Raw genomic sequence first — 243,709 nt, forward strand, 5'->3', positions numbered from 1 at the left:
AAAACTGCACATTTCTGGAGTGCTTTCAAAGATCCATATCTTCAGATGCAATAGGCTGATAGTCATTAACAGTACAAAAGTCTGCAAATACTGAGAGATAGACTAACATGCTGCTGGTTTAGATCTGCACATGAGAACAATAGAGACAATATCAGATTTATACATAAAGGTATTCACCACAACCCATCATGAAGACAGATGCCATAACAACACACCCATTAAAAAAACATCACAAACTGCAGCTTTGAACACAGTGCTGTTACTTGGTCATGGAAGTGAAGTTATGATCATTCATGAAATGAAGCTAGTGACGATCACCACATGAAGTGTGTCCACTGTGAGACAGTATACATGAGAGAAGAAATACCATCAGAGAGCCACACACACACACACACACACACACAAACATACAGTGTATCATATGACACACTCATAACAGACAAATGATCTGTGGTTTCTTTTGGCAATCCTGAGGAGTAGTTGCTAGGCAACCAGGGGAGTTTCTTAAAGCACTTGTATCTCCTCTGCAGAGGACGGAGATGCCGGGGGAAGAGAGGGAGTAGCGTACAGAAACACTGAATTGGATGTTGTACGGTGAAGCTGGTTATGTAACACACTCTTGAAGTGTTGGATTGTCTCTATAAATATTCTTGATCCCTGCTTCCATATCCCAGCCAAATCCCGCTGGCTGCTACACTTAGGCTGCAGGTGTACAAGGAATACAAACCATTCTGCTTCCTGTTTGTCGAGCAACAGCAGATTAGCTCAACAGCATCGATTCATTTCTTTGCCAAACTTTGAAGCCAAATAGTAAGTCAGGATTTCACATAAATACACCAAAAAGCTGTGTCAACGTAGTTAGCTGTTGACATGAGCTGAGAGATCATTGACTGCGTTAACATGTTCTTAACCAACCAGGTTACTCAGAGAAATCAGCTTCTTTGGGTAATTGAGGAACAGAGTTTACATGCTCTTAAATAACCTTGTTACTGGGGATATATGCAGCAGCACAGTAATCAGATTTTTCCTCCACCTCAGACTTATTTTGGAAGCACGGTTCACAGATTTTACCTGTGAAGTTACAGATAACGCTGCTTTCTGACATTCTTTTTTTCATGCGTTTATATCGCTGCAGAGCGACAGCTGCAGGGGGAAAGAAAGAAAAAGAGAGGGGGGAGACACACAGCTGATACACAATGGTAACTGTCTGAATAAACAAATCCACAAGGTAGAGAGTCTTCTATGAGGCACTTTGTTTAATGTTCAGTCAGATTTTTTGTTGACTTCAAAAACGAGGCTGCATAATGATCTCTCCTTCTTTCAGTCTTTTGTTATGCACATGAACATTTGGAGAAAGCTTATTAGGAACATGGTTACATATTTACATGGTAGAGAAATCAACCGAGGGAATCAGGTTTACCTAATCCCCCACCCATGATTTTGGAAACCAGCTTTTCCGTTCACATGAAGGTTTAGGAATCAGCTCTTGAAAAGTCTGGTTACTTAAGTGAGGTGCTTTTACTCATAGCTAATAGCTGGTTAAAGTTGGCCATTACATTAACCCCAATGAGGTACCGTTTTTTTAGTGAACACTCACAGCCATTGTTAAAATAGAAAACAACAAAACTTATCTTGGTTAACACGTTCATAAAAATATTTTATTTCAGCTACACTCCACCCACAAAAAAGAACCGAGTGAAAGTCTTCTAACTTGATATCAAGAGTTAAATGATTTATAAAGTGTAAGTTCACTCAATTCAGTAAAAAAATTATTTAAGCGAACAAAACCAGCATATGTCCCAGCATGCATTGTTTGTAAAGAAAGGCCATGGATGCAATTGTTTAAGTTGACACCTTGTAATAATGATATTATTTATCTAAATCAAAGTGTGTCATTTGATCACACCTGTGTAAATATTATATAAATTTGTTACTTTGGTTCATTTGGTATATTTCGATTTTCCACAAGAATGTGTTGATGTAGTTCCACCAGATGTGTGGCATATGTACAGCTGACTGGCCACGTGCCACAAACTGGCCACAAAAATGCACGTGCAGAGCATGTGGGGCAAAATTAGTTACAAATTCCGAAATCGCAGTTTTTGTAATGAAGACACATGGCACTATGTGAAGCAGTTACACTGGTGCTGTGCTTTTATCTGGTTTTTGATAATAAAGGGGGGTCTCCAGCACAGACGAGCAACCAAATCTATGTTGCACCTGACAATAAATAAAAACATGAGTAGAGAAGATTTAGTGTTGGTTTTAGCTTCTGTATGGTACAAAGTAAATGTGGACTTCTGTGGAATATGATTCATTTGGAAATGGCAGAAATTAGAAATGACAAAGCAAATGAAAATCTGCTGACTTTGAGTAAAAACTTGAATTGTCTACTGCAACTATTAAGGTCTTATCTAAATGCATATTGACCTGTTTAGTTTCACCTTGTGTACAAATGTAAATAGTTTATGGCAATGGGTTTTTAAAGACAATTAAATTAGGATAAGTTATTTGGGATAATGCAACTCATTGTTGCAAAGAGCATTTTAATCATTTTAAGAGCATTTTAAGCAAAATTACAGGATCTATTTTGTAAGAAATGTAGAGATTCAGCAGGACAAAGACAAAAGATTGAGACAAAAGCTGAAGGGGAGGCAAAAGATAATTATAGTAAAAATTCCTCTTCAGAGCCATAACTTGTTCAGTGTGACTTACACTTCCCAGGGAGTATGTTGGAAACGAAGTTTAGTCTATTCCACATCATTTTAATAACAAACACAAAGTATAAAAACAGATTCTTAGAAGAAATGTCTATATGTTACATTAAAGCAATTTATTTGATAAACTTTCATTAGGTCATGAGCATCTCATGGCTTTAAGTTTTTCATCATATTTGTTCCTAGATAGATGTACTGGACGTATTTTACTGTTACATGTTTCCACCCACCAGATTAGCAAAACGTATTTGACTTCATCCCTTTTCACACCTACAGTCACATTTCACACTATGCTTATTTAAAAAGAGTACAAGGACAAGTAGCTCTTTCCTTTAAATTACATGGATGTGGCTCCAGGTGGGATTTAAATAAAATAAAGTAGGTCATTTTGGTTGTAATCGTTACCGGGAGGAGGGACATTACCTCCATATAAGCTCTGGAGAGGATAAATATTCAACTCTCGGTTTTGTCACTTCTGCTTTACATTTGCGGCCACACTATAATTTATAGGTTTGCATCTTTAGTAGGGCTCAATGGATTATGAGTTTGGAGCTTGAAAGCCCCAAAGTAGAAAAATCAGAAGGTGTATTGTGAGATGAATGAAGACATTGTTCAATCTGCACATGAGATTTGATGAGAGTCACACAGAAAATACCAGGCGGCTTCTTTAAGTCAGAGGGAATGAAATTCTCCTGCAACACACTGGAATGATATCTCTGCTAAGATATGGGATATGAAAAGAAATGTATCTGCTGGCTGTCAGGGAAGAATCTCTGGACTATCTGACAAACTCATATCTGACAACACATATAAAAATAAACAGCAGTGTCTCTCTACTCACTGCTGAGGCCTGACTGCACTGAAGCACTGATATGAGGGACGATAGTGGCAGAAATCCTCTGAGCCCCACTGGCTCCTCTCTGTTCAATAGGCTGAACATCCCATCACTGCTCTTTTATCTGTGCTCATACAGAATGAGACAGTCAACGAACCAAATACTTTAGAGCTGCACTGCGGTTAATTTATGTTCAGCCACTGTCTGCTGAGGACGGGGCTGCTGCAGACAATGCAGTGGAAATACTGGTTTCAGATTTCCCACAAGATGCTCGAACCTGCTTACAGGCACTTTCATGAAGCATTTTTGGTCTTGCACATTTATTGTGATAAATAGTTGTAGTGGTGTAGTTGAGTTTGCATGTTGAGCTTTGTGTGAAATCAATGTTTTCATTTTTACAGCCAAGGAACTTTTTAGAAAGATTTCTTTCAAATTTTTGGAGAAAGTTATCAGTGTTTTTTATTATGTCTCACCTCTACTACGTTTTTCATCCTCCTTAGCGAATGTTCTTTGACAAAATTTTGGTCCAAAACTTCTCTGGACTTACATTGGTCCAACTACTGTATATCTTATCCACTTTTACATTACTTTATTCTAGTTTTTTCTTCCTTATATCACTACAGATCCCAAAAATGGAAAATTGCATTTGTATGAGCTGCTGTAGTGACCAACATACTAGCAGTGCATTTTAAAATCTGTAAACCCATTACGTGACTTGTCTCGCTTAATATATTAAATCCTCACAATATCAAATGAACTAGAAAACATATTGATAAATACTTGTAGTGTGGTTGTCACTTGCCTGTATTAGAGTCATGTATAAAATCTAAGCTCCCTTCTTTAATATTATACGTGATGTTCTTCTACACATCACTGTAATGCAGTGGTTCCCAACCCTGGTCCTTCAGGACCACCTGTCCTGCTTCTTTTTCAGCTTTTCCTGCCCAACTAGTTCCCTACTCACTGCTGATTACCTGGCTCAGGTGTCTTTAGTCCATAAAAGGTTGAAAGATACAAATTTTCTTTGTCTTCCCTCACCACAACCTCATCTAAAATAGTATCTTCCAGTTTCTAATGGACTTAACACACCAGTGGGTAATGCAGGGATGAGTTGGAAAACAAGCAGGGCAGAGGGTCCCTGGGGACCAGGGTTGGGTACCACAGCTGTAATGTTTCCTTATTAGTGGAACTCTAACAGTATAGTGCCTATTATTTGCTAAAATATTTAATAATCCTTTATCATTTCTCCTTCCTTTTTTCTATCATACCTTTATTTAAGTATGAGTAAAAGTTGTATGCTTGATTTATAAAATGAAATTACTCCAGGTTCCATTTCAAGTCTAACCAGGCACAGCTACTAAAAACATCTGATGGTGATGAACGAGATAAAGGACGTATAGAAGGATGAGCCTTCGTGGGAAGACGGCGGGGAAAGAAATGTGTGTTTAATTTGGAGAAACACTTGAAAAGCAATCTGACTGTGAGCAGAGGAAAGCCACAATCATCTCCAACATGGGCTGACTCAGTTATGGTAAGTGTATTGAAAGTGTCAGCTAATTTCCTTGTATGTTAATGCTGAAAAATGTTACTCGTTTAGACAAATTCAGAGTCAGATCTGCAGCCTCTGCTTGCTCTGATGATGACTGAGGAAGTGTCACATTGTAAATGGTTTGAGTTTTACCCAAATAAGCTGTCTGCCCTCTATGTGGGGGATTTAGAAGGGTGCACACTAACACTATATGTTAGGTTAGCATTTATTATGATAATATGAAGAACAGGAAACACAGAGAGATGAGGGGGGCACATGACAAAACCTTAAAGCTATGCTTTTCACCTTTAGATCACTGCATATCCTTTTTTAGTTATATCTTCTCGTTCAGTCTGACCACTGCAGTCCCACTTTGTCTTTGTTATATAACTCCAGACTGTTGCATAATCTCACTGCTAAAACTGCAGTTCTGACACAGCAAAATGTAAACTTGCTGTAAGAAAACACTGTGTCCAAAGGCTGATACTCTGTGGTTGCAGCAGCATTGAGCAGTCAGTTCAATGCCAAGTTAATCAGCTCTTCCATGACATCCAGCATGATGTACCGCAGAAGTGCGTATTCCCTAAACACTAATCCATTAAGGCTTTTCTGATTGTGTTGAAGTCCCTTACTCACTGCAGTGGGAGCTTCAGTTTAGTCTTCAGTTGTTTGTCAGTTGCTGCCATCTGCTGGTGGATCCAAACATTTTGCTGCAATCGCTTTTTAATGACCAATACATTTCTGTCCATTTTACAAAACATGGTTGCAGTGTCAAGTTTTCTTGGCTTTCTGCTTCAAGAACTGCTCAATCTTGAAAAAGGCATAAGCCAACCACAGGAGGTGCAGGAATAACTCGGTTTCTTCTGCTTTCACTTTGTTTATTGAAGCTTGGCAACGTTAGTCAGCATTTAGTGTTGACCTGAATATCTTAACTGTAGGCTGACTTGAAATGAAATCTCAGACTTGTTTTTCTATGTATTTATAACCTAAGCATCTTGCTTTTGAATTACTAGATCTTTAACATTAAACATTCTAAAATATCCAGCTCTAGAGAACACAGGATTTACAGAAATGTTTTATTCGAAAATACGCCTAAAACCGAGGTGATAGAAACAAAAAAGTCAAGTCATTTTGAAAACGTTTATTAGTAAAGGTCATTAAAAAATGCATTCACAACTTTCTAGCACATGAAAATTAACCACCTTCTGCCACCACCACAATCACAGGTGCACCATCATGGTCCGAACAGGGACCAGATAACCACAGGTGAAGGCTTTACAACGCCTACAGGCTGAGAAGCCACTGTGTGCTGCCAGTCATTGGCAAGGATGATGAAAACCTCCTCACTGTAGCCGGAACTGGAACATCTGGATCTGTGGACTCCTCTTCAGGTTAAACATCGCCCGTTGGAGCTCAGAGGACGCTCCTGCCATCTGCAAGTCTCGTTTTGTCGCCAAGGAGGCCATGGTTTCGGTGTCCAGGATAAGCCGTCCGAGTTGCCCTGGATTAGTAAAGTTAAATCAGTCGGCTTATTCACTTTGGTTTTAAACAATTAAAACATCTTTCTAAACCCTTTATGATAACATGACTCCATCACTTAGGAGATTACAGATAAAATAGTTTCTCCCCAATTCAGCACTGGACAAATGAGGAGTTAACATTTCTTTCAGCACCAGCATTGAAGTTTAAGGAAAATGTCCACAAAGGGAAAGTCTGACTTGATGAGCTCATTAGTTTGTGACTATATCAGTGCTCATATTTCAACCCCGACTCCCCTGCAGTAGTCAGTTACATAGATCAAGTACTTTTCACAACTTTACTAATGTAAAGATCTCCACATTTGACTTAATATGATTTAAACACAACAAAATGTATTAGGTTGGTTGTTGGTATGTTACCACATATAGGCAGTAACCACCATGGCACCGCTGTTGGAGAGGAAGTTTGTTTTTCACACTATCAGCCCATCGACCCTTTCCCTGCAATCTGAAGTTAATCATTAATGATTTTACTAGTTCAAAGCATCTGATGATTTTTTTTTTTTTTTTGGCAAATCTTTTACAGACACTAACAAAACTAACACACAAAGCCCCTGAACACTAAAGCCCTTTTCTTTTCTGCGTATTTACAGATGTTAACCCTTATTTTACGCAGAGCAAAGTGGTGTTTCAGCAACTTCAATAATCCAAATTCAGTCTGAAATAAAAAGTTTGCAGACACAGTTCACGCCGCTAAAACTGCTAAAAGCCCGTCTTGCCTGCTTCTTCACTCCTTGGCTTTCTTCTCGCTGTTCTGGAGTTTTTCCAGGAGCTTGCGCTCATGTCCTCCTGGGTTGTGTCTGTTGGTGTTGTCACTGGCCTCTTTCTTTGTCCTGCCTTTACGGGCCGAGCCTTCTGCAACAGAGACAACACGGTCCACTTTAACAAACTAGTCTAACATCTGTTTCACTAGCCTTTGTTGGGACGTGGTGCGGACATGTGTTTCTCACCTGCATATTTATCCGTCAGGTTATAATATTCATATTCATCGTAATACTTGTCCTCGAAACTTGACGGCTTCATATTTTTTACGTCGACGTGACTCATGTTTGTTTTTCCTAAGTTTTGTCGATATTCTTCAGGCAAAAAAATAAAGCAACAGTTGTCCCAAAGCTGCTACCTCTCTTCCTTTGTCCACAACAAGATTATGTTTTTCCCCCAAGAATCCGTGTGTTTTTATGAAGGGACATCAGCTCCTCCTCCACGCAGACACACGGACCCTCCTCCGATAGGTTTCCTCTTTCTGCTGGAGAAATATTGCATCAGTTTTAGCTGGAAAACTCCCAGGTCATGCAGAAGACTTGCTTCTTATTTTCAAGCGATTTTAATTCCTTTACTATGACCAGGGATCTAAAAAAAAAAGGATCACTAAACGTGTCCACAACAGGTCTTTGGTGAACAATATGACCTGACAAGTACTAAAAGATATAAAATACATTTCTAGAAAGTACTTGAATCAAGGTGATTTCTCTTGAAAAGCACACTGACAGATTTCATGTGTAAGGAGAAAAAGTTTAGACCTAAATAACGGTGACTACTCTCAGAAACGGTTTCCTATAAACCAATGATTTGAATTTGTTATGTTTTATTTATCAGTTGTTGTTCAGCTGTCGGTTTACACTTTTTTGTGAAATGTAATTCTCAACATTTAGATTCAGTTCTTTTACCTCTTTTCTCAAATGCTTTTTAACTTCTTTCTTGTCATTGTTTTATAATGATTTTCTGTTTGGGCATTATCTGGTCAAATGAAGGCATTTTGAGTCTATAAACATTTAATAAAACTTCGGTGGCCCACAGGGGGGGCACATTTGAAAAATGCATTTTGTGATGACTTAAGAGATACAAAATACAAAACTTTATTCATTTGGCTATGAAACAACAATGATAATAATAATGTCTGTTGGGGAGGGTCGCATTTGAGGTTCTGCTTCTGAATCCCCATGAAGTCTGACCTTCATCTGTGCAGCTGATTAGAGCAGCTCTGTTTTCTTTGCTTATCAGCAGCTGTGGTCTTCGCAGAGCCCTGACCTGATTCAGTGTAGCTGTTTGTCCAAATGACCTTGGTCTATGAAAACCAGGCGAGAAATAATTGTTAATGCAGGCGTGTTCTGTAACTTGATTTCTCAGTCATGTAATCGTTGTCAAACAACTCGTGATTCTACCCTTCAGCCAATTTAAATATTGGATTATAGTTAAAGTGCAAATAGATTGTTTGTAAGGAATAAAATAGCCTTCAGCACCCTGGACCAAATAGATTTGAACAAATTCAAGTTGAGTTAAACAAGTAGAATTTTTAGTTTAATTGTTTTATTTGTTTCCATTAAATTGTGGGATTTTGATTAAATAAAAACAGTAAAACATTATCAGTTTTTATTCCAAGGTAAAAAAAAAACACATTTTCTAAACATTGTACATGCACTCATAGTAACCTTAAAACTATGTACATGTATTTACACTCTTTGTTTTATTGTTTAATTTCACTATATGCATATCATTTTTACAGATTCGTCTGATTCTCACTGAACAACTCTTTTGTTTTTGTAAAGTGTATTTATTTAGAGCATGTGACAGTAACTCGCTAAAGAATCTGTGTTAAAGTATGTAAGCACTATTGAAGTTGGAGGTAGTTTAAGGATAAATGTGCGGCAAAGAAGAAAAATTAATATTTTTTTGTAGCTCTGTGGATTTCTGCATGACGAAATGTTGCCGGGTGCTGCTGCAGACACAAACATTGTTTATAACAGCAGAGGAAAAACGTTGTCATGCTCTGAAATTAAACTCCACTCATCCTCATATCATCATGCGGTAATTACAGGCCTGCAGCACCCTCCATCATCTGACATTAAAATATACTTTAGATGTTACAGTGAGTTACAGTGAGCCCGGTAGAAATTGGGGAGGGTTGCGTAAGGAAGGGCATCCGACGTAAAAACTTAGCATTGGAAACTAATGATCCGCTGTGGCGACCCTGAACGTACGGGATAAGCCAAAAAGACAAAACCTGTACCAGAAGCTTTTACCCAACTGAACACACCCAACTACCAAAACCTCAGTCAGTGATTCAAGACCACTAGGGGAGACCAAACACAGGCCAGTACTGAGTCAGCACACTACCGGAAGCCTCTATGTTTTTCTGTTTTCCAATGAGTTGGAAGTGAGCTATCTACTTGCCTCCTGAGCAATAGCCACTGTTAACACTGGGGATAAAAGTGAAGGGAAAGATACTTCAAAAAGTAAATAGTCTGTACGGAGTACTATCACAGCTAGATTTCCAAACCAGCAAGGAGGACTGTTTATGCGACAAGTTCATAAAAGGATCTTGCTTTAATGTAAGAGGAGTTTCATCATCTCATGACTTTAGTAATGACTCATAATGTGTCAGAGTTCACTTCAAGTCAAGGAGCACAGTGCAAAACAGGCAGCATCTGTTTTTGGATCATATCTCTGTTGGAACCAGCAGCTGAGACTCTGCTCCTCCTGCAGAGACTTCTCCTCATGTCTAGAAAATTCAGTGAAAACCTCCTTGGGAGTGTGACATGGCTGTTTGCAGGCTGAAGAGAATTTACTGTTGGCAGGGGGAGAGAGGGAAAATCAGGCTCCAGGCACACTGAGTCATTGCATGTCATAAACACAGCCCTTAGTGCCTGAGAAGAGATGGAAACAAGATGAGGAGGAGGAATTTTATGGCCAACTCACTCTCTGTTTATTTATGCTGTTTATGAATATACAGCAGGAGTGTTTCTTATACTGATTACAGGATATTTCCTGTTTTATTGCCATATTAATCTGTGGATAAGTCTTGTTTTTGTCCTTTCCTCCAGTTTGACTGGGAGACTGCAGCATAGTAAATATTTGCAGAAATATGAGCTGAGCTGTTAACGCCTGTCCTCACATATGTCTGTGGAGCAACGCGGCGTGTGCACACAAACACATTTCCAGCGTGTAAAGCACCCAGTGTACACACAGCACGCGAAACCAGGTTACAGGTGAGATATCTATCAGTTGATCCACTTTAGAGCCTGATTTTCACTGACTGAACTGCCGACCATTGTAAACACACTTTCCTAGTTTCAATTAATGAACAATGCTCACACTTTTTAGTGAGATTTCACATTTAACTCATTTAAAAATAATTAAATAAACTTTTAATTTGTGAACATATTCACAGGCCTTGGCTTTAGGCATGACCATCATAGCACAGCAGACGTTAATCATTAATTCACAGGATGTTTATTTGCCAACTGGTCTACAGCAAAGCTTGTACATGACATTAGGGTACATGGGAACTTCAACCCATCAAGTGGGTTTTACAATTGCGGTGAAGAACCTGTGCAATGGGCATAGGATTAACTTTGCTGATGCAAGAGAATCTTTATTCAAACAACAGAAGAGGAACTTTAAATCACTAAAAGCTGTAAAAATAGCTCACACTGTCAACAGTTCACATATTATTTTGTTCTCTCTATTTAGTTGTGCTAAAGAAAAGTGTTGTCCTAGAGTGAGACTTTCCACAACATGGTAACCCAAAGTTATTCCTGCTAATGTCTTGGTCTAATAAGCGTGTATTATGATTTAATAACTAGAATTAGTAATATAGGACCATTAGGTTGTAGGTTTTCTTACTTTTATAAACAGATAATTGAGGTGATTAACGTCATTGTTCTATAAATTCTGATACGGTGAGTGGGGGTATATACATTTTAATAGAAATATTAAGAAAAAAGAAGGAAGCTGGCCCCCACAATAGAATGGTACCCGAATACACACAGAACACAGACACCTACACACACTTGTAGCTCCCCTCCCTTCCTCCTGGTGGCGGTGTGTACCGGAAGAGTGTTTCGCCGGCGTCTGAATACCACTGAAGAAGAAGGTAATTCGCTTCGTTAGCTAGTCGCCAATAAATAAACAGAAAAACTGAACCGGTAAAAAGCTTTAGTGAATTTATTAGACGAAGAATAACGCATTTGTGTGTCGAGCTGTTATGGTGTAAATATACAAGGGAAATTGTTTGTTGCATGCGGACAAATCCCACGATTCAGCGAACAACTTTGCTAATGTTAGCGGAACAAACCAGTTGCTAACTCAGTCTACAACTACTGACTCATTTAAATTGTAAAGACAACGTTGGAATTTTTGCAACCCTTACTTAAACAAGGATAAGACCATTTCCGGCTTTTAGTTTAGATATATACATCATATCGGCGCGGGCATATCGCTCGCTGTAGAAATCTTTAAATTCAGGGATGTCTTAGTATGATTAAGGGAACATAACCAAATACAGCATAGCTCTAAACCACCCAAATGCACTTTCTAGATCGGTTTTCATCCTACGCGCAATTATAATGAAATGATTAAACATTATTACGATTTTTATGCTCCTCTGATCTATTGATCGCGCTTGCTTCTAGAACTAAACATTGCTCCTTTCCACTTGAACGGGCAGATTTCTTAAAAGAGCTTTGTATGTAGACAGTTGCAACAAGATCTTCAAAAAAAGGTTCGAAGATGTCAGCTGATACCAAGATTGCCGAGTTGCTCACGGAGCTTCATCAGCTCATCAAACAAACCCAGGTAAGTTAGAGACCGTGAGGAGCTGTTTAGTGTAATCAAGTGAATTATTCCAGCACATTGCTTGCATCACTGCAGCAGTGTAACTTCTCAAAGTTGGCTTTATCTAGCTGTGCAGCAAAATAATGCCAATCAGTTATTCAAAAAAAGTTATTCAAATAACATAAAGTTAACTAAATTCATTAATCTTCAGGAGGAGCGGTCACGCAGTGAACACAATCTGCTCAACATCCAGAAAACACACGAGAGGATGCAGACAGAAAATAAAAGTTAGTCGCCACATCATCGTCACTATTTGAATTTTCTAATACAACGTGAGGATGACGGTGTTTCATTACCACAGTTTGGGTTGTTTTTTGTTTTGTCTTCCCCAGCTTCGCCATACTACCGGACCAAACTGAGGGGATTGTACACTACAGCCAAAGCAGATGCTGAAGCAGAGTGTAGGTTAGTTGTCAATTTTTTACTTTCTTTCCATTTTAACAGCATACATTAATCTCTGCATGGACATGTTCACAATGAAAGGTATAAAAGATTTAAATGACTGATTCTCTGCTAAATGCAATTGTTCACTGGAATCTGCACACTGTTATTCACTAGATGTCTATGGAGTATTTTGGTATTTTCCATATTTGTACAATTCTTTGTAATCCTTTCCAGATAGGATTTTGAAATGCACTTTATAAAGCTGCCGGCGTTTATAAATAATGTTCCAGTTTTTCTTGTATTTCCCACAGCATCCTACGTCATGCACTTGATAAAATTGCAGAGATCAAATCTTTGTTGGAGGAGAGGAGAATAGGTAAGTGAAAAAGTATTTGGACATTAATTTCATAAAAGGTTTTTTTTTTTTTTAAAGATCTGCTCACAGATTTTTGTAACAATGTTTTCTGATTTTAATGTGTTAAATGTTAATATTCTGCTTTATTTCTGTTTTGATTGTTTGTTTTTTGCAGCTGCTAAGATGGCGGGAGTCTACAGTGACAGTGACCCTCCCAGGAAGACAATGAGGCGTGGCGTCCTGATGACACTACTCCAGCAGTCCGCCATGACGCTTCCCCTGTGGATCGGAAAGCCAGGCGAGAGGTAACATCCACTGCCCATCCACATTTAGGAGACAGTGCTGAGTCTGCAATTTTTAGACTAATATAACAATATACAGTTTTTATTTTAAGTCCTGTTTATTTATATACATGTACCTCAAACTGGCAGGCAATCAGTTCTTTTACATTGACCTCAATTTCCATATGTAATAACCCCTTAATATTCTACATTAACCCCTTTCAAGACATGTATTGGTTTGCATTTAGGGTCTTGAAAAAGTAAGAAAATTTAAATGTATTCTCATTGTGTGTTCACCACCCTCAGTCCTCCTCCTCTGTGTGGAGCGACTCCAGCCAGCAGTGATTATGTCGCCAAACAGGGCGACAAAGTTGCGGCGAGGGTAAAAGCTGTGGATGGAGACGAGCAGTGGATCCTGGCTGAGGTGGTCAGCTACAACCACTCCACTAACAAGTGAGTGCATTATACAGTTAAGACACACCAGGGTATTGCCCCCACACAGTAAGTAGTCTGAGTAAATTAGTCCACATACCAACAATATGATGAAAGTGTCGACTCTGCAGAAATTAGTTGAGTGTTTCCAGCATATATAACTTTTCATCATCACTCCCTCCAGGTATGAAGTGGACGATATTGACGAAGAGGGCAAAGAGTGAGTTTTATTTTAAAAAAAAAAAAAATATATATATATATATTTATATATATATATATATACACACACACACACACACACACACACACACACACATTTACTATTACCAATTACCTCTTTTCTCTGGTAGTGCATGCTCCCATCTTTCCAATGTACCATTTTTATTTTGTTTAGATCACTAATGTAGTTTATTTCAGGTTTTAACTTACTATACTATACTATATTAGTTTGTCTGTGAACTGTAGTGATGTTCAAATGCAGTTTTTGGCAGCTCATCAGATGTAATTGTCATTTCTAAATAAAATCAAATTTAAAGTTTGATACCTGCAACCCACTCAAAAAGTTGGCACAGAGCAATGTTTGTCTGTGGTCACCATTATCTGATTCTCTTTATGACGTGGCAAACATTTTCAATGGGAGACTATTTTGGAGACAGGCCAGTCAAGCACACACACACACTCTGTGTCTACAAAGCCACACTGTTGAATCATGTGCAGAATGAGGGTTTATTGTCCTGCTAAAATACCAACTGGCCTCTTGGGATAAGATTCTGCCTCAAAGACACCATATATCTCTCTAAAATCCACAAGGATAGTACTTTCACACATATCCAAGTAACTTAAGCCATTGGCACTGATTCCCGCCCACACCATCATAGATGCCGGGCTTTGCACCTTTACTGATATCACTCTAGATGGAAACTGAGAACAAGACCATTTTTTTCTGTGAACAAACCTGGACTTGTCTGACCACAGAACATATTTCCACTTTCTTTCTGTCCACCTGACATGAGTCCAGGCCTATAGAACTCAGCAGATTTTATTCACAGAATTGAGTTACTGGTTTCTACTTGTGTAACAGAGTTTCAGGTGGTATTTCTTAAAAAATCTGCAGACTACAGTGTGGTTATATTCATCACACTGGCAGAACAGTTTCTCATACAATCCTCTCTGAAGGCTCGAAGGTTTACACACATTCATTAGGGATTTCCCCCCCTTGGCTTTTCCACAATGAGGAGAATTGCATATTTTGGCAATATTACATATGTACTGTAAAGGATGATGATCTGAATTCTTTGCAGTCCCAATTTGAGATTTATTTTTTTAACTGACTAATACTTATCCCATGAAGTTTGTTACAAATTTGTGAAACACGTTCCATCTTTTCTTGCAAAGGTAGAGCTTTTGGTGAATGCTTCCTTTATACCCATTTAGGATACCCTCGCCTGTTATCAACTAAACAGCCAATTTATTCTTATTTTGCCTCTTTCCATACTTGTTTAAAGTGTTGCAGGCATCAAAGTCATAATTTTCTTATATTTGCAAAATACCATAAGATGGGTATGTAACAAAATTTAAAGTTTTTGTACTTTTGTGAAGTAAATAAAGGTTCAAGCAAATAGACAAATTACAAATTTTAGATTTTTATTACATTTAATTTATGGAAATGAGGCTTGCAGAATAACATCAGACTGTCCCCCCCGCTCAGAATAAATCTGGTAAATATTTTCTCTGTCTGAAAATTGTGTATTTGTGTAATCAGGAGACACACTCTGAGCAGACGAAGAATCATCCCTCTACCTCAGTGGAAAGCAAACCCAGAGACCGACCCCGAGGCCCTGTTCAGTAAGGATCAGCTGGTGCTCGCCCTCTACCCACAGACCACTTGCTTCTACCGGGCCCTCATCCACACCCCACCACACAGGGTGAGACAATAGGCTGGTGAAAAACAGTCTGCTCTGACATGACAAGTTTCTGAGCAACTGCACACAACTGTGTGAAGGTGCAGTGTAGGCAACGAAACTGAGGATGTTAAAGAAAAGAAAGCTACAAGTCGAAAGTCTGACAACACAAATTTCAGAGCTTTTAGAGCCAATGTAGATCACAGATTTAATGTCATAAGGCTCCGTGGATGTAATTCACCAATATCTTCCTACGACTTGTTTATTCATTTAAAGTACTAACAAAAGTCTTGGTGGGATTCATGTCACGTTCTTAAACTGCAGAAATTGTTCATATTTAGCATAGGTAAAAAATCTGAGTTTACACACAGGACTCTGAAACAAACTGAAAGGAAACACTGAGAAATTCAAGACCAGCTAAATAAAATATAAATGCAGTGGAGCACTGGACTCCAAATGGCAGAAAAACAAAAAAAGCGTAGGCTCTGCTGCAGGAAGTCAAAAGATTAATGAAGTAACACTGACGCACACAATGCAATGCATGTAGGTTCATCAATACCATATACATTTTTTACATTATTATTTTCAACGATATTAATATAAAAACATATATTACAGCTGCTTTAACTGATGTGAGCTTTCAGGTGGAGAGATTTAGATCATCCCTGTTTTCCAAATTTGTCAGTTTGTAGCCATAACAACCTCTGATAAATGCCTGGTGTGTTTGGAATTGGATATTTTTTAATGCCTGAAGATTTCATTCTTAAGCTGTTGTTGGATAAAATACTTTGGCATTTTCCTGAAATTGCACAATCAAACAACAGAGCAGGGTCCACCTCCATATTTTCATGAAGTAGGAAACAAGCAAACTGACAGTAAGATGATCTTGCAGCCTTTAACCTCAGCACATGTGTTTGCAGCCTCAGGATGACTACTCTGTGCTGTTTGAGGACACGTCATACGCTGACGGTTATTCCCCTCCTCTCAATGTGGCTCAGCGGTATGTGGTCGCCTGCAAAGAGAACAAGAAGAAATGATGGACAACTGGATATCAAGACCAAATTAACACCAAAAGACATTGAGGCTTCTTTTGGAGCATTATTACATTTTGAAACGGCACTGGTTTCAGTTTAGGAATAAAAAAAGATGTTTGTCATATGTGAGCTTTATGTTTCAAAGCATTTTGTAGCAGTTCCATAAGACATGATTAAATGATTGTGGAATCATATGTAATTCATCCAGCAGAAACACCCTCTGATCAGACTTAACCATAACTACTTGTCAGAACTACACCCAGAACAATGAAGAGAACTTAATTATAGGTTTCAAGTATGTAGTGGTGTGTTCACACAGGAAAGAATTACAAAATAAAGTGCATGTGTATTCGCACAAAAACAAAAGTGCTTTTTTTTTCCTAACAATTAGGTACTGAAATGTAAACATATAAAAACAAATGTGGGTGGTGGGGAACATCAGAAACAAAAAATGATGCAAATTTTAGGGAACACTTGGGGAAAATGCTTGGTGACTTGGGTTAAAATCGCATGATGATTGCTTTTGCAAAGTGCATGTATTATTAAGTTTCAGATTAAAACGGTATGCTTTGAAGATTACTACATACTTTGCGGGCAGTAAAGCAATACAAGAACAGTGCAAGTCCAAAAAAAATCTACATCCAGCTGCTGTAGTTGAAGGCTCTTTCATTCTTTTGCCATGAAGGGTCCAATTTGAAGTCCTAAAATTCATGTTTTTTGGGTTTTGTTTTTTTTTTGCTTTTATGTCTAATAATTGTTCTTTGAAACAGAAAAAGACTAGCGTGAAAAAGATGTAGTTGTCCATAGGAAACGACTGACGGTCAGGAGATTACACCGTGTGCCGATATTCCTATTGTTGTATGAATGAAGACTGTTGGATCCTGGCCTTCAAAGAAATGTTGGGAATTTTAGATTGAGAGCAAGTTTTAAAAAAAGTTGGAAGGGATTTGTGAACAAGTACCCTTTGCAATTTGATTTTCAAATATCTGATCTATTAAGAGCATACCGCCTCCTATTTTCATGAATTAAAGCAGACCTGAACACCTGACTTCACGTTCTAAGAATGTAGTTTTTCCCAATAGATCCTGAATGCAACAGTAGGCGGTGGAAAAATCCTCTAGTGAGTCATATGATGTCCCATAGCCCCTGAAGGCGACAGCAACGCGCGGAAAGCGACAAACATGGCAGAAGCGGTGAGTGTTTTGACAAAGCTACTGGTTTAATGGTAAAAACATTTTCGGTAGTTGCACAATGCTGTCGAAAACAAGTATAATGGAAACGTTTATAGACTCAGCAACGGTGGAAAGGCAACTTTTTATAGCGACGGGACACAGAAACGCATCAAACTAACTGAATATCTGTAACGTTAGAATCACCTAAGTTAGCGTTAGCCAGTTATACATTTGGGCCAAAAGGTGAGTCGGCGAACCCAGCTAACATACGTTAGTTAACGTTAACCTGGTTAATCCGTTTTCCAAACAAAAATCTCTAAAGTCGTAGCTGACAGGCAAAACGTGCGCTGGTAACGTCACCGCTAATCCCTTTGGTTTCATTATTTCTAGGCTAAAACGACAGTGAAAACATGACACTTTGATGTGTAACCAAATGGAGGCAATTCACGCTAACGAAGAACCTCATTATTTAAGCACGTTAGTCAGCTGCTTTAAGTTGTTTGGAGTCGCGGGAAGGGGCTGGTCCAGTTGGTGGGTGGGTTACACCCTTTACATACAGTCATACATAACATACAACCGTTCACACCCACACTGACACACAGGGACAGTCACCTGTTGACCTAACGTGCATGTCTTTGGACTGTGGGAGGAAACCGGAATTCTTGAAGCAAACTCTGCTGTGAGACGACGGTTGGCATAATATAACGGAGATTTCGTGAAAGTATAGAAATTGTTTCCATCAACAAGGTTTCAAAAATAAGAAAGCTAAACCACGGAGGCTTAAGGCTTAACTTTAGCTGGTAAAAGCTCATCGACTCGTGATAGACAAATGCAAGCAAACACATTTTTTTAAGCTACTGTTGTTTTATTTTGTTAATCTATGAGTCACTTCCTGACACAAACTGGGGACTGATTTTGTGTTATTATTGTAAGTTGTTTTCCTGGCTTCTTAATCTCCGCTCACGTTATTGGGCTTTCAAAGCGGACATGAACAACCATACACACATTCTAGTTTAGTTTGCTGAGGATACATGCTGTCTGTTCCTCAGGGATCAGGTGGTGAGGTGCAGTCTGTGAAGCCTCCAACCAAACGCAGACGCATCCTCGACCCTTCAGCAATTGTCCCAGTACCCGTCTACTCCAACAAGGTATAACACCTTTTTTCAGTGGTGAGCTGAAACAGGATTTTCTAACCTTGTCTGAAATTCAAATTGTGCAGTTTAAATTATTTGAATGTTTTTGTTTTCAGGTAAACAGCAGTCTGCAGCTGAAGCCAATGGCAGCAGTGTTCACTGAAAAGGACAATGCAGGTAAGGACAGAGTTTTAGTTTTTGCATGTAATGAGGATGAAAATGAATCGGGAGCTGGTGATTTTCCTGACTGTGTCTTTCTTTGGTTAGACGTTGGTGCAGATGACAGCTTGTATTCAGACTTTCCATCTCAAGAAACAGCCGTTGTCGTCCTCCTCGACTCTGAGGAGGATGAAGCAGAAAATGCGGAAAACAAACAGGAAAAGAAAACACAGTAAGTGGAGAAGCTCCTGTTAATGACTCAGAACTAGCTCATTCTTTACACAGATTAAATTAGTGAATTATTACATTTCCAAATTTTGTATTCAGTTGCTGATGTAATCAGTCACTAAATCAGCACTTGCTTCACAGCTAAATTCAGTGAATTCTAATATTAGATTTATTCCAAATTCTCCTCCACACAGAAATGTTTTAGCAACTAGTCAAACTCAAAGATTGTAAGGATAAGTGTAACGTGAATTTGATTACCTAATTAATTTTCTTCATGTTTATTAATGTATGTGTGTATGTATGCTTATATTTCAGAGAAACCGTTCTCTGCCCATCTCCACCACCTCCAGAGAGTCCGGTTCAGAAACAATCCAGACAGGTTAAAAAAAAGCTCAAGTGAGTTTGCTGTATTAGTTCAAATCATTTTATCATGTCTTTTTTTTTTTCCCTCTATCAGTTGATATCCACTTGTCTTTTACAGTTTTCTTGGTGGTGGAGATTGTTAATATATTGTATTTATGTAGCAGAATTTGTGTATTACGTTAAGCTCAAAGTGCTCTACACCAAAAGGAAAACTTTAGAGACGAACAATATTATTAGATAAATAATAATGGTAACAATAATAATACTGATAAAATGCCAGTAATATGAAATATAAAGCACTAGAGATACTTAAACTTTTTGATTAGTGCATTAAGTGTCAGTTAGTGTGTAAACAATCATACATTGAATTACAGGTAGTTTTAAATGTTTGTGTGTTTGTCTCCCTCAGTGAAATCGACAAGAAGCTCCGTGCGGTTAACTCCCTCCTCTCTCCTGAGTGTCAAAACAGAACCAGGTCCAGATGTCCACGAGGTCTTTCATCTCCAAAACTGAAAGGGGGGCAAGATGATGAGGATGTCATTTTTATTAACTCTGACTCTGGTTCACAGAGTTCACAATACAGCTCGTCGGTTCGGGAGATCCCTCTCAAGATCCGCTGCAGACCGGATGTCCACAAGATCCCTGTGTTGTCTGTACGTACAGAGAGAAATAATTTAATATTAAATACAATTTTCCTCTTTAGCAACATGTTTTGTTTGTTGCATTCTTATTTTTTAGTCTACTCCTTTAAGCGATGTGGTGACCAAGCTTTCCATCATTCTTAACATCCCACCCTCTCGCCTCCTGTTGTTGAGAGAGGACGTGGAGCTAGCAACATACTCTACAGTCAGTGAGCTCGGCCTTGGCATTGCAGATATTATAGGTGGGTCACACGACATAAAAAATGTTTTTGTTAGTGTAGCAGCAAGTACATAGCATGAGCTAATGCCACATACATCACAACATGTACAGTGTTTCCTTGTAAGGCCCTAGAGGGGTCCTAAGAATACACACAACTCTAAAATAAAATCTGTAAACAGCACAAATCTTAATTGACAGGTTATGATAGTAAACTGTAAAAGTACTGTAAAACAACAAGCATCCGATCATTAATGATTAAACAACTGATCCCTTGTCCCAGTTATCATCCTTGAACAGAAAAAAAACATTTGTACGGATGAGAATTTACTACTACTACTAGATATTAGTAGAACTAATGGAATGATAGAAACTTAGATCACAACATTGTCATGTTATGAATTTAGTTTCAGCATTTATTTCTCAAACATGAGAATACATTCTAGTGCCCAGACTAAGTTAGTATTTTTGTACTCCTGGCTCCCTTGTCCTGTCACAAGGTCAAGAGATTCTCACGGTTTATTCCACAACATAAAATTTACCAATACCCCATTTGTGATTATTCTTTTAACTTATATGTGTCAGGCGACCATGATATAGTTCATTTATAGCTTAACAATATCTTCTTACTTCTGGCGATTGTATTTAGGCTTCAAAAAACAAAACAAAACAAAAAAATTCAAAAACTTTTTTGTAGGTATCAAACTTCTGTTTGGCATTGAGCTTACCAGATCTGATTTGTGACTAGGTGTTTCAAGAGCTTTTTGACACATTTTGAGGAAATTGAAAAGTTTGTGAATTGTCATTTTAAAAATGTTATCAGTTTATTAATTGTATTTTTCTGTAAAGGGTCTTGAATTCACATAATTTACATCATGATTTGGTGCATTTACTCTGGGACCAAGTAAACTTGTCATTACATCACCAGGGGGAGCCAAGGCATGATCCTTGTGACTAAACTACTCAACTGCATCCCATTAGTGGCAAAAAATTAGCTTGAGTGTGCAGCATGGTAGTGGAGCAGTTAGAGCTGCCGTCTCACAGCTAGAAGGTCCTCAGGTAAGCAGTCACAGATGATTGATCGATAAATGGATTAGCTCCAGTGAAAACACTTCAGTTGGGCATAGCTTGAAAACTACTCGATCGGCTGAGTTCCTGCTGAAAACAGTGATGCTAAACATGTTAAAAACAGTTTAAGTTTCAAGCTCAAATTTAGCATAGAATGACATCTCTGAAAATGGCCAGACTGCTAAAGAAAATTCTAATTTAAAAAAAAAAAAACTTTCTTCTTTTCTATGCAGACTGTGTTGTCATGGCAGCAGAAGAAAGAAGTGAAGCTATTGATGACAGCACCAGCAGCAGCAACATCACTGTTAGACTGCAGGGCAAAGATAGAGACTCTTCACAGATGTTTTCTCTGCACAGAGTTGGTGGCTTCTCTCTTCTCCCATCATCAGTTTTGAGTTGGCTTCAGTAGCACGACAAAAACATAACATGCTAACTGTGTTTCAGGATGCACCCTTGGGCCCCATTTTCACCCAGTACTTATCCAAGATGTCTGCCGTCGCTCAGAGAAAGGTCTGCTTCCACTTTGATGGTTCCAAAGTAACACACAGCCAGACACCAGCTCAGCTAAACATGGAGGACGAAGATATAATTGAAGTTTGGACTTAAGCCTTTCATGTCTACACAGACTCCAGATTCTGTTCAGACTCCACGCTACACATGTAGCTCTGTTTAAATGTGCAAAACTCAGGAAAATAAACTTCACACATAAAACTATACTTCAGGCTGCATTTACCCATGTAAAGCATGAGTAAAACACAAACTGGTACACAGCCACTGTGTACACTTACTGTAGATTGATTATAAACAGGAGCATATCCACCAGGCACATATGAGACAGAAACAAAGGTTGGAACCCTTTCAGTGTAGGCACACTGAATCATTTTATAAATGTTTATTTTATACAAAAACTGTTACTTTGTAAAAAATGTACAATAAAAATACAATTGTGATTCAATTAGTACTATACTTTAAGATGCCATTCAAAATGAAATTAAAGAGTGACTTCACCGATTTTCAACTTGCTTTATGGCTTTAGTTTAGTGTGTAAATGTACATTAATGCTTTCAAATTTCCCTCTGACCATCAATTGAAAGATTTCTCGGCTTCTTGCTGAAAAACGTTTTTCTGCTATTTATAGAGACGTCAGAGGGAAATTTCATGGCCTTCATTCACGTGTACTAGTCAAACTAGACCCAAAAGAATAAAGTTCAGTATCAGTGAAGGCATCCTTTAAGAAATAACAGAGGTATAAAGATCTTCAATCATTATAAAATTGTATTTATTTTATATGAGTTTGTACAAAATATTCATGTTTGTCTTTTTTTGTTTTTGAAAATAAAGTGAGTAGATTCAACTCTGTAATAAAAATAAGATAATATAGTAATGCTTTATTTTCTGTCAGATTTGACATAAACTGAACACATTTTAGAAATGTACATACTTTGAGTACCTCAAGTCATTGTAACCTAAGAACCCACTGGGGTCTCCTGAACAGGCTGACCAGGTCCAGCAGGCCTTGGAGAGCTGCAGCAGCTATGTGTGTAAAAGCTTGGAGGGGTTGTGGCCTAAAAGAAGAAAAAACCTTCACACCATCAGACTGCTCAGAAAGGAAATATAGCACTACCATGTCCTTAGGGGAGGAGGCTGAGTGGGTCTGGATAATGCTGGGCTCGCTTGGCATCTTCGGTGTTGTGTGGATGTCAGGAATAGTTCAATAGTTCTAGAGTTGCAAATGTATGTTCTCACTTAATGTAACCCTGAGGTAGACCCAGTACACACTGGAGAGGCTTTATATCATCTTGCCTGGAAATAATTTGAGACCCCCTGTGTGGGACTGAGCATGCAGGTAAAAGGAAACCTCAAAAATATGAAAACAAATAACAACCTATTGGGCCTGTGAAAGGGGCTCAACTGAATATAACCAAATTATCTCTAAACAAACTTACTAACAGACACAATATAACCCGACTAAAACTAACCCACAGACTGGAAAAACAGGGGAACATATATTATGGCGGATGATTAAAGACACACCAGGGATAACAGAAAAACAAAACCTCAATTAACTTATACTGAACAAAATCTAAAAATAATATGCAAATAATGAGTTATTGTCCAAAACATAACTAACATAAAAACAGAAACTGCAATACCCCCTTAAGGTAACAGGCTCTTGGTATTGTCCAATTGTCAACTTCTTCTATTTAGATGTTCTGCTTCCTTGACTAGCGCTACAAATACAAAGTAATATACTGACAACTCATCAAATAAACTGAATTTACAAAAATTAAATGACTTATTTAATAATCTGTACAATAAAATGTGTTCAATGTACTATATTAGAAAATTTAGTACTGGATTGTTTGGCAGCAGGGTTAGCCATCACACTCCCAAGAGGAGTTTGGAAACATTTTCTGTACAAACCTTCTGGCTGACATATAGAAAAACTACCATTCCCACGAACATCGTTGGACTGTGGGTGGAACCCCACACAGGCATGGAGCAGAAATGCCTTACTTAAAGTCATCCTGTTGGTCCAAACTCAGGACCTTCTAGCTTTTGCATTGCAAGACATTTAAAACCACCAGGACCTGGAGTGGCCATTACCAAGTGAGCAAAACAAGCAGATCTGTCAATAATGCCGTTTTAGGAGCTGTGAGAATTTATAGATCAGAGTGGACAAAGAAAGATTTAATTAATGATCATGAATTATTATTGTATACATAAAAGGAGATGGAAACCTTCAAAGCTCTAGGCCACAGCTTCCATACTGGATAACCATTACACTTTCACACGTGTAATGACCTTGAATAGGGTTCAATTTCATTCTTCTCTATGTGCTTTTAAAATATCTAAAGAACCTGGGTTATCAGAAACCACATTTTAGTATTTTTTTTAATGGTCTCTCTAGATTTCCTAAGTTTGAATATGCTGCGTCTGACAAAAAATTCCCTTTAATTCTGCAAATGAACTTCAGTTTCATTGGCTTCTTATTCAGTTGTCTGTTTAATATGAAAGTCAGTATGTCCCTTCTCAGAATAATATGAGAAAGCACAAGGGACACGTCAAGTTACTGTACTTACTGCATGGATTGAATCTAGAGAGCACCGAAAATGTTATGAATACAAAGTTAAAACCTCACAGTGAAAGCTTCATACGGTGATTATTACTGTGCCTTGTGAAAAGAGGCATCATTAAGATGGTAAACCAATGTTCATTGAAGAACAATCTTAAAAATATATTTGAAACAATGAAAAATAAAACTCATGCTCTACAGTCACCGATTAGTTTAATCAGCCGATACTGTCATGTGACTTTCGAAGGAAGAGTCATGTGAGCTACAGAGCGGAAGTTTATTAATTTCAATCATGGCGACCGTTTGGAAGTGTCATTGCTGAAGTGCTGCGCAGTAAACATTAGCGTTTTATCAAGTGTAATTTTGACAAACGGTGTAGACGGCGAACTTCTTTATTGCAGTCAGTCAACATGGGTCTTGAATAGCATTTGTCCGCGTGTGCGACACGGAAAAGGGAGAGAAAAGGAAAAAGCGTCCGCCCTGACTCACTCTGCCAGGTAAACAATAACTAACAGCAACGGAGCGACACACGGCTGATTGATAGCGGCGGCTAGTTTGACGGGAGTTCGCCTGTCAGTGAATCGTTTTGGTTTTGTCTCTTGTTACTGTCTCACTTCGATGTAGCGCTATTTCCTGCTATTCTCGCAATTGCTTCCACCCAATCTTGGCAGATAACGATCGCTGTAACAGATAATTAGTGAAAGCTATATTTCCATTTTAACTTTGGTAAACCAGGTGAATCTTTTAGAGGTAACATGACATGTGGTCGTTGTAGAACAGGGCAATGTTAGCTATATAAAATTGATTAAAATCTAAATGCTGCCTGGACAAGCGTTTCTTCCGTGTTTGTCATTTTTTTAATTTACAAATTGCTTTTGAAAAATATATTTAATTTGACTGACAAAATCATTCACTTTATTACTGTAAAGAGCCAATGTTATAACGCTACCTCAATAGTTAAAATCATTTTATCTTTTTTTTTTTCCCCAAACAAGTTTGCTGCAAAAGCAGGGGAGCTGCACAAATCGAACAAAGTTTGAATGAAGCCTGTTGTGCGCTTGTTGTTTAAATGGGTGGCAACTTTTTCCTCTTAAATCTGACTCTTAAACCGCTATAGTGAAATTAATTGTCAGATTTTTCTTGGCTGCCGAATTCTTTAGAATGTCTCTTAAATGTGTTTTCATTCATGTAGGCTCGGTCTGCTGTAACATTTCGTTGTAGAAAGGCTCAGTAAAACATCGCAGTTCTGAACTGGTGCTGGAGTGTTCCGTTTTTGGCAGGTATACTTCCTCTAAATGATTTGGCACGAATCCCGAATTGATCAGAAAACCCACTAAATTGTGTACTGTATTTTTAAGCCATTTACACTTAACGTTATGTTTGTAGCAAAGTCAAGTTTCTAAAACGAAAGAACGAAAGAATTCTGAATGAAGTTTGGAATGGTGTTCATCACGCTTTTTATTATCCGTTTTAGCTTTTTATTTACACATGAGACAAATAGCACTGTGAATCCGATCCTGATAACTGTCCCCTTTGTCAACAGAACTCGCTGATCAAAGTTCAAGTCAACCGAGTTGTATCTTTTTTTTCCAGCTGTGCATTTAAATAATGCCACTAAGTGAGGTTTTCTGATAGCTTATTTCTGGTTCCTATAACTTTTTTTTTATATGAAAGCTGCAACACCTTGTGTGTGGCTATTATAATATTTGGTTTATAAAATGGTAGGTGGTTGGTTGTAGAAATGTCCATGTCAGTTCTCCTAAGTCCAGGGTGACTTTTTTGGTCTCTCAATTTAGCTGGCACATACATATATCAACGATAATTCAATGTACTGTCACTAAAACCTTAATAAAGCCCACACTTTGTATTTAACAAACTAAAATTGGTACTATTTGATATTTTTTTCCTAAAGTATGACCGGTAAGTTGTTGCTTAATGTTTTGTTGATCAGTGTATCCATTTATTGACTTATCAGTTCTAAAGGAAACCTTTATCAATTTATAACCAATAGTTAACATGAAGTGCAGATCAGCCCAGCTGTTTAACAATTAAAATCAAGATGACAAACAGGTGAAGGTGTGATAAGGTGAAGAAAAAAAGGTTGTTCAGTGTTTACATTTACACATTTGTTTTATCATCAAAAGCTGATGGTCAGGCACAGCAAGAATTTTAAAGAGATCTCGTCGCACCCTGTTAAATGTTTATGTATATTTTTACTACTTTGTACCATTTTATAGAGCAAACAGTTGAGTTAGCCTGGGGCCTGGGAAGGGAGGTTAACTCTTTTTCGTAATTAAATTTTTTATTTTTCAAGCTCAGTGTTTTAATACAAGATAACATTAGTACACAGTTCTCAAACATGGTATTTTTCAGCTATTTCCATCATACAAAAACATAAAACACATAAAGTCTACAGTGTTATGGTATTGATGAAAAGATGTTTGTTTGTTTTTAAAGATAAAATTCTTTTTAATTTAACTATGTTTTATTTTGAGATGGACCGTTAACAGCTTTAGCTCAGTAACTTTCTTGTCGTTATCACATCCTCTAGCACATGAACACCAGTTTGAAGAATGTTTCTGTGAGGTCAGTCTTTGCCTGATGATGCACAAATATTAACTATATCAGCAAATCCTCTTTGAGTTCCCCCCCCACCCCCACCCCCCCAAGTCTGCATTTAAATGAGGTCCGTCACTGAGCAACATGTTGAAGTGACCACATGACTGTAGTTTCAGAAAGTCATGTCCAACATGGCTTCTCCTTTCTTTCCCTCTTCCTCTTCTTTAGCTCAGGTACTCCACATCTTTAGCCTTCATACCAATAGTTTTGCTATTTTCATAGTGAAAGTTATTAAAACTCTTGAGTTGCCAGGAAAAACAGCTAATGAGAGCTTTTTTATCTAATGCAATTCAAATGTGTTACTCAAGTTCCGTCATTAAATTCAGTTGCTTTTTTTTTTTAGTTTTATTTTTGTATTTTAAAAATGTATTTTGCATATACAAGAATATGCTAATGAGAAAAGTTTTGAGTCAAGGATGTTAGTATGTTTGAGCTTAGTTGTCTGGATCACGTTTAGATATGGCTTCTTTTTTGACCTATAGAGTTTTAGCTGGCAACGGCAAATGTCACGGTGGATTGTTTTTCACCGACAATGTTTTCTGGAAGTATTCCTGAGCCCATGTTGTGATTTCCATTCCAGTAGCTTTCGTGTATGTGTTGCAGTGCCGTCTAAGGGCCCAAAGATCACGGGCATCCAATATGGTTTTCCGGCCTTGACCCTTACGCACAGAGATTGTTCCAGATTCTCTGAATCTTTGGATGATATTATGCACTGTAGATGATGATAACTTCAAACTCTTTGCAGTTTTTCTCTGAGAAACTCCTTTCTGATATTGCTCCACTATTTTTGGCTGCAGCATTGGGGGAATTGGTGATCCTCTGCCCATCTTGACATCTGAGAGACACTGCCACTCTGAGAGGCTCTTTGTAAACCCAGTCATTTTGCCAATGGACCTAATAAGGTGCACATTGGTCCTCCAGCTATTTATTATATGCACATTTAACTTTCCAGCCTCTTATACCTGTCCCAACCTTTTTGGAATGTGTAGCTCTCATGAAATTCAAAATGAGCCAGTATTTGGCAAGGCATTTCCAAATTTCTCACTTTCAACGTTTGATATGTTATCTATATTCTATTGTGAATAAAATATAAGTTTATGAGGTTTGTAAATTATTGCATTCCTTTTTTATTTACAATTTGTACAGTGTGACAACTTTTTTGGAATCGGGTTTGTAGTTTGGGCTGCACCTAATCATAGCTGTCACTAGTTAGTTATTAAGACAACTTTTATTAAACCCTTGTGCTAGGAAGCACAGGAGTAAAAAGTTATATTTCAAATATAAGGAAAATGCTTTTGATAAGAGTTTGCATGTTCCACCCATGCTTGCATGGATTTCCTCCGCTCACTCCCACAGTCCAAAGATATGCATGTTCATTTAATTGCCCATAGGTGTGAATGTGAATGGTTGTTTTCTCTCTGTGTTGGTGCTGAGATAGGCTGGCGACCTGTCCAGGGTGTACTCTGCCTTTCGTCCTTTGAAAGCTGGGTTTGGCTTCAGCCCCCTAAAATCCTACACAGGATAAGCTGTTACAGATAATGGATGGATGGATGCTTTTGATAGATGATTCCCGTGTGAGATTCATTTAATTAATGATGCTGCCCCTAGTGTTGTGGTGTTTTAATCATTTCTCCTTCACCCAATAATTATTTAGTCTATAAATGTCTGATGTTGGTGACAATTTCCCAACCCAGGCACATTTTCCCAGTGTATCTTTAAGTTGTTATTTTTTTATGTTGCCCAAAACTAACAATCTTCAGTTTAGTCTCATCCTCACCACGGATTCATCAAAACTGGACTTGCCAGTTTTTCACAGTGCTACAACATCCTCTTGTCAGTTTTAAACTCAAACATTTTCTCAAACAATAAAGTGCTGGTTATATTGGTGGTGTTTTTATTTGTGCCATACAACAGTGGGCAGTTACATTGTGAATCATGGGAGCAACAATTATGTGCTCACCATAGAAAACCTTTTAGGTCTTAAGGTTTTTATTTCTAGCATTTATTTTTGTTTGAGTGAGACTCTGGATGGTTGTCTCCATCTTGATAAAGGTTGGCAATCTGTAAAAACACCTAAGGCTAAAATGGAGAATGTGTCTATTTCTCCATAACAAGGACATTACACAGCCTTGAAAGCTGCATTGTGCCAAAAGGCCTTTTTGGACTTGAGTTGTGCAACCGCAGTTCCCAGCGAGGTAATAAACATCATGCTGAGAGATTAAATTACATTATGACTGGTATAGGAGAGAATGTCCACAACTATTCCAGAACCCTGGATCACTTGCCTGTCACTCTCTCAAAGTTCAGAAACTATGTAACTATCTCACAGGCAGTATCTAATGTGAACAAACAAAAGTCATGTTGTGTGGATCGTGTTTATTTTACTCCTCATGTAACAGTCACAAAGCTTATGTTTATCTCCTGGAAAGTTGCTCAATCAACCAGTCGTTTCAGCTCAATTTTTTTCAAATATAATTAAAAAGCATCTTGGCATTTTAAATGAATGAATGGTGATAATGATAATGGACAGAAATTGTCTCCATTCCTCTGCTCAGGCGTGATCATGTCTCGAGATGAGCCCACATCCAACTCTGCGCCATTCTTCTCTGATGACAGCGAGGGGGAGGAGCAAGGCGAGGCGGTGAGTCAGAGGCCACAGGAGGAGTCGGCCAGTGGCGTGTCCAGTGTCCGAGCCCTGCTGACCGTCCTCATCCTCTGTTACATCAACCTGCTTAACTACATGGACAGGTTCACCGTGGCAGGTACACACAACACCTGCAACTTCTCAGCTGTCCTTGTGTCACTTCAGAGTTTCCTTGAATATATTTTTTTAAACTACTGAACAAAATTCGCATTTCGTGCTGATGGATTGTAACCAGCTTGTAAGTATTGCTTCAAAATGCCAAAAAAAGAACAGTAAGGGCATTAATTTGGGTCAAAGATCGGCTTGGGTCTTCGTGGATCATCCAGCTCAAGGCAGGTGAACTTTATTTTGGTCTACCACGACTTTTTTTGTCCTAAAACCCTAAGGAACTTTTAAAATTTTAAAATGACTGTCTACTGCGTCCAACCTCGGCAGCGATGGCATTTTGTGAGTGCAGCTTTTAACATTATAAGGCTATGGTGTTAAACTTTTAATCAGCTGCTGAACAGTCTGTTTGAGTTTAAATGTAGTTTTTAATACATTTCCTACTCTTCAATTCAACTTTATTTATATTGCGCCAATTCACAACAAAGTCATCTCAGGGCACTTTACAGAATAAAGTCACGATTATAAAGAGTATAGAGAGAACCCAACAATTCCCCCTAGAGCAAGCTATAGGCAACAGTGGAGAGGAAAAACTCCCTTTAACGGAAGAAATGTCCAGCAGAACCAGGCTCAGGGTGGACGACCATCTGCCTCGACCGGTTGGGGTGAGTGGAAAGTGAAGAGAGAAAAGAACAGAGCAACAAAAAGCAACAACAAAACATCGGGCAGGTTGGTAGGACCAGTAGCTGCACGCTGGAAGACATACAGCTTCAAAGCCGGGGACACCTGCAGAAAAGGACAGAGAGAGGGAGACAGAGAAGGACAAAGACAACTACGGGAGAGAAAATTCAGAGTTAATGACATACAGTGGTGACAATTGTGGGGTGAGAGGAGAGGAGAGGGTCAAGAGGAGGAAAGGAGCTCAGTGCATCGGGGGGTGGGTCCCCCAGCAGTCCAAGCCTATAGCAGCATAACTATAACTAACTATATGCTTTATTAAAGAGGAAGGTTTTAAGCCTAGACTTAAAAGTAGAGTACTTTTTATTTTTTGTGTCTTTCTCCTGTTTCACCTTTGGCATTTTGAAGCACTACTTTACCTGGTTAAAAATGCGGATACTTGTAATTTTCCAAACGGTCATAAGATTTAGTTCTGGAGTGTATATCTTTGAGCAAGACAGGAAGTATCATGTGACTTACAGGAGCAAATAGTGACATTTAAAACTACAGTAAAACTATTGCTGCATTTAACATAAGCCCAAAGAAAACCTTGTTCACATTTTCAACTCTATTCATATTTGTGTGTGTGTGTGTGTATGTATATGTATGTATGTGTGTATATATATATATATATATATATATATATATATATATATATATATATATATATATATATATATATATATATATATATATATATATATATATATATATATATATATATATATATATATATATATATATATATATATATATATATATATATATATATATAAGGAATGTGAAATAAATGCAGTTCATTTGACTCCCACTAGGTGTTCTTCCTGACATAGAGCATTATTTTGGGATTGATGATGAAAAGTCTGGTTTACTCCAAACAGGTAAGAACCCTAAACTGAGAAGCTACTGTATTTGATGAAAGAGCAAAATGTCTCCTGCATGATGTACAGAAAATACTTTCATGGTCAATTCAGTTGAACTTTTTTGTTACAATAACTTACAAAGACCTCATTTCTGTCAAAGTGAAAACAGATGCCTATAATCCCACCTAATCTGATCTATAATCTAAATCATTAAAAATAATATAGAACTGGAAATAAAGTAGGTCACCTAAATTATTACGAGTGTATAATTTATATTTTTTAAATCTTAAAAAAAATCAAGGGAGGAAAACTTCCAAGGTGGTGATTCTCCTTTGGCCACAGTATGTTGCAGGCATTTGGTTTTATGTAAATCATGTTTGAAAAACTAGTTGCTAAGAACATTTGGACAATGGTTTTGTTTCAGTTTTCATCTGCAGCTACATGTTCCTGGCTCCTTTGTTTGGATACCTTGGCGACAGGTACAACAGGAAGTTCATCATGAGTTTTGGCATTGCATTCTGGTCCATAGTGACACTTGCCAGCTCCTACACCCCAAAAGAAGTGAGCGACATGTTGCTTTTCTTGTGACCTAATTTCCACTTGCCTGATTACACTGATATGAAACGTTGTATTTTTTTTGGACACTCTTATCTTAATCCCTCCTCCTCCTTGTTGTTTACCTGCAGCATTTCTGGGCCCTGCTATTGACACGAGGCCTGGTTGGAGTCGGGGAGGCCAGTTACTCCACAATCGCTCCCACCATTATCGCTGACCTTTATATTAAGGGGAAGAGGACAAATATGCTCTCCGTCTTTTATTTCGCCATCCCTGTCGGCAGGTCGGGAAAGAACTTCTCTTTTAATAATTTTTCTGATTATTCAGTTATACATTAATATAGTGTGGGGCTGCAGGATTTGATGAGAAAGTCATATTGTGATTATTGTGGACAATATTTTGATTTGAAATAGGCAAATGGTATCATGAGTGTTGCTTATAAAGAAAAAGGCACAGATAATATAACCCAATTAATATAAAACATACAAAACCAAAAAAAGTTTCAGTGTTTTAAAAATAATGTTATTATATTTTTCCAAATTTCAATTACATGCTAGGTGATGGCACACACCAATTTGCGTATCTGTGACGTCATAAGATAACATTGTATTTACAAAAACTAAAAAGCAATGTTAAAATATATATATATATATATATATATATATATATATATATATATATATATATATATATATATATATATATATATATATATATATATATATATATATATATATATATATATATATATAAATTATACACACACATATCGTGCGCGTATGCTTATTGTATCAAAAGCTTTTCTTGCATTATTTGAAATTGTTATTTTTGTTGCATAAAATAACATATCTACTTTTTTTTTTTTCATTTCTGTCAGTGGTCTTGGATATATTGTAGGGTCACAAGTCAGTACTGCAGCAAATGACTGGCATTGGGCTCTGAGGGTAAGCCAAAGATATTTGTGATTCTCCTGATCTAAGTTGATTTACATTACTGAGGCTGAAGCCAAATTTCTCATGAAGATTGCTGATCCGCTGTCTAGAGCTACACTTGGTTTATACAAGAATGAGTGTCCTGAAGACTGCTTTGACACGATTTCTTCTCCTTCAGGTGACCCCTGCCTTGGGGCTTATTGCATTGTTGTTGCTAGTGTTTGTGGTCAAGGAGCCTAAAAGAGGAGCAATTGAAGCTCGACCAGAGCAGCACCTGCACCATACCAGCTGGTTCACAGACCTGCTGGCCCTGAGCAAGAAGTATGTTCAGTTTTACTCAAATTTAATGACAATCACTGCTGGATAAAGTCAGGAATTTAATTCCTTTACTCAGGACTATAATTGAATTCCTGACCATAATTCAGTGGAGCACTGTGTATGGAAATCTAGTATCTACTGTCTGTTTAAGGCCTTTTATATACAGTTATATGATAAAGTTTGCACCCTATTACTATGAAATGGGGGAAAAAAAGAGTAAATATTTTGTTTTAGATCAACAATAATTAATGCACATTTCATCATTTTAAGTAACAATTGTATAGGAGTTCATAAAAAGAAAGATAAGTAGGTTATTGTAAAATTTGCATCCCCCTCTTTTAATGTTTGACAATTGTTTCTAAAGTTTTTTTTTCAGCATCTTATTCTATAGTGTGTTTTTGTTTTGTTTTGTTTTTTTTTTCACTGTTATCATTGCCTCATTATTTTGACAAGTACTGTACTTGCCACAAATGCTGATATTATTCAACTATTGCACCTTTCACATGAACAGTCTCTTACCTTTACGGGAAAACCTAGGTTTCACAGAACATGTTGATAACCAGCTTCATCATAGTTGCTATGCAGAACGCTCAACATTAGGTTAAGACAGACAACCACAGGAGAGGCAGAATAAGCTGAACTCGCTTTGTGATTCCGGCACATAATTTAATGAATCTAAAGAAATGTCATGAATGCAGCTCATACATGAGCATGTGAGAGCCCTGTAGGAGTTTTAAAAAAACTGTATTGTACTGTATTTTCTAATCTATTATGAAACATGACACCACCATTATTTGCAGCTTGCAGCACCCCAGGTGTTAAATACTTTGAGCACTGCGGCTCTTTCTGTAACCATGCTTTCATGTTTGAGTCATTGTGGAACATCAGTGTAACGGAAACGATAAGATGCCATCAATTTATCCGATAACTAAAAGAACAGTGTTACAAATTGTCTGAAAATGCCTTAATTAAGATGCATCACAGATCCATGACAAAACATTGTCAAACTATTAATAATATTTACATCTGCCTGTTTTTCTGCTTCCATGCCTGTAGCAGCACCAAAAAGTAATTCAGTCCTAATTCAATTTTTTATTTTCTTTCCCCTTTTCTTTTGCAGCCGCAGCTTTGTGTTTTCTACTTTAGGCTTCACAGCAGTTGCTTTTGTCACCGGCTCTCTGGCTCTCTGGGCGCCAACGTTCCTCTTCAGAGCAGCTGTCTTCACTGGGGAGAAGCCTCCTTGTACAGAGGGCCAGTGCTCCTCCTCAGACAGGTATCACACACATGATATTACTGTTAATTCTGAGTTTGCAAAAAACGATGGTGGAGGATAAATGGAAATAAAATCACCTGTTTCTGACACTTTCACTGTCGCTTCCCTTCAGTCTGATCTTTGGTAGCATCACCTGCGTCACAGGCGTGCTAGGTGTGACCAGCGGCGTGCAGGCCAGTCGACGGCTGAGGACTAGGACATCCAGGGCAGATCCACTGGTCTGTGCTGCTGGTCTGCTCCTCTCAGCACCTTTCCTCTACCTGGCCATCACCTTCGCTCAGGCCAGCACCATTGCCACATATGTGAGTTTGCATATTGTCTCTTACTGCGAAACTTACAGATGCCCTATAATCCTATAGTCACTTTTCTTTTAGCTCTGCTTTGGTTTCCCTGCTAAAGGAAATATGTTTCTTTGACTTATACATGTTCTGTGTGTTTCCTTAGGTCTTTATTTTTCTCGGGGAGACATTTCTGTCCATGAACTGGGCCATTGTGGCTGATATTCTACTGGTGAGAACCCAGTGTCTTTCTTTCCATTCTAATGTTCTCCTGTTAGTGCAAATCACAGAATTATATTAAGTTGTCTGCGATGAAGAAGATCACGAGTTATTCAGAATGCACAATGTTATGTCCATTAAACTTAATATGCATTTGAGTTTTGGTGCAGTCCTAGACTTTATATTAACACAGTACAATACAGAGACAAAATATTGGGAACTTTGGTATTGAAGTGTTTTCATTGTCATTGTTTTCATTGAAACTCAACTTGTTTCTCAGTATGTGGTCATTCCCACCCGTCGCTCCACAGCCGAGGCTCTGCAAATCGTCATCTCCCACCTACTGGGAGATGCAGGAAGTCCGTACCTGATAGGAGTGGTATGTACCTGTCCGCATGCGCACACACACACACACACACACACACACACACACAAAACAAGATGGACAAAATCAGTTTGGAACAGAACAAAAACAGTATCATTATGTTTTTTTGTTTTTGATGCCTCATATTCACAGGACAGCTGGAGCACAATGTCAATCTTCCCATCTGACTTTCTCTAAAAAGCATTTTTCTACTTTTACCTCAAAATATATTCATTAAGTACACATAAACACCAACATTACTTTTTATGTGACAGTTGAATATACATAAAACAGGTTAATGTCACAAATGTGTTCCCTGTCCTTGTCTTAGATTTCTGACTCTCTGCGGAAGACGGACTCTTTCCTCTGGCAGTTTCGATCTCTGCAGCTCTCTCTGCTGCTCTGCTCATTCGTTTCTGTGGTGGGCGGGGCTTTTTTTCTCACCACCGCACTCTTTATCGAAAGAGACCGTGAGCTGGCTGAGAATTTTGGTGCCACAGGTGAGACTCACTGTTTTCTGTCACTGTATTAAATTTGATTCTACAACGCCATTTCCAAAACAGCTGACACCTTCTAAATTGTTAATCACAACACAATACAGTGACTTGCAAATCCTTCAAAATCTGTATTTGTTCGAAAAGAGTCGTGTATGTATTAAAATTATTGTAGTATAGGTAGATACAAGAACAGTGTTTGATCTGTGATAATTTAATGTAATCATTGCTTTTACAATTGAGCATTTACAATTCAATTAAAGTGCAACTATGACTGCTGCCAGTTGATCTTTACAGCATGAGCGTAAAAGTCACAGGTCCTGGTGAAGAAAGGCCAATTAAAAATGTGTCACTTAACACAACGTGCAAGATTTATAAAAGTGTCCCAACTTCAGCCTAAAAAAAGATTTTCACAAATCAGCTTCTCAGTAGCAAATGAAAATCTGCTGGTCTGTCTTCAGCTGTAAAAAGGCAGAATACATAAATACATTTCCTCTTGTTTCTGTGTTTACAGATGATGAGCCGATTGTTGTCCCGAAAAGCGGCCGATCCACCCGGGTACCAGTGTCTAATGTTCTGATCTGATGACAGAAATCTGCTGGACATTCTTCTTGCGTTCAGCCCGGTCGCACATAGACCTGTGGTTATTTTATTACATTTTTTAGGACTCTGGACACTGTCTGCCATGCAGAAACATTTTAGGATACGTTTATTTAAACCTTTTGGTCAATACTTTCTTTTTTTATAACTTGCCCGGGAATTCAGGAAATAATTTTGCGTTTCGTGTTTAGATGTTATTTTTGACATGAATCAACATACGTTTTACTGGAAATGTTCAGGGTGGATATGATGTTGATAAAGAGCACAAGAGAGTCTGAGGCAACAGAAACCGCTCTGTGGATTTGGTTTAATTTTATTCGACAGTCAGGAGCATTTGGCCCAGAGTGAAATGACATAACCTATAAACCTGATGAATATCTTTCCAGCAGTCAGCTGCACTTTAAACATGCTGATCTGGGATCAGCCACAGAAAACAATGGCAGTATGTTCTTACGGTCGTATGTTCTTATACAGCACAACCTTTATTAATCAGTTTTCATATTCATGTACATGTATTTATATATGTATATGTTTGAGCTAGTTTATTTATAACACTAACCAACTTCTACATCATTAGTGACGGTTATTACTACAGTTTTAATCCCCTTGCTTTAGTTTAAAATGTTTCATGTGAATTCTTGGACATTTTATTTTAAGGACTAACAGTTTGTCGCAGGCCTGTTCTTCATCAGGTAGACCTACGACAGAAACTAGCTTGACAGTCTGTTTCTAGTCACGGCAGGCAGATCTCACCAAAAAAATTTTAAATAACTGTCAATAATCAAAATTGTTAACTTGACTTTATTTTAGTGAATCTTTTTTTTTGTGAGCTATTAAAGGAAAATGATCTTTTCAGGTGTTTGTTTGCAGTTTCTACAACATATTTCATCAACAGTGTGGAAATTGTATTTATTTATTTTTAAAAACAGGGTAATTATTATAGGTACAGTATGGAATTTATACTAGCAGTGAAACACTTTTACTTCACTCGTTATGCTCCACCATGCTCTGCACAGCCCTTCAGGTAGTTGCAGTTATCCATTTACAATAAATAAGAATGCTAATATACAGTACTTACCTATCAGGTGGAAACCGTTGCCCTTCTCTGATAGGTCAGTTGGGCGAGCCTTTCTCAAAATGAACATCTCTGCATCTCGGTGTCAAGAAAGGCTTTCACCACACCTCCACATTAGGATCATTTTCGGAGCATATTTCTATTTAAAAAAAAGAACAAAAACAAAACATGAAAAATGTTGCACACTGTGGGCACTCGGGTTTCCTCTCTCATTCCAAAGACATGCATGTTAGTTTATGGTTGTCTGTCTGTGCTGGCCTGTCCCACCCACTGACAGCTGGGATAGGCTCCAGTCCCTTTGGACCCTGAACAGGATAAGCAGCTACAGATAATAGATGGATGGATTAATGTTCCAATGAAAGTAAAAGGTCTTTTTTTAACTTTAAGCAATAGTTCATTATTTTAGAAAATCCACAAAATCATTCTTGCGGAATGTTAAATGGTTCAGACTTGTGACTGGTCTAAATCTGAATGTGAAAATATGCAGCCAGCTTCACTTTACGCTAACAGAAAACTATTTTCGTGGCTCTGTCAAAACATGACTTCCACCTACCCACATCTCTCTGTTGTACGATAGTATGGTTTTTTGTACACGTTTAAGAAAGTCTAAAAACGATTCCATGCGGGACTTGTTGCCCATGCAGACTGAACGTCTTCCATTATGGTATGATTTAAACATTATATGTGCAGGTTTAGATTTTAATCCCTTTTGAAGCACGTGGGTAATTTCAAACCCCAGTAATAAATAACTAATGCTATAAAAGCAGTTACATTTTTATTTGGAAAAGATGGTGGTTGCCCTGGTATTTAAATACCAGGTGACTTTTAGGCTTTGAATTATTCTGCTACATATTTCCTTTTCTTATCATTTTTCTATACAGTTTAAGGATAGTAGTGTCTAGTGTAGTGCACCACAGCTCAGTGTGACATTTTCGTGTTGTTTGTTCGGTAAAAAACAACAATGTCATACATAATCAACAATATTGAATCCTTATTTGAGAAGCTGAAACCAGTGTATGTTTACATGGAAAAAATGTTTTTGGTCCTTAACTTGATGAAAGATAACATCCTTAAGATGACATAGGCCCATCTGGGAACCAGCAACAGGATTTGAGGAATTAGAGAAGGAACCCTTTGTTAAAATACATACTATAGGGTTGTATTGTCTTTTTTACAAATACATTTGCTACATGGCTGTGCAGTAAAGTGTGTGAAGTGGCAGCTGAGAAAACCAATGCCAGCATGATGTTTTTACTTTGCACCCCAAAAACGCAACTGCTAAATATCTGCTCAAATTGAAATAGTCAGGAATATAGACCCTATTCTGAGTCATATGTTGATAACATTTTGCAGAATAACTGATGATATCAATCTCTGTGGGGGAAAACCAAGAGTTATACGCAGCAATTAATCAGAAATGACGATGTTAACCACATGCCAAACCAATCATTTCAGATATTTCTCATGTAAAACAGAAAAACCTAATAAGCTTAAATCCAAAAGTGCTGTCACATGCATTCTAATTAAAATGGATTAAATCTGCTACTGTCCTTTTCTTTACCTTTAAGCTGTTCCCTTTCAGGGGTCGTCACAGCGAATCATGTGCCTCCATCTAACCCTGTCCTCTGCATCCTCTTCTCTCACACCAACTAACTTCATGTCCTCTCTCACTACATCCATAAATCTCCTCTTTGTTCTTCCTCTAGATCTTCTGCCTGGCAGCTCCAACCTCAGCATCCTTCTACCGATATATTCACAGTTTCTCCTCTGAACATGTCCAAACCACCTCAATCTGGCCTCTCTGACTTTATCTCCAACACATCTAACATGAGCTGTCCCTCTGATGTCCTCATTCCTGATCCTGTCCATCCTCGTCCCTCCCAAAGAGAACCTCAACATCTTAAGCTCTGCTACCTCCAGCTCTGCCTCCTGTCTTTTCTTCAGTGCCACTGTCTCTAAGCCGAACAACATCTCTGGTCTCATCACCATCTTGAACATCTTTCCTTTCATTCTCACTGATTATCTTTTATCACACCTGACACTTTTCTCCACCCGTTCCAACCTGCTTGCACTCGCCTCTTCACCTCTTTTCCACATTCTTTGTTGCTCTGAACCTCATACAATACCACAGCTCCTCTCTCTGCACCCTGTCATACACTTTCTCTAAATGTATGAAGACACAATGCAACTCACTATGACCTTCTCTGTACTTCTCCATCAGAATCCTCAAAGCAAATACTGCATCTGTTGGACTCTTTCTAGGCATGAAACCATTTTGCTGCTCACAAATGTTCACCTCTGCCCTTAGCCGAGCTTCCACTACTCTTTCCCACAACTTCATTTTATGGCTCATCAGCTTTATTCCTCTGTAGTTGCCACAGCTCTGCACATCTCCCTTGTTCTTAAAAATGGACACCAGTACACTTCTCCTCCAGTCCTCAGCTTCCTCTCACTCTCCAAGATCCTGTTAAACAAACTAGTCAGAAACTCTACTGCCACCTCTCCTAGACACTTCCATACCTCCACAGGTATCAGGACCAATTGCCTTTCCACTCTTCATCCTCTTCAACGTTCTCCTCACTTCACTCTTACTAATCTTTGCTACTTCCTGCTTCACACCAGTCACCTCTTCTACTCTTTGTTCCCTTTCATTTTCCTCATTCATCAACTCTTCAAAGTTTTCCTTCCATCTTCCCATCACACCTGGCACCTGTCAATACATTTCCATTCTTTTCTTTAATCACACTAACCTGCTGCACATCCTTCCCATCTCTATCTCTTTGTCTGGCCAACCTGTACAAATCCACCTCTCCCTCCTTAGTGTCCAACCTAGCATACAAGTCCTCATATGCTCTTTGTTTGACCTTTTCCACCTCTACCTTCACCTTACGCTGCATCTCCCTGTACTCCTGTCCACTCTCTTCAGTCCTCTCACTGTCCCACTTCTTCTTAGCTAACCTCTTTCTCTGTATACACTCCTGAACTTCCTTGTTCCACCACCAAGTCTCCTTGTCCACTTCCTCTTTCCAGATGACACACAGAGTACCCTGCTACCTGTCTCACTGATCACATTAGCTGTAGTGGAAATCTGCTCCAGTCACCACTCTCCCACCTCTGGACATCCTCTGCCCTGTCCTCAGAATGCTCCTTTTAGCTTTATCCTATAATTTGAAGAATGTACTAGTTTGTGTAAATGTAAGAAGCTTCTGAAGCTGTTGCATCATGATTCTTAAAGAAAACCTTTTTCTTTCTCCTGCTGTAAAACGTGTATGGTGACTCTATAGCTACGTCTAATTTTGCCGTCAATGCATCTGCTGTGTGATTTGGGTAAACAACAAATACCAGGGCAACTGGTTAACCTCTGAGTGTGCTTAGAAGAAACATAATCCCACTCAAGTTACTTTATATCTCTGAGTCAGAACACTTTGGTGAAAGTTTAGGACCAGTTGGTTGGTGTGTTTCTTCTGATGTATTTTTCCTGTGACATTATCATTAGAAGCTACCACAAATGATTTAATCTCATATTTGATTTTGTTCTGACCCAGAGATTATTCATTTCCCTTTCTCTCTTCAATGGGGACAATGATTCCAAAATGAGCAATAGCTACAGTCACCATCACATTAGAGCAAATACAGGAGGCTTAAAAAATCTAGTTATGCTTTAAGACGCTAAGGATTCTAAAATTGCCCCCGCTGAAACAAACTAACACAACATGTCCTCTAGAAGACTTCAGTCATAAAGCCATAACATGCTGTCAGTCAAACCTTTTATCTTAACCTTTTTATCTTAAAATTAAGTGCACAACAACATTAGCGTGACATAAATTATGAAAAAAGCCACAATATGTGTTATACTTAAATATCATTTCAAAATCATATTGACTACAAGTCATGTAGTTTTATTTAGGTAAAATTCTGAACGCAGCTCTTACTTGTAGTGAAGTATTTCACAGTGTTATATTGATTTTATTTCAAAAGACCTGTTTTATTACTGTCAATAGGTTATTGTGTTTCAAGCCCACTGAGCTTGAGCTTGTTCCTCTGATTTACTTTATTGAGCTTTACCCTCAGAGAGTTTGAAATGTGGCTGACTTTTCATTGAAGAAATCACACACAAAGTTAATCAAATGATCAAAGACCCTTTTTTATTTTATAATGTTTTTTACCTGTGCAATCAAATAAAACTATATTTGAGCGGCAGCTCACATTTTCCAGCTTTTTTTTCAGCAGGTGTCTCCCTTGCTGCCTTATCATTTATTGGGGGGAAACTCTGCTTTGCTCCCCCTTCTTTTTCCTCTCCTCTACTTGCTGAATATTCTGTAGACAAAAGGGGGGAAAAAGGGCCGAATGAGGACAGGAGTGAAGAGTTGAGGAGAACTCTGCTTCCTTCCCTCGGTGTGGTTTCCTGTTTGTAGGTGGGAGGATGTTGAAACGGTTGCAGCAGCGTTCATACAGCCTTGCAGCTTTTTAACACCCGGCAACACTCTGAGGTGTCACAGTTACATGTCCTGATTGGTTCAGGGTGTTTGTGTGAAACTTTTTTTTTTTTGCTGACATTTTGCTGCTGTGAGTTGCAGGCCCCTTTTTTCCAATTTCCACCACCAGTTGCAGTTTGCATTTGAGCAGCTGAAAGAGGGCAGTTTGATCAACCCACACACATCGTTCCTCACGAGAGAGATGTGAATATTTACGGTAGTTGTTTGGTTAGTGAGTCATGCTCTGCAAAAGTTGTCACACTTACACTCAATAGTAAGTAATCTTGTGATTGGAGTTTAGTCATTAATCAAGTGACTTTTAAGACTCCTCTGAATTTTCTTCATTTTTGAGGCCAGTGCTTCATTACTTTGGACAGACACAACCTCATCTGATGGTGCACTGCACATTTTCTGAGAAGAAACGCTGAGGAAGAAGACAGAATATCAGAATAATCTGTGGCGGGAGGCAAATCGAAACCCATTGCCTTGACTCAGGAGGTGATAGGGTGCAGTGGTGACAGGGAGGGAGCGAGAAAAGAGCCAAGTAGGTCACTGAAGGTAGTGAGCAGACACCAAAGCAGATCATTCACGAGGAAAGACTACCAAAACAGAGTAGAGAGAAAGAGAGCAAAGAGATTTTCAAATATGGCGGATGTTTGGTTACATTAGTCTTCTCATGCGGACCAGATACCGTGGGGGGACACGAGACCAGCATAAGGCCCCAAAACTTCACCAGTCCTCTGAGCACTGCCCAGCTGTCTCTTCAATCGACATTTGTCCTTGGGTGTAGGTGAGTTTTTCATCTTTTTGTCTTTTCAGGCATTCATTTTGTGACCTCTGCTTGATTGAGGAACCTTAGATTGTTCCCAGCATGCACATGGAGGAAGTGAGGGAGAGTGGGGGTCGGGCTGAACATTGAATAACACCTGTACCATTTTTACACGGAGGCCTAGTGAAGGAGCCTCACCAGTATTCACTTCGTGGCCCAGAAATGTTTTCACATTTTCACAAAACAAAATCTTGGTGCGTTACAATGTTAGGCCAAATTGTCATGTTGCATGTTGTCACTCAAACAACAAGGAACCTAAAATTAAAAAATTAGACGGCTTTGTTTAGCGTTGTGCAGAGCAAAGCCATTATTTACAATAGTGTGAGTTATGGCAATATAGCCCACTCTGATTTTTTTCAGACCAAAAACACCTCCACAAAGACATTAATTATACATAAGTATTGGGAGTTGATTTCATGAAGACAAACACGCTGGTGCTCATTTTCTCACATTGTTAGTGTTCCCACTCAGATACGTTTCATTTTAACGTGCAAATTGAAACTTTGAATAGAAACTAGCAGATAGAAAAACCCACCCACAGTTACCTGCTCTGTAGGATGAAGTGCTGGTTGTACACTTTAGCTTGTGTAAAGTCTTTTTGCTGTGTTTTTTGGGGCCTGGCACGATCCGAGCCTGTTAAAACAGAGGCTGAGACAATCAAACACAATCAGCTGAAGCTCTATGGTGTGGTTACATGAGCAATATGTAGCTAACTGGGTGCCCTGGTGGTCCAACCATTACACCACACTGCTTATTTTCATGTCCGGCCACGGCCTTTTACCGTTCTCCATCTGTGCCCCCTATTTACCTTCCCCCTCTGTGGACTCAAACAGTTCCTTAATAGCTGCTCGAATGAAGGTGCTGCTGCATTTGAAAGTTATTCTCCCCAGTTGATGGAAAGTAACCTATGTTCAACACATTACTATATTACTGTTAGGCAGGAGTAGTTGTAATTTACTAAGTAACTACTTAGTATTGATAGAATAGTCTTTTAAAATCTGAAAATTGCTTATAGTTTAACAGAAACTAGCTCTACCTTAAACGGCTACAACAGTTAAATGCTGTTTAAACATTAGTAATAGTGGGAGTTTAAATGCAGGAACTTTATATGTAATAAAGTATCATCAAAAAAACTCTTCTTAAATCTGACATTTAGTTTGGAGTTGCTTAGACTTAAGCTGAGTATTTCCAAGTTATGCTACAGTACATGTATCACTATTGTAGATTCTGGAGGTGAAAAGTGTCTAATGCTTAAATACCAGCCTACTCCTGAGAGTTAATAAGACCAACTGCACAACAACATTCATATCAGAAATACTAAAATAAACACATACCATACAACAATATGAGAAAAAAACAAAATTAAGTCGAGTGTTTTTACCTCTACTGTTCTTCACTTAGATATTTCTTGTTTAAATTGTATTACAGCAGTTTATCGATAAGATAAATATACAATTAAATGTTTTAGTTCAACTTTTATTTTGGTTCTTTTCAAGATTTAATCAGGCATCTGTGAAGTTTAGCACAGTGACTGATGAGTGAATGATAAAATCTATTAGATACTGTTATTTGCCTTTTCCTGTCGCACTTCCTTTACACATATTTAACCTTTTTAAACTCGATTATAAGAGCCAGCTGCATTCAATAGACGTTTTTACAGGGAGGTTTGTAGTGAGGACCAGGGAAAAAAAAAAAAACTCAAAATGGAGTCACACCATCACAACTTGCAAGATGGCCGTATGCTGTGCTGCAGCTTCTTTACTGCAGAGTAAGTGTGTATCTGTGGATTGTTTGCCTGGAGATTTCCATGTTCATGTTCTGAGTGGTTGCAGGTATTTTCTGTGAAGCTTGTTTCCAGAACGTGGACTTGGGTGATTGTTAAGTGGAGTGCTAAGCTTTACAGAGGAAAGAAAATGAACTGTACCCGTGAGTTGTACCATGTGTAAAATGGTTTTCCTTCCTGTGTGGCACACCTCTGCAATCGGTAGGTAGATTACGATCATCATCCTTTTGTTCTCACACCTAAGAAAAGTATAAAACACGCAGTTATTAGCAAAATAGAGCAGGCAGCTGCATTGTTCAAACATGCCTTCCCCCCTGTTTACTTGATCGGACAACAAGTAAAAAACGTGCAGAATAATTATTTTTAGATGTGTTTCTGTCATGGTGTCTTTAGTCAAATGACATTTTACCACCACTCACAGGTTTTTAGAGGCTAACACCTCAATCGGTGCTAAACAGTGACATCGATGCCCCAGATTTTGTCCAAATAAACTGGTTATGCTTCTAACCTTATGTTTTTCTCTGCATTTAAGCCCCCTGTCCAAACTATATTGCACTTTTACATTTTTTTTTGTTTGTTTGTGAGGAAATTATGTGATTCAACTTTCATATAAATGACATATTCATCCTTGCACATAGATCATCTGCTTTCAGCTTGTCCCTTCAGGGTCGCCACAGCAACAGTCCCATTTTTATCCGGTCTCAGGACTGGCACAAGGATTGGTCTCAGTGGCTAGTGGCCATGTTGGCAGGGTGGGATTTGAACCCACTGAGTTCTGCATCCTGGCTCTAAGCTCCACCACTGATCCACCAGGTCCACCATATTCACCCTTGCATATATGGGTCTCATATTTCCTTTACAACTGCACATGTGACAGTTTAGAGTCTTAACTATGGTCACAGTGGAGCTGGACACATGTCATGTTTAAACATTCATATCATGGTCAGGATGCACCATCTCAGCTGTGGCTGAATTTTTATCATCCACAAAAGTCTAAATATCGTTACCCTTGAAGAATCACAATGTTTGATTTTTGTTTAGTTTTTTCTGACGTGTCAAGTGGATTATCAATGGGAAATGTCACATTTGCTGCCTAAATGCACTTTTGAACTTGCATTGTCATTAATGAAAAGAACATACGTCTCAAAATGAAATCCCATTCTGGCCTATAAGTTTCTGTTGTCTCAATTTCAATGCCTGCCTATTAAGTAGCAAATGCCTGCTTGAACAAGTGAGTCTTTAATTGGGATTTAAAAGTATGGAGCTCAAATATAACACGAATATCGGGAGGCAAAGTGTCCCACAGCTTAGGGGAAATAACAGCAAAGGCCCTGTCATCCCAATGCTTTGACCTAGATCTGGACACAGCTAGAAAGTACTAATGGGTTGATCTGAGATTGTGATTTGCCACATGAATAGAAAACAGATCAGCCAAATAAGAAGGTGGCAGACCAATAAGGGCTTTAAAGGTGAGTAATAATATCTTAAAATGGATCCTGAAGTGAATAGGAATCCAATGAAGAGAGTGCAACATTTAAGAGATGTAGAAACATCATTGTTTGGATTTTAGTAACTGATGAGCAAATGAGGAAACTTGGACCACAAAGAGCTTTTTGGTTTCATGTGTCAGCCTGCTCAGTTCAGTAGAATCTGATTTTTTTTTTTTTTTTAGGTGAAAGTTTCCAGTTATTTACTTTTAAAATACTTGTAAAATAGAAAAACCACAAAGTGAAAAACAACATCCACTGATAAAGAATCTGTCAGTAAACAGAGTGTAGGATGATGTAAAAAGTACAACATTCTTATTGTGGATAAATGTCATGTATTTTGATGTTGGGTTTCAGTGACACTTCCTGCCTCATGTCACATCAGATGAAACACTTGTGTTCACAGATTTCCACACTACTGCTCTGAACTAGCAACAGATCACATTTTATCATCTGCTTTGCATGTTGAGGTCTAATCACCAATCTCAGTTGCAGTTTTGTCATAATGCAATACAGGATGGCACAATGAAGGATTTGAGCCCCCTCTATTCTGCACATGCAGTTGTTTTGTTCTAATTGTAAATTGGAATAGAAAAAAAACAACTTGAAAAACTTCAACATTGTGGGTTATGGATTGAATTTGACACATTTACAAGCATCCCACTGTTCCACCTACAGTGGGGTGCAAAAGTTTGCATCCTCTCATTTTAATAAAATGTGTTAAGTTTAGTGTTATGTTTGCATCCTGCTACGTGCAATTTCACTGCAAAGGGATGCAAACTTAACACTAAACCCTTTTAAACAAATAATGACGCACATTTAACTGACACAATTGTTACAAATATACAAAATGGTCAATAAATGTCACAAAAAGTAAAATTAAAGAAAGTTGTATTTAGTTGCTACTAATTAAACATTGAAAAATTGTGTTTACTCTTTTTACCATTTCAAATTAAGGGGATGCAAACTTTTGCACTTAACTGTATCCACTTCTGTATGTGGAGTATACAGTAGAATTTAAAAAAATGCAATTCCTTCCTAGGAAATTATCAATTAACGTTTTGCGTAAAACTGAAAGCATGTTTTGCAGTAAATGCAGAATTATTCTAGGTTTCTGAGTAAATTATAATATGCAATATAAAGTACTTTTTTATGTGGACTGACTGAACAAAAGTTGATACTGTGCCCCTCTGTCGTCCCCAGGTGAACCATGGAATCCCCCTTGTTCCTTGCATTTTTGTCAGCTGCTTTCTTCATTTCCATTGTCCTCCTAGCTGTCGTCTGTCTGGACTGCAGAAGGAAAGGGCCGCTGGGTGAGAGGTCATCACATGTTACACACATACAGCATAAAGGCACAAAAGTCTCAATAACTGTAAGAAATATATATAGCCAATTAAAAACAAGGATTTTATGGTGGCGCAAACTCAACTGTACAATCCACATACAAATGGAAAAACCTCCCTTCATATATTATCTTTAACCAGTTCTCCTGCTCAGGGTCGCAGAGGGCTGGAGCCTTTCCCAGCTGTCATTGGGTGAGAGCCAGGGTACAACCCGGATGGGTCACCAATCTATGTCATCGCCCAATACAAAAAAAATTAACTTAGAGACGCTCTTCACAGTATTTCTGGGTATTTTTATGCACAGAAAACCCTTCAGAATTAAACGTTTTCAAATATATTAAGTTAAACATACAGTGTGTATATAAAATACAGATTTATTTACACCGTGATGTATTTATTTGTAAGCAAATTCTTTCATTTCATCACATTTTTTGATGTTTATGGATTTAACAATAGTTTTGTGACCATCATTAATACCCAGCCCCCCATGACCCTGAACAGGATAAGCAGCTATAGATCATGGAGGGATGGATATTTTAACCAGAAATAGTTTTGCACAGTCTTTTTATTTGCCATTCTATTGTGTATGTGTGGTTAGCTTGGTTACTGTGGTGTATGTCTTCACAAGATCTTAATTTAAATATTCATATTTTGTGGGTTTCACTTTTAACCAGGCTCAGACCAACATTTTCATACATGTGATGGCCAGTTCAGCCTTTGCGATTTTTGGTTTTAGCAGATAAAATCTTACATTTTACATATTAATAAACAACTAAACTATTTTATTTCTGTCTTCTTTTCTTCCAACTAGCCTATATCAGGGAAACAAACCCTTCAGATGAGTACATAAAGTAGGTTTTCATACAGTTGATAAAATATTTTTTTTATCTGTATTTTCTTTCACAAAGATTTTAGTTAAAGGTTGTAGTTTTTTTCTGAAAATATAACAGTTGTGCAGCTGCATTATATTCTGACATGTCTTTCTTTTTTTCCCCCCTCAGTCCCCCTACATTAACAGTCATGCATCCATGTAAGTCTGAAACACTTTGAGGGGTCACGAGAATTATACTGACCTTGTTAAGTTATATATTTTATTGTATCATTTTTGTTTTAACACGAAATGGCACAGTTATGAGGTCTATCGTTTAAGGTTTTCTTTAACTGTTTTAGTTACAGGTGTTGTAAGTGATTTAATAGATTGGGGCCTTGCTTTTACTGAGCAGTTTCTAGTTTTAAATCCATCATTAAATCCAACATAGGAACTTTGAAAGACGGGTTTACATTTTTTCCATGTCTGTCTTAAAACTATAGTCCCCATTTAAACACAGGAACAGGTTTTTACAGCTGATTTCTTATGTTAAGTCTATATGGAAGTGTGTTAACTGAGACGTTATCTCATAATTTCATGATTGCTTGTTTGTTGTTTCATAATTATGACATACGCTCACCAGCCACTTCATTGGGGACACCTTGCTAGTACTGGGTTGGACCCCCTATTTGTTTTAGAACTGCCTAAATTAGACATGGACTGAAAAACGTGCCGGAAACATTCCGGATTTTATTTATTATTTATTAATTTATTTTAAAAAACCTTTTTACAGTTTTAGCAAACTAACTGGTATAAAAGAAAAAGGTGTGTGTCCTGGATGGCAAGACTGGCTTCCACTCATTAGGCTTTTTCAGAGCACAATACTGTCAAGTTTCCTGGGGTTCAGAGTACAGACCTGTGTAAACATCAAAAATCATAAGTAGTAGCCTATAGTGGGTAGAAGGGGTGATTCTGTGATCAGATTTTCACTAAAGTCACAAATATCAACAAATATTAAATAATATTATGATAAAACTCAAACAGTTACAATCAATACAATCAATAGAGGTTGTTGGAGGTTAAACAGAGAATATGAAAAACATATTACTTTTGGGAGATTTCACTTGATTTAAAAAAGAAAGAAACTCTTTAAGTCTTTGCACACAACCACTAACTGTGGATGTTGACTCCCATAACTTCCATTGGTTTGAGACAAGGAAAGGAGAAATGGTTAAAACACGACAAAACCAATATTGCAAAAGGTTTCAACTTTAGTTGAGATTGGACTTAATGTAATCATTCAGTTTGTACACATCATATATTTTATGGGCAACAAATATTACACTAACAGTAATAAATGACATAACGTGCAATTCAGTATGATGCTTTCAGTGTCCTATTTTCTTTATGCTAAAGATGCTGACTTTAAAGTTGATATTAATAATGGTGGTGGTAATCACTAATCACACTTCTCTCTGATTAGTTGCTGTACAGCCAACCACTGATCTGAGATCCATCCGTTCTCCCTCCAATCTGCTGTCACCTGTGTGAGTATATTTTTATCACAAAACACACCTGGCTCACTCCCACCAAGACTACAGAACCCTAAGATCAAATCTGACCATTCCATCAGATGTGCTTCATAGCAATAGGACATCTATTGGAACTTAATGTTTCCACAGACATCAGCTATAATATGGGCTGTAGTTGTTTTGTCTCTCCCAGTCTCAGGCTCATGTATTGTAAATTGGGGATGTTACCAGGGGCCTGTTTTGTCATAATCCATACTTTGTTGTATTCTTCCAAATCTTTACTTGGTTTTACCGTTCTCCCTTTCATATTTTCAGTCCTTGCTGACAGTTCCTCAGCATGTATTTTAGATTAAATCCCTAATTATTGGACCTCCGTAGTTGGATGTATTTATTAAGCAAAATGTCTTTTTTCTTTTCATACTCAGCTCACCTTCCACTGATTCTGGGGTTCACTGGAGACACCGATCCGCCACGCCCACAGAAACTGGTGGGATACTTTATTGCTTTTTATTTATAGTCTTTTTCCACTGTTGTGTGTTTACAATTGTTAAGTATCATTAAATAGGCAAAGCTAATAATTTATCTTTACTCTTTATTTCATGGTAAATAAAAAGGTTTCCCTTTTTTCACGTTTACACTGTATATATTGTAGCTCTCATAGTTATTTTTTTAAGAGCCTAACATCATGATTTATTTATTTTTTTTTAATCCTACAGAAAGTAATCCAAGTTATGAGAATCCAGTTCAAGATGGTAGGGTCACTTTGCTTTAACTGCAAAAATATATTCAACTTTTATGACAATATGACTCATTGACAGTGAAATCATAAAATTACACTTAAACTTTTGGTAATTTGTTTGCATTTCCTGTTGCATGGTGGATGAACATGTACATACTGCATTACCAACCTGTAATTATCCTGAGCCACACATTTCTAGACTAAAATCACCATAAGACGTGGACAGACTTGACCTAGTTCAACAGGTGTGAGAAATATCAGCAAATATCCTGGACAAGCCCAGTGCATCCAGAAGCAGATATTATCTCAAAATGCAGTCAGTCTAATTCTTTTTAGCTTGTGACCCTTTGAAGCACTGCAATCTTTGGAAACCCACCCCCAAATTTTACAGCCACAAGAGAAAGTAAAGCGACTGTTTTCAAGGTCCTGTTTTTCTGTGATCAGATTTTCACTAAAGTCACAAATATCAACAAATATTATATAATATTATGATAAAACTCAAACAGTTACAATCAATACACTGCTCACTTGTATTGTTCAACCCGACTGCCTTATGGAACTTGCTTGTTTGGACGTCTTTTATATAAACTGGGTCTACTTTAAGGTGATGGTGACTGACTTAATGTTTTCTGCAGGACCCATTGACAGTGATGTTGAAGACCCTGGATACATGTAGGTTTCCTGTATCAGATGAACCTTTTCTGTTTTGTTTTTCCCCCAGTAAATCAAATTCTGATGTTAACATCTTGTTTTCTACAGCGTCGTATTGCCCGACGATGCAGCTTCTCCGTCAGTCAACCAGAGCCGAGCCTCAACCCCTAGTTTAGGTACAGTTTGGCAAAAGAAACACTGGTTCAAACTTAAATGTTTCGTTCAGCAGAGTTTCAGGGCAGCTGCTTCTCGTTTACCAATGATCGGTGACTGTCAGAAAAAAATATCAATACCTTAGGTTTTACCTTTCTGAGTAGTTGTTCATCTATTATGATAATTTGCTACTGTCTCTACTGTTCTTCTTTTCTATAACTGTTACCTAGTTTTTCTATTAAGAAAAGTCTTCAGACCCGTTTGTTCTACACACCTTACATCAATGTAAATTCGCTGTCCAGAATGTCGGATTTATGCACAGATTGACTTGATTTAGAAACGACTTTTCAATTATCAGAGTATAAACATGTGCTGTATCAGTTATAAGTCAACTGATAAATAATTTTTCATCCACAGATCAACATGATTATGAGAATTTTCCAGAACAGGCAGCTAAAGAGGACAGAGACTATCAGAATGTGGAACTGCAGCACTTTCAAAGTAAGTTGGGAATGTTTTTTTTTTTTTTTGTTATTTTTTTGCGAAGCTCTGCTGTGTATATGCAGAGGATCTACACTGGTCTCGAGGCTCTTATATACCACTGTATTCAGACAAATAAGCATCTGTTTTCTGAAAAATAAACACCAAGTTGCCTGAATTGTCACCAACTCTGCAGCTCTATGGACCTTTTTTAATCCAATTTACTTCACAGGTTTATAAGCCTCCAGCAGTGAATCGAATAATTCATCTTTTAGCAGATAGAATCTTTTTCAGGGCTTGTTGAAGGCTAAAGAAGAGCTGAGGCTGAGTGAATACTGACGTTAGATTGATTAGGTGACACAAACACGACTTTACACACCAATAATCAAGTTGCTCCTGCTGCAAAGGCCATTTATTAGCTTTTCTGGAGCTTTCATTCATATCACTCAATCTGATTGAAAAATAATTGTCAACAATTTCAATTGACAACTATTTGAACTGCTTGTAAGTAATAAGTAAAATACTAATAAGTAAAATTACTTGGGAGGTAGAATATTGACATAACCGCTTGTGAACTCATCTCATATTCCCTTCAACACCTTAACACATGAAATCAAACGAGTAGATTATTAAGAACTCTATAAAGATGTGAAGTTAATACTTTGTGGACACTCCTGGGGGTCACACACCAAGTTATTAAAATTTCAGATTTTTATTTTCAGACACAGACGACGACGACGATGACGATGACGATGACAGTGACGACGAGGCGAACTACGTCAACCAACCACCAGTAAATTGAACACACCAATATTTGAGCTTTATTGGTTTAACACAAGTTTGCTGAGTTTTCCTTTTGTCCTTTCAGATGATTCACAGTGCATGACTGACACAGACTCGCCTAATTAAGATGAATGACTTCTGACAGCCTGATTACAATGGGCTTTTCAACTACCACACTTATTTTTCCTTCGCCACCAATGTCTTTACCCTTATGGTGGTTTGTTTCTTGAACTGAGCAGCTGAGATGCAACTGATGATGTATCGATATATATTGTATATCTTGTACATCCTCCAAAATAATCTTACATCTGAGAAGAAACCTCTCTAACAGGTTTGAACAAAAACAGCATATAATATAACCCTAATCATCATAATATAATGAAGGGGCTTTACTGCAGGACTCTTGTAGTCAACTAACTTTAGATAAAAATGCCTAATATAATTACTGTTTCCAAACCAGATGAATTTTCAGCTATGCTATTGGCTCTATAATTTTAATAAAAACCTATACCCACATTGCTGTGTCCAGCAACAAACTGGAAGAGTAGAATGTAGTATTTGTACTGGACAAATTAAACTTTACTTATTGAGGTTTAATGTCAGTTTCACTCCATTTTACTCTTCTGAATCTGATAGAAGAATTTAAGTCCTGTAGTTTTTTAAGTACATTTTATGTCATTTAACAGCAACAGATCTGTTACTTTTCTTATGTTAACCCTTTCCTCCAGTGTCCTCTCACATTATGAGAGGTTTAGAGGAACCCATATGTTTGAGCTTTAGTCTAATTTTACTGACAACTCCTGAGAATGTCTGCATTTACAAATAGTTTTTCAGTGTATTTATGTGTGTGATATGTTGTTTCTGGATCTATAATCGGTTTGTGTTTAGAAATGTTTTTCAAAGTAACTACAATTCAATTAAATTTAAACAAAACCCTAAAATGTACTAGACTTCATTTTTTTAATAGAAAACACGTATTCCTTTTACAGTCATTTCATTTTGCTCTACTTCACATCCCAAAGCTGCAACCTAAATGCAAGACCAAGATCAAATCTTCTACCTAGGTCATCGACCACTTCCATGTGCATTTTATCTGCATAATGTTCTGCCCCTGCTTGAGAGGAAATAACGTCCCATACGAGGTGACTGTAGTCTGTCCATTCAAAAAGAGAAAGTGGATAATATACAAACCATAAACAATATAATGTGGGGAGCTGTCCTCACCTGAATCACGCTGATCAGCTGGTCTTCAGGTTCCTTATTCCAAATGGCCAGGATGTTGTTAAATTGCTCTCCTAGTGTCAAACAGTTGGCATTTTCCCCATAAAGCAACAACCTTACTAAATTTCTAAAGTGTGTCTTGAAACTCAAGCTCTCTAAGGACCTTCTGGTCAGTTGAATTTGTTGTGGTGTGGTAATAAATAGGAGATAAAGGAGGAACTTTAGGATCTTTAGGTTTTAGTCAGCTGTAGTACGTATCAAACAAGGAATTTTTCTTCAAAGTAGTTTTATTATTTATGAAGTTGTCTTGCCTGTAAAGGGGCAGAGATGGGACAGGGCGAAAAAAAAAACAATATTTCCACTGTTGTCAGTCCAAAAGTTTTCACCAGTTTAAGTCTTGAGTTCAGCTTCACATGTGAAACGGTCTTTACTTTACATAATAAAATGCAGAAAAACTTTCTCTCAAATTAGACTGAAACTTCTCCTATGAGATGTTTCTGTCTTCTCACTGCTTTTCTAAAAGATCTGGGTAAAAATAAGGATGTGTTAATTAAATGTCAGGAGGTGGGAATGTTTGAGATTTTGTCACACAAGTAACACTACCGTCCTTACTCCTTAATCCAGCTGTGACAAGGACATTTTAGTTTGCAGAGGGATGGAAGGACAGTTGCTGGGTCGGATGAGTCTGGACCTGAATGGCTGCAACACACACAAAGATACTGGTAAAGCCATTTCTCAATATTTAGAATGAAGTTTATAATTCACAAAACCCTCCTACCACAAACACTTCTGTTTACACAAGGTAAAGAAATTGGTAGATTTTTTTTGCGGATGCACACTTATTTAGTTTCATACTGACAATAACATGAAACAGTAACATGAAAATTACTCAATGAAACAGTTGACCTCCTGTAAAAGCACAAGACTCCTATTAAATAAACCAGATATTTGAAAAAAGGTCCAGACACTCAAGACTTCAGTTAAAAAATGCTGTTAATAAATATACCGCATCTTTTTTCTTGATAATATTTTACTCTCGGGAGACTTTAAACACAACTAGGTTTGTGTCTGAGATGTGTTTTACCTTGGGCGGGTCCAATGTAGAACTGCTGCGGTGCTCCCTGTTGGGGTGGGGGGCCGTGTTGAGGGTTGGAGCAAGTCCCCTGCTGAGGGTGTGCGTAATGCAGCATCACAGGTGGGGGACCATGACCGGCAGAGTGGTGAGGTCCTGCCATACCAGCTGTGACATGAGCCTGCAGAGGAAAAATTAGATTAGCTATATAAATGTAAGGCAAATTTAAAAATTTTCTGAAAAAAGCATGAGCCAATACAGTGAATAAAATAATATTTTTGTCAGAGAGCGGATTTTTCTTGGTGTGTTTTATTCCCCAACTGTGGAAAAGTACTAAATTCTAAAGATACTGTTACTACAGTGTTTAAAAGGCCTCCTCACAGTCTTTGAACAAATGCAATCCCACAAATTAATTAAATAACCTCAAACATCGTCATTCACAGATTACTTTGTGAAAATTGTCCAAAAGGCCACGTAAACACAATGAGCTGACCTGACAAAAAGAGTTTCACTCAAAGCTCATGTAAAAAAACGGATGAAATTTACTTTAAAATGTATGTATTTATTTAGAGAATAGTAACTGCAGAAATTTTATTTTAGCCTGAAAAAAATATATGTAGGAGTGGCTAGTATCAGAGATTATGTAATTTTATTTAATAATTTTAAGACAGAGTTAAATACTATCATAGATAATAAAACTGTTTATGGCTAAACTAATACGTAATACACTCACTTGTGTGAATTGGCTGATTGAAGGGAAGCCATGGGGCAGCGGTTGGTGGGTGGGAAGACCATATCCCTGCATGGTGTAGGAGGCCTGGGGGGAGCTGTGGCCAGGGGGCAGGTTAGGAGGGGTTGGAGCTGCGAGACCTCCAGAGTGGAACATAGACTGAGGCTGAGGACCACCCTGATTTGACTAAGAGGGAAAACAAGAAAACACTGAATAAATACCATCACAGTTATCAAGGTGATTTTAAGTTCAACACTTATCAACAGGTAAATGTGTTTTGCTTGCAAAGTGCTGGCAGACAGCAAAAAGACACCTCTTTGGTGTTTAAAGAAGTGCGTCAATAGTGGCACTTACCTGAGTGTGTCCTGGACTGGGTGCAGTGTGCTGGGGTGGAGGTTGATTCCCAGTGGGAGTGCTGGAGGGCTGAGGGGGATGGATGGAGCCTGAGTGGTGAGAAAATGACTGAGGGGCTAAAAGGAATGACAAAAAATGAATAGTAAAGGGAATAGAAAATTAGGATTTTGTAATTTCACCAAAGCTTGAGACAATTGTTGTTTCCTCTGCTTTGATTATAACAGCAACTCATAACTAAAACGGAACAGAATTTCTATTCAAGCCTTTACATCTTTCAGTAATTTAAGGGAATCCAAAGTTGTTACCCCTGAAATTACAAGCAATAACTTTCCAATCTGAGCAGATTTAAATGATAAATTATGCAAAATTATTACAGAACAATTTCATTGACCTATGAATGTCTTTGATTATTCCTTGTAATGGAATCCTGCTGTAATTTTCATAGAAGATTTATAATCGTACTGTCTGCTTACCATACATAGTTTGCTGTGGTCCCTGTGGGCCTTCAGCTTGGCCAGGGTACTGGGGGTCGGGCGGGGCCATTGGCTGAGGAGGGGCCCCAGATGTCAACATCCTTGTACCCCCTTGCAGCATTGAGTAAACAGGCTGGAGATAACAAACGACATAAGAGGGACTTTTTAGAAAACATTAATTAACCTCTGATAGAATTAAAAAGAAGAAACACACACATACACTTAAATTAACACCAATCTGCCAAAAGTTTAAGACTGGTGGTCTTAATAATGTCACAGAGGACCAGGGTCAGCATGGACACTAAGCAGTCTGCAGCTGCACAGCCCCATATATAGCAGAATGTGATAGACTGTGTGCAGAGGTGGTCGAATTACAATCAAGCAGATTATCTACATTTTACCTAAAGTACCAAAATCCCATTAAGAAAACTATGCATTTTAAAAAAATAATGATTTTAGAATTTCATGTACAGTAAGCAATTAAAAAAAAAAAAAATCACTTTTGTTAAAGGTGGAGCTGACTTCAACCACTTTATGCGCTGACAGTTCAATAAACCATAAGAATACATCATTATAAGTTCATCATATTTTATAAAGACCTATAATATTTTATATTAAAACCACCAAGTGGTATTATGTTTGTGGCAGATCAGTGTATATGAGTAAAACAAATACATCTCAGAAAAAGCATTGATGACCTGCAGTTGTACCTGGCCATGGTAGTGTGGGGGCATCGCCTGGATTAACTGACCATACTGCAGGTAAGACTGTTGGTAAGGTGAAGCAACCAGTGGGGGTCCTGCTGCTGAGGCTGTGGCTGAGATCATGGGGGAGGCGTGGTGCTCTGGACGGGGCCCTACCACTGTCCCTGCAAAACCACAACAACTTCACTTTTCATGCTTGACATAAAACTCATGCTGGGACATTCTAATCCTCAGGAATGTAAAATAAGACTAATAAGTCATCCTTATGAATTTTGCAAATTGAGAAGAGCTACAATAGTAAATATTTTCACTATAATTTGCAAATTAAAGTCTCAATAATTTAAAATTGAGTCGTGTTTTTTTTATTATCTTTTTATTATTGTCTCTTATTTGTTTACATATTTTCAAACTGTCAAAGAAGATTGACAAAAAAAATAAAACTGGCACAAAACAAATATATAAATGTATGCACAGTACGTACCTTTGGCTCTGGGGTATTTGCCCTGGTTAATAGTTGACATGGTGTACTGAAACATTTGTGTAGCCTGAGAAGACATTAAAGCAGTTTCATGTTTTTATTCTTTACTTCCATCTGATTTTATATTATGTTCTATATGACAGACAACGTATTCAAACCTGGATAGTGTGTCCTTGGATGGAGAAGGGGGTGGTGTAAGACAGGTAGTGTCCAGATGGGCTACTGTAGATGGATGGCCCACCTGGAGGAGGCAGGACAACAGAAGGTGTGGGAGGAGTTGGTCGAGGCGGGGTGGGGGCCAACGCAGGCTTCTGTCACATCAAAAAGAAAAAAATAAATCAGATTTTAAATAATCTAAAAGTCTGTTATTGACATTGAAAGTGAAATATTAACCGTGTGTCATTATTGTTGAAGAGGCAAAAACCTCTTATATAGATAAGAGACTGTGGCTTTTACTGGGGTAACAATTCATGACACGTAATGAAATTGGTATGTATGTTTGTGAGTTTGAACAAACTAACCAATACTGAATTTCCTTTTATGGGAAGAAATTCTTTTGCATTCGGATTCAGCGTTGAGTTTTTCACTTGCCTGAAATATAGAAAATATCAGTTAGCCCAAAATACATAAAATACACAAAAAGCCCCAAAAGGTCAACATTTTATTACGTAACAGGTCCCTTCATGATGTAGGCACTAACTCCAAACATTATATGATTAGATATAGATGCATGATCTTCATTTCCACTCCCACAATTTGCCCATGAGGGGAGGTAGAACCACTTAGGACTTATTGATGCCCCTCTCTGCTCAACTAATCATGAGATCTGTCAATGTGTAGAAAGTTGTGTTGATTCTCATTGTATTTATAACATGTCTGTGCATTTAGATCTGATTGAGTCTCAACTCAGGCAGGAGGGAAGCATTTTGTATAAATAATAATATTAGCGATAATAAAAGTAATTACTTGTTAGCTGTAATGACAGCCTCTGCTCGTTCACTGCTCTCTGCACAAGACTCCTCGTTGCTGCCGAGGATCTGGGTAGTTCCACGATGCACCACCTCGAACCCTGAGGACTGGGGGGCACTTGGTGTAGTAGGAGTCTGGGCAGCAGGGGATGTAGTGGGGAGAGCTGCCTCTGTAGTTTGTTGCAGATTTGAAGAGGCGGTGGCAAGTTTAGTTGACCCGGGGGAGGATGAAGAGGACGCATCAGCGGGTGGTGTTGAGATGTGCTGAGGCGGATCTGCAGAGGCTGGGCTTACTGAACTAGATGAGCTGGGCTGCAGCTGAGAGAAAGAGAAGATGACCTGTGAAAAACTACAGTAAGACAATATCTAAAATTTTACCACCTTTTCAAATGTTTACTTTTTACTTTGTTGTTAGTAAGAGTTCATCTCTGTCCTCAATGATTTCACATAAGGCAGCACAGCTTCAACACTTAAAAGTCTACTTGTTTTATTTTTACACAATGGGAAGTCAAAGTTCGGAAACACCTACACACTTTTATTTTTCTATCATCTTTAGTTAGTTTTAACTATTGTAGTTTAACTATTGTTTTTTTATCAGGGGGTCTAGTGGCTCAGTGGTAGAGCATTGGGTTGGGATTCAGAAGGCAGCAGGTTTGAATCCCACCCCACCAGGTGTGGCCCCACCCAACCACCAAGGGCAAATTTGGTGCCGGTCCCAAGCCCACACAAAAATAAGAGGGTGGTGGCAGGAAGAACATCCGTTATAAAAACAAATGCCAAATCAATGTGGTGAACACGCTCTTCTGTGGTGACCCCTGAAGGGACAAGCCGAAAGCTGTTGAAACGTAACTTCATCAAAAAAGTATTAAAGCAGTAAATCTTACACAACTGGGAACAACGCTTTTCAGTTACCGTCTTGCTGAAAAAGAAAGTTTTGAAATGGCATGCTGCTCCAGTATGGAGTGGTTTCCAAGCTGATTGAGGAGGCCTTGCATACGATGCGGTTAACCCACCTTTCATTGCCAAAGCATCTCTAGATTTTTCCACCTCTATGCTTCACTGATAGTATTAGGCAGGTATCTATCGTCTTTTTCTGAGCTCTGCTTCTGACACATTCTTCACTTTGATCCAAACACCTCAACCTTTAAATACTCAGTCCACAAGACTTTGTTCTAGTTGTCTAAAGTCCACTGCAATCTTTTCTTATAATTTGCCAACATTTGTAGGGTTTTTTTTTTCTTGGCAACTCTGCCCATGAGGGCAGCTGACCCTTGGACAGATGTATACTTAGGCTATACACTGCATCTTTTGTCAGGATTGGATCCAGTTGCAGCATGTCTCTTGAGACTGTAGTATACACCTTTTAAAGTAATCTTTATTTCTTGGCTTTATCTTGTAGAGAATACCCGTCTTTTCTAAGTAAAGCTGTTTTTGTTTGGCCATTTTTTGTTTTCATTTACAATGAAAATCACTCATTTACTCACTTTAATTTAATCACACATTTAGAAAAATACAAGATCAAAGTCTGAGTTGAAATTAAAAAAAATGTTTTTCTCTCTAGGGACCATTTCACACAAAAAAAAAAACTATCTATTTAAGGACCAAAAGTACCTCCTAACTGTCCTAAAAACACAAAACAAAGACAAACTCTTTATCTATGTATTACCCTAAATTCCTTGCCAAACTTGCGGAGCTCCTCCAGCTGTGATATCTGCTGGACCGATGGAGCTGGGAAAGACAAACAGAGATAGAGGTTACAACATTACATACATACATACAACATACAACTGCTCTTTAGGTGTGTAAAAGGTAAAAACAAGCAACAAGTCGTGAACCTCTTTAAGTACACAAGTCATTTTACCTTTGCTGCTCTTGCCATCCTGTGGACTGGACAGACTTTCGGTCCGCTCTTTAGCTGCTGTGCTGAGGATTTCATTCACTGTGGACGACCAAGAAAAAACTTAAACCCAGCTGTGAAGACACTTGTTGGGAGAGTTGGACATTTGATAAGTCTAATCCAACTACCAGCGTCATGAATTTTAAACTTTTGAATAATCTTTTCCTTACCTGAAAGCCAAATACTCACAATCTCATATTTCCTTAACATGCAGTATGTAGTGTTTTTCTAAACTTGAAAATATACAATGTTTTGCAGGTCTAGTTACTTATTGGGCTCCTACATGTTTCACAAATTTGAATATTTAATTTGTTTCCTTTTTTATATTTTTAATTATTGCAATTTTTTTATCTCTCTTGGTTGTGGAAAATTCACTTAACAAAACAAGCAAATTAACTGTTTTTGTTGACATCAAATAAAACCAAAAGTACAAGAGGTATGAAGGATTTATAGATACATGAGATACCATCTCTTTGCCCCATGACTGCGCTGTAACACTATCCATACGTGCAGTTTTTTCAGAATATTTTATAATTCCAAACCTGAAATCTTAAAAAGTATCTCACCATCGATAGGGAAGAGTGGGGTGGGGCCAGAGGGTTTGGTGGTAGTTGTGGTTGTTGTCGTGACAATGGAAGGGGTGGGATCCAGATAGGCAGGGCCAACCAGGGAGAGGTCCGGGGAAGAGGTCTCTGGTTTTGGAGCACGAGGGACTGATGGGTGGTCAGAGGGATCAACAAAGAAAAAAAGAGAGATGAAGTTGATGAGTGCAAAGATATGATAAAAAAGGTCCATCTCCATGAGGAAGAACACGTGAATGTGGCTCGGTTCAATTTATTAGGCCAAACACCAGGGCAGAAAAACATACATCCTTGGAGATGGCACAGAGAGGAGCACAATGAGAGGTAGTGAATCAAATAAGTTTGTTTTTATCAAAATGTCACATGGAAAAAATAAGTGTAACCCCATGTGTTCAAACACCAACTAGCACAGAGTGGTCTACTATGAATTCACCTGTGTTTGGATTTACCTGCAGGTGAGGACTGGGAGTTTGGAGTTCGCAGATGTCTGTTGCTCTGAAGTCTCTGGGATTTAGGAGACGTTCTAGAGGCAACTGAAGGAGAGACACAAGAAATCAGAACTATTAAAGCAACACACACACACACTTTTTCTCAGACATTAACAGCAAACAGGGGGTAATAGGATAAAGACATTTACATATCAATGATCCAGTCACATAATTTTGCCTAATAAAGTTTGCTCTTAACACTCCCGACACTGTTTCCATCATAATCGTTTTGGCCACACAAAACAGGTAAATTTCACCAGATGAATTCTGGTCCGACAGCAGATTCAAGACCACTTGGCTGTGTACAGACCGCATTTCACTGACATGTCTCTTACCCTCCAATTACTTTTGCTGAATTGTTTGAGTGAGAGAACTTAAGACTTTATCAATAATACTGATTTGTAAAGTTTTGGTCAACTCCACCTGTGAGCCAGAACAAAACTTGTGTGGATCTGAATGTCCTATATCATTTAACTGCACTAGATATAAACACTCTCCACACTTTGACAATAGTTGGTTCTGCACTTCTTTCAGCCCTTAACCCTCTCCATACCTCCATTAACAGATGTTGTGTCAGCCAGCGCCTGTGGATGTGAGAGCGAGTGTGGGAGAATGGGATTGTTGCAGGGAGGGCTGCTAACGGCAGGCGGGCTGCTCTGAGTTTGGTGAGGAGAGTAGGCAGTTCTGAGAGAAAGGGGGCTGCTCCTATCGGAGGGAGGCTTGGGTGACGAGGAGCCGGGTGGCAGGTGTCTGGAGGTTGTTGGTGCAGCAGTTCGACTGGAGGATCCACCCCTCAAGCTGCCAGCAGACCGGCCGATCTCTCGAGCCCTCTGTGGGAGTGGAATGTATTTACCTTCCCTGGAAAACCAGATTGAGGAAAAGGCAATGTGAGAATTCTTGAAAGCTGATCAGACAGTATGCAGAGCTGGCACACAAACAGCAGAGCAGATGGGATTTTATAATGAACCCTGACCAGAAAGGTAAAAAATTTACCAATGCACAACTATTAAACAAGCTTTTGTTCTTGAGTTCTGCTTTGCATTTAGTTTAAAAGGCACATAGGTCCTTTAGATCTCTGCATTTCCCCTGTTTCTTCAGTCAGCAGGAAAATCATCAATAAATGACCAGTGAGCCAGGTCCAAGCCACAAAGGACACAGAAAAACAGAATCACCACCATGTTTGACACATGAGGTGGTTATAAGAAGTGGATATTAGTCCCCTCCTTCCTCTTTCTATCACGTTGTTATGGTTGATTTTAGTTTCATCAGTCCGTCAAGTTTATCCTCTAAGGTTATGTTTTTGTAGGCAATTTAAGCAGTCAATAGGGTCAGTATGAGGACTCTGCTTTGAAGAACTGCTGCCTAATATGTTCAAACTCTTGACAGGTGGCAAAGTAACAAGATAATCAATTTTATTCATTAGTCATGTCAGTGGGTTTAATGTTTAATGTGGATTGGTGCAAATTTCTACCAACTCTACCTGAAAAGGTGCATGTTTGTAAGAGGATTTAAAGGATACTTATCTACCTCAGAGTAAGTAATTAAGATACAACATTACTACTCCGTTTTTAAAAGCTGTGGTCTATGCTTGTGATCACTGAGAAAAGACATGTCGACTCAGGGTACTCTTACCTGCTGGCAGAAGAGAATCCAGGGCTAGACCGGTCATCCCTCTCTCGGACCACTGAGCTGTATTTGTCCTCCTCACTCCTTCCCTCATCGTTCTCTAAAGACACCCGCCGGCGGTACTGTGTGCTGCTCTCAATCTCGCTGGCTAACCGAGCAGCTCGTGCTTCACGCTGACGATAAACTTCGGAGTTCCCCCTCTCCAAAGGCACACTGGGAGACAAGACAGAAGACAACAGATATGACCCCAAAAATAGCTGATAATCAGGAAAGGTTGCATTGAGAGTAAGCATTTTTCAACTGAATGACTCAACTGTGACTTTAGAGCAGTGATTGGTTCCAAAAAGGGAAAGACTCACGTGTACATAGAGAGGGTGGAGTCATAGGTGGACTTGATGCCGTATGCCTCTTCATTAAACTTAAACATTTCGTTGGCATCCCAGCCGTTAGACTAAAAGAGAAAAATTTAACATGAAAACATTTAAGAGACAGCTGTCCTCCCTCCACCACCATTGATTTTATTTTATTTTTTTTTTTACATGATGTAATAGTTTTATACGGATCAATTTCAATATGACTTTACTTGTCAGTGCCCCCTGCTGGACAAGCTAAGAAAGGGAGACACAGGTTTTCAGTTACCTCAAACATATCTCACATTATACTTCTAACATATCCTAATTATTGTATGACATAAACTGACAAATCATTTACCAGCCCAGCCAATATTCAACTAAAAACAAAATAACCAGACTCCCAGAGCCAGACATCTCCTCTCTTCAGAGTTTGCTGTGTGTGTTGCTGTGTGAGTGCTTGTGTGAGTTTCCTCACTGTGTCAGATTCCAACTCAAAGTTTTCTCCATTTCCATCGGCATCCCACCTCTGCAGCACCTTCTCTCTGTGCTCACCATTCAGCCGAGACGAGCTGATGGCTGAGTCAGTGAACACATCTGTACGTACACAAGCACATTAGCATATAACAGAGAAAATAGATCCTTATGAGGCAAATATAATTGTTTCCTGTAATCTATATCTCATGCCAAATCATGAACATCTTAAAGCACAGTGGTATATGTGCTAAATACTAAAACATTTACCTCTCACTGCAAAGTTGAGGTCAACATCCCGGCAGGTCATGGTGACCATGTCAGCAGGGCTGAAGATCATGGTGTCAGTGATATCCTCTATTTTGGGCAAAGAGGACTGGTTTCTTCTTCCTCCTCCTCCTCCTCCTCCTCCTCCCTCACCTCCTCCTCCTCCTCCATCCCCATTGCTGCATTTATGGACTGCATCCACTGCCAGCTCACACTGGATGTAGACAGCAGACAAATCACAGTGGCTTGATCGTTTAATGCAGCCTAGAGGATATATGAAACACTTGTGACAGCAATGTGCCAACGTGTGAAATATTTAGAGATCGGACCAGTGTTTTGTAAAGAGCATTTTTACCTGTGAGCTCAGAGTCTTGAATACTCCCTCATACACAGTACCATTTTTTACTCTCACATCACAGGTTGAACCCTGGAAGTAGCAATGAGAAAGCTTCAATCTTTTTGTAAATGTTACATTTGCCAAAATCAGCCAAAATTGGAAGGCGGACGGAGAGCGCAGTACTCACCACGACTGCGGTGAGAAAATGAAGCATCCGGGCATTGTTGTAGACACCTTCAAATACCTGCAAAGACAGGATATGTGAGTATGATCTACAGTGAAATGTCCAGTTTGTTTTGTTTAGTTTTTTACAAAACTGCTAAGATATTTAATTTCAATACCCTAATAGACTTATTTTGCCTAGCACCACACTTCCTGACAGAAGAACACAATATTGACTTGTGCAATGAGAGCTTTTATATTTATATATAAAATGTTTAATCATAATTGCGAGTTTTGTCAATGTTTTTGTTACAACGTGTTTAAAAAAGTAAAAACCAAAAAATAAAAAAGGACATTAAAGACATGGACATTATTCTTTTTTACCATATAAAAAAATAACATTTACCAACACTATGTTGTATATTACAAGCTCTTTATATAGAGATCCATTTAAATTTGTTGACATTTACATAAATTAATAATAATTCATTAGCTAGTGTGTATAACCTTTCTTTCCCAATGCCAAACATTTTCCCAACCTTTTATAGTTTAGATGTCAGACTTTTCTTTGTGTTACAAAAAAATCCAATGATTTTGAATAAAGGTTTTTAATTGTAATAAAGTACTCAAATACTGATGCTGCAACTTTAATTTAAGGATCATTGCCAAGTAAATTATTAAATTTGATGGTTTTGGCAGGATCCAGTTGTTTTTTTTTTATGTCATCCCTTGTTTACATCATATCTACAAGCATTGCCTTTAAGGACATTTAATACATACACTCTCTCTCTCTCCCTTTCCCTCACTCACACACAAACACACAGGGCGTTTTTTGTTAGGAGAGAGAACTGCTGAAAACCGGGAAGTTTGTAGAGAAATCTCTTCCTTATTATTATCCCTGACCGCAAAAATCACTCTCACTACGGAAAATAGAAGCATACACAATTGTAATAAATTATTCACCACAGCTATTAACAATTACAGCTGAGTGTCCTAATAGACACAGTAAGAAGTGTCTACTTACTAAGCTCCGCACAGGAGCTGACTGAGACTGAGATGGTGGTTTCATTGTGTTCCTGGTCCTGCAAAGGTTGAAAACACCATAGTTAGCAAAGAGCTAAAGGTATCAGCTGCTCCTTCAGTGAGAACAATAAACACAAGCTTCTCAGGGGGAACACTGCCACCTTTGTAGCTAACGGGCAACCTAAAAGTCGACATGGCACACTTTGGTCAAAATGTAATTAATGAAGGTTATATAAACTTTTTCTCTTGATGATAAAATAAAATAAACTATCTGATGTTGTCAATGTTGTATAGAACAGTAAAATTAGCTAGCTCAGTAAGCTAACGCAACTAGCTTAGCGCAGACGACGAATTTTACCAACAGAGACGCAGACGATCCGCTAGATATGTCTTTGACATCGCATTAGAAATTGACAGATGAGAAGATCTTAGCATGTTACTTATACTTTTTAGTCATGTGCATCCCTCTTATGCCAGTCTCGTCGCTTCAGTGAAAAGCCACAAGGTTTGACAGGCCAAACACGATACACTGCTGAAAAACAACAAAAACATAGCACCGGGTGTGTTCGATTTGTAAAAACCCGGCAACTGCTGTGCATGTGGTACGGGTCATATTCTCGGCGTAGGACTGGTTCCAGTTATCGATTCTGGTAAAATACAATAATCTGTGATTGGATGGGATTTTATTACCTTTAGAAGTCATCGTTTTGAGTAATGTAGTCAGTCGGACGTTTTCAACTTAGTCGCATATGAGTAATAAGTCGGGAGCAGCCAACTTAGTTACATATTAATAATACGTCGAAAGCTAACGGGCTCTACCGGCTTTTCTAACAAACGCACCGTTGCAATCCCCACCTGCTGACCGGCTTATAAAGCCTGATTGGACAAGATCCTGCCAATCAGTCATGACCTTTTAGCTTATTGGTTTATTCTACGGTTCATCATACATTTTACAGTATAAGTAGGTCGATGTTTATTTTGGGTTTTCAAATAAAGGAAGACCTTAAAATTAAATGCAACAAATTTAAGCTAAACTAAATTCAGTTTACCCCATATATTATTTCAAAAAAACTTTTAACTTATAACCGGAAGCAACTTTTGACACGTGAACCACAAAACTACAAAATTGTTTGTGGTGCATATTTTCTAGAGCTCGAATTGCCATCAAATAACTTACTTGCCCTTGAAAATAGGAGCTTTAACAAAATAAAATAACATTAGAACTTAGTATCTTTTAATTTTAAGCTTGCATTTCTAATGTTAAGCTTGCATTTCTAGTCTGCTTTGTCAAAATTCACACAAGATGGGCGTGAAATGTAATTGAAAGCTCTAGAAAAGTAAGTACGCTTTATAATAAATATTAATATTTTAACAAAAATTTTTTGTTTCATAATTTTTTACATACACCAACCATTATCCATTTAATGTACGGAAACCAACCTTCAACACTGTAAGGTCACATATTTTTTTAAAAACTGTCAAATTAATGTACTTAGAAGAACACGAATACATTCTCACTTTTTAAGAACAGTTCCCGTTTTCATCAGCTGGCCAGCAGGGAGAAACTGATAGAATGCATCTAAAACGCTCAATCTTTCTATTTTCACAGAATTACTTTATAAACAATTGCAACACCAACATAAAAGTAAGTTATTTCTTTCTTAATTGTCTTGTGTATGTCAATAATTGTAGAAAAAAAGTAAGTTTTATGAAGTCTAAGTTGAAATATTGAAAGTGTGTTTTGTCCTGACATTAGTCCAGATATAGTTTTCAGAGGACTAAAAAGCCAACGTCATAAATAAATGATGTTTAAAATGATTTAAAATAATTCTTTGAAACTATCACTTCATAATTTGTTTAAACCAGTCAATTAAATTAATATTACATGTTATTAAAACTACTGAAAATCTGAATTTTTCCTATTCAAAAGTGGCAAATAAAATTACCACTTAGTATATGTACTCACAAATGAATCACCTGTAAAAATGACCACACAGAGACCGATGTGTTTCACTATATTTATATTATATCATATCATTATCATTAAATTCAATGTAGTACCTGAAACTAACCACATAAGGTGGACAGACAACGCAGCCCACCCTCAACACACGGTCCCAGCAAAGAGAGAAAAGAGACAGAGAAAGGCACAAAGAGTTTTGAAACAGAAAAGGACACAGAAAATGATGGTTGGGGAAAGGTGCATTATAAGTAAAAAAACTGGCAGAAATGACTGGGTAGGTTATGTCGTTCATACAGAAAATGGTTAAGCTCTAAAATGAATGACTGAACAGAGCATGACACAAAAAGCAGGCAGAGGCTGATGATGAAATGACAGACACAGAAAGGCACAAGTAGAAAAAGTACGTATTTTCATTGACATTTTCTGCTAATTGTATACTCTTTTACCCTTGATGAATGGAGAATGAGTTTGAGGAGGAGAAGACAGCATGAAAAAAGCGAGGGTTACTGTAGCCTTGAGAATGAGGCATTATAGCAAATTTTATATATATATATATTTCTTTATCCAAAAAATAAAAAAGGCACAAAGACATTTCAACTCAAGTTGGAACAAGTGTTACATGGAATAAGGATATAAAATAAAAGGTGTCCTAAAATCAAATAAAAGGAATACTATTATTCTGACCGTCATTATTATTTTCATTAATATTATTGTTATTGGTATTATCAATATTTTCTCTCTGAAAGAAAACAAATTTCTCCCAGTTTAGCATTTTGTGTCAGGGAGAAAAAGAGAGACGTATACGAAGTGTGACTGAGGTAAATTTTTCCCACCTGCTGTAGTTCATGTGCCACTTAGACCCAATACATGACATTCTCTATTGTGTTCAGACAACGTCACACCAAACTCTATTTAAACATCTGCTCAAGGTCACCTTCTGTGGCGATAAATCAAAGTACAAAAAACCGCCTCATATTTGGACAGCTGTAAGCAAATGTACTTAATTTATGGTGAAATCCTATTATCAGAGTTGTAATTAATATTCCAAAACTGAATAACTGATTCATTAAGTAATCATTTCAGCAATCTTGGCCGGTAATGACAAATTCTGCTAGAGAAACCTTTACTTGGTGAAATCATTTTACCAGAATATACATTTTCTTTAACAAATGTGTGCCTGGCAATGTGCAAGCTATTAATAGTAGAAACTATATTTTATTTCTTCAGAATAATATATAATTCAGTCTTGTTTTAGTTTTAATTAGTACCTAAAACATTTACCAAATGTTTTATAGATTTATAGTAACCATAAATAAAAACATCAGAGTGATAAAGATGTGAAAATGTATATATGCTGGTGTTGGCAATATAAAAGCTTTTGTAGGTTATGAGAGATGAGCTAATTTATTACTAGAAGTCAGAGACTCATTAACACCCAAAAAGAATCTACCAACATTTATAGCTCCATTAACACCTGAGCAGGAACCCTAAAAGTGGCTGTGTTGGGCAAAATGTCTTATTTTTAATGATGTGCAACTTGTCTATTAAGCCCAGAAAGTAATTTGTTACCAATACTGAATGCATTAGCTAATACTTGAAAAAATACATAAATTAAGTGTTATTGGGAAGTAGTATGTATTAATACAATTAAGCTATTTTCAAATTGTGTCATTTTTGAAGTTTCACTGACATGATGACTGCCAAGTTACTTTCTAAAACAGCAATTCACATCAGCAATTGACATAGCTTCAATTCAAGTGGAGTATCATTGTTCTGCCTACAAAGTCAAACACAGTCCCACAGCTAAACTTGGGACCCAAATACATTCATTTGCCACTGATATGGAACCAATCCTCAAAATCAATTTATCCCCTATTCACAATCTGAAGCTTGCTTAGTTTCTAGCATTTAGGTTGAATAAGCTAATAAGAAGTTAGGACTGTTCAATTGTTCTGTGTCAACTTTAGTGTCATATTGAGTTTTTCATCATTCTTAAACTCTTTTTTTACACTTAGTGTGGAATCTGAATAAAATTCAGAAGCAAATTAATATTGTTGTCTACAGCATTGCATATGAATGGGCTGAAAAACAGCTGTTTATTTGACATGTCATTTCTTTCAGTTGAACTTATCATTTTGCATCTAAAGTGACATATGTGAGCAGGAAATGCTTCATTTACTCACTGTGCATCCCTACCAAGCCATCAGGATCAGCATGGACAGTAAAGCAGTGTTGGTGTAGTGGCCAACAGTTGTACTGCAACTTCCATGTTGAAGCACATTAGCCAAAAAGTATTTTTCCCATGAAATGTATTAAAAATGTGCGGCTATAAAACAATAGGCACATTTTTTTGAGCATCGTTGGAAAAGTCTAGAAGAGCTGTAGGATTTTTTTTATTTTATTCCCATTCATGTGTGAGTGGTGCCAAATAGTGTTAGTGTCAGAGAGTGGTGTTGTCAGAAAAAGTGACTGGATTTGTTTTTTTAAGCTTATTACAGCTTATTTTGGTGATTCTTAGCTGCACATTTTTTTTATATCAGAGAGCTAGCTGATCTGCTAAAGACACAAAAAGCGGGTCAGTGTATATGGGGTCAATTTTCTACCTACAAGAATACTTACATTTTTTTGCAAGCTTTATTTTTCATCTTCAACATAAAACTGAGGACATGTGGCACAGAAGCCATAAACACAAGTAAATCAACATAATGTCATTAGTGTTAGTACTATTATACATTCAATCACATGTTGTGTTTATAGTTGATTCACATTTCATGTCTGTTTGGTGTTCTAGTTACTGATCTACTGTTAATGTTATTGTGATAATTTGCTACAAGTACAAACTTGAATCCAGTATGGTGCTTTTAAATTGAGGTTGCTGTAACGTTGTGTCCGTACCAGTGAGACTGTAACATAGTGGGTCTACTTGTCACAGTAGAAATGTCTGTAGAGTATGTTTGGCCTCTGACGAGCGTGTGCTGTCTTGGCAGGACCACTGTGAGGTATTGGGACTGCTGGCTTCACAGGGCTCAAGATCTCACTACTGTTTACTTGCACAAACAAGCTAGAGCCTGCTGTGAGGCGTACCGAAAAAAAAAAAAAGAAGCTTATCTGACTACAAAAATAAAAAGAAATGTACCGCTAGTTAGTATTGTAAAGCTGCTCTCACCCGTCTCTCCGTCTGTTCCGTTCTCCCTCTCTCTCTCATATAGTGTTAGTACTTTACACCTCCTTTTCCTCCTCCTCTTCTCCTTCACCTTGCTAACAAAATAAAAATACTGGTTATGAATGGCTATGATGTACCGCCTCATCCAATCTCACTTTCACTCCCACACAATGTCGGATGCACACGAAGACACACATACACTCCTCCCCCCCTCCTGGGCTTCCCTTGATCAGAAGAAGGAGTACTGGTTATCGATGGCTCTGGGCACCCTTGTTCCATCCCTTTCTTCTCCCTCCACAGCTTCTAGTTGGCGGAGAGGAGTGTCTCTGTCCCTCTCCTCCCAGTCCTCCACTCCTCCTCCACTACCACCTCCACTGCCTCCACTTCCTCCCCCTGTAGCTGCTATCTGCAACACAGACGCTCCTCCCAACTCCATCTCATTCTCTCTCTCCTGGGGAGGAGTAGGGGGTGGTGGCCGGCCCGGTGGCAGGGGAGGAGGCTGAGGAGGACTACGGGGTCTGCTGGTCAAGTCTGCATGGAGAAGAAACAGATAAGAGAAAAGCAAGAGATAGAAAAAAGAGGGGGAAAAAAGAGAAAAGTGTAAATAAAGGAAGGCAGGGAGAAGAAGGAAAAAAAGGCCAAAAGTGTAAGAAGTAAAGTGACAGCATAGTCGGAGGAAAGAAGGGGAGAGAAAGAGAAAATGACAGTGAGTGGCCAGTTAGGTGGAAGATGTCTGCGGTCATGGAGTCCATGGAAGTCATGGAGGCAGTCCAATTCAAGGAACACAAGCGCACACACAAGCACACACACCAACACACAGATCTGCTGATACATCTATTTTAACACTGCTGACCTTTTATTTTAATGTTGTCATTTACCTATTAATCTTAGCTAAAGTAGGAATGTGGATTCCCATGATGTGTTATAGAGAAGGTGAAGTGCCTTATATGAGAGAAAGAATATTTATTCATTATTAAGGTGATTTATCATGACATTCTATGGTTTTTGCTTAGAAGTAATGCAGTCCAGGACAAAAGCTATAATAAATAAAGAATCAGCATAAATGTTTCAGCAATAAAAATCAGATTTAAATTAACACTAAGAAATTACCTCGTTCACTCACTCACTTTAACCCAAACACTCCCTCTCTCTCAGCCAAGTCCGGTCTCACTTACACACAGTCAGAGATGGGGGTTGATGGAGAGTCAGGATGGCGCGTAGTGATGACATCACAGACTGTAGGCCGACTGCCTGCCCTGTCTCGGCCTGTAAAGGATGAGCCAACGGATACAACAAGACAACAACAGAGAGGTCAGAAATAATGGGTGCATTAAAACAGCAGGCAGATGCAGAAGGCTGCAGGAGAACATAATGTAGGTGAGGGACGTCTATAACCAAAATGTTCTTATGGCATTTATTTTCAAACATGTAATGACTGGCATGTAAAGTAGAGGGACTGAGGAATACAAACACTGTTTGAGATCTAATTATATTTTCAATAGTCGTTTGTTTCTGATTCTGAAAGGACAGAGAAGAGGGGGAGCACAGACAATGAGGGAGACAGAAAAAATGTTGAAAGCACATAGGAAGAGGAAATGGAAAAAAGGTATGGCTGAAATGACCTTTAGAAATGGTAGAGATGATGTAGTATGTATACACCAAAAGTGAAAAAGATGGCCAACAAGCGTTGCAAAATTTAGAGACATCCAATAAATTTCCGGCCTAACAACAATTTTGCAATCCAGAGTTTAACAGGTAATGGATAAGTTAAGACAAACTCTAAATGAGAAGGGAAAAATCCAAGTAAATCTTACTTCTTTTTCTGTGTGCAAAGCAAATACAGAACAACTTATTGCTCATTAAAAACACTTCATGTTTAATTACGCTTTATTTGTTTATTTATTATATTAATTTTATTTAATTTCTGTGTAACAGATAACTAGGTCATCAATTTGCTCTTAGGAATTAGAATGGGCCATGTTTTTAACCTCTCTCAGTGTTTGTTATCATTTCGTTAATATGACTACTTCCATGTTGTAAGTGTTAGAGGTCCAGTGATTAAGGCAATAAATAAAATAAGAAATATAACAAACATAAAATCACCACATATAAAAAGGGGCTTTACATAACATCAGAACATTTGTGTTCTATATGGTGAACAGTGCTTAAATGGCGTCACACATACCTGGCTGGCGAACAGCGGTGGCACCCACAAAGCTGATGAGTGTGACGTCTGAGGCGCCTCCAGACTCCAGGGGGATTGGGTGTACGCGAAAGTGCTCCAACATGTCAAAGATGGACTGGAACCAAAGGTGCTGCACTCGACACTGACCGTCCTCATTCAGGGACAAACGGAGGTGCTATGGGCAACAATGCAAAATTAAGCAATGACTCATTCTATGTAAATAAAAAGCAATTATCTTGTAATTAACAATAAATATTTTTTGTTATACAATATGTAATCTAGCCAATCTACCTAATATTTTCCTTTAACCGAGTGAGAAATCATGTGAGAGATAGCAAAAGAATATAAAGTTAATTCCCGCCTCTTTCTTTAATCCTGGATTTTCTGACAGACCCAGAACTAGAACACCTAGCAAGCAAATATTAAAATTAAGTTTCAAAACAGTTTCTAAAATAGAAGAATTTCCTTGTTTTCTCGGTTTTATATGACACAAACCGAAGCCAGGTCTTTGGCTACGTCATTGTGATGACATTTCCATGGACACTGCAGAGCTCCATTTGCAGACATTACACCATATATTTTAAATGATGACTCAAATGTATTACATTTTGGATCCTAGTTTCCTTGTTTTGTTGAGATCCTTTACTAAGATAGACTCCCAGACTCACCTTGGCCTTGCCCTGGAAGTTAAAAGTGAGGACATATTCTCCACGGCGTGTCTCACTCTGGCGAACCAGAAAGACACCATGGCTCGCAGCACCTCCAGCCAACACCAGTTGAGCAGCTTTAAGGCGGGACAGGGTGCCATGGAACCATTGACACTCACTGAGAGGGTGCTCCACCGCCTCAGCAGACGGTGTCTCAGAGAACAGGAAGGACCCTGAACGAGTAAAAAATATAATGCTTTAGCATGTTAACTTAATACATGTAGCATGACCACACCAAATAAATGTCACTAAAGACAAAAAAAAAAAAAGTAAAAAAAGGTTCTGCAGTACAGCCTGATTAATTATTGATCCAGGCCAATATATCAGAAATGTCAGTTCATTAAATGGGAATTTATTTATTGATGCTATTGCTTGAGTAAATATATTTTCCAGTCTTAATGCTGTCACAAATAAATCGGTATTTAAAAAAATACTGTATCAGTTACGATACTTCATCATCCCCAAACCTTCCTGCTGAAAAAAATAAAACAAAAAAGGCATCCGATTCCAATCATGAATATAGAGTGAAATGCAACACTATAAAGTAATGGCCCACAAAGTTAATCAATCACAGCAAGCCAGTTACAACCAAGTGTGTCTGATGATGGCTAGGATTCACACACCTGTGGCATCTGGTGTCTCAGCAAAAGGTGTGCCCAGACTAGCCCCACCTCCCCCAAGAATCCGGCCATCTGGTTCGTCAAGAGGCGCTCGAGGTGGCAACTCCGGTGGGAGAGGATCCATCAGAGGTGAAGAGCCTCCAATACCTCCGTAACACACTGACGTGTGAGGTAGATAATAAAGAAATTAGAAAGTAAGCTACAGTTGACCCAGATTTTTACATACAACATAACTTTTTTTCCTCACTGTCTGACATTAAAATCAGACTAAACATTTCCTGTTTTAAGTCAGTTAGAATTTTTAGAATTATTTCTATTTGCTAAATTCCAGAACAAAATGCCAGAACAATGAGAGAGGGCAGTGTTTAGAGAATAATTTTCCACGAAGTTGAGGCTTGGGTGCAAATGGGTCTTCCAAATTGACAATGACCTAATCATACTGCAAAATTAGTTACAAAGTGGCTTAAGGACAACAAAGTACATGTTTTGGAGTGGCCATCACAAAGCCCTGATCTTAATCCTATAGAAAATTTGTGGGCAAAGTTGGAAAGGCGTGTGCGAGCAAGGTGGCCTACAAACAAACATTTCAGCAAACCATTGTGAGAAGCTTTTGGAAGGATATCCGAAAAGTTTGACCCAAGTCATGCAGTTCAAAGGCAATGCAAACAAATAATAAGCAAGTGTATGTAAACTTCTGACTTTGAAGAAAGTAATAAAAAACATTCCCTCCCTATCATTATTCTGGTACTTAGCAGATGGAAATCATTTATAAATTCTAACTGACCTAAAACAGAAGGAGTTTAGTATGATTTAATCAGTGAGACAGTCATTGGGTTTTAACTGTATACAGAGGTTAGGAATGAGGTCTGTTTATGTTACAGGGACAAGCCAGGTTTAATTGCTTAAAAGAAGAGGACCAGCGTTCATAGGTGGAGATTTGGAAAAATAAGCAAAAGACACTCATCGATAATGAAAACAAAGTTTCAATTAAACTATAGGTTATTACGTACAGACCAAATACTAAGGCCTGAAGTACATGTGCACGTTGCAAAAATTCCTGGATCCTAGTGTATTTTTTTTTTATTAATTTTAGCAGAATATGGCTGCATATGTATCTATATGGTATTAAGGAACTTTAGTGGTACTAATTAAATAGATCTACTTCATACTATGGCCCTTAGTGGAAACACTGAACTGAAAGACAATTCTGAGGAAACTGTACTTTAATTTTGATTTAATTAATGCAGGAGTGTAAATATTACACTCAAAGATTTTGCATATCACACACATACCTTGTGAAAGACGGTCAACAATCTCAGGAGTCCCGCTGATTTCTAATGGCCCCCCACACACACCTTCAGCATCTTCGTGTTCACTGCGGGACAAAAACTTTTTTAACCTTCTCACATGTCTGCACCTTTATCTTTGTGAAGATGTTCCCAAGCCCCTTTACTTCACTTCCATTATCACAACTAAATGCCTAACCCCAGCCCTACCACTAAGCTGAACTCAATTCTAACCTTAGGTCTTAACCCATAAATAGCCATTTGAAGTTGTGAAAAGACAATGTCATCTAGATGCCAAATGTCACCACAGTCCTGTTCTCAAACTAAGACATAGACACACAATTGGAGATAGACATACAGTACACATGTATATGTTAATGATATTAGAAAAGAAAACATTCAGTAGCTCCCTGTTTAAGAAGCAGTATGTTTTTCCAGCACTTGTGTCCTGGTGTCCTCTTCCTTACCTGAGACAGATGCCATTTCTGATGTCGCTCAGCCAGGCTCTCATCTGTACAGAATCTCGTGTTTCGATCACGTACTGCACCGATCCTTCCAGCTTAGAGGGAATAATACAAAAGGAAGAAAAAAGAGTGACATAGTGGACAATTAGGTGCACTGACTGTAACATGTACGCCAGTCCCTTTTATTTGTATGCTGTAAGTTATTTGTTTCTCACTTGTGACTTGTGACTATGTTCAAAAGGCAGAGTTAAAGCAAAAAGCTGCAATACATGCTCAGTATCAAACTGTTAAATCCCATTAGAGACATGAGGCATGAGCCATTGCATAGAACCATATATTTAAATATACATCCTCTGTTGAAAGTCTTGTCTTTGTGATGCATCAATGGCCACATCGAAGACAAAGAATGTACTATTTTTACTTGTCTGAGAATATATTTTACCTTTGATAAAATAATCAGGAATGATTACCTGCAGCAGAAAAGTGTTCTCCTTATCAGGGACCTCCAGTGCAGTGGTGCTCCTCATATCCATGATTGAGCAGCAAGGGACTGTCAGTCTGGGCTTTGATGACTGGGGAAAAAAAACAAGCAAAATATGGATATTTTTACATTGGATATTTGCACATGCTTTTATGTTTGTTGTAAAACTCTTACTTTGGGTGGAATAAAGAATTCCAGGTAGTACTCTTCTCCCCGCTCACCACCTTCTCTGTCCCTCTCTTTAAGAACTAGACGACATTTGTGCCAGCGTCCTCCTCTCCACGGTATGCCTCCTCCGCTGGCCAGGGGCTGAACTAGACCTGCCTGAGCTACAGCAGATGAGGCAGCACTGTTGTTGTCTGTACCGTGATGCAGCAGGCTGAACGAGAAACCAGAAAAGCCATGGCTCCCACTTAATTCATCATTGGATGAGCTGACGTTTACCCCACCCTCCCGAACCAGCCGGCCCAATTTTCTCTGAGGTATTATGGTAACGGCGGCAGCGCTGCTCGGAGGCAGCGTGGAGGAGGTGGAGTGAGAGCTGGCAATGGTTGGGGTGAGGACAGGAGGAGGGGAACGAGAGAGTCTAAGTTTCTCCAGACGGTGGCTCCACTTCTCCTTCTCACTTCCCTCACCGTTGCTCCGCCGCCTATCCCGTGCAGCCTCTGTTAGAGACAGAGAGGTGGCACTACTTGAGGACGAGGGGGGCAGAGAGGAGGAGGAGGAGTGGGGGAGGGAAAGGGGCATGGAAAGAGAGACAGGCATGGAGGAGGTGGGTGTTGGTGGCTGTGTACCAGAGTTCCTCTTTGACACTGATACAAAGCCAGCATCCTGGACACCCATGGTATAGCTGTAGCTGGAGGGCAGCTGGCTCTGGGCTGAGTCACTGGAGGAGCTTCGCCAGTGTAGGATGCCTCGTACACTCCCCCGAACACTACGACCCACACTCCGCAGTGAAAACCGCTTCTTCAGTTTGTTTTTTGAGGAGTTGGGTGTACTGTTACCTTTGGAGCTGGGTGGAGGAGTGACAGAGGAAGGTGTAATCTGAGAAGTATTCGAGGGGTCTGCATTGTCTACCTCTGTGGACTCTGCCTCCCGCTCTTCTGGTTCAACATCCTTTACTACAGAAGCCACCCCAAGCCAACTGTCCTCCTCTTCTTCAACTGGTGCTTCCCCATTTCCAGGGGTAACCATGGCCCCTCTGTCTTCACGCCTCCCATTGTTTCCTCCAACTGAGGAGCAACATGATGATGAAGAAGATGGAGGCAAAACTTGGCCATGGGAGTAAGAATCTCCAAACCTGTCCCCACTGCGGTTCTCTAAGACTAGACGTGTTGGTGCAGACTTTGATGAGATCCGCGCTGTGTTAGTCGGGGGACATGGAAGGACGGCTCCCCCAGAGGCAGACAAGGGTGAGACTGCTTCTTCTTCCAAGGAAGTAGCATCTGATTGGGGAGCCCAGATCACCATTTCATCCCTCCCAGAAGCATAGGTTGGCGGGAGTGCCCCCTCCAACTCACTCTGAAAGTGACGTACAAAACGGTCAGTGAAGCGGCGGCAGAATGCAGCTGCTGAATCTGGGGAGTAGTGTGGGTTTTCCAGAAGAAAAGCCCGAAAATGGCGTGCAAAGTCACCAGCTGCAACACGGGCATGGAGCTCACAGAATTCGGTCCAGCTCAGGCAAGGCGAGGGGGATGGTGTGGGGGTGTCTGAAAGGGAGGATGCGTGAGCCTGGGGTGGTGGGCTCACCAGAGGTGGAAGAGGGGGTGGTCGAGGTGACAGGGGAAGCAAAGAGGGAGATGGAGGGGATGGAGATGGGGACGGTGACGGAGGTAAAGGAGAGGAGTTTGCCACCCGTGGGCTGGGCGGGGTTAAAAGAGAGCCATTCATCCTCCTGGCAGGCCAGAGGTGTTGATTTCCTTTACGTCTTCTCAAATCACTTTAAAGATACAACAGGAACCTTGAAGCGGTTGCTCAGCTGGGTTAACTGACTTGGGGTAAATACGGCACATTGGTCTAATAATTTACAAATTAGTGTAAATAGCAGTGTTATACTCAGCCCCATCTAAAATGGAGATTTAACAAGACTGCACCAGGCCCATGTAAGATGGGATTTTAAAAAGGCCAAATATCTCCAATTCTAAGCCTTTTGCTACATTATACTGTGTCTTTTAAATACCTATTTGTTTCGACAAAAAAGTATGGGTTTTAGGTGTTTTAAATGGCAGGGTACAGGAGGTTTGAAGGGTGGGACTCTCTAGGTCTGCCCCTTCTTCACCGTTTGCCGTACAACAAGAGAAGCGTGTCCACATCCTGGGGAAAAAAAAAACACACAAACACACATGAACTGTAACTTCACATGCACAATAACAAAAACATGTTTGCACATATAACTTCAAAAATAAAGATCAGACATATAACTACCAGCACAAACAGAGGCAAGGATGTAAATAGAACAGTTTACAGTGGAGTGTGGAGAAGAAATCAGTTCACCCCATCAGTGACACTAGAAAGAAGCAATGCAGATGAAAAAAAGCATCCTTAGATGTGAAACCCTCAATAAAGTCTCCTAGATATGCTGTTAAGACTTTATTCTAAAGAAGTGAGTCCCAACAATTTATTAAATATCTAAACCAGAGAGTGTAAATAATTTAATGAAGTATAAAGCAGCAAGACTGGAGACACAAGAGGGAGTCAATTCATTTAGAACCTTGAAAGAGAGGATTTTTAAATTCGTGCAAAGAATTCAAAGACATTAATACAGGTGTGAATATGATCAAACTTCTTCAATATTGTAGCTACTCTGGCGGATGCATTTAAGACCAAAAAAAGACCAACTTGTATTATTGCTTTCATAGCCACTGTGTTAAAATCATAAATATTAGGTGTCATGAGAGCACTAGAAGACACTTTAGGTGTAAAAAATAAAACGGGGTGGATCGCAGCAGTCCTGTGAAAATAAAACAAGGCAAGTGATATGGTAATATTATAAGTATGTAGCTCAAGAGTATGTGAATGATTAAACTCTATGTGTTTATGTATAACCTCCCCAAGGCCTTAGCCACAACCAGTTCATAACATTTACAAAATGTTACATTATACTTATAATCAACTGTATTTCACAAGGAGACATTGTACTTCTTGCTCCACTAAACATTTAATAGTTAATTTGAAGAACTGTACAAAAAAATAAAGTTGATAAAATATTGAATTTGATTATTGTTTAAACCACAAAATAGCACAATACTCCAACCCAAATAATATTATGTGTTTACGCATCTGTTATAATGGTATAACACTCGCGGAGATGATTTTAGCTGCATAGAGTACTTTTAAGGCTTTCAGTGATTTTGATGATAATATTTCAAATAATAATTATTTCAGCTTTACTTCCGTGCACTTTTGCCTAGTTTAGTGTATAGCAAAGCATCATATTTTAAAAGCTTTTAATATATTTTCTGTCAAATTTTAATTTGTACATTAACTCCAGCCATCAAATGAAAATAGTATAATAAACACTATTTGCCACTTAAATATCGTATAGTAGCAATTGGCTACAATATGAAGACCTGCTGTAAAATACAATTCTATTATTAATTATTTGCCATCTGCCTTTTCAATTTATAATTTGATCTCTCAAATACAAAAAAATACATATCACAACGTTGCTACGACAAAAGTGACAGCTTCACAATCCAAATATATTTCTTTATAATGATTACTATTACACTGAAAAGAAGCTTTTTCATTTGAAAAGCTAGAAGCAGACAGTATTTAGTATTAATTTATACCTTTTGCTTGAAAAAACCTAAAACACATAGTTACCAAAATAGTTGCTGATATTTTCCTGTCAATTAACTAATTGTTTCTGCTCTACTAAAATATATTTATCTAAAGCTAGTTATTCTGAATGAGTACTTTTGTTTACTTTCAGTAATGTATAAGATAATACTGTACTAGTTCTACTACTGTAACAGTGAATGTAATACCAATACTTTAGCTGAGCAATAATAATGTAACACAACAATGGTTATAACAGTCACACTCATACATGCAGTTAGTTTAATAACAATCTCAAGTCACCTAGAGTAGAGTTATACTTACTTTTACCTTGGAAAAATGTGTGAATAAATCTTCCACCACCAATGGTTACTCTCATCTCTTAATTGAACCCAAGTAACATTTTCTGTTTATTTTTAACGTTAGTGAAAGTACTAATTACACAATAAAATCCATTAGGGTAAATAATGTCAACACCTCCTGCATAACTGCCTGAATGTTTAATCATTGCACCATTTTTGCAATGTATTTTAAAAACATTTCTAAGCCAAATAAATATTAGACCTTACCTTATTCGCTAGCATGCTAACATGAACCGACAATGTGAGTCTTGCTCATTCAGCTTTCTTTAAAGACGTGTAACGTTAGCAAGCTAACAATAGCTACCAGGCGTCCACTTACTTATAGACCATTTATTAGCATACTTATTTATGAGTGTTAGTTGGATATATAGTTTTGTTATGTATATTGTAACCTGTTGCTAAGATAATTACATAATGAATCATCCGACAGTAGCAATCGCCAAAGATTCTTGGTAAGCTAAGCTAATCGTTAGCCACTTAGCTAACCTAGCTATTAATAAACCACCTAGCTAGCTATCAATATTTTTCAATACAATGTATGGGGCTTTCTCTACCTGTAAGTCACAGTCCAGTGTTTTCATCCGCGTCTTTGAGTCAAACTGGAACATATTTCATCATCCCTTTGCTTTTTTTATAAAGGTTGTTGTTGCTAAATATGAATAATGCTATGCCTTCCCTAGACCCCGTTCTTCTCGCACTAACCTGACTCTCGCGATAGTTCGTAGGTCGTTGAATGGACTTCCATGACAGCTGTTGTTTAAAAACCGCTGGATTTTGATAAACGATAAGTTACAAAGAGCAAATGAGGGAAGCACACACTTTCTACTCGGACGTCCACCCGACCCTCTCAAAGAAAACAAACTAATCCGACGTTTGACCATCACGTCCCCTGACAGAGTCTCACTTCAGTCAACATGTCTTCCATTCATTCAGTTATAGGATGGTAACGTTAATTAATTACGTTTTATGTAAATGTAAAACATGCAACATACGGGCTAATGCAAAAGGACAATAAAGAAATTTTTTTTATTATAACCTACTCGAGTACTGTCTTAACAATTTATAATCTTGTGTTTTGGATATTATCAGAAAAGTATCAGTATGAAGTCTCCTTCCCTTAATATGTAGGACCCATCCTGTATTTGGGATTGTTTTGCATTTTGTGGTTGTTTTGTTGATCTTTGTAGTATGTTTGCATATTTGTGTGATTATTTAGTTGTGATTTTACATCTTTTTATAGCCATTCTGTTATGTTGTTCAGAAAGTGATTAACAGGTGTTAAAAATGACATAGTGCCTCACAGACTAGAGCCAATGTCACAGCTGGGATCTTGGTTCATCTTAAAGTAGAAGTTTGTGCTCTTGAATTTATTACTCAGGTCCCGCTCTTGCTCCTACATTTAGGATTCTGCCTTTTTAACCAACTTTCCTCTTTTGCTTTATACCACTTCTAAAAAAAGAAATGAATAAAATTCAAAAGCATTTGTGTGGATTGCATTTTTTGGGGGGAACTTACTGCCTCCGCATGTAACTTCTAAACAGGTTCGCCTAATAATAGTAGTAAAGGTACAGCAAGTATTAATAGCAAGAAAGTTAAAATCAAAGATGAAACCAAAATACCGTGACAAACAATAGTTTATTTTAACTTTTATTGCGATGTCCAGCAGGTCGATGATAATTGTACAAAAACACACACTGCCCACTGCTCCCCCCCCAGGGGGAAAGGGTTAAATGCCAAGAAAGAATTTAATTTTAACATGTATGTGGCAAAATAGATTAGTGCTCAATGACGACAATAAAGATTCGGACGTTAAAATAAGAACCAAACTAATCAAGGTAAGACAGACATTTAAAGTTAAGTCTAAGAGTAAGAATATGTTGGATCTGTATTTTGAGTATTAAAACTAGAAAGATGAAACCAACACAACCAAAATATTGTTTCGTTTTACATCTTTATTTCAATGTCCAGCACAGAAAAACATAAGAACATGTATAAACATTTTAAAGGTTTTAAATTAGACCAAACAAACAGCAAAACCCAACTCCAGTAGCAAATTCAATGACGTTTGATCAAGTGTGTACACTGAAGATGCGCAAACACACAAACTGTGTTTTTGTGGACTTAAATCATATAAATACAGACCAAAAGTTTTTAGTTACAGTTAATTCTAAGAACCCCCCCAAAAAATCCCACTATATTTACATGAACAGAATGTAAACATCTTTGCAACTTATTTATTACATATGAAATAAAGTCTAATCTAATTCAGGTAAGATGTGCAGGTACAGTTTAAAGTCATTTGAGTCCCAGAGTCCACATCAGGGGCCATTTCAGTCGACCTCCTCAATAGTGGGCCCCTCTGCACCAGCTCGTGCCTGCTCCCTACAACTACCAGTGGGCATTGCTCCCTGATACAACTTGCTGATGATGGGGTTACACACTTTCTCCAGCTCTTTCTGCTGGTGTTGGTACTCCTCTTTATCAGCCAGCTGGTTGTTCTCCAGCCACCTGATGGTCTCATCACACTTCTCAATCAGCTTCTTCTTGTCCTCCTCAGTAATTTTGCCCTTCAAGTTCTCATCCTGCACACTGCTCTTCATGTTGAAGGCGATGGACTCCAGCGAGTTCTTGGCAGCGATTTTGTCCCTCTGCTGGTCGTCCTCAGCCTTGTATTTTTCAGCGTCCTGCACCATCCTCTCAATCTCCTCTTTGCTCAATCGGCCCTTATCGTTGGTGATGGTTATCTTGTTCTCTTTGCCGGTGCTCTTGTCCACCGCAGACACATTCAAAATGCCATTTGCGTCAACGTCGAAGGTGACTTCGATCTGGGGGACCCCTCGTGGTGCGGTTGGGATTCCTGTCAGCTCAAACTTGCCCAGCAGGTTGTTGTCCTTGGTCATGGCTCTCTCCCCTTCGTAGACCTGGATGAGGACCCCGGGCTGGTTGTCAGAGTAGGTGCTGAAGACCTGGGTTTGTTTAGTGGGAATGGTGGTGTTGCGTTTAATCAGGGATGTCATGACCCCTCCAGCTGTCTCAATACCCAGAGACAGAGGTGCCACGTCCAACAGCAGGAGGTCCTGGACGTTACCTGACGTATCACCCATGAGAATGGCAGCCTGGACGGCAGCACCGTAAGCCACCGCCTCGTCTGGGTTGATGCTCTTGTTTAGCTCCCTGCCATTGAAGAAATCCTGCAGGAGTTTCTGGATTTTGGGGATTCGGGTGGAGCCTCCCACCAGGACAATGTCGTGGATCTGCCCCTTGTCCATTTTGGCATCCCTCAGGGCTTTCTCCACTGGTTCCAGAGTTCCCCTGAACAGGTCGGAGCACAGCTCCTCAAAGCGAGCTCTGGTGATGGAGGTGTAGAAGTCAGTGCCCTCATACAGGGAATCAATCTCAATGCTGGCCTGGGAGCTGGAGGACAGGGTCCTCTTGGCCCTCTCACAAGCTGTGCGGAGTCTCCTTAAAGCTCTCTTGTTCTGGCTGATGTCCTTCTTATGTTTTCTCTTAAACTCCTCCATAAAATGGTTGACCATACGGTTGTCAAAGTCTTCTCCACCCAGGTGAGTGTCTCCAGCTGTGGATTTTACCTCAAAGATGCCGTCTTCAATTGTCAGGATGGACACGTCGAAGGTGCCTCCCCCCAGGTCAAAGATCAAGACGTTGCGTTCTCCTGACTTGCCTTTGTCCAGACCGTACGCGATGGCAGCTGCCGTGGGTTCGTTGATAATTCTCTGGACGTTCAGTCCTGCGATTACACCAGCGTCTTTAGTCGCCTGACGCTGGGAGTCGTTGAAGTACGCTGGGACTGTGATGACTGCATTGGACACCTTGTGGCCCAGGTAGGCCTCGGCAATCTCCTTCATCTTCACCAGGACCATTGAGGAAATCTCCTCAGGGTAGAAGGCTTTGTTCTCCCCTTTATGCTCCACTTGAATTTTGGGCTTCCCTCCATCAGACACCACCTTGAAGGGCCAGTGCTTCATGTCAGCCTGCACCACTGGATCATCAAACTTTCTTCCAATCAGTCTCTTGGCGTCAAACACAGTGTTGCTGGGGTTCAGAGCCACCTGGTTCTTGGCTGCATCCCCAATGAGCCTTTCAGTATCAGTGAACGCCACATAGCTGGGGGTGGTCCTGTTGCCCTGGTCGTTGGCAATGATTTCTACTTTTCCATGCTGGAAAACACCCACACAGGAGTAGGTGGTGCCCAGGTCGATGCCAATTGCTACACCTTTAGCTGCAGACATTTTCACCGGAGATGGTCACCTATCAAACAGTTTGGGTACATTTTAGAATCAAGTTGAGGGAAATAAACATCAGCACATCACTACATCAGTACATTGATCAACAGCACACATTTCACAGTCAACTTTCATATTTTTGACATTATGGTCAATGGCAGACGATGTATTTATTTATTTTACTTCAATAACAGCAGTAATATTGCAGTGTATGAATACTTGTTGAGTACTGTTTAAAAATAGTTCTTACACGTATCATAGGTAAAATAAGCATAGTGTACAAATAGTAAATGCACTAATAAGGCAGACTTTTTCATTTTCAGGATGAAAAAGAAGTGTCAACAACGATAATACTCAAGTAAATAATATGTTGACTAGTTTTTGTTTTTAAATATATTCAAGTACAGGCTTGTAGTTGTACCTTCCACCTCTGTTAACTCCTTTAGAGAAGAATCTTTTTAAAAAGCAGCTCCATCTTTTACATTTAGACTGTAAATCTCATATGTACAAACGTATTTGAAAAACGAGTCCAAACAGCTTTTTGTACCTACATCCCTACAATTAATAACACAGTTTCTACATATTTACAAAGCATTCAATTATGAAACTTATATTTAACTTAGATTCTAATGCAGCTTTCCTCTCAGAAAATAAGGTTGAACTTACAGTTTAGTGTGGAGTGGTCTGTGGTCTGTGGTCTGGAGAGAATGAATCTTCTCTTTCCTCTCTGGATCTTCTGTTGCGCTCTGATCTCTTTCTCTAACTGTCTCTGCTCCGACCCGCAGCTTTATATCTATGGAAGCTGCTTTCTGGCTGCTTCTAGACGTTTCAACCCGCAAGTCAGCGTCTTTGGCAGACATGACTTCCTGTTGGTATTTTCAAAATACATCACATTGATATCAATACAATTAGTAGTAAGCGAAAATAACCATGAATGAGTCTTATTGTGAAAGTAAAATCCTAGACTGAAACTGGACATTAGATGCGGCTTTGTGCAAAATCCCCCGAGGTAACCAGGAAAAGTATAGCAATCTCCAGAATGATCCAGACACAGAAATGTTTCGTTGAAATATTTATTCTCTGTTTTTAGCATATTCACAAGTTGAATTTAACTATTTGGAACTAATGTAGGTAAAATAAATGTAGAGTAAAAGGTACATTTTGTTTCACTCTGAAATGTATTAAGTCAGTTGATGCTAAATATCAAAACATAGAAATAATCAGACAACTACTCTTAGATTTAGAGCTAACAGTAAGACATTCATGGTTTTATCACTCAATTGGTATTAATAGCAAAATAATTTAAAATATCAACTTTAGAAATATTGGTTTTTGCCTTGCCAGACTCCAGCGAGATTGAAACCTCCGTCAAGATGTCAGTTGTAATCTGAGATTTTACTTTCACAATAAGACTTATTCATGGTTATCTTCGCTTACTACTAAATGTATTGATATCAATGTGATGTATTTTGAAAATACCAACAGGAAGTCATGTCTGCCAAAGACGCTGACTTGCGGGTAGAAACGTCTAGAAGCAGCCAGAAAGCAGCTTCCATAGATATAAAGCTGCGGGTCGGAGCAGAGACAGTTAGAGAAAGAGATCAGAGCGCAACAGAAGATCCAGAGAGGAAAGAGAAGATTCATTCTCTCCAGACCACAGACCACAGACCACTCCACACTAAACTGTAAGTTCAACCTTATTTTCTGAGAGGAAAGCTGCATTAGAATCTAAGTTAAATATAAGTTTCATAATTGAATGCTTTGTAAATATGTAGAAACTGTGTTATTAATTGTAGGGATGTAGGTACAAAAAGCTGTTTGGACTCGTTTTTCAAATACGTCTGTACATATGAGATTTGCAGTCTAAATGTAAAAGATGGAGCTGCTTTTTAAATAGATTCTTCTCTAAAGGAGTTAACAGAGGTGGAAGGTACAACTACAAGCCTGTACTTGAATATATTTAAAAACAAAAACTAGTCAACATATTATTTACTTGAGTATTATCGTTGTTGACACTTCTTTTTCATCCTGAAAATGAAAAAGTCTGCCTTATTAGTGCATTTACTATTTGTACACTATGCTTATTTTACCTATGATACGTGTAAGAACTATTTTTAAACAGTACTCAACAAGTATTCATACACTGCAATATTACTGCTGTTATTGAAGTAAAATAAATAAATACATCGTCTGCCATTGACCATAATGTCAAAAATATGAAAGTTGACCGTGAAATGTGTGCTGTTGATCAATGTACTGATGTAGTGATGTGCTGATGTTTATTTCCCTCAACTTGATTCTAAAATGTACCCAAACTGTTTGACAGGTGACCATCTCCGGTGAAAATGTCTGCAGCTAAAGGTGTAGCAATTGGCATCGACCTGGGCACCACCTACTCCTGTGTGGGTGTTTTCCAGCATGGAAAAGTAGAAATCATTGCCAACGACCAGGGCAACAGGACCACCCCCAGCTATGTGGCGTTCACTGATACTGAAAGGCTCATTGGGGACGCAGCCAAGAACCAGGTGGCTCTGAACCCCAGCAACACTGTGTTTGACGCCAAGAGACTGATTGGAAGAAAGTTTGATGATCCAGTGGTGCAGGCTGACATGAAGCACTGGCCCTTCAAGGTGGTGTCTGATGGAGGGAAGCCCAAAATTCAAGTGGAGCATAAAGGGGAGAACAAAGCCTTCTACCCTGAGGAGATTTCCTCAATGGTCCTGGTGAAGATGAAGGAGATTGCTGAGGCCTACTTGGGCCACAAGGTGTCCAATGCAGTCATCACAGTCCCAGCGTACTTCAACGACTCCCAGCGACAGGCGACTAAAGACGCTGGTGTAATCGCAGGACTGAACGTCCAGAGAATTATCAACGAACCCACGGCAGCTGCCATCGCGTACGGTCTGGACAAAAGCAAGTCAGGAGAACGCAACGTCTTGATCTTTGACCTGGGGGGAGGCACCTTCGACGTGTCCATCCTGACAATTGAAGACGGCATCTTTGAGGTAAAATCCACAGCTGGAGACACTCACCTGGGTGGAGAAGACTTTGACAACCGTATGGTCAACCATTTTATGGAGGAGTTTAAGAGAAAACATAAGAAGGACATCAGCCAGAACAAGAGAGCTTTAAGGAGACTCCGCACAGCTTGTGAGAGGGCCAAGAGGACCCTGTCCTCCAGCTCCCAGGCCAGCATTGAGATTGATTCCCTGTATGAGGGCACTGACTTCTACACCTCCATCACCAGAGCTCGCTTTGAGGAGCTGTGCTCCGACCTGTTCAGGGGAACTCTGGAACCAGTGGAGAAAGCCCTGAGGGATGCCAAAATGGACAAGGGGCAGATCCACGACATTGTCCTGGTGGGAGGCTCCACCCGAATCCCCAAAATCCAGAAACTCCTGCAGGATTTCTTCAATGGCAGGGAGCTAAACAAGAGCATCAACCCAGACGAGGCGGTGGCTTACGGTGCTGCCGTCCAGGCTGCCATTCTTATGGGTGATACGTCAGGTAACGTCCAGGACCTCCTGCTGTTGGACGTGGCACCTCTGTCTCTGGGTATTGAGACAGCTGGAGGGGTCATGACATCCCTGATTAAACGCAACACCACCATTCCCACTAAACAAACCCAGGTCTTCAGCACCTACTCTGACAACCAGCCCGGGGTCCTCATCCAGGTCTACGAAGGGGAGAGAGCCATGACCAAGGACAACAACCTGCTGGGCAAGTTTGAGCTGACAGGAATCCCACCCGCACCACGAGGGGTCCCCCAGATCGAAGTCACCTTCGACGTTGACGCAAATGGCATTTTGAATGTGTCTGCGGTGGACAAGAGCACCGGCAAAGAGAACAAGATAACCATCACCAACGATAAGGGCCGATTGAGCAAAGAGGAGATTGAGAGGATGGTGCAGGACGCTGAAAAATACAAGGCTGAGGACGACCAGCAGAGGGACAAAATCGCTGCCAAGAACTCGCTGGAGTCCATCGCCTTCAACATGAAGAGCAGTGTGCAGGATGAGAACTTGAAGGGCAAAATTACTGAGGAGGACAAGAAGAAGCTGATTGAGAAGTGTGATGAGACCATCAGGTGGCTGGAGAACAACCAGCTGGCTGATAAAGAGGAGTACCAACACCAGCAGAAAGAGCTGGAGAAAGTGTGTAACCCCATCATCAGCAAGTTGTATCAGGGAGCAATGCCCACTGGTAGTTGTAGGGAGCAGGCACGAGCTGGTGCAGAGGGCCCCACCATTGAGGAGGTCGACTGAAATGGCCCCTGATTTGGACTCTGGGACTCAAATGACTTTAAACTGTAACTGCACATCTTACCTGAATTAGATTAGACTTTATTTCATATGTAATAAATAAGTTGCAAAGATGTTTACATTCTGTTCATGTAAATATAGTGGGATATTTTTGGGGGGGGTTCTTAGAATTAACTGTAATTAAAAACTTTTGGTCTGTATTTATATGATTTAAGTCCACAAAAACACAGTTTGTGTGTTTGCACATCTTCAGTGTACACACTTGATCAAATGTCATTGGATTTGCTACTGGAGTTGGGTTTTGCTGTTTGTTTAGTCTAATTTAAAACCTTTAAAATTTTTATACAAGTTCATATGTTTTTCATCTGTTCCTTGCTGGACATTGCAATAAAGATGTAAATAGAAACAATTTTTTGGTTGTGTTGGTTTCATCTTTCTAGTTTTAATACTCATAATACAGATCATACATACTCTTAAAAGCCATCCAAACTTCTTTGAGTAAATGACAAAACTAAATGTTTAATTTTTTAAACCAAAAAAATGATGAAATTGTATATATTAGTAATAAACATCTTACTGTATACTTGGATGTGTGTATAAGATTTGGTCTTTAGACCATAGTGAATAAACTGATGTCATAAAAGTAAAACAGAAAAAAAATTGTTGGGTTTAATGACAAATGTAAATTTTGTTTTATTTACATTTTCCCATGTAGTTATTACAACTATAAGGGTTATTGCAAATGAAGAACACTAAGTCTAGAGTTCTAGACAGCTAGAATGAAACAATGGTTATGATGATTTCTGTGATACTTTATCAGCCGAAAACATGAAACAAATCCCTGTTGTTACAGCTGTACTGATGCAACTGCTATTTGTAGTAATTACACTAATAATAAGTTGTATTTTTTTATCATTTGCTTTTGCCACTAACTTTAGTGTTCCAGTCTGACCCCTGGAGGGCAGTGAACAGGCATAGTTTCATAGATAACTTGTTAAAAATATTGCCTATATATTACTATACAATATTTATTGATACAAATATTATTATGAAAGGTAGTATCTGTTTTTGCCAACATCATAGCACTGTATTTAGTTAGAAGTGCATGGGGATTCTCATGAATGGAGTATAGATCATGTCCACCGCTCCTACTTTGCATATGAAGTAACAAAAACATGCTTGTTGGAAAATCAATTACAAAACAAGAACAACCACAATTAGAGACACTGATTGCAATAAATCATAATAAATAATAAATGACAAATAATAAAGCAGGCAACAATAGAGAAAACTAACATCATAAATAAACGACATTCTTTTCTTCAATGACGATGAGATGCATAACCACCACAAAGATATATAACATGACCACAAAGTGCTTAGAGAGTGTTTTGATATGAAGAACGGTAAGACACTATACTGGGTGGGTCCTTGGACTTATACATTATGCAATAAAGAATGTATACTAACGAGGGATCTTTCTTTATGACATAGTGGGAAAGTTTCTGTTCTGGTTCTTTCTAGAAGTTTCTGTTGTTGGGCAGAAAACTCATAATAATAGGCTCTCCAACAACCGGATGCGCAGCTGGCTCTGATTGGCCAGCCTAGTTGAAATAAAGAAACGTCAAGATTTTGCAGTTATTAAGTCCATAACCGGAATAGGTACTATGTTCCTTCAAAATAAGATAATTACCGCGCGATCCCAGTATTACTTTATATCAAACAGCGAAGGCTTGCCTTTATTTTGAAGTATTTAACCGGAGCTACTCTATGTCGAAGAGTCCGACTTGACTTTTATGCTTGCGCGAAACTTCTGGAAACAATGAGAGACTGTGTCCACTGCTATAAAGCTGCTGGTGAGAAGATAAACTCTGTTCCGATCCGGACTTCGTCACAGCGCGGCAGCAGATCCAAGCAACGGGGAGGAGAGCGACCATCACCCGTGAGTATGAGATGACGTTTAGTTCTCGTTTAACAGTAATGGGAGAATTGTAGTGTTTGGCAACGTGAGGAGTTTTGTATTTGCTGAATACATGTTTTGTTTATTGCAGAAAACTTGCCAACCGTGACGCAAAGAGATGTTTCAAAAAAGAAGTAAAATGACAAAGAGGACAGGTCAAAACTGTCGGACACAGCTTTGATGGCCAGGAGTATTTTCTGTCTCAGTTTATCGAAACTGAGTCGTAGTTGAAACTGAAACTGCAGTTTTTAGGTTATTGGTGGCTTCAAAGTAAAGATAAAGTGAGTTTGAAGGACGTCCATCCTCACTGAAATCACCGCTGTCGCCTCAGTTTTAGCCCAGTGTCTGTAATCGCGGGAGGCGCGTTATCAGATAGGGACCGTCATTAAATTACTTCCAAAATAAGCGCTGCTGACCCTGTTGTGGTTGGAAGGTCCAGGGACTTTGTGGAAATAGTAGACAATGTACATACAATTTGCAAACCTAAGTAAACTTAATATTAGTGGCTGTGGTTGTAATGTTTAACCTGAACCATTTTTGAATATATTAGAGGAAAAACAAAATAATAAACCGTCCAAATTTCTTCTCAGTTGTTCAGTTTTTATTACACACAAGTATAAATTGGAGGAGGGGGTAGTAGTGATGTAATACAGTCAGGCCAATTTCACATTTAGGATGTTGGCATAAACTGCGTTGGTCACACCTCTAATTACTGTCATATTTCTTTGTATATGAGTCAATGTAAAAACAAAAACAGTGGGATGGGATGTAATTATTGTTAACAGTGGATATTTCTAAAAATATTTAATTAGGTCCTTTTTATTAGCTGGTATTTCATGTAATACCAAATTAATAAAGTATGTAGGTCAAGAGACAGATTATTATTATTGGTCCTCTGCTGTTCTATTCTTGTTTTTGTTCAAAATGAGTAACGTGTAGTTATACTCTGGGATAATTACTTCAGTGCTTTGTGAAGTTACAGAGCTGTAATAGGAAAGACAGGTTAGGGCTAATGGCTTAAAATGTTTTACACAACATTTTGTCCAAATGCTCCAAATATTAACCACCAGGTTTTTAACCATTCATTATATGGTTCTACACATTTAGAAAAAGATTACTTTTACTGTAAATGTCCTTTTGAACTCTTAGCCTGACTAATTTGCAGTAACAGTATTGTGTGAAACTTCTCTATTGTTCCTTTTGTTTTGTACTGTCCTACTTTGTTTTATCCTTCCTTATGTCCTTTTCTCTTTCCCCTCCTTCTTTCCTCCTTCCCTTGCTTCTTTTTTTATACACAATATTTCATGTGGTGAACAGTGGTCAAACAATATTAGGAAAATCCTAAAATATATTCAAAGTACATTTGAGCTGTCCTTCCCTCTCTGACAGGGACATTCCAGTCAGTGAGCGAATGTCTTGTTTTCAACCAAAATCTGTTAAATTATAATGTACTGCTGCAGGTGAGGAATTAAAGGACCACATGTGCTCACAGGTAGTGGGGTGCGGTTTGTAAAGTGATCAATCCTTTCTCTCTCATACTCACTGTTCTTCTATCCCTATCTGTGTGAATAATTCAGTAGATACAATTCTTAATTTATTATACAAAAACTTTGAATTTAAAAACTAAAGGGCTAAATTTCCCACATGAAAATGTGATAATACTCCATTCCAAATACACAGGTGTTATAATTTCACCTTCGGTGGCACAGAAAGTTTTACAGCCCACAGTTAAATGAAACAGTGAGATGTTTAGATGGTAAATGTCTTTGGGAAAACTATTAAAAACACAGACATATTGTTTTCTAAGACTTCACAAGAAAAAAAGGTTGTCAACTTTTGTGTTAAACATTTGATTCTATGTAATAGACCTACCAATTGCTTTCTAGTAAGGATAGCTGTCACATGATTGCAGTGGAGAAATTTAAAGGGATAAAAGTATGTAAAGGTATACCACTCAAAATACAATTGCCCCAAAATTGTAAGAAAATATTGTACTATATAGTTGGATGCAAAAGTGTGCGGCTGTAATTTCTGTACAAAACAAAAAACAAGTCAATGTAAAAATATCTATTAAAAAAAAAAGATTGACAATAAAACTAAGTACAGTTAACAATTTTTATATACAAAGAATAATACTTCATTTTTATTCTTCAACATAATATTTTATCTTTTATCAGATAAACGTTCTTTTATCATCACAATTAACAAAGATTGTCAGTGTAAAAAGAAGTTAAATACTGAATTACATAGTGCAACAGTTTGCATACCCCTTGATAAATCTATTATTAATTAACTTTAATTTCTGATTAAATACTGTACTATTGGAATATGAAGTAAATATGTTGATTGTTTTCTCTTATTTGACCCTTTTTGCCATTTTGAATTGAGAGAACAAGCATTTGTGCCTAATTGTATGTACTTCTAACTGGAAGTAGTCACTTGCATTACAAACTACTTCAAATGGTCTCTTGCTCCTTACAATTTACTTCAAATGGAGTTTACAGTTTTTAAATTTAAAGTTCCAGCAAACACCAGGTGAACTAGAGAAGAAGATGTAGCTAAATTCAGAGAGTCTGGATCTGAACTACAAACTCACAGTGCAACAACTGATGTATCAACCTCCTCAAGGCTACATAAAATCAGCCACAGTCACTGGTAGGTTCTGCACTCTAAAGGTCTCCGGTTCAAATTCGGTTCAACAGGCAGGTAGTAGCAGGATGTTTGGGTTCCATCAGAGCTGGATCTGACTTCTAAATGTCAATGACCTTTGGTGGGATGGGATTCTATAACCATTGTTTTTTTTTTTTGTGAGGTTAATTCTTTATGTTGTAATTTGTGATCATCATCTTTGCAGTTGATGTGGGTATTTTTTTACAAGAAGAAATGATTTTCTGGCTGCAGTTGTTATTTTAAATGTTGTTGGGAGCAACGTTTTTTGACTGTGACATCAGAAAAAATGTTTTAAAGCATTAAGATTTAAAGGTAAAGAAGAGAGACCACTGGTAGACAGGGTTCTTTGATATGGTACTTGTATTATTATAGTCACTGTCAATGTCGTATTCATGGAAATGGTGCAGCTAATTTAAATTATAATAATGGTAGATTCTAAATTCTCCACAAAGATCAACCTTGAATCAATCTGCAAAGTAACAACAGCTTTCAAAACAAACTGGAGCAAAAATAACAATATTTCTTCTTGAAATGTGTGTGGAACGTGTTTGGAACTACTTTAACCTGCCGACTCTGTAGCTTCTGCCGCTGGTACTGCAATATTCTCCCGGCGGGTTTTGGGATGGTTTTGAATGGAATGTTGATTGTCTTTTGATTTCACATTTTAGTGTATTGATGGTTAATTATATTTATTTACTTTAACAATTCTCTGATTTTTCTTTCTGCAGTATTGGTTTTAATTAGTAGCTGAAATTATATATAATAACAGCTAACAGCTGCAACTCCAGTCATTTGTATTCATACCTTGGTCATCATCAGTGTCCAGACCTGTTGCTTCAGCAAAATATGGTGTATGGTTTGCATAACTTTGTTTGGACACTGGAGATAAGGCATGGCTGATATTTTATCAAAGTACCTGAGAACATGTACTTGATTTTCTGGTACAAGTTACTATAGTCTCCTGATCTTACAGATGAAAACCCCCCCCCCCAAAAAAAAAAAAAAAAAAAGGCAGTCAGAATTTGACAGCATGCTGAAGATGATCTGTTAACTGCTCACCTGATGTTTAGGTAGAATTATATTTACTACAAATAACATAGCTTAAATTGTCTTATTCTCCTTATGTTTTGGAGTTTGTCTTCAGAATTAGAATAATCCCAGTTTCTGTATTCCAAAGTTAAAATTCAATTTTGTCACATGTTAGTGATCTGGCTATTCTCTACTTTAGTCTTGTTCAAACCAACAAAAGACAGATTCAGTCAGTGGAAACTCTATACCATCACCTATGATAATGCTGTCCCTAGATCAGGACTACATAAATGTAGTACATTAATATAAAAGGTGACCACAAACATTTTTACATTTCTATTTGTACATCTAAATCTACATATCTGATAAACCAAACAGTGGCAGTGACACTGTGGATGAGCTACTGCAAAAAGAAACATACAAACAGTACAACAGTAGAATTAAGTGGCCAATAGTTGAATCTGTTCTTATAAGTTGATACGTTGACATTTCCTCGGTACTTTCAGGTAACTCGTCCTTGTACAGGGTTGAGTTTAGGCACCATTCTCCCTGTTCTCATATCAGATGAAGGTGGAGCTCAGATGTTCTGCCCAACATGACTGAGACTTCATTTGTTTTTATACCATATGTATATGCAAATGGTAAAGAAACATTTATACTGTACACTAACAATAATATTATTGTGTCCTAACTATAATGGAAGTTGCACTGGTATTAGTAAGTACATCATGGTATCCAAGATACAATGTGTGTCTTCAAGATACATGTGATCTGACTCTGAAAGCCAATAGAAGCTTTTAAACAGGATTATCTTATATATGTGAAATATCATTCTTAAGAATAATGTGATGTTCACTGATGTTTATAGCAGACCTACTTCTGACACTTGTAAATCTGCTAGTCCTCTGATTAAAGGGGAGCCTGTACCAATGGTCCAGCAGTATATGGACTTAGAAAACCTATTAGATAACAAAGTTTCTTTCGACACTGATATTGATTTTATTTATGAAAATGCAAACTAAAAATTGTTCTTTGTGAGAAAAGTTAGAAATGTTAATGTGGACAAGACTCTGCTTTTTTGTGATTAAGTCTTGAAATTTGCTGTAATTTGTAGGTTTAGCAATCAATTGTAAAAACGTGTAAGGTAGCAGTGGTGTAAATTTTAATGGTCTTGGCCACGTGTGTCAGGTTACAGCCACACAGAAATTAAAGTTTTCTTTAATTTTAATTTAAGTTAGTCCGGACCCTCAACATCCTTTGCAAAGTCAGTTTCATTTGCTCCCATCACGATAAAGGTTTTTCTTCTAGAGGTGATACAAACAGATACTGATGCTTTATATATTCAGCTTTTGGCTTCTTAAACAAAATGTGAACTTATAGAAGTTGGAATTCAAATGTCTTCTGTTGCAAAATGTTTGTCCTTCACTCAATATTCTATAATTTTGTGACAAGTAACAAGTACAACCTGACTGCCTGACTTTTAATTATTTTATCTGTCCGTTTTTATTAATATTATCATTACTTTTCACTGATGCAAACCAAACTTCTCCTTGGGGACATGGGGGGAGTTTTACACTACATGTTGCAGATCATGTAAACAAGTATGAGAAAGACAGTACAACATCAAACATGATGGTTGCAGGTTTGTTGTCACATAAGTTTAAACTAATGAATTAAATCATGGTTGAGGATTCAATTGTTGAGGGATTTTGCATTAACATGATTGAAGTCATTATTAAAGCGGATGCATATTAATTTCCTTTGAATGGATTAATCAGTGATCTGACTAAAAGATAAACATCAAGCTCTGGTTATGTCATCTGTGTGTATGATCAGGTGTCATGGACTTGCCCTGTGATGACAATGAGGTTGTAATGAGTGAATTAGTCCCAAACTGTCTAGTGACTGAACTCTACTGTATCTGAGCAGGAACCATCTATCTGCTCAGGTGATGTGATCTGATGGAAATCACAGGCAGCTTGTGAAGCTGTGTGTTACTCTCATATAATCTCTAAACACTTGATATGCAGCCAAACAATAGTTCAAAAACACTTCAGGTGTGGAGCCTTGTTTGTGGTCAATGTCAGTTTTGTGACTTCTCTCAAAAGAAAAATAATAATCAGCTTAAATAAATAAAAAAGATAAAATCCATGTTCTCTCTTATTGGCTTTTACACTGTAAAACATTATACAGTGATTTAGTGGATCTAAATAAGCTTTTCTACATAACCTAATGTAAATATGTAAGTATTGTTAATTTCAAATTAAGTCTAGTTTTAGGCCACTCACTAAAACTTGAGTTATGACTTGAGGGCTTTTAATTTGAAATGAGTTAAATAAATAACCTGCAGATGGTTCACTTAAAATACTAAATTAAGTTTGACAGTAACAAAAATAGCAGACTTCCTAGCATCCATCATTTGAGTTTAGAATCTCAGATACTCTTATGTTTTATAGTTTGAAGAAAACATTCATTCATGGTAAATTTTTATACGTGGTTAGGACATATTACATAGGTTAGTTTAATCATAAAAAATAATGCAAATCATAATAATGTTAAAAATGGGGCAGCCATAGCTCAGTAGGTAAAGGCAGTCATCCACGGACCAGCTCAGTGGCTCGATCCCCGTTCCCAGCGATATGTCGAAGTGTCTCTGGGCAGGACCCTGAACCCCCAACGGCCCCTTCCCATACCCAGCTGTGCAGTGCCGGTCCAAGCCCGCTAGAAATTGAAGATAGTTGCTTCAGGAAGGGCATCCGGCGTAAAAACTGTGCCAAATGAACATGCAGACAATGATCCGCTGTGGCGACTCTGAACTCACAGGATAAGCCAAAAGGAAGCTAAAAATAAAAAAATAAATAATGTTAAAAATTATGATGATAAAAGTGCTGAATTAAGTCCCTACCAGCACACACTTACAATTTAAGAAGACAGAAACCAGCTTTAAATGTTTTCTTTGTACTTCTTTTGGTACACAATGACTTGAGCAACATGATTATTTGCAAACTGTAAAAAGTCAAATCATATATCTTGACCAAGCATGTGACTAAATGGTTAAGTCAACTTAATATTTTGAGTTAAGTGTTGTATCTTAAATCTAGTTAAAATAAGTTTGTTTTACTCTCATAAACTGACATTGAACTAATTATCAAACCTAAATTCATTTGTTAATTTGCATTTTTAAGGCAGCAGGTGAACTTTGCTTTCCAACTTGAACAAACATGACAATGATTTCCAGTGTATGAGAGAAAACGCCAAGTTAAATACACTCACAAAACAAACAAATGTTCATTATGATGAAGTTTTAAAACATAACTATAACTAACAGGGACTTTTTGATTCCTGTAGCTTTGGTGACAAGTGTGTTTCTTCTGATGACAGTGGAGAAACAGAATCATTCATCTTTCTGCTCTAACCTGTGATGACTTCCCCTCCTCAGCTGTTGAATGAATTCATACTGTATGTCTTTTTACTTTACTCCTGAACTGAGGTTCATTAGAAGAACAGTCAAACAGTAAAACTCAAAGATGATTTAGAATAGAGCACAAAGTTCACAAGCGGGGTGTAAAACACCTTTTTACTGCTGCTGCACTGTCTCTGGTTTTGATGTTGGTTCGTAATCATTTTAGGAAACTCTGAAGATTGGTCACAGTCAACATGTTTTTGTCACATTCTAGTGAATCTCCAGAATGTTGGTTTTTAACAGAGGTTGACTGCAACATGGTGCAGACTTGAAATCAGATTTAAGGTCTAGAAGGGTCACAAATCATATTTAAAGCTAAAGAAGAAAAGTAGCAAAAACTCTTAGAGTACCAGCAGAGTTTTTTGTCTTTCCAGATTTCGACATTGTTCGACGACTGTGAAGATGTAGATGTGATCATCACGAGAACATTAGGGACGTTTAGGGTCTGTCTCTAACAAACTGCTATCAGTGACAATTCTGTGTGTTTGGTAAAAGTAACAATCCATCATCTGGTATTAGGCTGAAGCAGAGACAGAAGAGCATCTTCATTATTTGGTTGTTAATAATGTGCTATTTAAAACTAATGGTTATATCCAGAAGAGTAGCTAAATTTTATATGTCAGCTGTATCTGTAATAAATCAAGATTTCATACAAATTTTAATTCCTTCCATCAAAGCTGGCTTTAAATTTATGACATATTGTGATGAGAAATGATCTGGGACATACACAAGTTAAATCTTTGTCCCTGATTGGCTGATCCTGTTCCTACTTGTACAGTTTGTTTCTGATTGCTTTCTGAAACTACAGGCTATAACCATAAAGAGTTAAACCAAACCAGCAAAAAATGCTCTCGTAAAATAAACAGCTCCTGCAAACTCTTTTCAAAAAATTTCTTCCAGCATCAAATAACAGAATTGACTACACATACAAAGCAGCCATAAAGGCTGTAACTAGCTAACAAAAACACACACACAAGTAAATATGTAAATGGGCAAAGAGAAAGATTAAAAACATAGTACACTGTCCGTACAGAGGAAGGGAAAAGGTTATTTCTTGTTTCTTTTATTTCAATTGCTACATTGTAACACACCTCATCTCCCTCCTTCCTGTTCTGCTTTACCTCTTCCTCCATCTATTACTACATCTCCTCCTACTCTATGTCCAGTGGTGGAAGGTAACAAAGACTTTGTTACTGTACTTAAGTACATCTATCTGTACTTTACTTAAGTAAATTTAATTATGGCTATTTTCACTGTTACTTCACTACATTTCTAATGTTAGTAGTGTTACAATCAGATTATTTAAAATGTTTCATAATAAACCACTTTTTCTATTTTTTAATGAAAATGAATGGTCTTATTTAAAAAACATATTTGACATATTAGCAGTACTCAAAGTGAGCTGGTATGCAGTAACTTTACTCTTTGGCATCCCATACTTAAACATGGCGTTGCCTTGTAGTAGTTAAGAAATAAAACTGGAAAAGGCATCAGATCATATAGTTAATCAGCTTCAACCCATCATTTGTTTATTTACCATTATTTACTTAATGTCCCCCCTGAGGCAGCTATGGTCCACAGAAAAGGACAGAGAAAAAAATTGTCTTTTTAGTAACTTTTAATTTTGATACTTCAAGTAAAATAGAAATCACGTAGTTACTTACTTTTACTTAAGTACAAATTTCTGCTGCTACTTATACTTTTACTAAAGTACATTATTAAGTACAGTTTTTGAGTACTTCATCCACCACTGTTCATGTCTTCTTCCTCCTGTCCTCCTTCTCAAACCCACCCTAACCCTCTGCTGCACTGCTGTGCACACCAAATGTTTCCCTGTGACCTATTTTAAGCTGTGATGTACAAACATACTTTGATATAAAAGGTTGAAAAAGTGAAAAACATTCACTTTAAATATCTACTTTATTTACATGTGACACCAGTCAGAACACAGTGTTGCACAATGAGGAATAAAGTAACAGTGGTCATTTTCTTAATACACATTTATATGAAATTCCCTTTGAGCAACAGGTTCTCAGATCAAGTTTGACATTTTTACATTTTGGTTTATGCCAATTTATGTATATACACTATATACACTACTTACAAATAGTTTCAGAATGCACCTAAAATGCACTTACAGTTGAACTTGATTTGAACTTCTCTGAACTTTTGAATGCACATGTCCAACTGTTGTAGTGTATCCACTACTTTTATTTGCTTTTGTTTCAAAAAATTGCTAAAAAATAAAAAATTTAGATAAAAAAAAAATGACCTTTGCATGCTTCTACTTAAATGCCCTACTTTCATGATATAATATCGCTGTGGCATGAACTTTTTCCATTTTCCATAGATTTCACCCGAAAGTCAGATATTTGTGAGTAGTGTATGCATGTCCTACCCTGATTATGATGCTGTAATTATTAGAAAATTTGACACTTGTTGGCTTCCTATTTTTATCCTTATTTCTTTAGCTATTCTAGCATTTATGCAAACTTTTTAAAACTGTAAGATATAATAACCCTTTTTCTGTTTTTGAGTTTTTAGAACAACTACAGCAACAGAATTTGATTTCTTTCTAAAATTGTTTCTAAAAGATCAGGGGTTATATTTTGTAAAGGGGCCTTTTAGTAATAGAAAATAAAATCAAAATCATCATGGGCAAATCGGACTATGACGTACGAGATGCTCCTTTTGAAAATCGGCACGTCAACATATTATGTTGGTCTGTTTAAAGCCAGTAATTTTGCGGGTGTGCAATTAAGTCATGTCCTTGAAAACCCAAAGCTTATCAAATCAGTATTTTCAAAGTGGACTCAAAAAGATGGTCATATCTGGTCAACAGATCTTTTAAAACTGTCTCTGCTCCACTGTATGTTCACTATGTCATGTCCAGTTTGAATTTGCGATTGATACCTGCACATTTACCTGTTATCTTGATAATTATATATGCAACATGTATATACTATACTACATATTATACTATACTCTCTGTAACTATTACTATAGTTTATGATTCAAACCAGTGTTTGAACTAGTTTAGTGATACCAAGGGGGCATCAATTTACTGTATTATTTATAGATGCCCTCTGGACAAGGACGTATGTATATTTTAACAGCATTACTCTACATGAAGCATAGCGGTATGCACATGATAAAGAACCTCAGTATTGATGTACCAACATCTTTCATGGTCTAAAAAGATTTACTTTAAATATCGACTATCTACAGTAATGAAAGTGACACCAGTCAGAACATGCTGTAACACAAGGAGGAATAAAAGAACAGAATTAAAATGCTGAAATACACTTAAAATGAGATAATAACTGGGGTAATACATTTCATTTTACTACTACAGTACATGCTAGGATGGTTTCTGATACTGCTCACGTACCTGCAATCACATGATTTTAACTTTTTTAAAAGCACAAATACAAGAAAACTTCATCCATGATTAATGCTCGGATGTCATCTCTAATGATTACTCTTACTCATCCCCTTCCTCTTTTCATCTCTGTCCAAACTAAGATTCCTAACATGAGACCTTTTTTCCTAAAGCAAACCAATTGCGAGGGCTGGGGATGGCTAATGTGTGAATTGGTTTGTGTTTCTAAAAGAAACACCGGGATAAACTGTATCTCCACTGTTAATCAAATAGTGGTGCTTTAAAACAGGAGAATTACAAAGTGCCCATCCCAGCATCGCAGACAACAAGGTAACTGTGGCAGCCACCAATCCCGCAGTGGTTGGTTTGTTCCACGGCTTCTCTGGTCACGTATTGAAGTGTCCTTGAGCAAGACACTGAAGCCAAACTTAATTGCTCCCGGTGAGTGTTGGCGAATAGGTGAATAAGAAGCAGTGTAATCAATGAATTGATGGATTGACTTCTGTAATACAGCACTGCCATCATCTGTGTCCTGATCTGTGGCTCCTCCTGCAGCATGTGATGTTAGCACAGTGCTGTAAACCTCCACGTCCAGTCAGTGCTGCATCACCTGTCTGTGTCTTATCACATTCACTATTGTTAAAACATGTGTCCACACGATAACAAATTCTGCTTGTGTTGTCTGCGGTCAGATGTCACAGACTTGTCTTGTGATGAAATTAATGAATTAGTCCCAAACTGTTAAATCTACGGTATCTGACCAGGGACAGTATTTCTGCAGGGGTGATGTGATCTGATGGAAATGACAGGTGGCATGTGGAGGTGTAAACTGTCTGGCTAAAATGTTGCATTATGAAGAAGTTGTAATCCACTCAAACTTTACACTGTCGTCCTGTGAAGCAGTGAACATCTTCCTGTAGCTTTGGTGAGGAGGTGGAGTTTGTTGCTGAATAATACAGATCAATCAACTTAAAAATTCCACTACAAACTATGTTTTTAAAAAAGAAAAGCTGAAGCTGAATAAGTTCACAGAGTAGTGCTGAAAGTCTAATTTCTCTGGAACAATACAATCCTGTCAGTGTCTATTGTGTTATAGTTGTAGATTTTAATCAGCTACAATATGTGAGATAAGCTTGTTTTTCCTTTATTACATTAGCTGCTTTAAAATGAAAGTTCTTATTGTGATTTCTGTGTCACATTTGAATGTTTTTTTTCTTTACATGAGAAACATTTTTGATGTTCTAAAATTGCACTAAAATAGGTGCAGAATCAAAGTGAGAAGTTTTCATCTATTCCATTTTCAAGTACTTTAATTTTTAAGTGCCTATTTGTTTTGATATTTGCTGAGTAATTTAATCTTTTTTTTCCACATTTATATAAAACCCCCTTTAATTGTGGGTTTTCTTTTTTTATTGTTAATGTCAAGCTATTTTATCAATTATGCTATTTTTCATAATGTGTGAAGCATAACTTAACATAACTTTTCCTCTTCGTGAATTTTGGAACAACTAAAGCTCAAAATTTGATTTGATTTAGAAACACGACTGTTTCTAAGAGATCAAGGGTATAGTTTGATTATTGGCCATATAATTTAAAATAGATGTACCTTCTCAATTATGGACAAATCTGAAAAATTCTGCACAGTTCGGTCAGCTGATGAAATCGGAGTATTTTCAAAGTGGACTCAAAAAGATGTAGGATTTGCCACTGCACCACTGTATGTACACTATGTCATGTCCAAATTCTGTATATGCAGTATGTATATACTATACTACATGTATTAATATACTCTGTACTATAACTACACTTTAACTTTGAAATCAGTGTGTTTAGCTAGTTTAGTTATAACAAGAGCGCATCAATATACTGTATTCTTTAAAGAGGCTCTCTGGACATGGACGTACGTCATTTTCAAGGTATTTTAGTAAGTAGATGGTTTCTGACACTAATCATGTACCTGCACTCACATGATTAACGCTGTCAATTGAACAAATGCTGATTATGATCTTAACTCTTTACAGTTTTGGCCTTTTTTTTAAAAAAGGCACAAATACAGGCTAAATTCATCCAGGATTAACATATATCAGCCTGAATTACTTGAGCCACATATGAAGACCAGGACCCAGGAGTCTTCAAGTATACTGGATCATGATTGACTCAAACTAGTCATGAAGTTGTAGTTTTTTTTAGTAGATATTTATGAAAAGATAAGTAGAAAAAAAACATGAAAACAAACCCTCTATGTACATTTTCAACCATCACATGCCTCCAGTGAATTAACTACGAGAGAAATGTGTAGAAACATGAGATGTTGAAAAACAACACAAACATATCTTCAAGGCATCAATTCCATAGGGGTTAAGAAAAACATTCACATATTTAGATAAATCAGCAGTTTTATCATAACTTACATGCATAAAAAAAACTCTTTTAATTGTAAATAGACTGTATTTATACATTATTTCTTCCATTAATTTCATGGGCATTAAAATAAAAAAAAATTACCAAATTGAACCATTCTTTATATATTTGCACCAATTAACCCTTAAGATTTGTGTTTTTCATAGGTGTCATTTTTCATGTGTTTTAGATTATATATATTAATATTAAAATTCCAATGTATAACTGAGTTTGTGTCAAAACTAAAGACAGTAAACAAGTTGGTAAGGACAGTTTACGTGTTACAAAGACAAACAGAAAATTGGTTTAAATGAATCTAAGTGAACCTGAAGATGAAATGATTTATTTAGCTTTCGCCTTTTGCTGTGATTCAAAGGGAACAAGTGAAAGGAGGTGACAAGGCAAAGATTGCAAACCTGAAGCACAATAGAGATAATGCAATCACATGATGATCATTAACCTGATCATGTGATATGGACTGAATATTAAAATTAAAAAAAACTGCAGAGTCTATGGTATCAGGGTATTTAACCACTAATAAAAAGATGTACATCTTTCTTTTGCCATCAATAATATCAAGGACATAAAAAATTGAATAAATAAATACAGAGTTGTCATCCCCAGTAACCTGGGGGTGGGGTGGTGGAGTGGCCTTATGGTCCGGGACCAAAAAATAAAAAGAAATAAAGAGACAGAAAAAGACAAATGGTGTAAGACATGTGCAAGACTTGACAGCATTTTTAATCAGGGGGCTTCAATGAGGAACTATCATATAAATTATCTAAACTCTTAACAAAGTGAAGAAGAAATAAAATAGAGGAAAATTATAGCAGGTTATCAAACAAAGACTAATAATGGCTAATAATGATAATAGAAACTTAGGCCCTAAAATTTCCAAGATTCCCTAAGAATCTAGTTCAAAACTGTCTCAATGTCCAATTAAAATACACTCTTCCTTGATTTTACATTGTTCAGGCTACAGGTTTAGGGAGAGGCCTCCTCATGAATTCAGTTCTAAATTGCAGTTTTTCTTGGTCCGTCTCAACATTAAGTCTAACACAAACACTCTTTCATCTGATAAAACCTTTCAGCCGCTGACTTTCCCCCTTTTCCATTTAAACCTGGATCAGGTCTTGAGAGGCCTTTACCACCAGGCTGTATTTTGTCCTACCTTACATTAAAAGAAGATTTTCTCTGTAACTAGAACCTCGGTCCCACTCACCTGCTTGTCCCTTTTGTTTTGACTCATGGTTAACATCCGACATGTTGTGTCTTTTAATTGATCTTTGCCCACAGCATCAGTGCCGTTACTTGGGCTCAGATCAATGTCAATTTAAAAAGTCTTTGGTGGCGCGTGTCAGCGTCTCGTGAACAGGCGGAAAGCCCCTCTGCAGATCAGTACGAACCAGTAGAGCTGAAGGGGCCAGAGTAGAGCTGCCCCCAGGTTACACTGCCAGGGAGCCACCAGAGGCACCTTGTACACTGGGATGGACGCATGCCTGTTACAGAGGAAGGAGGACACTGTTGTTATAGCCAATTAGAAACTGTCCTCCCCACTTCCTAATTCACAGTAATTCATTTAATTACGACAGTTATTAGCAGAATTGCTGTTTGTCAGTCCTTACTGAAATATCATAAATATACAAACAGCTTAACACAATGGTTTTCACACCTAATCTCACAAATGATGTGAAATCTAAATTTAGAAATTTACAGGTTATAGGTTAATTATCGGTTATTAAAAGGCATTTAGGCTTTAAGTTATTTGGTTATGTGTGGCAGTGTTCTCCAGCACTAGGTTTGTAGGATTATCGTATGTGTGTAACAAGAGAAAAATAAGAACAATGCTAATTTTTGTTTCCACTTGGTGTTAGACTTACTATAACACTTTGAGGATCAGATTCTGCTCTTACAGCAGATTTTTATTCTTTTTGTTTTTGCATTAGAGATAAATCATTTGTTTAAGGAAATATTACTGAAATCTGGGACAAAGAGTTTCAATTCAGAATTTTTTTTTAAAAGCCTTAAAATATAAAATTTTATTTTATTTAATTTTTTAAAAGACAGACAAAGCAGCTACCTGCTGTAGGCGTAGTACAGGTAGGGGAAGAGCAGCACCCGACAGCTGAAGAATGTGAGGAGCATGAGGAGTCCGTTGACTTTGTGAAGCAGAGTGTGTTGTTTCTTGTACTGACAAGATGAAAACACAGAGTCAGAACAACAAAGTTCACAGTGAATAAAGATGAACAGCCCAGAGTTTTATCTTGTTGAGTATAGTTACGTTGTCGACATGACCTCAATATGCATAAAAGATCAAATTTGATAGGCTGATTAATCTATGTTTTTATTGTTTCCTTAATATGTGAGGATTCATAGGACATCAGTTATAATTGGACTTTGTTGAATTATTTTATTACCTTGACTCTGTTTGTTTTGGCAAGTCAACATTCAACTTCCCAGTCTCTATAAACCCGTTTTCTACCATCGCACCATCCAGCTGCTAGAACCTCTCAGTCTCTTCCTATTTCCCTGATTCAGTTTCACACCTGTTCACAACTCCCCTCACCATCCCACCCCTCCTACTACACTCCTGCACATTTTCCTTCAGCTTCCCGGGTTAAAAACATGTCAAATTTTATCTTTTTTAGTTTGATTTAATCTCTGGACAGGGAAGCAGATCCACACCATCTTTATAGGCAGGACCACACTGTGGTCAGTACTAAATTAGAGCTGGCCAAGGTCCCCCCGTGGCCCCCCCTGTCCACCCCTTTAGAACTGCCTTTGGCCGAACAGTCGAAGTTTTCTGTTTACTTTGGACCAGCCTGCTGCCTGGTTTGACTGACTGGTTTTGACACTGCTTGCTGTGTTCTGCCACAACTATGACACACCGGGCCAGCAAATGATCCAAAAGACAGATCAAAGGAATTTTTTTCAGATAGGACGATGCTTGGAACATTTGTAGTCTGTCACAGAGAATAACTCAGATCTAGAAAACATTGATGCCTGGATGAGCCAGCTCCTGATTCTGCGTTCTGAGTTCTTCCTGTGTCTCAGTCAGCTAGTCACATCTACTAGTCTCCAGCCAATCTCACCTCCAACTAGTACCAACTATGTTCTGTATATAATATTTTGTTACACTCAGAAAGACACAGTGAGCAACAAGGCCTCTTGTACAAGTAAACCAAAGAGACTGAAGATGGAACTATTGAGGAGCATTGCTGTATGTGCAAAACATATACAGCTGAATTATCCGAGTCTTTAATGACGTCTCTGAAACTTGTAGAGACTTCAAATTTTCAAACTAATTTAACTAGCAACTAGTTAGTCCACGAGTTAACTATTACCCAGCCTGACAGCGTCCAGCCTGACAGCCAGCCTCCTGCCTGACCCTGGACCTCATTACCTACAGAGGTCTGTTTCCTTGGAGACTGACCTCACCATTCCAGGGAGAATCTACACATTTCTCTTTAGGAGCCCCAGGAAGGAAGTGTGGCCACTGTCATCATGGGTCACCTTTGCAGCCCCAACAACCCTGTGCTGCCATGACCAATTATCTGCCAGTTCCAAAACCTGTTTCTGGGTTGGTTAACCTGGTCAACACTTTTCCTGCTCCAGAGCCTGTTCCTGGAATGTCTACCTGGCTGCCACCTGCTTCGCTTCAGAGCCCATTCCAGGCTAGGTCTCCCTGGCCTATTGGCTTCTTCAGGACACCATCTCCTCTGTCTCCTTCCATTTCTGAGTTGGCAGGAGCATAAGGAGTCAGTCCCTCACCAGATGCCATGGCAGTTACAGAGTCTGCCTCCTCTAGACGGTCTCATGCGAGGCTCCACCGGGTCATCAGGAGACGTTCTCATGTGAGGCTCCACCAGGTTGGAAATGTTGTCATGTGAGGCACTGCCAGGTCATCAGCTGGCTCTGCTCTGAACACAGCTGGACGCCTGCTCCTCATCTTCCGTTAATCCACCTTCTAAAGATGGCCTGCATCCTGTTGTCTCTCAACGTTTGAAGCCAACCTCCTGCCCACCCTCCTGAAGGGAGACTACTTTTGTCATCAGCCCCCAGGCTGTCTTCAAGGATGATTCTGCCTCATAGGCTGCCCCCCCCTGGGCAGCTGGGCAACATGTGTTGTTGTCTTGGGACTTTTTCAGTTCCTCTGGTTCTCCAGGAGACTTTGATCATTTGTCCAAGGTCTCCTGCTCTGCTTTGCTCCAACCACTGGGTCACCCGTCCAAGGCTTTCTCCTCAGTTTAGCTCTGTTGTTGCACATGTTCCAGTATTTGGAATATAGTGAAAATACAGATCAATAGCAGACTGATTCACTGTGACTCTGGGTCCGTATTAGAATCCACTGTAACTACTGAGAATCCAAACAGATTTTGATCCTCTTACAAAAATGGAGGAAGTCTCACATTATTGTATTTTTTGCTTTTAGATGTCCTTTGTTCGTCTGCCAACATTGTGTCTGTAAAAGGCCTCTGTATTATTATGGACATGACCAGATATGTTTACCTACTTGGATTAAAACACATTGTCTAAAGGACTGAAACCTGAATTTTGCTTACAGTTGTAAGAAATGGGATCAAATTAAGGGTCGAGCAGATTTACCAGGACATGTAGATCCACTGTTAAGACCCTCGTTAGTCCCAACTATTGGTTATTCTCTGTAAAACTCAGTTTTACAGGTCAGCCGGGGGTGTTTGGATTACCTGTATCAGGACTTTCCCCAGGCAGACTGACGGTGTGCTGAGCTCAGCCAGAAACAAAACACCCTGGAAGTAATCACCTTTACCCTGCCTCCACAGCTGCCACACACACACACACACACACACACACACACACACACACACACACACACAGGCAGATAGAGAAATGTTAAGTGAAAAAGAAATTTAAGTGAAGTCAAATATTACATTTTATCAATGTTCTTATTTTCACATTGTAAATGTTTATTAGTGTTTCCTGTATCTCCTCCTGTAACATTTGTATATGATCTATATACAAAAAAATAAAACAATGAAATTATTATTAAAATTTCTATTTTCATGAATATCTACTATATTTGCAGTATAAAGTTTTGTATATTTATGAATGACTTAAAGCTAATTTCATGTTGTAGATTCAGCAGTTGTTTTTCATGTACACATTTGTAGAAGTGTAAAAAGATTTGGTAAACACAGTACGTCTCATTTGATCATCATTTGCATTGTGTATCTAAGAGCTGTTTCTATTGCTGCTCCACTACAAGTACAACTTCAAATTATTTAGTCAAGTTGAAGTAAAAAACCACACGTTCTAATTTAGATGCTTATTTCTTAAAGCCCAAATCTAATTTAAATACAAAATATTTTAAAGACTATTGAACCTGATGCTGTTGACAATGTGAATGTGCAAGACTAATCCACGTGTGCCTCATAAATAAAATGTCTGCAGAAATTTAAAATGTTCAGGCCTTGTTAAGTAATGCACCCACATTAAAAAAAATTTACTATGAGAAATCAATAACTTTATTATTCTTCTATTCAATAACTGAGCATTAAGTTAGTAGCGTCAAAAATAGTAAATGCTAGAAACTACAACTCAGTGAAGCACAACTTTTTAAAAGTAAACACTTATTTCTATTCACATTTCTGCTGTAAACTACAATCAGGCATTCAGAAAGCAAATAATAAGACCAAGGACAAATATCTCTGTTACCTAGAGATTTGTCATAGAAAAAAGAGCAGCTGATAAATGTGCTCACAGCTCAACATAACTTCAGCGTAGTGGAGGAAAAAGCACAATATTCCCTTTTTTAAATCTATATCCATCCTCTAAGCCCCGCAAGTAGGAAAGCTAAAAATACAGTTTGTTCTTTGGGAGAAAAATGTCATAGGGTTACTTAAACTAGCAGTTTGGTGACATCCTCATCCTCATCATTATTATTGTTGCCATAGTTACCAGTGAGACAGGAAAGCAGAAGGCAACCATGAAGACATGATGCAGCACCATGAACAGCTCTTGACGCAGGTAACCCACCACAGCAGCTCCCAGAGACCTGACGCCACACTCCTCCTCGTGACCTTTGACCTGCAGCCTGTGCCAGTAACACAGGAACATGGCATAGATGTCGTAGGCAAAGTAAGGTGTGGCAAAGAGGATGTAGCTGTCAGTCAGCCAGTGTCTGAGGGGAAAAGAGGGGAGTTCAGAAACAAGTTAAACAAGTTATTTTCACTAAACATCAAACACCTATTACACATGTCCACAGATGAGGGGAAGAGGCCTTTACCTGATGTCTAAATGCTAAACCTGTTTTGAACATTTATTAGGATCATAAACGTAGACACATTTAGACTTGTGTTTTAAACCTATCTCAGACGTTTCACAAACTTGGACCAACCGCCATAGACGTCACATGCTTGTCTCTCTTAAATCAGATGTTTGCTGGACTGAACCAGGTTTTATGTGCTGTACCCATTCCTTCTTCCAACAGACGTGATTGGGACCAAAACCCACAGTCCTCCATCTGTGCAAAATGTATTTAAAAGTTTATCTGAAGACAATATAATGCTTATGCTTTCTAAATAAAAGTTGCAGCCTTTTCAGTACTAAGTTCCCTCTTGCTACTTCCTTTCATTGCAGCTCAACAGGGAAACTTAAAAAGAAAATTCTATACAAAAAGACTTGAACTTTGGAAGATATTTGCTTGTTTTAATAAACGCAGTTAAAGCTTCACGTTAGCTTTAAGTTTATGCAACCATACAATTCTTAGCGAAAATGCTCCCAGATATCATTGGTGCATGTGCATTGTGTGTGGTGCATGATTTGATAAACAAATGTCTAAACCTGCGCTTCGACAAACCTCCTCCCCACTTTGACTGGGAAATAAAGGAGCCGACTAAGGAAATGTGGGATTTACTGAACCCACCACAACCCATCTGTCACCTGACTCACACGCCTACTCTTCATCCATCGTCCTCAGTGTGCAGGATTAGTGATGCCTGGGACTGAAATAGCTGCTGCTGAGTTTAGTCGACCAATTAGGATCAGTTTGTTAATTAGATTACAGTTTTGTTAATACACACAGGCCACAAACTACTGTATTTGTAAACTTTGAATCCAAGCCCCAATTTAATATTTCATGCTGGAATCAATTAAAATGTGGTCATTGTTCTACCTTTGACACGAAGGTGTAACTATGCCAAAAAACAAATCGTTAGCTATAGTGCTGAAGCAGATTTCAGCAGACCTTAGGTGTGAGGTGGGGTACACCGTGGGCAGGTTCCCAGTTTGACACATGAAGCTTTCACACACAAACAGGCAATTTATAGTCACCAATCAACCTAAAGGTAAGTGATGTGCTGTGGGAGGAAATTGTACCTGGAGACAACACATGCTACAGAACATGCAAACTCCACAGGCTGTGAACCACTGTCAGTACTTAAAGGGCAACCTCACCTTTTTTTATTTGCTTTCTATGGCTTTAGTTTAGGGTGTAAATGTACATGTACTAACCAAGCTATAACCAAAAGAAGCAAGTTAAATAGCAATGAAAGCATCATTTAAGTACTCCGGTTTCCTCCCACAGTCCAAAGACATGTGTATGTGAGGTTAACTGGTTGCTTGTATGTGTGAATGTTAGTGGTTGTCTGTTTGTGTTTGTCTCTCTGTGTTGGTGCTGAGATAGAGATAGAGACCTGTCCAGTGTGTGCTCCGCCTCTCACCCTATGACAGATGGGACAGGATAAGCGGTTACAGACAATGAATGGATGGAAGGATTTATGTAACTTTATCCTTCTAGTCCAGTACATCTCAAAGACAATTGTGGTGCTTTTTACTACAGGGCATTTGTCCAAACACTGCTTTTCAGTGTTAAGTCTTTTTTCGGGGTGAGAAAATGTATCAATTAAGTTTTATTCTGTTTGAGCTCTCTCTCCTATTCTTGAAACGTTATGCTATTTTCACATACACATTTGTCCTATGACGCATGATAGTAAACAGTACGTAAAGTAGTTAAAATAGTTCATCATTAAATGAAATCAGTAAAATGCAACACGACACACAATAATTCACCAGTAATACCATTTGATAATAATAATAATAATAAGTAAAAGTGAAACACTGACCAGGACTATTCTATGAATAATGTCTAGCTCTGCTTTGATAATTGTTGTTTTTGAATGCAGGAGGATTTTAACATTGAGATTTTGTTACTTTTAGTTAAATCAGCAGCAACTTCATGGCATCAGTTCAACTGAAAGATATTCAGCACTCACCTGTCGTCCATGACGTCCCTGCAGGACCTGACGATGATACATCCGGCTGATGAGGCCATAATGGCTTGAACAGAAGACACTAGTCTGACAGAACAGAAATTAAAAAAACTATTGTTCAACAATCAAATCTGTCCAGTTTCTTTCAGGAGCCCTTAATTATATTATTATTATTTTTACTTTTAAAAATAGAATGAGGTTTCCCTAACTAATATAATGGTGCCAATTATATCTGATGTTTAATAAGGTCCAAAGCGTCGATTAAATATGTAGAGACAACGGTTTTAACTTTCACATTATAGAAGACAATCCAGCACTTTATCGTTTGGGTACAAAAACCACATATCCACAAACTAAAGCACTAAACTGCGGGGGAAGTACCCAGGTAGTAAATGTAAGGCAATGCAGTGTTTGTGTGGACACATTTTAGTTCCATACAATCGAATTCACATTAGAATGGAGGTTTAGCTTAGGGTTAGTTTAAGCACTGGGTTTACACATTCAGTTGTGATGGTTAGGATTAGCGTTAGATACTATGGAAGTCAGTCACTTCTCAGGTATAGGACAAAAGTGTGTGTGTAGATAAGTCTTACCGGGTAGATACAATGGCAGCATCCCCCTCGCTCCATCCCATCACATGTTTCAGCGTCTGTTTGGACAGCAAGAAGAGTCCAGGGAAAAAGACAGAGCCAGCAGCCAGGAGGGCCGACATGTCCCCTGGGTTGAACTGTGTGTCTTTGGCGTGTAGATATATGTGTGGTTTTCCTCTCTCTCTTTGGATGAGCTACAGTGTTAAAAGAGGGCAGGTTGTAGTCGCTCAGAGGCTCAGAAGGGTGGATCTTCCTGCTGCCACCTGTCACAGGAGGTGTGGTGATGGAGCAGGGAGGGACGTACTCAGAATCTGCACAGGAGGACTTGAGATGTCCTCTGCCTATCTGTCTACAAATAAATGCCAACATGGGCACTTTCACCCATTTTACTGTCAAACTGCTAAAGTTCCAAGCTTACATTAGAAATTCTCATGTCCCATGGTGAGGAAATCATATTTTAAAGAATCCCCATAGAGGGGATCCAGGACCAGGATCACTGAAAAAAAATAAAAATAAATAATAATACAAAAAACAATAGGCGTTTTTATTGTTAAAAAGAGCAGCTAATGTACCATCTTGTAAATTATTGCTGTTTCTGAATATGGTAAATGGTCTGCACTTATATTGTTTTTCTACTTATTGGCACTCGGGCTTTACACTGCTTCTTATTCACCCATTCACACACACGGGACAGTTTATACAGGGACCAATACTCACCAGGAGCAACTAACTTGGGATTCAGTGTCTTGCTTAAGGACACTTTAACTACTGCTTAAGGACACTTTGACATGTGTCTGGAGGAGCCGGGGATCGAACCAACAACTGTGGGATTGGTGGACAACCACTCTACCGCAATCCTGCGCCACAGCCGCTCCCCAATGGTATTTTAATTACCAACTAATGGTTTGCAAAGTCATGTTTTAGAGTGATCATGAGTAACGTGGCAAAAGAAACAAATATTACAATTTACAACATGGCAGCTTTGGCCAAATTGAATTTAAACAAGAATACAGTGATGTGTTGTTTGCAATACATTTTTATGCATAACTGTCACATCATACCACTGTGGTACCAACTACAGTCTCCTTCATTTCTGTATATTTATACAGTATCAGGAATATGGATTTTGTATAATACTGGATTTTTGTTAATTTCAAATGTGCCACTACTGATAATAAAGACTCATCACAAACTTTCATCTTTGAGCAGTGGATTTCTCAAATCTTTTCTACACACTTCATAAACATGTATTTACCCTAGTTCAAAACATAATTTCACAAGCTGACAACTCGATCCAATCAGATCTAATTCCACAGATTTCAACTGAACATACCGTTATATTCAGGAAAGCACTGATGGCTGAACACAGCAGGTGAATATTATCCAGTGTCCATTTATTTATCATTCACTACTTTAGGTCTAAACATTTTTAAGAAATTCAAGTATTTGTTGAGAACACAAGTCAAAATAAAACCAAACAAACAAAAAAAGAACAAAACAAAACAATCTTTCCTAAAACAAAGACAAAAACATGTTCAAAACACCAGTTTCATATTTATAATAAAACACATCAAGTTTCTTTTCCTAGAAGAAGAAAACAGGTCTAATCTCTATAGATGACCAGCCATCTATCAGTCTCGCTCTAGTTTCCACACTTTCAGCGTCTATAAACTGACCATAGTTGTAACAGAGATGCTGGTCGATCAGATGCAGGAAGGGAAAAGACCAAACACAGGTCATCTAATTAGAAAACTGTTCCTAACCTGAAAGGACCTCTACAAACACAACAATGGGGGAAAAAAAAGAAAATTTAAGTCCACAGGGAAACGTTTTTAAGAACTGTTCCATAAATGTGTAAATCGCTGCCTCAAACTTTCAAATAATGGAAATTCATTAGCACCCATTTAATATCCATCCATCCATTATTATCTGTCACTGCTTATCCTATGTGGGTTGTGGGGGGACTGGAGCCTATCCCAGTTGTCATCAGGCGATAGGTGGGCTACACCCTAGACAGGTCGCCAGTTTACCACAGGGCCACCAGAGAGAGACATACACAGACAATTCACATGTACAGGCAGTTTTAGATTATTGAAGTGAACCTAATATGCATGTTTGTGGATTGTACCTGGAGGAAACCCACGCAAGCACACGCAAACTCCACACTGAAGGGTCACGGCAGGCTGGGGGTGCAAACTCGCAACTTTCTAGCTGTGAGGCGACAGCTCTACCCACTCCCACACTGTGCTGCCCACCCATTTAATATTGTTTTGTGGGTTCTATTAACTATTTTTAATGGTAGAGGCTTTTAATGGCAGAGTTATGCTCCTTCACCATGATATGTAAGATTACACATGGTTCATGACCAAACCTGGTTCATGCCCAAACTTGGTACATTTCCAAAACCCCCCCCCACCAAAAAGAGCTGGAAAACAAACAAACAAAAAAAAGCTAAAAATTATCTGAACAAAACATTTTGTAATTTGTGGACACTAATATACACCAATGAGCACACTATTTATTTCAGATACCAGTGTATGAATCATGTCCCAAATTAAAGCCTATCTAAGCCTGGACAAACATTCATCAGTGTTGACACGATGCAGAACTTTTTAGGGAACAATTCTCAAAATGTTTTCTCAACTCCGGGCTCCAAAAAGTCTAATTAGATCATCACAACAAACAAAAATAAACTAATTAAATCACTTCCTAAAATGAATTAAATTAAAAATACCACAAAATCTACATTTTGTCATTGTTGACAATCTCATCCATTGCACAGCATTCAAACCCAAATGATCTCCATGGGATAATAAATATACACATGCAGATATACAAGTCAGTCTCAGAGTTTCTCACAGAGACTTGCTGTGTGTTCCTGTAGAAGAGGAGCTGAGGTTTCAAGGGGTTAAAAAAAGAAAAGAAAAAAGGGAAACCAGGGACTATTGAGGAAGCTCAGGAGCCTGGTGATTCAGGGCCTGTGCTGACTGGAGCAGCCCCCCCCCCCAAAAAAAGACACATCTGTGAAAACACTTTGACAATAGCTTCGCAAACTTTCAATTACACAATCTAGGAACTAAACTAGAATCTAAAGTTTCCTTCAATGTGCTAGTTTCCACAACATCACGCAGTGTATTAAAAGAAAAAACAAGTGTGGTTAAAGACATAATTTTTGCATGTGATAAACTGTTGTAATATTTGAATGTTCAGCATAAGTGGCCATCACTCCTCTTTTGCAGAGTGTCCTTTTTCAGAAAGTTCCTGAGATCCTAAAGAGGGTTCTTGGTAAAGTTCCTGCAGTTTAAAAAGGGATAAATGTCCATATGCCCATATAGAACCTTAAGAGAACTTCCCAAGGAAACTCAGATGATTTTACATATTTTGCCTTTTTACAGATTTCGACCCTTTGGCCCAGTCCCAATTCACACCCCTGCCCTCATTTTCAATGTGCCAAATCTTTTTAACATGAGGAGTTGGCAGAAAAGTCCACCTGTAAAATGGGGCAACCCTTTAAAATCCCATTTTTCCTCAGTAGTAGTGGTGGTAATTCCCCCTTTTAAGGTTATGGTCAGGTAGGCAGCAGGTATAATACACTGAATTATGTGATGGCAACATTATATAGGGCCATTAAAAATTACAATTACAGGCATTTTGTTTATGTTGCCTGGGAATCATAAAAGAGGCCAAAGTCCACGCGCCATGTAGCCTACCATTTAATTCAGAGACCTGGGACACTGCACACAACATAGTAGGGCCAAAGGGGAGAACTGGGACTGGGCCTTTACATTGAAACACTGCACGAATGTTTTAACCAAAATCCACTTGTAGATGGCTTCACACCTTAAGCAATTATTGGTTTCAATTCCATGGAAATCAACTTTCAGAAACTAACTTCCTGCAGAGATCTGTGCACTGGTTCCGAGACAAGGAGCAGAATTATCTGACAACCTATTACATCTGTGTACAGCTTTATTTTTTTAAATCTTCTGGGCTTTAGCTTAAGTATGTGTAATACTGTGGATGTGCTTTATTATTGCTGTCCATATGTATTAGGTTAGAATAAAGGGTAATAAACACTATATATTCCATCCACTGAAAAAAAAGAAACAAAAAAACCTGTTTCAATGCTCTTTACAAATAATAGTCTCTAACCAAAGCACATATTAGTAAGTGTTGACTAATCTGCAGGAAGTTGTGTGTCTGCAAGTTGGTTTCATTAAAATATTAACAAATGCAGGATCAAGTGAGTTTGCAGAAATATTTATACAATTTGTAGTTAAAGGGCTGCACATGCAGAACACTAGAGTATAGTCACTTCTGAAAAGTTAAATTTATCATAATTATTATAAACTCAGGCTTTGCTGAATCAATTGTCACATTTTTGTGTGGTCACAGGAGAGGAAACGTAATTCACATCAGGCCAACGGAGCAGATTTCCCCAATAAAAACCTGGTGTCTCGGACAGTAGAATCTGACACGATTATTCAAAAATTTAAGCTCAGTCATCATCCTGATAATCCAAACTAGGATCAATACTGGTACATCCTTATGTGGCTTTATGATTCAGTCTACATCACGGATCCTGAGCCTTAATCTGAACAGGAACTAAAACAAAGTAAAAGGAAAAACAAAAAACAGCAGCATTATACCAACATCATCCTTGTTTCAAAATCTCACCCCGATTCTGACCAGTGGGGGTGAGAGAGACAAGGAGTGAGCACGAGGTAAAAGGAGTCACTAAATCTGGAGGAATGACATTAAAGTTGTGACAGGAGGGTTTCAGTTTATAGAGGTGCACATTTCCCCACGTGTATCTTGGGGTCCTTAGGCTTCAGTTTCTCTTTTTTCCTCTCCGACGTTCAAGGTTTGAGGTAACCGACGCCATCACAGACACTCAGAGGGATCGCTTTGAAACACACATTCAGCATACACTCAATAAATTAAGAAATAAAAAACATCATGGCCTTCTCTTTCTGCTGGTAGAGCAAAAGGTTATGAAGCGGTCACCCAAAAAATAAAAAGCACCGGAAATTCGTGTAGACTGTGTTCAGATAACATGTTGAGACAGGGAAAATCAGACCATATTGAGAGGGCAAACAAAGCTACCAAATCAACTTTTCATTTTTCTTTCCGCAGAAAATCATTTTAGATTTAGAAGAGTCAATTTACTGCTCTTTTTCAAAATAAAACAGTCTGTAACCACAGTCTGTTCACATCAATCTAAAACGAACTGTAGGGAAGGAAGTGTTTTGTGCAGCTTTGAAACCTAATTAAACTCTTAGGTACCAGCTTTCTCTCTGGCACAATGTAGCCGTAGTCTTTTGAAAAGCGGTCAAACACTGATCCACCACCAAACAAGTCATCGTGAAGAACAGGAGCCGAGAGGATAAACAGAACTGTGTGGCGAAACACCTGGGAGTTGTAGTTAAAACCTGCTACATCTGTTAAATTGCTTTGTTACTGCTGCTTTATTACTGAGACGCAGCGCAATGAAAACACAGTGAGTGATGTTGCCCAAAACTTTGGCGGTGTTTGGCAGTTAATGGTGTCGTGTTGTTTGGCGGGTACTATCTTGTTGTGGGGGTTAGGACCACAAATGTCCAAAAATCTGGCTTGTAAGACAGCACATTTAGTCCCCCCATTTATCGCTTTTAAATTAAACTATATTGCACAGGGCTGGAATGACCTTTAAAAAAATAAAAATAAAAAATCCACAAAGCAACAATTCTACCAAGCAATTAAAGTCATTATTTCTTAATGTCTCTACTAACAGCAATTGAAAATCAAATGAAGTACCAAGTTCTGTTATTTTCCTCTTCCTTATTCCTCAAGCTGTTCAGCAGCATTTTTCTCTGTTAAATTCAGCACCTTAAGCATCAGCTGTTTGAGACATTTCAGAGTTAAGTGGTAGTTCACATTTAGGCAAACTCAGATTGTAGGGAACATTTTTTAGGGTATGCAGGAGGTCAGTTTTCTTCCCCCTGTTGTGGTTGGGTGTTTTGTTTACCCGCCGCAGATTTAACGTATGAACCCCCCACCCCCCTCCCAAAAAAATCCCCCAAACTCTTTGTTGTTTTCAGATGGTAGGGTTGATCAATTCTTTTGTCAAACTGCTGTTGATACTTCAGTTGCAGAGGGGGGACTGTTCATCTCTCCTCCTTCCTGGACACCTTGGAGGAATGCCATGCAGTGGACCTGAGGACACGACAGCTTTTCAGACATGCAATATATAGCATTGCTGCATCGTTAGAAAAAAAACAACAGATAGGTCACCGACATTTATAATGCATCCAACTGGAGCTGAACTCCGTCTCCTGACAATGTTCTCTACACATCTAGCTGCACAATTTGACATATGCGATATTTAGGATCCCCTTTTAAGTAGGGTGGCCAGAACTTTAGAACCACATCTCCTATAATGTTCTACAGCCCCCAATTTGAGCTCAATCAGCAGAATTATCACATTTCTGACATCTTATAAACTGAGAAATTATACAGTTGTAAAAGTATAATTCATGGCAGAGGTGCTGCGCTGGATTGCATTAAATTATACATGTCTACCTAATAAAGTGGCCAGTGAGTGTAAAGTCTCCACAATATATGAAAGCAAGAGTGTGTTGCATTCATGTTAAAGGAATATGTTGCAATCTACATTTAGCAATTCAACAGCAAAAGAAACAAATTGCTGGCAATGCACCACGTTGTTTGACATCTGCTTAAAATACTCCCTTACTTTAGATGATTGCAGTTGGGCTTTTTTCGTAGACTCCATGCTCACTACACACAGGCATCTTAATTCCTACTTGCAACACATCAATGCACAGCATGTAAATCAACATTTACTTAAAATTGGTGACGTCAAAGGGCCACACCACACCTAGCCCTGACATTTCAAGAATACCTTTTGAGAATAAATTAAAGCAGAAGATTATGACAAAAACAGACTTTCAAACAGCTTAAAAAAAAAATTCTTCCTCACCTTATGAAGGTCTTAAAGGCAGCACTCTGAGGGTTGATGCACAGCGGAACCCGTTTTCCCTGCTGATGCTCTGTGATGAATCGGTGGATTAACTCTAATGTTGTGATAGAGAGAAAAAAAAAAAAAAAGTCAAGAATGTTAGTTAAAATTTCTCATTTTCATCCTGCAGATATTTTGGTTCCTATTCACTTCCTCACATAGTAAAAAAAAATAAAATAAAATAAAATGTGAATGGCATCTAAACTGTTTAATCTGTAACACTGCAAGTTGTGTCAGTTTGTTATTCTTTATAAACTGATTTATATTCTAATTCTAAATACATTCACAGATTTACTAGAAATTTTATTTACTTAAAAAAAAGGTAGGTCTTTAAAGGGGAACAGATACAAAAAAATATTAAAAATGTACAGTGCAATACCACCAATCATTATGCAATATAACATGTATTAATATGGGCAGAGATTAGCATCTCTTGATTTTTTAACAATTCATGTTCATCAGATAAATACTGATTTTACATCCTGGGATATTTCTTGTGTATAGATGAAAGTTGTTACATCTTTAACAATAAAGGCTACACATGAACAGTCACAATCACATCCACTTTAATGATGACTTTGAAACCAGCCAGTTTACTGAGGTAGGAAACAAAGGTAAAGATCAATCCCAGGATTTTAGGAACTGATATTGGACCTACCAAAAACATGTAAATAATCAGACAAATGGTAATGACTGTCATGTGCAACATGTGACAACACTTGTTTGATTTGCTTGTAATAACTTATTACGATAAATGTATGTTACAAAATCCAAATCACAGTAAGGGCTATACAATTTCAATATGATGCAATATGGCAGGTAAAAGTCACTCAAACAGCATAAACAAGTAAAATTCTACTCGCTATACCTTTCCCCTGCCACACAGACAGCAGACTGTTCTCATAGCTATGGCTGAATGGCCGCTCAGCTACCGGCTCGAAGTCCCGTGTGTAAACTCGACCGCTGGGAACCGAGTAGCAGCACTGACACATGCAGGTGTGGTATCGCAGACGTCCTTCATCCAGGTAAGGGTGGGAGAGGGCATCACTGCCAGAAATCCTTTTGGCCTGGAGCCAAAACAGAAGTGTTTCAAAAAAAAAAAAAAACACAAAACACACGTGCTGGAGACAAGTGCAGATCCAGAAACAAGAACAAGTTCATGAGTTTTTTTTCCATTTGTTGGATCTAGTGAAGACTAAGACTAATTCTCAATCAAGGTAACTTGATACAGATCACTTAAAACAGGCAGAGATATGTTTTTACTAGCAAAAGGTCTTTAAACTGTATGTTCAAGTGGTAAAAAACATGAGGGGAACCTTACTTTCGAAATAATCAAATTAAAAACAAGAGGCACTTAAAATCTTTTTCTTTCTTTAAAGTCTCAGCACAATCTTTTTTACGGCAATTTACACAATTTGCTAACCGCTTATGAATAATACTTTTCCTAACAGTCTCCAGATGCTACCACAATGACATAATGTCTAATGAGCCATACAACATGGTGACAGGATATTTAAAGTTTAAAACTAACAGCATAAGCAGATTTGATAAATGAATGGTCTGAAAACACAGATTATACCATCACTGTACGTCATGCCCCTTTCTGATGGGACTTCTAAAGATTTTTCAGCTGGTGACTTAACTCATTAGATCAGACCACCACAATCATCAAAGACCACCACTCCCCCTCCCGACAAAGGGCAAACATGTATTACCGGATCAAAGACCAGCATCCGACAGAGCAGGTGCACAGCCTCATGTGTGGCTCCATCAGACAACATGTAGAGCACAGACAGCGAAGGCTGAGGATGACAAACCAGTTTCTTTCGTCATTCATTATCTTAAACAAGACCAAACTGATTACAGTGTCACTTAACCCCATCTGTGTCTTAGTTGTAACTAAGGGTATGCTGTCTAATTCCTGCAAGATATGAAATAAATAAATATAAAATGGTAAAATAAAAATTTGCTGTGACTTAGAATTTGGAAGGCCGTGTGATACAGTAGAGAATTTTCAGGCATCAGGGAGATTCTATTAATAAGTAGGAGACTTGAAATTTCCAGAAGAGGTAAGGCATTTGCAACAGGTCGGCATCACATAGGAGGCGTACTGAGAGGAAGGTCCACGGGACTCAGCAGTAATCAATACAGCAAATAATCTGATATTCAATAAAATGTACTTAAAGATTTAATTGGAGCTCTGATGCATGACATTCATTTTAGTGAGGTTACTAGGAAGCAGAAATTACTAAACTTTCATATTGAGAGCTTCAATCATTGAACATGCTTTTTGAACTGAACCTATCATTTTGTAATATAAAAGCGATAATCATTCATGAAGTATGAACATGAGCAGCAAAGGCTTGGTTCACTCAATTTGCATCCCTAAACTCTGAGCCACCAGCTCTTCCCTGCCATCGTGTGTAAGGGAGCTTCAAGATTGTGAGGTGTTTCATAAGTGTTGTGGTTTATTGCAGGAGCCACCAAAACCTCACCTACTCTCTTACAAACCCAAACTGTTATTTTTTAGCGTCATCATTCCTGCAGCAGGTTTCTATTCAGAAGACAATCTATTCAATAATGAGAACAGAAAAGAATAGATCGTCTACCTTTTGAACCATTGTTTTGCATTTTGTTCCATTGTTTGTGGCAGATTTGAGTAAAACATTTAAAAACAGACTCCGGTGCAATGTTCTTGCTGTTGGTGGATTGACTGTAAGCAGACCACACAGTCACGTACCGGTTTGTGCGGCCCCCTCAGAATGTGGGCTCTGGCTCCTTCACATGCTGAAGCCAGGGCTGAGAGAGGTGGAGTTCCCAGCAGGTCTGTGATTAGATCCAACTGGAGCAGAGGGCAGAGAACAAGGTTATAGAGAGTTGGAAGAAAGTTCACAATCATAAACGTGTTCCTCAGGTACAAACTAAAGCAATATCCTGCTCAGCCAATCAGTGTTTAACGCAGAAGTGAATTTTGGAGCATCAGGAGTTTTTCAGGTTCAGTTTCATTTGGTCTCACCTGTTGAATTGGACTCTGAGCCTGGAAGAGGATACGCCGTCCAAGCAGCTCTGCAAAGATGCAGCCCACTGACCAAACGTCAATGGCTGAGCCATAGTGTCGGCAGCCCATCAGCACCTCTGGTGCTCTGTAATATTGAGTCACCACTTCCTGGGTCATGTGACGTGATGGGTCAGGCTCCTCCACACGTGCCAGGCCAAAATCACAAATCTAACCAGAGGCAAAATAAAATTGAGATTACATTTAAAAACATAGTGTAGCTGTTTGGTACAAGATTTATTAAGTTATACTAAAACTCAAAAATCTTAAAAAAAGTTATGATATAGGCTGCATTTGTAGTGTTCTGCAGGGGAAAAATGTTCTAACAAACCTTATTTTTCCCCCCTTAGAACGAGTCTGATTGAAAGTAAAGGATTATTTTGTGTACCCAATATTTTATAATATAATGGGCTTTTCCTGAGTGTATTTTGGATTGTGAACAAGTGAGATTAAAAAACAAAAAAACAACACCACCCCATAGGCAAACAAAGAAGACAGACAAATCTAAGGTTCACCTTGAGCAGGCAGTTACTGTTGACCAGCAGGTTTCCAGGTTTGATGTCCCTGTGCAGGATCCCAGCCGAGTGCAGGTACTTCAAACCTGAGTAGGAAAATAAAACTCATTTTGTATTTTCTGCAATGTCATGTCACAGAATCTAAAGTCGGGTACAGCAGTAATCTCTAGGACTTAGTAGGCCACATATCAAATAACCTCGGGGTCACAGAAATGCATTGTATGCACTGATGATCCAAGACATTGTGAACATTCATACATGTTAATATTTGCCATCACATAACTATGGTGCACTTTAAGGTCTGGGATCTATTCTGAAAGTAAGTGGACAATTATGTCTTATACTCAACCTGAAAACTAGAAACATGTCCAGCTATCATAGCAGACAGCCAAATGTGCCATAAAACTGGCTGCTCACCTCGAAGGATCTGATAGAGGAAGACCTTAATGTGGTCGGTCGTGAGAGGCTGAGGAGACACGATCACTTTGTGGAGGTCGCTCTGCATCAGTTCTGTTATCACGTAGCTGTGAGGTGGTTTGCTATCAAGGAAAAAAAAGCTCACACACACGGACTTCCACCTACAACATGATGCATCTCCAGAGCACGTCTCATTTTTAGTTACTGAACAGGACACACAGTTGCTTAACAACAAGTTTCAATACAATTGTTTTAAGTTGCATCTCAAAAACCCACAATAAATATTAACCAGTAACCAGCCTCACACCTGCATGGATGAGCTAGATTTAGAACAGAAAAGCAGCTAGATTAAGTCAATTAATTAAAAAAAAAAAAAAAAAAAAAAACACTTATGGGACACTTAATGAAGAGAAACTGGATCAGAAGACATGAGGAATATTATGTATTGAGGGGTATACTGTCTGGTATATGTTGAAATATCAAAATAATACAGGCTGTGAGGTATAACTGACTTCTGACGAGCTGTTTTTCATACACAAAAAGGGATACATTTCCTCAAAGCAGTCAATTTGTGGAGGCTGCAGAATGTCCAGAGCTGACAAAACCTGCATGGACAGGGGAGAAAAAATAAAAGCTATAATTTACACACACTTCGATGAAGTCTTATATGGACTGCAAAACAAGCCCACCCCTTACATTATCGTGTTTGAAAAAGCACAACATCCTCAGCTCTCTGAAGACCCTCTTGCAAGACACCAGGTTCTGGAAGACATTAGGCATCTTCTTCAAAGCCACCTTTCGACCGTCACGGGGATCAGTAACCGACCTATAAGTAAGTGACAGTCAAAGTTTAGAGACAATGCCTTAAAAAAATATATATATATTTTTTATTATAATGTAACATTTGAGGCATTTTTAAACAAATTGAACATTTGCTAGATCCCACATCTTAAGTGTGAAGACATGCTTTCCTTTATATTACATAATGAATTGAATCTTTGTATTTTAGATTGCTGATTAGACAAAACATTACATTCATTAGAGACTGTCCTTTGAGAAAATTATTGGCAGACTAGTTTACAAAAAAAAAAAAAAACATTATTTGCAGAACATGCCTGTTGCTCAGTGTTGTGAATTGTTTTGCCTAACCATGTGGCAGGCAGCATGTTTCCAGTCATGTCAATCCTCTTAATACTTTTTACACATTAATACATTTCGTAATAAAGCAGAGTAAGCCACATGTGCCCTGTTACTGCTGCCTGTATATTTACAGCACATTGGTGGCTGAGGTGCAGACATTACCACAACAGCAGCAAGACCTAAAACTCTCTTAAGTGTGACATGACCAAATTCAGTTTGGAATAAAATTAATAGCTGATTCTATCTATTTAACCTAAACGATTAACCCCCATACCGAGGACGCCATCTTGTTTGATACACGCATACAACTCTGGCTGTGCGTCTGTATTAGGCAACAATCATTCAACTTTGTAAAATAAGATATGATGCTTCCTGTGACTGATATTTTGTTTCAAGTCTCGGCAGAAAATTTCAGCAAACAGCTGCCTGCAGGATCGTAATACAGAAATTGCTCAAACACCATGGAATTCTTAGAAGACAATGGTCTACAGGATAATGAAAACGTCCACAACACTGGTTTAGCTTTAGTGGTGTTCTCTTACCATACAACCCCAAATGCGCCATAACCGATGGGGCGGTCCGGCTCCATCTCTGCAGGGCTAGGCACCTCGCTTGCCGGATTGCTGTAGGGCTGGGGAACCGCCGCCCCGCCGCCGGTGCTTCCTCCAAGAGCAGTGGGGTGACGAGGGGTCCCGGCTGGGGCAGTGGGTCCGGTCAGGCACGGCGTGGCGCTGAGGCCCGTGGAAGGGGCTCCGCAGGAAGAGTTGACACAGAAATACTTGTGGCCCAGCTCAGAGCCCGGAAACAAGTCTCCACAAACAGTCTGTCGGCCTGTGCCGTGAAAGGCCATCCCCGAAACAGTCCACTTTGTCTGAGCGGCTGCTCCCCGGCTAGTCGCGGCGGAAATACAACTCCTCACTCAACATGACGCCCCAGTTTGCTATGTGTGTACAAGGGGAAGACTAAGCCTCACATTCAACACTAACATTACCGATGTAAACAACAGAGCTCGATGCCAAGATGAAGAAAACAGATAACGTTCCTGTGCTGATCACTGCAGCCGGACCGACGCTCGAGTATATAGCTAAGATTTAGAAAAACACATGAAAACTCCAAATCATATTAAATTAAAGCACAGACAAATTCATTTCCTGAATCCAATCTTACAACCAGCGAACACATCACACTTTAATCAGCCAGCTAAGTTACCTTTGTTTGTAGCAAGCTGCATTTACCAGGTTACTGAAGCTGCTCATTTAACTTAGCTAGCGTTAACATTAACATTATGCGGCTAGCTAACGATGGCCACCGATTACTACAATTATGAAAAAGTGGACGTTGGCACGATGTTAACCTGAGCCACTCAAGCTACAGAGTAACTCTCACTAACACACGGAGATGTGTTTACGCTGTCTTTTCGTCTGGAATGACCAATAAAAATCCTCGCTTACGTTAGCTATCTTGCTAACCAGCTGTTCCAGCTAATATGTTAACCCAACCATGTCTATGACCCACATAGCTTTCGACAGTACGGTACAGTGACCTACATTTTCAGAAAGAAAGTTTCCATCTGGTAAATTAATATTGTAAACATACAAACCAAGCTCGGTTAAACTGATGATAGCATGTCTCAGGAAGCTGACCTAAAAAGCGAAAACGATGAGTTAGACGCTCGTCGCTGGTGCCCCCGGCTCTTGGAGCTAGCCAGACTGTTGGCTAGCGTTACCAGCTAGCTGCAGCTAGCTTTGAATGATCGCTAGCTGGCCATCGCTTCGTTAAATCAACTGCATACGGGCTCCATAAAGGTAGGTTCTCGGGTTTATGAACGAAGTCTTATGCAGCAGCAGCAAGTGTTAATATAAAGCAGCCGACTTTTCTGCTCGCGTTTACAGCTAGCTGGCTAGCTGGTCAAGTAGGAGGAGCTACTAAAGCCGGGTGGGGGAGGGTCGATGATTTTCACCCCACTGTAAACAATGCTAACATTAGCTAGGTTCAGACCACCACTAAAAACACTAAAAAATAAATTAAAAACAAATTAAAATACTGTGGCAAAACAGCGGACCCCCTGTTTTCTAGAGGCTCCCCACATTAAAAGCCCATACAAATCAATAATATGTCCTATCAGTTTGCTTTCATTTTCTTCCGTCAGACAATTCTGAGATCCTGAGCCATGGAACTCAGGAAAAACTGCAGATTTTCCTGCTCTACCCGCTGCTGATAACCTCGACCAGGTGTGCTCAGTCAATAAGGAGTTGAAGGATTCCATCTTAGTTGGAGAAAAAAAAAAAGCCAAAATGATTGATTGAATACACCTGATCTACGTAATCAGCAGTGGGTAGGGTTGGAGTACAAGCCGATACTGGTAAGAGTTTGATAAATTACGGCTTCAATAAAAATTAAAAATGGCCACGAAAAGCACAATGGCCCTGACATTGAAATGTTACAGTAGTAGCTATAGTATTATTATCATGATCAAACTAATACGCTTATTTATGTTGCAGCCAGTCAGGTGGAGCAAATTTTAACTACAATTTATATAAATTTCTATTTTATTGTTTAACCCATGACAATGTATGTGGTGTGGTACAACTTCCAGCATTTCCCTCTGACCTGTAATGGAACTGAAGCATGTAGAAGCTTCAATACTTAAGTACATAAAAGCCTCACCTATATACAGTATCATCTTTTTCACAATTGAAATGGATAACATTTAAGAGCAATCACACACTGATAAAGATCATTTCAACTTGAATCCACTCATGCATTTTACTGTCTTTTAATACAGTAGTAACAAGGCGCTATGCACTATGCATCAATTACAATCAATATGCACAGCCACAGAAAATGTGTCACCAAGGTAGCTACAAATTACATGGCAATTTTCAAGAATTACAAATTAGCATCCAGAGTAATAATAAAGATCATATGAAGCAGAGAAGTTATGCACATTCAGTGTTCATGGGGTATATACACAAACTATTAGTTTGCCTTTATCCGCTCTATAAAAGAGTATGTACATGATGGCCCATTTGAAACAGTTGTTCCCATGTCCTGATAGGAGGCGTCCCCACTCTAAAGCAATGGTTCTCAATTCTGGTACTCTAGGACCCCGACAGCGCTTTTTTTCCAAATCAAACTATTTTTACTCTACCCACTACTGAGTGCCTAGAATCGGGTGTGTTCAGTCAATCAGAAGCTGAAAAATTATCTTAGGGTGGCGCAGCTCCTGATTAAATGAAAACACACCCAATCCAGGCAATCAGCAGTGGGTAGAGTAGGAATAGTTTGAAAACAAGCAATGCTGGGGTCCTTAAGGATTAGGATCGGGAACCACTCCTCTAAAGGATCTGACAAAGGCAGACTGGAGAATGGAGACTTTGTAATAAATAAGGGGTTAAGCAGAGATAATTTGTGTTGTTGAGGTCTTCGGTTTAATTTCCTCATAATAAACACACACTGATATCAGGAAATATAAATGATGTAAAAACAGCAAAGGCTTTACAAAATCATGACAGGCTGTGGAAGTTAAAAATAACAATGAAACAATGATGGCAAAAAGAAAGAGCTAATCCCATAAATTTCCATCCTGATCCAATGGCTCTCCTCTGGCTTTACCTAATCTAATTTTGCATGTGCAGTAATGTAACATGTACAGTCAGCATGTCCCTCTGGGTTGGAGGCAGGTTAGCCCTTTTCTGTAACTGATGGAGCAGAGCTTTACAGAAAAACAAGGGCATAAAAATGATGCTGTCCTCCTGTAGTCCACGAGCAACACTGAGGAGGAAAAATTATTTCCACGGCAGGTTGTCCCGGTCTGTGGTCACTTGTGGCAGTCTGTTAAGAAATAAGCTGGGAAGTGGAAACAACAACAACAGTTAATGTCAAACTAAACTGATAGAAGGATTTATTTCTTATTTACTGTGTAGCTGAAAAACACACACACACTTACTGCTTATATTACTTAGTGTCACAGGAGTAAAATTTAATTTTTCAGAGGATTGTACCACTAACAAAAGTATAATCACGGGGTTAAATGTTTACATCGTGCTGAGCAAACTGATTGATGTTAAATTTGACTTTTCATATTATGATTCTCTTGTATAAATTTGAACTTCACAGATATGTGAGAAATCAAGTATCATAGAGGACCAGGTTTGTATAGATAAACTGTCACACCTGGTTTGGCTGCTGTCATTTGAGTCGTCTCCTCCATGTGTCCTTGTTCATCTTTGCCCCTGGTCATCGAAATCCCCCACCTCCATCCCCACCCGTCCCACCCCCAACGCCCCCTTTGCCCCCCCAGCATGCTAGCTGTGGGGCTGAGGAGCGATACTGGAGCAGTCGGTTACCAGCAATCCCACTGTGCTAGCACTGGACACAGTAATAGCCACACTGGTGGTGCCCACGGGTCCTGTGCTCGTTGGGTCAGGGCTGGGGTCACCCTGGTTGGCGTGGGTGCCCATGTGACCCTGAAGCTGCGTGGCTGTCTTGCACTGCACCCCACACAGCTGGCAGAGGAGCACCCCACCAGCCCCTGTACCACCAAACCCCCCCCGTGCCCCACCACTCTCCTTCCACTCCTGGCCGTGGTGCTTCTGAGCGTGGACACGCAGATAGGTGAGAGTGGTGAAGCCTGAAAAACACAGATAGTTCTTAATTATAATGTTTTTTTAGTCATGTTTTGCCTGTTTTATTACAGAAACATTACTACATACTTACTACAGAGCATTTTTAAACAGTTCAACACATTGTGACAGTAGTACTTATACATTATGAGTTATCCACTGATTTTATATGGGGTATAAAAATGCAGTTTTTGATAGGACTGAAACATTATTATTTATTATTATACGTTAAGGTAAAGTAAGCCAGCCTATTAAAATTAGGGGGCCAAAACTTTGGAACATCTCTTAATATAATGCACTCCAGTACAACTCCACCACCCACTATGACCTCACTAATAAACACATAGTAAAATGATTCCCTTTTAAAAACTGAGAAATTATAACATTGTAAAAGTAGAACAGACAACAATACTTTTAAGCTTTCTGTCTAAGCAATACATAGCTTTGGTTTTAGGTAAAAAGACAAGCAAGATCAAAACAGTGGTTCTAGGTGCAACGATCCTGTAACCACAAAAAAACAGAAAGCCTACAACCATAGAAAAAACAGAAGACACAGGCTATGACAGATTGAAAAATTAAAATTTTTAAAATAAAATTTCCTCCACAAATACATATTTAAATAGTTAATTTTGGTTTATTCCTCCATCTTACTCCGGTTGCAGAGGTGGCAGGCATGGTGCTGGGACTGGTTGTGGACCCTCATGTGGTCAGTGATGTAAGCAGCAGACAGAAGCTTCCCACAGATGTGGCACGGCACCTTCTCCTCATGACGGATCAGATGAGCACGGAGACGATCCCGTGTGGCAAATGCTGACGTGCATGTCTATGGAAAGCAAAAGGACAAGCATGGTTACAGATGCTGTAAGGGTAGCAAAGAAAAACACATAGAAAGACATGTATTTTATCAAATATAACGTCAGAATTAAAATACAACTGGGATAATATGTTGAAATAATAAAAATATACAATATGAAAATATTAAAAACATAACTTATTCAAAGTACTGAAATTTAACAGGTTAATAAATTGTTTTCTCAAAGGTTTTAAAATCTTGCAGAATTATGCAGATACTGTGTGACCCAAAGATATGTTTTTATTAAAGCAACAAATTAACACAGCCACCAAAGGATGATAGTGAGAAACATTTTTCTTTGCTTTTTTTGGAATATTTGTTCACATCCTTCTATGGATCTGTGGATCCATAGAAGGATGTGAACAAATACAGTTTAATATTTTGGGAACCCAGTGGAACCTATTCAAACTGTGGCCACAAACAGCAGTGTCTACTGCATAACACAGGTCATCCTTCCTCTAAAGATCATAGGGAATGCAAACAAACTCAGGGAACAAAATAGTAGTAAAGTTCAATCATATGTAACTTTATGTATTTACTGTATACCACAGTCAGGATAAGAGTCACATGCCTTTCTTTATGTTTACATTTTGTAACCAAGATTAAGGCTGTGTTCTTTATATGTGGATCAACAAATTTGCAAGGTAATCTTGTTGACGATAAGACGATATCAAAACTGTCCAAAATCTTAAATTTGGTGAAACCGCAACTGATCCACAATCAAATCTTCTCAGGTGCAGGTTTGTTATCAGGTTTAGAGAGTGTAAACAAGATAACCTCTCAGATTATATTGTGTTGGGCCATTATGATTTGAAAGTGTAGCCAATTAGGAATGCTTTGATCTTATATGAACAATCAATCGAAATTGGAACGATGGTAAGGAGTGTTTATAAAGTGTTACACAGTGCAACAACACGAGTCAGTAACTTAGCATGTTCCTCTGTCACCTGCTGCAGTCTGATGACATTGACTATAAAAGGCTCTTAATTCATCATCATAGGTTTTTGTTTATGCATGCAAACCCTTTGCGTGTTTGCTTTAGTGAGTAGGAAGATAAGACAATTCACAAATTAAGGAATGCTGTATTCAAAATTAATTTACCCACAATAAAGTCTCCACCATTAATGCTAGTATAGGACTAAGAGTAAAACACAGGCGCCAGTGTGTAGAATATTATTGTAACTTACTTTACTTCTCCCTTTTCCCAGGTTGGTGATACTTTTTTTGTAAATTATAGAAACGATTCACCATCATATCATTAGATATATTTTTGTGGTACCAGCAAGGATTCATATTTAAATTTTTCAGACACTTGCTTCAGCCTTCTGCAATTTTGCAGCATCTTTAAATTCTTAGCTTGATTGAATGGCTACACATTTGATGAAAAATATGCTCTCAGGCCCTCAAAAACAGCTTATCAAATCTAATTCTCAAGTGGGTTTAAAGAACTAACATAACTGGAAAACCTGATCCAGGATTAGAATATCGCAACATTGCTCATTGGTTCCTGGATCTGTTAAGCCACAAATAAACAACAAGGTCCTGGTCCATCTTTATTATGTTTATTATTTGTATGATTCACCCATATTCGTTGAATTCCAGTAAACAGATAGGTGACATTACCGTGCACTTGAACGGTCTCTCTGTAGAGTGAACCTGTCGAACATGACTGTTGAGGTGATCCGGCCTGAAAATAAAAAACACAAAAAACAATGAGTCACTAAATATAGCAAAATATCTTATGTATACACTGCAACTAATAAGTTAGGATTTGTATTCCCTACTGTTAGCAGAAATGCAAAAACAACACAGATGTCTTATGGTTGACGAGTTACAACGGTTGGCAGGTTAGATGAAAAAGTGATCTATCGTGAAAAGTGAACCCACAGAGTAGAACTTGGTCAACATTTTTGTGCCTGCTAAATGTCCTTTTTTATCTCTACTTATACCTGGAGAAAGCCTTTGCGCAATGAGGACAGATGTAAGGTTTCTCTACGCCACCTTGGTGCGAGCGCACATGATAACTCATTCTGTCTTTCCTCTTGAAGCGCTGCTGGCAGATAGGACAGGAGTAGGGCTTCTCATCTGAGTGGGACAGTCGGTGGCGGTTGAGGTGATAAACATCTCTGAAGGCCTTTCCACAGGCCTCACAGGCGTGATTCTTTCTCACCTGGTTGGTATTGGGATTGGGAATGGGATTTGGATTCTGTCGAGCAAAAGCAGAGATAGACCATATTGGGAATCTTTATCCAATCAACCAACTGCACCTGGTTATACAGTTAATAAGACCAGGTGCAGGTCTTCTGGTGCCAATTGAAGCAGCCCATCAACACTCATCACAATCCCACTTATAGATCAGTGGCGTGGGACTTCTCCTGACAGTGGCAACCCCATACTTCTTTTCTTGAGGTTCGTAAATTAAATGTAATATCTTCTAAATCCTTTCTGAGAAACCTTATCACTAGAGGAAAGTTTAACACCTGGAGGTACACTGGCATGTAGATTATATTATTGGAAAAAACAGGTTTCTATTACTATAGCAAACTGCAAGAAAAAAACCTGTTCTATAATCAGCGTCCGCCCACCACATTAAACTGCCTCCATACATATTAAACTCAATCACACTCTTCTCAGCAAACCCACCTGCTCCATGGACCCAACAACAACAACAGCTGCTTGGATGGGTTGAGGCTGTGCAGCCATGGTTACAGTTGCCGGGGCAATGGACACAGAGACCTGCTGGCTTTCCTGGTTGGCGTGCTGACCAGGCTGGGGGAGGGTCTCCGGAGCAGGCACCGGGGGAGGGAGAGAAGGAGGCTGTGTGGGCAGGGTGAGGTGAAGTAGGGACAGAGGGATAGTCGGCTTGTCCACTCGTCCCCCTTTGCCTGCGTCCTCCTTCTCCCGAGTGGCTCGGTCTTTCATCTTTATGCCCGTGTGCACTGACTGGTGCCGCCGCAGGTTGTAGCTGTTCTTGAACTCTTTGTTGCAGGTGGCACAGATGTGGGCTGGCCGACTTGGTTTGGTGAGTGGTTTGACTGGCACACAGACAGCAGAGAGGAAAAACTTTAACTAGGATTTTTACTTTTAACTTTCAACCAACCAACCAATTAATGATTACAGCATTTTCACACAAGTTAGTGTCTAGTTAATGTCCAGAAGTTAGCATCTCCCTGGTTCCGCCAACAAAATGCTCCCGGGCATTTAATGAAACATTTTATGTCTTAGAATAAAATATAAAAATCTCTCAACCCTGTTAACCACCCAACTTATTTCCAGCATTTAACTAAAAAAAGCTATTCAAAAAACCCATAAACTTTAGGATGAGGGAAGTGGAAGTGCATAAATGATAACCGATTTCTGGTTTTACGACTCATTTCCATGACACCATACTATGTAATGTTACTTAAGATATTTTTTGCTGTGATAGATACTAAATGAAATAAAGTTGACTTTAACCAAAATTAAATCAATTCTAACACTCGCTTGTATTGCTATGTTGTTGAAGCACTAATTAGATATGCAGTGACACAGATGTTTTTTACTGTATAAATATGCTGCATAAAACCCAAATTCCAAAACAGTTAGGAGGAAGTGTAAAATGTAAATAAAAACAGAATGCAATAATTTGCAAATCTCATTAACTCATATGTTGTTTACAATAGAACATAAACATCCTATCATATGTTGTAACTGAGATATTTTACCATTTCATGAAAAATTTTAGCTAATTTTGAATTTGACGGGACTCAAAAAAGTTGGAACCGGGGCAACAAAAGGCTGGAAAAGTAATTGCTCCATTTGTTTTTGGAAATCAAAAACTTACTAACAGCTAATCAGAGTTACTGACAACAGGTCAGTAACATGACTGGGTATAAAAGGAACATTTCAGAGAGGCAGAGCCTCTCAAATGTAAAGAGTGGCAAAGGTTCACCAATCTGTGGCAAACTTCACAAAAAATTGTGGATCAATTTCAGAAAAATGTTTTTTTGGAATTTTAGAATTGCAAAGACTTTGAAGATCCCAACATCTACAGTATATAATATCATCAAAACATTCAGAGAACAGGAGGAATCTCTGTGTGCAAGGGACAAGTCCGAAGGTCAAAAGTGGATGAATTTGATCTTTGGGCCCTGAGGCAGCACCGCATTAAAAACAGGCATGATTCTCTACTGGACATCACTACATGGGCTCAGGAACACTTCCAGAAATCACTGTCTGTGAACACAATTTAATGTGCAATCCACAAATGTAAGTTAAAGCTGTGTCATGCAAAGAAGAAGCCATATGTGAACACAATCCAGAAATGCCGCCATGTTCTCTCGGCCAAAGCTCATTTAAAATGGTCTGAGGCAAAATGGAAAACTGTTCTGTGGTCAGATTAATCAAAATTTGAAATTCTTTTGGAAACCATGGGCACTGTGTCCTGCAGACTAAAGAGGAGAGGGACAATTCATCTTATCACCAGACAGTTCTAAAACCTGCATCTCTGATGTTATGGGGGCGCATTAGTCCATGTCTCTTTCAGGGAAGGCCTTGCTTATTTTAGCAAGACAATGCTAAACCACATACTGCATCTATCACAACAACATGGCTTTGCAGGAGAAGAGTCCAGGTGCTGAACTGGCCTGTCTGCAGTCCAGACCTTTGACCAATAGAAAACATTCGGCACATCATAAAATGAAAAATCTGGCAACAAAGGCCCAGAACTGTTGAGCAGCTGGAATCCTACATCAGACAAGAATGAGACAACATTCCTCTCCTGATACTCCAGCAACTGGTCTCCTCTCTTCCCAGATGTTTACAGACAGTTTTTAAAAGAAGAGGGGATGCTGCACAATGATAAACATCACCCTTTTCCAAATTTTGAGATGTGTTGCTGCTATCAAATTTAATATGAACTAGTATTTTCCATTAAATGGTAAAAGTTTTCAACATCTGATATGTTGTTTATGTTCTATTGTGAATAAAATATGGGTTGATAAGATTTGCAAATCAGTGGAAATAACTGGGGTTGTACATGCATATACATTATTTATAGATGACTTATTAATTTTATTTACAATAATTAAACACTATTGAGATATATTATATTTTATTATATTTATTATCTTAATCATCTTTAAAACTGATGCTTAAATGCAGATCCTATCTAAATATTTTATGTTTAAAAATCATCTGACCTAGTAGATTAGATGAGCAATGGATAGGTCCAACGATCCTGTTCGGTTCGTGGTGGGAACATTTGTTGCATGCGTTCCCTTCCTCTCTCTTCCTATGCATCCTGTCTGCATCTGCCCTACTCAATTAAATGCAAAACTGCCAAGAACTTAATATTAATCAGTAATAACTACTGCAAAATAAATGAATAAAAAAAGTGTCAACTTAAAATAACATCTGGTATCAGCCTTCTGATAACTGTTTGGTATTACAAAAGATGCAAGTCACTCAGTACTCAAAGTGTTGAGATGAAATTTTCACACCTATAATCCAGATTCTAATTAATTGCAAACTGAACGCCTCTCTCACCAGGTAGTGGCTCCTCATTTAGGGCAGCAGTGTCGACGGTGGATGGGGGTGTCACTATGTGCTCAGCTGGAGGACTCTGAGAGGTGCCTGTCAAATCAGGCAGCAGCTCAGACTGAAGAGGCGTCTCAGGCTGGCTCTGAGTCGATGGGGTCTAAAACAGTTTATCAAGAACATAAATATAAGAGCCCCGACACAGTTCCTCTACATTCTGGACTTTTTCAATGTTTTCAAATTCCAACTAGATTTTGTATATTTGGGGGGCACTGAGATAGTTAACATATTAGCAAACTGCTGCCTATTTCCATCCAGAGTGACATGATTATTCATTTTTGTTTACGTGTGAACCTGATAACTGTACCTCCAATACAATATGAGCCCATCTTATGTCTCTGTCTGCTCTCTGCCACTGACCAGGTTGTGTACAGTGAGGTAACCATAACTTCCTTTCTGGAAACAGCTGCCTGCATCTGCTGGAAACACTGATGTTGAACTAAACAGTAATTCTGGACTGATAATTTGTGTTGGGACAGAACCTGATCTGAGTTGTCAGAATCAGTAATGGAAGAAAAAGCTAGTGCATCTCTAATTCTTGTTACAGATTCTTCTTATTGCCATTTCCAAGACTGCGATAACTAAAGGAAATGTGTTCAAATCATAAACCATATACTTAGTGTCATATTTCCAACATATTTGCTTTTTAAAGCCTAAATACTGGACAAATGTATTGATCTGGCTCACACAATTACACAATAAAATAGTTACGTTTAGGTTAAAGGCCAGCTAAAGTAAAGTTATGTTTAGGTTAAAGGTCAGCTAAAGTAAATCACTAACAATATTTATGCAACAAGAATTAAAACTAGATTTAGATGCTTGATAAGCCAAGGTATCAACATTGAATAACGATGAGCGCTCTATTTAAAAGCTCTGGTCGTCGCACTTTTGGATTATTTTGTATCTTGCAGGTGCATCTTCACAGGTGACCTAATTAAATAGAGGTCCTGAACTTACAAATCAATTCTGGGTGTGTATCATATAAGCTGCAACCTGCCAGCTGGGAAGACCAAACCAAACGCCAGCTTCATCCTGACCCCTCAGTGACCTCCACCACACTCTATACTCCCCCTCCCTCTTTAACCCCATGCTAAAAATGTCAAACCCCTGCGCCCCCCACCACCACCAAAAAAAAAAAACAACAACAACAACAAAGCAGCCCTAGCATCAATTAACACTTACCTGAAAGAGGAAATTACTCCAGGAGGTATCCATCCTTACGGACTAAAAGCGAACCAGACGGGGACTAAAACAGGGAGGGAGGAGGGCAACAGAGTCGAGGAAGAAATGCTCCAACTGCTGCTCTGAAAACAAAATCTGAGGCCTGTACGGCAGCTCCTCTCCACCTGCCCGGGTTAATTAATGGACATATATATAATGACACCGGACGATATTTAGCGTAAAGAAGCTACGACTTATTAGTGATTAGACTGCTATGAGTTATGAATTAATATCTAATGGCAATATACAGGCACTGACAAGATGCTTTTGTAAATGCGGCAAAATGGTTGGTATGATGCTTGCTTTAATGGTGCATTTTAATATAATTTGCTTATGTCTACTGTAAAGAAAATTTGCGTATTGCATGCAAAATAGGTATAATTTTTATACAAAGGATGAATCAGTAATCGAAACGTGCTAATCATAGTCAGCAGCTGTTCGGGAGTCATTTATTTTGCGGTAGCTCCGAAAAGGCCGCAGCGTCGGGTCCCAAGCCTCGGCGTTGCGTACAGCTCGTCACCTAACTAGAGAGCTCCTGGTCGGCCGCGGTCCATGGCTCCGCCTCGGTGTCTCAATCGACAGGATGACATCTTTCTCTTTTTTTCAAACTCTCTCCATCTCTCTCCCACCCTCCCTTTCTGTCTTTCTTCCTTTTCTTTTTTTATCTCTTCTTCACCCCCTCTGTCCCTCTCTGCTTTAAAGGGAAAGTATTTTGTGTATATGCACCCTCCTCTCCTAGCGGACCGCGTCTCCTCCTCTCCTTTCCTCTCGTCCCGTCCCTCTCGCCCCCGCCGCCACTTCTCTGTAGGCCGACAAATAATGATATCCAACATTTATGGAATCAATTCGACCGCCGTTTGTTGCCCCCACTTCGCGTTAAGGAAAATATCCAGCGATACTTGGGGGAAAAAAAATCAGTCGCTCGGACGGTGTTCGCTGGATACATGGAACTCTTAACTAAAATGGTGTCGGGGTTAGCTAAAACAAGGGTTTATCTCTGAAATCTTAAAGGTAACGATGCGCGCAAGTGCAACAGCTGGATATTAACCGTGGACACATGACGTCCACACCAAACTCCATAGAAAAAATCTGAGGTTTAGCTTTTGCTTATTTGTCGGGAGAGGTTAATGTATCTAATTAGACTGGGCAATGACCTTTACACAGTTTGTTAAGAAGCTCTCAAAATTCGGCATTCGCTAATTACACAAGGTAGTATTTTATTATTGATAAATATACACCTTTAATACCATTTTTCTTTTCACCTAAAGGTGGGAAATGAAATTTATCAAAACGAATAGATGAACGGTGATATTGAGTTGATTTCTGAACGGGCACAAACAGGGCTTAACATTAATAACCACCATAGTAGATTTCAGCAGAGCGTAAAGCAAAGTCACTGCCACAAACCACTTTGGGGGGGTTGTAATATACAATATGTGTTCGGGTAGTGCTCATGAGAGTTGTAGTGTAATATTTCATTTAAAAAATGTTTATATAGTAATCGCAGAGACCCTATGACACTACAACTCCCATGAGCACTACCTGCACATAGTGTCTTCTCATTGGTCAATATGTGAAACCTTCAAATGCGCTTGCGCTCTACTCACCGAAGACGCGACAGTATTAACAACAACAACAAAAAAGTCCGCGTGAACATACAACATAATGGAGATGTGAGCCGGAGGAGATATGTGGTGGCACTCAAACTTTGCAACAAAATCCGGAGACTAGGCAGACTTTTATCCGGTTCCAACCATCAACCTGTGCATGTCAGGAGGCCTCCAAACTCAAGGGCCAAGTTCAGCAGTGAAGGAATAATTCTGATGAAAAAAAAAACATTTTATTTTTTTTAATAGATCTTTTCAATAAATGTTCTACACCCTTGCACCACTTTTCTGTTATGTAATAAGAAGCTACTCCTTTTGTGGCTCTATGCTCTATGTAAAAAAAAAGCTTTATACAACCCTATTAGAACTCGCCATTTCATAATGACCTATAGTATTATGTACATTTGATTTACTCTTGATTTAAATGTGTGCAATGGTAATTTACATTTAAAAGGGTTAGTTCAAGAAGATGCTAGCATGCCATTGTCAACATAAATAATATAAAACTTTACTTTTAACAAAACCCAACCCAATGCTCAACCACCGACCATCAGACCCACCCTAACTGGAAATGACTGAGAAAAAGGCAGTTTATTACTTGTTTGCAGTTTTCAAAATAGCATTGAAAGGACTATGAGTGTAAGGGAGTAGATTCTGTAGCCAGATGACAAAATTTAGTTTTTTGTGCAGAACTGAAGCATTAGTTCAAGAAAACACCAGTTACATCATCTGGTTAATACCAACCCTACAGTGAGGCATGGTGGTGGTAGCATCCTGCAGCCAGGGGGCTCCCAAATAATCAATATAATAAATTTTTACAATACAGTATTTATGTACCATGTGAAATGTTTCTTTTGTCCATTAACATTTCTGTTTAAAAGTGATTACTTTCCTGCATTAAAGAAACCTAAACAACTTCTTTTGCACAATAAATAAAATAGTGTGGATCATAAAATCATGGAGACTTCTAAGAAATGCCTCTAACATTTAAAACAAACTGTTCAAGTCTGTGGCTTTGGAAATGCAGTTTTAAAAGTTCATAAAGTAGTGAAGAAATCCCAAAAATAGAGAAACAAAAACTTTATTTTCAACATCTTTATTTTGCACCTGTTTCCACAGTAAATTTAAACCACCTGAACTCTAAACAAAATAACCATAAATGTTAATTACTACAATTAACCTTCTTTAAATATAACAGTAGACTTGGTTTTGCTAATATATATTTGTTTTTGTTTTATAAAACACTCTAGTACTTAAATTCCATCAAAAATGAGACATATTTCAACACTTTTAACACACATTCTGCATTGATGTCATTACAGTTATCAATCAGCAGCACACACAAATTTGTTCAGTGACTTAAAAAAAAAATTCAAACCCACAAAAAACTAAATAAAAAATACTTGGTGCTCGTCACGTGAGGTACAGTATAACTTATGCCTGGCATACCAGTAGACTGAAAACGTAAACATCTACCCCATGCAAATAACATGATACATAATATAAATAATAACTGATCAACATTCTTCTACGGCATCAATTCAAAACCAGAAAACAAGGAAAATGGCAAAAAATAGTGGCTCGGAGGTCACAAAAGGGATGTGCACTCCCTGCCAAGTGCTGTGTAATGCAACCTTTTGTTTTAAAAGAAGGAGAGATTTCTATCTGACATGTGCATCACTGAGTGAAAACTCTAGTTTTTGATCTATGGTGTAGGATTCGTGGACGCAATTTCAAAAGTAGGAAAATAAAAAAAGGAAATTGGTCAATAATGGTAAATAAATTACTTTACAAATCGATGCTTCTTTAAAATGACTTCTGAATGGGAAAAGAGTTGCACAGCATCCGGACCAAAATCCAGAGGTTTATTAATGACTTATATTTAGGTTCACAAATGTTTGATCTGCAAATCATTTTTTTCATCAATGGTTAATCTGTAGCTGTTTTTTTCCCCAATTAGTGGTTTGGTCCCAAAACCTTGCAAATAATAAATGTCCTTTATCATGTTGCAGGGCCCACATCAATGCTTTCTTGTGTCTTATTTTGCCCAACTATCTGTCCACAACATAAAGATATTCATTTTAATATCATAAGACAAAGAGAACCATTATAGGTAAAGGTATCTGGAATAATCTGATTGACTGTTTGATTGCTTTTCGAGGTCTCAGACTACATGATTAACACCAGGCTAAAAATTATTATTTCCCTTCAGAGTAAAAGTCAGTAAAAATAAGAATGACGTGATGTGGAAATTGGGCCACATTAACAAGATGTTTGTTCCCTTTCTGTGAAACAAGGCTTTTCACAGAGGACGCTTTGATGAGCTCTGCAATATATTTTAAAAACATACAGTGTGAATTAGTTTAAGTGTAGATTTTTATCAGTTATTGCATTTAAAAGATGAAAAATGGATATGCTACCAAAAAAAAAGCCCAAAACAAACAAACTAACAAACAAACAAACTAACTAAGTATCTTCCAAGGCATTTTTAGAAATCATGAAGTTAAGTGACACGCAAAGCCACTGGCAGTTTGTATCTCTTGTCTATTGTATCCCTTAAACAATCACTTTGCTGAAATAATATTATACATTTGTGCTTATGTGCAACATGTAATATTTTAAACTGGATGTTTATTTTCATTATCAAACTTGTGTCTGGAACTCTCTTTTTGCATTTCCAAAGCCCAAAGTCCAAGATGCATCAATACGGACAAATATGAAATGAATGGTTCATGTCTCATAATTGGATATATCTACTTAATAATAATAATAATAATAATAATAATAATAATAATACAATAATTCCCACTCACTCAACAAACTTTCAGATGTTAGAATTTAAATAATAAAAAAAATAATCATAATCATCATAAAACTACATGACGCAGTCTGTGAGCAATACTCATTGAGGAACCTGAAGAAGCTATTATGTGAAACGTGTTGCAGACTGATTCATGTATGAATATTAAAAAAACTGAAGACCTAAAAATCGATTGAGTGCACTAAAATTTTTGCTATTCTATATCTTGGATTTTTCTGTTCCAGTTTTGAACCTTGGTGGAACACAGCTGTGTACAGAATTACTACAGATGGGTACAAAAGTAACATCCCCTTATTTGAAGTGGTAAGAAGAGTAAAACAAATATTATTTTAATTAACATATTAATTATTGTTCACTGAGCTAGTACAATTGTTTCATCATCAGAAATCAAAGGTCATTTTTGATTAATTTATCAAGGGGGATACAAACATTTGCATTGATATGATTTTCATTATATTACTGTAACTTCCTTTTTCTATACTCCTTGACCATATTTGTTACTTCTAATGGTGAAAGAACATTTGTAATAACCAAAAGGTGCATTATTATTGTTATTATTATTATCATATTAGGGTTAGAGTTTGCATGTCCTTATATTAAATTATACATAAGGCATTTTAATATTAGGTTGAAAATTTCTTTTGTTTTACTCTTTTTGCCATTTCAAAATAAGGGGTTGCAATCTTTTGCATCCAATTGTACCATTTGGACCAATTTGGGATTCAGAACTAAACAAAATGGAGCTGGAGATGTAAATCTAGCAGTAGGTGATATGGATAAAATCTATGATGATATAAATTAAGTAATGATATTAATTTATAGTGTAATAGTTTGTTTTACTATAAATTGTCTACTGGTTGACATATTTCTATTATATCTCAATTAAAGTCACCATATTATGCAGTAGTGCAACTGTATGTTTGTGAAATAACTCAGAGCCCAGGTAAATGATCTCCAGCTAAGGTTATCCTATCCTGCAGAAAGAAAATAATCCAGACCAGTCAGACTCCCATCTGACTGAATGTGGATGCAAGGTTGCCATATTTGGTCATAAAATTAATCTTTTCTTTATCTGTATCCCAACAAAACTCAAGTGACTTCAAGTCAACAAACAAATAACACTAAATAAAACCATGGTGAATTTGTTGCTCAAGTCGAGCCGACTCACTCACTGACTCCTCCTGAGCAATCACTGCCTCTTCATGCTTTTCTCTCGCTCTGCAACATCAAGGGCGGCCATGTTCTGCGAGGCGGTGATGAGGTGCAGGACGCTGATGCCAGATTTCAGCAGGCAGATTGTCCCACAGAGACCCTGCAGCCAGTAGAGCCAGGCTGCAACAGAGAGCAGACACACAGCAGCTCAACCAACAGTAGTCAGTTTGTGTAAGCAGTATGTTATGGCAACATTTAAGAAAACTGCACAATAATGTCAGCCACAAAATAATACCGAAAACTATGCTTTCGTTAAAACGACAACAGCCTGGCTAGTGATTATTTTCTTTTATCGATATTTCACATATTGTGCCAGTTGCTGTGGAACAGTGTATAGTTTTACTAAGGTAAATTATGTTTGAATAATCTTTTGGCTGGAGATCATGTACACAGAATTGTCCTAAACATTAGGGAAACATTTTTTAAATTGAGATTCAGTTTTTTTTAGGCCATATCATTTGTCACACAGCATGAAGTTAATATTTGTTGGACTGTCAATTTCTAACAGGTGCGGAATTTCTCTGATACACCCCCACCCCAAAGCCCTATTTAGACACAGCATGTTTAGTAAGTATTTTTTCAGAGTAAAGCATTTCACTTTTGGCTTTTGTGGCTTTTTAAATGGGGGAAACTAAAGAATCTCAGATTGTACCCATGTACCCACACAGACCTCCATTTTTACGTCCATCTCGTTTGAGAAGAGCCTCTCACCCTGAGAACCGGAGCAAGTATCCTCCAAATCTCTAGTTGTTAATGCAGATGTTTAGATAAATGATGAATTTTAAGGAATTCTTAAACAGATGTTTAAATAGTAGTTAGGCTAATGACAGTGATTTGGTGGTTGCCTAGCAATAACAACAAAAAAAGACAAACTGCTGTTGTTGTTTTTTTAATTGTAGGCTTCAACAAAAAAGAAAAAAAAAGACGATGCACTAAAGAGGGAGTCTACTGGAAACCGAGGCATTACAATGTCTTTAGTGCTGCAGTCTGGGGTTGTTAGTGAGGCTGTGTGGGGGTAATTAGAACAGATCAGGGGGAAAAAAAAATCTTACCATCAGGTTCCTGGATATAATGAAGAACATAGAGCAGGCAGAAGAACAGCTCGTTCCCAGCACACATCACAAACAGCACTGGCTGCAGAGCACAAAAGGTGTTTTAATATTATTACATCAACGTGAGTCACAAAGACTTTCTGTGTGAGAGACAGACAGAGCTCCTGACCTTAGATGTGTAGTAGATTCGGAGGATGGGATTGCCAGACAGGTCAATGCTCTTGTGACTGGCTGATCCCTTTATTGTAGAGCTGAAAAAACAGTGGTTTAAACAGATAAATGAGTTTAATGTGTAGCCTTGCTGTAGGCTATAATGTAGCTTTTTTGTTTGCACACATTGAGCAGGTGATGAGTAGTACACACAACAAGGATAGCTGCATACAGAAATGTCAGGTTCGGTTTCAAACAGAGGAAACAGGTCTGCAAACCCTCTAATGTAGTTCATCCACATAAAAAATATCCACCACTGTGGTGTTTCATCCACACTACAGAGCAGATGACCAGTTCACACTCACATGAAGAACTGCAGGAATATTCAGTCTGAGGTTAAAATCAATGGGGATAACAGGCTTTCATCCAGGTGAAGGGGAAGACTGGTGTACCTGTGCAGATGCAGCCAGTGGCTGGCGATGTCCAGGCACATGCTCAGCTGAAACAGGAAGGTGTAAGAGGGGTAGAGGAGAGACAGGTTCACCAGCAGGCACATGGTGGCACAGCGGTCCGTCAGCATGTCCAACATGGCGCCAAACTTCGTGGCTGAATGAAATGTAAAAACATGTCATCTAAGTGGCTAAATAGTGGTCAGCATGAAGTAATCAGCACGTTCCCAAAAAAAACAGTCTGTCTCAGCTGGGTGCAAATAAAGATTTAAGTACACAAAAGGGGAGGCACACAACTATTGGAGTAAGATAAACACATCCCCTCATGTTCAGTAGGAATCAAAGCCTTTCAGATACACACACTGATTAAGTGCCCGTGCAGCATGACCATCGAAAGCATCGAGCAAAGCACTGAGCAGGTAGCAGAACACCGCAGGCCACGGACAGCAGGGCATCAGGTAAAAAGACAGGAGGGCCAGCACCACACGGGCATAACCTGCAGGTACAAAGGACAGATTAGCTGGAGAAATTCACTCTCAGATAAGGATTATGTGAGGTCTCTTTCCAGTTGGTTATACCAGTGGTTCCACACCTTTTTGATGGTGGGGCCATAAGAAACCACATCAGTCTACTTTTAAACATCTAATCATAGTTGTTGATGCGTGAGCTGTGAGAAATTAAACAAAAAGAAGGATTTTCCTTTTAGATCATTTCATTTTAAGAATTTTCATCAGCATCAATTGACAGAGATAGATAAATAGGTAGATAAAGAGGTAGTTTTCTTTATTTACTAATGTTTGTGACATTTGTGAATAGGGTTTGGTCTGACAGAGCATCCACTGCGTCTTGCTATCGCTAAGCTAGCTAACGTTAATGTTAACCTTACATGTAGGCAGAGACGGAAAAACTCACCGATCAGATTAGGAACGAAGAGGAAAATGTTTTCCTGCGCCATCTCTGGAGTCTGGGGTGGATTCTAGTAGAACCGTGACCTCTTCTAACGTTTGGATAAACTCGTCTTTGGAGGGGAAACTGTAAAATAGACACTTGAGTTTTGTTGCACGATTACTTCCTCTTTTTTGAAGCGAAGGAAATAAGAGCACGACATCCGGCACTCTTAATTTCAAAATAAAAGCACGTGTCGACAACTACCAGTAGTACAGAATTACATTAATTACAATTATTGTGCAGAATGATTTGCAAAATTAGAGTTTGTGCAACCAACGTGTCATTATCAATGCATCTGACAGCAATTTTCAGTCATAAACACACAAATGTTAAGCTGACTCTCACAGAACAATAGCAAATATTCACATCTCAGAAGCTTGTATGAGACAATTTTCTGTCAACATCAAATTCAATAATCAACTAAACATTTCAGCTCAGGAACTTCGGTTGTTTCTGGTGTTTGATGAAATAACAAAAATGATATATTTTGTAGGGATCACAAGGGGCCCAACAAGAAATCTTTGCCTCATGTTCCCCGAGGAGGTTTATCTGGCACTGTGTCAATATGCATTTAAATGCCGTGTGTCATATCTTGCTATTACAATGTGTGTTTGTTGCACATTTACAATGAATTTTACAAAAGAATGTGTGATTTTAATTTGAATTTTTTTGAATATCCCATTTCCATTCTTGTGTTTCTGTCCAGCTTGACAAGGACCTGGTCATGACCTTATGTGTGGTGTAACACTTCCCTTCAATAGTTTCAAAGAATCCATGAAATAGAAAGAAATCCGTTTTACCATGAGCCATTTTCTATTCATATTTATTTTTGTAAAAAATAGTATTCTCACAAATATATAGTCAACTCAGTGTTTTTGGAGCCTCAGGAGATGTGCAGCAGTTGGTTGGTGCTAACACATTCGGCTGCCTGATCGAAATGAAGCCGTTTTTGCTGTACAGTCTTGCAGATTTATAAAAGAAACATCCTTTATTACTTTATTTTTTCTTCTTTACATGGTGAAAACATCCTTGCACATGTGTTGTGTTCTGTACATACTCTACGAGCTGTAGTCAAGGTCATACATGTATAAAAGGAGCAATCCCTTATTTGCATTCGTTCCAGTTGGTCATAAATTGTTTTGCAGATGGAAATTCAACTCTCAACAAAAATTGTGCCAATATGTAATTAAAAAAAGAGAATTATATATGAAACACAGCTGAGAAATTTGGTTGCGTTTTTGATGCAGTGCTGCCTGAGGATTATGATCAGTTTTTGGGATTTAGCGCCTCATGTCTACACATTTCCCTGGATTCTCCAAATCATTTAATGATATTATGAACTGTGGATGATAAAATCCCTTATACCTTTGCACATTTTCATTATCTCAAGGCTTTGAACAACATTTTCCTCACACAGTGATGATCTTTGCCCCATCCTCCATTATGAAAGCCTTCCCTGGCAAGTTTTTATATCCAATCATGAATCATTGCTCATAGTTGTGAAATGTTCCACCAAGTGCCTTTTTTTTGCACAACATTTAATGTCATTTGTAGGTGACAACAAATTCTAAATGACTATATATATATATATATATATATATATATATATGTATATGTATAAAAATCTCAATTCCAATATTTTCTTTTCACTATTTAAAATAATAAAAAAAAAATTCCTTACTTCTGTAAATAGAGCTTTTTATTTTAATTGTATTATTAATCTGAATCTGCTGAAAATAAGTAACTAGTAAAAATATTAGAAGTAGTGCTTTATATGTTGAAGTAAACAGTATCAGAAAAATTAAATACCTTAAAAAACCTAAATGTAAAAAACAAACAAACCCATTCTGTTTTTGTTCATTTATTTCTCCAAAATTACTTTGTTACATTTCTGTACAACTCAATTCCCCCCCACAACACTCCTCCAAATATTTTGCATTGAACCTAAACATTTTAAACTCAGCCTCCTGCTGATTTAAATCCATCCACTTCTCAAACATCCATCATTCCCTTCACACAAACACCTGTCATTACATCTGTAATCACCCTCACAGCTGCTCCCGTCAGTTTGTTAACCTGCTGGCCACACACACAGTCAGGGGGGTAAGTTATGTTGGTCTGTTGTTGTAGGGGGGAGGGGAGTGCGTTTCCTGCCTCTAGAGGCCAAGGCAGCAACACTGAATGTTTGTCCCACAGAAACATTTAAAACTGCACCAGGAAACCTGTGGACCCAAATGGAATAGTTAGACATTTTGGGAAATTTATTTTTTGGGGTATCTGCTCTTAAATGAGATAAAAACAAGCATCTTCTTTGTGGGATTCTTGATAAAATCAGTGAAAACAGTCAGCGAATGCACCACTGTGCCAGAAACATTTTTTCTTCCATGAATGATAAAACAATAAAAAGGTTAAACTTTTTAGTCGATTAATGACTATTGTAATAATTTGCTGCTTTTCTCCTTTTCTTTTAAACCAGATCTTTTGATTTTGAACAATTACTCATCAAATTAGTTATCAACATGCTGACACAATGGGTTGAATGTGTCACTTTGGACTTAAAAAGCTGTAATGAGATTTTTTTATGGTTTTCTGTGATTGTGTACATCAAACTGCACATTAAAACTGAGAAAATAACTCACATTGATGTGGGACTGCTACTAGCACTTATTTTCATTGTCAATCTATCTGAAGCATCAATTGTCTATATCAAGTCAAAACTACGTCCATCATAAGGTCAGTGACCAAAGTGTCTTCAAATGTTGCTTTGTCTGACCAACAGTTCAACATTCAAATACACTGTCTACAAATTACATAAAGCTAAAAAAGAGCAAGTCCTCATACTCAAATAGTTGCGAAACAATTACAATTTTGGCAGATTTGCTAAAAAATGTTTGGACCATTACCCGATTAAGCAGAGACTTAATAATGGACCGATTCACTGAAGCTATCAGTTACAGCTATCTTCTCATCTGGGTCTGGAGAAACCAGCACATATAAAAATTTCCCAACATGCCTCACATTTTGTTGAGATAAAAACACTATGCTGAACATGTACAAGTGGAACCAGATTTCAAACATTTAACAACATTAAGGACTCCGATCCACAAAAACATTTAAACTGGAAAGACCTAAAACATCTACTATCCCTATTGTTAGAGGTATTTTATTTTCTCTTTCCCAGTGCAGCTTTAATTGGCAAACATATTTCAGGAATGCACTGAAAATAACTACAAAAAAAAAAAAAAAAAAAAAGCTTCTCTGAAAGGAAATAAAATTTGGCAAAAATGAAATCTCACAGTTCAAACATCTTAAGGGTTAGAGGAAACAGAGAAGCACAGTCCATCCACCCCCAGCCAGCAGATTCTTACTAAACATTTCCATCATATAAGATCAGTATGTGTTTGTACTTGTTTTCACACACTCACTGTCTCTTAGTGACTCCACATAAGATTAAAGTCCAGCATGTCCTGTAGTGATGTATCAGCAGACAGAAAATTTAAGATAAGTTTTAAAGCTTCCACTCTTTCTCACTGGAGATGGCATTAGTGAGGATGTCTCTGTCCTCTACTGCTCTCACTCATTGCTCAGTGTCAACATTTGCACAAAAATGAGAAGGAAACAAACATAACCATTAGCAAAAGTCAAGACTTTGTTTTCAAAAACCACCCAAACATTCTTTTACTATCAGTGCAAATGAGGTAGACATGACAACTAAAGACGGGATCAGATCACACTGAGGTTGGCTCTCTGCAGCAGTGATGGAGCCTCACAGAGGGGAAAAAAAAAAAGAACAAAAATCAGGGGAAATCCTGAATCATTCTCCACCTGCCGTGACTTGTGAGACCGCTGCAGAAAGAGACTGCATCATTTTTCTACCTATTCGGACTGTGCAAAATCCAATGATGAGGTGTTTACTTAGAGCAGAGTTAAATTCCGCTATGGAGACCCCCCCCCAAAAAAACCCCTTTATAAACGATCATATGTAGAAATTGTGTCAATTATATAAAAACATAAAATACTTTTTAAAATTTATTAAATTTAAAATTATTAAACCTATTATATTTTTTTTTCTATAAATCATAAAATTAAAAAAAAAAGTTTTTTTTAAATCTCTGATAAATGGCATTTTTTATGACAGTGGTGTTGATCAGATGTCCAACTAAAAATTTTTTAATTACCAATCAATCGTTGCCAACTTAACATTTTACACGACATTGACCAAAATGACTGATTATTTTCTAATGGACATTTTATTTAGAAGTATATTAAATTCAAAACATATTAAAGTCGACATCCATTAATTGGTAAATTAATTGTGGTAATTAATTGATATAATGAATCCACAACTTTTATATTTAACAAATAATTTTGGTCATTTTTTATATAAAAATGTCAACAATGTTTCCATCTTTTAAACGTGTAGATCCTTAGATTTTCTAACTGAATATATTTGGGCTTCGGGTTGTTGGTTGGACAAAATATGACGCGCGAGGAATTAGTGGCACTTTCCATCTTTTTTGATATTTCATGGTCAAATCAACTAATTGATTTTGAAAAGCAGATTAAATGAGGATAAAAATAATCTTTATTTGGACCCCAGCATGAAATGTCATTAAGTCTTACTGGTGAAAATGTCTCAGTTTAATGAGACTGACAAAATGTAGTATTTATGGGGAAAATGGTTGATTTCAAATTTTTTATAAAGTTTAGTTGTAATAATTTCCTTAATTATTTCACAAATTTCTACTTTGTTTATAAATTTTATAACACAATTTTTGTACATTTATTAATATCTTTTTCAGTTATTATTGTACAGCTTTTGGGTTCCATATCCTGCATGTTACAGTGTCTCTGAGAAAGTCCTTCGCACAGGAAAGAGTGCGAAATACAGAACAAAAACTCAAAGACATGGCACCAAAAGTAGTGAAAAAATCTAGAAATAAGTCTTGCTCACTCCGACTGTGGCTGTGCCGCATTTTAATACTGGCTCCAAAAAAACAAAAACAAAATAAAAGTAAAAAGTAGCCCTCCCCAAAACTGTAGACTCCTACCCTGAGACCTTGACAGGAATGCTGGGAAAGGTAGTCCTTTTGTCCTCCTTAAAAGATTTTTATAGCTCTGTCACAGTAACATTGCGCTTATTCCCCACCTAGTGGTCAAAATTGGCTATAACTTTAAAAACGTAAAAATCAGCAAACAACATAAATATTCAAACTGCAGTAGTAGTAATAATAATGATAGCATCTATTTGTCTGCATCTAGTACAAATCAGTTTAACTCACTTGACAAAATAATTATTATTACTCTAACACAGTCTCAGAGTTAGTGCTTCTATGTACACTGATAAGTACAATGCAAGTCAAAAGTGTTTGAACAGTGAACAATCTTCAGTATACCTGCTACATTTACACAGGTATCTCACAATTATATGCATTTATATAAATAGGTAGTCTGCATTTTATTCATACAAATGCCATCTGTACATAGGTGCCATGCACTAAATTGTACTAATTTGTAATGCACATGTACATATTATCTACAGATGCAGACAAACTGTGAAAAGACAGGTGTAGTGAAGCTGTCAGTGCTGCACACACACTTTCACCAGGATTGCACATGGATTTAGTGCTCAGCTCACTCTAAAATACTTTCTGGCAGCATCCCTTTAAGGATCATTCTGACATTCTTCTTTGCCGTTAATGCATGTCAACTGAGAAGATGGTGTGTGTGTGTTCAGTGCAGAAAAGGGACTAGACGACATCTCTGTTTTTAATGGCAGTAATGTAGTTTGGTATGTAGTTTATGTCAGTGTTTCAAATTCAATGTATTTTGTTAGCCAACAGCAGACATACTTAATCTAGGGAGGCTATTGTCTCGTTCTCTATATTTGCAATAGAAATATGTTAATATTAGAGTTTTATAGTTGTTGAAATGCAGGCAGTTTTCCCGATTCCAGTATTTGTGCTATGATTTTGAAAAAGGGGCTAATTCTGTAGTGAGCAATCACAGATCAAACTGGCTAATCTAATAATTAAATTATCCATCATCTACTCTTTTGGCTTTCGCTTAAAAAGTAATCAAGTTTTTTTTAACTTAAAATGTCAGAATGCTTCTTAAAATAGATTCAAGGGCAGTGGTAGAGTTATCTAGGGTCAAACGGATGGCAGTGTCTTTCTTCTAATGTACAGAACCTTATCACTACAAAATAGAAGAAATGTGTTTTACAAGAAATTTTCCTTTAGTTATTTCCTGTCCTGCCAACCCACCCCCCACCCCCACCCCACTCAACGTATGAAACACTTACAAATCAAAAACAGATTTTACAATTTACTGTTATTTACATAGTTACAGTGGTTTTTAAAGCACCGCTAGCCAAGTGGAAGCTCCACAACTGTCGCTCATTGGTCGGTTCAATAAAAACTGAAAACATAACATCGCTAAACACCTGAAGGTCTGAACCCTGGTCCCACAGGCGACTCCCGTCTCCTGCAGTTAAACCTTGTCACTACAAATTCCGTACTGTGCAATGGATACGTTTTACAAAGTGAACAAATGGAGCTTTTTGTTCTTGCTTGGATGATCGTGACGTGGCTCATGTATTCGTGTGTAAATGTGTTTTTATTTGTCTCTTATTTTAGCCACTTTTTTTTGATTGCTTGGTTTCATCACTGTTGCTGTGCAAAAGTGACAGGGTTTAAATACTTTTGTGTTCTTGTATAATGAATTCTTTCTTATTAGGAACTGGCCAGCTCTGTAGTGACTTATTAAAAGGCATCCTCTCTTTCTTTCCTTGTGTACACAATGTGAACAATGCACACATTAACAAAGGAGGTTTTAAAATGTACACTTGTAAAATCCGGGTTTTTGTTTTATGATGACCTACTCTGCTATTAGAAGCTGTTAAAAATTGTATCTAACCACTAAACTATATGAACACAGTTCTGCCTCTGTCCTGTGTTTGGCTGGAACACTTTGTAGCACTGTTGGTTGGTTTTCTCTAAATACGCAGAGCGCAGCTCACAGATCAGAGGGGACAGGACAACTTGGGCGGTTTTCATGAGTAGGAGAGATGAGAGCCATTAGAAATGTGAGAAGTGACTGATGTGCTCCGAGTGAGACCTCCATCACCTGCCCCACTGCCCCCCGGCCCCCCGGAGGCTGTCCTCCTCAGCGGTTGGGGGCTGTTCCTGAGGGCCATAAGACTGGGGCCTCTGACACTCAAACCTCCAACTCCATAGCCTCCTTGTGACGATGAAGACGAGGAGGCAGAAGAGGGTGGAGATGAAGAGGAGAGGGAGATGGGTGGAGGTGGAGGTGGGGGAGGCAAGAGAGCAAGGGACTGGGAGGAGGCGTGGGAGGAGAGGTGGTGGTGGCCCTGGGAGTGATGGGAGTAGTGGCTCCTTCCTCCCACCCACTCCCTCGCACGATCGCGCTCCCGAGTGTCACGGTCATGGTTGTCGCGGTACAGCTGTGGCGTGCTCTGGTGGTGTTGGTAGTGCTGAGGGAGGTAGTGCTGCTGATGGTGGGAGGAAGAAGAGTGGCCCCTGCTACTCTTGTTCAGGTCGCTGTCCCTGCCGAGGCCGTGGGATGAGGTGATGGACTCAGCACGGCTGAAGGCTCCTCCGCTGTGGTTCTGACTGCGCCAGGACGGGGTTGCCACCGAGTTCTGCACACTGTGGCTCCAGTGGCTGCCTGAGCGGGGGACCGGGCGAGATGGCCATCCACTGGAGCCCGACGAAGGACTCGGGGTAGGGTAGCCTTGGTTGAAGGCCTCAGCCGGGATGCCAGTCAGTGCCATGTTGCTGAAGCCAAGCCGCATGCTCTCAGAGTCAAAGGCCTCAATCTCGTGAGCCTGACGCTCAAGCAAAGTCCGGATTCGCTCCGAACGTTCATTCTGTAGTGAAAGCATCTCCTCCTCGATCTGACACAGAGAACACAGATTTACAACATTGCCGTTGGATTCAACACATGTAATCAAACAGCATTTTTTCCATAGCAGTCATGGCCTAGGTTTCTGTAGGGGAAACAGCTTCTTGGTGGATGTTGTCTGATCTCGACTTGCAAACAAACAAAACAACATAAAATACAACAGCAGTGGTTCTTTATGAAATGAAGTATACTTATGGTACAGTGTTGTCTTGATTTAGTATGTTGCTTGCGGGTGTCAGTACCCTTTGCTCCAGCAGTGCTCTGCGGATCGACACCCTCTGCTCCAGGTCCTTCACCTCTCGCTCATGCTGGGTGTCTGTGTGCATCTTGATCTTGCTCTGGTAGGCATTCAGCAGCTCCAACTCCTGCTGCAGCTGCATCCGCAGCACCTGGTACTCAGCCTCCTGGGTCTCATCCAGCCGCAGCTGTGGGAACAAATGGGGGTGAGCCTCTGTATCTGCTGATATTGATCTGACGTTTTTAAAAACAACAGGATGACAAGTGTAAAATTATGCATGTTTCGTTTTATAGTGTAGGTGTAGAAGATGCGCGGTGGTTTTCCTTGCCTTACTCACAGCCTGTGTGGACAGCATGTCGTTGATCGAGTGGTCGTACTGCTCGGCCAGGATTGCCAGCTTTCGCGTTTGCTCCTCTTTGAGGCGTTTGAGAACTGCTTTGTGGTCGGACTTGGGAGTGCTCTCCAGCAGGTGGTTTCTCAGGGCTTTGTACTGACGGGTCTGGATCTTACAGGTCTCCTGAAACTGACGCTTAATCTGCAGCTCTTTGGACTAAACAAGGTGGTAAAAATAATCAGATAAGTCATTTACCATATTGTAGTCTAAAGCAAATTTGTCTTTTTTTTCCTCTTGACGATTAAACCCCTTTTCATTACATAGTTCCAGGACTGGAAATTACATAACGACTTTCCAGGAAGTGTTGGAAACTTTCTTTAAATGACCATAATATCAGCAATCAGAGATAAATTTTACCTTTACTTAAAACCAAATTCTGCTTTGACCACAGTCTCTTCCTACCTTGAGGCTTTTGGGCTGCTGCCGCACCTCCATGGCATGTTTCTGTCGAAGCTCTTGTTCACGACGCTTGTTGTACTCCATCTGGTTGGTCAGTTCGGTCTGGTGTTGTGTTCGAATCAGTTCAGCCCGGGTTCGCTGAACCGAGCTCAGTTGCCTGAACTCGAGCTCCTGGGTGGACTCGTGGTGCCTCAGCAGCATCGCACACTCCAGGTCCTTCTGGGTCTGCTTCTTGTTCAGGTCCTGATAAACGATGAAACACAAATAAGTTGACAACCGGGAGAAAGGAAACTGACAAGATCAGTTTGTAAGTGTGATAACATTACACCTACAGGTTAAATTAGTTCCACCAAATGCTACAGTACTGTTATGTGGCAAAACATAATTGAAAAACTGATCAAGGCTTCAAAACTGAATAGATAGATCATCAAATATGTGTCTATTTGGGGGTCACCCAACCGAGGTAACAATAACACTGGGGAAACTTATTCAGACTTTCAGCAACATTGTTACACACACACATACACCTTTATCAACCTAAATAAATAAATAAATAAATAAAATTATAGTCTATTCACACAACCACATTGTTTGTAATAGAAAAAGCCGGAAGCAGGAAGACTTTGTGTGAATACAGTTTCTAATAAAGGAACTGGCCAGAATTAAACACGTTTCTACCTCTCTGAGCAGGTCCTGCTCCAGGTTGTGGCGAGCCAGCAACATCTTCCTCTTGTACTGGCGACACTGGAGCTCATAGTACTGCCTCTGCCTCCTGAGAAGGCTGGCTTCCTCCTCCGCCTGCATCTGCTGCAGACACTCTTTCTGACGGATCAACCACTCCTGCTTCTCACGCTTTGGGGTTGACTGGTTCTCACTTAATTCCTGGTGAGGAAGAAAAATGAAATGAAGTTAACATTAAACATCAAAATTAAGTGTGGACTGTTTGACAAATGATAAAGATTGTGACGTTACCATTTGAGATAAAGGGTCACCCTCTACTTACTGACTGACAACCACCCAAGATTACAACTTTACAAAGATGTATAAAAGTCTTCCTAATTAGTCTAAACGGTGAATCTGAAGTTGTCTAAGCTCAAACCTCTTTCAGCTGCTCCTTGCGCTGGCGATATTGGCGTTTCTGTGATTCCAGTAAACCGGTCAGTTCTTTCTTCTGCTGGCCAAGTATGTGCTGCTGGAATTTCTTCTCCTCGGCTAGAGCTGCTTTTGTCTGCAGAAGGACAAATAAAGAGCATTTTAATAATCAACGACACTATTAACTATTAGTTTTTAAGTGATTTGTTGAATAGTCAAAACTATTTACAGTGAGAATACTGATATTATGGAAGTGCCAAACAGTGCATTGATCTTAAACATGCTGAGCTAAAAGTGTCAATTATTCAAATCAATCAACTAAAATTAAATCAGCAACTTGATCAAAAAAAAAACAAAAAACAAGTGAACAGGGTTCTGGTATGAACACCCTTAGTCTCCCCACATATTGAGTTCTGGGCCCGTGATTCTCACCTCTTTCTCCAGAATGGCCTGGTGCTTCTTTGTCAGCTTGTCAGCCTCTGTGGAAAAGGTGTTCCTCTGGTTCTCCAGCTCTTTGTCCAGCTTCAGCTGGTGCTCGTCCATCTCCGCCTTTAGCCTGTTCTCCAGCCCCATCAGCTGCTTCTGATGCTGCCGTCTCATCCGTTTGTAACCCGACATCTGCTCTCGCAGTGCTGAACCCTGCTCGTGTTCCTGTATCTGGCGGGTCACCTGGAGGGAGAGGAGAGGAAATGGATCAATCCTGAAAACAAGTACATTTTATTTGCCTGAAAAACTGTTTGATAGCTAATGTAGTTCTCTTACACCTGATAAAGTTTTAATTATTTCTGAATATTAAGGAAGAGGTTCCAAACCACCTGACTAATTTGTGATAAGGGTTGTTGCCTTTTCCAATGTTTAATAGGAATCATTGGGATGCAGATCACCATTAAGCTTGATCAATTATATGATGACTATAATGTGAACTAATTTTAGTATCTTTTTTTTTAATATTCTGATCTGATACTAGCTTTTCAACGCTGATGCCTACCTTGATGAACCATCATATTCACATTTGAAAATCATCACGAGCAGTGTTTCTCTCCATTGGATCTTACCAAAGAGGCGGTTCGGATGGTGGCGAAGTGGTCACGGTTGCGATAGTAGGCTCGACGGCGTCCAGCTGAAGGAGCTTGAGGTTGATCCATTTCTGGCTGGTAAGGGTCATCATAGATATTGTCCTGACCCTGAGGTGGGTGAGTGGTTGAGAAAGGTACAACATTACACTGTTAGACTAATTTAAACAATTTCATTATTAAATCTCCAAAACAATTAGAAAAAAAAAACTTTTTTGAGCCAAGCATAGGAGTCAGAGTCTGGACTGAGGTTGGTGTTTACCGTGGGCCGGTGGATGATGGAGCTGTTGGAGGTGACAGTGTGCTCGCCCTCCTGCATCATGGCCATCTCGCTGCTGCTGTCATCAGAGGCATCAGCCAGACTGTTGACAGAGCTGCTTTGGGAACTGGCTGATATAGACATGCTGGGAACTGACTGGGAGCTCTCCATGCTGTTGACTGTGCCTGTCCGCAACAGGTACTGCTCCACCTCCTGACACACAGACACAGATTTAAGCCAATACGAAACAAATTTTTAACACCTTCCACTTTTACATTTTGTTTTCATGTTTAGTCATTTGTGTATGCTGCATTTTCATACATTTGTATACCGCATACTAAAATAAGATTTGGTTGTACATGCTGGCAATCATTACACATGGACAACAAAGTTCAATAAAAATTTAAACTAAATACCTGCATGTGACTAATTTTTCCAATTGTGTAAATAATTATTAAAATATGTAAAAACTGAATGTCTACATTAAATAAACTCAGCAATGTATTTTAAGCAGTTACTTTCATTTCAATACCCACAACTATTTTAATTTGTTCACTTAAGTTTTTGTTTAAGTTTCTTTACCTATCCATGAATCTTCACTTTCAAATCTTATTCACTTTTCCTGCTCTCACAGCACATACATCTCTCTTCCTACATCCTTTCCTTTCTACCCTCCTTTCACAGCCATTCATTCCCCACCCTCCACTTGGTTATTCTCCATTTTAACTTATACAGACTTCATCTTTGGCCTTATCCCACCTCCTCCTCCTCTCCTCCCTCGGACACTGGGCCATTCTGTGTGGTCTCCTGGAAGAGAATCTTCTTCATCTTGCGGTACTGCAGGTTGTCCAGCTCACGCACAGCATCCTTGGTTCGTGCAATCAGGTCCATGATCACAGTCAGTGGACGGTCACAGCACAAGAACCGATGCTAAAAGAAATGGACGGAAGTGAGAAATAAACACAAATACACTGAAAGTTTATGCATAGGTATATTAAAGAGATGGTACTGGGTTCTAGATATGCTTGTTCTCACATTCAGCAGCACGTCAGAGGTAGGCCGGTCCTGGGGGATCTTCTGTAGGCAAGAGTCAACAAAATTGCGGAAGGAGTCAGACCTGGGGAAAGATATGAGATTATGTTTCTGAATAAATAGAGAAGTTTGAGGAAAAAAAAAAAAAACACAATTTCTAAAAAATGTAAGTACTCCACTTCTGTTAAGGGGGAAATGTATTCAGATTAAGTTTTATAAGTCAAGTTTTTCTAAAGGTAGTGCAAAATTTAAAGCATCAGGCAGAGCTCACCAGTGATTGGACTGAAGGACTGGGCTTTCATTCTGAGCAATGTGGTATAAGGCACTCATAGCATTCATATTGAACAGCGGGGGCTTCCTCTCAGCTGTGGAGACAGAGGACAGTCCAGACATTCAGGATCATAAACAGTCACATTGTGACTCATTCATACAGACACGCAGCAGTTTATACCCAGCTCTATGCAGGTGATGCCCATTGACCAGACGTCCACCTTGCCATCATACTGGCCCTCATCCATGGCCAAGATCACCTCTGGAGCCATCCTACAGAAAAGGGACAAAGCAGAGATTACTGGAGGAAAATGAAACAAATCCCAGTGCTTTGGCTTTTCATATAGGCCTTATCTCAAGACCTCTGGTTATTATTTATTTTATGTGGAGTTTAATTTAAGAGAGCTATTTGGTCTATGTTATTGTATGTACTCTATGTTGCAGAAATGAATTCATTTTCACTCATCATTTTCTTAGGACCACCTACAGCTAAAAGAAAGTATAATTCAAGAATCCTACAAAAAAATCCTCACTTCCTTAAGGTGATAATGTTCAGTTTTGTTTGAAACCTTTTTAAAGGTGATTCCGCTGCTGTATGATCATGGAAGCTACTGCTGTTGAACTGTGTTTCTGTACTTAGCATATAGTTTCACTGATACAGATGTGGTTATTCTATATAACAGGACCTCCAGCTAGTAAAATGCAAATAAACAGCTTCACACACTACAGCGTCCAAAATGGTCATACAAGTGAATAGGCACATATGAAACAAAACTGAATATTGAAACCTTCATAAAGTGAGGATTTATTAGAGTGGATTAGTTTCAGCTATGTGTACTCAATTTAAAAAATGCAGTACTTTTATCAGATATTCTTGTTGTTGCTCTAGAAATTTTTTAATAAACTCTAATGTGGTTCTGAATTCATTTAGTTTGCACAAACCTAATTGTTTATTTTAAATTACTTGAAATATTTCAGATATTTTCAATAATCCTCAGATGTTCCTTTAAGTTAGCCTATTTGGTTCTCTCATCTGTTATTCTTTAATTGCTATTTATGTAACGCAAAAAGAAAGACAAAGACAAAAAATAAAAATACCCACAGCCTCCCAACTCTCTCAAGATTGGCATCAGTCATTGACAAAACCTATATCAGTCAACAAATACACTATAGTGGTAAAAAAAAAAATAAAAAACTCAAAACCGAGTAAAATTCCTTTTCTCTTCAGAATCTTTTAGTTTAAATGTTCACATTAAATTTGTAGTTCTGAATCAGGACATTCAGACTTTCTCTAAGAAGAGGAACAATGACGCAAATGTATGTAAACAGACTGATAAATAAATGTAGCCAGTAAAGAAGAAGATTTTAAGTTTTAACTTCACACTCACCAGTAGGGAGTTCCCACAAAGGAGTTGGCTGGAGAAACAATTGAAGCCGAACCAAAGTCCCCCAGTTTGACCTGACCGGGCTCCGTCAACAGGATGTTTCCCGCTTTTACGTCTCTACAAAGTGTCAATTGAAACATTTTAATTTGTTTATACTAATCTATACCAAGGTTAAAATAATACTTTTCCACAATTTGTGTGGTGTAGACAAAATATTTAATAATATACTGCACCATTAATTACTGTTGTGTGACAAACTACTCAGATATTTTCATCTAACTCTGGATATAATTTTAATATCCCTTCAAGTCAGTATTTGGAAGATGCACCTTTAGCACATATTAAAGCATTATTCCTTTGTGTACAGGTTTAAATTAGTTTTGAGCAGCTGGACACTGCAATCCAAAGCATTCTAGCCACAAGTGCTCAAATGATCTGAGGTCTAACTTGGCTACATAACTTTTGTTGTCTTGAAACCATTTCTGTGTAGCCTTGTCTGCATGCTAGGGGCCATTGTATTACTGGAAAAAGAAAAGATATCCTAAGTCAAAATTATCTTGCAGACTCAGGTTTTCCTCCAGGAATTCCACATAATATTTGGCTGGAATTATTTTACCCTCTACCTTCACAAGTTTTCTAGGGCCTCCCACACAGAATCACTCCCACAGCATGATGCTCCCAACACCAAGTTTCACAGTGGGGATGGTGTGTTTGTGATGATGGGCCAAACACAGCATCTAGTTCAGGGTAGTTGGTCAGTAACTTGGCCTTCCAGATACAAGTATATTTATATTACAACCCTTTAAACACATTCACTGCACTGACTTCTAAAACTTATTGGCTGCACCAGTGACGATTTAGGTGAGATACTAAAAAAAAGAGGGTGAATACTTATGCAAACAGTTATATTACTGGACATTACTTTTACCTGTGAATCATATTGTGAGAGTGAAGATAGGCTAATCCCTGCAGTGCACCATGGGTGATAGCAACTATTTCAACTTCCTGGAGTGGCTTTTTGTGAACTGCAAAGAAAAACAATGCGCATGGAGTGTCACAAACAACTAGAGAAGACTGATAGATAAACTTATATTAGTAATGATAAGATGACAAACCGACCTTCAAGCAGGTCTGAGGCTGAGCCGAGGCAGTACTCCATCACCAGCTGAGGGTGAAATTGTTTTTTACATTATCACCAGCAGACCCACATTATTTACCTGCATTAATTTCTAGCACGTGTCCCAATAATATCATCATTCATTTATTTCTTAAAAAATACTTTCTCACAATCCCAAGCAGTTGTATGGGAACACCTTTACCAAAGCTTATGACACATTACAGTACATACCCATGCTGTGTGCTCTTTCAGGTAACACCCCCGGTACTCAATAGTGTTTGGGTGGCGAAGTTTCTGCAGAAACTTCACCTCCTTAATGATGTCCTGCCATTTCTGCACAAGAATACAAAACACAGTAAGGGCCCCTGTTTTTGCAGTATATTTTAGAGTCAGGAGATGTGTTTGCTACACTACCAGACTTGAAAAGCTTAATAGTGTACCAGTTAGAAATGTATTCAGTATGAACTGAAAATAAAGTGAATACCACAAAAACTACAAACAAAACCATCTTGTCTACAATTTTGATTTTAAAAGGGAGAAAAGGTCCTTAAAAACTAAAAAGATCATTTGTTACCTCGTTTGTCTGCTTGCCGCTATAGGACATTTTCTTGATTGCCACCACCTCACTGTTCCGCACATCTCTGGCCTATTGGAAAGTAGAAATCCTGATTACATTTAGACACTGCAGAGGTAGTAATGACAGATTAACAATAGCTTTTCCTTCCCTATCCAGATTTATCCTTCCAGTCCGGTGATCAAAACTGTGACATTCCAGCTGCTGTACGTCATTCAGCAGGATTGTTCACCCTTACCTCCACCCTTATTGTGAAAATATCTACATATTTTAGCCATTACAGTGGTGCAGTATGTTCAATCTTTCCACTGTTGTTTGTGTGGGAGATAATAGTGAAGTGCGGGGACAGGCTTCCTCACTATGCTTAAATAGTGCAAATTGTCATTTTTTTGTCAAATGTGGACTGTTACAGTTGACTTTGTGCAACATTTTTGTTGTGATCACACTTTGAAATTAGTTAGTTAGTGTGTGTGTGTGTGTGTGTGTGTGTGTGTGTGTGCGCGCAAGGCTTTGATGGGAGTACAGCTGTGTATATATATATATATGTTATGTTGAATAAGCTGATGGATCCCAACATGTATTAACCTCTCATTTTACCCATCTGTGCTTCCACTTTTACGTTTTTGTACCTTACATGTCCACATTAAGATAAAAAAATAAATAAATATGTACATGCAGAAACACAAGAAAACATCAACATTATCCAGGAGAAGCCATATTTCTCGGACCCCGTTTCCAAATCACATAAACCATGTTTCCTGTTTACAATAGTTTCAGAACTCAGATTACTGGAGAAAATGGACTAAAACTTGGTTATCTAGGAGAGGTAATTTAAGAACCACCACAAAGGAACCACTTAATTTTAATCTCTCATTTCAGTTTGAACAACCTTTAAGGGCTTCACTGGGACAACTGAACAATAAGAATCTAACTTGATGTACTTCTGCATTAGGGCTGCAATGATTGTGAACACAGTGATTGCACAGTGACTTCTCACATTGTAAAATAACAGTATAGGTCAGCTGGATTTAACTCCAGCTGTATGAATCTCTGTGTGGCATGATACACAGAGATTGTAGCGATGTAGCATGATATTGCCCCCACAGCTGTACTCCCATTATAGCCTTGCAATGAGTACATATCCAGCTTAAAAGCATGTGTATGTGGGTTTACAGCTGCTGCAAATTAACCACCTCTTATAATCATTTCTAGACTTCTTTTTTCTCTTTTCTCTATGAGGACACTAAACAAAGGCTGTGTGTATGCACATTTGAATTTGCCACATAGCATCTCAAACTAAAACAGCAAAACCAAAACTTCAGCCCCCTCCCTGTACCAGCTGAGCATGCACGGTACTGAATTGTACAGTATCAGTAGAAGCAAGCAGTAGAGAGGATAGATAACCAATGAGTGATTCTTCATCCTTTTTTTTTTTTTTTAAACTTAACCTAGGGATTAATTTCAGCCCTGTTTTTATTTTGTTTCTGCTATTTGGAATTATTTGGGTTCTGTGATAGCACCGTATGTATAAAAGCAGCAAGGCATGAGAATGTTAGAGCTCATACGAACACTAAAAAAATCAGTTTGTTGCAAGGTACATCATTATTGCAACATTGAACAATGTTATCACACATCACATATTTTCCTCCTGTCTTGCCAGCCTAGGTTTTTCATCCAGAACAAAGTAGAACTTCAAAATACGACCACTTGGTGGTGCTCTAAGATGAAGCCAATATGTTTAGCGCGCCAAGAAAAGATGTACGTGATGATCCACTTGTCTACTGAACTGTATAATTTATTTGTGGATTAAAATCATATCTTAACTCTATTCCAATTGCTTAATCCTAAATCTCAATTGAGGATGTAGTAGCTATCAGACATTAGACAAGTCATGTTGTACTGTTATGACACAGACAGCAAGAAGTTCCAACCAGAGTGTTAACTAAATGATACATGATCAATGTAAAAAAAATAAAAAAACTGTTGATAGTCAAAGCTAGTACAGTTGTATAACCTTAAAAAAAAACAAAAAGCATGTTTGGATATTACATAAGGTTCTTTTAAACATTCCCCAATGTTTAAAGGACATGTTCCCTTTCACACACACACCGAGTTTACATACAGTCTGTAGAAATACAGTAAAGTGCAGGAGCACTCGTTAAATTGATGCAAATTGATGCACATCATCTATTTCTGTAGCGCATCTCTAATGGCCTTTCAAGGATCCTCTGAAACTCAGACATTCCGTGTGCCAGTGAGAACACTGTGGAGGTGTTAGTCTACCACACAGCCTGAAGAATATTTTACAGGTAAAATGAGATGCACAGTTTAGTACATACACATATTGGGTTCCCACTGTTTTTCTAATTAGGTGGGGGAAGTTTCACATTCACAGTGTCTTTTATTAAAGACAAAACGTAGGTAATACTGAATTTTTGAAACCCACACAGTCTACGAGTGGTTACTGCTCAGGCCTCAGCATGTTTCTGCAAGGGAAAAGCTTGAAAAATTACATAAAGATCAAAACAATTACATTTACTTGAACATAATCTCAGCACCAAGCAGGAGTAACAACAGCAAACAGTTTACTGTTGCTTTAAACTTGTGCACAAAACTACCAACAAACAAGTTAAAGACAATCAGAAAAATGTCAACCTCATGTTTTTACCTAGCCAAATTTACAAATAAATATAGAAAAATGACATCACAGGTAGTTAAACATAAATTCTAAATGTTTCTGATCCTGAAACACTTTGAAATTATTGTTCCTTGCAACTGAAAATAAAGACAATGGGAGGAGAGGCTCACTTTTTGTGGATCGTTAAGGCCATTGTTAATATTTTCTGCGACAGCTGGCTTCAGACTGAAAACCAGGCTATATTGGGTTCACAGATAACACCAAATTGAGAAGGCTGTGCTGAAAGAAACCACACACTCACGAAGTACACAGCTCCAAAGCTTCCATGGCCGATCTCACGGAGGTCAGCGAACAGCTTTTCTGGATCATCTTTGCAGAAGAGATCTGCCACCTCCGGGTCCTTCAGATTGCCCGCCCGTGCACTTGAGGGCATGGCCAGGGCCTGTAAGACAGAAGGGAGAAAAGCTTAGTCCTTGCTGGCTGCAGTGAGAAATAGAAATACTAGGGTTAAAGGGCCAAAAACGCAAAGACATTGTTATTTTAATGCTTAGAATACATTTGGGTGTGGTTTTACTAATCAACTACTCAAAATTAAATAAATTTCCAAGTGTATTCTGTATGTGAAACAAAAACTAACAAAACAAAAAATCTGAATTTGAAATGTGATTTGTCCGTTTCATGCCAGAATGTATTTAATTTTTTTCGACTTTTGAACTACAAGACACATAAAAGGAATACTATGAAGAGACTACATCATACCTGTGTTTTTAGACAATTCAGATTTAAAAGCATCAGAAACTCTGACTGATGTATTAAATTGCCAGGCAGTTACACAGGCGGATCCAATTTGTGTTTTTCAATTTTGGTGGAGGGACTATACTTTGGTTTATTTTTGGAAACATGGACTCTGCCCATATTGTATTTGAAGGATGTGAAGCGTCTGTTTTCCACTTCAGCTGGGCAGACAGAACCATCTAATTAATGTGTTAAACACACTGAAAAATGCATTCCTGTACTCTTGTGACCCATTTGCAAAATCGCCTCCCATGCACCAAACCAGAGGCTTTTTCAAAAACTTCTATGATATTCTAAATCTATAGTTCATGTCTCAAAAACGCTGCTGTATTTCAGGAATGTCATGACTGGCTGCTTTTGGCGTAAAAGAGATATCATGAACTCTGCAACTCTGTTGTGATAAACATTTCTTATCTCCTACAGTTGATCTAAGTAGAACAGCAATCATCTGACAAGTTGTGACATGAAGACAACCAACAGTTACAGGGAAAGTCTGAATGTTAAAACAGTGAGAGGGTTCCAAAAACTGAACACAGCAAGTTACAAAGAAAAAGAGAAACAACACAGATTAAAAAAAGAGTGACATGAACATTCAAAAGGAATGTGGGGGAGACACAATTGGCAGCTAGTTTTGACAAAGTACACTTCATGAACATGAATGAATTTCAATTATTAACCATTCAGTTTGGGCTGAAACTTGAGATGTCAAAAGCACAAATGATGTGAAAGCCCAACACCTTCTAAAATAAAACCAGAGCCACAGCCTGAATATACTGGTACAAACAGACTGAAATACAGCTGGAAAAACTTTGCATTCAACAGTGGAAATTTTTGTCACATTCACTTGAAAAATTGAATTGATTTTAGTGATCAATACAATTGTTGCCAATTAGTGTTCTCAATTGTTCCACACATTTTAAGATATACATCTATATTCTCTTTTTAAAGGTATTTTAAACAATTAAAGTGATGCAAAGGTTACCAGACTTTATCCCATTTAATTTTACTTTAGTCCATCTCAGTACAGCCCAAGAACAAGGTCACATCAATCGAATTCAGGTTGACGGAGAACCATGACATAATCATTTAGTTCACCTTTTAGCATCTCAGCCATAAAGGTCATCACAGGAATGTAGTATAGAATGTAATGGTGCACAATCTGCTATTTTGCTGAGTGACAATCCAAATTGCAGCATCGTTTTAAAACTAATATAATAGCTTATTAATGTAAACTACAAGGTTTTAAATAAAGCTAAAAATAAAATCGTGAATACAAACAATATAACTGTCAAGAGCCCCAGTTGGTGTCTTTAAATTTTTGCATTGAACAATTGCTATCAAATCCAAGCCAATCACTTATTTGCGTGCTCTTTAAAAAAAAGAGGAATTAATAGAGCAAAACAAACACATTTTAAAAACATGTATTACACGATTGTCTTATGCACGTGGAGATCAAAAAGCAGCAGCAAGCTGAGCTGACAGCACTACAGTTCCACAATCAAATCAAATACTGATATAAATAAAGCCATGGAAATCCAAAGAACAGCCCAGCTGAGCTTCAAATGAAATCCTCTGACTACATCATCCCACTGAATGTAATCTCAGCCTGAACACTGAGTAGTGCTGATTGACAAATGCAACTTTATGTCATAATGGGGTTAATGTAGCTGCTCATCCTTGAGTGTCAGCTGGAGCCCTGAAAAAACCGAACAACACAACCAGGCCTCTGTGACTCGGTGAATATGTGGACACGCAGCATTTGGGGTCCCTGTTTAATGTACAATTCCAAGCTTTGTTCTTTTTTTAAGTATTGTTGTGTAAACGCTCTAGTAAATCTGTGCTAGATGAGGAGGAAGATTCCCACTCTCCCACCCCCCAACCCAACACTCCTTCAGAACACAGTGAACCACTTTCCAATTATATATTACGTGTTACTCAGTGGCGTGATGAGGCTCTGTCCATGGTAATAAAAGACAGCACATACACTGCTTAAAGCGAAAAAAAGAAAATTAATAATCTATAGAAAGCAAGTTTTTTCCAATCAGAAAGAACTGTCTACAGTGAACGCTATGTAATTCATGTTCATGAGTCTGGCCAAGCAACATTATCCTATTTCTACTGGGTCAACTGTTTAAAGTATCCATAAACATAACCCTATATTGTGGTTTTCAGGACCAAGAACATGTTATACAATATTCATGGACAAGGACATACAAACAGGTGACAAAGGACAAGCCTAAATAATGAGTGGAGAAACATAAAGGATGCAGATACTTTGACTTAAGTGGTACAACTGAGAAATATGCAACCAATCATGCTCTGTGGAAGCACGTATACAAAAGAAAAAGATCTAAATGACTTAATTGAGAGAAGATTCATTGTTGAGGGATGAATAGCAGGAGCTTCAGTCACATTGTCTGAAGAAATGCACTCTGGACACTACCCAGAGTTGTGTTTCATATATGTAATGCACAGTAGGAGATCACTAGACTAAATAAAATAAAATTGAATTGCAATACAAAGTTATTCTGAGTGATCACCTTTATCCTATCAGGAAAAGAAGGATGACTATACCCCTGTAATAAGGCACAAGGGGTTCATCAAATGGCTTGATTAGTATAATAATTATGTAAATCATATAGTATGGCCTTCGCAGTCATTACAACTCAACACAGTGGAACCTTTGAGAGATTGGGTGCACTTACGCTGTTCTCTTTGTCACCTGTCTGTATGCTGACATTAAAAAATGGTTGTCTCACATTTTCTGTTTTCTAGCTTGCTCAAAAGCATAAACCAACAAATTACATGCAATTTTCTAATTGAGAAACCACCTTGTGGAATCTAATGTTGCTTTCCAAGGAAAAGGATCGTATAAACACATTTAAACAAACAACACTGGGGAAGCAAGTTTTTCAACTTCTTCTGTGGAAAAACAAACTCACACAGGTTCAATCATGTTAAATCTCAAGGCATCAGAAGACACTAAAAACAGAAAAGGGGAAGCAGAAACCCAGACTATTCATTTTTAACATAATGTGTGTTTTGAAGTTTGGTGTGTCACTGCTGCCGAATGACCAAGATCACATGGCTAACCACAGCCATGTCTTGGAAACCATTTTGCACTAAAGAAGCTGGTTGTTGTTAATGTGTATGTATCACTCAGTGGTGGGTATAAAGGCATTTATTAGCACTAGCAAAATACCTCCATAAAATGAAAAGGTTTTGAATTTAAAAACAAAACCACAAGGCAATGAAGGATCAAATATTTTCATGGATTTTACTGGGTGTGGTCAAATCATTAAAGTTTAGACAGTGAAATGTACATGCAGTGCAAAATTAAAGGCATGAATAGCGTACACTGTAAATGCAATAATGTAAAGTTAAAGATAAATGACTGTGATTCAATTTTAAATGTCCCATAGCAGATATCTTGTTTAGACATTACAACAGCATAATGGCCTGCACTCTGCCTTGATAACTACTTTATAAACAGACATTAGTTTTATGCAGCTATCAAACATTTTGTCTGGCTTGTTGGCCCATCAATAGCTCAACTGATCAGATTTGAAGGCAGAAATGTTATTTGTTTTGGTTAAAGCTAAGTGTTTAATTGTTAAGCAGCTTTATTAACGTTACCACATGTTAATAAATGATGTGGGCAAAGCTAGCCCTACATGGTAACAATAACCATGTTAACAAATAGTTATTCAACACAACATTATAGGTAACTTGGGGGTCTTGGGGGATTCTTATTATCTTTATTTGGCAGCCTGTAGAGAGGCAGGAAACAAGGCCAAAATGGGTAACGTTAAGTTGTGGCGTGTAACAAAGGTTCTCCAGCCGGAAATCTGACTGTGGATCTAAACTCCTTGCATTTAGATATGTGTCTTTATTGCCCTTTAGACTACTGGACGAGCCGACATCTATTATGATAATAGAGCATGAAGGAAAAAAAACAATTTAACGTTAGTTGCAGACGTAATGTTAAGAGCTGTCGCAGAAACGATCAACAGATTCCCAGCTGCTTCAAAGCACAGGATACAGTTCGACGTGTAGACATGTAGTGTAATGCTGTTGCCTTTTTGCTTTTAGAAACTGCTCATGTTCGATATGCTGAGAAAAATATTACATTTCTAAATGAATAAGTTTAATTAAGCCATCCATTATATCCATAATACCATTGTTTTTTTTTCTACCAAAGGCCACAAAAAAACAAATCTCAGACGACCAGGCGTCCACGAACCCAAGTTTGAGAACCTCTGGAAAAGCTAACTAGGTTACTTAGCACTGCTGCTAGTCGGACGTCGCATCACTTACCGCGGCTTATTGTGGTTCCGTTCTGAACCGAAAAACAACTGTTAGCAGCCCAGCTAACAAGCCTCTATCCTCATAGCCCAGATATCCTCTCCGCAGATAATTAGCACAACGTTTGGCACATTTCTACTGATGCTCCTCCTGATTTCAGAGTGACACTGTAATTAATTAACGGCCTCCAAATTACAATGGTTCAGAAATAAACTTAAAGCTCGCCAGTTGTCTACTGTTACTGGGTTAGCGTCAATAGCCTGAGCTAACTGAATGGCTTAGTTTGGAAGCTTGTATCGTTAACGTTAGCTGTTCTGCGGGGTGTGGCTTGCGTTTCTCCACGATGCCCCACTCCCGAGCATATTGTCCCGTTACACCAAACCCTTTTAAAATATACTATTAAAAATTGTCGTAAAATCTACACCCCATCCTGAGACCAGACTTCTTCCACACACCGTTTTTGTTCTTGCTAAATACAAGATGGCACAGGCTGGTTGGGCGGGACTCAATAGTTGACCGGAAAATGATTTGTTCCTTTTCCTGTGAGGTTTCCGGTTCACAAATAAAAGCGTATAAATAAATCGACCTATATGATATTAATAATCTAGTACAAAGGCTCGAAGGCTTGATTTAATGATTATTTTTACAAGCCGCATGTCTGCTGGCCATATTTCACAACGCTGACACACACTTTTTGCCTATGAACAATGAAAATGAAAAGAGCTGAAGCTGAAATCCAGGACCCAAAGCATGTATAGCTGTATGCAGATTCCATATTTTATTGCTTTTGTTTGAAGGGAAAAGATGTAAACAGAAGCCATGAAGCAAACTTATATTGAAAAAAAGCTTTGTTCAAACTTTCAAGAGGCCTGTTGGTTACCATCTTAACTACTATGTAAGACCAGTAAAGTTTAGGCCAACTGACTGTAGTTACTACACTAAGAAAGAAATACTGCATTACTCTGTAATGACAAAATTGATATAAACAACAACTAAATTATAATATGCTATTAAATTTTTCAGATTTTGCCAATGGTTTATTTGCACCAATTATGTTTGAAAGACAATTAGTAAAATTAATCAAAACTAAAGCAAACTTACCCTATTTCAAATTTTAGGAAACACTACACAATATAAACATCTTAATTTGTATTTTTTTTTTAATACCTAAAACAAACAGTATTCTTCCACTTTATTCACCAATTTATTTCACCATAAACTGCTGTAAATGGCTGCATAAAATGAATATCAATTTTATGGGCTCACAGTTTATGACATCTTTAGTAACATAAGATGCTCTAGTGTCATTTTAGAAAAGCAAAACAAGCAAATTTTAATCCCAGATTTTTGAGAGTTATTCATTTCATGTTTTGACCATTTGTACACTAATTGCACTGTTACATCCTTGCTGTGGACAGTTAATTCCAGAAATCCGGTGAAACAGGTTTGATAGAAAATTTATTTTGAGCACCAGGAAAAATTTAAAGAAAGAAATCTCATCTGCAGCTACATGAGAATCTTTGCTGGCTTCCACATTAAGCAGCAGTTTTTCCTGTAGATTCATATGAAAATGCAGCAACCACATACTTGTTGTGTGCTCAATGTAATCAAAAGTTTGAGCCCCTTAAAGTAAATGATGTGTTTTGTTCTTTTGTCCTAACACTAAGAACCTTTTCACGCAGTTCTTTTTATGAACAAATCATTTTGAAATGTACCATAGTGCTAAAGTATTTTAAATTCAGCATAAACAATTGATTTCTGATTGTTTTGTAACTTACCTTATAAGTGTGATATTACTTGATGAATTAACTATTAGTACAGCTGTTACAGTGGGTGAATTAGGCTACATATACCTTTATATTGATTTCAATATCCAGAATAAATTGTGTATATAAATATCCAGACAAAATTTTGTCATAGTGAAATCACACAATTACAAGAAAACCAGTTCTGATACAGAAAAATGTCCTAATAGTTGGTGACACCAATGTATCTCAGGTCCTAGATCTCTATAGGCCACAAAAGCAGTAATTTATCAAAACTAAGTAAACCAGCAACATCTACTGCATTTTTTGCATACTGCACTGCTTATTTGAACATGAAGCAGCTCATTATTTATCTTTTTATATTTCAACAGTCCAAGGAATTTTTTAATATCAAAATCTCAAAGGAAAAAAATGGCTGAATTATATGTGGTTTAAACTACATGATATGTATAATATTGTAATATCTTTTGACTTACACTCTAGTTTCTCTGCATCTTAACCATACATACTTGAGTCACAGGTTCAAAAGGATTTATCAGTTTTGGTATGATAAAACCAAAACACAGAAAGATTTATTTACCAATCATCTTTATTGCAAGGTCCAGCAATGCAACAATATAAAACAAGGTCAATTATCAATCTTTTAACTTACACAACAGAAATAAGGACAAAACCTAGAAACATAAGTTCCAAAAAAAGTCCCAGAGTCCACATCAGGGGGCATTTCAGTCGACCTCCTCAATAGTGGGGCCCTCTGCACCAGCTCGTGCCTGCTCCCTACAACTACCAGTGGGCATTGCTCCCTGATACAACTTGCTGATGATGGGGTTACACACTTTCTCCAGCTCTTTCTGCTGGTGTTGGTACTCCTCTTTATCAGCCAGCTGGTTGTTCTCCAGCCACCTGATGGTCTCATCACACTTCTCAATCAGCTTCTTCTTGTCCTCCTCAGTAATTTTGCCCTTCAAGTTCTCATCCTGCACACTGCTCTTCATGTTGAAGGCGATGGACTCCAGCGAGTTCTTGGCAGCGATTTTGTCCCTCTGCTGGTCGTCCTCAGCCTTGTATTTTTCAGCGTCCTGCACCATCCTCTCAATCTCCTCTTTGCTCAATCGGCCCTTATCGTTGGTGATGGTTATCTTGTTCTCTTTGCCGGTGCTCTTGTCCACCGCAGACACATTCAAAATGCCATTTGCGTCAACGTCGAAGGTGACTTCGATCTGGGGGACCCCTCGTGGTGCGGGTGGGATTCCTGTCAGCTCAAACTTGCCCAGCAGGTTGTTGTCCTTGGTCATGGCTCTCTCCCCTTCGTAGACCTGGATGAGGACCCCGGGCTGGTTGTCAGAGTAGGTGCTGAAGACCTGGGTTTGTTTAGTGGGAATGGTGGTGTTGCGTTTAATCAGGGATGTCATGACCCCTCCAGCTGTCTCAATACCCAGAGACAGAGGTGCCACGTCCAACAGCAGGAGGTCCTGGACGTTACCTGACGTATCACCCATAAGAATGGCAGCCTGGACGGCAGCACCGTAAGCCACCGCCTCGTCTGGGTTGATGCTCTTGTTTAGCTCCCTGCCATTGAAGAAATCCTGCAGGAGTTTCTGGATTTTGGGGATTCGGGTGGAGCCTCCCACCAGGACAATGTCGTGGATCTGCCCCTTGTCCATTTTGGCATCCCTCAGGGCTTTCTCCACTGGTTCCAGAGTTCCCCTGAACAGGTCGGAGCACAGCTCCTCAAAGCGAGCTCTGGTGATGGAGGTGTAGAAGTCAGTGCCCTCATACAGGGAATCAATCTCAATGCTGGCCTGGGAGCTGGAGGACAGGGTCCTCTTGGCCCTCTCACAAGCTGTGCGGAGTCTCCTTAAAGCTCTCTTGTTCTGGCTGATGTCCTTCTTATGTTTTCTCTTAAACTCCTCCATAAAATGGTTGACCATACGGTTGTCAAAGTCTTCTCCACCCAGGTGAGTGTCTCCAGCTGTGGATTTTACCTCAAAGATGCCGTCTTCAATTGTCAGGATGGACACGTCGAAGGTGCCTCCCCCCAGGTCAAAGATCAAGACGTTGCGTTCTCCTGACTTGCTTTTGTCCAGACCGTATGCGATGGCAGCTGCCGTGGGTTCGTTGATAATTCTCTGGACGTTCAGTCCTGCGATTACACCAGCGTCTTTAGTCGCCTGTCGCTGGGAGTCGTTGAAGTACGCTGGGACTGTGATGACTGCATTGGACACCTTGTGGCCCAAGTAGGCCTCAGCAATCTCCTTCATCTTCACCAGGACCATTGAGGAAATCTCCTCAGGGTAGAAGGCTTTGTTCTCCCCTTTATGCTCCACTTGAATTTTGGGCTTCCCTCCATCAGACACCACCTTGAAGGGCCAGTGCTTCATGTCAGCCTGCACCACTGGATCATCAAACTTTCTTCCAATCAGTCTCTTGGCGTCAAACACAGTGTTGCTGGGGTTCAGAGCCACCTGGTTCTTGGCTGCGTCCCCAATGAGCCTTTCAGTATCAGTGAACGCCACATAGCTGGGGGTGGTCCTGTTGCCCTGGTCGTTGGCAATGATTTCTACTTTTCCATGCTGGAAAACACCCACACAGGAGTAGGTGGTGCCCAGGTCGATGCCAATTGCTACACCTTTAGCTGCAGACATTTTCACCGGAGATGGTCACCTATCAAACAGTTTGGGTACATTTTAGAATCAAGTGGGGGAAATAAACATCAGCACATCACTACATCAGTACATTTATCAACAGCACACATTTCACAGTCTACTTTGATATTTTTGACATTATGGTCAATGGTAGACGATTTTTTCATTTATTTTACTTCAATAACAAGAAGTAAAACTGCCGTGTATAAATAATCGTTAAGTACTGCATACAAGTACTGCATGAGTAACAGTCGCAACAAGTATTATAAAAGTACAAAAGTAAGTAATATAGGCTTAAGGAACCAATAATCTAATGAGGCAGGAAGTGTCATGAATGAAAATACTAAATGTACAGGTTAGAACTCAAATAAATGTTCTCAGTTACTTTCCGCCTCTGTTAACTCATTTAGAGAAGAATATTGAGTTAAAGTCAAATTTGCAAAAAGTCCAAACACCTTTTTGTACTTACATCATTACAAATTAAAACAGTTTTTACATATTTACAAAGCATTAAATTAGGAAACGTATATTTAACTTAGATTCTAATGCAGCTTTCTTCTCAGAAAATAAGGTTGAACTTACAGTTTAGTGTGGAGTGGTCTGTGGTCTGTGGTCTGGAGAGAATGAATCTTCTCTTTCCTCTCTGGATCTTCCGTTGCGCTCTGATCTCTTTCTCTAACTGTCTCTGCTCCGACCCGCAGCTTTATATCTATGGAAGCTGCTTTCTGGCTGCTTCTAGACGTTTCACCCGCAAGTCAGCGTCTTTGGCAGACATGACTTCCTGTTGGTATTTCCAAAATAAAATGCAGGAAATGATTGTGCTCTGCAAATTGTTCATCAGGACCCTAGTTTCCCTTATTTTGAAGAGGCATCCACAATGAACGGAACTTAGCACAAGTGATCACAGCTTTTGTCTCTGGTTGAATAACAGTAAAAGGAAGTTGCTGGATTACGCTAGAAACTTCTAGACAAACCGAGCAAATCCCAGACAAAATTATCTACATATGTTTTGTTTTGTGTGTGTGATTCAGAGTTACTGTCACTGACTGCTTAACACACATATAGTTCTGCTCTGGAGTTCTTACCGTAGTACACTGACTCTTAAAGAGCTGAGTTTGTGACCGTATTTTTATCATAGTGCTTTTGAGTTCTTGAAAGGGAATTTAGAGCTCTTCTTATTTTCCATACTTCAACATTAATAATCAACTTTTCCTTTAGACAGTTCCATGGTATCACTCTGTAAAAAAAAAAACCCATATATTTCATTGGTTGTGTTTATAATTAATTTTAATAATATAATTTTTGCTGCGTTTATTTTAATTTTTTGCTTATTTGCATTTTAAATTGATGTGAATTACAAGGGATTTTTTTGTAGTTATGACTTGGGCTACACAAAGATTAAAATTATTAAATTTGTGGACATTTCAAGGATCCGATAAAATCAAGTTATCCAGTTAAGATGTGTTCTAGAGTGGTAATAGATCCGTTTTGGATCTTAGTTTATCTGGCTAGCCTCTGTTATTCAAAATGACTAATATGGCCAAAATTCAGCTGACCAACACCAATACTGGTGAATAATTCTGATAATACAATTATTCATACATTAATAACAATGCTAACACAGTTAAAGGAGCTATGTAGCAGTAAATGTAGCAATAAAAATGATCTAAAGTTTTAATCCAAACTTGAGAACAAATGGACAGATGCTAGTTCACACAGCTCTGTCTTCTTTTGGTTCCTTTGCCTCCTCACCTCACTTTTTAGATGTGCCACTAGATGTCCCCATCACTTTTCCCTTCTCTGGCCAACCTACTCTGCTGGACTTCTTCACCACTCACTTCATCACTTATCACACCTGTGTTGCTAGTGAGTTGCTGCTCACTCAGTTGTGCTACTGTGGATCAGTGTTCCAGTCTGCTCCCCCAGTTTCTACCTGTTGGAAATTAGGGGCATTGCCTGAATTCTAGATTTCCCCTGTCATCTGCACCCCTCCTCCTCCTCATCCTCCTCCTCATCATGATGCTTCTCATATGATGCACCTTATGTTTTCATCATAATTTAAAAAAAAATTCATGTTAAAATCCTTTGTATTTATATTATTATATTAATAATGAATTGGAACATTATAATAAGTTGCATAAACTGCATTTGCTAATTGATATTTTTGTACTTTTTTGTTTGTTTTGCTTATTTTAGTGCATTTGTTTATTTGTCCCCTTTTTGTTTGCCTGAAATCTATTTTAAGTGAAATATCAGTTTTTGCAAATAAAACTACATTTGCCGCATTTTCAGTTTGTCATTTTTTGTCCTGTGTTGACTTTCGGTTTTATGTAAATCTACAAACACAACAACACAACTTCTAAAACGCTGTAGCCCAGTTTGAACTGATTTGTAAAGAAGAGCTTTTGTGCTATGAGGTAATATTTTACAAAGGGTAGGACTAGTATTGGCATTGTCACGCCCTCTTGTTTTAAGACACTCTGTCTGACTTGCCTGTCCCATTGCCTTCGGAAGAGAAATATCATGGAGCATTTTACTTCCTTCGCCTTGCTGTTGGCCATAACATTTACAGGTGAGTGCTATGAAATACTTATAGTTATAATGTTGAAGAATTCCAGATTTTTTTTTCATTTGTATTTGAATGTATACTGAGGCTTTCCTCTCCGACAGACTTTTATAAATGTCATGAAGGAGTAGGCTAGAAGCAAAAACAGATTTTTGTTGTAACATTAGACAAACAGGAATAGCTTACTGTATTTTAATATGTTATATGTCAGTATTCTATGTAAAATATATCAAACAGTAAACTGTATGCTTTCTACTGTGATACTAGGATAGTCACATGCAAATTGTTTTATCTTGGCTGAACTGGAAAATCCAGAAGAGCCAGTCTTAATTTTAAGTCTCTTGACATTTGACCACAGAAAACCTGTATGAGTCACTGTTATGAATGATATATAGGATATGAATGTTTTTCTTAGGGTACCAAATTAATCTTTTTGCAGTTCTCTTGGCAGAATCAAGATTCTCAATAATAGCTATATAGTTATAGTACATAAATTAATAATTATATAAATTAAAACAACTGCAATTACTGTATCAATGAAAGTTTTAATAGGTGAAAGGTAATTAATATTATACTAAAAATACAAACAAATTGATCAACTTAAAATGAAGGAAGCAAATTAGCTGAGGATACTCCACTGTCATTTACTAGTCATCCAAAGCGTCATAAAAAATGTAAAACTAAATTGTGCAAACACTGATTCTCAGTTGACACTGTCTTTATACTGTGTTTCACCATAGTCGAGATTTCTATAAAACAACCCAACACCTGTTTCTTGAAAACATAACAAGGTCTCATTAATAAAAGGAAAAAAAGTTTTTAAACAATTACTCTAAATGTGACAGTTTCTACCTGACTACAATAGTTTTAACTATAACAGAATGTTTTATTTTTGGTTTCTTTCACAGGAAGCAATGCACAGTTGAGTGGTGAGTTTTGCTCTTTTATTTTTTGTTTATTCATACTTTTTTTTTTTGCCAACATAACATCATCTCTCTCTGGCTGTTATTACATGCATGTAAACTAATTCCAAATAGACAGTTAACTGTCATGTGTTTATTACTGACTGTCCTGGACTGCCCAGGTTCCGAAACTGAGCGCAACGAGGGCTCAGCAAAGCCATGTATTTGTTTTCTCACTGGGCCTTCACAGACCTGCTGCCGTTTTCACTTCACTTGACTTTTGCCTACAATAACAGCCGCTATAATGGAGCTGATTTGCCTCAAAAAATGAAAAGTAACTCTGAAAAATACCGTTCAGAAAAAAAGACAGACTGAGATTGCATCAAGTATCAGAAACTATTGGAACTGGGGTTAAGCAGGTGAGCACTGGAGAAATGAAAATGTCGATCTGATAATCGTGCAATAGGAAAAATATTTATAATTGCTAAAGTCAGCAGGACTCAGGCCACATGAATGTGTCAGGGAAGTCAATTGAGATACGTCACTGATTAGGTGAAAACTTTGATCGTGTGGTGGAAGCAGGACGAATCATCAATAGGCAGGTTAAACTCTCTGGGCACTTGCAGTGTCTCTAAGAAACGTATTAAGATTCATTTAATAGTTGTGTACAGGGGCAGAAAGGAATAATAAAGTAGTTAATAATTTTGACGGTTTCTGTCTAGTCTGTGGTATTGCACCATTAAACACAAAGATCGTCGGAGGGGCTGATGCTGCTCCAGGATCATGGCCCTGGCAGGCCAGTCTGACAAAGGAAGGCAGTCATTTCTGTGGAGGCTCCCTCATCAACAACCAGTATGTCCTGACGGCTGCTCATTGTTTCCCCAGGTGAGCTCGGGTCCTTTCACGTGGCTCAACAGGTCACTGAACAAATCAAGCAACATCGAGTAAATGTAAAGAGGGCACTTACCTCACCGTGTTCTTTAATGCAGCGGATTTCAGTCAAATACAATTACATTTTTGTTTCAGTTCAGACCTTCATTTATTCACATTTTTAAGATGGATTATAATAGTTGAGATTAGTTTATAAAAATGTCATATTATCTAATGTTTTTCCTCAGCACCAGCACAACTGGATTGATTGTTTACCTCGGACGGGAATACCAGCACAACTTTAATAACAATGAGATGCCCGTGTTTGTGTCCAAGGTCATCGTACATCCAAACTATAATAGCAAAACAAACGACAATGACATAGCCTTGTTGCGACTGTCTTCGAGTGTTACATTCACCGATTACATCCTACCTGTGTGCTTGGCGGCGAGCGACAGCACTGTTGGAGCTGGAACGACCTGCTGGGTCACTGGCTGGGGAGACACTCAAAGTGGAGGTGATTATAATTAACATGATGATTGTTGTCATTAATTTTAAGCTAATATTACTGACCGATTGAGCCAGATATGTGTCATGCATGGAAATAGGCTCAGCCATCATAAGACACTGCAAATATATAAAAACATCTTACAACCACAAATTACAGGATTTTTTTCTTTTCCTTTTTGAAGCAAAAGTTTAAATCAATGTTTACCAATCATTTAGAGCCTTGTCACATGTTTGGTAGGTGATTGCACACCGCAAATATAAAATCCACATAGCATTTAAGGAAATGTTCCTTGTTTTAGCTGACGAGGTGAAGTCTGTGTGGGAGTTGGCAAAGCTGACACACCCAGTTACTGTTGTCACAGCTGGTATTTTAACAATGTCTTCCGCTCACAGTTTCATTACACATTTACACCGAACAAACACTTTCGCCCTATTGTGGTGTCATGAGTTGAAGAGGGCAGTTCAACGTCTTGTGTCGTTCTGGACTAATCCTGCCTTTCGGCCTAATCTAGCAAATTAAAATACTGTTAATTGTTTTGACCTGCTTTTTTAAGAACCAGTCATGCAATTCCCAGAGGGATACCATTTTAATAGGCCTTTACTCCACCCTCATTTTAAGGTGCCACAGAGCAGAAGTTACAGTGACACAGTATGTTTACGCTTAAATTAATATCAATCTGGTTCAACTGTGAGTTGGATACACAAAGGATCAAAATCCAGAATCAATAATATCCTATTGCAGTAAAAATCAAAATCCACAACCCACGGCTCACTTTGAAGCTAAGGAGACTAATATAATACATTTTTAGTAAAACTCAATTTCTATAATAAAACTCATCTAACGTGGTGTTACCTTTAACAGTGTCTGTTTGAGAAAATATTTAACGATACCAACCCCATTTCCAGAAAAGTTGGGTAAATTTTATAAAGACTACTGAGTGATCAAATTATTAGAAACAATGTGTTCACTGACAGTGATTTTCAGAGGTGTTCCTGAGCCTGTCTAATGATTTTTACCACACCGCAATTCAATATTGTTGTTTGGCATTTTCCCTTATCTACAGTTTTCTCGGGACTCTCTGAATGCTTCATTGATATTATGATTTTTTGCATAAATCTTCTAATTTATTCTGTATAATTCCTGGTCACTGAAGTTTTATTTAAAAAAACAAAACATTAGGAAATCATGCATTTGTACTGTACATCAGTTGAATGGAGTTCAGATCTCAAACCTTTGGTTCTTTAAACATAAATGTTTCATTTTTCTTTTTCAGTTCCCCTTGCTCCACCCGGGACACTACAGGAGGTCAGTATGCCCATCGTGTCCAACAGTGATTGCAACAGTGACTATAATGGTGGAATTACAAACAACATGATGTGTGCTGGTCTGCCCCAGGGAGGAAAGGACTCCTGCCAGGTGAGTCTGCAAAACACTTATCCAGCAGTAAATTACTGATTTCAAACTAGAATATCTCCTCTGACTTATATCTGATTCAGACAGATCAATTCTTATTCAATTGTTATTCAATTCAATTGTTAACGCTGCAACAGCAGCACTTTACTGCAGTAGCTAATTAGAGTTAAGCTTTTTTTTGCAAACAGCATAAATGGGAACCATGTCTTTGTTGGGGCTGCTAATCATGTATAAAATAACCAGTAACTAGCTGCCAAATAGTTGAGTAAAAAGGTTTAAATACTGGAACTACTACCACAAAATTATTCTGAGCTACAGTACTTTGCTCATGTTGTATACATGTCTATTATGCATATCAATATTTACATTGTTTGTGAAATCGTTGTAGCGTTGACTGTAGCCCAGTTGGTAAGGCAGTTGTCCACAGACCACAAGGTCAGTGGTTCCGGCTACATGTCGAAGTGTCTCTGAGAAAGACACTGATATACTATACCACCCTGACCCCCATAGGATCCCAGATTGAAACAAACACAAAACACTGTTATTTTATTTCTTTTGGGGTGGATGCGTCTTTGTAGGCAGGGGTAACAATTCATACATAGATACAGATCCTGTGGGTTAATTCATTATATCAGTATTTTATATTACAGTGACAGAAATATGATATAAAAATCACATAAGTAATTCATTACCTCATAAATAATTGTAGTTCTTTTCAGTTATTCTTTGACCAGTATGACCATGATAAGGTGCTGAATTAGGTATTTTTTATAGTAGGTTTTTAAAGGTCTTAAGTTTATTTGGGTCACACTGTAGAGATACTGCTACAGCCCACACATTTGCTGGCAATATAACCATCATGTTTGATTGGGCAGGGGGATTCTGGCGGCCCGTTGGTGATTAAAAGCAACATCACCTGGATCCAGGCTGGAGTGGTGAGTTTTGGAGAAGGGTGTGCTCAGCCCAATTTACCAGGAGTCTATGCCCGAGTGTCCCAGTATCAGGATTGGATCAGCAGCCAGATCAGCAGCAACAACGAGCCAGGCTTCGTTACCGTGCAAAGCTCCAGTAACATTTTAGCTAAAGGAACTGCTCACTTCATGTGCCTCTCATTGCTGCTGTCCATCCTACATGTTATCTTCTCTCTCTTTGTCCTGTCATAGGAAGTTTAATCATGCCAGGGGTTCTCATGTCAGATTAATGCACTGGAATCGTCTAGCATCATGTTTATGATTGTTTATGATCAAAAAAAATATGCTCATAGGTTAAAGTTTTCCCTGTTTCCAGTTAAAAACTAAAAAAAAACTCCAAATACGTTTTGTAGGAAGCATAATTGAAAGCAGGCTATGATTTTAGATATTGTTGATCTATAGACACAAATGTTGATAATGCACTGATTCTGAATGAACCAGGAAACATTCACAGAAAATACCCATACTTGTAGTATAATATCCTCTTTAAGACGGCATTATTAATTTTTTTTTTTTTATGTGTAGCCACTAACAGCACAAGGTTAATGGTGGATAAAGATCACTGTTAGAGTTAAATGTATATAAATATTTACCCACGGTTTTCAATAATGCAAACCCTTTCCTGACCTTAATCAAAGAAATGTTGTTGCCTAAACCACAGATGGAACTGCAGATGTCATTTCTGTTCTCGGGTGTGACAGCAATGCTGTTCAGCCAGTGATTAAATTCCCTGCTGTTGCAGTAGAGTTGTATTAAAAAAATATATATATATAGTAGAAGGTTGCTTTGCTGCATAGTTGTGTTGAATCAGATAAGATAAACACATTGTTGTTGACAATTTTCTGCTCAAATGGAGAACAGTGGCTGAAAAAGAAAAACAACCAAATATACCAACAAAAAAAACAAATATACAATATAGAGGCCAACTGACTAATGTAGTATTTAACTACTAATTGCAGTTCTCTTGAAATATTCTTGAAATAAGTTTAATTACATCCATCCAATGCATTTTCCTAAACATTTTCCAAAAATATGTTATTGGCAACTATGATCGACATGGAAGACAAATTATTGCGGAGAATTATTGTGGTTTTAAATTAATTAATAAAAGCTATTGTAAATTAAATATCACAATGGTAAAAGTAATGTTTCTAGAGCATTGAGTGTACAATTATATTATGATAGCAATTTATAGTGTTTTTGTACTCTTTAAATAATCTTTAAAAATGAAATATTGATTTAAAATGGAGGGACAGAGTTTGTTTTACAGGGCTTTAAATTTAAAAAATGTATTAATATTTCCATAAGGTTAATTGACAGATGTAAAAAAGTTTATATTGTAAATTCAATTATTAATTGACATTTTAATGAAGGAAAATGAGAATTAATAGAATGTTTTTGTTATTTACATTTAATTTAGATTTTTTTTTGCATAATTTAAATTAATTTATGAATATTTGATGTCTAGCAGTGATGGTGAAGGAGTAAACCTTTACTTTGTTACGTCTTTCGTCTGTTATTGATTTATGATTGCACTATTACTTTGTCATTCCTTTGACTGTTTTCACTGTGATTTAACTTACATGGAAGTACCTCAAAATCATTCTTACAATTCATTTATACATATTTTTGCCTTACTTTTGCTTAACCTTTGGAGTCAAAACTGTGAAACATATTTGTTTTCTTTTGGGAAGCATTTGTAACAAAAAATTAAGAATTGAAATGATGAACAAAAAATAAAGACAGAATAAAAACGTATGAAGTATTATTTTGTGGTTGCATTATTGTGTGGAACATGTTTGCAGCCACTTTGCAGTGTGTTTAGACCAAACTACATTTCCTATTGATATTTAGTTGAAGTGGGGGAAGACTACATAAATTCTAGTTTGCATTGCCTGATCTATCCATTTATCCATTATCTTAGCCACTTATCCTGTTCAGGGTCACGGGGAACTGGAGCCTATCTCAGCTGTCACTGGGCAAGAGCCAGGGTGCACACTGAACAGGCTGCCAGTCTATTTCTGGGCCAACACAAAGACACATTCACACTTACAGGCAAATCGAAGTAACCAACTAACCTAAAATTCATGTCTTTGGACTGTGGGAGGAAACCGGAGGAGATAGGGGAAACCCATTCAAACACAGGGTGAACATGCAAACCCCACACTGAAAGGCCAGAATTCAAATTGCAAACCTTCTTGCTGTGATGCAGCAGCACTAACCACTTCATCACCGTGCTGCCCATGTGGCTTTGTTAGAATTCAAAATTCAAAAGTCAGCTTTTTCAGTATTTTTTAGAGATTAGGTGGGAATGACCTCTCATTAATGACAGAAAAGTTAAACTTCCTGAACCCTCCTGCTTTTGGTCACACCAGTTCATTTTATTAAATTGATTTTGCTCACAGATGATACATTTAATGAGGACAGACACCTGTACAGTCAGAACCGGAATTTAGTGATGACCACATAGCTGCTATCAATGCTGTACTATACACACTGCTCATATTAATACATACAATGACCAAACACACACAGTGCACTTTAAAAACACAACGAATTGCGTTGGAACTGACACACACTCTGCACCTGGGTTTGCCTTTGTTATACCATTCTCATGTTGACTATTGCTGTTACTCTTGTTTTTACTGTAATTTTCATTTATTATTTATTTATTTAGTGTTGAAAATGTCCTTGACAAATACCAATGACAAGAAGAAAATTCATTGTATGTATTGGATCAGATTCAGAATCTGTGAAAAAATCTGAACATAAAAAGCGGTCGTAGTTCCCATGTACCGTGAACGCAGCATACGGCCCGAATCAAATTAATGTGGTGTTTTCTGATTGGTTCTTTTACAGGAAGTGAGTAGGCCGTTCGTGGTTTGTGCTGATGCGAGATCCTCGCCTCAAACAAGCTGTATTTTCTCCTGAAGTGAGATAAATTCGCTATAGAAGTTTTGAATGGAATATAAAAAGGCTGTATTACGCTCATGTACACAGGTTTCTATTCTGATCTGCCTCTTTATCGTGGTGACGGCAGAGGAGCAGTCGAATGACAGAGGAGGATGGTGAGTTTACAGACTGGCTTTAAGACTAAAACCAAATCATCTTACATGTTTGGAGTTTACCTTTTCAAAACCTTCTGTAAAATCAGGTGTGACAGTTGCATGGTGTTGACGATACCAACGGTGCAGAACTGAGCTTTAAACCAAACGTCATTTAAAAAAACTGCAAATGTAACGTTTGTTTTGCCAAAGAGCAAATCTGTCGTATCTGTCAAATAATGTCGGTGTCTGTTTTCAGGTCGTTACATTCAGATATTAAACTACATGATGAAGGTCCCTGTAACATTGATGTGTTGGACAGCTCCTCACTCTCATATCAACAGTTCATTGAAAGGTACAGTATAATAAATGACCCGATTTGTTTTTTTTCCCCCTACTAAATCCATTTGTTTCATCCACACATAGGGATTTTGTTTTTGGTCATACAAAACAAATTCTGACTTACTTTTTGTCACTTTTTATTGAGCAAATCATTTAATCAAGAAATAATGGACAGATGAGTAGATGCTGATTATGACATTGAACATTATAATTGTAGCCCTAGAATTAATACATTAAGAGCTCTGATCCTTGTGTGTTGTCATAGCAAAGTAAGCAACATAAGATCAACATATTTGGTTGTGTTCCATTGTCCCTAATTGCTAAATGGTTAAGTGACATTGATTCTGATTGTATTATTCAGCTTTTCATGTTCACCTTCACCTTCTGTGGATTAAGAAGTAATAGTGCCGCGGTTTTATTCAAGTGAAATTTGTGTTAAAATGTTAAATCTGTTGCTTGGTACTTTGCACCTGTGTGATTTATTAGTTATGAGGTCATTGTAGTTTTTAAATTCCTCCCAATGGACAGATTGATATTTTGGACAAATATTGCATTTTTGAAAAGAACTGAGTCAGTAGGACCTTGTTCTGTCACCTAGTGCGCTGGTCACAGATGGGACAGTAGGTGTAGGTTCACAGTGATGATGCCATTGTGTAATCTGTATAAATTTGAAGATATTCTAGCAGATGCAAATAAAATGTTTTTTTTGGGGGGGGGGGGGACAAGCCTGTCATCTTTAAAATACAGCTGCACCTTTAGTCTTAACACTGCTGATGAAATGATTTATCCTGTTTTTAGATATGCATACACTGGACCAGTTATACTCAGAGGTCTGACTGATAACGTGGTATGTTTTCCATAAATTACGGATTCGTGTTTGTATACACTGTGTTTGTATTCTCTACATTTGTGGACTGTATATTCCATAGTTCAGATATGGCTTTTATAAACTATAACTTTTAATAAAACTGAGCAAAATCCATAATGCAAATACTGATCGGTTCTTTCTCAGCTGTCTACAGCATGTCCACCCTGCAGCGTCTGTCAGTTTTAGGACAGTGACATCAGAGTGCTTTGTTCCTGTTTGAAAATCAAACAGAGATCTTGTACCCTGACATAAAATGCTACATTCTTATCACTATTGATCTGGATGTGCACATGCTCAAATGAACACAGAGGTTAAACTGATCTTTTACATGGTCATAGTTTAATTTCTAATTCAAAGTGCTCCACTACAGAAACAACCCAACAAACACTGTCCTGACAAACTCAGACTGCTGCTCTGTATTAGATAAAACTGGAGTTAAACAATGTTATATCAACTTTGTTTTAGAAATTCAGGTTTTTGTGCTCCAAGTCAAGCTTGCTAGAAGAATATGGTGACCGGAAAGTGAGGCTCAGTACAGCTAACACTTACTCTTACAGGAAAGGTATGCATGTCTCACAGGCTCTGCTGGGATAGTCTGACTGTAACTCTTTTTTGCAGTAGCATTTTTATTGACAGTTTTTATTGACAATATTTCCTGAACCGCTCACTCACTGATTGTTCCAGTGGACGTCCCATTCCAGGAGTATGTGGATGTTTTACTGAGGCCTCAGTCTGCAGATGCCCTTGGCAGTGGTGAGTTAACCTTCATTACGCTCAGGAGACCTGTTACAATACAAGCGCAAAAGCTTTTGGAGCTCTAAGTATAATTTGTTGTGGCTTTGTTTTGCTTCAAAACAGTCATATTTCTTTTGTAAGAAGTAAGAAGAGCTATGAAGAAACTTGGCAAGACATGGCAGAACACTTTTTATTTGACTTCTCAGAACTGTAACCTGTCTTGGAATTTGTCCTGAGGGTCACAGGAATAATACTCCAGGTTTTTATAGTCAGCAAATGAAAACTTACAATGCATTAGTCACTGTCAGAGCTTTCTGACCAGCCATTGGTTCTTACTGAACATGATAATCTTTTGAAATCCTCACAAATGTATTGTTTCATTTCCAAAGATCATAATGAATCATCAACTACAGTGTTTGCAGTAATATAAACACTGGTCTTGTTTTTTGTTTTTTCAAACAATACATTTTCCCCTCTTCTACAGAAACCCTGTATTTTTTTGGAGACAACAACTTCACAGAATGGCAGAGTCTGTTTGAGCACTATGAGCCTCCACCGTATGTCCTGCCTCACACCAGTGGAGCATACAGCTTTGGGATTGCAGGTAAGTGTTTGTTCTGCCCAGTTGAGTAGAGTTTGGATATCAACCAGAAAAAAACAAATATAATGCAAAGCAAATACATGCAGGCTTTTAAGCAAGCAATATACATGCTTTTAAATCTTACTCTTCAATATGGATTTTTGTAAGTTTAAAAGTTGTTTGTTTTTTTTTTTATTTTGGACACATCCAAACAGGTCCCGGAACAGGAGTTCCCTTTCACTGGCATGGCCCTGGTTACTCTGAGGTCATCTATGGCAGAAAAGTAAAACTCTCTCTTTTCCTCCTTCCAAAAAAAAAAACAAAAACAAAAAACAAAAAATGTTGTTGCTGGTTGTTGTCTTCTCAAAACTAATACATTTTCTTCTTGTGTTTGTCTTTAAAATGCCGAATTTATTTTTCATCCAACAGCGCTGGTTCCTCTACCCACCTGATAAGGAGCCGCATTTCCACCCAAACCGCACCACCCTGTCCTGGGTATCAGAAACCTACCCCAACCTGCCTGAGGAGGAGGCTCCGCTGGAGTGCACCATCAGACCTGGGGAGGTACAAACACTCAGTGGCTCTTTGTGTTTTTAGTCACACTAACAAAACGTATTGGTGTGTAGGTACTGCACAACATTCTATAGTCATATCTGATGGTTTTAAATACACGGTGATATCTCATTTCAGGACTTTAAAGTAATTTAAAAAGCTTCTGAATTTCTGTTTAACTTACCTTTAACTAATTTCTGCCTCAGTAGTGTTTACCACTTAACATACATACGTTTGTCACCGTTAAATAAAAACTGTCCACCAACCTAAACGATCACTAAACGCATACAGTGAATTCTGCATTTAAAGGTGCAGAGTCTAAGATTTAAAGGGATCAGTAAGCCAAAATTAAATATATTTGTAAACAATAATTTATTTTTTATATATCCAGGTCAATGAAAGTGGACGGTAACTATTAAAAAAACTGTTAATCATTAAATAATGAAATTAGGTTACTCAGTCACATTCTTGCATGTGGCAGTGAATTCTATATAATTGTTCTGTTTTCTGTCGCTAGAAGAACAATCAGCACATCGGAAATGAATGGATTAATGATGTTTAACATAAGGATTTTAGCGTGAGGCTGACGGTAAAAGAAACTCGTACTAGCACTGAAGGGTTAAATTTGGCTAATTTTGATAATTGAGAGTTTCAAAAGAAAATTATGGTTGAATTTAGGGAACTGAACTGCAGTTTTTCTTAGGACATCAGCCTTTTATAGAGCTTCAATATGAAATTTAATTTTGTCTGCTTGCTGAGGGTCCATGAAGGCTATCAGGAGCAGAAGGGGAGAGGCACAGCATTCCTAGATGCTGTCAGTGAAATAATTTAAAAACATTCCAAGAATTAAGAACATTGTATTTAAAAACAACAGTGCAGTTTTCTTTTTCTAACAGTCTGGATGTTTCTCAGGTGCTGTACTTCCCTGACCGCTGGTGGCATGCAACGCTCAACCTGGACACTAGCGTTTTCATCTCCACGTTCCTCGGCTGAGCCTCTCTTTAGCTCTCCAGTATTTTCATTCTTTTATTACAGATCATCTTCCAGTGGAGGCTGATTGGATGGACCCAAAATGCATTCGGGAATTACATTTGAAGTTTCAGAACAACTGTGCTGAACAGCTAAGAGTCTTGGTTTGGACCATAGTATCATAGTAACATTCCAGCTGAAACTTTTTTTAACAGTGTTTTATAATAATGTGATAATTTTTTTATGGAATGATTTGAAGGATCTACAGATAAGAGACTGGACAAAAAAAAAACAAAAACATCCTAAATCAGCAATACATCTAGTCTTCTTATGGATCAATATAGAAATTAATATTTTGTTAATTATGTTTTGAGCTGTCATGAAGTAATAAAGTACAAAACATCTGGTCCAGTCACTGTCACTGTATTTTCACTGAAAAAACAGCAACTATAAAATGTATAGATTTATCTGTAACTGTGGTGCTGGGTGTAAAGATACACATGTCCTAAAGAAAACCAAAACATACACTTACATGAAACATTTTTGTCATAACATTTTATTCTGTGGCAGCCCCGAAAATTGTCCTTTTCAGTAAAATATATGATCATCACACTGATGTATCAGCTGGAAACTAGTTTCTTTAAAAATCAAAGAAAAAACATCTTTTTTTTTTTTCTCCCTGTTATAAGTAAAGTCTCCTACAAACACAGGATATTGATTGATGCGCGATTAGATAGTAATTGTCACATCTAAACAGCCAATTATAGCTGAAATAAGTGAAAACACACAGGTACACACACCTGTAACTAACTAGTAACATATCAGGCAGTACATACTATATGATGCATAAAGCTGCTGAAAGTGTGGTGAAAAATTGAAGCAAAGTTTCAAAAACAAAATCCTATGCACAAATTTAATGCATGAGAAACTACCCATACAAAAGAAATTGATAATTGTGCTTTTTTCCTACCCACTTGATCTAAAGTCAGGTTTCCTTAAACAACCAAAATACATTCAGTCACAAAGTAACAGTTTTCTTTCAGTTTGCCAGCAAACGCAACATTTATTGTCATTTACATTGAGAGTGGTGCAGATTTGATGAGGGGTGGCTTCAGAATGTATTCAGACAAATTTCAAGAAAAAAAAAAAGCAAACGAGATTGAAGGGGACCAGAATTTGGAGCCACAGCAAACGATCTGAATTCTTCTGTTACTGAGCAATTTCAGTTTTTGATTTTTAAAAAGGTTGCAAACTTTTTAAAAACAATTCACTTCGTCAAGCATGTGACTGAAACTTAAACCAACACAACAAAGTGTGCAAAGAGCCAGTGTAGTGTACAACCTCAGTACATCCCACAAGTAATCTGATTGTAGTCTGCAACGACTCTGTTGATTATCAGAGTCAGAGCTTGAATTATTACATTTGTAATAAGTACCAGGTTGTTTTAAAGCCACTGGATTCTATGCGATTAAACTGTCGCTGTCACCAAACAGAGGAAAACAGCTATAATGTGCTAAATATGAGCACTAACAACAGCACTCAGAAACCTGAAGGAAGGTAAATGCTGCATCACATTTCCAACCTGCTTGTTTCCTGTTTCATTGCAATCTTCACCTACTCTAAGTTCACTTTCAACTTTAACAAAACAAACACTGCTGCACTGTGTTTGGAAATTAAGAAGAAACTCCAATCTACAAACTATAACTTCACCTTAATATATGTTTGGTGTTTCTCTCAAGGAATGCTGAAATGTGAGGGAGCAGAAATGTAATGTGATCGTACGCAAGAAGGTTTGGCTCAGGAGGTACGTCTCACTACGACATGAGTCAACATGCTTCTTCCGGCAGCATTAACAAGCTAATTGCCTCATTTCTCTAGAAATATATTTCACTTCACTTCACTTTAGCCTGATTAAAGAGCCTTTGAATTTATCTCTACTTCTAGAAAGAGTTTTCTTTATGTCATAATTAACTTATTAACGCTGCCAGAAAACGTGTCAAGCTTTGGAAGTTTTAATTTGTAGCTATTTTCTGTGTTTGCTTATGTGATACATGTCTTTATTAGTGAACATATCCTGCATGTTAAGTCAACTAATTTTGCTGCATTTAATCTTTTATTTACATGTGAAGACAGGAAACCTAACTAAATGCGTGGAGAAACAGGATGATAACGCTCTCATTCACAGAATACCAGTGGGTTGAAAGTGTGAAAATGATGTGGTTTTTGCAGAGGTTTTATATAAAGTCTGACTGAAGCTATTCTAGTGACGTGTGCCGACCCAATACATTTCTTTTACTTTTTTGGAAACATAATCTCATTTGTTTAAAAGGTGCTCACACAAACCTTAAAGCTGATGTCTGTAGCACTGAAATGGTCCAAATAAAAAGCAGAGAAAAAAAAACATAAGATGGAAATAAAAGGGGTTGCTGCTCTGTCTCATAACATTTAACTGACTTAATATATTTAAACATTTTACACAGAGACTTGTAGCCATGGTCAACATGAAAATGTAATTAGCTGGAGCTACTGTTGAATCAAGTATAATTACTTTAAGTATAATCAGTTTCATCAAGCAATAAAATCAAACCTCTCAGAAAAGATGAGACATTTTGGTTATCTTACAGCAAACATTTGAATATTTTGAATATAATGTTTTTTTAAATAAAAAATGTCTCGCTGGTTTAAATACTGAAATCTTACTGCTTTCTCCAAACAATCTAAATTAATGATTGATGGATTTGTTAATGTCTGACACTATAGAATATATAAAAAGGTGTTAATCCGATTTTAGTAACTTTAACTTATTAAACTTAGTAAACTTATTTTTACCTTTTTTTAATTTCACTGAAGTCAGAAACATTAACTCTGATTATAAGCCCACATGACAGTGACGTCCCCTCAAAGTAAATAGCTTTTGATTAATTGGATGAAAGCTATAGTTGTTTCCTAGCAACCAATTTAGACATTACTGCTATGACTTTATAATTGTTCAACCCAATTTTATAGTATAAATGTGTTTATTCATGTGTGGATGTAAGCAACATCTCAGTCAGCCAAAGTCCTTGTTCCCCTTTGTTTTTCCTGTAAATAATTCTTAACTTCTCCTGTACATTCAGTCCATTTAGTGGCTATAAACTGTCAGTCATAGCTGACAGGTAAACTGCTGGTCATTTTAAACGGTAAACTTCAATTGAGCCAATGACAGAGCAGCAGCCCCTCTGAGTGAGTCTCTCCAGATTCATAAACTATCAAAATAACTTCCCTTCCTCCTTTAATTGTTCAGTAGTCCTCTACCCAGCCATTTTCCAAAATAAAAGCATCAATAACCTCCTTCATGGCCAAGTTGGGGATGAGCTGATCTTGGGTTAGTGGAGTGCGTGTCACTGGGTCAAAATGGCCAACTCGCTGAAAGAGAAGAGGAAACAGTTTATGAAAACAGAGCACAGGGTGGAATTATCCACAGAGTTAGAAGGCATTTTTACCTGCAGGTGCTCTTCAATGTCTTTTCGATCGTAAGTTACACCGCTGGGAGTTATACATGGCTCTCTCATCAACTCGAAGCTAATCTTTCCACACAGGTAATCTGGGATCTCACGCTTCTGTCAAACATACAACATACAATATACAGTATATCTTCTTTATCAGGAAAGTCAGTAGGGTCCTTTTAGTCAACTGCAAGTGTACATTAAGATTATCCAGTCTGGTCTGTCCATCTGAGTCACCGACACTAACCTTCCTCTTCTCATCTACTTGACAGAAAAGTTCCTCCATGTCTGAAAGGTACTTGTCCTGCGGAAAACATTAGATTACATATAATCATAGTTGAATGCAGTATATATTACACAGGGCTTTCACTAAAGGAAATACAAAACAGCAAGAACCCTCATATATTTCACTTAGATTAACTTCAAGCATCAAAAATTAACAATGATTACGGCCCACCACTGTCACTGCAGGCATGATCCGATAACTGCTGCAGACAGGTGTTTGCAGAGGGACCTCAGAATTGTCCGAGTACAATGTGATTCCATTGGTTTCAACAGAGAATGACCTTCAACATGCACTGAGGCAGTTTCCGCTGAGTGTGAGGTGGTTGACAATCAGGAACTTCAAGACTGAGGCCATTGTTCTGGGGATTGGTTTAGTTCTACGGTTGTATTTAGATGAGTTCATGTGTACAAATTATAGCAAACATCTCTCTGCCTTTTGCTAAGATGTCATCTGCTCATACTACAAAGGTTCTGGACCTTCAAATTACATCATCACAATTGAAATTACAGCAAGAAGTAGCTGGAAGTAACCACCATGTGTACACAAGTACTCCCCTAACTTGAACCCCAGGATGCAAGTTGAAAATGGGTGAAGTTAAGGAGTTGAAGTATCTCGTTTTGATCAGAAGTGATGGTAAAATGGAGTAATAGACTGACAGGCAGATGGCCAGCTGTTGGATGGCCAGCCTTAGAGTCAGGGTACAGTTCATACATCTGGAGCGACCTCAGAATAGAGCCACTGCTTGTTTGCATCGGAAGGAGCCAGTTGACTTGGTTTGGGCATCTTAACATGATACCTCCTTGGCGCCTTCCGTTGGAGGATTTCTGGTCCCAACCAATTAGTAAAAGACCCCTTAGTAGACTGACAACATGCTCGAAAGAGGATATATTACATCTCGCCTGCGAACACCTTGGGATGTCTTTTCTATCCTGATAAACCTGCTGCCATTGCGGCCTGACTCTGGATAAGATTTGCTGTCTGAGAGAAAATGCCTATATATCAGAAGGAGGTGGTTGTCAGCAACACTCAGTAACAATGGTCGTTAATTGAATTGTATATTTAAAAAAGTTGTAGAATTCATCACTGCTGGAGCCTGAGAGAACAACGAAAACACACTTCTTCCCTTATCATAAAACATAAAATTCATCACTGTCTAGCTTTAACCTCTCTATAGTTTCACCATAAATTTAACCTAAAAAATAGATTATAAATACAAAACATCAGTGGCTAAGAATCTTGATATTGCACTGATCAATGTAACTTACAAATTAGCAAAATGTTTTACTATTTTTACATTTGGATCAAACTCAATGTGAAGAGAGAACTGAAAACCATCTAAAGACTTGAGGAAATTAATTTAAAATTCAATGATGCCCCGTGTTTCCCTAATAAAAACCTACGTGTTTAATGTGGATTCTGCTCTCGTCAGACTTGTCCTCTTGTTTCTGTCTGCACCCTTCCAGTTCTCTGTGGACACACACAGGAATACACTATTACAGGATAATTCATGGAAAAAAAAAAATCAATAAAATCTTAAACTACAAATTTGTGTCAAACTGTCATGTATCCTGTATTGGACCTGCCTCTTTTTCTCTGCGAGGATGAGTCTGGTGAGGTAGGCATGCAGCTCGCTCTCCTGGTTGATCCTCCTCTCCTCCATGCTGTTCCACCGTTTCTTCTTAGCTATCCTCAGGGCGCTGGGGATGTCATCACCAAAGTTCAGCCGCTGCTCCTTTGCAAGGTTATAAGCTAAAATCAGACATATGTGTTCATGTCATATTTTGTACACTGTATAAACAGAACATTATAAAATATCACTAACTGTTCCAACAGCATTTTTTACCTGCCTTATCCTAACCTTACGTCAGGCAGAACTACGAGCATAATACATAATACTTTCTTTAGCGTCTCTACACAGGCTCCTAATACATTTTAGGATTAGATTTTATGATCTTACAGTTTACTTTTAGGGCTCTTCGTTGCCTCAAACCTTGCTATATTTTATAACCTCTAATTACTGTCTGTATTGCCCTCAGGAGTTAGTGGAGAATAAAAACGGAGCTAAAAGAAACAGACTTGTTGTGGACTTGACACAAGTTAATACAGGTATAAAAGCCATCCCTGGTACCTTTCTGTAGGTTGCCGATGGCTTCATCATAGTTCTCCATCTCCAGGTGACACTGCCCCATGAAAAAATGAGCTTTCACTGATTGGCTGTCCAGCTCCAGAGCATGCCTGCAGTCTGCAAGAGCTTTGTCGTACTGCTGCAGCTTCACATAGCACAGGGCTCTGTTAGTGTAGTACGCTGGGACAGAGGGGCTGTGGGTCTGACACAGGGCAAAAGACAAAACAAACATATTGTACGATTTCACCAGCATTTGTTTTTCCGTAGAAGCTGATTCCAATTCCCCAGGTCAAGCTATGTATTACTATCATTTATTCAACACTTACTCATCAATGGACTGGATCTTGGTCTGACCACAGAGTATCTAATCATATTTAGTATAGTAGTTTGGGAGATTCACCGCTTTGTTAGTGAAGTTTCTCTCATTTTTATCAAATCTTAACTTCATTGTAATGACATTTTCAGATAGCTTTCAAATAAAACTTGGCATGTTGTACTACTTTTGGATAGTTAGGACATATATGTCCCCATTACCAGATACTTACTATGGCTTTGCTATAGCAGGCAGCAGCCTCTAGGTACTTGCGGTTCAGAAAGAGGCGGTTTCCCTGCTCCTTTAGCTCTTGAGCTGACACAGAGGTGCTCTTCTCTGGACTTTCTGACATTTTGTCCACCAGGCTCGCTGCACCTCTGGCAGCTGCCTCTTCACTTTGCTTCCCTATGCTGTCACTCAGGTCCAACAGGCTGGACAGGAACTGGAACAAAAAATAATTGAAAAAAGATAAAACAAATTGTGACATCAATAAATGTTATGCTACATGATGAGAATAAGGTGGGAAAAACCTGCAACATCGCATTAACATATATTTGAGTAATAGAAGCCAGCACATGGAAATGATAAAAACACTCATTCCAGATTTAACCAGACTTTACATTCTTTTTTAAAAGAAACATTGTTTAAAGGAGCACTCTGCCAACATTACACAAAAGAATAAGTTACTACGTTACATACTGCTTAGTCCAATAAACAGTTGTGTCTAATGTGGCTCAGCAGAAGAAAGTTATTATTATTAGGTTATCTCTCCCCCACATCTTGACAAAGTTTTAGTCTTGTCTTATTATGAAGTTACTACCTGGTAGGGTAGGGTGGGAGGTGGGAACAGGGTGGAGTCATCAAGATGTAATAATTAGACCCTAACTCCAGATGGTATGAGAGAGGAGTCTCTATGGAGTCTATGAGAGTGTCTTCTCTGTCCAAAATGTGTACGTCATCCTCAACAAGTCTCCTCTGTATTTCAGGTGTAGGTTCACTGCTGATTGTGGTCCTGAGGTGTTAATTCTCCTGTGCCACCATCTTTTGTGGAGGCTGTTTGGTTTCTCCAATGTTGACTGAGCACTCTTCAATGCACTGGACTGCACACACTACGTTTGTCTTCTTGTTTACAGGGAGAATCCTTCTCTTAATAGAGGAGGAGGCCTCAGGCACAACGTGTCTTCCATTTTTCATGCTGCCTTTTCATCCATCCCCAGGAAGATCAAGACCACTTCACACATCCACCAAGAGGGCCACACCTAACAATCCCCATCTGAGGGGTTTAGGGAGTTAGGGTCGTAATTGTTGACACCTTGATGACTACACCCTGTTCCCACCTTAAAGAGGGTGGAACAAAGCCTACTCTGGAGGATATATGTGGGTTGCCTAGGCACTTTATTCAGATTGAAGAAGCTGATGGGAAGAGTAGTGAAACGTTTCTAATCAGGAAAAAGAAATCCAGTTGACATGATTCAAGATTCTGATCATTACTGTGTAGCTAACACGAACTACTTTCCCACTGTTTCATTTTCAATGTAATTCTTAATTTTGATAGAAATGTCTGTTCATCATGGGTTCAATTGCAAACCCTTTAAAGTCAGGGTGGCGGCCATTATGAAGTCAACAAACCACTGTAATAACACGGTATCGCCGAGAGCACCCAGCGTTAACTTTGATACGACACAAACGTAACGTTGAGATAACTACACATTTCCCCGTTACATTGACATACCTGCAGTTACTGTCTGAAAGGAGCCTTTACTGTGAAGAGACGGCGCTTTCTGTGCAGCTGAAATGAGCAGTTTGAATGTGATGCAGCTGGAAGCTAACTACCTAGCTACAAGTCGCGTTGCAACCAACAAATGTTTTGGTTTTGATCGGTGACGTACAGTACGTAGTCAGGAGTGACGCCCGACGTCACGTTAACTGAAACGTTTGTGTTTACTTATGGGGTGGAAAAGCGATGCTAAACGCATCGTTATAATTAAATAAAAAATAATACGCAAGATGATTTACTGGAAAAAAATGAGTATTACTGTAAAAAATGTATTGCTAAAAATGTTTTATTGAGAAAAAGTTTATTATGGAAAATGTTTTATCATGGAAAAAGATTTATTATGACAGGTCAAGAATGCTTAACATCAACATCAATGATAAAATAATTTAAAATAAGTTTAATAACAAAAAAACAGTAAAATGAACACTGAATCCAAATTGTGTATGTATCTAAACATATAGAAAGCATAGAATATTGTAAAAATAAATACATAAAAAATGAATAACAAAAGACCTTAAAATTAATTCCAAAAATATAGCAGATAAACTACAGATACAGATACATATTTTAATGCATCATAGCAACTTTCAAACATTTGCATAGTTTTTATGTTTTCTCTAACAATAATATAGTGGTTTTGAATTCATTAACATATTTCAAACATCCCAAATAAAACACCACAAGAATGCAGCATAGTTTACAGTTCATAAAGTGCTAATGCAATCACATAATAACCGTAGACTCCTATAAACTAAACCACTGTATTTAAACACCCTACAAGTATAAAGACTGCAGTATGAAGAAATAACACTGAGGAGAATAAACACAATGTTTGTGTTTTACCTGTGAATATTCTTGGCAGCCGGTTCAGACAATACTAAATTGATCATATCTGTTTATCTATCACTAGTGCAATCAATGACCTGAAGACCATCTCATGATCTGAAATGTAAAATATAAAGTGCATCATGTGTTCATCTAATGTCTTTGTGAGATGTGCTACTTCTTGATTGGAATGGACATTCTTTGAACACAGATCTTCTCTGAAGACAGAAGTAAATAATCTCCCATTTAGGTTTAAAAGGTTTGCATCCCCTGGATAATCTACATAATATATTTGTTTCAGTTTTCTGTCTTGTTCTTCCCATTGAGGTTTATTTAACAAGTGAGATCACTTCTGTCTGAGAGGAGTCCTGGCTGTGAAACAAAGCAACCAGTTGCCTGCCTGCTCACTTAAACATAGTGTTCTCTTTGCAGTCCAACTGGTTTTGAAAGAGCTCTTTTCTAGATAACTCAGTATAAGTCCCAAAGTGTTGAACTATGCCTTTAAAGAAGCTGCCTTCTTGCTGATCTCAGCTATAGTGTATGAAACACATCTGTCATCTGATTCCTCCCAGTTTCCCTGACTGGTTGTGGAGCTCCCAGTCAGCAGTCAGAGGGGTCGAGGTTGGTGCAGGCCTGCAGTCTCTGGGCTCAGAGCAGGACTGTGTGTTGCCTTTGAAGGACTCCAGTTCCCCAGAGAAGCCTGGACAGCCTTACGGTGAGCCAGCCTGTGTGTGATGGAGAATCCAGCATTTCCCTCCAGCTGAGACAAAACCACAAGCACCTGTCTGAAATGAAGAATAAACAAAGCATCATTTACATCCATCTATAATTAACAGACAAAAAAAACCTCATCAGATTCTTGCAGGTGTCTGTACTTGTTTTTCACTTTCAAAACAGGTGACTTTCCATGTTTTTATTCTTGTGCAGACTAAAAAAACCTACAATTAAATACTGTGTGTATTCACACCCTGATAAATCTTATTCCTCTCTACCACAGAGCTTTGTCATGACAGCAAAGCTATTAAAAACACAGTGTTGCACTGTGTCCTACAGTCACCGTCCTGCTGGCCTAAATACTCCACATAGCACCAAACGTGGACTGATCTGCCACTGAAAATAGTCCCCAACAAAGCATATGACCATATGTTTTACATAATTACTGAATCTTTTTGAAAAATGTAACTAAATATTTTTCAAGGGTACTTTTGAAGATTTAGACGACATCTTCAGTTGGACACTAACACTATGCATCTCACATGCTCACATTCATATCTTCGTCTATTTTTGTGTGAGGTTTGCTCGTATGAGTGGCCTGACTCGGCAAAAATTGCTTTTAAATGGCTTGTTTCCAAAATTTAAGAATCACACTTTTTCATGAACAAGTGTATGATTGTCATATTTCTCCAAACTGCTATAGAGCTATTCAGCTATTCCTGAGTACGTTTCATTAATAAAATACTGACATAGAGTAAAATCAAGAATTTCATACGGCTAAAGTGCGGGTCCTGGAATTTGAAAGCTGGGCTAATAATCATATTGAGATTTATAGCAGCAAAATTAGCAGCAGAATTATAGCAGCAATGTTTTTGCAGTGAACCTGTGAAGTGGAGGGATGCTGTCGACGGTTTTGAGGATGCTGCGCGTGGACACCACATTAAAGCTGTCGCTGCAGTCACAGGACACATGAAGGTGGTGTCTGGGGTGTCTGTTCTCCACCATGACAATGAGTCCCGCCCAGCCGTGGGTCAGGTAGTAGCAGGTCATCCCCTCCCGACCCTGATACACACAGTAGGTTAGTGCTCACCTTTTAGCTCTTTTTGTTCTGTTTCAGCTGCTACTACCATTTACAGATAGTTCCCCTGCTTTAATTGGAGTCATATTCATATGTGGCTTAATTTATAATAAATGCTACCACAGGAGCATTGACTGAATTTCAGACGTTGCATTACCTCGTGTCTCTCCCCTTTAGTTTCTGTCAGTTGGATGATGGCATCAGCGATGGTTGTGTTGGAGGCTGTTACTTGCTCCACCATTACCAGCCTGGAGCTGTAGACAGCCAGCATGTAACCTGGCGCCTCAGATCTCCCACAGCTCGCTGAAAACATGCAACTGCGGCTTATTAAAAGTATAATGATTAACATTAAATAATGTAAAGCAAATCCATAGTCATCAAATCTATTCTAAATTGAAGAAATAAAAGGTGATGAAGTCGGCCTTATTAATAAAACAATCTAATGTGGGCTATGTATTACTTACTTGTCCCCTCTTTAATGGTGCTGTGCCAGTGGTTAAAAGCGCAGCAGAGCACAGCGTATTCACCCGGCTCCAGCATGACATCGCAGCCCACAAACCTCCTCACCGAGCGCCGGCTGTGAGCCAGCAGACGGCCCAGGATCAGAGTACCGGAGCTGTCATAGGCGACCCGAAAGACCAGCACACACAAATCCAACAGGTGGCTCTCTGCAGTGTCCCATCGCCTGTGAAAACACATAAGATGGAGAAGTGAAAAGTGTGTGCAGACTAACAGCTGTTCACATATTAGTGTGCAATGATTGGAACTTATTTCTTTGTTGCCTAATGTATTTGGGTGGCAGTGGAGCTATGTATTAGATGTGCAGCTTAATATTCAATTTGTTGTTATCTCACTTTTGTATTTCTAGTTTGGTAATGATTTATAGTTTTCATCTACAGATGTAATATCTATCTATTACATTGTTTTTACTTTACGGCTTTAATAAAATAAAACATTTCAGTTGAATCACTATGGCTTTAAACTCTACCTGCTTCCCTGCTGGAATAACGCTAGCTCCACAGCTGTTCTTTCCAGCACTGTGATCGCCACCACCGTCACTGGCACATCGGCTCCTCGAGGGAAAACACCCGGAACCCGAACCTCCTGCCATTCAAAATGAATCTTGCAGATATCCACTGAGTCAAAGTACCTGCCAGGGTCAAATACAGGCTCACATGAACACACCAAGAAAATACATGCTTCATTGTTTCTATTGTTGAATATGTTTCGGACAGGATTTATAATTTATAGGTAGGTAATAGGTAATAAAAATATCTGCCTAATAGAAAATCACACAGCATATGGGAAACTAAAGAGCAGCAGCTTCCAGTGATAAATGATTGTTTGTTGCTTCTGAGCTACCTGATGAAATCCCAGAAGTCAATCCAGAACAGGCCGTCCTCGCCTCGGTGAGCACAGAGTTCCCTCTTCAGGTGGGGGGGCCAGTTTGGCCAGTTGTCAGCCCAGGGTCCGGTCCATGAGAACCGACCCCATGGGTTCCTCAGCTGCAGTAACCTAAAGCAGGCAGTGGACGTTACATGTACTGTGATGTAAAAATGTGCACAAACTCAAGTCTAGAAAGAAAATTACAAATATTTCCACTTAAAAATAAGAAATTATGTGTTTTGGTTACAGCAAAGTTAGTTCCACACTGTAAGGTACCATTGCTTCACGGTTTTAGCTTCTATCCTTAATTGTGTCCATTTCCCGAACATGCCTGGTTAAAGAAAATCTTCTTCTCAAGCACAAATTCAGACAAAACAGTGTTGTGTCCTCACCTGTGGCCGTCAACATCCCGCACGTCTAGGACAGAGTATGCATGTCGTGGACGTAAACCCAGAGACTCGTACTCCGTGTCATCCACCTTCATGTTCCCTCCTCCACAAGATGCTCCCATCAGAAATCTAGCAGAACATAATTCTTTAGGGTTAAATATGATAGAAACAGACATTTAAACTCTTCATGATGCTCACCCTGCTTCTTTAGAGCTCAGCATTTTGGCCCAGATGAGGTCTGTGTCGATGGGGTCTTCCTTCGGGTTGGTGGCACTGACCTGCAAGGCCAGCGATTCACAGGGGGCCCCGGTCAGTGTGGACAGGCCCTCGATAGCGCGACCTGCCTGCAGAGCAAAGTAGGAACCGTGGAGCTTTGCCAAGGCCTTTTCTATTAGAGCCACCCAGAGCTGCCTCCGTTGGGCCTAGAGAAGGAAAATGGGAAGAAAGAGGATTAAGAAAATGTATAATTGAGTAATTAACTTCACTGCCACAGATTAAAAAATATATGTGATGACAGGCAGAGGAATATTAACCTTCAATATTAAAAGAGAAAAGGGCAACAGAACTAAAAATAGACTCTACAAAACAGTCATGGTGAGAAGAAGCAGTTCATACTGGTTTTTCCTGGTAACGGAAAATGGGAACAATCTTTTTGTGATGATGATCTACTGTAAAAAATGATTTAAACATTTACTTTACAGGTGTTGAACCACTAAACAACAGCTGCTAGGAATGTGGTTTAGAAGAAACTGGAAATCCCTGGTTTCAACTACAATATGTGAAGGCTTTACCTGAGAGAAGAGGAGGTGGCCGTTCTCGTCACATGGCAACATGTCGTCCACTAACACCGTGGTCCACGAGCCATCTTTGCAGAGACGCACCTGATAGGCTCCTTCTGCACACAGCAAGCGGGTCACCATCACTTTTTCCACCAACTCAGGACGCTCAGCCAGAACAGCCAAGGCACTCAGGAACCTGTTCTCCACAAGCAGACATGAAGACTTCACTGGATTTATCTGCCAGCCCCTAACTGGGCTGTGCTATTATTTCATATCATTTTAACAAGAACTTCAGTGTTGCCGAACACAAAAACACAAGATTCTACCAGTATGCATGTACACAAGTAGCACAAGCTTTAGTGTAATTTTTATAAGAGCTGAGTATAGTGTTTAGTCGAAAAGATTCTTGAGTCAACTCACCAGCAGTTACCCAGAAGTCCCTGTAGGATGTCAGATGGGCGAGGCGTGCGGAAAACAGACCACTTTATCCCACGGTCCCTGATATTGCAGCAGTTGATTTCTTGGGGACGAAGCCACTTTTTGACCCGATGCTGGACACTGTCGTCCACCGGGAAGCCAACAGACTTTGGACCAGGATGGAAACTGTCATCCACAAATGTCACAGCGTTCTGATGTTATAGGTTGAAAAATAGAAAATAAATCACTAAACTGTCCATTTGTCAAAATTCAGAGGAAGAAAAATGTTGATACATTTATCTACCTATTAACTATCATTACGTAATTATTACCAGCTGCGCACAGTAATTAAGCTGCTGGCACAAATGTCCCCTCTCAGACACCACACAGACTGCCCCCTCTTGCTGATGGAGGTTATGGCATCCAAGCAGGAAGACTGCCAAAACTACTCTCAGCTGAAACAAGTACTCCCATCTGTTCTGCATACTTTGTGGATCAAAAATGAGCAGTTGGCCTTTATATAAAGTTAGTATTGTTCTAAAAAACACTGGTATTGTACATAGCACAGTAAAAAACTGTGCTGTTTGTGGGGGAAAAGGAAATACAGCATTATACTAAAATATCAATTCTCCAACAGGGAAACTAAATAAGATTATACAGTCAGGTTATAGCCTCCACCCTTAACAGGAAATATAAAATTTTAGTTGTTAGAATGAGGAAATGAGAAAAGTCCCACTGTTTCTCCTGTCTGATATCAAATGCTGGTATTACAGCATTAACAACAACTTGCATCCACCTTCATCTCTCATGTAAACTATAAAAAAAAACTGGTTCTTGCTGGAACCACTGCTAACACACTTGCAATCATACTTATATATTTGGAGGTTCATCTTGAAGAGGTGGCCTCTATGCAACATCTAACTGTGTCTGAGTTGTATACAAACCTCTCTGCAGAAGCTGACTATGTTCTCCCACAGCTGTTTGGCCTCTCCTTCATCACTCTGTCGCAGCACCTCAACCAGCATGCTCTCCTTCCGTCTTGGGGATTGCGCTGGTTTAGGCTGTGCGGCATGTTGCTGAGGGGTGTGGCAGGCCATGCAGTGTTTGACTTTGCCCTTGTTAAAGAGAGTGCATGCTGGACATGACCACTCCTCTAAACGGTTAACATGGACCACACATGGAGGAAATAGTAGAGAAGCATCTGATGCAGGTGACAGGGGTGACATTTCCTCTTTCAGGGTGCTGAGCCGTCTGCCCGGCAGGAGCTCTGGTTGGGCAGACAGATGTGAAACAACGAGTATTGAAGGAGAGGGACTTAAGCTATGTGTCGGATTGAGGCAAATGTCTGGAGGTGGCACTTCTCTGCGACTGCAGGGAATTGCATTACTGTGACCTGAGGATGACAAGATGTTCACGGAGGAGTTTGTGTTGTGATATAAAGCTTCCGTTGGTAAACTCTCTCCTTTGGTTGATATGGAAAGTGAAAGCGCACCCGCTGCAGGTTCTGGTTGTTGTCCTGCTGTTTGGTCACAGACCTCAGGCATGAGCAAGGCCTCAGCAGGAATTTGGGGGAGAGACAGTTTGCGTGGTCCACCACAAGCAGAGCAGGACATGGAGGTAGGGGTGTTTTGCAGAGTGCACCTCAAACAATCCCAAGCCAGGCTGTGTTTATCTGCACTTTCTGGCTGTTTTGGGTGTTGCTGTCTGCACGGTTCATTCAGTGATGGCCTCAGGGGACCAGAGCAGCTATTGGAGTGCTGAGGTGGGGACTGGTCTGCAGATGAGTCCTGGGGTTGGTCCAGTGATCCGGAGTAGCCACACAGAGAGCAGGCCAGACTGCTAGGGGAGTTCGCCAGCGTGCAGCGGGGACAGGACCAGTCCTCCCTGCTGCTGACGTTGCACAACCACCGGGTGTCTGATTTTTGCCGAGGGGCCTCACAGATGGAGCAGCGGGGGGCACCAGCTGCGTTCAGGAAAGTACAGCAGCCACAAGCCCACTGGCTCCTCTGCATGGGCATTGAACCAGAGGAGAAACTGGAGAGAGAAACAATGACTCGTGCTCACAGAATTTATTTGTTATTTATGATAAGCACATGTATCCGTCATGACATGGTGTGTGTAAATTACCTGCACGTGTTTGTATATTGTATATATTATTTATACTAAAACCTGGTACATAATCGATGTTATATTTAGTTTACAAATTGTGGCTGCTGGAGTTTTTTTGGCAGAATTGACATTGACAAGTCACAGTCTGAAATGTTATGAAGTGTATTTTCTATATGTAGTGTTTTTAGTAATTTCAATGTCATTTCATTTTTTTTTTTGGTGTATCTGCTTCTTTATCTGTTCGGTTTTTGTGTGTTATAATGTATATATTCAGCCTCAGGAATGAATTAAGGCCAATGCTTAATTAGCAACTGCAATCCCACCTAAATAAGTGGTGAATATAAGGTAATGCCTGAATTGATCACAAGCAGTAAATAATTACTGACATCTAACATTCTCTAAAACAGCTTTTAGAGGTTGGTAAAGATTCAGTGTAGCATTCAGAGATGACTGGTGTCAGTCTGGAGTTATTTTTGCAAACATATTAGAAACATTTTCAGCTCTGGTTTTTAAAATTGTTGGAAAACAAATGGAAGCCAGAGAGGAAGGGGGAACACTGATGGGTGCTTTTCCTATACCCTGTGGTGCCTGGGAGAAAAATTATATTATGATGATTTCTCATCTTCCTCATTAACCACCCCAGCAGTTACCCCAAAATAACACTATATGTGCATTAGTAATACACTGGTAAATGAGATAAAAAACAGAACAAAACACTGTGGTAAGTCTGTGATTTATGTTCCACTCAGAGACCTCAGCAGTAAAACAGACTCAGATTATCTGAGCTGTGGCACCCAGGGAGAAATTCAAACTGCAGGAGCCACTGGGACATCTATACGGAGACTGGCCCACATTCTCTTTGCCGTGCTCTAAGTAGTTTGGCATGATGCCTGAAACCTTCAGTACTGCCTCTATCTGGATGAGCTAGTGCAGTGCAAACTGTGTCTGCGATGGAGGATACTATACTACTGGTGGAAGTACATGGAGTAAAAATACTTTTTTCGCTGAACTCAAGTGTGTTTTTACAGATTCTACCTTGATTACCTTCACCACTCTCTACAAAACAACAGCATAACAGTCTAGTTTTTAAACACTGACTGGTCCTGTTGGGTGATACATTTCTTTCATCCATCTATCGCCTGAAACACTTATCCTGTAAAAGGTCACCAGTCTGTCACAGGGCCACACATAGAGTCACCAGTTAAGCTAACATGCATGCATTTGCAGTGTGAGAGGAAACCAGAGTACCAGGAGAAGACCCATGCAAGCATGGGGAGAACATGCAAACTCCAGACAGCCAGCCAGGGATTCGAACCAGGGACCTTCTGCTCTGCATTTCTTTCAGTTTTATTCATTTCACCTACTTGCGGACTGTTTTTTAAGTTTAAACATTATCAAATATATAATCCTGCTGATAACTTATTTAAGGAGAAATATTAAATAATAATATTATCAAGCGACAATTTTAGTCCATAATGAAAATATTTGTAGTTGCACTTTTACTCCATTATAAATTATTAGAATATGTTCATCATGTCCTTAAAAATAAATAGCAAACTGATATTTAGGGTTGTGTTTTTAGCTTGAGAACAGATTTTGTCATCTACTGATAGGGTCCTTTGTTACGGCATAAAGAAACTGCATCCGTAGCCCTTCTTGGCCTTCATGCTAAATAATTTAACATTAATTATTAAGCGTTTAAATACTTTAAAGGCTTTAAAATCTCCTGTGCTTTTTAACTTTGTCAACTCTCTTTTATGTTTTCAGATTTGCTGTTGGTCCAAATTTTTGTGTCTAAAATCCAAAAGGTTATTTAGATATTTCTGAATCAGACGTAATGATGTACAGATCTGAGTTCCCTTTAGAAAGCTCATGTGTGGATATCCAGACCATCGTTTTGCCGTCCAATCATCAGGGATTTCCCCTGCAGCGCTACATTTCCTGTCAGTGAGTAACTTGACTCCTGTCTGGCACCACGTCTGAAGAAGGTTGGGACAATGAGCCAGCAGAGAAGGCACAGGACAGAATATGGACAGTACATTAGAGAGAAATGCAGTAATAATTAATAAGTGAACATAAGTCAAGGCGGCTGTGGTTTACTATCGACCGACTACTATTGACCTTGAAAAAGTCATGACCACATACTTCAGCTGATGATGTAGTGGAAATTGAATATCCACTCTATCACATTAAAGGTGTGATATGTGGCCTATTCCCATAAAAAAAAAAAAAATCATAATCACTTGTTTTTACACAAAACTAACTAGACTCCCTCACATAAGTCAGCTTTGTTAAGAACTATGTTGGCTTATTTTATAACTCAAATCAAACGTTGGATGCATTCAGACAGTGAAACCCAGAAATCCTTTCAATACCTTGGTCACGTGAGGGGGCTGTTAATACCATATTTGTGTCTGCTGTATCACCCGGGTCAATGCATGGTGATTTGCTTCAATAACTAACCACAGGCAAAAGAACTTGAGGAATCAATCCCAGAGTTTGGTCTATGGCATTTATGTAAAAACCAGCTGCCATGTAAACAAGTGATAAGGATATTTTATTATACTTTGTTATTCAAATACTATTAAGAAAAATCCTAAATCAAGGTGTTAAGCAACTGAGCAGGACAGAAACTGTCTTTTGGGTGATTTGGATGAGAATAAAATAGTTTTACAGATAAATGTAGATTACAGTAGGTTTTGTTTATATCTGGTATTATGTGTACTTGTACAGAGTAGTAGGATTTATCTTACTGTGCCTCAAAGGAAATGTAGGTGTATGAACAGTGAATTAAAGTATACTCAGTCATTCCATGGACAGAATCTCAGCTGAGCAGTGGAGAGTGCATGGTTGGATGACTTCAGGACTGTATCTCTGGTTTTTGCTGATTCTGTAGTTACACGAGCGTTAACGGGCCGTGACCATCAGGGTGCTCTGTCAGGTGTGTAGCTGCTGGCATAAGTGTTTGAAACCGACAAAATTTGAGGCACTCTCGTTGTCTCAAGAGAAGGGAACAAAGTCTGCTGGTCCTGTTTATGCGGAGGTAGGATTATGGGAACTGGTACAGTATGGGAAGTGAAGAGAGAGCTGAGCCTGAAGGCAAAGCAGTGAATTCACACATGAAACTCATGCTCATGCTCAGGCAGCTGAACCCTGCCTGGGTGGACACAAACAAACTAAAGTTGAGTGAGTGATGTAATTGTTTAAACTGTTTTATAGTTTAAGACACATCAGGATCAGTTGGAGTCAGGATGTGTGGGAGCTGATGTTTTATTCTGACCTCTTACTTTAACTCCAACATGTCTGTATACAACTGTGCAAAGACAACAAGTGTTTACACCTTGTTTTTCCATAAAAACTCCAGCTTTTCTTGCTTTAGGACCATCGTGTTTCTTTTGTTTTTTTTACTTAAGTGCTCATCCATTACCTGCGTTCCCTGTGCCTGCCAGGCCTGGGAAGCTGCCGAGGTATGAAGGTGCTTTGGCTGCTCCTCAGGCATCCCATGATGGGAGAGGGGGGCAGAGCAGCACTGCGGGGTGCAGCTTCACCCTCAGCTTCATCAACAAGGGAAGAGGTGGAACTTCCCATGGTGCTGTTGGCTCAGGTGGAAGGGTCCTGAAGATGGAGGAGGAGAAGGAGGCACAGGGAGAGTGGGAATCTTATTAATTCAACACCAAGTGATGACAGCACATAAATCAATCTGTTGGTATAAAATTATGCATATTGTACCAACACTGGACTTTCAATAAACAACCAGTGTAGCATGTTGTACACTGTATTTATGTTAGAAACCATGACAGTATTAAGAATCACACAATCTTTAAAAAAATAAAATAAGCTGGTGCTGGTGATCCTAAAGAATGATGATAAAATCTGATGATGGCACAAATACTGTTAAGAACTGAGAGAGGTTAGTCCCACGTGCTGCTGTATTGGGAAAAAAAGTTTACTTTAACAACTATTACACAAGTCAACAAATGTTTGTTAATGACAGGTCACAAATTACCACTATTTCTCTCCAAATACTTTTGGTTTTAGGGAGATAGTTTTATGGTATTAATATTTTTTATAGAGTTTACCAGTAATGTTAATAAAGCTGTTGTGGTGTCTACAAGTCCCCAGTTTTTATAGTTTGTATGAAGTAACAAAGTATTTACTGTATTTTCACATGAATAATCCTGAGCAGTAGTGGAAATTAAAAGTACAGTACTGGATTTGAGTACAATTCTGAAATACTGAGCACTTTACTGCACTGTATTTGTATGTTGTTCTTAGTAACTTTACTTAACAATATTTTACACATGGCTACAAAACATGCTTTGCCTTGAACATGTGAGGCATTGTAACAGTATAAAAAAAGACTCTGAACTTTAAGTATGTTTTTTGAATGCAGGACTTTTGCTTACAGCTGAGTATTTAACTTTGCATCATGTATTATGCACATGTTTGAAAAAAACAGTAAACATTAAAAAACAACAACAATAGCCATTACTGTCTTGCACAAAGTAAAATAGTCTGGTCAAATATATAATTTCTATGCCCGCTGACCGTGTTATGAGGAAATGAGTGTTGTTACAGAGGAGGAATTATTATACACCTCCTACTGTACTTTGGTGATTACGTAAACACTGATGAATATTGCAAAAAAATTTTTATTTTACTTTACTATGTTATATTGCTCACTTCAGACACCTGCATGACATATTTGCAGAGATAGATTTGGCATCAAGGTCCTGCAGTAATCAAAGCTCCATTATTGCTCACACTGTTAATGTGACTCTTTCATGAATCAAAGAGAAACATACAGATGTCATTTTGATCCTTTTGGAATGTGAGTGCCTCAGCCCCCTCCCTGGTCTCTCTACAGTTTTGTCCTTGAACAAGGACTTAACAATCTCAGTAATAACCTCAGGAGCTCCCACCTCAGATGCTCTAGATAGGGATGCAGCCACAGGAAGACACATCATCACTGTTCTCTACCAAAACCGCCAGTTCTATCCTTATACACGCACAATCCAATTTCATATCATTTGGCTCCTTGTTTGTCAGTGTCATGTATCTGTTCTTGAAAATCAAAACAACAATCAATTGAAGAATACAAATTATAGAATCAAAACAGAGTAACTCTTTGTGTGGTTTGCACTCAAAGACATGCATCCAGCTGAATTCCTCTGTGCCTCAATGCAGATGCTTCACCGCTGATACTGAAGTTCACACATAGACTTTAGGAACCCGGGGAACCTGCAGTACAGCTGGTGGCTGAATGAGAAACTGCAGAGCAGCATGAGGACATGGCAGCGAGCGGCAGCACAGTGAACAGCTCGACTTACCTGACTGCAGAGAGGACGGGCTGTGCAAGAGAAGGGTGAATATTCCTGCTGCCAGCTGTCTGAGATCTGCCTGCATCCTCTTTATTTCAAGCATCAACATGCAGAGTCACCACTGGTCTCGTCTCGCTATCTCTGTCAAGCCACTGGGAATAAAAAAAACACTTCCTGTCACATTCAAAAGAAAATGTCTATTAACCACCACTAGTTGTAATATTGTTAGGTAAAAGTCTATTTATAAAAAACATAAAAACATTATTTGACTTCATATATTATAAACATATGTGAGCTCTAAAAGGCTCTTAAACAACTGTGAACAGCACTTATTACATTTATTATAATGTGAAAGACTAATAAGAAAAAAATTGCTGATAAATTGAAAGTGAAAATAATATTTAGTTGCAGTGTTAAAGCAGTAAGTAACGGCAAAGCACTATTTATTTACAAAGTACAATCACCAGATAGTCACTGTTCTTCTAGTCACTTTTTGAAACTCCTTCTATAGGAAAATATCTTATACAACATGCATCTCTTTTGCAATATAGGCACTGACCTCTGGTGTTTCTCATTCCAGGGAGTCCTGCTACCAAAGACAAGACACAATGTTATAAAAAGGTGTTTAACGCTCTGGCTAAACTCAGAAGAAATAAGCTGAAATTGAAACTGCAATTGTAGCTTGATCACCTGATTTATTTGGCAGATCCACTGAAAGCACTGACTGTTTTGATACCTGCAGCGATTAGATGTCTTTTATTTTGAAGATCAGGTAGCTTCCACGTAATGTCGGTCTTATTGTCTCTACCTTTATGCTGTCTCCTTCAGTCTGCCGCCGTGCACGGCTTTTCTCCTCCAGGGACATTTTCAGGACAGGGCACCAGGCAGCAGCCGGGACATATTGATCTCTTATCTGGTCAAGATAGATATCTTTTTTTCCCTTTTACGCTCCTGTAATGAAGGCTACATACGGAAAACCGTCAGCCCAGCGCGGGGCTCCCACCAAACACCTTTACAAATCTCACTAATTGTTAAATGATTAGCAAATAAAAACAACTTTCAAAACATGCTTTTAAGTTTCTAAATGTCTCTGCTTCCTGTGTGATTCGGTATAGAGCTAAATATTAGAGCTTGGGTCAATAAAACAACAAAATCATGAATTTAGCCCTACATTTCTTTAACAGTAATTCATATAAGGTAAAGTTTGCAAATGCTTATTCTGTTGAATTTTAAAATGAGGTCTCCGTCATGGTGGATTGAATGCACTGTTAGCAAGTTTTAATGTATAAATCCAAAGTAAAAAATACTCCCCAAATTTAATTTTAAATAGATTTTTATATCAGTATAAATGGATTATAAATGGATAAATTTGCACTCAAAGAAATCGTAGAAATCAAACACTCCTTATCACTGAAAATTGTCTGGTATTTTAATTTAAAAAAGTAATCCGCTGATAGCTGTGAGTACATACACTGGTTCATAGCAAATAGAAATTACTGATGACTTACTGTGAATTTGGCCTAGTTCACATCCCAAATGTATGGGGTACAAAAACAAACAAACAAATAAAAAAACATGTTTTGAGTGAATTCATCCATTATCTTAACCCCTTATCCTGTTTAGGGTTTAAACTCTGAAAACAAGGTTGTAACAACACAGAAAATATTTTGAGTCGTTTACTAAATAGAGCCTGATAGTACCAGACCCAAGTACATTTTCTTAAGTACTTATATTTCTATTTGATGTAAACTTCTATCTTCAGCTCAGAAACCAGTATTTCCTCCAGCTTTTTTTGGGTAACATTTCATGTGATTGTGTAGGAGAGAATCATGTTACTGCAACATTTAGTGACAACTGATTCAGTTTAATAAATCACATCTATTTAACTCGTGGATAAAACGTAAAGCATCTGAATACAGGCAACGCAGCAGGTTACAAAATCTACTCACATTCGGATCAGAGAACGATGAGTCTAGAGTTGATTGTTGCTACTGGATTTATTGATACGAAAAATCAGAAACTCTATCACTGAGGTCAGTCTAACAAACTGAAGATCTACAGACACACTAGCAGCACTATTTTGCCCATTGCTGCTCATTCTGCTCTTTGATGAAGGGATTTATTATGGACACATTGCTTTGCTTTTCATTATTGTGTCCTAAAGGAAAGGTAATTTTGCCTAAATCAAAAGAGTTTATCCCCTGTACAGAGGCCTTTTTAGGAAATCTAATGTCAAGTGCAGACTGCACACTCAGTCTTGTAGGCTACACTGGACGTCAGACTGTGCAACTGAAGCTAATTCGAGTTCAGTCCTTTGTTATAGAGGTTTGTGTCATGGTTTGAAACACCTAAGCTTTAGTCTTTTTAATGGAGAATAAGGAAGTAGAACAACTGAAGATAAAGTTTCCGGCGTGTTCTGATGAATTCAATTATTCAACACATTCGTGGTTCTTCGGAAAACCAACATCCCCTGAAGGCACGAAGGGTCCTGGCTGTCTGGCCATCAGTGGGCTTCTTCTTACACTATGGTCCTTTTCTCCAAACCTCCTCTCCAGAAATGTAGGTGGCTGTGACATTAAGGGCATCATCGAGTAAAACCAGGTCTGCAAAAGAAGTGTGTGTATGTGTGTGTGGATTACAACAGTGGTCATTATCAAAACACTGTAGAAATGAGGCTGCTTGTAACTGTAATGATGCAGCAAATCCTGACCCGCATCTGAGCCGTAGTCCAGGCTTCCCTTCTTGTGGCTAATACCCAGAAGTTGAGCTGCATGGAGTGAGGCAGCTTCCAGAGCCTCCTCTACACTGCACCCTGTTAAAAACAAAATACCAGGTGTGTACTACGACTTACCAGTCTAGCTTTTTCTGAATATGTGGAAGTTGCAAATGGATCCATTGTGATCTGAATCAAAAACCAAAGCACACAAACTGACCTGACACCTGTTTGAAGTGCCGTACACACATATTCATGGTGGCTATGCTGCCGCTGAGGGTTTTAGTGCCTAAAACACAGAGAAATGGAGTTCAAAAGCGTCTTGTCACTAACACCTGAACAGGACAGAGGTAGGGAATATAATTTCTGATGCTGATTACTAGACCATACAGTTTACATGTATAGCACTACAAGCCAATCAGAACTGGTTTTACTGCTGATTCATTTGTGAATCGAGGTAAATGCTGAAAAAAGGTAAGACCTGCCACATAGGCGTGGAGTCCCTGGATCTCGATGACCTGCTGACCCAAAGTGTGACGACCAGGAGGAAGACCCATCGCTGTGATCGCATCTGTCACCAACACTAAACCTGAACTTAAAGACAAGACAAGTGATATTATACAGTACTGAGCATACACATGTGCTGTATATGGCAGCTACAGACTGACTTAACATCAAATGTAGAATTAAACATGATAAATAGCCACTAACATGCTACTTTATTACAGTATTTTCACCATCTTAACTAAATGTTTGTAGCACACTAATGTTTGCTAACTATCAATATCTACAGCTGAGGTTGATGGGAATGTTGGAAAGGTTGACCTTGTTATGGTGCATTTTATCCTGGGGAACATGAAGTCGGAAACATATTTTATTTAAATCCCTCCTGCATTCGTTGAGGTCGATTTCCAATGACTGGAGAGGAACTCTGGATATGTTTAAGGTAAGTGTATGAGTGCTAAAGAGAACCTTTATTTATAGACTGTATTTAATATTCTGCTTGATCATGAAAGCTACTGTGAGGAGTGAAACTGAGTGAGAGATTGGGGAAAAAGAGACGATAACCGGCAGCATGTTTTACTTTTATAGCCTCCCTAAACACCCTGAGAAAACACAAAAAAGCCTGCAACAAACAAAATACCAGCTGTTAGGCAGTGGTAATAGCTTACTGGGTGTAGTGGTCTGTAAAAAGTGCGAGACTTCAGCTGGGAACACCACATGTACACACAACAGAACAAACCATGCAGTAACAACTAATGGTGTTTCCTTAGTGGATAAGTAATCCATCTACAAGATGCTACAAGATTAAGAGATTTGAATATACATATCTAGAAACAGCCCCAGAGTGAAGTAAACAGTAAAATACATTTCTATGTTTAGTGCTGAACCTCCAGGGTACAAGCCAGGAGCTAACAAGAGAGGATGGCCAATCGCTGACCTGAAGGGTGGGCTCTGTGAGCGATTCGCAGAGCAGCAGGGTTAGTGTGGATCCCATCTGCTATCATGCCATAGTAAACCGTCCTGCCTGCAGGAACCTGATCACTGGTCAGCAGACCCACTATACCTGGGTCCCGATGGTGGAACTGGAGCACAGCAAAGGCAAAAGGATATTTATCCCATTTTTCAAAGGACAACAAAATGAACCATGTTTAATATTACGAAAGGTTCATTTAATGGAAGCAAATATTTCTTACACCAACTTCAAATGAGTCGTGCATTTGGTTAAACTGTGTTGTTTGTTTGTAACAACTTGACAAATATCGTTCAATTTAGGAAATGTTTAAGAAGTTAATATTGATGCACAAAAGATTTAGGACTCGGAAACCAAAGCTCATACACAGTTGCTATATTTGGGTTCTGAAATAGTAACTCACAGGCAGCATGGCATTAAAGAGGTGAGTGATGAAGGAAGCTCCGTTCTTAACAGCCTCCTCAGCTTGTGACAGGTTGGCCACTGAGTGACCTACAGCCAGTAAATCAAAAAAAAAAAAAAAAAACAAGCAGAAGGATTAGTCAACACACAAACAGACCTACCAGATAGCTCAGTGTGCAATGTTCAAGCTTTAACCGCTCGACTGGCAAAACACAAAGATTAGTTTTATCAATCAAATGATGCTCACCTAGCGAAACTGTGATGCCCCTTTGACTGAGCTCCCTCACCACTGATTGGCTGCTGGCCAGCTCAGGAGCCAGTGTCACCATGGCAACATTGTCCAGATTGCCGTAGGCCTCTTTCAGGTCCTCGATCCCTCCTGACCGGAAGGTGCGCAGGTACTGCTCTGGGTGGGCTCCTTTCTTTTCCACACTGATGAACGGACCCTCCAGATGAAAACCTGAAAAGACAAAGACAGGAAGTAGATCAAACATTATTTGTCCCCATGACAAAGTGATGTCAGCAGCAAATAATAAAAAGTGACAATATATATTGTTATTGTTATTAAATTAAAACACACTAAATTAGCCACACACCTTTTTAAATACATTTTAAAATATTGACAAACGTACTGATAATTTGTTTGACATTTACGTTTATATCACCAGAAACTTAAACTTAACATAACTTAAACGGACTTCAGGCCCTAGATATGTGGTCCTCAAAGTTAGCTGATGTAACCCTTCACTGTAATAGTAACATCTTACCAAGAACTCCTGCTCCATGTGGTCCCCCATTGTGAACTTTGACCTGAGGCAGAACCTGCAATATACATTTTAATATTATGGTCAAATTTGTAACTGAGAAAAAGAAGCCAACAACTTGATATTTAGGTTATACCAGACCAGGGCTTCTGTAAGTGTATTTGTGTTTAGTATCACTGTTACAATACATGTAATGTGGCAGAGTCAATTGTACAACTTGAGGTAAAAAAACACACTATTTTGACTGTGTGGAGACTTTCTCCATTAGAAACATTTGCATCACACCAAACTCAAGTAAAGATAAACAACAAAGAGCACAGGCTTTTTTGTACTGATTAGAAATAAAATATAGTTAACATTTTGCTTTTAAGTCTCAAGTTGAGTTCCAAGTTATGTTTTCAAGACAAACTCTGTTCCAGCACCGAAGCAGTGAATGTTACCTTGTGGTACACATCCGGAGGAGAAGTGACCAGAGTTGGACAGAAAGACGTTACACCATGCTCCAGGATCTTTTTGGCCACGAATGAAAATCCACTGGTGACGTCCTCCGTGGCCTGAGAGAAGTCGATGCCGTATCCTCCTGAAGAGAGAGACCAGTGAGGACATGTCTGAGCTGGGTGTGTATCTACTTTCTGGTAAATGTTGATTTTCATACATGCTAACAACAATGATTAGATATCAAGCATGAATGCAACATACAAATACTTATTAGCATGCTGACGTGTGTGTACCATTGATTTGAACATCTATAAAGCCTGGGGCAATGATGCTGCCTTCACAGTCAACACATTTGTCAGCATAACCGTGCTCATCAAAGAACAGCTTCTCTGGGTCTAAAATCCTCCCTTCACGCACCCACAGGTCCTCTCTGCAGACACACACACATTCTATTAATTCCTTTTACATAAAAACACGTAGCGTGTACAAGCTGGAGAGGTATGTGTGTGTTGTAACCTTTGCAGTTTGTGGTCTCTCAGTATCCTGCAGTTGACAAATTGAGTGATGGGAGCATCAGACACTGACTTGTTGGATGGCATTTTTTAAAGACGAGTGGAGAACAGTGCACCGCTCGGCTTCAGATGACTGGAATACACAGCAAAACAACAAACCAAAGACCCAGATTTGAATTCCGAACAAGTAAAACAATGATAACAATATTTGGTTAAGTTATAATAAAGTAAATATGGTATTAATAATACAATTGAGTCAAGAACGCGTTGTGTATATTACTATTATTAAAAGAATGAATGCCTCAGCATCTCTAGTGTCAGATCAGACAATAGAATCAATACTACTAAGAAGAGAAACTGCTGGATTTGTACATCCTTACAATATATTTCTGTTTGGGGGCAATTAGATTATGAAGTTATTAAGATGCAAGTAACTCATTTGACTTACTTGCATCTTAATAACTTAATAACTAGTGGCCAACAGTTTGGGATGCAATGAAGGGTTAATCCAGGCATTTATTTGTTTGAATATTTACTTCATTTATCTTCATTTAACCATGCTGTCTATGCTTTTATATAGAAGTATCACCATATATGGTATTGGCCCATGAGAACTCGTATTTTCATCCCTGCACATTATAGAGAGAAGTGTTTCTGTTACTTATGGAGCTTATTGGAAAAAAAACAATAATACAAAGTCGCAGTTCTCCTCATAACACCACACAGCGCCACAGCACTGCAAAATGCCGCCTCTATACCTGTAACACAGACACTTGGAACTGTTGGATTAGACTGACTTAGTTTTAGCTCAACAAATGGGCAACAAGTGTATGTAAGTTGCATGGATGAGTAAGTAAAACGTAGAATTTGCACGTAACTGATACTGCAATAATTGTCTTGGCTGAAAGTCTGGTGGATGTTGTTTACACTGCTATTTGTTTAACTTCCAGAGATCACCAACACTGAGGAGTCATAGTTGTTATAGTTTACTGTTTGATGCAACACTGTCAGTGGATATTAAGTGTCCGGCCACAGATGCACCAGGAGTGAATTATATATCTGGTAACTTATCACAGTGGGTGCAGCAGCTGACTTTGACCTCTGATCTGCTTTGTGCTCGCACGGTGTTGCAATAAACACAACGACCAATAATCTACTCATCGTCTTTAAAATTGTGTTAACGTAGACGTTTAGTCAAAGTCTTTGGAAAAACTCTCCTGGCTCACAAGCCAAGTAAAGGACTTCATACCAAGCTCCTTCCAGTAAACACAACATTTAAGGCGTCCTTAGCTCTGACGTAATTTCCCAATGTTGACAGGCGAAGCTGAAAAAACTATGACAACGAATAGACTCCACATGTCAATTCGGCCAACACTCAATGCACAAAGTACATGTTTTAGTTAAAACTAAAAGAAAACACATCGACGCTCTCCTCAGTGTCGTACACACGCTGGTAACGGAGTTCGTCAGCAGTATTGTTCTTGTTTCTTCCCGCAGGCCTTGCGTTTTTTGTTTTGCCATTGGAATTAACCCATTAACTAAACTAATGTTTTTCAGCAATAATGCAGTTGAGTAATGTTAGTACTTGCCCAAGAAGAGAGTTCAGCTTTGAGTCTGCAGAACAGAAAGAGAGGAAGCGGATGATGAAGTCATGTGACGGAGAGGAGCTCCGATCAGCTGATGAAAACAAAAAGTGCCTGTTCCTGCAGTTTCCTGACGGATCCACACGAGAAAGTACTGCACACAGTCATCACTCGTAGAACAAGTATTGGTACTTAAGTAAAAGTGATTGTATGAGCCAACCAAGGGTTTCCTCAGTTTAGTTTTTGTTTTATGTAGTATGTGTGTGTGTTATGTGTCTGTGTACTGATGATGTCATTAGTGAAAGTTGCCTTGATGGTTCCCTTTGTAGTTTACCTTTTAAGTTTCTTGACCAGTGGCCCTTTGCAATGTAAAGGATGTGTTAAAAAGAGATGTTGTTCGGCTCAGCTACTGAAGGGAGCAGTTGTGACACAGAAACTGGTGCAGAGGAATTGACTACAAGGTGGTGTGGACCGCAACAAGGTAGAAGAAAAGGGTGTAGCTGTGGAAGCACGCGGTGTCTTACTGAGTTCTGTGAGTTCAGACATTCTTTGAGGAATTTGTTTGATGAAACTGTTTGTGAACATGCTTGTGAGATTACTGTACTGAAAGTTGTATGTACAATCCATCTGTCATCGGTTAAGTTGAGAAGCAAGTACAATAAATGTTCCATGTTTGTCTAACAACGATCTCCGGAGTGAAGTATGTGCTGGAGCGTCAGGAAGGTCAGATTTGGATAAGATCACCTCTACTTTAGTAAGAAACCATCTCCACACAGGCTAAGCACTACAAAGCGAATAATGGAAGGAGAAGTTGATCCAGACAGCGTAGAGAAACTACAGGCAAAGCCAAGTCTCAAGGCCATGGAGAATGCTTTGCAATATCTGATGGACAGAAGATAGACCAAGTTGGAGCAGCTGTTGAGACAAAAGTGCAAGATCCACTGTCTCATGGATGAGGGCTGCTACACGGTGGTGGAAACCAAGCTCTTTCCAGAGTTCAACCAACTGTTTGGTGAGTTTTGTAGCATAAATACCTCACTCAAAGAAACATTCCATGAGCTTGGGCTCGAACAAACAATGAAAACTAATCAGAAAGACTGGTGCGAGCCGAAGTTTACCACACTCAGACAACTAAAGGAAGAGTTTGCACACTGGTTAACAGAGACACGTCAGCGTCGTGAGGAAGCACGTAAGACGTGAGAATGTTGCTTCTTAGGACAGTGTGTCTGGTAGCGTATTCAAGGAGATCTTGGAACTCCAGAACGAGTTCCGTTACATCTGTAGCTTCTAAGGCGTGGTTGAACTAGAAAGAGCTAATCTATTGGCGATGGCAGAAGCATTAAGGCAAAGACATGCCCTAGAGCAGCGAGAAGCTAAGCTTAGAGCGGAAAGGGAGCAGGGAGAGGCTAAGATTAGAGTAGAGAAAAAAGAATTGGAAATGAACGCCGCTCTTGCAGCTGCTAACGCATGAAGCCAGATCTTGAGGAAACGTGCAGGCCTCGTTGCATCATCTGGTCCAAATGTCAGCATGAATTCAATCTTAGTCAGGCAGAGACAATGTACGCTGGTGAGTAAGTACCCGTTGTCGTTGATGCGGCTCTACAGTGTGAAGAGGCAAGTGATGAAGCTGATGGGGGGTGTTTTGGTGCAGTACAGTGGGAGTGTAAAGGCTGAGGCTCGCTGCTGTGATCTTCAAGCAAAGGTTGTTAGCCAGCTTCCAGTTTCAAAGAGTCGACATGTGTTGTTTAGGGATGTGTCAAAATGACTTTACCGAAATTCCTGATAAACATCACAGGTTTTATGCTCAATCTCCTCAAGTAATTCCTACTTTTAGTGGAGACCCTCTAGACTATAGTGTCTTCATCAAAGGTGGAGATGGAAATAAAGTATCGTTGGTTCAGCACGTCGATCAAAGGTCCTTAGGTTTAAAGCAGAAAGCCCTCCACAATAAGGACACGAGTTTCCTCCTCCTCCTTATGTTCAGACTTTGGGACAATCTCAGTTTCCAGAGTGTTATTAATGCTGTGAGACTTCTCAAACTCATAGATCGTACTCATTATCATCCTTATATATTCATAATTAAGGTTTATTTAAAATAAAATTGACTCATTCCTTCTGCTCTCAATGTACGGCATTGCAATAATGCATGTCCAATGTTATGAAATGAAATTCAAAGTTTACAATCTGGAATATTCACGCTGGGATTTAAAAGCATGAAAAAAAATTAAATAATGGTTTTAAAACTGGAAATATGATTCATATATTTGAAATGGGATTGGACAATCTGAAAATGAGAATTGTCTGGATCTCTGAAAGGACCGTGTTTAATGTTTGCAAAGTAAGGTTCACACATTTTTTACAATGAAAAGAATGAAGCATTTTTTTAAACTTTCCCATCTTATTCTATCGTGCTTAAATCTATTTTTTTACTGTTTTAAAATTAAAATGTATTCTTTATATTCAGTTTGACTTTTTCCCTGTAAAGCTAATTTAAAAAGTCTTAAAAAAAATTTAAATTCTTTAAAAAGTAATCTTTTAAATTTTCGTAAGGCAAATTGCAAAACTTTGATGAGACAAATCTGTCAAGAATGTAGCATTCTTCAGTTCAGTTCTTATTTTCAAATATTAATTTTTAAAACAAAATGTACACACTCAAAATTTACCCCTGTCTAATGCTTTTACATATAACACACACGCACACACATACACACACACACACACACACACACACACACACACGCACGTATAGATAGATAGATAGATAGATAGATAGATCCAGTAGAGGGAGCTAAAGCACAACATTTGACCTTCCCTCATAAACAGACCATCACTCTATTTGTTCCCATAACATCCATGTTGTGTGTAAGTGTTTAGAACTGATGTAAGTTCAAATTGTAATATGAACTCTATCACTTGAATTACTAGATATAAAATAATGATTTGCAAGTGAGTACTTTAGCATTTGATACTTTCATTCATCTCATAATACTGGCACTTTGATTCCGGTGTGATTTTGAATACAGGACCTTTGTTTGTAATGGATTTTCGCATTAAAACTGTATCAAAATCTGAGTGAACCCCCCTCCTTACATATCACTACCATCAAGAGCAGGTCCAGACCCACACTTGTTCTCTCCTGACCTGTAAGCTGAGATGTAAAGTGAAGTAGATCCCCCCCCATAAGTCAATGTTCACACCAACAGGAAGTGCTGCACTCAAGCCTGTTCCCACCCCCACGTTTCAGGCCACAGCCCCCTCCCCATTCCTGAAAGTCAACAATAAACTACGTTTCCAGTAAGCTGGATACCTCCCCAAGTCCTGCTCATCCCCATGGAGACCACTACGAGTGTCTGCAGGCTTGTGTCCTCCGGCCAAACCAGGCCACCCATGAGGAGAGAGAGAGAGAGACGCTACATTTTTTTTATCCATCAAAATGGATCAAAATGTAGATCTCCACTCAGACGTAGCACCATTGCTTCTCCTGGTTAAACGACTTGGCATCTTCTCCAGTGTGTACTTGAGTGATCTACCAAAGCTCAAACAGATAAAAAACACTTTGTGATCATGGTGTACTATATTTTATAGCCTCAGCGCCCCCTCTTTTGTGAGTCATGACGTCAGCATTCCTCCCAGTGCTGCGTGAGTGACACAGTAGCTTTGTTTGGAGTCACCACATCTCATTCACGGCCGCTTAACTCCTGAGTCTGGGGCTATGTAGTGGCCTTTCAGGATCCCTGATTCCTTAATCCGCTGGTTTTTAAGACACTGAATAACTTGGCTGTTTGTATGCTCAGGCCCAGGGTGGCAGGGCGCTTCTGCTTTATGTGAATTGTTGACTTGCAAAACATGCTTTGAGCACGCCGAGTGACTGATGCACTGACAGGATGAGTGCCAGAAAGGTCATGGTGAGAGGTCAGTCACAGCACTAAGACAACTATGATTGAGATGATATATACAATAAATGCTGATATTAGCTAAAAGCTAGTGGCTTATGAGTTACATGGCTGTGACAAATAATAATTTTCTTTGCTGATTTGTCATTTATTTTTTTCACACTTACAGTAAATAGTGACAATGCCTATTATAATTTTCCACTGTACAAGGGGATTTCTTCAAATGTCTTGTTTTCACTCATCAGGTTGTCAGAAAGCAAAGAATCGTCAGACTGTAAAATGTCCCACTTAGTGCAAATCATGGTCACACACAATTCCCATCAAATCTTAAGTATCGGTGACAGTTATGGAACATTGAAAGCTTCTGTTTGCGCCATAACTGTATTGTTTAGCCTGGTAAAGACACCTTTGAGTTGGATTATAAAGGGAATTTATTTTTTTTTAAATACACTAACTTAAAGGATAAGCCTGGTGTGGCCTCAGTGTTTTTTTATGGTCAACATTTACCATAAAAAACTAAAACCATTTAGTTTATACAATGTAACATAAGTGGATCCTACAACTGACTGAAGCTTGTTAGTCAGTGCTGTGGAAAAAATAAATAAATAAATACATCACTGAGTCACGCTGCTGCCTTGGGTGATGTGTTTCTTAATTGGAAAATATGTGACTGTAGTAACAAAAACAAAGAAGCTGACAATGACCAACACTTTTTATTGTGAAAATGTATTTCTGCAAATTTATGTCCATTTATAAAAAAATAATGAAACATCAAAATGGCTAATATTGCCTTTAATTTAAATTGTGTACTTCTTTGAATGATAAAGTAGATGAATTGCTGCATTTATTGCTTAAGCTATTTTGCAATGCCCACCCCTAAATAAACCATTGGAAAATTATGCAAAATTCATAAAATATTACAAAACTATGTCAATTTACCAATAATAACAATACAATACTAGTGTATAGCTTACTATACACTAGTATAGTAAGAGTTTATATTTCTTAAAAATTAATCGCAGAAGGAAACCAGCAGTTCCCTAAGAAACTGATAATTAGGATATGCACAGAATATAAAAAATGTATGTTAGCATGTTTAGTGGTGCGATCTCATTGATCTCCTGTCCAAATTTCAGAGATACAAAGTAATAACAGCTAGAATTGTGTTATAACAAAATATTACACTCTCAAATACTAGCATTGGTTTCTGCTTTAAAATCTAAGCTCTAGTTTATAAACCAGCTCTACCATTTATTTTCAGCTATTTCACTTTGCAAACAGAAACTTTGTATATATTTTCCTTTAAAAAAATTCTTAACCTATACACTAACTGCATAGACTTTCATCTAAATTATACTGTGTGCATTTTTGAGCCACAAAGCAAATAACAACACAGCGTCAGTGTTATTAAAGGGGAATTATGTTTGATTCTTAGACTAAAAATGACATTTAAAATATCACAATACTGACTCAGTTCATTGTCCATTTAATCCACATGCAAACAAGTGGAAGACATGGATTAATCCTTTAGAGCAGTGTGAGGCTGTGGACGTGGGATAGTCTGTTGAAAACGCTCTGTGAATGAAAACAAATGACAACAGATTTAGCAGATTAGTGAAAGTGAAGCTGTACTGACTGTAGGAATGAGGGGAGACCATACTCAAGGATGTCAGGTGTTGGAGTCCTAAGTGTGGCTTGGATTTTGCCTTTTCTCCAGCTCTCAGGATCTGATGGCAAACAATCCAGATCTGTCAGGTACCAGAGGATATGAGGGTGTCGCTTTGGTGGAAAACATATAGCTAGAAACTTTTAAACCCAAATTAAAAAGAGGATCTAATGAGCAATTTCAAATTTGGAATGTGGGGTTTAATTGCTGTTGATGTGGACAGAGCCACGTGACACATTTCCTTCAGCTTCTTTGTCTTATTTTCAAGGCCACTTTATGACTTTATTATTATTTATAAATGTGTGTTTATTTAACTTTGTGTTTTTTTTTATAATTCAGTCTGGCAGTTTTTAGTATTTTAGTGTTCGGTATATAGTTTACATTTTAGCGTGAAATTTCTACCACAAAAAGAAACAAATTATTCAAAAGTGCTTCACGTGGGGTCAAGTTAATCAGAATGATTGTTTCCTGAAAAAAAGGACAAACATCTTTCATGGTCGCTGGATGTTGGCAGTTCTTTCTTACCATCATTACTGTACTTCTTTTATTTACATGTACAACAAGCTGTCAGGATTCTCAGTTTAAAACACATTACATTCATGAATGTGTTTTCATTTTTTTCATAAAGTAAGATGTATTTTTGTTTAGCAAAGCAAGGCCCCACAACCTCCACTGACATTTTCCTGCCACATGGACACTATATTGTCAAATACATTGTCACATGTCCTATTATTTCCTAGTATTATTTGTACATTGCACTACCATTCTTCTATACTGTGAGTATTTGCACATTGTTCTCTTTATCCTAACACTGTGTAGCTCTTTGCACTATAATATGTGTGCATTTTTATTTTTACATTTTAATGTGAAATAAATAATTATTCATGTCTGACATGTGCTTCATATAGTGAGTGGGTCCACATCCATCTGTGTCCCATAAGGTCTCTGTGTCTCTGGACCTCCTCTGCCACAGGAGCTGCATTGTTCTGGAAAACTCTGGATCATTCTGCTGGGTGGGAAGTTTACAAGAATTGAAGGTGGGGGGTGGGTCTTCTCCTCTTTTTCCATTCCCTTTCTTAACCCTTCTACCCTTTGCTGCTGTCCCGAGTCTCAGCCGGCCTGTTTGCATTCTTCTCAGTTAATAAGTATTTGTCTGATCCTCGGTGGGGGGTGTAAAGATCAACACACACAAATGCTGCGGTCTGCCCTGCCCCAACTCACCCAGCTGTAAAGATGACAGGAGTGTTGCTGTGAGGGACACACAGGGTGGGGGGCTAGCGGTGTCATAAATTTCGTAGAACTCAGCCATTAAATTTTTTTACTAACATAGCATCAGACACATCACAATTAATAACGTGGTCAGTGGATTTAAGGGAGAGGACAGAGTAAAGGAAGAATACACCGATTGCTGTTATATATTTGAAAGGTTAAACGTCTCCAGGGTAAATGTTTGGTCATGGATGGACGTGTTGGAAGCTGAGACACCTCAAATTATCAGACTGTAGTTTCGCTTCCCTCCTGCGAAGTCAATCATTCCCTGCTTACAGAGGTTGTTAGATCACATATTAAACCCAAACCTGGAACTCTACTGTCCTGACATCTTTTGGCCTCACATTTAGTACAAACAGTAATGGGAATGAGTTACTGTATCTGAATGACTGATCATCTAACACAGTTCTGATTTTTACATTAGTGGTTTGGGTGAAATCTCACCAACTGTGGGACAGACTGGATTATTTGGCTCAGAAATGTATGTTCCTCACAGGAAAACACACCATCAGATCAAAATTTTCATACTTGACAGGTACTTTGGTTCATGACCAAACATCTATCTATCTATCATCCGATATTGTTTTTAATGTAAATGTGACCACAGTAACCATGCGAAGGGAAATGATGCAGCACCTTAACTGCTGGTTTTTTATTTCCTTAAACAATACACATTCTTGCCGTCAGAGAACAGATGTCTATAAACAGGAGCAATGTCACCTCAGTTTGGACTTATGATCCATGTTTACAGCACTAGTTGGCAAATCTTTCTTCAGACCCTCAATTCAGTACTGTAAAGAAGCCCCTTTGTTAGAAGTACTCTGGAGCACTAGAACTTCTATGTATTTGGCTCATTCTTCACTCAACTCTGAGTGTCTCCCTGTCCGTGCTGCAGAGAAGCCCTTCCATAGCATAATGCTGCCACCAGCATGCTTCACTGTAGGCATGGTATTAGCAGGTGATAAGTGGTGCTGGTGTCCACCGTCCGTGGTGCTGAAAACATTTCATGTTGCCATTTTAAATAAATTTGCAAACATTTTTAACGACATTTTTGCTTTGCTGCAGATGCAGCAGCAACTGTTTGTTGGTTAGAACAGTCAGTAAAATCTTGCTTTCCCCACATTTGTAAAATGTGGAGGCTTAGGAAAAGCCTTACGCTGACTGCAGCTTTACAAATAGTCGGGTAAAACTGAAGCCAATTCTTCACTTTCATTGGACATTCTGGTACGGTGATAAAACACGTTGCCATGTGAAATCACAAATCAGCCAGCTGCCATTAAAAGGTCCCACTGCAGCAGACTGATAGCAAAGGAAGAAAGAGCGAGATGTTTAAGAGTGTTGCCAGAAACATCCCGACTGTGAGGTGTTTGGGAAACATCCTGGCAGGTCACTCTCTCGGTCTACCCCACGTCCACTCTCCTCAAGTCATTTTGTGGATGCGCCTAATGAAGAAACAACAGAAAAACTCTCTTTGCTGGGGGCGTGAAGCTGCACCAATGAATGGAGCAACTTCACACTGGTGGAGAGACTTCCCTGGCTGTGCTGAGCAGTCAGGGGGTCCTAGGCTCAGGCCAGGCCTGACCGGGTGTGTGAGGAGGAACCTTTTGTCACTGTTGTCGCCACGGCAGCTCACCTATTGATGGTAGAGTCTAAGATATGTAAAGCAGCAGTATTTCAAAGCTTTTCCTCTGCTAAGGAACAAACAAAGAAATAAAGAAATCAAATTAAAGCTTGGACAGAAGTGAGTAAAGAGTGCAAGTAAGACAAAAAGTAGAGAGAAAGTATCTTCTGTGATAAATGCTTATGTACCAGGCCAAGCCATGTGTTGGAATCCAATGAGTGTTGTGAAATGGAAAGAGAAAGGAATCATTTTAAAGACAGAGTGAGGTGGCGAGAGACTACTATGCCCTTGTTTGCCCGGAGTGGTATTTTCTTTTCTCATTGAACCGGTCCAAGTCCTGCAGGCAGCTTGGTGAGTCTCCCACCCAGCATTGAAAGGCAGGCCTAGGCATGCCTGGCCAAGGTCAAACTGTGGCCGCCAAGAAGCCGCACACGGCTCAGCCCTCCCTAAGCTGCCACAACTCTGTTTATGTTTGTTTTTTTAGTCCGTTTCCCTCCCTGTGCCTCCACAGGGATTGCCTCAGCAGCTCGCACTCTGGAGGGTTTCGGCAGCACAAGCAGGTGTCAGGTGACGCAGAATCTTCCTCCATGACGATGTGGTCAAGGTGAGGTGCTACTTCCCTCACTATCAGTGTCAGTATCTCGCTACTTGTAGGCCAGAGGTATATGTTTTCAAATCCATACAGTCAACTGTCTCATCAGAATTGAAATGTTTTTTTCCGAAGAAACACACATCAATTATACCCTTAAATATTTCGAGGGTTTTAGCACTTCATTGCATGAGAAGAAAATTACCATCTGTATTTAAATTAAACAATGCACATAGCTGGTGTGAAATGTCATGGACAGGAGTGTAAGCTGAGAATATGTTTGGTAACTGACTCTACTATTTAGAAACCATTGTTCTGTCACTGCAGTGAGTCAATAACCTTTGCGTTACCTGGACAGCGGAACACTGCTAAACCCTTGAAGACAACAAGAAGAAAAACACATCTTGACCACTGAAAATGCGAGCTGAAACTTCAAGTTTGATTACAAAACAAGGTCTCCATTAAAGTTTAACAGAACATTTGTTCAAATTAGAGCTCCAGAGTCCTATTTGGGACCTCAGCATTCCAGATGTTACTCTGTGATTAAGTCAAAGCTTCATATCTTCAAATGTATTATGGTGGCCCCTTTATATACAGTTAATGTTAAGATTTGCATCCCCTTATTTTGAAAAGGTAAATAATATTCAATGCACATTCAGCAAGTAAAAGTCTGCCTTCATCAGAAATTAATTAAAGTGAAGTTTTTTATCAAGGGAGATGAAAACTCTTTTTTTCTACACTCTTTGACCATATTTGTTAATTCTGATCATGGAAGAACATTTGAACCAGGTTTTTGTTTGTTATTATTATGTTACCCTAAACCTGACATAATACAATGAATGTAATTTTTCATTGAGCCACAATAGTGACATTCATAAAAGAACTGCTACTCTACATGTTCTCCAGGTGGCAGGAGAACTGACACTAGAACAAATATTTTGTCAAAATTCTTTATGAGCATTAACATTTAATTCAAACAGAGCAGTGAAGTCCTGCTTTTAATAATTGTTTAGCTCCAGCTATTTGCTGTATGCTACACAATGGTTGGCTCATTAATAGCTGAGGAGTGAGAAACTTCCAATCGGTTGTTCCATGTTAAGTATACTCACTATAAACACTCAAAACACCTTTAGATGTAGTCAGACATGTTTTATGACATAGTTTGAAGGATACTGAGGCCTTAACGCTCAGATAGTGACAATACATAATAATAATGACACCGAGAGTGACAATACAGTTACCGTCAGACAGCAAAGAACATGTAAATAACTGTGATAAAGAGGAAGACATTTCATAAAGAAGAATTGGATGATAACGGAGGAGATTTAGTTAGCTGGGTAATGATTCCATTATTCATGCAGGACTGTGGAGCTACTTTTTTTTAATAACAAACCACAGATTAACAGTCATCATGATGTTTCCTCAGACTTGATAGTATTTAGAGAGATCCCAGATCTCTGAGGAGTTCTCATCAAAAAAAAAAAGTGGGGGGCGGGGAATGGAAATACAACCAAAAAAAACAAAACCACTTTAAATCCAAAATCATTAAAAAAAAACCACACACACATGAGAACAACATACCAATGAAAATGGAAAACCTAAATTACGACAAAGCTCCTTTGCTGAACACCCACAGTTCACCAGTTCACAGTGTTTGTTGTCCAGCAGCTTCATAGCCTGCAGTGGAGTTTTACTGGTCGCTCTAGAAATGGCTTTGTCATGTTGGTCTTCTGCTGCTTCATTCTTTCCACCGAAACTCCTACAAAAGAGTGTCCCCAGTCTTGTCTAATGAATAAGGAGGCCCTCCCCTTGTTTCCCTGGGTATTGTTACCTTGTTGTTACACAGAGTGTATTGCTCACTAAGCCTGTGATGGCTGTCGGACTATTCGTCTGTCTTTATGTCTTTATGACAAAGGAGGCATCAGTCTTAGCTGCAACACTAGACACACACACTGAAGCAAACATGCACTCATACACTCATACACTCTCCAAGCCTACACCCACCAGCATCCATAAGATCCTGCAGACAATGATCTACAAATGTTTGCCCTGAGCCGGGCATCGCAAACACGTCAGCATCCATATGGTACTGACAGATTCCATTTTCTATGATGAACCATTGTGCATAATGATACAATGGGATTTTGAAGACAAAAACAGAATTATCCTTTTAAAAAAAACTTGATTGAACTGAATTTTGAAAACTCAAAATTCAAAGTATAATCTTTCTTTCAGGGGTTATTTGAGAGCAACTTTTGGCTGTATTTTATGGTGTACAATTTCATGGCTTTTCATGCAACACTGTGATGTTAACAGAAGTTATCTTGTCACTTCCAAAGCAAAGAATACAAAAGTAAAAGGATGAATTAAATGTATGCATGTTATGCGTAGAGATGTCCTGATACCAATCTCACCCTAAATCTGTGTCTCTTTTGCTTTTTTCCTTTTCCTTGTCTTTTCAGTGAAAGTTGCTCTGTTTATTAAACACCAGACGCCACCATATTTATTTTGGCAGAAAAACACACAAGAATTTCCATTCTAGCGGGATTTGCCTAATTGCAGTGGATTGATGAGGATTTTACTCTCCAGCTACTCATACTAGAAGCAAAACAGTTTAGTACTTTCTGTACTCTCTATAAGCAAGTACTCAATTGTAAGTACTTGTACTTGTACGCAGTCTGGACAATTTGGTATCAGGATATCCCTAGTTATGTGCATGTAAAGCTCCATTAGAAGGCTAACAACGTTTCTAAATGCTAATGAGTGACTCACAAGTAGCTACAATATTTTTCTAAAGGTTATTAAACACCTAGGTTTACATCACCTATTGTATTGTGTTTAATCACTATTGCGTGGGAGCCAGTTAGGGATGCTGCTAAATCAGAGATCAGTTGTTCTTGTAAAACAGGAGTACTGCAGTTTAAGAATTATTTTGATCTTTTATTTCCTATACATGTACTATCAGCTGAAGACAACTGACTTGTATGATAAAATGGCCTGTCAGCCAAAGAAATTATGAATTTTTAAATTTAGTCTATAGAAGAAATGCTGAACTATTCCCTTAAGTGGCATTTTGACTGCAGGATATTTCATGGTAGTGGGTTATTCTTTTTTACAGTGTACTAATACTTTATATTGTATAAGATATTTGAATACTCCTTTCAATAGAGAAAAGTGCAGTTTGCGGATGTCTTTTCCGTTCTGTTTTTCTGACAGAACAGAGACTCAGTTTGGTGAGGTCAGTGGACAAATTCAAAAATTATTGCATGCAGGTTTACAAATTCTCCACCGTAATAAATCTGGGGCTCCATCCAGCCTGTCTTTCTGTCTGCTACACCATCCGTCCACAGTCCCTCCCTGATCAACCTCAGAGACTGGGTAAACTGGTAGACCAGTAACTGAGCCTCACCCATTACCACCCCCTGCTCCTACATGACAATGGTACCAGCAGTTACCCAGGAAACAGGCCTTTCATTAGCTGTGTGCTAAAAAAGATGTATTCCCCGTCTATTCCTTGTTCGCTTTTTCACATCTTGTTGTCTCTAGGAACATGTGGATAAACTTCAGCTCGTGAGGGCAGCCCCCGCTCTCAGCAGCTCACTAGCTAACCTTCATTTTGTAAAACTTTCCCCAGTTGAATACCAGGAAAGTTGTTGGGCAACGGAAAGAGACACATCCTGACTGCTCCAAGGAACGTTTGTTTCCACCACTTTTAGCCCTTCCAGAGCTCGTATCTGCCTGAACTTTACCAGTGTGCTGTTTGCTCTCATTCACTCAAATGCTCTTCAAATTCATTATCTCCAGGATAGTTGTAGAACTCCAAAACAACCTGAGATCTGACTAGAGGAATGTAAGTCAGTTTCTGTTCAACCCTGTTGAACTTTTAATTATTTACAACATTGTATAAGACATAAGCTTAACAAATATTAGCGAACAGTCAGGAAACCTGCTTGCAGACTGCCAAAAGGTAGTTGATTTTATCTGGATGATGGTAATTTCGGCAGATAATGATTAGGGGTAGGCAGTATGGTTGAGTTGTAAGGGTTGGGGAAAGGCATTGATAAAAGTGATAATCCACTTAAAACTATTTTTTTTAAGACTATCACCTACAAATCATTGACTGTTATTAGTTGTAAGTCTGTGTATTTTTTTCTTGACTGACTGGCTAATTCTTGAAATAAGTGTTGAATGCAGTTCGCAAAATACTACATATCACTAAATGTCTTTTATATTTTAATATTAGTGCATTTCAACTTATTGGTATTGTGTTAGTATCAGTAGAGTCCTTCAAAAGCTCGGATCAGTTGAATCCTACTCTAAAAGGCTGCGTCATTATCCCAGCCACATTGGATGTTGGTGTTTAGCACTTTCGGTTTGCAGCTTTCTGGGTTGGAACAAGCAGTTAGGGTTAGCGTTTCACCAGGAGGCTCCTCTTACCTGCAGCCGTCAGCAGGACCATGGAATAATACCTGCATCAGGTTACCACAGGCCTCTCATCTAACCAGCTTGCCACATTATAGGTATGAGCCCTGCAATCCAGCTGGAGAGCTAAGTCCAGCAGGTAATAGCTGTCCGGGGGGCCTGCAGAGAGCTCTGGCTGGGGGGGAAGTGGAATGTCAGCTGTCCATTCCATGAAGAAGTACTTGGGCTGAGCAAAAAGATGAAGGATCCTGCTCTTCCAGCAAAGTGTTAGGTGTCCATCATACGGAGGTGTAGTGTTACAGCACTTTATCTTTGCCCTTCATCTCTCAGCCGTCATTACCTCATCAGTGATCACAAACAGACACGTTCGATGACAGAGAGTCTGCCTGCTCACAACCCAGGGGGACCCTGGCTTCTTAAATTCTACGTATTTGCATTTGATTACTTCGGCTATTCATCCAGCTCTCTGAATGTGAGCCACCTTGCTAATCTGCAGCAGGGTCAGACGGAGATGGTGTGGTCTACAGCATGGCAGACAGGCGGTGATATATGGGGCCGTGGGACACTTGTCCCTGTTAGACCCCACACCGACCCAATGACGAACCACAGATCCAAGCGCCATAGGGAACAAGAGTTTCACTGAGCACAGACAAAAGCCTGAAAGAGTAACCCAGCCACCCCCTGCTACTATTACCCATCCACTGCCTGATCACAGCAAGAGTCCAAAAGAGATGAGCAGGAAAAGACCAACGTAAATCTCAAACACAAGCACAGTAAAGCAGAGGGGGGTGAGGGGAGAAAGTGCAACACAGCAAACGGAGAAAAACAAGAGTTTACAGCTCTGCCATCAGCTCAGTGAGGCTGTACACAGCTGTTGTTCGAGCTCAGTGAGATTCAGCTTATGCAGTTTTATTTAAAATGAAAAAGTGCTGGTGTTTAGTGCAGCGTTTACCAAGCCATCTAGCTTGAGAAGATATGAAGGCGTGGATAACTCTTCCAAGGAACTTCTCTGACTTCGGAATGGATTCATAGTTTTTATAGCGGATTAACAAATGGATTATTCATACGGGATAAATATCAGAACCAAATTACATAATAATCCATTTATTAGGGAATTTCAATCAAAACAAATTTGATAATGCTAGAGGAATAGTCAGGATCACAAAACATGTTATCGTCTGTGAATTGTGAATATCTATTCAGCATTTGTTGTCCATCCATTTTCCGTATTTTTTTTTTTACAAAGTACGTGAGAAGACAAGACTTCTGATTTATCATATGGGTACTTTTCCTAATATCTAAAAATGATTCAGTAATAGTTGTAAAGATATTTCACTCTGAACCATAAAATTCCACCTCAGTGCAACATTAGAGGAAAAGACAAAGTCAGCTGCATTTGTTCTCTGGGAAACGTGAATGTCTTTAAAAAATGTCCCCACCTTTTCAATCATTGCTGAGATATTCCTGTCTATTCCTATGTGGTAGACTGGAATGGGGCTGGCCTGGCTAAAAAATAAAGAAAATATGTCATTTAGACAACTAAGATGATGTAAAACTTATTTTTTATTGTCAAAGAAAAGCAGGAAATAAAATAAAAACAGAAAAGTAAAAGAATGCATACAGCGTCTCTGACTTTACAGAACAAATCATGAGGTATGATGCCGAGAAGAGCTAATACACAAACATTTCACGGTTGCCTTGTTTTTACAGAGAGTCCTTTCTCTTGTTCGAGTGCATCAACACCTCATAATTCACAAAAGAGTGAAACTAGTAAACTGGTAAACTGCATAGAAAGACAGACAACAACTAAAATATAACAAGTATCACTATACATTGATTGCACTTTTACACATTTTAGAGGAAAACGGCAAATTACTGTATCTATAAAGTTTAAATCTATGTGTCGGCATATGGACTGATTGGTTTTGGTTAATCTGTGTCCACTGAAAAATATCTGCATTACATCTTTAGTTCGTGTATCTTTTTTCGTTCTCAGTTTCTTCCTCAAACACAAAAAGACATTTCCTCTTTGTCATAAAAAAAATGACTCTGAACGCCGTCACACAGTCAGTTTCCAAGTGTTGTTCTTGGCACATAGAAGGTCAGGTATTCATTTACAAATCACTGGTCTATCTTAAGTGAGCAGGTCTTAATAGTTCTCTGTTATGGATTTTTGCCTCAAGCTGTCTTGTGTTCATTATATGTTTTACAGCATGAAACTCAGATATGTCCTCTGCATCTACTGTACAGCTACAAAGTCACAGGATTAAAGAATGTGGTTACTAAGTACTTCTACAAGGAATATTTCCATTTGATATAAGACTAAACTAAATTGTCAATTTTTGCATTCTTCTTAAAATAGCAACATATCCAGTATAATTATTATTAAAGTAGAGAAACTAGCCCTAATTATTTCAGAAAATGCATAAAGAGAAAAGTTAAAGAATCACTCACACCAAACATCATTTGGCAAATATCGGTTAGGTCATCGTTATAGTGCTGCTGTGACAGTGCCTTACACCTGCTCATACCTCCCAGTAAAAGTCCTGTGGAACTGTTGGTCATGTACTCAGATCTTTTTTTGCCCAGTGGTTGTGCTTGATCTAGTCGACAATAACAGTATGAACACACATATATACAATGTAAACAGAGACATTATCCCAAAGGCCTGTTCACACCTGTATTTATAAAGGGGAAATATGCAAAAATATCACTCAACAGTGATGCATTTGCAACCAGCGGTTTAATGACATTGGTGTGGTGGGAAATATAACTGCTGTCAGAAATTCTGTATTTCTGAAATACAAAAATTATTTTGCTCAGAATTACAGCTTAAATTATGTGACATATATGTGGCATTATTTATTAGTTCATAATTATATACATCAAATATATGTAAGCTAAGAGCTAATATGTTTGATGAATGGTGGTTTACTGTGGATGTACTATACGTTTTCAGACTCCAAAATGACGTCCAGTCATTTAAATGAGGTCCATACATTTTACAATGATACTACAAATATTAAAATCCCCTTTCTAGTGTCTGGAAAGGTTTTACACTAAGAAAACCTTTATGAAATAAACATTCATAATACAAAGACTAACAACAGACTTTGTTTGCAGTTCCAGGTATCCTGTCTCTTTTGCAATCGTTATCTATGGGGGACAAATTGCATGAAGAAGATTTTCATTGCAGTTAATGTGTGGCCACTGGGACAAATTGTCATCAAGTCTGAGTGGCAGCTCCACATTAAAGTCTTTTAATACAATAAACTATGCTGCTGATTAAAACTTTAAAAGTTTGTTTGCAAGCTTTAATTAATTAGACTTTGTTTTAATTAAATGTACAATCCTGAGATCAAAATATCTGAAGTAAACAAATACAGACGTATAGTGGTTCTGATCTTGCCAGCAACACCTACTAGTCACCGCCTAGTGCATCTAATAGTCACTATATGTCAACAAGCCACTACGACAAAACATTTCAAAACTCACAGACCGATATTACAATGGTGCACCAGGTGGTGTGACCGGGCCTAAATCCTGAAAACAAGTTTTTCTTTTTTTCTTTTCTTTTTCTCTAAAGTCATTTCATGGTTCACCAAAAGTCTTTCCGAGATACTAGTTTTGTTGTCCCTGTGATTGTGTGAACCACTGCTTTACTTTGTGGCCTCTTTTGTAGGCATTGGGAGTATAGTTCCTGCATGAATCAGCATAAAAATGTAATTTTTATAGAACAAAGTTCTCATGAGTATATAAAAGAGTCTTGTATTCCTCGTTAGCAATGCAAATGTTTTTTAGTGTGAAAGTAAACCTTGAAAGTAACTATTCCTCAAAGTAGGGTGTCAATCCGGGTGCTGGGGTCTCTGCCTAATGATTCCCCAAGGTCAAACAGCTGGTCCAGGTTGACAGTGGAGCTACAGAGGAAATCACCACGGCCTTGTTCCTCCTCTTCAGGCCACGGACTCTCTAGGAAGGCTGTGGCGAGGAAGGTCTCCTCATCAAAATCTGACTCATCCTTACTTCTTTGGGTCTCCACCAACACATGGATGTCTGCTGTCCCCACAGGGGCTTCACCAGGGGTGATGTGGGTCCCTCGTACTGTCAGGTCCTCCTCTTTCATTATGGGGCTCAATGGTTCCTCACCCTCCAAACTGAGCTCACCCCTGAGGGCTGAGTCCAGCAAGGCATCCCAGTCAAAGTCCCCCTTCAGAGGTCCTATCTCCTTTTGTTCGTCTACAGGGAAGAGTGGAGAGCTGGAGCGCCGTGGGACTTTACTGGCACCATTTCTGGTGCCCACAGATTGTTTCCTCTTGTGCCCACCTCTTCCCCTAACTACTGGCCAAGATCCCAGCATGGTACCCTCAGCCAGATGGGGGTCCCAGTTTTGGTCAGCCCCAGTTTCCTCTTCGAACTCTCTAAGGAGCCTTTGGGACTCTTGGTTTATGCACAGACCTTCTATGGGGCTGCAGGGACCTCTGAGTTGGGGCTGGAGGTTGACCCTGAGCCTGTTCTGCAGTGCCGGGTTGATCTGGACTGGTGGTATTCTTCTCTTCTTGTAGGCACCACTCAGGAGGCGCTCAGCATACTGTGGGTCGATCTTCCAGAAACCGCCCTTCCCTGGCTCGTCTTTCTGCCGAGGAACCTTAATGAAGCACTTGTTGAGTGACAGATTGTGTCGAATGGAGTTCTGAAAACAGAGAAGCATATTCTCAAATAACAGCTCACATATTTATTTACCTAAACTATTTCTGTTTTACCCCACCTTACAGGAAGAGTACAACATTTTGCCAAATATTCTAATTCTCTTTCTTGCAGTGACTTAGATGATGACAATTTGATGGCTACAATTAGCAGTTAGCTTAGCCCAACACAGAGACTGTAAAGTAGAAAAAAAACTATCATCTTTAAAATACCAAAATAACCTATGAAATAATTTTCACAAAATATCTGGTGACAAAGTGACGCTAGTTGAGAAATTCCTCTCGTTGGTCTTCGAAACCTTTAGGATTTTTTTCCCTTGTATTGGCATTTTTCTCCAAACTGTTATTGTGTTGACAGAATTTTACAATAAATCAATGAACTCATAAATACTTTTACTGAAAAAAAAAAAAAAAAACATCAGTTAGTTATTCTGTTGCCAAGTCCACAACAACAAGACATATTTTTAGCATGGACTCCGATCTCCTAACTCCACGTAAACCACATGTCTTATACTTATATTCAGAGACAGGAGCATCATTAAAACTGGATGTTGACAAAATAAGTTGATTCTCATTCTCAAGTCATTCTCCACTGTCAGACACTGTTCACTCAAAGGGCAGCTCTGTCAAGACACTATTTTATTAGCTATGGGTCAACAGCATAAACTCAATTTCAGACTCCATCAAAGTTCAACCGGATTTAGAAAATTTCTAACTTAATTGCTTCTCATGTTGTTATGCATTGGTTTTTGAACCAGACAAAATAAAAGCCTAATTGCATGTAGAGGAGCTGATAGGTGGATTTTGTCACCTGGTTTCTTTACGCTAAGAAAACTGGTGGCTCACTGTAACTTCAAAGATTGTTTTTAAACTTCATATCAAACTTCTCATCTCTTGGATTAACATTTCTCAAAATGTCAAACTAATCTTTAAACAGGCAGGAAGTGCAGATGACAGAGCATCGCACATAAGATTTATGCTCTGTGTACCCTTGTGTTGTTTCAGCCCCCTACTGAAGCCTAAATAGAGCAGCAACCTAATGACCTTTGTTAAATATTATCTGCCCCTTGTACTGCCTTACAATAACAAAATGCTCTGAAATGTTAAAGCCAGACGTTGAAACATGGGAGTACAGCGAACAGCTTCATGAATCATTTATCCAGCAAAATTAAACTTTTCTTTAAAATTCCAGCCCCTTTGTGAGGGAGAATTTACTGCCTCTCCTTTTGTCTGCCTTTTTATTTTTTGCTCAGAAAGAAACAAAATGACCTACATAACAAATGTTTAAAGGACATTGAGGAAATAAAATGCATTTTTAAGCTTTTGTCCTACTGAAGGAGTGTTGTTGGCCTCAAGAGTTATTAATTACACAAATCCAGTTCACTAATACAGTGGCAGCCTGCCCAGAACTCTCAGTATGTTGAGTTCCTCGATAATGGAAATTCTACTGTTTTTTTATTCTGAAAATCCTACGCCCAGCTGAGACCTACAGAGGAAAAATCAGTAACCCAGATCCCGGAGAAATGCATTTACACACAATGGAAAATGTGTTGGAATTGACGCATCCTTTTTAAGAGAATATTGTGAAACCAATATGTGTCTAAAGTAATGTATATCGGTCTGTGTGAGATCTTCTACCTGCCAAGTGGGGTCAGCATGGCGGTAGTAACAGAAGTTATCGGTGATCCACTTGTAGATGCAGGACAGAGTGATCTTGGTCTTTTTACTGGCCTGCATGGCCATGCAGATGAGGGTAGCGTATGAGTACGGCGGCTTGATGTGAGGGTTGGTCTTGTAGTCCACCTCATCCGGACAGTGACCGTGCGCCACAATGCCGGGGAGGGACTGCATCCTGCTGTAGGCCGCCGCTGTGGGCTTCCCTGGGGTCAGGGGCATGCCAATGGAGGCGAGGTCCCCGGCCAAAGGGGAGGCTGGGGCTTCGGAGCCCAGCTGCTGGCCGAACAGGTGCGGCTGTTGGTGGTCCTGCTGTGGCACGTTGGCACCGAGAATGGAGAACTCCTGCAGCCACTGAAGGCTTGTCAGGCTGTCATCCAGGTTGAAGGAGCAGATGTTGTTATGGTTCTTGGTCTTGTTGTTGTTATTCTTGTTGTTGTTGTTGTTGATGACCCCGTCCCGTTCCTCCGCCTGAGCAGCGGCGGTCACCACCTCCTCCTCCAGCCCCACCGAGCCTTCGGGCCAGGGGTCTGTACAGCTCAGAAACAGCATGACTCTCTCCAGCACCCCTCTCCTCTCTGTCAGCCTAGTTCTCTTCCTCCCTCTACCAGCGCCTGCAGGACCGAAGATACACCCCCAACGTCAACAAAGTGCGAAAAGACAGGGACAATGAAGACAGAAAGCTTAAAGTAAAGTGAAATATTTGTAGATTCCCACTTCAGTGCTGCTGTGCCATGTCTGTCACCTAGATATCTGACTGATTACAAAACACCAGACCTAAAATACTCTGAAAAAAGTTAAATCCTGACTTTGAGATGTGAGGCAGCTCTTACTCTTTGCAGGGCTCAGAACATCCCTGATTACCTCTGATGCGCACTTGACGCACCATGGGGCGCACGCACATCATCCCCAACGCAATGTTACAACTTTTAACCAGTATGTGTAGAAAAGGTTAAGAGGCTTTGAAAATGACTTCATCAAATCGTGCTATTATAAATTTCACATAAGTTTTATTGTCAGTTTTGAGGGGGAAAACATGCAGTTTGGTAATTTATTGCGTAAAATCCACCAGTTTGTCAGTCGACAAAATATATGATTTCATTTAATTAAAGCTACAAATCTTGGTTTGCAGTTGAATTTGTCATTTTATAAATTAGTATTTAAATAGTATATAGTTAGTATTTTGTAGTTCTTATATGTAATTTCTCATTTATTATTGAATTGAAATGTATTTGTCTAGCTCGGATGTTTGGCCTCTAGAATGAGCAGGCTGGATTTAAACAGTTTACCTGTGTAAACATTTCAGGGACACTTTCTAATATCCCTTAAATAAACATTCAAACTCACCTTTTGTCGGCTGTGATGTTGAGTTGGGAGAGTTAAATATCCAAAGGAGCAGCTCACTAATGTGCACCCACTGTTGCTTGGTTTGCACCTGCTGTCAGTTTGTGACTGAAGAAAAGAAAGAAGGAAGAGGAATTCTGTGGATAGTGTTTGGCGCTGTGTTGGGCGCTTCTTCTCCTCTATGAAGCTTTTTTTATAACTGGTGTCAGCGGGTTGCAGGATCTTTCGGGAAAGCACTTTAATACCTGGTGCAGGAGGTTTGTCTAGTAACTATAGAAACGGCACACCCCCTTGTAAACAGCTTCCCTCTTCTCTATTGGCCCATACGTTTCTATAGGGATTCATTTTTAATCACTCTCAAGTCAACTGGCTGATGCCTCGTAGGTTCTCAAACTAACGAGGACTTAACTTTTAGGTTATTTTAATTTACTTTATATTTGTGTTTTACTCCTTTACTTTTAACTGAGACACACAGTAACCTTTAATTTCAAATAAGAAACTTACAAAAAAAATATAACTATGCTTATAAAATATATTTTTGCACTGCATACTCACATTTTACTTCAGATTTACTTTAGATGGACATGTACTTCATTACATTTATATGACAATATTTAACATAAAAAACTAATGTTAATCAAATTCAACCAGTGGTTTTAAACCCTTTTATCATTCTTTTATAAAACAGTTTAGTTGTATTTCCTTGTCCCATTTTAGTATATACATATGGCTGAAAGTGCACATCACACACAGGTCCAGGGGCCCAAGAGGTCAGGGGTTCGATGGGCCAGAGCCTCTGAAGTTACTGATTTCTATATTTTGTGGCTGAAAAACCATTAAAACGTGAAAAAACTACCCAAAAATCATTAAAAACAAACTAAGAATATCTGTAAAGAGTCACAAAATGACAGGCATAAACTTGGCAGAAAACAAATATGAAATTGCGAACAAAACAACCAAATGACTAATTGTCATCACTTGAAGTAATGAAGTACTTTTACTCTATTGTATTAGGACAAATTAAAGATTCTGAAGGTCTTCACCAATGGTCTGCTTGTTTGTTCATTTGCTGATAAGAAAAAGGAACAAACAGTTCTTGCAGCATCACCTCTGAATATATTCAATCAGGAACAAACTACAAGTTGGACTCAGTGTTTGGACTTACTGGCAGGTGTATGTGAAGGAAAGTTTGTTCATAAGACAGATAAGGCAAGAAATTAAAAAACAGAAAGGTCTGGTCCCTTCATCGCTCTATTAGTGTGGCTGAGTGGTTTCCTGAGGCCCCTCACAAAGGCAACTGTAAAGCAATAAAGAGGCTTCCTCATCTCTCTGCTCCTGATCTCCCCACTTTAGAGTTGGATGCAGAGCAGAGTGCAACTGAAAAACAGTTCTTGGGTCAAGTACTCTATGACCACTGATCATAGAGTACTTCTTGGGCTGAAGGACCCAAGAAGTCAGGAGGGCCCTGGCCCTGTGCCTCAGTATGATGGGAGCTTTAATTATTATTTTATTTTATTTCATTTTTAATAGTAAAATTACCCCGAGAGAGACAAATAAAAAGACAGGCAAAATGACAACAGAAATGTGATAATGTGATGAGTGCATATTTTGTTGTTGTTTTGTCTCTGGAGACACTCAAAATGATGATGAAATTTTAGCAAGAACACACACAGAATGAGCACAAACTGTTGAAAATGAGCAAGACATTGACACAGAATCACCGCAAATAAAGCAATAGCCTTATGTGTTCCTTTCACTCTATGGCTTCTTAAATATACTGGATAAGAAGGCTATGGGACCTTAAACCTGCCCAGGGACCCATTTTATCATAATCTGTCCATGGCATTGACATTGTGTAGTTAAAAACAAAATCCAAAAGTCAGTATCCTGGCATAAATGTAAACAGTGAAATATTGATGAAGATGCACTCTTAATTATTTTCCAATTACCGGTGACTATTGGTTCTTTTTGGGAAAAAAAAACGAAAATGATGTAACTAAGAATTAAGACAACAATGCTTTACTACAAGTAAGTGTACAAAAGCACTGCCATCTTTACGTAGTTGGAAGTATTAGCAGTAAAACTACAAAATTGAAAGTAAAGTATTTCCAGATGTGATTGATATCTGGTTGTTTTCGACATTACTAGATTATTAAATCATCAGCAGCAGCAATTTACTGCTGCAGCTTCTAAAAGTGACGTTAGATTTAACTATCAACATGTTACTGGATTATTATTAATGATGCTTTGTTGTAAACAGTAATGTAATAAACAATGTGTTATTGTTGTAAGTGGGGGAAACTTTATTTAAAGGATTAAAAAAGTCTTGGCAATATCCTCACCATGGCTTTGATACTGTAAATAAAATAAAACTATTACAGTTGTCAGATGGTGTATTAAGACTGTATTTCCCTCTAAAATGTTGTAGAATAAACCAGCATACAGTGGTGATTTTTAGACGCTTTCACAAAACACATATAGTGTTTTCGAAGACTGTATGAATCTAACAGACCTAAGGCTACTTTGAATATTTCCATTTTACACTTGTGTTGTCAAAGATCGAACAGGGTCAAGGCAGTAAGTTTACTTGTTGGCTCTGTAGTCGGTTGTTAGCTTCCAGTGAGTGGAGACTGATAAAAAGCAAAGCACAGTTAAACCAGTAAAGCCAGAAATGGGAGCAGGTTCTGGTCTTTATCTCAGTGCTGACACTCCTACAACATTTACCTCATTTCACAAGTCATTGTTTACACCCTGTAGGGTCAATGCTTCTGATGAGACAAACTCTTTCATGTCAGAGTCTGTCTCACTGGTCCTATCACATCACCTCCATCAGAGGTTGAAGGTCAGAGTGGGAGCAGCTGAACACAGTAAGCTGATTGAGTGGAGGGTCAGGGAGGTCTGGACTGGACTCAGGACTCAAAAGGTCTTATAGAGACAGACACAGCTGGAGACTGCAGGTGGACTTGACTGAGAGACAGACCTGAACAGACAGAAGATAAGGCACCTTACTAAATAACCAAGATTAATTGTTTACTGCACCTTCCATCACTAGTTCAGTGTTTCACATAAGTCAAAACACATTACATAACACAATGCATTCAAAAGACTAACTGAACATGAACTACCTGTGGTTCTATGGCACAGATGCTAAAACCCAAATATATGCTGTAGATTGAGTTTTTAAAGAATTTCATTAAAAAGATTATGTTTTGCATCACTAACATTAAAAATTATGCATTAATAATGTAATACTTTAAATTATTTTACTCAAATAGGAGCAAACGCTGTATAGTAATTTGACCTGAATGTTTTTGCGTTCAGTAGTATTGTCTGCACTTACACAGAAGAGGGCGCCACATACCATTTAATGACAATTGTCCACATTATTCAGAACTCAACATGTCTGAATCACTGTACATTTTTGTGAATGCATGGTTTTATTATGGACGTTGATTAAAAAGTGGCCTTAATGGTGCTTATTAAACATATGGTTGTGGTAAAAAGTGTTAATAATATAATGATAATGAAACAGTTCTATTGCACTCGCATAAAAACACTTGAAAATATACATGTGCATACTACACTATGTATTAACACCACTGATTGTGTGAAATTATTATATGTATTTCTAATGTGAAATTCTAAGTCAGTGGAGCCTAATGGATCTATTCAGAGCTCATTTACTCACATTAATGTCATAAGATGACACACATATGTGAGAAACACTTTTAAAGAAAAGCACAAAAGCATGATGAGAAAATGGGCCCCTGGACACAAAAGATTAAGTCCAATGACCCTTATACTGAAAGAGGTACAAAATAACTATAAATAACATTATGTCTCAATAAGTTTATTTTGTGAATACTTCTGACCATGTTATGTCTCCTAATGGTAATTTTTTCTCTGAAGATGGTAATTGTTTTTCTCTTTATGGTATTTTCTGTTTCTCTGTATGTTTTAGTGTTTCCTTCTAGTCATTTTAGCCGTTTTGTGTTTATTTAGCATCTTTTTGTGATTATTTATCATCTAAATATTTTAGTTAGCTTCATGATTTTTAAACAAAAAACAACAAATATTAATTTGATATAGCAGTTGGCAAATTATTCTTCACTTTTTAACTCTACATTTTCTTTTTGTTTTGGTAGTTTGTTTTCAGCCAGACTGAGTGTGTCAGCCAACATTTAATCAGGGTTAAAACTTGGATGGATGGATGGACGGATGGTGGGGAAGTCATAGGACTGGCTACATGAAGGATACCAGGATGTGATTTAGAAAACAAACAGGACATCCTGGGAGCCCCTGGTGGCAAGGTCCAATTTGTGGAGATAAAAAAGTGTAAATCATTTACTACACAACTTTATGATAACTCCGCCTCCTCACCATATGTTGTTGTTTAGCAGAGAAATGAGGTGAGTTGAACCTTTAACTGTGAAGTCAGCGAGCTGGTTCGCAGAAACCAGCGGGGTAGCGTTGGTGACTGAAAAACAGCTCCAGGAAATGGTAATCACAGAAAATAAATATTAGCACTGATGGTTAAACATTTACAAAAAGGATTTTACCTATTTAAGGGGAAATGAAAGGGGTTAAATGCTTAAAACTGTCTGGACTTCCTATAAAGATGGGACATTTTTGCTCTTCTGTCTGCTGCTAAGCAGAACCAAACACCTCCCAGGCAGCACACTTCAACAATACATAATAGATAGGCTTCCTCTGTCACATGTGCCTTCACCTACACCATAGCTGAATTATTCAACCTGGTGGCAGAAAGACAGCTGGACCGGCTGCAGGCCAGGAGCTGCACTCACATGATAAGAAGATTAGTTTTGTTCTATCAGATGGACAGTTAGGTCTTGTCAATCCTCAGTATTTACACCGGGTTCTAACGCGTGTTTCCCTTTAGGAGGTAGACTGTTTAGGACATCCACTGCTGATTTTGACGTACACCTAAAACCACACTTACCTGTTTCTCTTTATTCCTTTTATTAATCACTATTGTGAGAAAAATAAAATTGTAAAATAGAACATTTTACAAGCACTTTAGGGGTTTCTGTGTCACACCTTCTGTTACAATTTGTTGTAATCTTACCAGTTCAATCTCTTTTTAAAATCATGTGTCTTTCGTTGTTTGCTTTGGAAACAAATTATATGTGTGGTGGATCATTTTTACATGACTGCAAAATATTTCAGTGTGATAATATGTTGTCACAACCCTCATCCATTACTCAGAGATCATAAACTACTGGTTTGGTTATTTAGGTTTGAATACAACCTTCATTAGGTATCGAAGCATAATGGAATGACAAATGAAATGAAACACACTATTATTTACCACTACCATAACTCTCTTACCTTTGCTGTATTATTCTATATATTTGTAGCTTGCTAACTTACGTTTTGCAATCAGCGAGTTAAACAATAACTGACCCATAACAGTTGGAACGTTACACCATTATTAACATCTTTATCAGAAACTTGTGGTACACGT

General features: G+C 38.6%; 21 protein-coding genes and 1 long non-coding RNA gene across 42 annotated transcripts; 8 read left to right on the forward strand and 14 right to left on the reverse strand.

The window, feature by feature from the left end:
- Positions 1-6,206: 6,206 nt before the first annotated feature.
- On the reverse strand, positions 6,207-7,777 carry nupr1b (nuclear protein 1b). The gene is made up of 3 exons (XM_067478291.1): positions 7,569-7,777; positions 7,338-7,473; positions 6,207-6,581 (listed from the first exon to the last, which is right to left on the reverse strand). Exons 1-2 carry the CDS (start codon positions 7,663-7,665, stop codon positions 7,346-7,348), a joined length of 225 nt encoding a protein of 74 aa, XP_067334392.1. The 5' UTR covers positions 7,666-7,777; the 3' UTR covers positions 6,207-6,581; positions 7,338-7,345.
- Positions 7,778-11,369: 3,592 nt separating this feature from the next.
- sgf29 (SAGA complex associated factor 29) lies at positions 11,370-17,666 on the forward strand. 3 transcript variants are annotated; one of them, XM_067477807.1, is made up of 10 exons: positions 11,370-11,491; positions 12,091-12,192; positions 12,383-12,458; positions 12,564-12,636; positions 12,927-12,991; positions 13,146-13,275; positions 13,558-13,704; positions 13,868-13,903; positions 15,446-15,608; positions 16,505-17,666. In XM_067477807.1, exons 2-10 carry the CDS (start codon positions 12,127-12,129, stop codon positions 16,619-16,621), a joined length of 873 nt encoding a protein of 290 aa, XP_067333908.1. In that variant the 5' UTR covers positions 11,370-11,491; positions 12,091-12,126; the 3' UTR covers positions 16,622-17,666. The 3 variants fall into 3 exon arrangements, with proteins under 3 accessions (XP_067333908.1, XP_067333909.1, XP_067333907.1); XM_067477808.1 differs by having other exon boundaries at positions 11,473-11,543; XM_067477806.1 differs by having other exon boundaries at positions 11,475-11,491; positions 12,065-12,192.
- On the forward strand, positions 17,666-22,979 carry nfatc2ip (nuclear factor of activated T cells 2 interacting protein). Its single transcript, XM_067477805.1, has 9 exons — positions 17,666-17,811; positions 18,840-18,938; positions 19,040-19,100; positions 19,191-19,314; positions 19,626-19,706; positions 20,083-20,326; positions 20,412-20,556; positions 21,833-21,957; positions 22,044-22,979. The coding sequence occupies exons 1-9, from the start codon at positions 17,800-17,802 to the stop codon at positions 22,203-22,205; spliced, it is 1,053 nt and encodes a 350-aa protein (XP_067333906.1). The 5' UTR covers positions 17,666-17,799; the 3' UTR covers positions 22,206-22,979.
- A 1,968-nt stretch (positions 22,980-24,947) lies between these two features.
- Positions 24,948-37,511, forward strand: spns1 (SPNS lysolipid transporter 1, lysophospholipid). Its single transcript, XM_067476522.1, has 13 exons — positions 24,948-25,172; positions 29,850-30,056; positions 31,576-31,641; positions 32,048-32,184; positions 32,310-32,461; positions 33,056-33,122; positions 33,289-33,431; positions 34,549-34,701; positions 34,814-35,003; positions 35,146-35,211; positions 35,479-35,577; positions 35,894-36,062; positions 36,571-37,511. The coding sequence occupies exons 2-13, from the start codon at positions 29,858-29,860 to the stop codon at positions 36,639-36,641; spliced, it is 1,512 nt and encodes a 503-aa protein (XP_067332623.1). The 5' UTR covers positions 24,948-25,172; positions 29,850-29,857; the 3' UTR covers positions 36,642-37,511.
- A 4,867-nt stretch (positions 37,512-42,378) lies between these two features.
- Positions 42,379-53,707, forward strand: lat (linker for activation of T cells). 2 transcript variants are annotated; one of them, XM_067476524.1, is made up of 12 exons: positions 42,379-42,992; positions 47,509-47,618; positions 48,460-48,499; positions 48,650-48,678; positions 49,940-50,003; positions 50,414-50,475; positions 50,705-50,740; positions 51,363-51,399; positions 51,487-51,554; positions 51,949-52,032; positions 52,734-52,804; positions 52,880-53,707. In XM_067476524.1, the coding sequence occupies exons 2-12, from the start codon at positions 47,516-47,518 to the stop codon at positions 52,895-52,897; spliced, it is 612 nt and encodes a 203-aa protein (XP_067332625.1). In that variant the 5' UTR covers positions 42,379-42,992; positions 47,509-47,515; the 3' UTR covers positions 52,898-53,707. The 2 variants fall into 2 exon arrangements, with proteins under 2 accessions (XP_067332625.1, XP_067332624.1); XM_067476523.1 differs by having other exon boundaries at positions 42,381-42,996; positions 52,880-53,704.
- A 577-nt stretch (positions 53,708-54,284) lies between these two features.
- On the reverse strand, positions 54,285-66,754 carry atxn2l (ataxin 2-like). Of its 5 annotated transcripts, none has more exons than XM_067476520.1 (23): positions 66,690-66,754; positions 66,001-66,058; positions 65,002-65,058; positions 64,833-64,904; positions 64,481-64,691; positions 64,215-64,333; positions 63,746-63,837; positions 63,393-63,599; positions 62,314-62,618; positions 61,722-61,805; positions 61,258-61,404; positions 60,656-60,733; positions 60,461-60,522; positions 58,793-59,112; positions 58,348-58,417; positions 57,985-58,137; positions 57,830-57,893; positions 57,343-57,512; positions 56,645-56,777; positions 56,172-56,287; positions 55,821-56,003; positions 55,100-55,268; positions 54,285-54,714 (listed from the first exon to the last, which is right to left on the reverse strand). In XM_067476520.1, exons 2-23 carry the CDS (start codon positions 66,043-66,045, stop codon positions 54,656-54,658), a joined length of 2,916 nt encoding a protein of 971 aa, XP_067332621.1. In that variant the 5' UTR covers positions 66,046-66,058; positions 66,690-66,754; the 3' UTR covers positions 54,285-54,655. The 5 variants fall into 5 exon arrangements, with proteins under 5 accessions (XP_067332621.1, XP_067332622.1, XP_067332620.1 ...); XM_067476521.1 differs by lacking the exon at positions 66,690-66,754 and adding an exon at positions 66,446-66,531 and having other exon boundaries at positions 57,355-57,512; XM_067476519.1 differs by lacking the exon at positions 66,690-66,754 and adding an exon at positions 66,446-66,531.
- Positions 66,755-68,003: 1,249 nt separating this feature from the next.
- Positions 68,004-81,725, reverse strand: sh2b1 (SH2B adaptor protein 1). Of its 4 annotated transcripts, none has more exons than XM_067476798.1 (10): positions 81,565-81,723; positions 77,043-79,181; positions 76,858-76,959; positions 76,391-76,482; positions 75,930-76,012; positions 74,641-74,796; positions 73,979-74,190; positions 73,311-73,485; positions 72,301-72,391; positions 71,496-71,656 (listed from the first exon to the last, which is right to left on the reverse strand). In XM_067476798.1, exons 2-10 carry the CDS (start codon positions 78,756-78,758, stop codon positions 71,635-71,637), a joined length of 2,649 nt encoding a protein of 882 aa, XP_067332899.1. In that variant the 5' UTR covers positions 78,759-79,181; positions 81,565-81,723; the 3' UTR covers positions 71,496-71,634. The 4 variants fall into 4 exon arrangements, 3 of the variants coding, with proteins under 3 accessions (XP_067332898.1, XP_067332899.1, XP_067332900.1); XR_010910778.1 differs by having other exon boundaries at positions 71,516-71,656; positions 72,236-72,391; XM_067476799.1 differs by having other exon boundaries at positions 71,516-71,656; positions 72,253-72,391.
- Positions 81,726-83,230: 1,505 nt separating this feature from the next.
- On the reverse strand, positions 83,231-86,079 carry LOC137099669 (heat shock 70 kDa protein 1-like). Its single transcript, XM_067476800.1, has 2 exons — positions 85,921-86,079; positions 83,231-85,279 (listed from the first exon to the last, which is right to left on the reverse strand). Exon 2 carries the CDS (start codon positions 85,258-85,260, stop codon positions 83,341-83,343), a length of 1,920 nt encoding a protein of 639 aa, XP_067332901.1. The 5' UTR covers positions 85,261-85,279; positions 85,921-86,079; the 3' UTR covers positions 83,231-83,340.
- Positions 86,080-86,780: 701 nt separating this feature from the next.
- LOC137100312 (heat shock 70 kDa protein 1) lies at positions 86,781-89,925 on the forward strand. Its single transcript, XM_067478064.1, has 2 exons — positions 86,781-86,939; positions 87,581-89,925. The coding sequence occupies exon 2, from the start codon at positions 87,600-87,602 to the stop codon at positions 89,517-89,519; it is 1,920 nt and encodes a 639-aa protein (XP_067334165.1). The 5' UTR covers positions 86,781-86,939; positions 87,581-87,599; the 3' UTR covers positions 89,520-89,925.
- Positions 89,926-91,306: 1,381 nt separating this feature from the next.
- Positions 91,307-98,014, forward strand: LOC137100100 (uncharacterized). The gene is made up of 2 exons (XR_010910844.1): positions 91,307-91,458; positions 91,568-98,014. It is a non-coding gene; the product is annotated as an uncharacterized lncRNA (long non-coding RNA).
- Positions 98,015-104,511: 6,497 nt separating this feature from the next.
- On the reverse strand, positions 104,512-114,068 carry LOC137100097 (ceramide synthase-like). 3 transcript variants are annotated; one of them, XM_067477730.1, is made up of 6 exons: positions 113,263-114,068; positions 112,673-112,756; positions 110,358-110,580; positions 109,127-109,222; positions 106,501-106,610; positions 104,512-105,919 (listed from the first exon to the last, which is right to left on the reverse strand). In XM_067477730.1, the coding sequence occupies exons 1-6, from the start codon at positions 113,379-113,381 to the stop codon at positions 105,778-105,780; spliced, it is 774 nt and encodes a 257-aa protein (XP_067333831.1). In that variant the 5' UTR covers positions 113,382-114,068; the 3' UTR covers positions 104,512-105,777. The 3 variants fall into 3 exon arrangements, with proteins under 3 accessions (XP_067333831.1, XP_067333832.1, XP_067333833.1); XM_067477731.1 differs by lacking the exon at positions 112,673-112,756; XM_067477732.1 differs by lacking the exon at positions 109,127-109,222.
- A 564-nt stretch (positions 114,069-114,632) lies between these two features.
- On the reverse strand, positions 114,633-127,584 carry nlk1 (nemo-like kinase, type 1). Of its 3 annotated transcripts, none has more exons than XM_067477727.1 (12): positions 127,048-127,584; positions 125,947-126,344; positions 124,961-125,090; positions 124,814-124,869; positions 124,265-124,371; positions 123,848-123,933; positions 123,294-123,503; positions 123,018-123,119; positions 121,993-122,079; positions 121,146-121,344; positions 120,239-120,332; positions 114,633-119,454 (listed from the first exon to the last, which is right to left on the reverse strand). In XM_067477727.1, the coding sequence occupies exons 2-12, from the start codon at positions 126,252-126,254 to the stop codon at positions 119,406-119,408; spliced, it is 1,428 nt and encodes a 475-aa protein (XP_067333828.1). In that variant the 5' UTR covers positions 126,255-126,344; positions 127,048-127,584; the 3' UTR covers positions 114,633-119,405. The 3 variants fall into 3 exon arrangements, with proteins under 3 accessions (XP_067333828.1, XP_067333827.1, XP_067333826.1); XM_067477726.1 differs by having other exon boundaries at positions 127,005-127,584; XM_067477725.1 differs by having other exon boundaries at positions 127,001-127,584.
- Positions 127,585-129,711: 2,127 nt separating this feature from the next.
- LOC137100096 (myc-associated zinc finger protein) lies at positions 129,712-138,824 on the reverse strand. Of its 2 annotated transcripts, none has more exons than XM_067477728.1 (7): positions 137,642-138,824; positions 136,409-136,559; positions 133,526-133,917; positions 132,832-133,088; positions 132,506-132,569; positions 130,681-130,852; positions 129,712-130,037 (listed from the first exon to the last, which is right to left on the reverse strand). In XM_067477728.1, the coding sequence occupies exons 1-7, from the start codon at positions 137,672-137,674 to the stop codon at positions 129,712-129,714; spliced, it is 1,395 nt and encodes a 464-aa protein (XP_067333829.1). In that variant the 5' UTR covers positions 137,675-138,824. The 2 variants fall into 2 exon arrangements, with proteins under 2 accessions (XP_067333829.1, XP_067333830.1); XM_067477729.1 differs by lacking the exon at positions 137,642-138,824 and adding an exon at positions 136,063-136,198 and having other exon boundaries at positions 136,409-136,547.
- A 1,543-nt stretch (positions 138,825-140,367) lies between these two features.
- On the reverse strand, positions 140,368-146,063 carry cdipt (CDP-diacylglycerol--inositol 3-phosphatidyltransferase (phosphatidylinositol synthase)). 3 transcript variants are annotated; one of them, XM_067477734.1, is made up of 7 exons: positions 145,884-146,063; positions 145,333-145,467; positions 144,975-145,128; positions 144,542-144,623; positions 144,373-144,454; positions 143,277-143,440; positions 140,368-141,613 (listed from the first exon to the last, which is right to left on the reverse strand). In XM_067477734.1, the coding sequence occupies exons 1-6, from the start codon at positions 145,924-145,926 to the stop codon at positions 143,298-143,300; spliced, it is 639 nt and encodes a 212-aa protein (XP_067333835.1). In that variant the 5' UTR covers positions 145,927-146,063; the 3' UTR covers positions 140,368-141,613; positions 143,277-143,297. The 3 variants fall into 3 exon arrangements, with proteins under 3 accessions (XP_067333835.1, XP_067333836.1, XP_067333834.1); XM_067477735.1 differs by adding an exon at positions 145,564-145,638 and having other exon boundaries at positions 140,368-143,440; positions 145,884-146,051; XM_067477733.1 differs by having other exon boundaries at positions 140,368-143,440.
- Positions 146,064-148,043: 1,980 nt separating this feature from the next.
- On the reverse strand, positions 148,044-169,908 carry taok2a (TAO kinase 2a). Of its 2 annotated transcripts, none has more exons than XM_067476912.1 (20): positions 169,432-169,908; positions 164,621-164,761; positions 161,682-161,753; positions 161,339-161,440; positions 161,110-161,155; positions 160,919-161,015; positions 159,994-160,107; positions 158,787-158,878; positions 158,607-158,700; positions 158,339-158,420; positions 158,063-158,233; positions 157,307-157,516; positions 157,027-157,155; positions 156,404-156,640; positions 155,979-156,107; positions 155,558-155,761; positions 154,883-155,122; positions 154,424-154,636; positions 154,091-154,273; positions 148,044-153,840 (listed from the first exon to the last, which is right to left on the reverse strand). In XM_067476912.1, exons 2-20 carry the CDS (start codon positions 164,750-164,752, stop codon positions 152,974-152,976), a joined length of 3,414 nt encoding a protein of 1,137 aa, XP_067333013.1. In that variant the 5' UTR covers positions 164,753-164,761; positions 169,432-169,908; the 3' UTR covers positions 148,044-152,973. The 2 variants fall into 2 exon arrangements, with proteins under 2 accessions (XP_067333013.1, XP_067333012.1); XM_067476911.1 differs by having other exon boundaries at positions 154,415-154,636.
- Positions 169,909-171,756: 1,848 nt separating this feature from the next.
- Positions 171,757-174,569, reverse strand: LOC137100310 (heat shock 70 kDa protein 1). The gene is made up of 2 exons (XM_067478061.1): positions 174,413-174,569; positions 171,757-173,849 (listed from the first exon to the last, which is right to left on the reverse strand). The coding sequence occupies exon 2, from the start codon at positions 173,828-173,830 to the stop codon at positions 171,911-171,913; it is 1,920 nt and encodes a 639-aa protein (XP_067334162.1). The 5' UTR covers positions 173,831-173,849; positions 174,413-174,569; the 3' UTR covers positions 171,757-171,910.
- Positions 174,570-176,274: 1,705 nt separating this feature from the next.
- LOC137100372 (trypsin-like) lies at positions 176,275-182,316 on the forward strand. Its single transcript, XM_067478180.1, has 6 exons — positions 176,275-176,402; positions 177,305-177,325; positions 178,021-178,183; positions 178,417-178,685; positions 179,953-180,095; positions 180,968-182,316. The coding sequence occupies exons 1-6, from the start codon at positions 176,354-176,356 to the stop codon at positions 181,253-181,255; spliced, it is 933 nt and encodes a 310-aa protein (XP_067334281.1). The 5' UTR covers positions 176,275-176,353; the 3' UTR covers positions 181,256-182,316.
- A 1,600-nt stretch (positions 182,317-183,916) lies between these two features.
- jmjd8 (jumonji domain containing 8) lies at positions 183,917-188,564 on the forward strand. Its single transcript, XM_067477246.1, has 9 exons — positions 183,917-184,131; positions 184,367-184,462; positions 185,248-185,296; positions 185,783-185,879; positions 186,002-186,070; positions 186,537-186,656; positions 186,848-186,915; positions 187,062-187,196; positions 188,097-188,564. The coding sequence occupies exons 1-9, from the start codon at positions 184,025-184,027 to the stop codon at positions 188,175-188,177; spliced, it is 822 nt and encodes a 273-aa protein (XP_067333347.1). The 5' UTR covers positions 183,917-184,024; the 3' UTR covers positions 188,178-188,564.
- A 129-nt stretch (positions 188,565-188,693) lies between these two features.
- LOC137099873 (E3 ubiquitin-protein ligase CHIP-like) lies at positions 188,694-196,247 on the reverse strand. The gene is made up of 8 exons (XM_067477245.1): positions 196,095-196,247; positions 194,595-194,804; positions 194,053-194,251; positions 193,508-193,673; positions 193,325-193,391; positions 191,886-191,942; positions 191,636-191,752; positions 188,694-191,558 (listed from the first exon to the last, which is right to left on the reverse strand). Exons 2-8 carry the CDS (start codon positions 194,712-194,714, stop codon positions 191,433-191,435), a joined length of 852 nt encoding a protein of 283 aa, XP_067333346.1. The 5' UTR covers positions 194,715-194,804; positions 196,095-196,247; the 3' UTR covers positions 188,694-191,432.
- A 244-nt stretch (positions 196,248-196,491) lies between these two features.
- Positions 196,492-209,321, reverse strand: LOC137100528 (calpain-15-like). Its single transcript, XM_067478396.1, has 13 exons — positions 209,167-209,321; positions 207,264-207,451; positions 202,672-203,761; positions 201,731-201,939; positions 201,323-201,506; positions 200,730-200,953; positions 200,535-200,660; positions 200,119-200,271; positions 199,745-199,906; positions 199,221-199,441; positions 198,914-199,059; positions 198,562-198,740; positions 196,492-197,749 (listed from the first exon to the last, which is right to left on the reverse strand). The coding sequence occupies exons 2-13, from the start codon at positions 207,422-207,424 to the stop codon at positions 197,572-197,574; spliced, it is 3,033 nt and encodes a 1,010-aa protein (XP_067334497.1). The 5' UTR covers positions 207,425-207,451; positions 209,167-209,321; the 3' UTR covers positions 196,492-197,571.
- A 1,239-nt stretch (positions 209,322-210,560) lies between these two features.
- On the reverse strand, positions 210,561-217,193 carry amdhd2 (amidohydrolase domain containing 2). 3 transcript variants are annotated; one of them, XM_067478189.1, is made up of 12 exons: positions 216,910-217,028; positions 215,465-215,593; positions 215,242-215,378; positions 214,951-215,090; positions 214,514-214,568; positions 213,994-214,206; positions 213,748-213,836; positions 213,312-213,456; positions 212,352-212,459; positions 212,091-212,159; positions 211,868-211,969; positions 210,561-211,760 (listed from the first exon to the last, which is right to left on the reverse strand). In XM_067478189.1, exons 2-12 carry the CDS (start codon positions 215,545-215,547, stop codon positions 211,681-211,683), a joined length of 1,221 nt encoding a protein of 406 aa, XP_067334290.1. In that variant the 5' UTR covers positions 215,548-215,593; positions 216,910-217,028; the 3' UTR covers positions 210,561-211,680. The 3 variants fall into 3 exon arrangements, with proteins under 3 accessions (XP_067334290.1, XP_067334291.1, XP_067334289.1); XM_067478190.1 differs by lacking the exon at positions 216,910-217,028 and adding an exon at positions 216,050-216,073; XM_067478188.1 differs by lacking the exon at positions 216,910-217,028 and adding an exon at positions 217,050-217,193 and having other exon boundaries at positions 210,562-211,760.
- Positions 217,194-232,048: 14,855 nt separating this feature from the next.
- On the reverse strand, positions 232,049-238,446 carry foxj1a (forkhead box J1a). The gene is made up of 3 exons (XM_067478343.1): positions 238,228-238,446; positions 236,845-237,494; positions 232,049-235,193 (listed from the first exon to the last, which is right to left on the reverse strand). Exons 2-3 carry the CDS (start codon positions 237,430-237,432, stop codon positions 234,336-234,338), a joined length of 1,446 nt encoding a protein of 481 aa, XP_067334444.1. The 5' UTR covers positions 237,433-237,494; positions 238,228-238,446; the 3' UTR covers positions 232,049-234,335.
- Positions 238,447-243,709: the final 5,263 nt, after the last annotated feature.

This window comes from Channa argus, chromosome 15 (assembly GCF_033026475.1).
Source record: "Channa argus isolate prfri chromosome 15, Channa argus male v1.0, whole genome shotgun sequence".
In the NCBI taxonomy this organism is placed as follows: domain Eukaryota; kingdom Metazoa; phylum Chordata; class Actinopteri; order Anabantiformes; family Channidae; genus Channa; species Channa argus.

Coding starts and splice junctions, on each gene's coding strand:
- nlk1 (XM_067477727.1), bottom strand. CDS start 126,254: ATGGCCTTTCACGGCACAGGCCGACAGACTGTTTGTGGAGACTTGTTT. Junction 124,372..124,813: donor ATTGACTGCTTTGAGGAAAT/GTATCCCTTTTT, acceptor ACCACCTCACAG/CTACGTGATAACAGAACTGA. Junction 123,504..123,847: donor ACAGTAACTGCCTGCTCAAG/GTGAACCTTAGA, acceptor GCCTCTGGTTAG/ATTTGTGATTTTGGCCTGGC.
- jmjd8 (XM_067477246.1), top strand. CDS start 184,025: ATGGAATATAAAAAGGCTGTATTACGCTCATGTACACAGGTTTCTATT. Junction 186,916..187,061: donor AGGTCATCTATGGCAGAAAA/GTAAAACTCTCT, acceptor TTCATCCAACAG/CGCTGGTTCCTCTACCCACC. Junction 187,197..188,096: donor GCACCATCAGACCTGGGGAG/GTACAAACACTC, acceptor GATGTTTCTCAG/GTGCTGTACTTCCCTGACCG.
- LOC137100528 (XM_067478396.1), bottom strand. CDS start 207,424: ATGGGAAGTTCCACCTCTTCCCTTGTTGATGAAGCTGAGGGTGAAGCT. Junction 201,940..202,671: donor TAGTCAGCTTCTGCAGAGAG/GTTTGTATACAA, acceptor CTATAACATCAG/AACGCTGTGACATTTGTGGA. Junction 197,750..198,561: donor AGCATCCCTCCACTTCACAG/GTTCACTGCAAA, acceptor TCTTCATTTCAG/ACAGGTGCTTGTGGTTTTGT.
- LOC137100097 (XM_067477730.1), bottom strand. CDS start 113,381: ATGTCGGCCCTCCTGGCTGCTGGCTCTGTCTTTTTCCCTGGACTCTTC. Junction 110,581..112,672: donor AGGGACGTCATGGACGACAG/GTGAGTGCTGAA, acceptor TTTTCCCCTCAG/ACACTGGCTGACTGACAGCT. Junction 106,611..109,126: donor TGGGGAAAGTCCTGATACAG/GTAATCCAAACA, acceptor TCATCTTGTCAG/TACAAGAAACAACACACTCT.
- LOC137100372 (XM_067478180.1), top strand. CDS start 176,354: ATGGAGCATTTTACTTCCTTCGCCTTGCTGTTGGCCATAACATTTACA. Junction 176,403..177,304: donor GTTGGCCATAACATTTACAG/GTGAGTGCTATG, acceptor TTTCTTTCACAG/GAAGCAATGCACAGTTGAGT. Junction 180,096..180,967: donor GAGGAAAGGACTCCTGCCAG/GTGAGTCTGCAA, acceptor TTGATTGGGCAG/GGGGATTCTGGCGGCCCGTT.
- LOC137099669 (XM_067476800.1), bottom strand. CDS start 85,260: ATGTCTGCAGCTAAAGGTGTAGCAATTGGCATCGACCTGGGCACCACC.
- nfatc2ip (XM_067477805.1), top strand. Junction 18,939..19,039: donor TACCCGTCTACTCCAACAAG/GTATAACACCTT, acceptor TTTTGTTTTCAG/GTAAACAGCAGTCTGCAGCT. Junction 20,327..20,411: donor ACAAGATCCCTGTGTTGTCT/GTACGTACAGAG, acceptor CTTATTTTTTAG/TCTACTCCTTTAAGCGATGT.
- taok2a (XM_067476911.1), bottom strand. CDS start 164,752: ATGCCCTCAAGTGCACGGGCGGGCAATCTGAAGGACCCGGAGGTGGCA. Junction 158,879..159,993: donor TTTGTGGGAACTCCCTACTG/GTGAGTGTGAAG, acceptor CCTTTTCTGTAG/GATGGCTCCAGAGGTGATCT. Junction 157,156..157,306: donor CCATCATCCACCGGCCCACG/GTAAACACCAAC, acceptor CACCCACCTCAG/GGTCAGGACAATATCTATGA.
- atxn2l (XM_067476516.1), bottom strand. CDS start 66,398: ATGTCAAAGACATATCTAGCGGATCGTCTGCGTCTCTGTTG. Junction 62,619..63,392: donor GGATTCTCTTCTGCCAGCAG/GTAAGAGTACCC, acceptor CTGGTTTTCCAG/GGAAGGTAAATACATTCCAC. Junction 58,418..58,792: donor GCTGTCATTACAGCTAACAA/GTAATTACTTTT, acceptor TCTATATTTCAG/GCAAGTGAAAAACTCAACGC.
- sh2b1 (XM_067476797.1), bottom strand. CDS start 78,758: ATGAATGGCTCTCTTTTAACCCCGCCCAGCCCACGGGTGGCAAACTCC. Junction 76,960..77,042: donor AATTCTTTATTCCACCCAAA/GTAAGAGTTTTA, acceptor TTTTTTCCCCAG/TCATCAAAGCCCAGACTGAC. Junction 74,191..74,640: donor TGAGACACCAGATGCCACAG/GTGTGTGAATCC, acceptor TTACTCGTTCAG/GGTCCTTCCTGTTCTCTGAG.
- lat (XM_067476524.1), top strand. CDS start 47,516: ATGGAATCCCCCTTGTTCCTTGCATTTTTGTCAGCTGCTTTCTTCATT. Junction 50,004..50,413: donor TCCAATCTGCTGTCACCTGT/GTGAGTATATTT, acceptor TTTCATACTCAG/CTCACCTTCCACTGATTCTG. Junction 50,476..50,704: donor CGCCACGCCCACAGAAACTG/GTGGGATACTTT, acceptor TTAATCCTACAG/AAAGTAATCCAAGTTATGAG.
- cdipt (XM_067477734.1), bottom strand. CDS start 145,926: ATGGCGCAGGAAAACATTTTCCTCTTCGTTCCTAATCTGATCG. Junction 145,129..145,332: donor TGCACGGGCACTTAATCAGT/GTGTGTATCTGA, acceptor CATTTCATTCAG/CCACGAAGTTTGGCGCCATG. Junction 143,441..144,372: donor TTATATCCAGGAACCTGATG/GTAAGATTTTTT, acceptor TCTCTGTTGCAG/CCTGGCTCTACTGGCTGCAG.
- foxj1a (XM_067478343.1), bottom strand. CDS start 237,432: ATGCTGTTTCTGAGCTGTACAGACCCCTGGCCCGAAGGCTCGGTGGGG. Junction 235,194..236,844: donor ATGCTGACCCCACTTGGCAG/GTAGAAGATCTC, acceptor CTCTGTTTTCAG/AACTCCATTCGACACAATCT.
- LOC137100312 (XM_067478064.1), top strand. CDS start 87,600: ATGTCTGCAGCTAAAGGTGTAGCAATTGGCATCGACCTGGGCACCACC.
- sgf29 (XM_067477807.1), top strand. CDS start 12,127: ATGTCAGCTGATACCAAGATTGCCGAGTTGCTCACGGAGCTTCATCAG. Junction 12,992..13,145: donor GTTGGAGGAGAGGAGAATAG/GTAAGTGAAAAA, acceptor TGTTTTTTGCAG/CTGCTAAGATGGCGGGAGTC. Junction 15,609..16,504: donor TCCACACCCCACCACACAGG/GTGAGACAATAG, acceptor ATGTGTTTGCAG/CCTCAGGATGACTACTCTGT.
- LOC137100096 (XM_067477728.1), bottom strand. CDS start 137,674: ATGGATACCTCCTGGAGTAATTTCCTCTTTCAG. Junction 132,570..132,831: donor TGCGCAAAGGCTTTCTCCAG/GTATAAGTAGAG, acceptor TTTTATTTTCAG/GCCGGATCACCTCAACAGTC. Junction 130,038..130,680: donor CTGCCACCTCTGCAACCGGA/GTAAGATGGAGG, acceptor TGTGTTTTTCAG/GCTTCACCACTCTCACCTAT.
- spns1 (XM_067476522.1), top strand. CDS start 29,858: ATGTCTCGAGATGAGCCCACATCCAACTCTGCGCCATTCTTCTCTGAT. Junction 33,432..34,548: donor CTGCTGGCCCTGAGCAAGAA/GTATGTTCAGTT, acceptor TTTCTTTTGCAG/CCGCAGCTTTGTGTTTTCTA. Junction 35,212..35,478: donor TTGTGGCTGATATTCTACTG/GTGAGAACCCAG, acceptor CTTGTTTCTCAG/TATGTGGTCATTCCCACCCG.
- nupr1b (XM_067478291.1), bottom strand. CDS start 7,665: ATGAGTCACGTCGACGTAAAAAATATGAAGCCGTCAAGTTTCGAGGAC. Junction 7,474..7,568: donor CCTGACGGATAAATATGCAG/GTGAGAAACACA, acceptor TCTCTGTTGCAG/AAGGCTCGGCCCGTAAAGGC.
- LOC137099873 (XM_067477245.1), bottom strand. CDS start 194,714: ATGTCAGAAAGTCCAGAGAAGAGCACCTCTGTGTCAGCTCAAGAGCTA. Junction 193,674..194,052: donor CATCGGCAACCTACAGAAAG/GTACCAGGGATG, acceptor GTCTGATTTTAG/CTTATAACCTTGCAAAGGAG. Junction 193,392..193,507: donor ATCCTCGCAGAGAAAAAGAG/GCAGGTCCAATA, acceptor GTGTGTCCACAG/AGAACTGGAAGGGTGCAGAC.
- LOC137100310 (XM_067478061.1), bottom strand. CDS start 173,830: ATGTCTGCAGCTAAAGGTGTAGCAATTGGCATCGACCTGGGCACCACC.
- amdhd2 (XM_067478189.1), bottom strand. CDS start 215,547: ATGCCATCCAACAAGTCAGTGTCTGATGCTCCCATCACTCAATTTGTC. Junction 213,837..213,993: donor GGGCATCACAGTTTCGCTAG/GTGAGCATCATT, acceptor TACTGGCTGTAG/GTCACTCAGTGGCCAACCTG. Junction 213,457..213,747: donor TCTTTAATGCCATGCTGCCT/GTGAGTTACTAT, acceptor GCTGTGCTCCAG/TTCCACCATCGGGACCCAGG.